This window comes from Cupressus sempervirens, chromosome 7 (genome assembly GCF_028749045.1).
Source record: "Cupressus sempervirens isolate cs-2001-9-10 chromosome 7, ASM2874904v1, whole genome shotgun sequence".
NCBI lineage: Eukaryota > Viridiplantae > Streptophyta > Pinopsida > Cupressales > Cupressaceae > Cupressus > Cupressus sempervirens.
Genome location: NC_143124.1, coordinates 726782766 through 727071123, shown reverse-complemented (window position 1 = coordinate 727071123; position 288358 = coordinate 726782766). Strand labels below are relative to the sequence as shown.

The 288358-nt window shown below is 35.1% G+C and overlaps 2 protein-coding genes across 2 annotated transcripts; one reads left to right on the top strand and one right to left on the bottom strand.

The window, feature by feature from the left end:
* Positions 1 to 53732: 53732 nt before the first annotated feature.
* Positions 53733 to 284812, bottom strand: LOC149549291 (cytosolic endo-beta-N-acetylglucosaminidase 1-like). The gene is made up of 11 exons (XM_089792735.1): positions 283642 to 284812; positions 277364 to 277501; positions 276926 to 277035; positions 276731 to 276842; positions 276522 to 276632; positions 242562 to 242674; positions 211342 to 211423; positions 195908 to 195988; positions 139002 to 139057; positions 97737 to 97872; positions 53733 to 55104 (listed from the first exon to the last, which is right to left on the bottom strand). Exons 1-11 carry the CDS (start codon positions 284125 to 284127, stop codon positions 54193 to 54195), a joined length of 2337 nt encoding a protein of 778 aa, XP_089648861.1. The 5' UTR covers positions 284128 to 284812; the 3' UTR covers positions 53733 to 54192.
* LOC149549292 (uncharacterized) lies at positions 260406 to 263388 on the top strand. The gene is made up of 4 exons (XM_089792734.1): positions 260406 to 260621; positions 260753 to 262186; positions 262323 to 262611; positions 262730 to 263388. The coding sequence occupies exons 2-4, from the start codon at positions 260793 to 260795 to the stop codon at positions 263291 to 263293; spliced, it is 2247 nt and encodes a 748-aa protein (XP_089648860.1). The 5' UTR covers positions 260406 to 260621; positions 260753 to 260792; the 3' UTR covers positions 263294 to 263388.
* Positions 284813 to 288358: the final 3546 nt, after the last annotated feature.

Below are 288358 nucleotides of genomic sequence, written 5' to 3'. Positions count from 1 at the left end.
TACAAAGCATAGATATTCAAAATAGTTGATTAAATCAACCTAGTTTTACTATTTTGTAATTTACATTAAAGGGCAAGGCCCAATCCAAAGAAGAAACAAATATCTTTAAAACATTTTTTTGCCCTAGGGAAAAGTCGCAACAGTCAAGGAAACAGGATTGAGGAAACAGGGAATAGGGAACCAAAGAACAGGGAGGGTAGAAGCATCAACAGGCTGAGGGGCCAAGGGCTTGAAGCCTTCAATCAAAAAGGTCTTCAAGTCCCTCTGCAAGGAATCTATTGGAGAAGATGATGTCATTGAACTCATCCAACCATGTGAAGTCAGTCTCACTGACATCATCCAAGAACAACCACTTCCGTAGAAAATCCCTTTCAAGCCGCATCCACTTCTGATGGCGAGTCAATTGTCATTTGTTTGTGTCAAATACAAAAGGATGCTTTTATATAATGCTCCCTATGCCTTGCTCCCAACACTTGTCTACTACATCTACAAAAGGGATGCCAATGCCCAGCCCTAGTACCTGCTCAGCCAATATAGGAATTTTGACATCATCTTCTAAAAATATTTCCTTAGAAATGTTACGTAGAAGCATCAGAATGTCTATTTGACTACCTCTAAGGTCGAGAAGAGATGCGAGAAAGTAGGAGATAATATCCATGGACACACAATACCTCTTATCATTTCTTAAGAATTCATGGCCGAGGACCATGAATATAGAATGGAGGATAAAATAACTTTGGGCATCTAGCTTGCAAATCATGGCAAGGACATCGTCAGGAATCTTGCCCAAAAAGGGCTTTTGTAGAGCCATTGTAGTGCATTTTAGGTAAATTAGCATATCCATGACTAAGATTCAAAAAACTCTGCAAACCGAATTCAGATTGAAGAATTTAAGAAATGATAATGAAAGAGGAATTGAAGAGGTTATTTAATGACAATTGCATTAAATTCTTTGGCATTCGCGATCTTTCATATCTTATTTTTTTGTATTCCTATTAATTTTTAAGTGTGTGAAATGCTGAAATGTACTGGCATTAATGTCGGATAGTCAAAAGTGTTTGACATTGAGTAAATTCCAGTTAGAGATTATTGTGTAAAATTTTCCACGTGTCTCCATTGCAGAGAATTTTATGTGACTCTAGATCTTTTCAAGCGAGTGGCCCTGAAATGAATCTTCTGTCATTGATCTCTAATAAATCAATAATCAATAAAACTATTGTATTTACTATTAACAATACAAAAGTGATAGTAGCCAACTTGTTAGTGACACTAATGTAACAACTTTACAACATTATTAATAATAGACCTAAGACAGTACACAAGTTGAAACTTGAAGTAACTACTTAGTAGTCACTACAATCACTAGCCAATACATGTGGAAATTCGCTATCAAATCAAACAATTTTTTAGTTTACCACTAAAAGATTAGCCAAGACCATTATTATTCATTTTCCTACAAAACAAGTAATTCACCTCTGACATTATTAATTCATTTTTGGCAAGGGAAAAAATAGCCATCATTTATTTATATGTCAGCAAGAAAATATATTAATTTTCCACATTTAAAATGATTTTTGTTAGGGCAAGAAAAAATCGCCAATATATAATATTTTATTTCCCTATATGAAACAAAAAAATCACCCTCAACTTTAAAATTTTCCTGCCCACAAAATGTTGGATTAGCCATCATTTTAGGCATTTTTTTTAGGAGGGGTTTCTTAAAGTTATCATTGATGATGTAATTTATTTTTCAATAATTATTGATACATGTGAGTTATTATATGATCATATTGACCCTAGAGTCAATAGATTCGTTTTTGATTTTTCTTCATGTGCTTTATTTCCCATGGTTTTTCCTTGACTGAGGGCTTATCATAATGGAAACATAATTTGTATGCATGTATACTCTATTAAAACTATTGCTCTGATTGTGGTGTTTGCAATCACTTTAATCTTGGGGCATACACTCAACTCCTTGCTTCATGTTTTTTAACACAAAACACAATTTAATTTGTAATTGAAATATTTGTCAACATTTAACAATATCTTAATGTCACTATTCATTACATCTTTTTTTTCTTTGAAGACTACATTGCATTACATTAAAATATGACTTTGAGCATTACTTGAGAAAATCCCTTTAGAGACAATGCTTTCCTTGAGTAAAATCCTCCTTTTGGCATTATTATCTCTCTCTTTTCATGGCCTATTACTATTCAAACCCTACTAGGTTAGTTGGTCATATCTCTTTTCCCTCTTTTTATCTTGGTTTTAGATTTTATGAGGACCTAAGTCACTTAGGAGTTTGGTGTTTTGTTTTCTTCTTGACCTTGATAAAATATTTCCAATACCTTTATCTACTTTACCATGAACATGCAACAATCTCATACTCTTGCTAAAGTGGGGGCTAAAAGTATTATTCTAAGTTGTAAGTGCCTATAATTAGATGATTAGTTTAGTACTACTTTAGCATTCTCAAGATTCCATTTTTGTTATGATTTATCCAACCCATTTTCTTCTTTTCATCTCCATATTTTCTATGCAATCCTCACTCAAAAACATATTTCAAACTTTTTTAGGGTAATAGTTTGACCTAGTCAACCTATAACTTGAGGTTTGCCCAATATTTGATTTGGGAGTTAGTCTTAATGGCTAAGTATGAAACCTAAAATATCTTTAGATTCCTGTGAGTCTAGGGCTTTGATATACTTGTGAGGGGTATATAAGAAGCATATCCCTCCTTATTTTGTAATTCAAGTTTAAGGAAATCATTTCAAGTTCAAGAATCCAAGAATTCTAAGGAAGATTTCAAGCATCAAGGCATTGTTTGAAGGTAATCTTCTCCATTGTAGTAAGCTTACCTCCCTCATGAAGGAAAAGTAGAGGACACCTCAATGATGATATAAGATACTTGTTTCAAATACATTAATTAATTCCTTCTTAAGGGAAGTGTCATCAAGCATAACAATGTTGCAGATTTGAGGAGTATTTACAAATCTAGGAATTTTTTAAAATGTATCACAACCTTGATTCTTCCCTACATATCAAAGATCCCACAACCACATCTAAGATAACTAAAAGGGTCTTCATAGAGACTCCAACATCATGTCTATTTGTGAAGGTATATGCATTTCCATTTCACATCTATTATCATTAACTTTGTTTCAGTGAAATTAATGACAAACCCAAAAAGTTTAATCAAAATTTTAATAAAAAAACATCAATATACTCTACTTGTAGTTTTATAAATATTTTTGAAAATATAAGTAATTAATTTTTGTTAATATTTTAAATTTATAATCTTTTTGTCATTTAAGATCAATATTTTTTTAGGTTTCTTTTATTTTTAATTTATTTTTATTGGTTTTTATTTAAAGTTTTAATCAATTTTTGTTGATGTCGGGATTTTGAGCCCAATCACATGACTATTTACATATGATATGATATAACATAAATTGATTATTAAATACTTTTCATACTTCAAAAGTAAACCTTTTATCATAATTAAATACATGTAATGTGTCATGCAATATGTTTTTGATATAAAACCAACCAAAACTAGAGGGTTGGCCCTTTACAATAGTGGTGAAACAAACAGCAGAAAATTAGCAAATAGCCACACAAACCCCCTAACAATTTACATCAAAAATATAAGTAACAACATAAACTTAATTAAAAGTACTAGAGTTCCTACACTTAATACAAGAAAATTTTAACAAGTTAACAAAAGGCATGTAGGTGGTCATCGCATCATACCACCTATAGCCCAAATCCAAGTTCAATGGAAAAAAACAAAACCATCACCAGGGGGTGGAGAGTAAAAACTAATAAAGCACCAAGAACCACTAGGCACTAGGAGGCTACTGATTGGCATATTTTTTCTTTCCTTTCCTAGCTAGGAGAACTTTGGCCCTGTCTTTGATGAGAAAATTATAGAGTGGCTTAGAGTCTTCCTTCCCAAGGCCCTCCTCCTCTGACCCATGAGTCAGAAGCTAGAAAGAGGTTGCAATCGCATGGGTCACCTTTAGAGTGAACTTTGAGAAGAGGGTGAAGCCTTCCTCTAGTGCATTGCACCTATCCTTTAGCTCCTAGAGGTCTTTACGAGTAACACCCCCATCCTCCATAGTACATAGGTTTATAGTCCTATTGCAATTCATCAAAGAATTAATTTTGTTCTACACATCTAGATTGTTACTGGGGGACCTTAAAATTTCTAGACCATCTTTCCTTATTGTGGAGGAGATAGTGTCATGAGAGGCTTTATCAAGTTTGGGATTATCTTGGTTATCAGCAGAAGGCAGGGTGATGGTGATAGAAATGTGAGTGGGGTCTTGGGAGGGCTCCATAGTAGGGTTCTTCACCTCAAAATCTTAGGTGCCATCAATAGTTTCATCCCACTTCTCCACCTCTTTATCAATCTCATCCCTTCCCTTCTCTTGACCATCCCCCAAGATCTTATCACTCTCCTCTGAATTGGTATCTTCCTCCTCCTCCTCATGAGAGTGAATTTCTTTTTTTTTATCTACCTCAGGTCTTAGCTAGTCTTCCTAATCTTCTTATGTTCCCACATATTTCATCATCTAAATCCTCAATTTATTCCTCCACCCTCTTATCAATTTTAATTTTTTTATTGGCAACTGACTCTAAGGCCAAGGTTTTATTTTTCCTACCCTTAACTAGGGTTTAGCTTGGTGAGTGTTGAGGAGTAGGGGCATAGCTACCACCTGCAAACTCCAGATGAAGGAGGGCTCTAGAGGGAAGGAGATTATCAATGGCTATCACATAGGGAGGGAAAAGGGCTAGGTGGAACTAAAAAAGATGAAACATGAGCCCTTGGTCTAAAATCATAAAATAAGCCCCTTTCTTATTTGTCTCCCTAACATCCATCATAGTCTCTTCGAGGGCATGCATTAGAAAAAATAGAATGCAAACTAACTCCCTATTAGGAAAGTGGTTAACCAAAAGGGAATGGTAAAAATAGTGCACACTATGTTTTCCTTCCAGAGTGAGATACTTCATTGTGACAAGGCATACATCATCCTAGGGCTTCAAAATCTTATCCCTCCTAAAACCACCACAATATCAGTCTAGGGCCTCATTGCCTCTAACAAAACTAGATAGGCTAGCTTCATCTACCACCTTCATAATCTTGTGTCATTTCTTGCCAATTATTTCTAGGCTTGTCGCCATATCTATGGTCTCCTCATTCACCTGAAAGGTGATGCCATTGATAGTAATTCACATGTCCTTCCAACTACTAACGAATTGTTGAGAATAATTATCATCATAGCCAGGCATGGCCTACATGTAAGGCACAAACCCTTGTTCCTTTAACATTATCCATGTTGCATACCTTTTGGAAAAATCCTCCATCTTTGTGGGCTCCAACCTGTTAAGGTCCCCACCCATGGAAACTTTCTCCTCAATGATATCTTCTTCCACAATGTCGGTAATTTTCATTTGCAAGAACACCACCTAGAAATTCATAAAGGTAGGGCTAAAAATGGTGTATCCAAAGGTTAAAATTCCTTCTTCCTTATACTTCATGGGGATGCAAAATCCAAAATGTACTGGCCAATTTAAAACATCATTATAGGGAGTGCAAATAATCTGCATGTAATATCTTAATGATTTGGCATTAATAATAATGGGAACTTTTTCCATAATCATCCCATACCACCAAAAAATGAAGGTGTTATTTTTAAAGTCATGGTTATTAATTTCTTCCCCTTTCTATGCACTTTCATGATGCAATCCACATGGTTGATCATTGCAAAATGTCTTGTCAAATTCAAAGTGATCTTAACCATCATAATAATAGTAAGGCTGCCAAATTTTCCCATTCTCCAAATTTGGATAGTCATCAAACATAGTTTAGAGGAGTCTTTTCCCTACTAATGAGGGAATTTATATAGTTTGGTAACATTTTAGTACTCTTCCAACTTTTTATGCTCTTGAAATCAAAACCCAGTCCTACTAAAACTTCTACCACTTCATAATGATTAGGGGCCATCAAGAATTGCCAAATGTCACCCATGATGTAATGTAGAGCCCAACTACATTGAGTGTGCCCTTAGAGTAAATTATGAGTTTAGAGTCACCTTCTATGGTTAATCTTCTAACCTACACCAAATTTTAGACACTGAAGTAAGGCAGTGGCCTCTACCACATTATTGGTTCCTTGGCCCAAATTACCCAAGTAGGCTAACAATACATCACCTTTCTCATTTCATAGCACACCTTTGACTGCCGCCAAACCCCCATGCACTACACCATTGAAGTTGATTTTGATAGTAGATATTGTAGGAGGAATCTTGTTAGTGAAAAAATTTATCCTTCAAAAAAGAATTACAAGGTATGACTCAATATTCTCAAATATAAGAACAAACATATACTAACAGTTGGATAGATTATCATTGCATTGATAATCTTCCTCTAAACTGAGAGGTACAACTCCCTTGTTGAATCATTTGTAATGAATTAAACATTCTAATATACCTTTAACCTAAAGGAACTAAGGCATACTAACACTTGCCTATAACCATCGATTGAGTGCAATTATCAAATTTGCAAACTAGAGAAAGAGAGTGAACAGATAATAGTGCAATCATCTATTCAAACCCCTACACTACAAAAAAAATAAGGAGGTTAAACATAATATCTTCTCTGCAAAGTGAAAATTTATTAGCTGATTGACTTGTAAATATATTCATACTTGACATGGTATCATAGGACTATATTCAAGAATGAGAAAGAAACAACCACATGATTGGCTTCAATTAGAAAAACTAATGTTCGGATCACAAGATCCAACACACAAATATTTCTTTTATTTCAAGAAAAAATGACAAAAAAAAAACTATTAAATCATCATGCCCCTGCTCATATAGTCAAGTTTGCAAAAGAATAAGATGTAAAATAAAACCTACTACCTTTCCTTGTTACAATCAGTACTTATGAAAATGTGTTCCCCTTCCTTTCTATAGCCTCAAGACTATCGAATATGAAAAAGAACAACTTGTGGCTTGGATTTCACTTGCATATTTATTCTCTCTCTCTCTGTCAGTTCTCTTTTAGTTATGAAAACTGATTCTTGTGCATTATATCCCTTTGCAAGTATTTTGGAAAACTTATAATGTTTGATTTCAAGAAAATTATTTAGATATCATAGATATATTCCTAGCTTGAGTTTATTATATGAAACACATATAACACATACATACTTGGCATGTGCTATAATGAGCATTTCTCATGTCATCCTAGAGAGATTACTTTAACCTATAGAACTGACCAAGTTTTCATGTGTAGGGACACAACACTGTCTTTAACATCCCTCATTGAGATGTTTCACAAAATTATTTTACATTTGTAGGAAATTCAGCCTAACTATCGATTGGGTTCACAACTTGTCACTCCCAATCAAGCATTTTTTGATATCTAGGTTGAATGTCGATTCTAAAGGGCATTGGGCTTTGAATATTCTTTAAAATGATAGCCAAGTACCTTTTCAGGTTCACATCATTTGTTCAATTTTCTTTTATGATCATATGTATGATCCCTGATGGATGCACAAGCCAACTGTGTATTTGGGCTCGCCTCTTACTACCTAGCTAGAGTGTTAATTTGAAACTCTAATTTAACTTATGCCCATGACAACATCATGCTTCTAAACACTCGGGAATGTCTTTGAGCATTATGTCAAATATTAACTAGTACTTTTGTATTTACCATAGTCACCTTTGCATCCTCAATTTGGGAAATGGGTCGAAGATAGCACCTTGCCAAACATGTTTATGTTTTCCATACATGCCTAATTATTGATTTGATATTCACTAGAAGTCATTGTTTCAAGTGTCTCACATATTCCATTTATTGAATTATGGAAGTCAACATCATTTGTGGACTCCTCGCATTTTGACTTCATATACATCAACCACACTGACTACATACATCATCCTTTTTCAAGCATAGTCGGGCTCTTTTATAAAGACATTATGACCAATAGATTACATGCTTTCCTTGAATCATATCATATCTAGTGGTCATGCCATTTAATGTTGAACAATATCCTCTTGATTTGAGTCTCCACTTAGGAACTTGGGGTATCAACTGTACTCCTAGATTGAACTCTAAAGTCAAATTTGTACCCTTGAACTGATGAATCTACATTTCAACTTTGACCCTAGACTTGAACTTTGAACCTTGAATTATAGGACCCATTTGAACCATTACTTATAAATTGAATCTCTAAACTAGTGAATCTAAACTTGAACCTCTGAACTTCAAGGTTCAAAGTTCAAAGTCAACATAACTTCAAAACATCACCTTCTTTAGAAAACAAGATTTACAAGAACATCATTAGCGATGAAAAATCAACCAAAACACCAGGATGATTTAGAGATTCTTCCCATAGGGCCAATTCTCAAAGTTAAAAAAGTGTATGCTAAAAGCATGCTTATAGATCCAACAAGTACCTTTTCTTGCTAACATTTTTGAGTTGTCAAATTTTTGGAAGTTGGGGAGAATATTCTGATTCCCAATAATATCCTCCTCCTTCCTGCTTCGAGGTTCCTGTGGCACTCTAAACTTAGCCACCATAACATTCTTTGTAATGAGATTTCTCAATATCTCTCCCATAACCTCCTCTCTCCTTTATTCCTCCCGAAAGACCTAGTTATTCCTCTCCTTCCAAACAACCCAACAAACATGTGGGAGGAGGAGATTCCAAAGGATTTTGAGATGGGGATGGTAGAAGGGGCTATTCCATCTTTCCATGAATTGTTTCATGCCTCTGTTCATGACCCAAGCAAATAGGAATTTTTTCTAGATGTAGGACCAAGCCTTTAAAGTAAAGGGGCATTCAAGAATGAGGTGCACAATGCTTTCCTCTCCCTCCTTGTAAAGGTAACATCTATTAGTAATTGATATGTCTCTCCTTCTTAGGTTGTCAGTAGTTAGGATCTTTTTGTGCATGACCATCCACTGGAAGAAATTAACTTTTGGCAAAAAATGACTATTCTAGATCTTTCTCCAACTGATTGAAGTCTAATATTTTTTAAATTTAAGTTTGTAGGTAGAATCCAAGAAGTGAACATTAATCCTCCTATCCCAAACTACCTCATTGAGCTAAGTATGCAAGGGAAGTATATGGTGACTAATCATTTCCTCCAATTCTATAACCATTGGGTCCTCTCTATTAGGAATATTCGCAATAGATAAAAGTTTCCATTTCCTTTGGTCATCAATATAGTCCTCCACCTTCACCCCCACCATTATTTTTAAAGGTTCTTGAAGGCCACTAAATTTTCTATTGATCAGTGGTTTTCCTCCTAACCAGTTGTCCTCCCAGAATCTTATATTTTTACCATTGCACACTAGTCATCTCACTCCTTTCCTTAGAAGAGACATGTTCTTGAGGATGTTGTTCCATAACTTAGAGCCATTGAGGAGATCATTATTGAGGAGATTCTATCTAAAATGGGTGTTGGCTAGGTATTTAGCCCTCATGATGCTTCCCCAACTGGTCTTATTTTCCACCAATTGCTACCCCATTTAGTGAGTAGTGATTTATTCATAACAGTAATTCTTCTTATTCCCAACCCCCCTTTATCCTTGGGTTTGAAATAGTCTCCCAATTGATGAGGTTCCATTTGTTTCTCTCCTTAGTTCCTAACCAAAGAAAATTCCTTTGTAGTCTTTCAAGTATTTCCACCATACTCTAATTAATCTTGAATATGGAAATAAAGTAGATAGGTATTTGCTACAAAGTCACCACCAAGAGTTGTAGTTTTCTCACATTGCTAAGTAATTTACCCTTCCACCCAGAAAGCTTTTTTTGCATCCTTTCTAGAATAGTGTTCCAATAGATGGTAGAGTCATCCTTGATTGTCAGGGGAAGACCAAGGTAGGTGTCCGGGAGGTTCTCAAAATGACAACCCAAAATATTTTTAACCTTAACCTACAAAACCTTATGGGTGTTAAAAAAATAGACATTACTTTTTACCAGATTAATTTGTTGACTTGAACAATTCTCATAATTGGTGAGTAGGATCCTCCAAGCTGTATCCTCCTAGATAGAGGACTTTTCGAATAGAAAAGTGTCATCCATGAATTGTTGGATAGCCTTAGGCATCATAGTAATATCTGGTTGGATACCTTTTAAGTCCCCTAACTCAGCCAATCTACAAACTAACCTTCCTAACACTTCAGCCACCATAATGAAAAGGTAAGGGGATAAAGGGTCACCTTGTCTTAGGCCTCTGCTAGCATCAAAGTTTCCCTAGGGGGTCCCATTGAGCAGCACCACATATTGTGTGATTTCCACCATATCATTCACAATGTCCTTTTTGAAACCCACTTGTTCTAGTACTTCATAAAGGAAGGTCCAATTGACTATGTCATAGGCCTTCGAGATATCAAGTTTAAGGGCCATACTCAATCTTCAAATTTTCTCCATGGAGTGAATGATTTCATGGGTGGTAATCATAGCATCCAGAATTTTATGACCTAGGAAAAACCCCTTCCAAGGGCTCCTAAAACCATATCAAGAAAGGGTTTAATCTCGTTGACTAGCACCTTAGAGAGAACTTTATATATGGTATTGCAAAGCCTAATCAGTCTAAAATCCCTTATTCTTCTGAATGTTTGTATCTTAGGCACAAGAATAATAAAGGTTTTATTGATCCTTCTTAGCATTTTCTCTATTTTGATCATGTCCCTAGTGGCCCAAGTTAGTTCATTTTTAATCACTTCCCAGAAGTGATGGAAGAAGGTTGGTGGGAAGCCATCAAGGCTCAAAGCTTTGAAGGCTTTCATACAGAACATAACATTCTTCACCTCCTCTTTTGATAATTTATCCTTTAGCTTAACATTTTCCTCATTCTCCAACACTGTTGGGATGTTATTGAGCATACTTCTCTTGATTATATTGTTACTCCTCTAATTGTTCTCTTTATAGGAATTCATGAAGAACTCAATCGCATTTCTTCCCATTTCCTCTGGTTCCTTCTAGGACCTTCCTCCTTCCTCTTCCAAGGAGGTAATGGTGTTTCATTTTTTGTGTTTCGAGGTAGATCTATGGAAAAATTCCTATCTCCTTTAGACAACCAAGAAATATGAGACCTTTTCTTCCAAAAGACCTCCTCCTTGCTAATAGTTTCTTTCCACTTCTTAATGCAGCACTCCTCCTCTTGGGTGGTAGCCTCAGTGTCATCCCTCATTTCCATGGTAGCTTGTAGCCTTTTAAGATTCTCCTCTATATCCCTTTTGATTTTAAACACATCCCCAAAGGATCTCTTTGCCCATTCCTTAACATCCCTCCTAACATTATCTAGTTTCTAGGTCAACCTAAACATATCAATCCCATCCACTCTAATATTCCACCATTTTTCCACTTTATTTATGAAGTCTAGATGGGATTTCCGCATAATTTCATACCTAAAGGGTTTAGGCCCACTCACAATTTCATTCTCCCAATTGAACATAATTGGGGAATGGTTAGAAATAGTTCTTGAAAGATTAACTAGGGAGGAGGGGATGATGTGAGGCCAGTCCCTCAAAACCAAGAGTCGATCCAATCTGACTTGGATCAAATCCTAACCCTTCCTATTATTGGTGTAAGTAAAGGGATTACCCTACAGGTCAACGTCCATGAGATCTTACATGCTTTCTGAGAAGTCACTATTCCCCTTGAGATTTTTTGATGGGTATAGGGAGGTGTTAAAGTCCCCCATACACAAAATACTTTTTTCATTCATATTTCTCGCCACTCTTCCAACCCTTCTCCAGGCTTCACTTCTTCCAACCCTACTATTTGGGTCATAGATGTTCACTAGATTCCACACCATTTTGTAATTACTAAACTCCGTAATCATGAAGTTCTTTTCTTTATGGACCTCTTTGCTTGTCAAGACATCAGGGTTCCACATTGTTGCAAGGCCCTCTGAGGCCCCTTCCACTTCCAAATGAAAGAAATCAACACCAAGCCATAACTTATCAACCATCTTAGTAAAATCTTGATTGGTCATCTTAGTTTCCTGAATAAGAATACGATCTACCTTTTCAACTAGAATACATTACCTAAGAGCATATTGTTTCTAGGAGTTGTTCAACCCCCTAATATTCCAAGACAAGAATTTCATTTGTTACCTTTCTTGTTTCTCTCCAATGTAAGTTATCTTCTAAATGCCACCTCCCTTGTTGCTTGCTTCATTCAAGTAGTTATGTTGTTAGGACGACCCACAATATTAGTTACCCCACATTTGGTTTCTTCCCACCCCTAGTTTTCCTCTTAGAGAATTCTCAGTCTCTCATAACACTCATTTGAGGGGAGGAAGGTGCTAAGAGAGCCATCCTTCCCTTGGCTTCCTCAATACTTCTCATGACTTTGGCCACAACTTCCTCAAGAGTCACCAATTTGAGCCTTTTTGAGGTAACAATCCCCTAGTGGGTGCTATTAGCCAACATTTTAGGTTCTCCTTTGTTGGAACCACCACTCACCTCCTATAGGACTAGGGAGTTCTTGACTGGATTCACCAACACTATGGTCTATTTCCTGGCCAAAGATCTTGGGGATCCCTAAGGGTTCCTAGCCGAGATCACTTGACACTTAGTGACAACATAGCCTACAATTTCTTCTTCCATGGGGGCTCCACCAAGGGTTGCAATTTCACATATGTTATAAAAAATTATGAAATACTTATTAGTGGGCATTTTGAATGACTTTGCATATCATATTGCATGTGAATATGTGTGTAAAGTATTAAGAAAAAATCTATAGTGATTTAATTGGTCAATATTTGTTAGTCCCTGGGAACTAATGTTCCGGGAAGTACATGTCCATTAATTTGTGGGATAAAAACTAAAGAGAATTCTAAAGTTTAAAGAACTTTATTTGTAAAATCAAATTTAAAAACTTTATTTCTATTTTTCATTGGCTATAACTAATTTTTCTATGGATTTAATTCTTTTTTTAAGAAATAATAAAAAAGTACATAGATGTCTCTAGAACTTTCTACTTCTATTTCTCTCTTCTAAACTTTTCATTATCCAAAACTTTCTTTTTTCACATAAACATGATTATCATTTCTAGACTATAGACTGGAAAATTGGCAACCATATGAAGATCAATAACTGTATGAAGATTGGTAGTCGTCTCGATGCCCAAACACAATGCAGATTCTTAGAAAACGTAAGAGTAATGAGAAAACTTTGTGGGAAATGTAAGAGTACTATTTTTTTAAAGTTTTGGTCATTAAAATTATAGCGATGTATGTTTCTTTAAGTTTAAATCTATTTATATTATATTTATACTTAGATTTTATATGTACTATATATATATAAATATATAAATTTGGAAATTTTAGTAATCTAATTATATTTGATCATATAAGTCGTATTAATTTCAATATTTAGTATATATAAGTATATATTATTTTTATTAATGATTTAATTATTAGTCCATGCCTATATAGATAGGGATTAATATTTTTATCTGCACCAAATGACATTAATCTACTTTGATAAAAGTGCAAGACTAGGAATAATAATATTTAAGTTAAAGGTTTGATTTTTTAATTAATATTATTATTTATAAAATAATAGCATATCTTCCTTTTGATTGGACATGGCTCATTTTCCCAAGGTTCCATTTTGCAAGGAAAACTTTGAACAAAAAAATTCAACAAAGAGATACATGGCATAAGCTATAGTTTTCATTTTTTTAGGATTAGAAAAATTGAAACCATCCTGGATTGTTCATTAGCATGCAAATGTTTTCAAAACATTAGAATTGATTTTATCTATACACTTTTCAAATGTATTATATAATTTTTATTATAGTTATATACAAATTTTTATTTGTATTCCTAAATTTATATAATTTTATAATAAAATTATGATATTTTGTCTATCGATATTATTTGTATTTTAATAATAAATTATAATTATAATTAATACATATTTAAAGTTATATTAGTTTTGTGCAATTTATATATTAGAAAGTAAATTATTTTTTTATATTTGTATTAATCTTTTAATGATAAATAAATAGGTTACATTACAATTTATTTTTATAAAAAAAAAAAATTTATTTATCTATTTACTAATATTAATAATTTGATTCAAATTATATGAAAATTTCTTTCTTATATTTTATTTTTAAATTATTTATATGTATACAAACTATTTCTTAAAATATTATTATCTTTATTTATGTGAAGTAATTTGTATTTGACAAAGTTTAATTTGTATATTTATTTATATAAAATATCATTTTAACAAATCTCATATATGCAAATATAGTTATCTAATATGCAACTTTTAAATATTTAGATTCTAGTCACATTATTATCTTTATAATTTTTCATTTTTCATTTGAGCTGACATAGATTTGTAATGAGCTTCAATGAACATATAAGTAGGTAAATGTTTTGCTACAAACATGTTGTCTTAATCATGCAAGGCTTCTTTCTAGAATTTCATCTGTGATAATATAAGAAACCATGATTGGTAGACCAATCATTCCTCATATCCATCCCTTAAATTCCTCCATGCACTTCCATATCATGTGTTAGAACATGCAAGAAGAAAACCAACTAAGATCATTGATTTTAGCTTCAAAACATCTACATTTATCTAAAATAGCTTGAGAGACTCTTCAAATTTCTCATGCAATAATTGCATTCCATATCTACCTATCTCTATCAATTTTTGAAACAACTTCATAGCCTCATTAACATATCAATTTTTTGTATCGCTGGGAGTGGATGGCTTAAACATCACACACTAAGCTTCATTCCAACACTAAAAGTGTGAAATAGTCAAAGTTGGCTTATTTTTTCCAAGCTTAATTTTCTCCTTAGTGTGTGATGTTTAAGGGTAGGCCACTGGGAGCCATGGTGCTCCATGCAATAGTCTCTTTTTGAAGAATCTCTTCACAGAGCTTTGTAGCCTCTTTTAACTCCATTTGTAGATATCCTCCAATTGTTAGGACTTGATTGCACTTTACATTCTTGCATACATATGTGATTAAAATAAAAGAAGAGTGTGATGCTTAAATGTAGTGTAGATTGAATTCAACAATCAATTTAATAAAATTTGAGTATTAAAGAAAAAAACATAGATAATACTTTTTAATGGAATTAAATGTAAATGATCTTTTTATCTATAACTCTAAAGTAACCATATGGTTAGAAATTTATTAGTTTGTCTTTTATTTTCTATTAATTCATATATGATTTCTAAGTGAACTAAGGCTCTTAGTTATCCTCAATATTATGGAAAACAAAGTTGTCTAGATATTTGTTGCTAACCTTCCTTATTTTCCTCTTTACTCCATCTACAATTGTAGATCAAATATATTCTCCATTTCTTAACAAAAGGTAAGGACTCTAGCTCCATCAAAGCTCTTCTTTTACATTGCATACTTCATATGCCAATGTAGTACAAAATATAATCACACCATAAACCTTCACTTATAATTATTAGATTTTTTGAATAGTATTTCACTTTTCATTATACAGTGTTAAATACAAGATAAAAGTAGTCCTAAGCATTGAGAATGTTGAGGTTAACAAAAAATGTCAAATACTAAACTTTGATTTTATATAAACATTGAGCCCTAATGCCATGCCAACTTTGGAGGAATCAATGCTAGATTATCATGGTTTAGAAGTGAGTTTGCATAGTCTCCATATTTCTTCATAGATCAATCACCCAATATTTGTAGCATATTCTTCTTAGACACCTTTTTAGAGACATTTTCTAGTTGTGTTTTTCACTTATGAGTCTCTTTTTGCAAGTAATTTGTGCTCCAAAATAGGTATGCTACTTTTTTAACATGGTCATTTCAGCTATTTCATGGTCATTTTTGCATACTTATAGTCATTTCTCCATTATAATAGTCACTTTTATATTACCCTAGTCATTTATATATTTTCATCATCATTTTTGTTCAAATCTTTGGTCAATTTGAGTATATTTCTCCATTTTTCTAGATAGTTTTAGGGCTTTCACAAATTGTTTTATTAATAGAAAAGTGTAGCTTTATTTCTTGTACTTTTTCAGAGTCATATTTGAGAGTTTTCCCCTTTTTATGGTTTGTAATTTTTGTCAAATATTTGCAAAAATGTGATTAGTGTTTCATGCAAGGAAGATTTCTATAGCTACTATGTAGTCATGTTTATGGAAAATGGGACATCCAAATTTGCGTAAAAACACAAATTAATTTCTCTCCAATATTGATTTGTTGGTGACCACATGCTCAAATACACCTCGAATTGTAAAAAGATATATTCCCTAATGACAAGGATATTTGAAAAACAAAAATCTCCATACCAATGTTCCAAAATTAGAATCTTTAAAATCCATTAGATGAAATGTTTTATGCAAACAAAAAATGATATCCTTGATTTTATTATGTTTTACCTACCTTTTGGTCCTAAAAATTAGAATTTTCCATACTTAATTAAATTTAATATTGAGCATAGTCATGGCTAAAAAATCACATTTGCATACTTTACACTTTGTACTTCAAGTTTTTTCATACCCTCTACTTATCCCATTAAATGTTATGTTACATGCAATATTGGAAGCTATGTAATATGCACTCATAGCCAAAATCCATGATTACATTATGTTTCAAGCCTAACTTGTTCTCAAATTGAGACTTTCAATACCCATTACATTAATTGTTACACGTAATTATATATAATTACCTTTGAAATATCCATAGCTATCATTTGCATTTTGATGATTTTAACACCTACTGCATATTTTTCTATGTGCAATCCCATGTGTAATTGCATTGAAAAACCTTGACCATACCCAATGTAACCTCTCTAGCATTTTCCCCAATGGCAAGGATATTTGAAAAACAAAAATCTCCATACCAATGTTCCAAAATTAGAATCTTTAACATCCATTAGATGCAATATTTTATGCAAAGAAAACATAATATCCTTGATTTTATTATGTTTTACCTACCTTTTAGTCCTAAAAATTAGAATTTTCCATACTCATTACATTTAATATTGAGCATAGTCATGGCTAAAAATCACATTTGCATACTTTAGACTTTGTACTTCAAGTTTTTTCATACCCTCTGCTTATCCCATTACATGTTATGTTACATGCAATATTGGAAGCTACGTAATATGCACTCATTGCCAAAATCCATGACTAAGTTTCAAGCCTGTCTTGTTCCCAAATTCAGATTTTTAATACCCATTACATTAATTGTTACACGAAATTATATATACAATTACCTTTGAAATATCCATAGCTATCATTTACATTTTGAGGATTTTCACGCTTGCTGCATATTTTTCTACATGCAATCCCATGTGTAATTGCATTGAAAAACCTCAACCATACCCAATGTAACCTCTCTAGCATTTTCCCTAATGGCAAGAATATTTGAAAAACAAAATTCTGTATACCAATGTTCCAAACTTAGAATCTTTAACATCCATTAGATGCAATATTTTATGCAAAGAAAACATGATATCCTTGATTTTATTATGTTTTACCTACCTTTTAGTCCTAAAAATTAGAATTTTCCATACTTGTTACATTTAATATTGAGTGAGTCATGGCTAAAAACCACATTTACATACTTTACACTTTGTACTTCAAATTTTCTTATACCCTCTGCTTATCCCATTACATGTTATGTTACATGCAATATTGTTAATATGCACTCATAGCTAAAATCCATGATTACATTATGTTTCAAGCCTATCTTGTTCCCAAATTGAAATTTTTAATATTCATTACATTAATTGTTACACATAATTATATATACAATTACCTTTGAAATATCCATAGCTATCATTTGCATTTTGAGGATTTTCATGCCTGCTACATATTTTTCTACATGTGATCCCATGTGTAATTGCATTGAAAAACCCTGACCATACCCAATGTAACCTCTCTAGCATTTTACCCAATGTAACCTCTCTAGCATTTTCCCCAATGGCAAGGATATTTGAAAAACAAAAATCTCCATACCAATTTTCCAAAATTAGAATCTTTAACATCCATTCGATGCAATATTTTATGCAAAAAAAACATGATATCCTTAATTTTATTATGTTTTACCTACCTTTTAGTCCTAAAAATTATAATTTTCCATACTCATTACATTTAATATTGAGCATATTCATGGCTAAAAATCACATTTACATACTTTAGACTTTGTACTTCAAGCTTTTTCATACCCTCTACTTATCCCATTATATGTTATGTTACATGCAATATTGGAAGCTACATAATATGTACTCATAGCCAAAATCCATGATTACATTATGTTTCAAGCCTATCTTGTTCCGAAATTGAGAGTTTTAATACCCATTACATTAATTATTAAATGTAATTATATATACAATTACCTTCAAAATATCCATAGCTATCATTTGCATTTTGAGGATTTTCACACTTGCTGCATATTTTTCTACATGTGATCCCATGCGTAATTGCATCAAAAAACCCTGATCATACCCAAATTACCATTTTTGAAAATGAAAATACAAAAGAACTTGGGGATTTTTGACTTAATGGTGATTTGAATGACACATGCAATTACATATGAAATCTTAAGTGTTTTTTAATCCAAAAACCTTGATTTCACTTAATTTTGTTTTACCTAGTAAAACAAAATTTACGTTCCAATTGCATAAACTTTTACAAGTTGAACTACACATGTGCCTTCACCTATAGTGCACACCAAAATCCTCAAATTAAAACCATAGCCCACAAAAAGAAAAATAATCACTTTATCCTTGTTAGAGCCTTATTTGCACACATGATCTACCAAGGTCCAAGATCAAATTTTAAACTTCATGAATAATTATATGGAACTAATGTCAATACACTCTGACATTAATTTGTTTCAGTATTTTCATCTTAATGCTACATGCTTTAAACCAATGTTAGAAGAGCCAACCATCACACCAAAGGAAAAGATGAGATTCAAAGTTTCATAAAGACTAGAATGATTTCAATTTTGATTCCAAGTAGGTGGTAGTAGCCTAATAAGAGATAATGTGAGCATTTTATATCATGAGTTAGAATCAAAACCAATGAAACATTGCCATCAAATGTAGAGGTTAAAGTGTTATTTTTTGTAGATGTTTACACTCATGTACATATTAAAAACCTATTAAGCACTAGCAATCTAATGATAAGAGGACCTCTCTAATGGAGGATTATGCAATTATACTTGTATCTTATCAGAGACTTAGGTTAATTTCCATCATTTATTTTGTAATTTAGTTTTGAAAAGTTACATGTAAAATAGGAAATTGCAATTGCATGTGTAATGTCACATATAAATAAAAAAATGTGATTGTACTTAGTCTTATTACATGTAATCACAATACATAAGACAGGAAATTGCAATTGCATGTGTAATGTCACATATAAATAAAAAAATGTGATTGTACTTAGTCTTATTACATGTAATCACAATACATAAGACTGTAATGTTGAATAATTCAAAAATAGGTACTAAGTTTTCTACCTTTTCCTCACAACCTCTCTTTTATAAATATAAGAGAGAAATTATGAATAATCATCTTTTGGAAATACAACAAAACTCTACGAGTTTGTGTGTGCATTATAAAAGTTTTGGTTTTAGATGTAAATCAAATTGCAATCAATAAAATAGGCAACTTGCTTTGATTTTTTGTTGTTAAAACATGTCATGTGATGAGGTTATCTAAAGTTGATTGTAAGTATTTTCTATTATAAGAAGGATTTGAAACTCAATCTTGCGGACTTTGAGCTATGAATGTGTTTTGATTTGTAGCTAGTCCCTAGGTTAGATTTTGTAAAATTTGATTTGAATATGTGTTTTAGTATTATTTTCAGAATCTCAAAATGGGTCATTAAAAGTCTTTGAGCTTTCATGAACTCCTAAATTGAAAATTTCTAGTATATTGACGATTATTCTTACAAATATTTTTTTTCTTATCAAAATTATTTCTCCAACAAATACTTTGTAAGTCAAATACACCATTGATTACCAAGTATGAAATAAGAGAATATGATGAATGTAACACCGTGTATTATCTTAATCTAAATAAAGTAGTTAGTATTTTATTGATTTAAGTAGAAATGAGAAGGGGAAATTTTCCTTAATTAGAAGGTACTATGTCTCACATATTTAGGTCGGGACCACTATTTAATAATTGATCCTTCAAACTGTAATTTGTAAAATTTTTGCCCAATATTTTTTGGCAACTCTATGAGGGACACTATACTCATTTGCAAGTCTCATCCTTTCATTTGAAGCATACATGTATCTTATTCATTGTAATTTATTTTATTGTACTTTGTGAAGGTTTCACTAAGAAAATGCAAATGGTTGTCCAAGGTCCTTGGGGAAATGCTTTTGGTCTATTAATAAAGTTGTATCTACCTCTACATGGTATTATTGATGGGTCACAAAAGATTTTTTTTGAGTTCTTTGGTGATGGATAACACCATCTTGATGAACTAATAAGAAATCAATTTGTCCATTTCCTTTCTATTGTCACCCTTCACTTGGTAAAATAGACTAACCATTATAAAAAGATCATGACAACCCTCCAAGCCACTAGATTGGCTAAAGACACGAGAGTTTCTAAACTATTGTTGGAGGGTGATTCTAACAACATAATAAATTGTATAAAAGGGAATTAATATCCTTCATGGACCATTGACAGCATTATTCAAGAGAATTTGAATATCCTTAGAACCTTAGAAAGATATTTCATTTATCATATCTGCCATGAATCAAATATGGTTTCTGATTCCATTGTTAATGTGATTGTGAGACTTAACTAGGGAATGAGATGGTAGGAGGATGTGAGACTTCCAATGGAGGTCATGTCATGTATTAATTATGATTTGATACATGAAAAGGAAGAAGCTATTTTAATTGATGAAGATGGTACTTTGGAGGGATAAATTTATGATTATGACAAGTCAAGAGGATTGTAAGGATGGATTTCACAATTATGCCACCTTTATCCTGCACATTTTGTGGGTATTTTTGGAAGCCCTGCATTTCAATTATTTTTGTATGTAGTTTTTTCTCTACAAGTATTGCTTCTAGTTTTTTCTGACTTCCCTGTGGTGTGTTAATGATACAATTGGTCAAAAAAGGAGAAGAGAGCTTCCTAACTATGATAAATGGAGGAGGACCAAATTTTGAGAAATCCTGGAGAATGAGGAGTTAACTCATTTCATGGAGAGACTGCACACTGATAAACTTGAGGTTACCAAGTTATTTCTTAAGGGCTAGAATGAGGGAATGTTGGAAAGTTTAGGGTGGGCCTTTACTATCACCACCTCATTTCTTAGGTGATTGGTATTCCAATTGTTGGGGAAAAAATTATAGAGATAAAAAATTCTTGGATGTTGGTGTGGAGGAGTTTCCTAAGGAGAAGGAGGAATGTATTGTTGTGATCTAAGGAGGTAAAACCTATTTGCAACCCAATGTATGAAAAAGCTCTGGAGGTTTTTGTTATGGGATATTGTTATTATATTAGTCTTGATGGTAGCTTCTCATGGGTTTTCACCCACCACTTTGTGATTTTGAACCATTTCAAGTATGCCATCAAGATTTCCATTAAATTCTATCTGTACACTTTTATGAATGCCAGTATTCATGGTCTCAAGGAAAACATTGTGACTAAACCTCCTCTACATGACTATTTAATGCTCTTAATTTATGAGCATATTGTGGCTCATTCTATGGGAAAGTCAATTGATGAGAAAGGGGATTTGGAGGCTTATTCATAGGAGTTTGACTCTCAATAGAATTGGTTGAAAATAGAAAATAGTGAAGATATGCACTTAGAGGACATGGAAATTTTGACCTGCGAGAGGAAAGGAAAGGGGCCCAAAAGTTCCATGGAGAAGGTGAAGAAAGAGTTTAAAGGCTCTGCCTCAAAAAAGAGGATGAGTACAATGGTCATTTCGTTAGAGGTGGAGTTTAATACATAAGATTATATTGAAATGTGTTAAAAACTACAATTGGAATAATTGTTATCTTACCATTGATGTCAAACCTATTGGTAAGACATTGTCTAACCTATTAGAGAGACATTTACTAACAATATAAAGTGATATATATTGATTAATGAAGGTGATTTGGAAAGAAGATATAGAAAGGTGAGCTAGTGATGTTGTTAAGTGATGTGAAGCCAACTATCATGGAAATACAATGGGCACTTGATAAGTTATTCATTGACAAGATAATGTGTTGTTTAATCATTACATGGAGTGAAAAAGACAAATAAAATTGATGCAAAAGTGAAATGACAAAAGTTGATTTAAACTCTAAGCATGACTAAAAATTAGTGTTGGTCGGTCAAGGAAGGAGCTAGAACAAAAGATTAAGGAACTTAAGAAGAAGTTGAACAAATAGTTTAAGTAGAGTGATAGTTATTGCCGAGCAAGTTGATGAAGGAAGGTTAATAATGACCAAGCGTATTAATGGCTAAGTGAGCCAATGAATGTTGAGCACAATAGAACAATGATTTTCGAGTGACAACAAAAGTTATAGTTTGTAAAATAATCAAGTTTAAGGTTGACATAGTTGATTTTTTGGATGAGTCAAAGTGCATGGATGATAAGAATTAATGAGCTAGAGTATTTAATGAATGAAGAGAACTTATGATATGATCAAAGGCAAGGATTTATTATAATTTTCTAGAAGTTTCAAGAAAAGAGAAGGAGAACAAAATGATGGAAGGATTCGATGAATCTAACCTAACACTAAGATTTGTAGTGATTTTTAAGTAGAAAAATATTGAAATTACCTATTTAAGGAGGGACAAGAGATGTTTTTTGATTGGAGGTCTTAAGGAAAAGTTGTGAGAAGAAAATTAGTAGAAAAGTTTGCAAAAATTAGTGAGTTGTGATTTCTTGAATGGATGCCAAGTAGATAACTGATGGAGATGACAATGGAGCTAGTTAATGAACCAACAAATGAGCAAGAAATGCCTTCCAAAAAAAATGGAATGGAGATCTAAATTTGAAAATTGAGTTGTACTTTATAGATCAAACATGTTACATTCTAACCATTGTGACACTCAAAATCCTTTAATCAAGATGACCTAATAGTCATTCTTTAAATCCTTTAATCAAGGTGACATTCTAATGGAATGATCCAAAGTCCTTTAAAAACACCACTCCTGACATGGTGATTAAATCCTTTAATAGAGTCACATTTAATAGTATGTTGTATAACCTTTAACAAGCTTGGCTCTTAACCGAGCTCACTTGAGAAGAGTGAAAAATTTGTAGCATGTTGGTGGTTTTTCTCAAATTGGGTTTCCATATTAAATCTTGGTGTCAAAGTGTTATTTACATGTATGGATATTTCTTTATGCATGCTATTTTTACATTTCTTAAATTTTATTGTTAGTTGACAGTCATTGACAAAATAGAAAGTTAAAGAATGTTAAATTGTCAATGATATGCAATATAGCCTAATTTGTTTTATGAGATTGATTAAGTTTTATAAAGCTATAAAAATTGGTATTAGAGCATAGGTTCTTGTAAGGAAAGATTGAAGAGACTCAAGTTAAAGATCAAGACGTACAAAAGAGAGATACCCAAGCTCAACAAGGATAACTTCCCATCATGGAAAAGATTGATGAGATTGCACTTATCTAGCATTGGGGATTCCATATCATACTACCTAGACAATGAACACATTGAGGTACCTAGAACTATAAATTAAACAAATGAAAGAGAAGTAAGAGAACAACCAAATGATGATTGAACTTGTCACAACCCTAAGTTATGTTGAATTTGATGATGTGAAGCAATGCACTATTGCAAAGAAAATGTGGGACACATTAGTACAAATCCATGGAGGAAACAAAAATGTATTGAGAGCTAAGGAAAAAATCTTGAGAGGAAAATTTGATTATATGAGAATGAAAGAAGGTGAGACCATTGCACAATATTATGGCCAAATCAAAGAGGTTTTGAATTCTATCAAAGGAGCTAGAGGCATTATATATGATGAGACTGTGATAAGTAAGGTATAGAGAACTTGATTTTCTATATATGCAATTACAGTATCTACAAATCAAGAATTGAGATGTGCATCTAGTAATGATCTAACCTTGGATTGTAGTTGGTAGACTCACTACATTTGAACTATCAAATTTTAATAATTATTCCCCTACTAGTGTTGAATCTTCTTTTAAGGATAAATTGACCCTTGATGGATCTAAGAGAAAAAAGAAAACCAAGTATGTGGAAAGTGAAAATGAATCTAATGATGATCTTGATGAGCTTGAAGCATTATTGGCCAAAATACTACCTCGAGGAAAAGGAAAATACAAAGGTAAACTTCCTATTATCTACTTCACATATAACAAAGTTGGTCATATTACAACAAGGTATCCTGATCGAGATGAGAAAGATGAAAGGAAAGATTTCAAGTACAAAGGAAAGAGAGACAATAGAGACATGTGAGGTGACAAAGACTACAAAGAAAAAAGTAAGAAATCTTGCTACATTGTTGAAGAAGATGGTTATAATAGTGATTCTAATGATCATGATGAAGAATTTATTTATCTTGCAATGAAAGATGATTATAATGAAGATGAGAAAATTGCATTGATTTCACATGTGAGTAAGAATGATAGATGGATAATTGATAGTGGTTTCTCACATCATATAACTGGTGATTCAAATAAGTTTGAGAAGCTAGAACATTATAATGGAAGTGGTGTTAAGTTTTGAAATGATGCACCATGTTATGTGAAAGGTAAAGGAACAATTATACTGAATGATAAGATCAAATGTGACAATGCATATTGGGTTGATGGTTTGAAATATGACTTGTTGAGTGTGGTAAAATTGATAAGTTCAAGCTATAGAGTTTATTTTTAAAACAATAAGGCAAAGATCTATGATGTTATTGGTGAACTAATTAGAAGTGGAGAGAAAACAAGAGGAAACTTTCCAAAGCTATATAAAGATACTTGTTTATTTAGACAATTTTAAGATGTTTGGCTATCGCATAAGAGGCTATGTCATGTGAATTTTGATAATCTGGAAAGCATTAGTAATATGGAAAGAATTAGAGGGTTACTAAGACTAAGAAAACCTGATAAGGTGATGTGCAAACAATTTCAAATGGGTAAAATGACAAAGTTTGGTTTCAACAGAAAGATCTATTATTCTGATGATATTTTGGAACTAGTTCATAATGATTTATGTGGTCTGATCAGAGTGCAAAGCTATTATGGTGACACATATTTCATTTTGTTTATTGATGAATTTTCTAGAATGATGATTGTGATGTTTATTAAAGAAAAATATGATGCATTTCAAATGTTTAAGTGGTATTTGGCTAGACTTGAAAAGGAAACATGAAAGAGTTTGAAGTGCTTGAGATCAGATAGAGGTGGTGAATTCATATTGGGTGAGTTTAACATTATCTGCAATGACAAAGGAATCAAGAGATAAATGAGTGCACCAAGGACTCCAACACATACTATTATAGTTGAAAGAAGGAATAGATAAATTATGGATTGTGAAAGAACATTGATGATGGAGAAGAATGGTTCATAGAAGTACTAGACAAAAGTTGTAAGTACTACAATCTATACTCTTAACCGAGAACAAGTGAAGAAAGGTACAAAAAAAGCACCTTTTGAATTTTGGTATGACTATGCACCTAATGGGAATTTGATGCAGTGCAAGGTAGGAGTATCCCCAAAGGAGATGTCCTAGCCCCTAGCTCTATAACCACACAGCAAAAAAACAACAACAAGAAATAATAATGCAAGATCTGATACCAAATCACTTACCTTTATTCATAAAATATAACTAATTACATGCCATATGGCTGGTTGTAAGGCCATCTAGGTTAGGGCCAAATACAAACAAAAATTACAAAATGCAATCAATTCTGCAAGATCTAACTTACAAACCCAATCTCAACTAGTCTAGATATACAATTGGATAAGAACACCAAGAAGAATCTACACTTGTACTCTTAGGTCCACCAATCAATCCTTTGGTTCCCAAGCCACAACCCTAGATTTCCAAAATTTGCATCTATTCTTTCCCCAAAAATTGAACTACAAAAGACTCAATAGGACACTTATTTATACTTGCCAAAATGGCTTACAAAACATTCTAGAACATACAAAATAGGAAGGCTAACCCAACAATGGTTAGGACACATTCCAATGCAACATCTCATTATAAATGTCATGATCGAAATAAATCTCGCAAGTCAGCTCACACCAAAAATGCAAAAATCATGTCCACAATGTTGACACTCAGCATAAACAAGAAAAATTGGCATCCACTAGCTACAGTAGCTTAGCACCCACTAAGTGCTATAGTAACTTAGCACCCACTAGAGCTACAGTAACTCGACACCAACTAAGTGCTATAGTAACTTGACACTAACTAGAGCTACAATAATTTGGCACCCACTAAGTGCTATAGTAACTCAGCACCAACTAGAGCTATAGTAACTCAACACCCACTAAGTGCTACAGTAACTTGGCACAAACTAGAGCTACAGTAACTCGACACCAACTAGACAGCTCGATAGAAATGTAAGATTGAAAAACACTGGCACTCGGCACCAACATGTTGGATTGCAAGAAAGCCTAGGATGCTCCTACATTAGACACCCCAGGTTCAAAAAGATGTTCTAGTAACTGGAAGAACATCTTCTGGGATTCAACACATAAATCCCAAACTGGCTCTTAACATACATGTCCTCCAAGTCTTCAATGTGTACACTCTTTCCCTTATTTTTTTCTACCTCTTCTTCACATCCACCACATGTGTTCCATAGGTCTGCTTTCCATGTTGATCTCCAACCTTCTCAGAATCTACCAACTCAACTTGGCTGCCAATAGTCAGGTTCCTCCTACCAAGCTCTTCATTCTACAAAGGAATCAGGGAAAACTTCCTACCACCTTTCTCAATAGTAAACACATTCTTGACACAATCATGCAAAGCTTTGCAATCATACTGCCAAGGTCTACCAAGTGACACATAAAAATTGTTCATGTCCATAATATCACATAGCACTTGATCCTTATACTGCCCAATTTGGAAATCAACAAGGCATTGCTCCCTCACTTCCAAAGCATTTTCACCTCGCAACCAACCGAATAAGGATAAGGATGTCTCACTCTCTTCAAACCAAGTTTTTGAACCATCTCCTCAGCAACAAGGTTATTGGTACTACCACCATCCACAATCAACTTGCAGATTTTGCCACCAGACTTGTAACAAGTCCTAAACAAACTAGTCCTCTAACAAGAATCCAATGTTCTCTCACCAACTAGTACTCACAGAGCCAACAAACTCTCTCCTTTCTTAGGCTAACTATCCTAGACTACAACCTCATTCACAACAGTAGCTGTCCTCCCAATTGGACATTCAAAAGTTCTATGCCCTTCTTGACCACACTTGAAAAAATTACCTCTAAAGCCACCTCCACCTATTCTTTGTCTCTATTCAATAGGTTTTGGTTCATCTTCTACTTTCGATTTAGCCTGTGTTGAATTATCTTGCTTCTCCTTCCCTTGGAACTACCTTGATTCTTCGTCTTTAACTTCTCCTATGCTCTGAAAGCATACTGATAACCATCCTCAATAGATGAAATATTTAGCATACCAACCTCATCCTAAATATTGAATCTCAAACCATTAATGTACTGTGCTACCTTCTCTTTTGACAATTCTCTATGCCCAAACTGAATAGTCAACTTGTACAACTCCTCTATATAATCTTTCTCAGTCATATCCTTCTGTTTCAGATTCTAGAACCTCTTAAACAACTCAATTTCATAATTAGTAGGAATGAACTTAGCCTTCAACTTAGTCACCATCAATCTCCATCTAGTGATTTTCATTTCACCTTCCTCTTCTCTATCTCTTTACATTTCCTTCCACCAAAGAGCAACATGTCCCTTCAACTTTTTTTATGCCAACCTCACTATGAGTGGATCCTCAATATCCTCAAACTCAAAGTAGTCTTCCAATTCACCAATCCAATCAATCAGGTCTTCAAGATTCAAAGTACCCGAGAAATTAGAAACCTCCATTTTATGCTTTAGCTTCAACTGAGATCCAAGTCTAGAAAATTGACCAGCCCTAGTTCCCATAGGTCTCTCCACACAATCAATTTTGTCCGCACCACTAGATCTAGTAGCTTCAAATCCTTCAACAACCTTTCTCATAACTTCCTTCAATACCCACATGCCTAGGTACACCACGTAAAGCACTTACAATTTCAGCAATCATGTCACTCTTCATTAATGCTATCTGAGATTTGAAACTAGCTTTAACCTCCTCCATTTCAGATCTAAAATTTACTTTAACCTTCTTTGAGATCTGTTCTTCTACAACATCACCAAGATCATCAATTTCTCTAGGGTCCAATCTTTGTGGAGGCATCTTCCAAAATTTTAGCAAACCCTAAGCAATAAATCCACCAATCCAAAAGATCAATCACCCACAAGATCAACCTTCTTTGCAAGTCCTAGTGTAAACTACCTCAGCTTCGGTGATCTATCAACATAATCAAGAACAACCTTCACTCTGATACCACCTAATGTAGTGTAAGGTAGGAGTATCCCCAAAAAATATGTCCTAGCCCCTAGCTATATAACCACACAACAGAAACACAATAGCAAGAAATAATAATGTAAGATTTGATACCAAATAACTATCCTTTATTCATAAAATATAATTGATTACATGCAATGTGCCTGGCTATAAGGCCTTTCAGGTACAACAATTACAAAATAGAATCAGTTGTACAAGATCCAACTTACAAACCCAATCCCAGCTAGTCCAAATAGACAATTGGATAAGAACACCAAGAAAAATCCGCACTTGTACCCTCAAGTCCACCAAGAAATCCTTTAGCTCCCAAGTTGCAGCCCTAGCTTTCCAAAATTTTCATCTCTCTTCCTTTCCCAAAACTGAACTACCAAAAGACTCAACAAGACCCTTATTTATACTTGCCAAAATGGCTTACAAAACATTCTAGAATATGCGAAATAGGAAGGCCAACCCAACAACGGTCAGGCCACATCCCAAGTCAAGATATCATCATAAACATCACAATCAAAATAAATCCCTCAAGTCGGCTTACACCAAAAATGCAGAGATCACATCCAAAATGATGACACTTGGCACAAACAAGAAAATTCGACATCCACTAGCTATAGTAACTCGATACCCACTAAGTGCTATAGTAACTTGGCACCCACTAGAGCTACAATAACTTGGCACCAACTAATTGCTACAATAACTCGACACCAACTAGAGCTTTAGTAACTCGACACCCCACTAACTACTATAGTAACTCGGCACCAACTAGAGCTATATTAACTCAACACCCACTAAGTGCTATAGTAACTTAGCACCAACTCGAGCCGCAGTAACTTGACACCAACATGTAGGATTGCAAGAAAGCCTAGGATGCTCCTACATAAGAATTATTTCAAAGTTTTTGAAAGAAAGTGTTGCATATTGAAAGATGCAAGAAAAGGAAAACTTGATGGAAAAAGTGATGAAGGCATATTTCTAGGTTATTCGACCAAAAGAAAAACTTATAAGTGTTTGAATTCTAACACTAACAAGATTGTGAAAAGTGCCAATGTTAGAGTTGATGAATTTGTAGAAAAGAATGAAGAAGAATGTAAGAAAGGACCTGAAGGCTACATAAATTTTGTCTATATGTATGAAGGTGAACCTAGCACCTTACCTAAATCAGAAAAGGTGGTTGTTGAGCATCAACAACAAGAAATTACTAAGGTTCAGTAGAAGAGATATGTTGAGTATCAGAAGACTACCAAGCAATAGAGTATAGGAGTTGAGTCACAGACAAATATTATCGACCATTAGACAGAGTAAGCTAAGTTGCAGTCATTTACAAGTAAAGGTGATGAACATGCATAATCCAGTGAACAAGAAGATGAAGAAACAAGATCTAAACCTATTTTGGCAAAAAATATGAGAAGATGTCATGCACTAGATCCAATCATTGGAGACAAAGATTCAGGAGTCATGACAAGGAGAAGACTGCAAAATGATACATGTTTATTATGTGAAATTGAGCCTAAATCAGTTAAAGATTCTTTGGAAAATGAAGACTAGAAAGAAGAAATGAATGAGGAAATTGAGGAAATTGAGAAGAACAAGACATGGACATTAGTACCTAGACCAAAGAATAAGAATGTGATTGGAACTAACTGGGTTTGTAGAAACAAGTTGAATGAGAAAGGTCAAGTCACAAGGAACAAGGAAATATTAGTACATAAGGGACATGCACAAGAAGGAGTTGGCTATGGTGAAACTTTTTCCCCTATTGCAAGGTTGGAAGAAGTGAGAACTTTGCTTATATATGCTTCTTACAAAGGATTCAAAGTATATCAAATGGATGTCAATTCTACATTTTTAAATGGAATCTTGGAGGAAGAAGTCTATATTGAACAACCTGAAGGATTTATTGATACAAGAAAGAGGAATATGGTATGTAGGTTACACAAAGCTTTATATGTTTTGAAGCAAGCCCCTAGAGCATGGTATGAAAGGTTACACAATTACTTGGTGAAAATTGGTTTTTCAAGAACTAATGACAATAGAAATTTGTATATGAAAAGTGAATCTGAAAGTAAGATATTGCTAGCTAAAACTTTTGTTGATGATATTATTTTGGAGGAAATGATTCAATGTGTAAGTTATTATCTGATCAAATGAAGAAGAAATTTGAGATGTTAACGTTTGAAGAGATATAATTCTTTATGGGATTACAAGTCTATCAAATGAAAGGTGGCATATACATTACACAATCTAAGTATGTCAAGGAGATATTGAAGACTTTTGGAATGGAAGACTCAAGGCCAGTCGGAACACCTATGGTTATTGGACATAAGCTGTCAAAGAATGGTGAATCCAATGAGATGAATCAAACATTATATATGTCAGTGATTGGTAAACTACAACATGTTGTGCATAGAAAACCCAACATTGCATTAAAAGTTGAAATTGTTGCTAGATTCTCTGCTAATCCTAGAGAAAATGATATATGATATTGAAAATGATACTAAGATACCTGAAAGAAACATAAGACTATGTAATATGGTACAAGAAAAATGATAAGTTTGAGTTGAAAGTTTTTATTGATGTAGATTGGGCTGGAAATGTTGATGATAGAAAGAGTACAAGTGGAGGTGCTTTCTTTCTAGGAAAGAAACCAATTTCATGGAGAAGTAAGAAGCAAAATTGTATTTCACAATCCATAGAAAAGGCTAAGTATGTTGTTGCAATAGTAAATTGTTCAAACATTGTATGGATCAAGAAATTGTTGAAAGGAGTGAAGGAATAGATTACTAGACCTATAGTTATTTATTGTGATAACACAAGTGCTATAAATATATCAAAGAACCCTATGATGCTTAAAAAGACTAAACATATTAAGGTCATGTATCATTACTTGAGAGATTTGGTACAAGTCAAAGAAATGAGAGTGGAATATGTAAACGCAAAAGAACAAATAGCTGACATATTCACAAAGGCACTACCTAAGGATTCTTTTGATTATCTAAGAGGTAAGTTAGGGGTCATTCCACTACCTGGAGAAAATTGAGAAGAGAAGTTGCATTGCATCAATTTTTATGCACAAAATATCTTACATATTGATGCAGCAGGTCACACTTTAGGAGCTGCCCAAAGGTGTGAAAAGTAAGACACTAAACTATGAGAAAATGAAGCTACAAAGAGTTAATGTTCAAGTGGCATTTCTATATTAGTCAGAACATTGTCATGAAGTTGTATGTGAATGGTTGATGTCTTTGGCATTGTTTTCAAAGAGGGAGATGTGTAATTACCATTCAAAGGGAAAATCTATATGAATTGATTGTTGTTATTATAGAGGGAGCTGACAATACAAGTTCTAAAGCTGACATAATGACTATTTTGGATTGCATGGTAACTAGAGGTGTTTCCATCAATGTCAAGGAGAGAGATTGTTGGAAACTATATTTGGAACAATTTTTATGTTGTCATTGATGTCAAACCTACTAGTAAGGCATTGTCTAACCTACTGGAGAGACATTTACTAACAACGTAGAGTGTAATATCTATTAGTTGATAAAGATGATTTTAAAAGAAGATATAGCAAGGTGAGCTAGTGATATTGTTGAGTGATGTGAAGTTAAGTATCATGAAAATACAATGGGTACTTGATAAGTTAGTCATTGAGAAGATAATGTATTGTTTAATCATTACATGGAGTGAAAAAGATAAATGAAATGATGTATAAGTGAAATGAAAAGGGTTGAGCTAAACTCTAAGCATGAATGAATATTAGTGTTGGTCAGTTAATGAAGGAGATGGAATAGAAGATTAAGGAACTTAAGAAGAAGCTGAACTAGCGGTTTAAGCCGAGTGATAGTTATTGTCGAGTAAGTTGATGAAGGAAGGTTGATAGCGACCAAGCGTAGTAATGGTCAAGTGATCTAGTGAATGTCGAGCACAACTAACCATTGATTGCCAAATGACACCAAAAGTTACAATTTGTAAAAGAATCAATTTTGAGGCTGATATAGTTAATTTTTTGGATGAGTCAAAGCACGTGGATGATAAGGGTTGATGGGCTAGAGTATTTAATGCATCAAGAGAGATTTTTATATGATGAAAGGCAAGGATTTGATCAAAAGTTTCTAGAAGTATCAAGAAAAGAGAAGGAGAGCAAAATCATGGAAGGGTTTGATGAATCTGACCTAACCCTAAGATCTACGATCATGTTTACATGACAAAAGATCAAAATTACCTATTTAAGAAGGCACAATAGATGTTTTCTAAGGTTGGTTCATTATTGATTGGAGACTCTAAGGAGAAGTTATGAGGAGTAGAGCAACATAGGAGAAGTGTGAAGAGATTAGTGAGTTATGATTCCTTGAAGGGATGCCAAGCAGATCAATGATGGAGATGACAATAGAGGCCAATCAATGAACTGATAAATGAGTGAATGGAGATTTGAATTTGCAAAGTGAGTTGTACTTTACAAATCAAACCTGTTGTTACATTCTAACCTTTGGGTGAGCCCACAATAGTAGGTGCCACTTTTGTGGCATGAAAAAAATTGGTAGTGCTAAAAAAAATTTAAATTTTAGGGGTTCACACAAACCCATAAATTATGTTCATGCAAACCCTATTTCAATATATGTTCATGCGAACATAATTTATGGGTTCGCATGAACGTCTAAAATTATTGTTTCTGCCTTGCAATTGATATATTTTTTGAAAGACATGTTTGCCTGATTGTTTGTTCACATGAACATAGAGTATATTTTTATGTGAACAATGTTCACACAAACATTTTTTTTAAAAAAAACTTTCTTTTTTTTTAGAAGAAAAGAAAAAAATAGCCTTTTGACCCTCGATACTAGGATCAAGTGACCTCCTACTGTAAATCTAAAAATGTCAAATTGTGTTTCTTAGATAGAGCTTTCCAATGACTATAATTTTAATAGGTGTTATATTCATTAAGACTTTCAAATATGAGCTTATAGGTTAATTAGCGATTAAACATCGATTAACTTCAACACTTTAGGAAAAATTGTAAATTAGATCTATTTTTCTTTGAAAAATCTCTAGGACATGGGTTATTGAGTTAGCTTTCTATTAAAAAAAGAAAAATTAATTTATGATATATTGAGTTCAAGTTATGCTTGTCAAAATGAATGTATGTCTGAATTACGATTGATGTCACTTTAAAACCTCATAAACTATACAATGTGAAACCAAATTGAATCAAACCAAATGTATTCTCTAGGTATAAATGTTACAAATCCAAAATTGAAAGAATTACCTCATTATCATTTGTAGGAAAAAAGTGATGCTTGTCAAAATGACTATCGCTCTTTAAAAATATTGATTTTTCATATGCACCACTTTTCGGGGGAAAAGAAATTTCTTGTTTAAATTTTTTTTTATTGAAATTATTTTTTATTTTTTATTTTTTATTTTTAAATATGGTTAAAACACTAGTTTATTTCATCTTCAAATTCTTAATACTTTTAGAGATATAGTCACCTAAATGTGAGGTTTGTTTCAAAAATACTGATTTCAGTGTCAAAAATGGTAAAAATTTGAAATCTATTATTGTGGGCTCACCCACATGCATACATACACACACATATAAAGTGATACCTTGATTTAACATGGAAACCCAATTTGGAAAAAACCACCAAGTAACATGCTACCAATGTTTCACTCTTTTGAAGTGAGCTCGATTAAGAGCCAACCCTATTAAAGGTTATACAACACACTATTAAATGTTATCATGTTAAAAGATTTAATCACCTTGTTAGGAGTGGCCTTGTTAGACAACAATGGATCATTCCATTAGAATTTACCTTGATTAAAGTATTTACAAAATGACTGTTAGGTCAACCTTAATTAAAGGATTTTCATTGTCACAAAGGGGTGATCCCACAATAATAGGTTCCACTTTTTGGCCAATTTTGACATTGAAATCAATATTTTTACAACAAATCTCACGTTTGAGTGACTATATCTCTAAAACTATAAATAATTTCAAGATGACATGAACTAGTGATTTTTAGTACTCTGTTCCTACTTTGTAACCATATTTTTTAATTTAAAAAAAAATTATTTATGTCAATTGTCTCATCTCCTCCGAAAAGTGGCACATAATTAAATTCAATATTTTTAAAGAGTGACAATCTATTTGACACGCATAACTTTTTTTCTTGAAATGATAATGAAGTAATTCTTTTGGCGTTAGATTTGTAACATGATTCATTTTGGTTGAATATTGTATAGTTTATGAAGTTTTCAAATGACACCAATCGTAATTCAAAAATACATTTGTTTTGACACCGATAATTTGAAGTCAGTTTATCATAAACCTATATTTTTTTCTTTGAATAGAAAGCTATCTCAATAAGCTATTTCCTAAATATTTTTCAAAAAAAATTGAACTTAATTTACTAATTTTTCCGAAGTGTCGAAGTCGGTTGATGTTCAATTGATAATGAACCTATGATGAGTTAAACTCATATTTGAAAGTCTTAATGATTAAAATATGTATTACAAGTATAGTCGTTGGAAAGCTTGCTCCGAGCAACACATTTTGACATATTTCATTTTACAATAGGAGATCATTCTTCTGCAATTATGGGTGTCAAAAGAGCAAATAAAATAAAATAAAATGGGGCAAAATTTTCTTAGTTTTGGGCATTTGCAACGAACTGGACGTTCACAGCAAACATATTTTATATGTTCGTTGTGAACATATGTTCGCACTGAACATATAGGTTATAATTTTTCAACCACCAAAAATTTAACAAGATATGTTTGTGCAAACATATATATTTTATTATGTTTGCGTGAACATTTAAAAAATAAGAAAACTTGACATCAGCTTCTGACAAGCAGTTTAAAAGTAGTGACAACAACAAGCAAATCCATACAGCAAAATTTTTATATGATTATTACACGAAATTTATCTTGAGCCAGGGGTAATTTTTTTCTTTTTCTTTTTAATTTTATAATGGAAAACAAGAAAGGAAGGCAAAACAAATGTGCAAGAAAGATATCTAATGAAGCAGAACAAAGAAATCTTTAGAAAATTGTGGCACATTATCATTGAATTAAACAAGGTGAAGGAAATGTTGAAGAAGACTCAACAAAAGTAAAAGAAGTGCATATGGGAGAGAGGTCAGGAACACTCCCTATGGAATCTCAAACAATGAATGTTGAAGAAGGCTCAAGATCACTCCCTACAGAGGTTCAAATAACAGAAGTCAGAGAAGAGTCAGAATCTTTCCTTGCAAAATCTCAAATAATGGATGTTGGAGAAGGCTCAAGATCACTCCCTATAGAAATTTCAGTAACAAAAGTCAGAGAAGGGTTAGGATCAGGTGTAGGAACTGGTATGGATGAACTCCTAAATATTTCCCAATCTGTAAAAAATGTTATTTCTCCAAAAAAAATTAGATCATTTAATTAAAATGGATGTGGATAAATTGAGAAGACTTACAGCTAGTTTTAAACCATTAAGTTTGTCTAAGAAAAGGTCAATGAATAAGAAGATAAAAGAAATTATGACTCAATTTGATAACACTGATACACTTGAACAAGCTCAGTTGCTTTCACTTTTCTTTACACAAAAGAAGTTGCAAGAGGCATTGAAATTTTTAGGTGTGGACACAAGATCAAATAAGAGAAGATTTTCTAGCATGCAAATTGATCTAATTTAAAATGTTAAACAATGTTTGAGAAACATAGAAAAATACTCTCGAACTAAAGATAAGTCCGTGGCAAGAAAAGTAATGTTGATGTCTATTGTAAATAAGAATATGACCCAAAATAGACAAATATCTTTAATTTCATCTGAAATGGATTTTAGCAAGAAAATAATGAGAAAATATGTTTAGAGAAGATTAATTGTGGATGACAGTACTATGGAGGGCAATTGGGCAATCATGTTTAGAGCACCTCATTCTGATAGGATTGAAGAGTCATTAACAAATTTAGTCATATCATTTTGGATTGATAACACTTGTCCTTTATCAAATGGTAGAGATGTTATCAGGCATAGGATTGCATCTGGTCAATATGAACATCACACAAAACATTGGTTGGACACAACATAGCATGAGTTATATGTGTTGTTTTGTAGTGAACATCCTAATGTAAAATTTGGGCAAAAGTTGTTTGAAAAATTGAAGCCATACTTTGTGAGGTCAAACAAAGTGTTTGAAACATGTTGTTGTCATCATCATATTGAGTTTGATCTCCACTATCAGGTATTTCAAAAGTTTGTAGAAGACACGTATGGTTTTCATGTTGCTCCTCCTAGTAGGAGAAGTGAGTTTATATCATCCATTCTATGTGACAAAATAGATGATCCAACTGGTCAAATAAATTGCATCAAAGGATTATGTGAAAAATGTGGTGAATTGGCTCTATTTCCTTTGAAAATTGAAAATATTGATGCAACAAAAAATTTGAATTGCAAAAGTTACAAGTATGTCAAGAATGAAACAAAGTTGGAAAAAGAGACAAAAAGGTTGGAATATGTTGAAGAGGAGTTACTTGTTCTAACATTTATGAAAAAATTTAAAATTTTGATTAACCTTATATTCATCATGCATTATTTGCAAAGTGGCAAGCACAACAGTTTCAAACTTTGAGAGATAATTTCCCACTTGGAACGATTGTATTAGTTGTTGATTTTGCAGAGAACTATTCCTTTGTTCATCAGAAAGCAATTCAATCAGATTGTTACTTTTCTAAGCAAGTCACTATTATGGTACATGTTTGTTATAGACATGCACAGTTAGATTTGGATGGTGTTTAGAGTACAGTTCAAGCACAAGTAATTAAAAAGGAATATCATTTCTATATAAGTGATGATAAAGAATATGGCATTCACTATGTCGAATATTGCTTCAATATTTTCTTTTCTTATTTGAAAGAAAGAAACATAAATGTTGATAAACATTATGTTTGGTCTGATGGATGTGTTGCACAATTCAAATCATCTAGACCATTTTATGCATTATGTAGATATCATCACAATGAGAATATAAAACACATGGAATTTCTTTGAGAGTGGTCATGGAAAAGGTGAACATGATGGTGTTGGAGTTTGCATCAAACATGCTCTGCGAAAGTATCAAATGAGTTATCAAGGAGTTTGTGTAAATGATGCACATGATGTTGTTGAATGGTGTAAGACACATTTTGCATTAGATGAGGTCCGGACATCATCAACAACGAGTCGATAGGTACCATATAGAGTCTTTTGGGAGATAATAGGTATGAATGTGTACATCTATTTAATTTTTATGCAATTAAGCTATAAAATTTTATTGTTAAGTTTTATTTTTCAATTTGTTGAAGTTTAAATTTAATTTGTTCATATTTTCAATTTAATTAACTTTTAGGTGTTAATAGAAAAAACATGCATGGTTGCAAGAGGATAGAAAACACATGTTCCTTACATTTAGTCATGAGTATAGATAATTGCAATTGGACATTGAAGACAAGAGAGTATTCATGTTTTTGTGACAGTTGCATTGATGAAGATTATGAAGAATGCATCAATCAAGCATGTGGATATATAGGTGCATGGATTTTGGTACCGCATGATGTTACTGATACATTTGATAAAGATGATGAAAATTTTGATGATATTCCATTGACTTCTGATGATTATGATCATATCTCTAGATTGGTAAAAGTGGTTAAGTATCATAAAAATTAATTTGAACAAGTGTTATTTAATTATCAATTTGAATTTTCTTATATATGTATTGTACACATACACATGTATACTTGTTATGCAGGAGATATCTTTGTAGTGATTGCTGAGCCTAGAAATTATGAAGGTGTCACTTATTATTTATTGCGATGTACTACAGAGAGGACAAAGTTATATGACTCTGAAGAAAGTGATGGAATGTTGTTCCCCATAGGTAACTTTATATATATATATATATATATATATATATATAGGTAACTTTATATTTATCAAATTTTAAAATACTTAAATTTATGGTGCAAGTTTTGTTGTGATAGAGGGAACATATTTGAAGCAAGACAAAATAGTCCAACATGGAATACATTTTGTTGATTTTCAACCTAACAACAAGGTTTTACAATACAGTCACCTGGTCATTGCTACTGGGCTTTGTCTACATCCAGTCAAAGTTAAGCGTACACGTCACAAGTGGAGACTATACAGTGAAGATCATGAGAAGATATTACATGTTATAAGTGTACATCATGGTTGAACTGACATTTTAGATTTATTTTATAATAATTTGAATATCAACTTCTTTTCAAACTATTGAGTTTCATCTTGAATTAAATGTGTTTTTAATTATACGATCATAGTCTTAGTTATTATTAGTTTATTAAAAAACTATATAAATTAATAATATTAATTGTACCATGGATGAATTTAATAATTTAACAACTTGATATAAATAGGCTAAGTTAGTTCAAACTTACACAATCAAATTATCTATAGATATGTATCAAAAATAATTTAATATGTTACAATTCTTAAATATCAACTTATTTTCAAACTATTGAATTTCATCTTGAATTAAATGTGTTTTTAATTGTACAATCATAAATTCTTAATTATCATTAGTTTATTAAAAAACTATATAATTTAATAATATATTAATTGTACCATGGATGAATTTAGTAATTTAACAACTTCATAAAAATAGGCTAAGTTAGTTCGAACTTACACAATCATTATCTATAGATATGTATCAAAAATAATTTAATATGTTACAATTCTTAAATATCAATTTCTTTTGAAACTATTGAATTTCATCTTGAATTAAGTGTGTTTTTAATTATACGGTCATAAGTTCTTAATTATCATTAGTTTATTAAAAAACTATATAATCTAATAATAAATTAATTGTACCATGGATGAATTTAATAATTTAACAACTTGATATAAATAGGCTAATTAGTTCAAACTTACACAATCATTATCTATAGATATGTATCAAAAATAATTTAATACATGTTACAATTCTTAAATATCAACTTCTTTTCAAACTATTGAATTTCATCTTGAATTAAATGTGTTTTTAATTGTACAATCATAAGTTCTTAATTATCATTAGTTCATTAAAAAACTATATAATTTAATAATAAATTAATTGTACCATGGATGAATTTAATAATTTAAATTTATTTATCAACTTTTTTTCAAACTATTAAATTTCATAAGTGAATTAAATGTGTTTTTAAAATTGTATGTGCATCTCAAGATCATGTTCTATAGCTATAATGCAAAAAAATACACATATACACATATATACGTCTCAAGAATAAACATCTATAGATCTAATATATCTCTACAACTGAAATGCATACATATGCAAACTATAAATCTCGAATAAATACATGTACGTAGCAAAATATAAGAAGTCATATATACATGTGACCATCTAACTACTGAAGTACTCAATAATCAAATAAATAGTGAAACATATGTATACATGTATGTCATCAAGGTACTAAAATACACATATGTGTATGTAAACTATCTCCAATATATAAATGCATCAAAAAATATACAAAGATCTACTACTAGAGGGACCCCTCAAGACGCATACAAATAGAATGACCTTCTGATCGAGTCTCCTGTACATCCTCTCCCTGAGGCACATCAACTGAGCCCTACAAATATATATACATATATATACATTAGAGTTCTATCTAAACATATATATACATGTACATTTACATTCAAATTAAATAACTTTAAACAAACTATTTAAAACTCAAGTACCTGAGCACTACGGGGTGCCTCAATAGAATCATCTCTCTCACGTACATGATGCCCTGAACCAGCACTACATGTAACCATGTGCTCAGCGACATATGCCTGCATGATTTATTATAGTTATTTAGATTAAATTAAATATCTAGATATATATGTGAACTAAATTTTTTAATAAATTCATATTTTTTAATTTCATATATATTCAAAAATAAAAATAAATTATATATGTATCTGGGTCTTCGAAGGTGGAGGATGATCAGAAAACTCCATCGTATCATCTACCGATGCACCTGAGCCTAAAACTCTAACACCTACTGAACCACCCTCAACACCATGTCCAACTGCTAGTAAATCTGAGTGAAGTGGACTATGTAACTAGCTGGGTAACAGTGTAGAATCAGTGCTGCCAAGTCATCTAAACAACAGGCCCATGTAAGATGAAATACCCAGGCTCTAACTAGTATCAATCTCAAACAGGCCTCACAACTACTCACCAAAATCATCAAGACCCTCAGTTGTGAACTGGACATCTCCAACTCGTATGCCCGAGTCATCTATAGAATGCCATGAGTCTGGTGTCGAATGTTGTGAGCTACACATAGGTGTATCGTCTATCACTGGTGTGGCGGCTTGTGTTTGTGGAACTATGCTGGGGCTTTGATGCTATCTAACAACATCCATCATTGAGTGAACTGGAATCCCCTATGTATCAGAAATATAACTGATAATGTGCAACATATCCTCCAAAAAATACAATGCCAAATCTTGTGTCTGATGTCCTGAAAGACCACGAATATCACTTGGTAGTGGTAGCCCAGCAGCTCTATATGCATCATCAGAGCTGCCTAAAGTGCTACTAGATGCCTCTAAAGATGGTCAACCAGGTGGATGAGGACATCAACTATGAATATAACGACTAATAGAATCAGATGTGATACTAGTAGTCATAGATGAAATGTGTCCAATAGTGTCAATTGCTCCCCTCTGGGAAGCAATGACAACTCTATCTACAATAGGCGCATGTGTTGGAGTCATAGAAGGCAATCTCTGTCCAACAAACTATCTAACATCTCAAGGTGGTAGACGATGTGCATTGCGATACTGGTCATGATCTGCGATCCGGCGACGCCCCTATCCACAATAATCAAGAATATCCAAGTAGTTGACATTGAGCCCCACGTGGAACTTTGCGTACAACTGCTGTGCAAAATAAAGAGGTATCTAGTTGTTATTAGGATAACGACCATGTGTAGCTAAAAATTGAGGATAGATCATGCTAGCAATAATAGGATATGTGCATTGTGTGACTCGGTAGCCTCTCACCCTACCCTGTGCTCCCTCATATCCTAGAAAGAGCTCTCTTTTGATGACATCTTTGGGGGCCACCCTCTTGACGTCATCAAAAGATGCATCTCTTGAAATCTCAGCCCTAAGCTCCCTAGATATGGAAGCTAATATGTTAGGAGTAAATGAATGGTGAGCTCTAAATCTAGCTATCAGATCTTGTAAACTCCTACATATCGTAACACATATGTCTCTATAAAGACCATCATCAGAGGACGATATAGACTGATGTAGTCTATCAACCTCCTGCTCTAAAAATGCAAATAAAGCATTGATATCAATGCGTGGAGGTGGTGCAGCAAGATCTCCAGCAGGAGTTGCAAGTACAACTTGACTTGGAACAGGAGTCGCACTAGGAGCCACGATAGGACCTGCACCACCTAGATCCGCACCAAGAGCCGAAACATGAGCCGCATGACGAGCCCTACCTCGAGGTACACCACGAGCCCCACCACAAGCTACAGCATGAGCCCCACCACGAGCAACACAATGAACTACACGAGGAGTCGAAATAGGAATTGCATTAGGTGCTACAATAGGAACTGCATCAACCTGTGCCGCAGTAGGAACTACATCAAGTGTCGCACCAAGAGCCGTAGCAAGCTGATCGTGTGAAGCCATATCTATAGAAATGTATCAAGAGTTAAACTGTCTATTTTACACACAATTTTTTATTTTTTATTAAAAATTATACATGTAATTGAACATACATCACACATGTCTAGATAATTTGTAACATGTACATATATATATGATCTTATAAAATTTTAAAAATATATATGATTGAATGCATATACATACATACATGAGAACTTTAGAGTTAGAGAATACATACATACATACATACATGTGATCATTTAAGTAAATTAATTTTGTTGAGACATCACGTGTGGTGTCACAAAGGTTGGTCACATGTGAATCCTTCTAAATTTAGTCTTTAAATGTGTAATTAATTATAAATTTGAATGCATTGGTCCATAAACCATCAATTAAAATATATATAAAATAATCTAACATAATCTAAGGATAAATTAGATCTTATTTTTGTTAGAGTAATTAATTGTTTATACTTATTAATTAAATCACTTTGATTTAATTAAATAAGTTGCCTATTACTCTAGTTTTCTTAAGCTATCTTGTAGGTGCATATAATTAATATTTTATTAATTATATTGTGCAACCTAGCTTTTTTAGGCTTTAGGGCTTTTGTTCACCTTTAAGGTTGAACTCTTGTAATTCTTTTTTCAAGCATTCATTCAATCAATCTGGGAATACAGTTTTTCTCTCATCTTGTTGAGTTCTTTCAAGCTCTGCTTTTTCCTTCTTTTTCGGTTTCTCTTCAATAGGTTATTTGCATGCAGGTGATCTTGGCAATCTATGAAGTTGGTTTTCCAACTTCTACATGGTATCAAAGCCTCCCTGCTACTTCTCTGTTGAATGATTTTTGAAGCCGCGATTCGGAGTTAGAAACCCTAGCTTTTTTGAGGTTTTTTTCTTCAATTGGGAGGAAGAGCAATTTTTCAAAGAACTTTGGACCCAAACGGATGCTACCATTAGATCCAAAAGGATGTTTATAGTCAGGATCCATATAAAATTTGTCCTTTTTGGCTTCAGGGCATCTGGGAAAATTTTTTACCCCCTAGGAGGCCATACAGACGCATTTATTACAAAAAAAAATCAAAAAAATATTCAAAAATGCGGCCGCTGCCCAGCGGCCACCACCGCACCACCTCAGTGCGGCTCGTGCGCCACTGTTGTTGGCAATAGCACCGTGGAGCTGCCGCTGCACCACCCACCAGTCTCTGCCACTCCGCCACCACCTGGGTGTCGCCGACCAACCTCCTCCGTCATGGCGACACTGGTGGCAGCCATCCCTGCGGCCACTGCTGCCAGCAGTGATCCCTAATCCACCACCTCCTGCACAGTCAGCCAGCATGGAAGATTTTGCACAGTCAACACCAACTAGGGTGTGACACGTGGCACGTGCGCCACGTCACCCTATTGATGTCAACATGCCATGTGGCACCTTTTTTGCATTAACAGGCCGCAGGCCGTCAAATTTTTTGTTGTAAAATGCTGATGTCAGCATGACATCAGCACTGCATCATCAACCCTACAAGCACTCTCCAGGTCCTTTTTGACCAACTCGCAATTTTTTGGCCATATATTGAGCATACGGAGGTCTTTTCCGCTCTGAAAGAAGCACCAAAAAGTTGGTTCCAAGACAGAGACAATGGTGTAGGATTTTTTTGGTTTTGATGTAGTTTAACTTCCTATTTTTGTAGTTGAAGTCTGAAGTTCTATTTTTGACTCTGGCGAGCATTTCTTGTGCGTCCCATCTCCATTTTTTTAAAACATGATTTTTTTGGAAAGCTGGTTCTATCTACTTTTCAGAAATAATGTAATTTTTTCTAGATTCTACCCCATGCTCTTTCTATCATGTTTTTGGCATTTTTTCTCTATGATGGATATCTTGGGCATTTCAAGTCCGAGGATCATTTTCTTAGCATGAGATCTCTTCTTTTGGGTTGTACTATCTTTTGTATCAGCTTTTTTCCTATTTTGATCATTGTTGATATTCATTGTAAGCATCTTTATGCAAACGCACTGAGATAAAGTGTCACTCTTGTGTTTCGAGATCCTTTTCATCATTGTGGTTTGTTGTACTCACGCTATTTTATAAAGTGCCATGGGGGGATAGTTGTTTGCCAGTATTGTGCCCTCTTCCTCTTTTTGCCTCATGCAGTGTCGGTGACATGTGCCTTTATAGGTGTCTGTACCTCACTCTTGATGTGTTTGGTTCTTGTGTTGTAGGAGATTTTTGGCCCATCTTTTCAGTTCCCTATCATCTCACCCTGTTTGCATTAAGGGGGGGTTATATTGTTGGTTCTAATGCTTCCTTGGTTCGATGGTTTGTTGGAGTGAGCTATGTATTCAATATTTGATCCTATATACTAGGTGATTACAGTGGCTAGCTACCTATGCATCTCGGTGAGATGGATCACCTACCATATAGACACTCTCGGTCCGTGCCTCTATTTCCATGGAGGATCTTCAGATCAACAATTTCTTTCTGACAGAGTTTGCGGCTTCATCTGCTTCAGTGGTTTTCTTCATGATCTTCTCTTTGTTCCTATCTTCTGGAACATTCTTTGCTAACTCTCTTTGGAGAGGGGTTTTTCCCACTGGGTTTTCTCCTTTGTCTTTGGTTTACAAAGATTTCCTTGTTGTGATTGGGTACCTAATCAGGCCTTGTTGTCGGGACCCATCTTTTCGTGCTTTCTTAGTTGTGCTAGGTTAGCTTACCTCCTGAGCTTCGCTTAAGGGGGGTTGTTAGAGTAATTAATTGTTTATACTTATTAATTAAATCACTTTGATTTAATTAAATAAGTTGCCTATTACTCTAGTTTTCTTAAGCTATCTTGTAGGTGCATATAATTAATATTTTATTAATTATATTGTGCAACCTAGCTTTTTTAGGCTTTAGGGCTTTCATTCACCTTTAAGGTTGAACTCTTGTAATTCTTTTTTCAACCATTCATTCAATCAATCTGGGAATACAGTTTTTCTCTCATCTTGTTGAGTTCTTCCAAGCTCTGTTTTTTCCTTCTTTTTCAGTTTCTCTTCAATAGGTTATTTGCATGCAGGTGATCTTGGCAATCTGTGAAGTTGGTTTTCACAACTTCTACAATTTTATCCCCTAGATCAAATTTTTGGAGTAGTTAAATTCTAAAAAATATATAATAGTTTTCCTATTTTGTAACTGTTGATTACTAATTGTATAAGAAATATAAAGGGTTCATCTTATTAGATATTTAAGTAATATGTTTTTATAATTTTCTAAGAAGTGCAATTCAAAACATTGAAAGTTATATGAAACCTTAATTCAAGTTTTCTAGATTAAAATACATTAATATATTATGGTCCATTGTGTTATTTCTATAAGGAATTAATCATATAGTTTATGAGTCAATCTCATTGACCCATGTTTCAAGAGTAGCGATTCACATGAATCCATTTCTCATGAGAATGTCTTCTAAGTTTATCAATATTATGACATGTTTTGAAAAGATTTTCTATATTTCATTTAACAATAATTTATTCAAAATAAACTTTCAAACATGAAAATGCGTTAAATTAACTATATATATTTACTTATTATTAATTAAAAATTAGCTAAGTCTACTAGGTACACTTACAATACATTATTATATATTATGACATTGTACGTTATTTCTATAAGGAAAATATAAAAAATCTAGCTAATTTAACACATTTTTAATTAATAATAAGTAAACTTAGATTTACTATATTTCATTTAACAATAATTTATTCAAAATAAACTTTCAATCATATAATAAGAAAGTTCAATAATATATTTACTTATTATTAATTAAAAATGTGTTAAATTAATTAGCTAGATTTTCTATATTTTCCTTAAATAGAAATAACACAATATCATAATATATAATAATGTATTTTAATGTGTGTTGTTTTCAAATAAGTGAAAATAGTATCATTTGATTAAAAAGATGTTGTAAATTATAATTTAGATTTATGAAATAAAAAATGCATGGGCACTCAATTTTTTATCATACTATTTTTTTAACCACATGTATCTCCAAATTTTCATATAAATGTTCAAGTTTAACTTATCTTGAGGAAAAAGAAGTCAACTTTGACCACCTTTTTTAATCCCTTATTTTCAAGCTTTTATCCAAACTAATTTTTAAATCATTTACAAGAATCTCAGTTGATCTTTTATCATGAGATATGTTGTCCAAGGTCTAATATGATGGCTAAATAATTTTTTATTAATGTTTCTACTAAGGTTCAAACAACCTCTGGGCTTTTATGATTTTGGTCCTTATGATTCAAATTGAGCTTTTGTTAGGATTCAAATTAGGGTATGGTTATCATGAATGTTAGGGTTAGGTAAACTTAGGTTATGGTTATAGTTTAGATTATATTATAGTTAGGGTTAAAATAGGGATATATTAGTTTACTTAATGTTATGATTTAAGGAAAATTAAGGTTAGCAAGTAGGATAAGGTGCAAATTAGAGGGAAAGTCTTTGATTTATAGTTAGGGTTGAAGATAACTTTAAAGTTGAGAGTTTGGTTATGGTTAGAGTTAATTTATTGTTAGGATTTTATTATACTTTGGGGGGTATTATTAGAGTTCAATTAGGGTAATAAATTATTTATATTACTCTTAAAGGATAATGTTGAGGTTTAGGTTTCAAGTTGGGTTACATATATCATTTAAAACAAGGGTCATACTTCATGGACATGTACATGTGTTTATGTATGCATGTATCTCTTGAATGTAATATTATAATTTAGGATTAGGGTCAACTTGTTTTAATTTTATGTAAGTTAGGCCTCAATTAGGTTTTTAAATAGGGTTTTAGTGTAAAGGTTATAATTAGGCTCAATTTTAGGGTAAGATTTAGGACAGGTTATGACATTGTTATGGTTTATACAAGTATAATTTAGCATTATTGAGGGGTTAATATTAAGGTCCACATGTGGTTAAGAATTTAGGATAAGGGTTTAGCATATGAAGTTTATGATTTGGTTCAAGATTATGATTTAGGGTAAATTATGATTTATAATATTAGGGTTTAGAAATTAAATTTTAAGATCAAGGTTAGGGTTAGGGTTTGGATAATGGTTAGGGTTAGGGTTTGGATAACTATTTTAGTTAAGGATTAGGGTTAGAATTAGGATTATGGTTAGGGCTATGATTTAGGATTAAGACCACGATTAGGGTTAGGATCATGGTCGGAGGTTAGGAGTACAAGTTATAATCTATCAATTAGGGTTAGTATTAGGCTTTAGCATTTAGGATTTAGGGTTATAGTTATGATTAGGGTTAGGGTATGGGTTTACATTTCTATTAGTATTATTTATAGGGTTAGGATATGGGTTGATATTGCTATTAGTATTATTTTTAGGGTTATGGTTTGTATCAGGGTTTAAATTTATGGATAGGATTATGATTAGGGCTTATAATTTAGGATAAGGGTTGGGGCTTATCATCTAGTATAAGGGTTTACCATAATTTACGATTAGGGTTAGAATTATGGTTTATTACACTTAAAATTAGTTTATAGCTTTTAGAATTAGAGTTTAGCATTTAAATTTAACATTTTAGGATCTTAGTGTACAAAGATTAGGGTTTAGTATTTAGGGTCATGGTTTAACATTTATGATTTATGATTATGATTAGGATTCTCTGGTTATGGGTTTACATCATTATTAGAAGTGTGGTTAGAGGGTTAGGGTATGGATTTACATCATATTGTTAGAAGTATGGTTAGAGGGTTAGGATTTGTATTAGGGATACGATTTTGGATTATGGTTTTAACACACAGTTTTAATATTTATAATTAAAGTTATGATCACGTAAATATGATTTACTATTTAATGTTTGGGTTTATCATTTAGGTCTATGTTTCAAATTGAGATTTAGGAGTTATGGTTGAGCATCTAAGATTAGGGGTTATAATTTATGATTAAGGTTTTGCAGTTAGGATTATAACCAGGTTTAGTATTTAGGACTATTGTTTAGCATTAAGGTTTAAGAGTTAAAATTTAAGTTATAATATATAATCTTTACATGTTAGATTATATGATGTACATTCTTTATGTTTGTATATAATCAAGTTATGTTCTTATAATTAACTTTTATTAATTAAATGTTATAACACGTATTCTTCTAAAGGTCATACACGTTCTAAGTTATATGTTCTTATGTATGTATGTATGTTATATTCTTACCTATGCAAATTAATCTACATTCTTATATATGTATAATTTAGGATCTCCCCTTAAGACATGTCATTGAATTATATAGTTAATTATATACTTAGATTAAGACATTAAAAATAATAACATATGCATAAACATGAATATTGAAAGCATACATGTGTCTATATTTAACACGAACATATTTACATGTACATTTATGAAATAAAATATACATTAATCTACATTCTTATGTATAATTTAGGATCTCCCCTTAAGACATGTCACTAAATATAGTTAATTACACTTAGTTATAAGACAAATTAAGATCAATAGTTAACATATGTACATATAAAAATGTGAATTTATTGAAAACATGTACATGGACCTACTTTAACCATGAACAAATATACATACATCTATGTTCAAAACAAAAAAAATACATTTTAATCTACATTCTTACATGTATAATTTAGGATCTGGACCCTTAAGACATGTCATTTAATTACACTTCTAAGATTAAGACATTCAGATGAATTTGACATATACATATAAACATGAATATTGAAAACATACATGTCTACATTTAACATTAACATATATACATATATCTATGAAATAAAATATATATATATATATATATATATATATTAATCTGCATTCTTATGTATAATTTAGGATCTCCCCTTAAGATGTATGCCATTAAATATAGTTAATTACATAATTTAGATTAAGGTGCATAAAGATGAATAACATACACATAAACATGAATAAGGCATTAAGATGAATAACATATACAGAAACATGAATAAAACATATACGTAAACATAAAAAGATTAAGATGTATTAAAAAATCAATAACATGTACATTAACATTAATAAATTTATATGAATATTGAAAATATTTTTCTAAATTTTATTTTCTACACTATTGTTTTTTTAATATTTTAAAATATTTTTCTAATGTTTTCTAATTTTCAAGATTGATGTTTTTTAAAATATTTTCTAATATATTTTCTAATTTTTTTCTAATATTTAAATGTAATGTTTTTTCTAATGTTTTTCTAAATTTGTTTTCTAATACATTATGTTATTATAAATTTTCTAATGTTTTTAAAATGTTTTTCTAATTTTTTTCTAATGTTTTTCTTTTAAAAAATTCTAAATTTTATATTATTATAAATTTTCTAATGTTTTTCTAATTTTTTTTCTAATGTTTTTCTAAATTTTTTTTCTAAAATTTATATTATAAATTTTCTAATTTTTTCTTATTTTTTTCTAAATTTTATATTATTATAAATTTTCTAATTTTTTTCTAATGTATTTCTTTAAAAAAATTCTAAATTTTATATTATTATAAATTTTCTAATATTTTCTAATTTTGTTTTAAATTAATGTTTTTTATAATGTTTTCTAAATTTGTTTTCTAATATTTTTTATATAATATTTTTCTAATATTTTCTAAATTAATATAATTAAGTTTAATATAAATAAACAATAAAAATATTAAATTAACATTAAAATGTGCTTTCAAAACATTGAAACGTAAAGAACATTAAAATATGCTTTGAAAACATTAAAAAATGCTTTAAAAACATTAAAAACGTTAAAAAATTTAAAATAATAATATATAGACATACCTGAAGAGGAGAATCTAAAGGAAAATGATAGGATGACGATGAAAGAGACCACACGTTCGCTCCAACGCTTGACTGAACAATGAACGTTGTAAAAAATGACAAAAAAGGGTTAAAACAATATTTTTAAATGCTGAAAATTGACGTTTTGGATGTTCGCAGCAAACATATTAATTACATATGTTCGCTGCAAACATATGTAATTATATAATAATATGTTCAGTGCAAACATTGTTTTAATATATGTTCGTTGCAAACGTATTTTGTATGTTCGTTGCGAACATATGAAAAACTCGATTTCGTTTTTGCAATTTTTTTTGCATTTCTCTTCGTCCCACTAAAGTGGAACCCATTATTGTGGGTTCACCCTCTTTACTCTTTTCTTCATAACATTTTTTCTTTTTATTTTTCTTCATCACTATTGTCAACCCAATATTTAATAATTACCTCTTATATTTCAATATAGTCTCTTTTAGCCTTATTTTTAAGCCTTTGGACCTTCACAACAAATTTTTCCTTCACACGAGTTTCAAATGGAGTTATCTTCGCTGCCCATGGAGGAATAGGAGAAAACTTGGTAAATCTTGCTTGAGAAAATTTGACTTTCTTCTTCCAAAGGGGCTGACTAAATGCTTATAAAACTTGAGCCAAGTTCACCATTAAAAATAGATTCTCCATCCTCTTCTCATGTCCTAATTCCACCTTCCTAATCATTTTATTTGACAAGCCTTCCACAATACCAAATCTTTCTCCATCTGCATCCTTAGGCATTTGTAAAAATATTTCAATATATTTCTCCACATCCTCAATAATAACCTCACAAGGGAGCTTTAAAAACTAACCAGTTATTGGTTCTACAAACTCAATGAATCAGTAACGATTAGCCATGAGGAAAGCAAACACATTCATATACCTTCAAACTAAATCATAAGAAAACATTTTCCTTTCTTGCATCTCATCTTGAAAGTTTTTGGAAAAACATCAATACAAGGTGTAGTAAGAAAAAATATCCTTCTGAAAATTACTATTATTGTCCTTAATTTGTGATGTGACAAGAAAAAACTTGTTTCATACCTTGTTTTTATTCTAAATAACTTTTCCAAAAATAGAAATTGCAAACAAATAATAAGGGACCGAAACCTAAGCAAATATTTTAAATTTTTTATCCTCTCCAAGTTTCCCAATAGTTCTAGTCTTCGAAATCCATATAGATTTTTTTTAAAAACACCTTCGACTACCATTTTATATGATGTGTCAGTGGAAATATTGTTTTGGATCACTTAAAGTTCTTGCAATAGATCTTGTAGCTAGTTTCATTTGTTACATACCTAGAAAATTAAATCAACTTTAGTTGTGAAAACATAGCATTTTCTTTCTTTAGTTTGAGAAAACTCAATGCATTCATACAAATTATTGATGCATAAACCAATGTACTACTTATGTTGTGCATGAAGCCTCTCAGTGTCTTAAAAATTGTATGTCAATATGTTATTGTAAGTTTGAAACATCAATTAGGTGGGCCAATATAGTAGGTGTAGGTTTACTTTCAATCATTTATTCACTCTTCTCCTTAAAAATACCAATTAAGATTAGGCTTTAGGAAGCAAGCAATATATGAACCAATCTTCTCTGGAAATTCACTTTTGTCACAATTATCAATCTAAAAGTTTTCCAACTTATCATAAGGTTGTTGAGTTAATAGCTTGGTCAAGGGTGCATATTTAGTATGGTTAGAAATGTTATTTTAATCATGTGAACATAGTATGAATAATTTGATAGCTAGCATTTTTTTATGATAACACTTACGTTGTTCATATATTTTGACATAGTGTAAGACTAAAGTCATAGGTCATCAGCCAAAGTATAATTGAAAGATAGTCTTACGTAATAACCCCCTCGTGACATTTGATATCTATTAATTTTGATAGAAACATATATATTGACTCATGAAACAATGATATTGTCTATAACAATAATAATAATAATAGATGTCTTTATATTATTAAAATGATAATAACTAACAAAAATAGACATAATAAAAATAATTCTAATTTATCTAACAAATATAAAATAATACTATAATTCATTAAATTATTGAGAAAGTGAGTTAACCATTAAATGTAATCATAAATGAATATAATATAATAAATAACGAAAAAATATATTTATGGCGACCCTTAGAAGGGTCGCAAGGTGGCAGGGTCACCATATATTAAATATTAAAGATTGACTTACGAAGGAAGATGAAAGGATTCTCTTGCTCATGAAATACAAAGAAAGTGGAGGGAACAAATAAAAGCATTTCTACCCGCAGATTTACCGAGGCCTGCATGGATAACCATTGAATCTAGCATAGCATCATAGGAAGAGAAAGAAGGTACAGAGGGGTTTAGGAAGCCATTAAGAGGTACGAGAAGCGGGTGACATGGGATCCATTGGAGTACTGTATGCAGCAGCCATGAGAGACAAAGACTAGCAATCGTCGGGATATGTCATATCATAACGACAGTTTTATGTCATTCATTAAAAACAACTTTATCTTTTTACAATTACTAAAGTTAATTAAATTTTCTTTGTAACATATGAAAATACATCATTTCATTACATTAATGACAACTTCGTGTCATTCATATTAATAACAACTTTTATCTATTTACATTTAGATTGATTTAGATATTGTTTTAAAAAATATATTTTGACTTATGTATTTTTACAGTATTAGAATTAAATATACTTAAGTTAATAAATATCATTTGTTGTGATAATAACTCTTATAATTAATAGATAAATTATGTTAATTTTAATCAGTTATATCAAATGGTCTTCAATAATTTTCACATTTAATGTATTTTTTAGAATTTATTTAATTTTTAAATTGTTAAAAGAGATTTTAAATTAATGATGCTATTATTAATATGTTATTTATTGCAACAATAAGACAGTTCTTCAAAGACTTGCTCAAAACAAGCTCAATAGATTTACGCATTTATCATACAAAATTATCACAGTCCAACACATACATATTATTCAAGACATAAAATCAACAACAAAATTTTGAAAACGAAATAAGTTTACCAATAATACATGTACGATTTGTTTAAATAACATTTTTCGAAGAAGCCCCCTCTATATGGTTACGTTACATTCGCTCATAATTTTCTCTAATCAAATCACTAAGCCCTCTACATTTTTGAAGATCTAAATGCACTGCACTATTGGCAGAAACTTTGACGCTTTGCATCACTTGTTTTTTATAGGTAATAGGCCAAAGTCTAGATTAAGAATTATTATTTTTGATAAATTATTATCGTTTATTGAGATTACTTATTATTATGTGTTAAGCTCGAGTAGACTTGAACCTAAGAGCTCCCAAAAGGCTCACAACTTGCCATTGTGTTGTAGGTCTTGCCTTAAAAAATACAACATTTTCTTTGATATTATAAAAAAAGGAATATATAATTATAAGTTTGTATTCATATTTTATGGTTCATTCAGTTTTGAATGTAGATTTTAAGAAACTAATGTTCAATAGTCAAAGTATTTAAAATATAATTTGTGTTCCTAATGTTCAATATTATTGTGTTAGAGAAATTGGTTTCTTAAACTTATATAATAATTTGAAGTAAAGAGAACAATATAAAACATAAAATTAAAAAACCATCATTAATCTATAAAGTTATAAAATTATAAAATATTAAAGATATACAATATGCTTCCAGCATTATTATATAAATTTCTGCCCTTGTCTAGCACTTTCCAATAGTTATGATAATACTTGTTGATTTAATACTAATATATTTGGCAATATCACACCAATAGCTGTGACTATAAAGATATTAAATAAAATGGTAACAAATTACGTGATTTGACATCAGCAGTCAGTAAAACACTACTTAGTACACAAGCACGAGCCTCACTTTTTCTCTTGAACCTTTTGGACACCTTGGTAACACGCATGCTTAAGTGTCATCATATCTAATAACACCGGCTTGAAATCTTAGTTACGAGTAAGGGACTTGACAGAAATTTGAAATTTCCAGATAAGATTTTGAGAAGTGAGAAATTAGGGTGCTTAATTGCCAGGTCCTCTTACCCCATGAGCCCTTTTTTCATATCATAGATGGTACGTTGATTGAAAATGACGGGCTATCTTCTAGAGAAACAAAAATTCCAGAAGGCATACATACTCGCAGAATGAATTTTAATGCTTTGCATTCTGAAGGAACCAGAAGATTGGATACATAGAAAGCCTGTACAACTGCTACTCCCAGATAATCCACCTCCTTGTCCATAATGGGATGAATACCTCTCAATTTATTTACTTGAAGTTGATTTATTCTCTCGACATACAGATCATATCTTGGAAATAGATAGCCAGGTTCAACAGTTGACAAATGTGATCGTTCTTTCAATTTCCAGACAATATTAATGCTTAACATCCTACCTCCTGTGGATGCCGCCTGCCAAGAGATATCAGTACCATTGAGTATCCACATATCTGATGGTGGAACTATCTTATCATCCTCAGGGGATGTAATGGAAATGTTTCCAAGTGATGCCTGGTATTCCAAATTTGCAGTGCTCTCTATAACGGATGAAGATCCTGTTGCATTCTGGTTTTGTAGAAGTTCACTGGCCTGAAATGTTGTATAGCTTGAAGGTACAAAATTGTTTTCATTGATAATTTCTGAAACCTTATCAGTATTAAGGGTCCCTTTGAAGCTGACACTGTAAATCGTGCTTAGCATGTATCCATCCATTTTCAAGTTATATTCCTTCAAAACCCAATTATTGCTTACCTTTGGGAGGCTTGCTGAAGCCTGGACCTCGGGAATTGAAAACTTTGTTGGCGATATTGTTTGGTTCTGGCTTGGAAGTAAAACAACAAATTTGGACTGATCATTGGTAAAATTGTTGCTGACGGAAGTGTCTTCAGGTGCAAGAAATGCAGTAGTTTTCATCCCCAGACCATTTGAAAAGTTTAGAACAATGCCAAGTGCTGAATTTTCTTCAGATCTTATCTGCAAAAACCCAAATGTGAATAATGTTAATACCTCGACATACTAGCATCTAATATTAAGCTGATTGGATATTGTGCTTGTACGAATGAAAAGGACATCTAATTATTGACATTAATTGATTAGGAACATAACTTAGTAGCTCTTTGAAAGCAATACAATTGTAAAAACAATGACTGGGAATCTAACCTGGGAGGATCTGATACCAGGGTTAGTGTTGGAAGTGCATTACATCAGACATATTCAATGTATAGTTTAGTATACTAAATAAATAGATTCGTTTATTGTTTTCTAATAAAACATAAATTAGTTTGTTGGTAAGGTATTTCTTATAGACAGACTAGTTTGTTTTATTATTATAGGAAATTATAAGTCTTCAAAAGCTATTGCAAATCAATCTATTGAACATTAATTCACCTCTTCATACTGCAATCATAGTATATGCATACACATACTATGATTGCATATATATATATATATATATATATATATATATATATATATATATATATTTCTGATAGGGATCATGTGTTCACATCTGCATTCTAGACTTCCTTGAAGCATGATCTTGAAGCTCAGCTAGATTTAGCTCACCATATCACCCTAAACCAACCGTCACACAGATAAGGTTAATCATGTGTTCGAAGATATGTTGAGGATGTATGTCATGGATATGCAGGCTCATTGGGAGGACTACTTGTATTGGGTGAGTTTTCTTATAACAACAATTATCACAGCTCGATTGGTGTTTCATCTTTCTAGGTATTGTAAGGTCGTCCTTGTCATACACCTCTGAGTTGGGATAGGTTAGAGGATTGTGTTCTATTGGGTATTAAGATGCTTTGAGATATGGAGCAACACATTGTGTGCATTCGAGAGCACTTGATCACAACTCGGGAACGACAAAAGAAGTATGCAAATGCTCATAAGGTGGATAACCAATTTGGTGTTGGAGATAAAGTATTTTTGAGAGTGCATCCATTAAGAGTCTAATCTATTATCGAAAGGGTTTGAAGCTAGCACTTACGGTTTGTTGGCTCATTTGAGATTCTAGATAGGATAGGCCCAGTTGCCTACTGTATTGCACTCTCACCCATCTTAGCTTGTATTCATAATGTTTTCCATGTTTCAGTACTTAGACAATATATTCCAAATGTGACACCTATTATTGACTAGAAAGCATTATAGGTAGAGGACGAGCAATTGACTTTGGAGTTCATTTACATAACACAGCAGCGGGAGTTAACTCTCAAGGGTTGTACTATCGAATAGGCAAGGGTCCAATTGGACATAATTGATGAGTCAGCAACGACTTAGGACACAGTGAGACTTCATAATTTGTATCGCTATTTGTTTGTAGGCTTCCAGGAGTAACCTTAATTCTAGGGGGGTGGATGCAATTCCTACCCATACTTTACTTTTTAGTTCATATTGCCAAACTCTTTTAGGTCAGTTCTCATGTGTGTGTTGGTTTATTCAGTGATACTTGAGGACACAATTGTATGGCACCACTTTATGGTTAGATTTATATATCATGAGCCATTTCTCAATTGAGACATTATATGCTTTCAATTGATGGTTATTGTTACTCGCATGATGAGGATACTTTATATGCTTTCACTTAGTGCTTATGGTTGTTATCATGACAATGTCATGCTATGTATTTTCAGTTGACGATTCTGGTTATCTTCATGATGATGGGAATATATGTTATAATACCATGTATGTATATATTGGTTACTAAACCCATACTTGCATGCATATGGATATCTTATAAGTTATATGTTTTACATTTCTGTTTGATGTGTTGGATGTGATTGAGGGAGGGAATTGTCACCAGCGAGTGGGATCTGCACGATGTATTGTTCCCTCTCATTATCTATTATATGTATGGATGTATGTTCTTTTATGCAGGATTGAAAGGTACTAGATATCAACTTCCCTAAATTACTAGGTTGAGTGTGCCCTATCACAATATCTCAATGGTAAGAGGGGAGATAATGTTCAGGTACAAATCACAACCTAAGCCATCATTTGTCCTAAAATAGTGGACAAATATCTAATTGACTACCCATCCGATTTCGTTTAAGGTGACGTGAATTTGCGACCCCTTCCCTTGAGCACGGATTTGCATTTTTGGATTTAGTTGATTTTCTTGCTTGTTGAATGTCATGTAATTTGTTATGGGATGTGGTATTTAAATAGTTAAGGAAATTAAATAAGATTAATTAAATAGTAAATTAGTTATATTTCTTGGAATATGGAAATATTAAATATAAGGTTATTTAATTAATTAAAATTAATTCAATACGTGTATTTAATTAAGGGACTTGGTTAAAATGTCTTATTGTGGAAATTGAGAATTTAATTAAATAATAAAGAAAAATTAATATTTAATGCATCAATAATATTATAATAATTAATTATGAGTTTGCATTAACATGCTATAAATATTAGTTACGTGATTCAAAACAGTGTGCATTAATAAAGAATGGAAAATAAATTAATTAAATTAAATTAGCATGCATGAGGAGAGAAATAATAAATAAAATAATTACTATTTAATTTTTAAGTTAAGTTGTCATTTTAAGGATTTGCATATTAGAAACCTTGGAGGGCTAGGTTTCCTTTTTTTGAGCTATTTTTGGTCATTTTGCATACAAGTTTTGGGAGTCTTCTTGGAGAGTCAGAATTTACAGATTTTGGTGGTTGAAATTGAAGTTCAAGATTTATTTCAAAGCTTAGGAATATTTTAGATCGTATATTTTTCTTGTGTTGTCTCAGATTTCAGCTGGTGGATTTGAGGTAGGGTTTGGAAAACCCTTTAAATATTTTCTTCTCTAAGATTGTCTTCTCTATGTATGTCAGGTTGTGCTTGATTTGATTGCTGAAAATAATGATTTGCTTTGTCTGTAAATTTGAAAAGGGAAATTCGTTTTGGGGTTATATTGTTATTTGAGAAATTGGGAGAAGAAAATTTACTTTGTTCGTGTAGAAGTTTCTTGTAAAACTCCAAAACTAGAAAATTCTTGGATTGAAATTTAGAAAACTAAGCTACATTAGATTGGTCAAAAAACCTATGTTGATTTGGAAAAAAAAAGCTAGACGAAAGCAATTAGCAAATGAGAAAATAATGACCAGCTACGGTTTGAACATAAAGTTTGGTATTATCAATCGATTGGACTATGATTACTTTATATATATATATATATATGCAAGAGCCTACAACACAATAGTAACTTGTGAGCCTCTCATGTGGGAGGTCTTGGGTTCAAATTCGTTTAACACATAAAAATAATTAATTACAATAAATAACAATAATTAATCTAGGCTTCAGCCGTTTACCGATCAATATATATATATATTGATTTCTCTTTATATATTGAAATATTAGACTAAACAAAAGAAAACTTCATAAAGCAATAAATTTTAAATTTTAAATTTTAAAAAAGTTCTACATGGGGTATGCAAGAGGGAGTGGGGGGGTTATCCTCTACGGCCTAGTCACGGGTTGCCATGGTACGGCTGCCACGGCAATGCTGCATCAGGCCTATGGCTGACATGGCCAGCCTAAGGTTGTCGCATTCCTTCACTTTGCATATTTTGTACTTGTGGAATCAATACGGTTTCAGAGCATTCAAGATTTCAGGCTTATGAAGAAGCAATGAAGATGAAGTGGCTGCTTTTAAGGAAGGACATCTTTGAAAAGGGTTTGGCAGCCTGAAAAATGCATTCCAACCTGCTGTGGAGTCTAATTTCCTAGAAGGCACAAAAATATGCTCAAGGAGCAAAAGGCCATTCAAGCTGATAATTTGCTGCATTAAATTGGTCCCAAATCTTGTTTGAGACATTGGTATTTGTTTTAAAATAATGTAGTGAAGGGCGCACAACATAAAATTGGTACACAAATTTACTAATATCTATTCATTAGTATTTAGTTCAAATTATAATAATCTTTGGACATACAGTGTTGTGGTTAAAACACTTTGTTGGTGAAGCTGTCACCAAGGTTCAAACCACTGCTAGGCCACTATGTTGGAGGCCTTGTGCCTTTTCTGTGTGGGGATAAGGTCCCCCATTTGTGGTCTCACCGGTTCATAGGTCCGGGTCAAAAGCACTTTACATGAAGCTGGAGGGTGTGTCATGCTAGCGTCATTGGTCATGTCAAAAGTTTATGTAAGAACCCCTGCTATTTGTGATCTGTTTTCTTCAAGTTTGGATGTTTGATATTTCGTCAAACACTTGGAACACAACTCACTGTTATCTGATTGTCTAATTATTGTTCCAAAATGATCTTCTCCAATGTCACCTTGCCTAGGGCATACATGGAAGCAATGAATCCCTATGATGTTCCAAAATTGATATGACGCCAAATGAACCACTAAACCTTTGCCACTGAAATCTAAGATAAACCCGATGAATTCTAATTCTGAAACTGCAATTATTCCTCAAACCCCAGCTGTCCCAAATAAAGGAAAATTCATATAAATCACCAACTCCAAAAAGTCTGAAACCACCTGCAAATTAATCATATTTCCAGCTCCTTCCCAATGCCAAATACTTGTAATAAGCTCAATGTGAATTCTAGAAAGAATTCACCTAATAGGCTGAATGGGTTTTCGTCCAGACAAACAAGAAACTCCAAGGGTTTTTGTCATCAGATTTCTTATAAATGGAAGCCAAGGCTCTCGAGCTTCTTAGAGAGATGTTAAATGAAACCAAGTATATTGAATGACTTTGTCAAATATCCTTTTATAATCCTCTCATGATTTCCACAAACCTTATTTAAAATTCTTACTTTTAATAATATGCTATTTAACTTGCATATGTGAATAAATAGAGCGAGCCCCTCATATAATTTCTTTATTAATATAAGTCACTTTAATACCCTTCTACCTCCATATGTTGGAACCCCATTTGGCCTAAGTTTATGACAATAATCATTAAATGCACACTTGACACCTTATATCTCATGTAATCATAAAGATATTTAATTTACTTAATGATATTGAAGTCAATTGTAGATTCGACTTTAATTAATTAAATTAAGTCATTAAACTCCATTAATACCAAATATCAAACAAAAAACTAATCCTGCCAACTTTTTGGATATAACTGTGTGCTGCCTTCTAACCATCCAGGAGACTTATCATAAATAGTATGGACCCAAATGTCCAAGTGGCTTACAAAAATTAGTATGTATAAACCGAGCATACAAGACTTCTAGAAGGCAAACCACAAATACACTAATGCATTGAAATGAAGAGTACTGAAATAGATGCCCAAATGGTTAGCTGAATAACCTTGAAACTCCCTCAAAGGGCCCCCCTAATCACTACATTAGCCTATGAGGACCATTAATAATAGGCTAACCTCTAAGAATAAATGATGCTTAGGAGGGTGCACAAGTGCGGACATTCTAGTTTACTAGGCATTAATTAAAAAAATGTATAGAATATAATAAATAAATTGAAAAGGATAGTTTAAACTAACCTTTTCCTCTTATCCATTTAATAAGAATACAATGAAGGCCCAAAGGTTTACTTAAAGAATCACTTGGATAGAGGAGGAAGTATTAAAATCACAAGGTCATTTAAATAATGCCTATGTAAAAGAACGAAAGCTTACTTAGCCCTATGGCAACGCCATGGTTTTATGTAATAAGAAACATATTATATGTATATTTGAATCAATTTGTAAATAGAAGGTACGCTTTCTTAAGTACCCATATCTCAAATGGGGATAGGACGTCCATCCCAAGCCATACCAGGGGATTTCTTCCTCGTTCTTTTACCCCTAGTGCCTATATTTTGATCGGGGAAAACAATATGTAATTTAAATACTAATTAATAAAATGATAGGGCAATTGCCTTTTACCAACCAAAAATAAATAAATAAATTGAAAGAAATTAGGTTAGTTCATTGTTTGTTAATAAAAATGGGTATTCAATTTTGAGGGTGCATTGTATAAGGTAGTGATTGTTTGTACCTTTGTAGCCAAAAGAAAGCAAAAGGGTTCATGGGGAGTCAAGCCAAGCACAATGATAAAGCATGGAACAACAAATAAGGATGAGTTAAAATGTTTTCAATTTTTTGTATAAACTCATACTTAAGTCTTAAAGTATTACAAATAATTCACAATCTAGCAACATGGGCTTAGTGAAACAAATGCCCCTTGTTTACTATTTTGTTTTTCAATTCAAAACTATTGTCTTAATCAACCAAGTATATTCCATTTAATCTAGAAGGCTTGACTTTGTAACTTATCCAACTACCATTGAGGTGACGATTCCACACCACCACTCATACGCTTACACAAGAAAGTCATAAGCTCTCAATGTCAAGTTCATCCCTAGATCTAAACCTAAACCTTTAAGTTCATCTCTTGTCACAACAAGGACCCCCACTCTTTTCTTTTTCCTTTAGGCATTTTGCATGCATTAGTTTCTAGTTTCCCCACTTTGGAAAAGTGTTTGGGAGGATTCTATTTTTTTTTAAGTCTCGAGGATTGAAGGTTGGGTAAGTCTTTGACAAGATTGGAAAAAATTGTTGAATGTGATCTCCCCAAATCTTCAAAGTAATAATTTAGCTAAATAACTTAAATACGTGGTCTCAAAATTTAAATAAAATAATAAAGGACCTTTAATTAATTGTTTTATTTAATAAATAAATGGGGGACCAAATTAATTGTGGGCTTGTGACCTACTTTAATCTCCTAGACAGTTGATGGCCTATATATGAAGATGGTTGGACATTGTAAATCACCATGAATTGGATTTAACTCTTTATATTTTCAAAAGACAGAGGCTGAAGGAGTTCATGCACAATTTCAGACGTAGAAGACCCTCCCTAATCTGCATTTGTAGTTTTAGTGGTTCAACACCACCCTAGTCTGTCATTGGAAACATCACTCGGATATTTCACTTGTGTACCAAATTTGTTCATCGCCTTCATTTAGAGATTGATCTATATTTTCTCTCATATGTAGTCGCTTAGATCTTGTCCAAAGCCGTTGTAATCTTCATTGTCTGATAATGAAATATTTTTGTTGTTGTCTTTTAGCAACAATCAATTTGTGCTCCTTGTAATCCAAAGTGCTATCATTTCTATGCATTTGCATACTACCTTACATTTATTCTCATGTCACTAGCATCTGAACCATACACTTGCATAGTTGACTTCCATACTAATCACGGGTCACCCCTACTATCTTATGCTGAAGATCACCATCTGAACCATTGCATCATACTACCGTACATCCTCCATATCCCCATACAACTGGCAAGCATCGGACATTATTTCCTCACACCATACAACCTCCCACTATACCACTATACGAGCATACAACCAGCCCAACTCATACCACACGCCATTGAGAAATCTCTTCCCACTGTACACCTTTGGTCATTTCCCACCTCCATATGGGTTGCTAGAAACTCTACAGCCTTAGCTTTGTACGGCCCTTCCTTGTCTTCTCTACACACCGTCACCTCTACTCCTCACTACACGTTGAACAACCTATAGGTCATATGCTCTTCCCTACACACACAGTATGGTGCAGGGCACCTCTTGAAGACAAGAAAGGTCACTTAGGTAACTAATGAGTTTGAAAGTGATACAAGACCTATAAGGTCTTTTCAATATTGTAATATGGCTATTAGGCCATTGGATGTAATGACTTGATCCATGATAGATGGAATAACGTGTAATAATGCACTTGGTGCACATATTGAATGTAATTGCCAAAACATGGCATAATAGGCCTAGAAGGTTAAGGATGAGTCTATAGGTGAATTTAGGAGTTTGGAAATGTTAATGGGGTCCTGAAAGGACGAAATCCTTAGTTAGGAGTCATAAGGAGTTACGTTTAATGAGTTTTAAATCATATTCGTAGTTTAAAAGTTCAAATATCCAAGTGATAATGGCTAGTAGCCATTTAGGAGGAAAATGGAGTTTTAGTTCTTAACCCACTTAACTTATCCCTCAAACCAGTTGGAAGAGGTTGGGGAAGTTAAGTTTGATTGTTATTTGTATTTGAACTCCATTGTACGGAAAAGGAAGCCTGGAGTGTACAGACAGCTTTGAGATTCAATGAAATACATGTTTGGATCAGCAAATTCATTGTTTTAGCATTGATACTTCTTGTTTTGATTGAGATCTAACAATAGAATAGTGTTAGAAGTTTCAATAGGGTATTTGAATGCTGTGTTACACGTTTTGAAGGGTTTGAGAGTCATTTTATATGACTGTACTTGCACTTCCAGCAGATTAGACTGATTTTCCAAGCTTTCCTTTCTTTGTTTTGAAGCTTTCTTGTAACTAATAACCATTCCATTGAATGATGATTTCTAAACTTGTACCATATGAATCTAACTTAAAACTTACAAGAGATTGAATGCAATGTGTGATCACAGGCTGTAGCAAGGCATGTTCCATTGAAAGTTGATGGCACAAGTGTAGAAGCAGGAGTTTGGGCTGAATGACATGGTCTTTTTATGATTGGAATAGTTTGATATGGTGGATTTAATGGTGAATCAATCACCAATTGATCTTGGAAAGGTTTGGAAGAGTGAGATTGGAGAAACCCTCAAAACAAGGTTTTGAAGCAACCAAATTGGGGTTTTTTGTGTTCTACGTGTTTTGGGTCTAATTTCTCTTAGATTTAGAGGTTTTGAAACATTTATTGATAATGTTCAAGAGTAGAGACCTTGGGGATATTTCTGGCTGGTAGTTGCTTTGTTAAATCACCTACTTTTGAGTGTATTTGTGGGGGTACAAGCTGAATACTCTTATTTCGTCAAAAAGACCAACACCTGAGCTTAAGGTATGGTATAGAATGGCCAAAAGAGTGTTTGAATATGGTCTTAGTTCTTTTTGTGTTTTGGGAAAGTTTTGTGTTTGAAGACGAAAAAGGCTAAATGCTGATTTCTAGGCATCATTAGGCCAGTTTGGAGTCTTTTTGCCTTTGTGAGTGGGAGATAGGTAAAGAAACCTTGAAATCACTTTAATATACCATTATATACCTCAACTAACTCAAATCCATCATTGGTTTGTGTTTAGAGTCACCTTGGTTGGGTTGAGTCTCTTAAAAACATTTTAGCACTTTAGAGAGTAAGTGGGTTTGTAATCAAATTTGCATAACTCAGCTTGTGTAAAAGGTCCATCACCTTTTCCTTTGCATCACAGTATGCCCCCACCTATATTTGAAGTATGACTTAGTGTACTTCCCAACAATACGAACAAGACATCAGAGTGTACACAAAGGATTGCTTTAGCTTACAAACTCGTTCACCAGATCACAACGGGGATGTCACAAGGGTATCAAAGTTGGTGATCTTGCTAGCCTATGGAGATCAACGAGAGATTTGGGATTTGGATTACACCATGGCACCCAACAGCAATGGACAGTGGTGGTTATATGCACTACAAAAGATTAGCAAAGAGTTCAACGATGATGTTGACCTTCCATTAAATATATTGGAAGTATGTTTATGTAAGGTGGATGTATCACCTTTAAGATTTATACAGAGGATCCTTTCTTTGTTTAAGGATGTGTTAATCTAGGTTAATGAGACACCATGACAAGGAAATCAAGTTGGAAGCTATAGAATGTCTAACTAAGATCTTGAGAATCTCAGCTCCTAGAGCACCACATGATGATAACACCATGGCAAAGATATCGCATTTTATTGTTGATAGCTTTCAAAGCCTTGATGACATCAGCGGTGATCCTTTTGGCCTAAGACCTACAATATTGGAAAATTGTGCAAATGTCAAGGTTAGTAACTTCGTTTAGATCTAGAGTTGCAAGACTTGATCCATGATGTGTTTTAGCGTTTCTTGGTCACAATCAAGGACTGTCATGATATTAAAGTTTTGGTTTCTATGGAGAACCTTATGATTTCGTGCATTGGAGATGGATGAAATATCTCAACCTATCATATCTTTGCTATGGGTTGTTCACAATCTAAAATGTGTTCCTTGTATTACAACATGTAAATTGGTCAAAAGTGCATTCAAGCATTATGAAGAGAAACTAATGTCTTATTTACACAAGTGAGAGAAGGTAGGTGAAGGTAATAAGAATGATACGCCACGTGAAGGGGATGAAGGCATAATCATGGGATTTTTTCAATGACATGAGGATTTGCTAGATTTTGCTACTGCACAAATACGTGGACAACACCTAAACATATATGACAACCAGAAAGGTGAAGATAATACTTGTATGATACCTGCCAAGTCAACATTGACCGATCAAGGAGACATGAGATTTGCCACTAATCCTTTTCATGTACCAAGTTTCCACTTGGATGACTATAGAATCCTTTTTATGCAACATGTAGTGGAAGTGGTCATTTCTTTTCAAAAAGAATGGCAACCACTTGGGACGAACAAGATGCATATGAGCTTGGAGGCTCAAGACCATTCTCCAAGAGTAATTGAATGGCATGATGATAGGATTCCAAGGAGTCTTGACATTGATATCTTTGGGACTGGAGACAATGGGAGAGTAGAGAGAGACCTTGTGATCCAAAAGATAACTGGCAAAATTATCTACAATTAGATCCTTCCTTGATCATGACCTTCTTCATGTCCATTTTTGTGGTTGTTTCTGTGTTGGTACACATGGATGTGTGTGTGTCTCTATCTCTATGTTTGTATTCGTATCCGTATCCAAGCTTGTATCCATCTGTGTTTGTATTTGCATCTGCTCTGGGTTCGCATTCATGTCCATGTTTCTGGCCATATGCGTACTCATATCCATGATTGTTTGTGTTTGTGTCTGTATCTACTCCCCATCCACATTTGTGTCCATGTCCACATCTGTGTTTGTACCCGTGCGCATGCACATATGCGTCCCAGTGCCCGTGCCCGCATTTGTATGTCTCTGTGTCAATGCTTGTGTCTGCATCTGCATCTACATGAGTGTATGAATAATGATCTAGAGTCACATAAATCAAGTCATACTCCTAAAACATGTGTTCCAAGAGGTGGTGAATGTGCAGACTCTACCAATGGTTGTTTGCAGGAACAACTTCTACAGATATTTGGATTTTGGTGTTTACCCTCTAGTTGGGCATGAGACTTGCCTAACTACATTTCTTTCATCTAAAGAGCTTCCTCATGGAAGTAACAAGATCTACTTTAGTTATGATGATGAGTATGATAGCATGAAGGCAGTGGATTTGAGCATCAATGCAATTTATGAGTGGTTTCTATGGGATCCAAGTAATATAGCACAATAAAAGATTGATGGCAGTGTTTAGATCAAAGTAACGCAACAAAAGTTTGACAAAAAAAAATGGCACAACAAAAGCTTGATGACAATATTTATATGGTGCAACAAAAGTATGATAGCGATTCACTCATCACAACCATGTGTTTCATTTGGGATCCTGCAACTGAAGGTGTTTGGTTTAGGCAAGCAATCTTTTGGTGGTGAGGATTTGTGATGCCGCCAAATTTTCACTAGAATAATTTAGTTTAATTAATTAATTAAGTGGTCCTAGAATTTAAATAAATAGTGAATGGGGCCTAAATTAATAAAATAATAAATTACTCATGGGCTCGCGACCTGTTGTAATCTCCTAGACACTTGATGGCCTATATATGAAGTTGGATGGGCATTGTAAATCCCCATGGATTGGATTTGACTCTCTTTGTATTTCTAGAAGCTAGAGGTTGAAGGAGCTCATGCAAAGTTTTGGAGGTGGAAGATCCTCCCTAGTCCTTATTCACAGTTTCAGTGGTTCAACACCACCCTAGTCTACCATTAGAAATATCACTTCAATATTTCACTCGTGTGCCAAATTTGTTGATCACCTTCATTTGAAGATTGATCTATATTTTCTCTGATATGTATTTACTCAGATCTTGTCTATAGTAGTAATCTTCATTGTCTGATAATTAAATATTTGTGTTGTTGTCCTTTAGCAACAATCAATTCGTGCTCCTTGTAATCCAAAGCACTATCATTTATGTACATCTGTGTACTACCATATAATTCTTCTGGCGTCACTAGTATTTGCACCATACACTTGCATAGCCAACTTCTATACTAATCACAAGTCACACCTACTATCTTATGCCAAAGAAGATCATCGTACAGACCACCACATCATACTATTGTACAACCTCCATATCATTGTACAACTGCCAATCATCAGGCATCATTTCCTCACATTGTACAGCCTGCAATTGTACGATTTTACAGGCATACAACTAGCCCAACTCACACTATACGCCATTGAAAAATCTCCCCCCATCATACGCCATTGGTCATTTCCCACCTCAGTATGGGTTGTGGAAACTGTACGATCTTAGCTCCGTACAACCCTTCCCTTGGCTACTCTGTACATGTCGCCTCCATCCTCACCTCATCTTGAACGACCTACAGATTGTCTCCACCACTGTATGCTCTTCCCTACACAAACCATACGTCCCCACTTATATTTGTCATGCGACTCAATATGCTGTCCAATTGTACGAACTAGACACTAGAGTGTGCACCAAGGATTGCTTGAGCTTGCTGACCAATTCACCAAATCACGTCAAGGATATTACATTGAAAATCTAGATGAAAAGACTAGAAGTTAAGAAGTGTCAGAAATAAGGAAAATTTCAAACAGTTGGCGAAATCCATGGACTCATGCAATTCCCTTCCTTGATAGGATTAAAATCCCTAAAAAATGGTTAGGAAAATCTAAGGATTAATGGAATTTCCAAAATTCCTTGACAAGGTTAGAACCCTAATAAATTAGGGAAATCAATGGACTCATGAAATTCCTAAAATTTTGCAAGAGCATACAATCCCTAACCTAGGCAATGCCCCAGCATATCTGAATCCCTTAAATTCCTTGAAACCCCAAATCCCCTAAAATTTCTTGGAAGGTCCAAACCACGCTGGGAAGGACATCAACATGTTACATTTGGATGGAAAGATGTGAATAATTACCCCCCCTTTGTTGGATTTAGTAACCACAACACCATTTAGAGATATATGTGCAAGTGGCAACCTCCTCAAAATAGATGGTTTAAGTTGACCTTTGATGGGACCTCTAGGGGAAACCTTGGGGATGTATGTTTAGGTTGCATTATAAACGATTGGGAGACAAAGGAGAGTGCCTCTATTGCCAAACCCGTAGGTCATTCTTCCAACAACATTGCATAATTCGCTGCTTTGATTAAGGGACTCAGAATATATAAAGATCTGAAGATTGAAAAATTAGAACTAGAAGGTAATTCTACGGCAATCATAAATGCAATTGGAAAGGGTAATATGCCAATTGGAGAGTCAACTTTTCTCTCTAGTGCCCTCAATGTCATATCTACATTTATAAGATGTACCCTTAAACATATTTGTCGAGAAGGTAATGCTAAGGACGATATACTAGCTAACAAAGGGGTAGATGGCTTCTGGGTAACTAATATATGCAAGGCTAAAAACCAATTAGGCATATACATATTTATAGGTATACATATATATAAAATATATTGATTTATGTCAATATACAAATACTCATTTGTATAATATATATATATATATATGCATTTTTCCCTCTTTTGTACCATATATATTATGTCATATACATATATATGTATGTATACTCTCATTATATATTTATGTTCTTATATCTATTCTCCCTGGGGAATTTTTGTTATTTATTTTAATATAGTGTTGTTTTCTTTATGCTTGATTGGATTAGAGGATAATTTAGCCTAAGACCAAGCTCAATTTTCTTGGTTGGATCCTGATGGTCTTTAAAATTTATTTATATACACTGACAAACAATTATTGACAAGATTTGCATCCCTAACTTCTTAATCATCCGCATTGGATGTGAATATATGCCTAATATTTTAATATAAAGGCATCTAGAGATTATTCGTTCAATACCAAGTAGGATATCATTACTTGAGATGGAAAGATTCTGAGAATGTAGATGTTATACACTTTAGCCTTTCATAATTAAGGCTCAAGCATTTTTGCATTAATGAGAAGCCATGTTTAGATGACAGATAGTAGTTGATTGAGCTAGAAATCTCTAGAAAAGACATGCCCTTAAATTCACACATTTTACGGGCTTTTTTTGAGGAATGATTAGCATATTTCTCTAAGTATAGTTTGAATTGATCTTGGAGACTCCTATCAAAATTTGTAGCCCAAATTGGAAAATGGCATTTGATAATATGATCAAAATTGACAGAATTAGGCAAGTAGTGACTCTGAAAAACAAAGTCCTTATGAGGGCAGTTTTAAGAAGTTTCGGGGACCAATCTATCAACAATTGTGATAAATTCAGTACCAATCCTAATATTGTTGCCATTCTTATAGCAATAGCTATTCACACTTCCAATGAATGAATAGATATCACAAGGTTATGCCAAGATTTATTCATTGAAGAGATCCTAAGTGACCTTGATAGGGTTATAGTTAACATCTAAGGACGCCTCATCATCTCCCGCCCAAGGCATTATGAAATGTTAACGCTTCATAACAAACCAGCCATTGCCTATCCTATGCTTCTCTGAGGACATGAATGGCTTCTAGGCCCAACGACCCATTATCAAAAGAATCTTGATTTTTTGATGTTTGTCATCAAAGTCAGGCAACCATATAATGAAAATTGGCTAGAAGATTACACCTCGCTAGACAGAGTTGAGGAAGCAAATATTGACCGCAAAGATATTGACGAACTTCACCTTTGCTTCCAAAAAGGTGAGTAGTTTAGTTGTTTGTTCCTTTTTGCTATGATATTTACTTATCCAAGGCTTGACCTTCGTCAACATTTTAGCTTTTAGGTTATATTTTCTATTAGTTACTCCTAGTTGGGAGTGTCCTGGAAATGAAGCCTGGAATTATGTCATTTTTAGCCACATATTGTTTTATAGTATCTAGTTCCTGACTATTGATACCTTTTGTTTTCATAATATACATGGTGACTTTGATTATATAAGGCAATTTGTCGCTCAATTTTGATGGGTTAGAAGGAACTTATGCTCCCCTTTTTGACATTTTTGCATTTCAAGTACTTTAAGGATGAATTGTGTACTTAATCTCAACTGAATTCTTCACTTTCACAATGTCATCTCTTATGGTGATTTCTGTAGCATTCATGGGTTTAGCTTTGAATTTTATTTGTGATATCTTATCTGTTTCAATGTAATACATGATAGGATTTAATTGAGGAGCTTTATTTTTTGATCATGCACCTCTTTGGCTTGTAAATTAGATGAGCAACTTTTGATCAAGGCTCTTGCAAAATATCCTAGGTGTATATTTTCATAAACCCTCTTTTCTGGTTATCTTGAAATAGGCATCTATAAATTTAAATGTATATATTATTTTCCAAATTTATACACACACACACACACACACCATTCTCCTTTCTTGGATTTATGGAAATATACACCGATATCAATTGGATTGTAGATGCCTCTTTCTCATCGTCATGTACAAGGGTTTGTCTTTCCCATAGCTTACATGTATATATTATTTTCCAAATTTACACACACACACACACACACACACATCGTTCTCCTTTCTTGGATTTATGGAAATATACACCCATATCAATTGGATTGTAGATGCCTCTTTCTCATCGTCATGTACAAGGGTTTGTCTTTCCCATAGCTTATCTTGTTTTGAACTACAGCTATGTTGTGATGATGATCTAAGTAATGTTGAGTTTCATTTTTCAGCTATATTTTCTATTAATGATGTGCTAGATTTAGGCATTTGTTGTATTCTCCCTCTTTTCACATAATTGTCTTGGTTGGCTTTATGGTTAGAAGGACATGTCTTTTTCCCCTGCCCTTGATTGCTTCATCTATGCATTGTCCTTTATTTTGTCATCACAAAAAGGAGGCAACACTAAAAAACTTTTCCAATTAAGTTTCATGTTTCTCTAAGATAATTCACTCTTCGGTTGGATAAAAATTGATGGATTGACCTTCCCCAATCCATATAGCAAGTCCTTTAAATGAAGGCTCTCATCAAGTCCTTTTCTTTTTTTCACTTTGTTAGCCTATACTTGATTTTTAAGGAATTAAAAGTCATTTTGGTGTTTTTGAGTGTTTGTTTGGATTAATTTTATCTTTTTGTTTCCTTCAATCTATTGCTTTCAGTCACACCCTCATTTTGAGATATCTTGGGGGCTTAATCAAAGTTGTTAGTCAAAATTTATTAAGATTTAAGTGCGTATGTAAGGGGGGTTTAGAAACCCAATTGCATATTTAAAATATTAAACCTTATAATTTAATGTTATAATGCACTTTCGAAATATATAACTTAAATTCACTTTATGCTATGTTTTTAAGTTGAATAGTTTCACTTTTTTATTTTAAATTTATAACTTAAGTGATTTAAGTTATTAGTGCACTTTATAGTCTATTTTGATGTTGAGTTTTCACTTTAATGTTTTAATTTAAATCACTTAAGTGTTTTTCAACCCATTTACACATAACATTTAAAAATGTTAGTGTAAATATGTAATGGACACCTTAAAGTGAGATTCACTTAAGTGAATCAAATAGACATGTGCTAGATAGAAACTTTAAGTGATGCAAGTCAATTACATATTGCATATTACATATTTTTTGAATTGGCAATATGTATTTTGTCTTCCAAACCATGATTTAGCTCGCAAAACCATTTGTTTCTTATCAAAACAACTAGCTGGGCGGTTTCATATGCATTTTGAAACATGCAAATCATTCTTCAAACCCCGATTAGATCTTTTGCATGCAATTGTGTAACATGTAAATCAATTGGAGAACCACGATTTTCTCTTTGAATGCAATATGCAAACATGTAAATGCATTGGAGCAAAAAGATTTGTATATGAAGGCAAACATAAGACATGTAAATGGTTTTCGAAACCACGATTTGCCAAATACATGTGTTTTGGAAACATGTAAAAGCCTCCAAGAACCACAATTTGCCAAATACATGTGTTTTCGAAACATGTATAAGCCTCCAAGAACCACAATTTGCCTTTGCTCTTGTTTTTGAAACATCTAAATGCATGTCTAAACTGTAACTTGCATTGAAAGGTCAATATGCAAACATGCAACATGCATTGTAAAACCCGATTTTGCCTTGGAGAGTTTATTTTCAAAATGCAATAAGTTTTCCAAAACCCGATTTGCAAGGAAAGAAGTTATTTTAAATATGTGAATAGGTTTCCCAATTTTCACCATAAAGTGCATATTTAAACATAATCTTTCCTCTCTTTTGGGGTGTCCAAGTAAGGAGTGCATGGTTTTGCAAAACCACCATATTTTAAACATGCAATGACATCTCCAAACCACAATTTGTGCTTGGATGTTGGGTTTTAATGTTCTTGCATTACATATTTTAAATATGCGTTTGGTCTTGCAAACCTTGATTTGGGCTTTTAAGGGAAAAGTGTTGCATGTAAAGGGCCTCTTGAAATCCGATTCAATGGAAAAAGGCAAAGGGTGAACATTCATATCTTCCCCAACATACATATTTGTTCCTCTAGACCCCGATTTGGGTATTTGATGCAAAAACATTACATGTAATAGGGCTGGGAAACCACGATTTGACTCAAGACTTATATTCTGTAATATGCAAAGCAATCTCCAAACCACCATTTGCTTTGACGTTTAACGCGAGAGACATTTGCAAAAAAAACATTTGCTGTTCTTTCATACACATGTAGTTGCATTTCCAAACCATGATTTGCTCTTGAATAGTCATTTCCAAATATGCAAAGCACTTCAAGAAGAGAAACCTGCACTTAGGAGGGGATTTGCAAACACATATGCATCACTCAACACATGCATTTGCACTTGGAAACTTTGGGGCTGAAGTTTGAATTTTTCAAAGGCCTATGATCTTTACATGCAAACACACTTGTGGAACCCAATTTTGGAGAAAACAAGTTCATTTCAACTTCTTGCTCCAAGTTTTGCTCTTTGCTCTCCAAGTAAGTATAAGATTTGGGTTTTGCTCGCATTTCTTGATCATTTTGCTTCTTTGTTGCATTCTTTTGATCTTTCTCTTCCATTTGTTTAAATGTAGACCTAGTTGTTGTCGGGAAACTTGGGTAGTTAAACAGTTGGCATAGCCAAGGGAGTTACACGAGTGCGACGGTTCACCTCGCGTCCCCTTGGATATTATATGTATGAACTCTCTTCATAGAACGGAATATGGATTTATGGATATATTATTGTATGTGGTGATCAATGAATAAATGAAATGTTGTTCTCTTCATATTTTGTGTCGAATACCTTGCTTTTCTATCTCTATGCAATAAGTTCCTATTACCCCACAGGGGCAAACATTTGGCATCATTGTTGACCGAATCTAGGAAGCGACGAAGGTAATGGAATATGGTGGATAAATGGGAATACCTATTAATGAGAATATCATAACCAATGAAGATGGAGTTACAGAGCTTTTCGAAGGGGAACATGCCTTGACCATGGACTTCTACATTTTGTTTCGGACGGCCATTGATACTTATGTACGAAGGGAGGTTGTATAGGAAGTTATCAAGGATTCTATGTGGGATGCGTTGAACATAAGCCTCGCAGCAAATAGGTTGTTGCACCACCTACCTTGTTTGTTAACACAAGCATCCCTCACTCAGGGCAACTAAAGGGAGGAAATCGAGTGGGAACAACACCGACAGCAGATCTTGCGAAGTTTTGACGAAAATAACCATCGAGAGGAAGAAGAACGTGATGGAACCCAATGAAGGACCAATCTGTGAAATTTAAACCATTGAGAAGGGAGACTATAAAGGACATTGTAAATTTGTAATGATAAGGTAAAACAATTGACCCACATTGTATGGAAAAATAAATTAATAAAAAGTGTTATGTTTAAACATAATGTTTTCTTAGAGAATTGATGCCCAATTTATTGAATAAACATAGAAATAAGAAGGAATAGACAGATGCATTCAACACCACACACAAAGCTCTAATCCTCACCCAATGAGTAGAATGCCAGCAAATGTTAAGGCAACTCGTTGAGGGAAAACCAGTCGAAGGATTGCTCGAAGGGGACCAAGGAGGTGTCACGGAAGGTAACCATGGGGGTTTTACGAGAGGTGCAACAACTGAAGGGGAATGCTATTGTTCGCAAGAAACATGACAAATACTAAATATGATTAGGGAAACACGAGAACAGTTTATAAACCTATTTCGTACACCAAGGGTGGAGGAAACCCGAAGCAAGAGTAAAGAGGGAACCAACGCGGATGGAGGTGCTGAAGCAACACAAGCACAGGGTAGCAAAGACACTTTGTTTGTTCTTTGCATGCCGAACGAGAGAATACAATCCGGTAGCCGAAACTTCATATTGTAATGTCCCCTGTATTAGGGTTAGTTTGGGACCATAATGATTGCAAAGAAATTGGTAAGTTCATAATAAATCTAATAGAATATTTTATATCTTTAATAGGTTGTCTAGTTTGAAATGATCAACATTCGTAATGAATGTTCTCAACCGAGTCTTTGGATCATACTACGACATTCACAATGAACACCCTCCACCAAGTGCACTTGGATCATAATATGACATTCATATCAAATGTCCTCCACCAAGATGTGCTTGGATCATTATTTTCATTTAATCTTTCAATTCATTATAGAAATCTATTGTAATTGAAATAATTATTTATTACCTTAATTAATAATTCCATAATAGTATATATATATATATATATATATATATATATATATATATATTACAATAAAATAGAAATTGTATGAAGTTCATTATCTTATAATAACAATAATAAACACAAGGAAATGTGACATGAACTATCATTGATTCTAATCCATTTCAATAATCCTCACTTACCTTAGGTGTGCAGGGTCCAAAGCTTTTAGTGCAAATTGGGCCCTACCCTTTCTTATTATGATCGTAACTTGTATATTTATGTGAACATCTTCACTATTTCCTTCGCTATTCTGACTAGGTATCGTCCTTTGTAGATGTATATTCCTAATGTCCCTTATCACTGATCAAACTATGTTCAACGACTGTCTACATCGGATGTCTTAGGCGGTCTATTCTGTGATATTCTTAGCTTCGTGCCCTTCCAAAGGATTGATGTGTCCTTTACGTCACCAAGCTTTACTTCTCTGTAGACGATGGTATTTATGAGACGTTATATTTTCCATTCCTACTACGTTCGTGGATGCCACCTTAAGGAACTATATTTTCTGATTTGCCTTTTATCATTTGTTCTTCATTCCCCCCCTTGTTATTTGTCCACTTCCTTGATTTATAAGCTCCTTTTGTGGTCTGGGGTCGTGATCCTTGACTCCCAACTTATTTTATATTATAGGAATGTTATCATTTATAAATAAGAATATCAAATATTAAATATGCTAATCATTTAGTGTTATATTATTCATACTATTATAAATACTATACATTAGATATGATTGTTATAATCATTTATCAAATATTATCATTTACTAATGTTTTCCTATTTTATATATTAATAATAATTCCATATGATATTTATATTGTATCAATGCAAACGACTGACATTATAATGATTAATGGCACACAATAATTTACTAATGATGAAATGAATACATATATTTATATTAAAATAATGTTTAGATTTGCATTAGTTATATGTCATTATGGGTTACGACACATATCCAACCCTCTACACCACAGACAACAGGTACAATAGGTAACACAACCGGTAGTTATGGCCTCAAACAAGCAAAAATTGCCCAAGTTCATGGGCCAGACGAAGGAGGCTCTTATCTGTCATTGCCAAACTTGCAAGACTATCTGGATGGCTAATGAAGTTACTGATCAAGATGAATTGGTCAAACAATCTCTCGCTACACTAAGGGAGGGAACCATTGACTAGTACTCTGGTGTGGATAAACCCAAATTAACTACATGGTTGGAGCTAAAGAAGGAATTCCAAATGGAATTCAAGTTGCTGCTAGACAAAAATGAAATCCTCGTCAAAATTTACGTTATGAGGCAAGGAAAGAATGAGTCTGTTAGAGCTTATGGGCAACGGCTAAAGGAATTACTCAAAAAGATGGAATGTGTGCCAATTGATGAACTGAAGAAGCAATGGTTCATAGAGGGACTGAAAACTTCCCTTCGAAAGAAAATGAAGATCGTACCTCCTACATCATACAACTGTGCAATGGATTTGGAGAGTGAATATAAGACCTTCAAGAAAATCAACAAGCCATCGGATGATGAGTCCTCAAAGGAAAGCAATGATGAGGAATCGAGTAAAAAAGTGCATGTGTCATGAGCCCAAATTAATATGTACAAATAAAATGTACTTCAATACACACTCTATTTAAATACCATATAACTATTATTAATTAATAAATATGATATTAAACATTAATATATGATACTAATCAAGGTAATTAATATTAATGTATACACATTAAATAACAATAAGTAAAATATAATTTAGTATTATTAAAGTAAATATATTATAACAAGCTATAATATAAATCATATTATATAAATTAATATATATTTAAAATTTTAATTTTAAATATGAGATATAAGTTTTACATGGAATAACATTACTATTTTAATATAATAAAATAATATTAAATAAGATGTCTTTTAAATCAAAAGGATGTAACCCTTCATAATATAAAATATATAATGCAAAAGAACGATAGAGGGACATCATCACAGAATTTTAATAAAAGAGAACCATGGCAGAAAGTAAGGGTCATTGCAGCGGTATCAGAGCATGTCCCTGCTAGCCTGATAGAATATACAAGATCATCATGGACTAATGTGCCTTATATTATTCAGCATAACTATTTTTATGTTCTAAATAAGAAAAAAAATATGATAGAAAATATCTTAGACCTTCAAGAGACTACAAGATATATGCACTTCAATTCTTCTGAGAAACATTTGTACATAACAAGAAGAACATAAGTAATCAGATAATCAGTGCACATATGCCGAAAGAATGCGAAATACAAGAGGCAGCATTTAGTAAAAATAAGTAATGGAATCGATCTAAAAGAAGCTTGAATGACACATAAATGACAATGGAAGAAGAAATAAAATAAACTATGGGCAACAAATAAGACAGAGAATAGAGAAGAGGGCATGACCCTAGGAACAATTATATACAACGAGAGCTCATTTCTTTCAGAGAGCACCCGTGATTAACTGTAGTGAGAAAATTCATGTGTATTCCATTTATTGTTTCTAAGTGATTAATCATATTTGCTGCGCGAATGTCATATCATTTCCAGTGTTAATTATCTGATAGAAATAGAAAAATTCCATCGATCAAGTCTTGGATGAATGCACTATGCATAGGAGTTTACTACCATCCATTTGATAATAGTTGTCAATTCCTGTATATGACAAATGGCAACATATAGAGCAAGATAGAAGACAAACTGTACACAGCTAATAGGTAGAAGGCAACATCATCTTGTACGATTCACTGAGATAGGAAACTGATGTGTTCAATAATGGCTCTTCAGATGAATACATAACAAGACGACATCCCTCTTTAACGTCCTTCATCACATCATGAAATATCAGAAGTCTAAGTGCACAGATCGATCTTAGATATCAATATTGATTTGTTCTAGCCAGCAATTATATTAATCAGATCGCGCTCGAACTGAAAGGTGGTGAGGCACTAGCAATAAGAAAGAGCATTACTTTTTCAAACCTGCCTGTGTATATGTCAGTGATGACATTGTTAACAATTCCACGACCTTCGGCAATATGAGATTGTATAAAATAGAGGGACTATTGATTATGGGGAAGAAATACATTTATTGATTGCTTTCAAACATAGAGGAAGCAAATGTAGATATGCTTGTCTACATGTGTTATTAAAAAGATAAGAAGTAACTGAAGCACAAACTGAGTTTAGACATGCAGAAAGAAGATAATTCATGTGACCATATCGGAAGGACCCTTCCACGCACGTAGCAATGCCAAGACAGATTGACAAATAAATAGGAAGTAATGCCAACCACATTAAACATAATTAGGTCCTTTCAATAATCGAGGTCTAATTACAATCCAATCTGTTAGCAAATAAAATCGGAGGAATATAAAATGAAGACAACAAAACCAGAATGAGGATTGGTCAACGTGTGGTCGAATGTTTTGACTCCCCTTAGTATATCTAGCATCATATTGCCACCGTGGCATAGGGAAAGTGGTCAACTGGAGGGAGATGTAAGGCAGATAAAGCCAAAACATAGGAGGGATGCAATGAGCAAATTGAGAACAAATGATGTGGCTACCAAAGATATTTAAATGCAGTTATATGGTCAAATGTTGAGTGTGGCAATGGTTCAAACAAACAGCATCACCTTGCAATACCACAAGGTAAAGTATCAAATGCCTAGGGTATGAGAGGGACCCACCAAGTAAGAAGTGTGAGTATATTTTAATGTTATAAATTAATTTCTATGTGATTGTTATTATTATTATTACATATGTAGAGGGGTGGTAAATAAATATAAATGTAATATGATATATGAATTAAAATAAATAATTGGTATGATAGATGATGGGGAATATATATTTTGATTATATATATTTGCATAATTCATAATAAAATAATTATTTTATTCTAAGGATTATTATCATTTTTTTGAAAGTTATTCTCTATATAATTATTATTGGATATATTGGAAGAATAATTACTTCCTATTCAGACAGATTTTGAGAAGCCTATAAAAAATTACTACACTTTATCTTAAGATAACAAAGAAGAGTAGCTTGAGTATAATATAATAATAATTAATACTTTCATAAATTGCAGATAAATCTATAAGACCTACTGTATTAGTGCGTAGTGGATAGGGAGTGTGCACAGGGGGAGGAATAAATCACTCATGTTGGGCCAAGAGAATCTCAATATGGGAACCCCACATAGATTGTGTCCAAACTCGAGCAGCTGTAAATCTACCATCCATTACAATATCTGATACATGGGGAATATCGACATTATCTAAAATTACAAATAATACTAAAAATCATTTTGTGTTTAAATTCATAGTGGATAGGGAGTGTGTACAGGGGGAGGAGTAAATTGGTCACATTGGGGAAAGAAAATCCCAATATGGATAAATATTTGAGGGAGCCCCATGCTAAGCGTGTCCAAACTCAAGCAACAGTAAATCTACCGTCCACAATGGAATTAAGTGCATACCTAGTAGGTAGAGAGTGTGCACAGGGGGAGGAGTAAATCGGTCACATTGGGCAAGAGAATCCCAATATGGATAAAGATTTGAGGGAGCCCCAAGCTGAGCCTGTCCAAACTCAAGCAGCATTAAATCTACCATCCACTATGGAATCAAGCACCGTAATATAGTACTAGAAAAAGGCACATTGTTAAAATACACATCTTCAAAACTTTTTGATTTTCAAACAAAGGAAAGGAGCAGGACATATATGATAAAAGTAGGTAAAACATTTCTTTAACCTTTTCTTATTTCAAAATGTAAAAACTAAAAAGTAATCTAACAAATTTTTAACATGTATACTCTATGTTTACATCATGTCTTCATCCATTAATGTGTTTTCTTCGTGTCTTCTTTGTGTCTTCATGCATTTGCGTGTCTACCTCGTGTTTGCATTGTGTCTTCATGCATTAATGTGTTTACCTTGTGTTTTCATTCATTTGTTCCTACATAACCTAGCATATACTAACATGTGTACTTTTGCAAGTGCTTAACACATATGTAAGGAAGAGAGTGAACTTGAGCTATGAATTAATTAAATCAACTGCTTGAGGACAAGCAAATTTGAGAGGGGCAGACTTGTCATGAGCCCAAACAAAAATGTACAAATAAAATGTACTTCAATACATACTCTATTTAAGTACCATATAACTATTATTAATTAATAAATATGATATTAAACATTAATATATGATACTAATCAAGGTAATTAATATTAATGTATACACATTAAATAACAATAAGTAAAATATAATTTAGTATTATTTAAGTAAATATATTATAACAAGCTATAATATAAATCATATTATATATTTTAATATTAAATATGACATAAGTTTTACATGGAATAACATTACCATTTTAATATAATAAAATAATATTAAATTAGATGTCTTTTAAATCAAAAGGATGTAACCCTTCAAAATATAAAATATATAATGTAGAAAAATAGTAGAGGGACATCATCACAGAATTATGATAAAAGGGAACAATGGCAGAGAGTAAGTGTCATCACAATAATGATTAATGGGACATAAATTTACAAATGATGAAATGAATACATATATTTATAGTAAAATAATGTTTAGATTTACATTAGTTATATGTTATTATGGGGTTATGACACATATCCAACCCTCCACACCTTAGTGCAATACAGGCAACATGGGTGCGCAGACACAGACCTTGCCACCATCATAGGGGCCACAACAAGTACAATAGGTAACACAACCAGTAGTTATAGCCTCAAACAAGCAAAAATTGCCCAAGTTCATGGGCCAGACGAAGGAGGCTCCTATCTGCCATCACCAAACTTGCAAGACTATCTGGATGGCTAATGGAGTTACTGATCAAGATGAAATGGTCAAACAATTTCCCACTACAATAAGGGAGGAAGCCATTGACTAGTACTCTGGTGTGGATAAAACCAAATTAACGAAACGGAATTCAAGTTGTTGCAAGACGACAATGAAATCCTCGTCAAAATTTACGTTATGAAACAAGGAAAGAATGAGTCTATTAGAGCTTATGGGTGACGACTAAAGGAATTACTCAAAAAGATGAAATGTGTGCCAACTGATGAACTGAAGACGCAATGATTCATGGAGGGACTAAAAACTTCCCTCCGAAAGAAAATGAAGATCATACCTCCTACATCGTATGAGAACACATACAACTGTGCCATAGATTTGGAGAGTGAATATAAGACCTCCAAGAAAATCAACAAGCCATTAGATGATGAGTCCTCAAAGGAAAGCAATGATGAGGAATCGACTAAAAAAGTGCATGCCTTAGAGAAAGACCTCTAGAGGATGAGAACGAGCTCAAGGCAACAAAAGGAGGATCCAACAAAACCAAAGAGGGTGAAGTGTGGTGTACTAGCTGCAACGAAACCGGACACACAAAAGCTTCTTGACCAAAGAAATCCTTTTGTGACATATGCCAAATCATGGGATATTCCACTAAAGAATGTTCCTACAACATGAGGGCCAAGAACCAACAAGTGTTGTTTACACAGGAGTAACCATCCCATCTAGAACCAATGCTTAACAAAATAACAACACTGCGTCATCCAACAACTATAGAAATAACTGACAGGGAGGCAGAGGGAATAAAAATAACAACAATACTTGTACCTGGATCCAGTATGATGCAAAGGGAAGACAAATGTACAATGTAGAACTTGCAATCAGTGAGGACACTTTGCCTGGGATTGCCAAAAGGAGGAGATCCCACAGAAGTTGTGCAGATGGTGTGGATTAGGAGACCACGAGGACACCAACTACCTGAGGCCTGGTGTCAACCTCCTTGACGTCGAAGGGAGAGGCATAGAGGAAGGAATCATGGCAATCACATGAGCACAAGCCAAGAAGACTACGTATCCTAATCCCTGTACGGAAAAACAAAGGGCACTAGAGGTGAAGGTCGAGACTGAGAAAGAATTGCACACCCGAAGCAAGCCAAGGGATACAGCTGGCCATTTTGCCTGAGTAATGGCAGAAAAAAATATTCTAAGGTAGATGATGCAATTATAAATTCTTGTAAAGGTCAAGGACCTACTTGAGACGATGCCCCACCTAAGAACAACCTCGCTAAGCTCCTCAACTGCTCCAACAAGTACACTAGAATGGATCGAGGCTCCTAGCGGTCCTGCGGTAGACCCAATGCTAGTATAGTAAACAATGGACAGAACCCTGTCGTAGTAGAGATGGGCATTTTGGGCACCATTCTCACCAACACCATCGTTGATGGTGGGTCAGTGGAGAATGTTTTATCTGAAGACACTTGGAATAGCCTCGGGAAGCTAACGTTGTGGCGACCGACCTTCGACCTCTTGGAGGTTGACAAATATGGCATCAAGCCCCTCGGAACCTTAATGACACAACAAGTAACTATCAGCGCATAGTCATTTACCATGGACTTTGTAGCAATCCCTCTTCAGCAAAAGGGATGTGATGCCATCTTAGGGAGAGGGTGGTTGGTGACTCCCTAAGTTAATCATAATTGGAAAAAGAATACTTTATCATTTGGGAATAGGGGTAGAAAGTTCATGATCGACCTCAAAACTCAGATGGTCAAAGAGGAAATGGCATCCTCCTCAAACTCGAAATCCAATGACAGAGTAGACAAAGGAAAAAGGGGTATGGATCCCAACGACAATGAGATTTTGGAGGCTGGGGAGTGCTTGGGAAATGATATGGACTCCATGGACGATCTATTTCATTGGCAAATGAGTGATTGCAAACTGTTCACTCCATCTTGTAAAGTGCAGGAGATTGAGGAAGAGCCAAATGGATTCCCTCAAGAATATAAAGAATACAGGGAAGGGGAAGCTTGAGTTAAGGAAAGTCTTGCCCACCAATCCTCCAAGGATGAGCCTATTAGATACAAAGAAGCCAAATTAACGGAGATAAACCTAGGAGATGTTGCAGATATGCGTTGTCCCCATGCCAATGGTAGGGAGAGGTACAGGATCTTATTCGCCAGATAGAGCAGGGTTTCCATGAGAGGTACTACACTTTGAGGCACTCAGAGTATGTCTCGGTTGGACATGAGATTGCATTGGTGGATACACAAAGAGCTCGAGAGGAATTGACGACCAGGTTGGAGGTACTGGAGCGAAACTAAGCTCAACATACCTAGGAGATGCAAGTTGAGAAGGTAGCACGCATGACTATTAAGGATAGACTAGCCAGAGATACAACTTCATTTGAGTGGGAGTTGGCAACGATTGATTTTGAGAAGTAGACATTAGAGACTAGCTTGGTCCGAGTTAGGAAGGGGGTTGATGAGAAGGAAAAAGAGCTTCGAGAGGTCACGGTTATGGTGAAGCCCGCCTTGGAACTTCAAATGGTTGTTGAGCACAAGCTGGAGGCGAGGACTGCGTAGGCTTGTGAGCTACGTACTCAATTGGGACCTTCCATGCTGCATCCCACCTCTTCTATTGCAGATCAGCCAACATCCTCTTCAAGGACGCTTCCTATAACCCCTTCTTCTTCTTAGTCATAAATTTTGTAGTTGTCATCATTCTTGTTTTGTTGTTTGCCATCCTAGACATTTTGAATGTTGTCAATTGGAGGCGATTTTCTTTTTTTTCAAGCGGGGGGAGGTGTTGTCGGGAAACTTGGGTATTTAAACAATTGGCATAACTGAGGGAGTTACACAGGTGCGACAATTCACTTCACATCCCCTCAAGCATTATATGTATGAACTCTCTTCATAGAATGGGCTATGGATATATGAATATACTATTGTATGTGGTGATCAGTGAATAAATGAAATGTTGTTGAGTTCTCTCTATATTCTGTGTTGAATACCTTGCTTTTCTGTCAATATGCAATAAGTTCATGTTACCCGATGGGGGTAAACACAAGCAAGGATCTTTCCATATGTTCATCCTTTATATTTATTCCATCTCCAAATTTTCTTAACTCAATGTTTCCCCAAATATGTAATTGGACTTTTAAAACCGAATTACACATTTACGTAAGTTTAAAACAATGAGTTTCACCACATGTAAATGCATTTCTAAATCCCAATTTTGGGAAAAACACTCATTTTTTAAACATGCAGTTTCCTATCCACATGCTCCCAAGTTACATCTACTTGCACTCATAGCCATTCAAACCAAAATCCACATTTTTCCATATGCAATTCACCTTGGAAAACCCAATTTTGGCCATTCTTGCCCAAAATATAAGCTGTTTGAACCTTTTCCAACATTTCTAAGTGTTCAAAAAGTATCTAACCATACCTAGAACACTTATCCTCCATGGATCTGCCATCATTGTTTGAATCTTGAAACCCTCGTGTATTCAATCCCATCAGAAGATGTTTTCACCCTTTGGAATTCTCATGTTGCACCGAACTCTCCAAGTCAAAATATGTCAAAATTTCTTCAGAGAATAGAAACATCCTATCAAGAAGGTATGCTTCGAATCAAAAGAAGCAATAATTCATTTGGTCCCCACTTTCCCAACGGCTGCCCTAGAACTTGAGCTTGTGTGGGAATCTGCCAAACATTTTGATCCACAAAAAAATTTAAAAAATCAGTTAAAGATGTTGCTAATAAGTTGTTTAGAGTTTACATTTGGACATCATTGAGAAGGTTTTCTGAGTGTCGGAAACTCCAGAATGTGCAAATCTTACAAAGAAGAAATCACAACTATGGTATGAGAAAAGCTTGATTGCATCAAGTTTTCAAATGACCACTGGCAAATTCATCAAAGAGATTCAGAGGCTATCGAAAGAAGAAACATCACCAAGTACAAGGCCTTTCCCAATAATCTACAAGATTGATTCATTCAAAATCAACAGTTTCAACATTCTCTTCAAGTGTATTTTCAGCTTTGTAGATTCAGAAGATAGGTTGTGTAATCCAATTGCATGTTACCCAATTACATTGACCTTCAGTCAAGTAATCCAATAAATCTTCTTTCTTGTTTGACTTAGACAAGGTGGTTGAGTTTTGTTGTGATGTAGAGCCTAATCAGACTTGGAGGTTAATTTTTTCCAACTTCATTCGGTGCAGTTCCCCCCCAGATTTCTCTATAGGGGTTTGAAGGCAGTGCCCCCAAGCTCTAGGGTTCAAGGGGCAACACCCTTGCAAATTCCTAGGGCAGCACCTAGGAGGGGTCAAGGGGCAGCACCCTTTGCGGGGTCCTGGGATCAGTGGCCCCCAAGTGTGCTCCCTATTGCGATAGCCAAAAATGAATTTAATATTGTAAAAGGTGATGGGAGTTATATTTCTTCTATTGGTCGACTTATTCTAGCCCTAATTTTGTAAGCGACAAAATCTTGTATAAAAATGCTTAGGGTTAGGGATTTTATTATGTATAATGAGATTGTAGCTTCTTGCAGTAGTATTGGGCTGTAAGTGATTACAAATTGTAATCAGGTTGTAATCACTAGATAATAAGAATATTGGACTTGTTGTTTGGTGGACGTAACCAAGGGATTGGGTGAACCTCGTTAAATATCTATGTTTTGTGTTCTCTTTTGTGTGATTTATTATTTTCTAATATTGGTTATATTTGCATGTAATTGTTATACTTATTTATGTCTCATTAATCCTAACAAGTTCCTCCCACTTTTTCCTTCATTTTTTCTCACTCCTTTGCCTATATAAAGGAGTGCCCCTCATTGTAAAAGTTATCATTTATACAGACAAGAGAGCTCTACCATTTTTGTGCAAGCATAACTATGATTTGTAGTACAAATTTGAAAGAAAAGTAAATGTTAAGAAGCAATTTGTTTCGAAGTCGTTTCTAGTCATGGAATCCTATTTTTTGCAAAATATTTGGGCTTCCATTTGAATAATAATGTTGAAGACTTGATAGTATTCTTAATGATTTGATGTCATTCACCATGCTAAATGTGCGAAGGGTTACAAGAATATAGATCAGCAAATACAGTGCTAGCAGCACATTACATGATTTGGTAAAGTTTAGCGAAATGATGAAGTACAAAGTATTGGTGCAGCAGCAATGGGAATTAATGTAATCATATTAGCAATAATTAGTGAACATACAACTTCATAGAGCTATATCAGCAAGCGATTGACAGCGGATGACTTTTATGACTGCTGATTGTTAAATGTAAGGATCTCTGATTGAGAGAAAACTATTATATCAGAATTGAACAAATACAAATATCCTTGTTATCTCAGACTCTACAATGAATGATGTAGATCTTCTTCTTTGGATAGCAGTCAATGTATTGTAATCTTCAGCCTTGTGCACCAATGGAGTTTCAATGAGATAGATTGTATTAACCTGCAGAGAAAGGCAGCAGATTGCTGGGAATTGTATGTCATATATTGATATGCTTCCAATGATCTCCCGGCATGCATATATATGTAGATGAAGAGTCATGTCCCCGTAGAGACATGGCTCTATGTGGCCAAAGGCCACGTAGGGTCATGCCTCTACGTAGGCATGACTAATCACCATTTCCAATACTAACAAATGCAACGGTTAGTTCTCATTTAACAAATGCAACTGTTGACATTAGCAAATGTAATCATTAGTAAACAGTTTCATTGGCGATAGAGCAGAAGAATATAAAGCCCCGATACAATAGTCTCTTCGACACTTAAGTTCAATAATCATGAATTCATTTTATAGCAATATATATATATATATGTTCACCACTAAAACATGAATTCAAGTGTTGAATATTACTTCGACTGATGCTATACATCAACACTCCCTCTTAGCAAGAGAGAAGTAATAGAGTCCTTAATAGATATCAGATTACATAATATTTGTACATAACACATTATCTGACTTTAACACTTTGAAATAGTGACTTGTCAAATAATTGAAATCACCATGCTATGAACACTATCACAACATATATTATGATCTCTAATTGTCCGAAACAATATCTAGAGTAATCATAATGCACTCGTTATCAATGACTTCAGGCATATCCGGAAGAAAACTATCATGATAATAGGCCTATCATTTGCAAGTTCGTCACCTTACAAAAGATTACCTTCTAAATATATGTCCATGAAAGATCATCACCTTCCATTACATATCTGATGCAGCTAAACAACCATAGAAGCATAAACACATATAAATTGAAATTTAAATTCAAGTTTCAACATTACAATTTAAGCATACCAGGTTTTCCTTTGAAGTATTCCAACTTCACTTTAGCAAGAGGCTTGGTAAAAGCATCTGTTGTTTGTTCATTAGTACTAATGTACTCCAGTTTGATAACACCTCGATCCACCATATTGCTAATGTAATGATAAGGTATTTCAATATGCTTAGACCAATTGTGAAAAACTGGATTTGTTGAAAGCTTGATACAACTTTGATTGTCACAATGAATCACAGTGGGCTTCATAGGCTTTTTAAACAAATCAAGTAGTAACTTTCATAACCATACAGCTTCTCTCGCTCCCAAGGAAGAGGCTATATATTCCACTTCAATAGAGCTTAATGCAACCGAGGATTGTTTTCTGCTGAACTAAGAAATCATCCCAGATCGAAGATTAAAGAAACATCCAAAAGTACTTTTACATTCAGTGGTGTTGCCTGCCCAATTAGAATTTGAATATCCATGAAAATTGATTTCTACTTGATCATATTTGATTTCCATGCCAATAGTGCCTTTTAGATATCTTAAGATATATTTAGCTGCCATTAGATGTATCTTCTTTGGTGTATACATGAACTGGCTTAAGGTGTTAGTAGCATAACATATATCAAGACGAGTATTTACCAAATACGTTATCATATCATCCTTCGACTTGTGCAGGTTGACTTCCATAGGTGTAGTAGTTGGTTTACAATCCATCATTCCAAATTTTGTCAAAATATCAATAGTATATTTTCCCTAATTCAAAAAAATGTAGTTTCCCTTTTGTTAGACTTCCAATCACAGGAAGTAGTGGAGAAGACCTAGATCTTTCATATCAAATTTTGTTGTTAGTTCTTGTTTGCACTTCTTTATAATATGTTCTTCACCTGTTATCAACAAATCATCAACATATAATACAAGAATAATCATGTCACCACCATCTACCTTGAAGTATAAGTTAGGATCAACTTCATTTTTAGAATACCCTAACTTTGTGAGATAGTTGTCTATTCTTTCATACCGTGCTCTAGAAGCCTGTTTAAGACCATATAGTGCTTTCTTTAACTTACACACGTGAGATTTTCTGTCATGAGTGAAGAACCCTTTTGGTTGCTCAATATAAACTTCTTCACTTTCACTGTTTAAGAATGTTGTTTTAACATCCATTTGATGAACTTTCCATCCTTTGGATGCTGTGATTGTCAAGATAGTCCTAACAAATGTATATCTAGCAACTGGAACAAATATTTCTTCATAATCGATACCTTCTTTCTGTGAGAAACCGCGTGCTACAAATCTGGCTTTGTATTTTTCAATGCTCTTGTCAGGTGCATGCTTGATTTTGAAAAGCCACTTAGAAGAAACAACTCATTTGTTTTTAGGCCTAGGTACAACATCCCATACATCATTTTTTTGTATAGAATTATATTCTTCAATCATTGCTTCTTTCCAAGGTTTTCTTGATAACCCTTCTTCAACATTTGAAATTTTTGTATTGATAAGTTCAGTTGATAATGCCACATAACATGACTGGTTTCTTGATCTTTTACTTTCTCTGATTACTTCATCAGGTACAACATGATTCTCTTCTATCATTTTCCTAGCCCAAAGTGGCCTCTTTTTATTGTTAACATTTTCAATATCCTCAGGATTTGAAATACAAGGTGAAGGAGGTTCAGTATCATTCTTCCTCTCATTTTCTGTTGGGTGATCTTCATCTATTTCAGTGACAGGTTCTGTATATGATTCATCATTGTTCTTAGAAAGATTGAAGGCAGTATCTTCTTCAAATTTAACATCTCTACTGATTTCAATTGTTCTTTGACCAAGAACATAGATCCTGTAGCCTTTGGTTGTTTCACTGAATCCAATGAGTATTCCCTTTTTTCTAGATGGTTCTAGTTTTGTTCTTTTCTCTTTAAGAATGTGAATATAAATAGGACACCCAAATATTCTTACCTGACTTAGATCTGGTTTGATACCCGTAAATACTTCTTTAGGAGTGGTCTTTTCTAAAACTAAGTGTGGACATCTGTTTTGAATGCACACTGCAGCATTAGATGCTTTGGCCCAAAAAGAAGTACAAAGATTTTGGTCGTGCATCATTGCTCTAGCTGATTCAACAACTAATCTATTTTTACACTCTGCAACTCCATTTTGTTGACGATTATATGGTACAGAAAACTCCCTCTTAATCCCAACAGTAATGCAAAAATCTTTGAAACTTTCAGAGATGTATTCACCTCCATTGTCTAATCTTAGTATTTTTATTTTCTGTCTTGACTGGTTTTCAACTAGAGCTTTGAATTCCTTGAATTTTGATAATACTTCAATAGATCCCTTTTGTTTTAGAAAGTAGATCCAAGTTCTTCTAGAATAGTCATCAATAAAAATTACATAATAGAGGCACCCATTTAGGGAAGGTACAGACATAGGACCACATAGGTCAATGTGAACAAGTTCAAGTACAGATTTTGATTTGTGAATACATTTAGGAAAGGACTGTTTAGTGTTTTTGTCTAGGGCACATCCTTTGCAAATGCCTAAGTGATCAGTTTTGAGACCAAGTAATCCTTTTACAATTTTCCCTATTGATGACAATGCATGAAAATGAAGGTGGCCTAGTCTCCTATGCCAAATTTCGGTAGAATTTAAAGTTTCATGACTTAGGGCTAAATTTTGTTGATTACAAAGTTTATATAGATTTCCGTCTCTAAATCCAATAGATATAGCTTTCTTGATATTAGAGTTCTTGGGCCAAGATAAAACTCTGTCCTCTTGAAAGGTGACTATGAATCCTTGATCAGAAAGACCAAACATAGAGACCAAATTCCTTTTTATACTAGGGATGTATAAAACATTTTTAAGTTGGAGAGTAATACCCAAATTCCTATGCCAAATTTTGGTAGAATTTAAAGTTTCATGACTTAGGGCTAAATTTTGTTGATTACAAAGTTTATATAGACTTTCGTCTCTAAATCCAATAGATATAGCTTTCTTGATATTAGAGTTCTTGGGCCAAGATAGAACTCTATCCTCTTGAAAGGTGACTCTGAATCCTTGATCAGAAAGACCAAATTCCTTTTTATACCAAGTATGTATAAAACATTTTTAAATTGGAGAGTAATACCTAAATTTAGGTGAACTGAGCAGGACCCAATACATTTGATCAGATGAGTAGAATTACCTCCAATAGTTACTTCTTCTGAGGAGTATTCTGAGAAGCTTTCAAATTTGTCTATAAAACCTATTATATGTCGAGATGCTCCACTGTCTATAATCCAAGTGTTTTTGTTTGAGTTTAATTCACTTGAAAGAGCTAGATAAAATGCAAGGTTTTCTTTTTCTTCTTTCTTGTCTTCGACTTCTGCTAGGACTGCTTGAATCCTTTTCTGTTCAGGATAGAAGTTGTGTGAGTGACCAATTTTCTCACATTTGAAGCATTTTACTTTAGACCAATCTCATTTCTTATATGATTTGTCAAATTCCTTCTTATTACGTTTGAATTTTCTTTTCTTGTTTGAATTGGCATGAAGAGCTTGAATGTCTGCCTCTTGATTTATGCTTAATGCTCTTGAATCTTCTTGTGTGCACTCATTTTTGAGTAATTCAAATTTAGGAAGCTCAAGTCGGGAGCTTAGACCTCGAATAAAGGTTTCCCAAGATAGAGAAGTCCTCTCAAAGCTATCATGCTAAGTTATTTGTCATCAACTTGATTTTCAATTGCTGCAAGTTGATCTTTTAATTCAGAAATTCTTAGAAAGTAGGACGTAATCGACTCCCCATTATTCATCTTTATGTAAAGAAGATCTTGCTTTAAAGTTAGTAGTCTACTAGTATTATTGATTTCAAAAGTGTCCTTAATAGTAGAGAACATCTCAAATGCAGTTTTAAGACTGGATATAGAAGGGAGAATATGATCCTTTTGTGGAGTATATAATAATTTTCATAGTCTTCTTGTTGTATCTTTTCCATGTAGTTTTATTTGGATCATTTTCAAGAATGGATTTGTTTGATTCTATGTACTCTTCTAATTCCATTTCTCTTACTATTATAATGACTCGAATTTTCCATGATGAGAAGTTTAATGCTCTCTCAAATCTATCCTCTAATCTTATGTGATTAATCATTTTGAATTTGAGGAGAAAATTAAATTTTATAAATCTAAGACTTTAGATTTAATTCTGAATAATAGAGTTTCTTATCAGGATGGCTCTGATACCATGTTAAATGTAAGGATCTCTGATAGAGAGAAAACTATTATATCAGAATTAAACAAATACAAATATCCTTACTTGTTATCTCAGACTGTAGAATGAATGATGCAGATCTTCTTCTCTGGATAGTAGTCGATGTATTGTAATCTTCAGACTTGAGCATCAATGGAGTATCGATGAGATAGACTGTATTAACCTACAGAGAAAGGGAGCACATCGCTGGGACTTGTATGCCGTATATTGATATGTTTCCAACAATCACCCGGCATGCATTTATATGCAGATGAAGAGTCATTGACCCCGTAGAGACATGGCTCTACGTGGCCAAAGGCCACGTAGGGTCATGCCTCTACGTAGGCATGACTAATCACCATTTCCAATACTAACAAATGCAACTGTTGATATTAACAAATATAATCATTAGTAACCTGTTTCATCAGCGGCAGAGCAGAAGAATATAAAGCCCCGATACAATAGTCTCTTCAAGACTTAAGTTCGATAATCATGTACGTGTATATATATATATATATATATACACACACACACACACACCAGTAAAACATGAATTCAAGTGCTGAATATTACTTCGATTAATACTATACATCAACACTGATAACCATGAAATTGCAATATACAAAGCATGAGATATAGTAAAAATCTATGACAGAAAAGACATATTTGTCATGTGGAGGAATAAGACACACATAATCTTGTGTTTTGTAGCAGCAATTCTTTGTGAGAGTATACAGAAACTAAATGATAATATGGTGATTGAAAGGGATCTAATGAAGTCAAATTCATAAATTTCAAAAGGAACTATCGTAACACTAGTATTTCTTATGCATTTATTTTAGGGTGATTTATGTTCCTATGATTGGAAGCCATTGAGCATATATATCGGTGAGTTGCATTTCTATGACTGAAGATATACATACCTATTACAAATCAGGTCAAGATGACAGGATAATTTTATTATGAGGCACAGACAGTCGAATAGTTAACATGTGCTTTCATGGTGAAGTTCACAAGGCGAATACAATTCATGCCGTATAATGAGTCATAGAGGGGTTTTTTGAATAAATATTCATAAAACTTGAGAAGACTGGCCCAATCAAAGATAACAATTTTGACGATAAATAATGTGAAGAAGGCATCGATTGAGTAGTGATGTCTAAGGTCAGCTTGAGTCAAACAAATGTTGGAACAGTTAAACAAAATCCAACGCACTAAGTGAGTCAAATGACATAAGGGAGAAACTAAAAAAAGTAACAACAAGCCCAAGGGTATTTCTTAGCGATACAACAATTGTAGTGCATCCACAAGATGATCGATATAAAACTATACGTTGGACTAATGGCAGTTTTCCAAATGACTGATGGGCAGGAGACTCCCATGGATTGTCAATAATTGCGTAGATATAAAACTCGACTTTGAGAAGATTTTATACTTTTGTAGAATCGGCGTCCCTTCGAATCTGTGTATTGATAGGTAATATGACAGGAATTTATAAGTATCCAGAATTGCATGACCTCTTCTCTTAAGAAATTGGTTTACATTTGATTTGCAATAGCCATGAAGATTTTAAAATATGCAAGCAAGTCACAGACAAAGAACTTAACAAAAGAGCGAAGATGGTTGCATATGTTGGGTTTGAAGTTTGTTTGTTCCATTTGAGAATTGATCAATTCATTGTCCTTCAATCATCTTCGCATTTAGCCATTGGAGCATTGACTATCACAAATCATTGTTGATGACTTATGTCCAATGATTCTTTGTTTTGGCGTAGCTCTATGGAGTATGCATTGGGAAAGTAGCAGATTATACAGGAGTACAAACATTCATCAGTATGTAGTGAGCCCATGGTTCGATAAGAGAGAAGTTCAACCAAACTGCCATTTTTCCTATTCATTCGGCAGTTTGCATATGTGGGTGTTGGTTTTAGAAAGTAACTCCAGAGAATACAAGCATAATTATTTATAGCACCCAGGTTTACAGGATTGACCAAATATTGTTCTCTCCATAATAATCAAGTGTTGCCAATTGTACGAGGTTGTGTTTTAAGAAAATTGTAATTACAGTTTGGAATCGAGCAATTGTGGTGATTTAAGAAGCCTAAAGCAATGCTCTTAATTCTGTTATATCACTCTTTGTAGGCAAAATAATAGTTAGGAAGCAATTACAGGATTAAAACAAAAATCATATTTGAACTAAGAATTTATCTATTGTTATGAAAGGGTGTGATTCTTTGAAAATAACGCAACACCTTTCTAAATCTATAAATGGGGAAGCAAAAGATACAATATATACAACTCTTAATTTTTGCATACTCAAATTTTATAACAACTCCTAATATACTATTTTTCATTTGGAAAAGATTGGAATTTTGAACAAAGCTTGTGGAATACTGGATCATTGAGAAAAAAAATTATGTGCAATTTTGGAATTGGACTATATTGGATTGAGCATCACTAATGAGTGTCTTCATTGTATTTCCATTTCTTGCATAACCAATAAGAAATTTTATTTTATATTTTTGCAAAGCTTTAGAGTCAAAATATTATATAGTTTAGTCCTTAATAAATATTTTTTGAATTTTGTAAACAATTTTCATATCAGATAAGAGGATTCGATCAATTAGAGCATTTTAATCTTGACTATCATACATATGGTGAAATATTTGATTGTTTCCACATCTGTGTCTGATTTGTCTCCTTAGGAGTTGAATCGCAATGTAGACTAGTATAAAATTGCATACATGTGATCCATCGCATCTTGATAATTAAAATTGTTTACAGTTGAAGTACATTGAATTTTATAAAGTTGTATCTTATAAACTTGTAATACTGACTCTATTGCCCTTTTAATTCTTGGCGCTGGTCTTTATATTGCTCGTGATTCATAATCTATACATTGGCAATTATTTCACATCATTCCAATGAAAATTAGTATATTCATTTATTATAACAATTCACATACATTCTTATTTTATTCATTTCATTTCAAGTAATCATATTCATTATTTTTTAAGAATATACAATTTTGAAGTATTTACATTTTGAAGTTATCACTGAAATTGTGAAGTTAATGTAATTTTGGCACTTTTCACAATTTTTTATGCAAGTTGAAAGTCCTCTAAATTTCTTGCCATTCCAAAGGATTTTTCATTACATTTATAATCATCTGTTGCAAACATTCTTGGATTTTAGTGATTCGTCCAGAATTAGGTGCAACTGCCTTGGCTTTGTAGAGCTAGAAGTGCAAGGAACTTGGATTGCATCGATCAGTCCAGTCAAGTTGGCCCTAGCCGATTGGATGTCCCAGCATCGAGTTGGTAAGAATCGTAGGATTCCAATTTGTGGTTTTGGGAACCAACATCTGGAAGCAATTGTGGTAGATTAAATTGGAAGTTGTTACTACAATTTGTGTTTACTATCTTTAATTCATGTTAATCTTGTATGTGTATTAGAGAAAAGTGAGTACAAGAAGCAATTGAATTCGATGTTGTGTTTGGAAGCAATTGTTGTGGCACAAACTGGAAGCTACAACTGTAGTTTTTATTGTTGTCTTATATTCATGCAAGTTATTAGAATTAAGTTACTTTCATGTTTGTGAACTGAAATAACTTATAGGCTTATAGTTTAGAAATCATCTACTTCTGGAAGTCTGCGTGCCCCAATAGTAGAGATTTACCTTTCAAGAATTGCATGGGAGTCTGTGAGTTTCATAGCCATTATGATATTGTAGAGACAATAGACATAAATCTAAGCCAATATGCTTTCAATTAGCTTGTGAGTTGATGTGAGTTTATTGGTATCATTGTTTCCAACTTTTAGATAGAAATGTAGTTAAAGAAATTCATCCCACCCATTGCCCATTCCGCGAGTAAGTGGATTCTTTCTTGAAACAAGAGGAAAGAATATTAGTAACGCCCTTTAAAAGTATCTCTAAACTTTTTTCTTACCTTGAGTTGATCCAAGGAATAGTGAGAAGGGAGAGCCTTCCCTTTAAGGTAGGAAAGACTTTGTCTCACATGTGGCTGGTAAGCTTGTTTTGCAAGGGAGTTTGTATAATTGTCATTTGCAAAATATTCAGCCAACACTATGCGTAATGGTTGAATAAATGTATTGCCTCTAGTTGAAGCACTGCTTCTCAATATTGATTGAGCTCATTTACAGGTGTGGCTTATTGCTCTTATCTTTCTATGGTTACCATTACCCTATATGGCTCTAAGGCTTTAGGAAGAGTATCTTATGAATAATCATTATTTAGATACACAAAGATAAGCTATCGGGTCCTCCTTTTCTTTAGTGTTATCCCAAAAAAAGTTAGCTAGATGTTTCAAAATGGATTTTTATTACTGATTTTGTTTATAGTATTTGATACCTGCATGTGTTTCATATTTAGCATTTTCCTCAAAAGGCCTATTTGTTTGTTATACAAATGGTGATGGATGCAATGATGCGTAACTTATATCGGACTATGATGCTAGTTTGGACACTAGCATTACTCTGCCAACAGATGTATATACATAAGATAGTTCTATACACACACACACATGTATAGCTATGCTACTGCTTACATAATCTTTGTTACATACATTTCGATGGGTACTTGTTCTGAGGCCTACTTGGTGGTTTATGTTTTATGATCTCAAAGGTGTTCTTCTGTTTGGTTATCTACTTTCAATTACTGTATTTTTATTTCGATCCAAGATGTTGCTATGGTATGGTGTATTGACAAGTTGTCAAGAGGCATAGTAGATATTTGTAAATTACAGGTTTGACAGGAGATAGGATAGTATGGGACAATGGAATTTTATGTGCTCAAGGGAAGTCTTGTATTGGGAAGGTCAAGGTAATAATGTTGGCCCTTCTCAGTAAAAATTTTCCATGTGTATTCACCAAAATTATAACAGTAGAAGGATGTAACATAATAAGGATGAAAATGTTGTAACGTAAAGCCATAAAATGAATTAATGGCTTAATGTAGCAATTGTATATGTAAATTCAAAATATTTTTAACTTGTACATGAGGACTCCTTATCCTCATTTATCATTGGCCCATATGTCTGAAGCAGGATATGAAAACTATTGATCAGGACTTTTTTAAGTCTCGGGCTAGACTGAAAGTTTTCTTTACTCTGTTCTTTCCTGTCAGTGCCTGCACTAAACAGAGGTGTACATTTTTTTAAAAATATAAATAGAATAAAATTAATCACTATGGCTTCTTACTGATCAAAAAAAAGTTGTTTTATACTTATTGCATACATAACTTCTCCCTTTTTATTGCATCACACCAAGGTTGACTACACATAACAGAAAATTAAACCTTAGATTCCAGTCACTTTTTTTTGTTAACAAATTCTTTTTAATCTGCTAATTAGTTTTTAATGTCTCTTTTAATTATCTTTAATATTTCTGCCATATAGACCTTGCATGAAAATAGTCTTCTAATGGGGATGCGACATTTAGAATGTAGTAGTATCAAATTAGTTAAGCATTCATCCTCAAACCAAACTAAACCATTGGTAAACACGTTTTGTTTGAAAGAAGTACGAAAACCATTATATATTGGATAAGCAAGATCAACAATATGATCTCTACAGTGGCTTCAGCTCATAACGTTCTTAAGTCCAGTAGGGGAAAAAGATAGAAAGGCCAAACTTATCAGGCATGCAGTTATTTGCCTTTACCTTAATAGGGAGACATGGGATCATTGTAAATGTATTGTTGCAAGTGCCTTCAAATTGTGTACATACATGATCATTGCATTTGTCTAATATAGCATGATTAGATAGTTTTCTCCTATTCTGTACTTATATGTGTTCTCTCTTGTGAGGAATAGATAACAAAGATATAGAACATCTGCCTAATAAACTAATAAACTTGAAGGTTGTTCCTTATCCTGTATTTTTACATACAACGAGTGTCTCGATACTTGCTCGTGTTCAAAATCTTTATTTTTAAGAAACATAATAATTGTTTGTTAAAATATTTTCTATCATTGCATTGGTATTAATATAGCATGACTAGATAGTTATGTCCTATTCTGTATTTTCTATTTATATGTATTCTATATTGTAAGGAATGGGTAACAAAGATATAGAACATCCGCCTAATAAACTTGAAGATTTTTACTTAACCTGTATTTTTACATACATTTAGTGTCTCAATACATGCTAGTGTTCAAAATCTTTATTTTATAGAAGCAGTCATTGATTGTTTAAATATTTACTATTATAGAATTATTTTATGCATACAAAATAGTCATAGGGTATATAATCAATTAAACAGCTACCGCTTACTAAATAACATGAGACTGTATAGAAGAATATGGCATTGATCATCAAAGAAGAATCTATTCATGATTGTTTACAGGAATTTTTGAAGTTGTAGACTATTTCACGATCTCCATAAATGGGTAATTGATCTAACATTTGCACACCTATAGTGGTTGCATAGTATACTACCATATCACCCTTCAACTTGCTGTTCCTCATGTTTCTAACTTCCTGTGTGCTATAGGTGCGAGAACCAAGGAAATAAATTTACTTCAAATTTAAAAATTTATTGCAAAATTAAAGAAAAAGTTTCTTACATAATAGGAAATGCGAATAGGGACATTTCCCATGGCTATGGTTCCTTGAAAAAGCTTCACCATGAAATGAGTGTCCTTTTCAATATCACCTTTAATTGTAATGCATGCACCGCCATTGTATGAATCAGCTTGAAAACTGCCAATGCCAATTAGATTAGATATCTATTACCATATATACAGGTATTTCTTACTGATCATTATTTTCTTCTGCTATATTCATAATGCAAATAGAATAAGCCACAAGACCAAAAAGGCTGACAAAATGAATTTTACCTACAATAAACTATAGCATTCATTCTGCGATTCAAATTTAGATGAACACTATTTTCTCCTTCAATATCTTTATATATAGTTGGGAACTAGAATAAGCTAAAGAAACGTATAAAGATACAAAATTTCCCAATTCACTAATTCCAAATATCTCTCTCGTTTACCCAAATAAGAACAATGCAGTTACTTTCTATTTATTTTTCTCTACTTAGTAAATTACCCTCCACATATATTTTATTGTATTCCTAATATAAATAGAGAATATTTTTGGTCGGCGATACATATAGACACTTTTAATTTCTATCATAATTTGCTACATTGACCAAATTCCTTACCATTTTGATTGGTTAATACTTTATAGTAACTCTTTTGATTATTTTGATGATAATAGTTGCAACTTTTTGTCATTATGGTTACGAGTTACAGATGTATTTTTGTTGATTAGTGATTGACTATATAGAAAAGGAATTCACAAGAATTGGCATGCTATGCTGGTTGGGAGACCTAGTCATCATGTTTATAAATCCTATTTTCATTGAATTTTTATAACTCATCTCACTGGAAAAGAAAACTTGCTTTTTAAGATATTGAAATAATAAGTTTACCAGTAGATAAAAATACAACTCAAATCATAACCATCATATGTATCAATTCAAAATAGAGCTGCGCAAGTTCTCGTCAACAAAGAAAAACAAGCTAGAATAAAAAGGTGGCAAGTGTAACCTACATGTTAGGATGCCCAAAAGTAATTAAAAGCAGTTCAGAGAACCCATTCAGGCATCCAAGGTAGCAGGTGAGAGAAACAAAAAACAGATTTCAGATGATTGAATTCCCTTAAAATATCTTGTGTTATTGTGCGCTGGAGCAACAACACGTCCATGTTGGTGTTATAAAGATCCCTCACAATCACATACAGTAGAAGACATGTAATGCTGAGGATCCTCAAGCTTCTCACAGCTTATACTAATATTGTCTATCATGTACTAGACTCTTTTTTCAATGGTGACTTCCCCATCTCTTAGGAATACTGCACTCCAGCTCTAGGAAGAGATTTGTTGCCCAACTCTAAGTCTGTGGAACTTTACTTTGAAGTCTCAGTCACACTTTGACCATATGAAATGGTGTGCACTATAAAATAGCAAGCCTTTGCCTATTTTCTAAACTACTTATAGTCCCTATATTGGTACTAAAAATTAAAAACAAACTTAGATTCTGTTTACCACGTCCGGTAAACAAGATTAATGCATGTTACAGAAACAGAACGTAAAACATAAAATGGAAATGTACAAAATGCTTCAGGAATAGGATCTATATTCCATTAATGCTCAATGCTTTTGTTACATCAATGACAATACAAGATAGCAAAGACTCTATTGGCCTCCGCCTGTCAGCGCCTTTATATGCTGCTACTACCTAGTTCATGGGAAAGCCTCTCTATAGTGTTGTTGCTCGGTCCCGACTCTGGCTTCGTGGCCCAATCTACCATCATTTCAAGCATCTCAAATATTGGCCACTCTCTTGACTCGAAGAAGGATTAAAAACTTTCAGGGCATCTCTTCTGTATATAGGTTAAAACCAACTGCAATTCCTTCGTTCTGGACATTGCATTACGACCAATTACACAACCCATCTCCACTACTATCGGGTTTTGTCCACTGTTGACGGTAAGTATCATTTGGTCCACTATGAAACCGTCGGGAACCTCTGTTCGTCCCAATGTACTCATTGGAATGGTCAGGCTGTTGAACAAGGCTACTTTTAAATGTGGCATCATTTCCAATAGGTCCCTGACCTTCACCGGTATCTCCAATTCAATCATCTACCTTAGGATGTTTTGTTCCGCTATATCTCGAAAAGAAGAACCAGACGTATCCTTTGGGTCCCTTCAGGCCTGTAATTCCTTCTCAATCTTGGCCTTCGCCTTGACTACTTTGTGTTTCTCCGTACGAGGGTCAAGATACGTGGCCTTCTTCGTTTGTGCTCATGTAATTGCCAGGATTCCATCCTCTGTATCTCTACTTTCCACATTAATGAGGTTGCAACCAGGCTTCGAGTAGTTGGCCTCCTTGTGGTCCCCCGGTCCACACCACCTACATAGTTTCTGTGGAGTTTCCTCCTAGCAATCTAAGGAAAAGTATCCCAACTGGTTGCAATTTCTGCATTGTATCACTGGCCTTCCCTTTGCATCATATTGGATCCGAGGACGGTTCTTCTTGTTCTTGTTATTTCGTCTGCCTTCTTGTCGATTATTTTTGTCGCCACCAAATGATGTAATATTATTGTTATTTTGTTGACCGTCAGCTACAAATGTGGAAGGTTGCTCCTACGTGAACAACACTTGTTGGTTCCTGGCCCTTAGGTTATAGGGCATCCTTTGGTGGAATGTCCCGCAATTTGGCAGATGTCACAAAAGGATTTCTTCCAATGTAACACGAGGACTTGCACCCACCTCCCAAACCTCGAAGTACCCGTCCTCGAGACGTCCTCGCACCAAGTACTTGCGCACCCAAGTACCCCCCCCTCCGCCATTTTGCAACCATGCTTCCACTAGAATGGGTACTTGGATTTCTATTTGAATTTTTTTTTTGAATGTTACCATTGGGTATGTAATATGTTACTACGTCGAATGTTCTCCCGAAACATCATTTCATATCAAGTATTTCAAGTTCTATAAGCATACTATACAACATCCCTCCCTGCCCCGTCCCCTCGCTGTCCTGAAAATGAGGCCCATTTTCTCCCCATGCCGGAAACTCGTCCCAGCATCCCCCCGTCCCAACGTACCCCAGTACTGTGGTAACATTGATTTCTTCAAAAAAGAATCTTTCCTGTATCTGACTTCCTTGCAATCCGTACACCACACCTCATCCTCCTCATTTTTTCTTGATCCTCCTTTTGTTGCATTAAGTTCCTTCATCATCTTCAGGAGGTCTTTTCGTAAGGCATGCACTTTCTTACTTGACTCCTCGTCACTACTTTCCTCTAAGGACTCATCATCCGAGGACTTAATTTTCTTAGAAGTCTTGCATTCAATTTCCAAGTCCATTGCACGGTTATATGCATTATCGTATGATGTCAGGGATGCGATCTCCATCTTATTTTAGAGGGAAGTCTTTAATCCTTCAGCAAACCATCGCTTCTTCAATTCGTCAACTAGGGCAAATTCCATTTTCCCAATTAATTCCTTTAATTGTCACTTGTAGCCTCTAACAGACTCATTCTTTGCTTGTTTTGTGTTGTAAATCTCTGCAAGGATCTCATTATCGTCTCTTAGCAACTTGAATTCCATTTGGAACTCTTTCTTCAGGGCTGCCCATGTTTTCAAACCAGTTTTATCCATATTGGAGTACCAGTCAATGGTTCCTTCCCTTAATTGGGCAGAAAACTGTTTGATCCACTCATCCTGATCAATGACGCCATTAGCGGTCCAATGGCACCATGATCACCCTCCGTGACCCCACCATGGTACCCGTTCACGAGTTGCCTAAGCCTTTTCCTCTGCTTGACTTGTTGTGCGAGGATCAATGCCTGATGTGTAGCGTGGACATCATCATCATTTTGTTCTCTTCTATTTCTATTCTTATTCAAATGATTTGACATCAATTCTTAAAAGCACATCATAAATAACAAGAACACTTTTATTTATATATAGTCTCCGTACATCATCATGGGTCGTCTATGTGACCATTACAGAGTTTCAATGCTCTTTTCACTCACACTCTATTCACCTTCCCACAGCCTAGGGCTTATGGGTTAGACCTCCTTCGGGTTTCATCGCAATCCTCAAATTCCTGATGGTTACATTAAAGAAAGTTTCTAAGAGTTTGTTGCCTGCACTACTCCCTTTGTGTTTCCTCCCTTTGCCTCGCTTGCACCAAGAACATTTGTGCGAAAAGTTGAGGGAACTGATGCAACAATCAGTTTGCAACAAGACTCACGTTCAATGCGTCCCAAATAGTGTCCTCAGGAACCTGTTCACGTACAACTTCTATTTTGTATGAAGGTTCCAACACTTCCCCGAAACAAAATGTGGAAATACATCATCAGTTCATGCTCCCCTTCAAATAGCTCGGTCACTCTGTTGTCGTTAGTTCTCACAATCTCCATGGTAGGTATTCCCATTTATTCTATTCTTTGTATGTCACTGTTTGTGTCACTCTTCCCAGATTCAGAGTCAGCAATGGCACCAAATTTTCACTGCATACGGTAAACAAGCTTAATGCATGTTACGGAAACAAAACGTAAAACATAAAATGCAAATGTAAACAATGCTTCAGTTTCATCTATAACTATATAAGATAGCAAAGACTCATACTGAATACCCCATATACAACAATCCACGATTAATGATGCATGTCTCCAGATGGAGAGTGTACATATAGAACTCAAAGGGGTGTGAATCAACTGTCGCATCATAACTAAACACCCTTTAGTAAATACCACTAACTAATAGTTTATTATTCCCGATGGCAATTTACACTTTTGCTAACAACATCATTCCCCCCAAAAGAAAAGGTCATCTTTGAACAACTTACAAAATTGGAGAAAACTACTAAGCACACCAAAAAACATAGCCTAAGAGGGAGGAGGGTGCATCCCTGCAATGTCTAATATCCTCCACAACTCATAGACTTGGTGCATCCATGGAGGTGTTGACCACCAAGTCAACAACAAGTCTCCCCCTCAGCATCAACTAAACCTTTAGCAACCACAAAAGGAAGAATCAAACCCGTGACCCAAGGCTCTGATACCAATTGTTGATATCATTTTTCATTGCGCCAAAAGCTCGAATTGCCAATGACCAATACTAATATCACATTTACGACTCACAGGAGGCTGTTAGGCCATGTCACAAATCTCCAAGGAGGTGTTGACCACCAAGTCAGCAACAACCATGTGTTGCCATTCTTTGGTAAGATGATGCCTTAATACCATCACATAAGTCTTTTCTTTGGTCATCTCAATTAGATGATTATTTTCATCTTGGTCTAACTCAATGATATAGTCGGAAGTCATAACTTTCTCTATTGCATGGCCTTATATACTTCTCTTTGGTTGTTCTTTGTTGGGTGTAGCTCCTTTCACAAATGTGACTATGCATATCATCGTCTTCTTAAAACTTATCAGATACTCATTGATACCTCCTTAAAGTGGATTACCATCAACATAATAAACTTCAATCTTTAAATAAAATTTATTCTAATTATATTCTTAATGTTCGTAACTAGGGACATTATAATCTCCCCCTCTTGGAAGATGCTTGCCCGCAAGCATCTGTGTAATCTCATGATGAATCCTGGATCCCAAGGAAATATGTTGAAGGATTCAACATACATAAATCGCTTGACATTATTGAACTCGTTATGCAAGTCATGCAAGTCACCCTCTTGTAGACGCTTGGACCTCCAAGATTATAGCACCAATGTTTCTTGATGCAATTAGGTTGCTTATTCGGAGCAAAGGTTTTTTGGTGTTCATTCTTAAGGCGGTTTGTCTAGTGTTGAATGATCTCTTCACAAGGATGCCCCTTGATGATCTTAGACTCATATCCATTATTGAATGTATTCTTTTTATCAATCTTGAAGCTCTCACTGAAAATTGAATTTGAATTTAGCTTCAAGAGTTTACCCTTATGTTGTCATTGTGCCTTTTTGAATTTGATATGTTGTTTCCTATGCCCAAATGGTAAAAGTCTTGTTGGAAATCTCAAGGAGTGTTCAAAACCTAAACTCATGGACTCGATCTTCATTTATCATAAAAGAGCATTCTTCAACCATAGAACTAAAACCCTTCTATGTTCTCTCATGATGTCAAAAGAAGAATCCTAAATCATCTAATCTGTTGCATCTATCTTGGCGATGTAGGTGTAACATCCTCTTAGAATATTGATATGAATGATCATTCATTGGGTTAGAGGTGGATATTGGAATAGTGCTTGGGGACTTAATTTTCTCTATCGGAGTGTGTCATTATCCGATAATCATTAGCTCATACATTAATGTCAGCATTATGCAGCAATAAATGCTTTGGGTAGAGTGCATATGAGAAGGGTTGCCCCTTTTCTTTATCAAACTCAAATTATTAACATTTGATCTTTGTCTAAAAGAAGGAATCCCAATCTGAATTTGCAACTTTGTGTAGTTTGATTGAATAGTGTTTAGTGTAACCATTGTTAGTGTTTGCTATCATGTTGAAAATAGTTCCCATCTCTTCTTTGATTGAGGATGCACCGGGATCCCAAAATTTGTTTTCATGTTGATTGTTTAAAGATGTATTGGAATCCCAAGCCTTGTGTTCATCTCTCCCAAGAAGGTATTTTCTTAATATCTGCTGAAAAAATTTCAAGTTATCATCTCTTTTATTATTACTAGGTTACATGAAGGGCTTGGTCTCTATGCTTTGTCTTTTTGACAATGAGATCACTTCTAGACTTCTTATCTTACCTTCCTCAAATGATCTAAGGTTTTATGACTTTTAGATGCTTTTGTATCTTTATTTTTCATCATTTGTATTTCATTTTTCCATTTTTTTTATGTCATCTTCCCTCCTTTATCAACGACAATTTGATGAGGCTGGGTACAGGAAGTGACTACTTTTCTTGTATTGGAGATATCTTCTTTCTAACTTCTTGACTTGGTAGATGATGTCATTTGAATGATTGTATTGGATGGTGTAAATAAGTCGACTTATGCCATTCTTCCTCTGACTTCCCTAAATATGTTATTCTCCATGTAGGATCTAGGAGATGAAGTAAGTGTACCCTTGTGATGATCAATCCAAGCAATCTTACTTTCAATGGTGGGGTTATATGAAGGATTGACTATTCCTTGTGATGTCAGTAGATGATTTCTTGTTTTGACCTCTTCTTGGGTTTCACATTGTGTAACTACACCTCCTTTTGATGTTACCACTTCCAATGTGTAATACTCCTCCTTGAGATTTTCTTTCATGTACTTTTGACATCCAAATGGGATATGATGACTAATTTAGTCAAATTTAAATTAATTATTAAATACTATCTGAATTTACATAATTAAGGTCAAGATTTATTAAAGGTTACAATAAATTTCAATTAAACATCGTATTAATGTTAAACTCTAGATTAATTAATTATTTAATTCTAAGGATGATCATTATCAATACTTGATTTCTAGTGTGTAACTAAATACTAGGATATATAATTATTTCTATGGTATAATTATTTAAGATGTAATGATTATTGACTAATTTATGTACTATCAAATATATATCATTAACAATTGATCTAATATAATACTTTACTGAATATTTAAATTTTAATTCAATATTAACTATTAGAGTTTTTTATACATATATAAGAAACATTTATTAAATAACATGATTGGTTAGTTATTTGGATATTACATTGGCTTCCTCATTATAGTCTAGGCAGGGAATTGAACGGATTCTTGTGATTGTTCATTGGTTTGGTGGATATTGTAGAATCCTCACTCGAATATTTATTAAGAGGCTTTAGTTTGTTTTGAAGGAGGGGAGGAGAAAATGGTTGAGATGGATCATGTGATTTCAATTTGAATTTCTCCCTTGTTTTTTTTCTTATCACAATTTAGAATGTAATGGATTGAAAGGTTTGTTGCCAAAAGGGAGTTTGGAATTGAATTTGGTCTAGATTCGTTCTTGTATTTTCTTCTTTGCCATTCTCTTGGTTATTTCTTTGCAAGATTTCAAGCATGAGTTAGAGCCTTGTTTAAGCTTGTCTTGGCATATGAGTTATATGATTTATCCCTCTTTTTCTCAGCTCATTTACCGATGCTATAACCTATTATTGAATGCTCTATTCCTTTTTCTTTAAAGTCTATTTGTCTTATGATGTTTCTCCATTACAATCTACAAGGATTTTATGCATGTATGTCTTCTCTTTCTTGACATTGTTTTTGTAATTCTGATGTTACCATTTGATAAAGGGGTACTCCCCTTAATAACAAAAACACAATACAAAAATAGAGAAATAATAGCAAGTTACAAGAACAAAATATTGACTTTTTATTATCTCCAAAAGTATGGAATTATGAATTTCAGAAATAAAACATGCAAAGCCACATGGGCGCTTTCCTTACAAAGTTCTATAAGCCAAAGCCACCACCACCCTAGAAAGTTCTAGGAATTTAACACAAAACCCTAGGGCCAACCAACACTAGATTATTATTATTTCTCATATCGTATTACATTACAATACGGCCCAACAACTTTCAGAACTCAAAAGAAATTTTGAAGAAATTTCTTTTTTGCCCATTCCAAGTGGTGTGACTTCCGAAAACCATAACTCACCGCCAGTTGATTTGATTGACTATTATGACCCAATTTCGGAAATGCCACAAACTGATACAATGCCTAACTCATGCAAGCTCTAGTCAGTTGGGGTTTTTGTTGTACTACATTTTGTGATGACAAAATGTAGGTAACAGTATGAATCTTTGTCAATCGAATTTTGCGTTTCTCTAAGATAATTCACTATTTAGTTGGCCAACATTGATCAACCAATCATTCCCAATTTGCATGGTGAATCCTTTTACAGAAGGCTTTCGTCAAGTCCTTTTCGTTTTTTTCATTTTGTTAGCCTATGATTGATTTTTGAGGCCTTCAACGTCCTTTTTGTGTTTTTGAGTGCTTGTTTGATTGGTTATAATCTTTTTGTTTCCTTCAATCTCTAACTTCCAATTTTCTCTTTGATTTGGTATATCTTAGGGCTTAATCGGACTTGTTAGTCAAAAGCTCTGACTATTTTAGCACCCAAAAAGTGGACTTTCCAAACTCAGCTACACATTTTTAAAAATGGATGTTAGATTCTAATGTTGAGTTGCACTATTTGAAATATTTATCTTAAATTCACTTTATGTTATGTTATTTAGTTACTCTATGACTTATTATCACTTAAGTCATTATAGTGCACTTTATGTTATATTTTGATGTTGAGATCTACTTTAATGTTTTATTTTAAAACATTTAAGTGAAATGTTACTTTTTGAATATATTTGCAGTTCATATGTAAAATATATAGTGTAAATATGATATTTGACCCCTTTAAGTAATATTTGCTCAATAATCAATTTGACATGCACTAAATAGATCACTTAAGTGATGCAACTCAACAACATATCTTTTCTTCTAACATGTTTCATGCAAATGCATATAGAGAGCGAGATTTACCTTGTGCATGCAAAAGCAAATAACATGTTACACGTAAATACATCTAGAGAGTTAGATTTAGCTTTTGCATGCAAATGCAAATAACATGATGCATGTAAGTGTATCCAGAGAGTGAGATTTACCTCTTTCGTGCAAATGCAAATGACTAAAACATGCAAATGCATCTAGAGAGTGAAATTTACCTTGGACACCCAGGTGCACGTTATTTCAAAAAGCGTATTTTAAAACATGTAAACACCCTCCAAGAGTGCGATTTCCATGTAAAGGAAAATTAAAACATACAATCTGTAATATTCTGGATGAATATTCTACTAATTTTTCTCGCAAATAGACTTCAGCACCAATAGATAACTCATGCAAAATAAACCAGTAATATAAACCAGCAAATAAATCGATAAATGCTCATTAAAATACCTCCAATCTTATTGCATTATACATCAGCAATACAATAACTAGATATCAAAACTCAATCATAAACACAGCAATAATATTCAAATTGGAAACATATTAGAAGAACCTGTAAAAGCCATCATGAACCCTGTCTAGAATCCACTGTAGTGATGAACCGACGCTACGTCCAATCCACCAACAATGGTCTGAAGGTTTGCGTCCTCAAGTCTGAAACGGAAGATGTAAACTCTCCCAATGTTTCTCCAAGAGAAACTTGAGTTCTCCAAAACCAAGCAATAATCCAAGCATAAAGAAATGAGCTTCTTCTTTGCCTCTTAAAGACCCAACCTGTGACACTTCAGCTTCTGTATTCTTGTCCCTGTCCCTCATGCCAACTCATCTCTTATTCACTCTCCTTTAATTAAAATTGATTTAATAATTATGTATTAAGTCCTCAAAGGTCATATATTGGATTGGGCTATCAGATTTTAATGTCCTAGAAAAAGGGGAAATTTACAATCTGATGTAGAGGTAAGGGTAATGGGAGTCAAAACTAAGTAAATCCCACTTATACCTATAAGGGAAATACAAGGTTCCCCAAACCCTCTACAAGGAAAATAGTACACAAACAACTCAACACTTCCCAAATAATTAGGATGGGTGTCTTAGGCCAAAACCAAGTGAATTCAAAAGGTTCCAACAGATTTTTGGTCCTCAAGCAACATCCAACACCTAAATCTCTCAAACTTTCCTAGAGACCTAGTTGATTTCCTATTAGCTCTCCAATGACACAAAAGTGGATTTTCCTCTCAAACTTTTCAAAGCACTCTCCAAACAAATGGTGGATTCAAATACCCATTTGGCCATACTACAACATATCAAAAGGATTCCATGTGTTCCTTTGGACCATATCCTATTGTTACCGTACTGTGGCTCAAAAATGTATAAAAAGAGGGCAATTTAACAAAGCAACTATAAGTTCCTTGTATTCCCAAGACCCCAAACTCTAAACAATCTCTCCTTAGGTCTAAATGTTTCAAATCCAAAAGGAATTAATCCAAAAACTTCTGTTACACCAAAAAACCCAAATTGATCCTCAAACCCCCTTGAACTAGGGCTTTCTAATTAGATGTTGTCCCAACACTTTTGGGATCGAACAAGGGTGGATTCACCTTGTCTAGGGTGTATCTAGACATCACAAATCATAAAATCTACACCTCCTTCAAACATATCCTCTACTGCTACTCCACACCTACCTTTCCATTATCCCTTAACAATCCCTTCTTGGGTGATCACCTTCAAACAAACTCTCAGCTGCACATGTAATTGTTAGAATAGTATGTACAAGTTAGGGATGGATCATTCCATGAGAATCAGTAGTGTCATTCATGGAATGATCATCCAAACATTAATTCTTGTCAAAAACTACCAAAAAGAACATTACTCTTAATGGCTATCAGCACTATTTTGCAAAATCAGAGATTAGAAATGAACTTCAAAGCATTAAGAATGGGTCAATACAAAATATAATGTCCTCCAAGGGTTAGAACCTCCTTTGCTCAAAAAGCTATCAAGAAAACATCAAAATTGCATCAAAAATGAAGTTTTATTGAGTTTTCTTGCACAATCCATGCAATGGATCATTCGCAGTGCTGCCCTTCGTACAATGCCTCAAACTTGACTTAACAACATCCCCTACAACTATCCCAACCAATTTGGGTCGGTTTCCATGCTTAGTTATGCCTAAAACTCCTTAAAGCTAATTTCCCTCCGAAATGAAACTAATCGTTGGGATTCCAATATTTGAATTCTCCAACTTACGAATTATTGCATAAATCAACTATTTAACTTCTCAAACTTGTCTAGAATGTCTTCAAGGTTATTTTAACCACTTCTAACTCTTTCTATGACTCTTAAGGACTTATTTGAATCCATATTTCCCTTCTACCCCATTTTAATCATTAAAGATCCTAAGGTCCCTAAAAAGCCCTTTAGGATTCATTACATTTTTATCATCTTTAAAGCCTCCTAAGGCCATGATTGGCTTCAACACATGCCAATAGATTGATTTAAATTCTTCCTTGCCTCGGATCCATCTTTTCTCTTCTTTAGGTATCCTTGCATGTCCTGATGCTCCTACATCACAATCACCCTTGGAGGAAGCGATTTACCAGTTGGGGTGGAAATGTTTGACTTGTGCAAACCAAAAGCACATTTTCATAACATGCAATGGCAATCCAAAAATGTGATTTTCTGTAAAAACCACAAATACATGCATATTTAAAAGTTGCAATTGCATCTCAAGAGTGCGATTTTGGCTTGGTGCACATGCAAATGCCTTTGGAGACTCTGATTTTGCTTGCAATATGACATACATGCACTCAAGTTGCATATTAAAAACATGCATTTGCATGTGGAAACCTCAATTTTGGCCTTCAACTCCAAAAACGCCCAAATTCATGACTTTCCTTGCACGTTTAAAGCATGCAAATGCACTTAGAGTGCAATTTGCCTCTCGCACCCAAAACGTGACATGCTATTGCATCGCAAGACCTCAATTTCGCCCTTCAAGAGAAAACAGTTGGGTTTATTGCATTTCAAAACATGCATTTGCCCTTTGAAAACCCAACTTTGGCTTAAATGCGCTTATTTTGCCCATTTAAAACATGTGTTTAGGCATTATAAACCCGATTTTGGGCATTCTAAGGCAAAACACACATACAATAGGGCATCCTAACCCCAATTTTGCATAAAACTTTTGAAACTTTTGCAACCAATACATGCACATGTAATTCAAGTTTGAGAACCCGATTTTTCCTTGAAAAGACTTTTTCAAACATTAAAATCACTTGGAGAAATGGAAGCTACAGTTTGGAAGAGATTTGCAAGATCATTTGCACCTTGCAACCACAATTTGAAGCTACAATTTCAATCTTTCAAAGATGGTTTGTTACCACATGCAAATACACTTGGAGAACCCGATTTTGAAGAGAACAAGTTCATCCAAACTTCTTCCAAATTTTGCTCTTTGCTCTCATAGTAAGTGTAAGGATTCGATTTTACTTGCATTCCTCGCATACTTTGCTAATTTATTGCATTCTTTGGCTCATTTTTGTCCATTTGTTCAAATGTCGTCCTAGTCTTTAAAGAAGTTTGAAATCTTCTTGTTGTTGCAAATGCAAAAGTATTACAACTTCAAAAACGAAATTGCATTTAAAGAGAGGTTTTTAAGTTTGTCAAGTTTGAATCAAAAGCAAGAGGTAAGTTTTTCTTTGCTTTTAGTTTTTCTTTCTTGTTTGTTGCTTGTTTTTAGTTTGTTTTTGGGGAAAAGTTGAAGTTTTTCACCCAAGAATGCAAGTGCATTTCCATGTTTCCATCTCCCACACTTCATCCATTTTCGAAACTCACTTATTTTCAACTTTCCCATACATGTAATTGCACTCTCTACACTTGATTCCATATTTCACACAATATAAAATAAGAAGTTTTCACCACATGCAATGAAATCTTGAGAACCTGATTTTGGTAATACTCACATTTTTACATGTCAAAACTCTCATTTTTCACATATCCATATGCTTCCAACTTGCACTCTTGGTCACCCAAAGCAAAAGCCTCATTTTTTCCACATGCAATCCGCCATTTCAAACCTGATTTCAATTATTTTGCCTAAAATACAAGCTGTCTCATTCATTTCCAGCCTTCAAAAGTGTTCAATAAGTATCTAATCCATACTTCGAAGACCTATACTCATTGGAATTTTCATGTTACAAAAAATTCTTCAAGTCAAGGAGGCATACTTTGAATCAAAAGAAACAATATTCATGTGGTTTCCACCTTCCCAATGGTGGCCCTAGAAACTGAGTTCATGTAGGAATGCACCAAAGCACTTTGAAAAAGGAGGGAGGGAGAGAGAGAAAGAGAGAGCGAGAGAGAGAGATTGAAGATGTTGATGGGAAACTTTTTCCAGGTTTATATCCAAACATCATTGAGAAAGTTTTCAAAGTGTCGAAAACTCTAAAATGTGCAAATTTCACAGGTTTACATCCAAACATCATTGAGAAGTTTTTCAAAGTGTTGAAAACTCTAAAATGTGCAAATTTCACAAAGAGAACACAATTATGCAAAATACAGTAACTTCCAATCCGGCAATCATCCACAATTGCACCATCGAGTGCAAGGCCTTTGCAAATAATCTACAAGATTGATTCATTCAAAATCAATAGCTTCAACATTTTCTTCAAGTGTTTTTCAACTTCGTAGTTGCAGAAGATCAATTGCACAGGATGCAATTTCATGTAATTCGATTACAAGTCCTCATCACATGTAATCCAATAACTCTTCGCACCTAGTTTGACTAAGTCGAGGATGTTGAGTTCGTCCCACCTTTTTCTCATTCTTTCTCTTACTTCTTTTCCTTATATAAGAAGTGCCCCTCTCATTGTAAAAATCATCTTTATTTTGTATGCAAGAAAGCTCTGCCAAACTTGTGCAAGCATAATTTTGATTGTGTAGTACCAATTTCAAATTAAAGCAAATAAAAATAACCATTTGGATTTGAAGCTTTGACTGGAAGCAATTGTGATAGCACAAATTAGAAACTATGACTATAATTTGTGTCTAATGTCTTTGATTCTTGTTGTATTGTATGTTTAAATAATTGAGCATAGTGAGTTAAGAAAAAATCGGAGCCAAAGCTTTGACTGGGAACCATTGTGATGATACATAGACTAAAAGCTTTGACTATGGCTTGTATTGCCATCTAAAATTCACGAAAAATAGTTAGATTCACTACTTCTAGAAGCATAGTTACACCACCCTAGGGGACAGGGGGACGGCGAAACGGGGGAACAAGTTTCCGGGACGAGGGGACAGAGGGGCCTTAATTTGGGGACGGCGGGGGGACGGTGGGGGGATGGCGGCAAGGGACAAAACGGGTGTATATATCTATGCATATGGTATTTAAAAATGTTAGTTATGAAAATATGTATTGCAATATAGGATGTAAAGATGTAAAAGAGTGAATACTTGAAACATTGCATTGAATTGGAACATCGAACATTAAACATAAATAGTCGAATTTGCAAATAGTGAATAGCAGGATGTCCCCCATCCTCGGTGGAGGTGGTGGAATCTAGTGGCACCGCTGGGGACGGGGAGACGGAGTCCCCAAGTCTCCAGTGCGTTGAAGTCTCCGAGACGTCGGGCAAAAAGGGGGGGGAAGCGTCCCCGTGTTACTATGTCTAGAAGTCTTTGTGCCCCAATGGTAGAGATTATTCTTTTAGAATAAATTAAAACAAAACTTAAAGCCAGACTCGTATGCTTTCAATCAGCCTTTGAGTTGGTGTTGGTTTATTGGTATAATTGTTTCCAACTATTAGATAGAAGGTAGTTTAGAGATTTAATCTTGCCCATTACTCACTCCATGGATGAGTGGATTCTTTCCTAAAAGATAAGAGGAAAGGACATTGGTAACACTTCTTACAAAATCTCTCAACTCCTTGCTTACCTTGAGTTGATCCAAAGAACAATGAGAAGGGGGAACCTTCTCTTAAAGCTAGGAGAGATTTGGTCTCATATGTTATGGCTGGTCTACCTATTCAACGACTAAATTTGCACAAACTATCAACTGCAAAATATCCACCCAACAGTTTTTGGCGACTTTTTTGGGGACATGACATGCATTTGAGAGCATGCTTGTAACATGTTATTTTCCCATCACTAATTAAACAATTAAAGATAATTAAAGATACATTTGTATTCATATTCACATGAATGAAGGATAGTTATAACAACTACTAAACACGTTCACTTGAAGGGATTTAATGAAGTTTATGGTAATATGCTAGATCTACATATCCCAAATCTATTGATTTAAATGAAGGAAAATAGCATTTCTTTTCTGAATCACATGAAAGACAGTTATAACTACCATCTAATAAGCATATCTCATGCATACAATTACATTACATATTCAATTCATAAATCAACCAATTTCACTAATTTCTAATACATTGGAAGGAAAAACTGATTTCTAAAACATTGAAAAGAAATAATTGGTTTAACTACATTACTGATCCAACATGTATCAAATTGGAAATGGAAACACAAAGTCAAATACAAAATATGTATGCATTATTATGTCCTTGTGTTGTGCAAGCCTTGGCATCTGGAAGAGAGGAGAAGCATTGTCATGGGCTTAACCTCCCAATTGCAGACCCTTAAGTATCCCACACAATCTCAACTGAGAAAGGCCCTCCCTACCCTTGGATTAGGCTTAGGACACCACTGTCCTTCCACTGAGTATACTCATATTAGAGTGTCGACTAGCCAACCAACTAGGCTATGGATACCTTCCATCAACCTATTTACCAGCTGCCAGCATTCTAACTTCTAGTGATCATAGTAGCAAGCGTGCCACTAAACTACCTTGGCCAAGGATTTCTGTGGGCACTGTGTACCCAATCACCAACCGCTTGACTTTGTTGTCCTCTATTTGTCACCACAAAATGGAGATAACAATATGAAACTTTTTCAACTTAGTTTCACATTTCTCTAAGACAATTCAATATTTAATTGGCCAACATTGATCAATCAATCAACCCCGATTTGCATAGTGAATTCTTTTACTGAAGGCTTTCACCAAGTCCTTTTCCTTTTTCCAATTTGTTTTCCTATTCTTGATTTTTGAGCCTTGAAAGTCCTTATTTGCGTTTTCAAGTGTTTGTTTAGTTTGCTTTAAGCTTTTTGTTTCGTTCAATCTCTTGCTTTCAGTTTTCCCTTCGATTTGGTATATCTTAGCACTTAATTGGACTTAGTAGTCAAAAGATATGACTATTTAAGTGCCCAAAAAGTGCACTTTATGTTATATTTTCATGTTGAGTTACTTTTTAAATTTTTCACATTAAGTGACAATAGTTCACTATATAGTCTAATTTGCTGTTGAGATCTACTCTAATGTTTTATTTAAAACATTTGAGTAAAATGTTGCTTATAGATAAATATTTACACAATATGTAAACTATATAGTGTAAATCTTCTATTTTGACCCATTTAAAGTGATTTTTACTCAATAATCAATTAGACATGTGGTAAATGGATCAATTAAGTTGTTCGACTCAACATGTCTTTTTTCAAATATGCATCATGCAATTGCATCTATAGAGTATGATTTTGCACTTGTATGGAAAAGATTGACTAAGGCAAATGAAAAACAAGTCATTTTAAATATGTAATGGACTTCCAAGAGTCTGATTGACATGAAAACTATCTTCTACATGCAAAAGATGTCACACATAAGAGCACTTATAGAGTACAATTTTCTCTAGGAAGCCAAGTTGTGGACTTGGCCAAATAAAAACGTGTTTTTTTAAATATGTAATGGACTTCCAAGAGTCTGATTTGCATCTAAAATGCATTTCCAGCCATAGATGTAACATGTAACATGCAATGGGCATTGGAGAGTCTGATTTTGCACTCCAAAACCGAAAACACCCAAGTGCATATCATTTTATGTATATTTAAAATATGTAAGAGGGTTGGAAGAGTGTGATTTAGCATAAAAACACATGTTGAAGGCATTTGACTCTATTTTTTTTCATGTGTTTACATCTCAAGACACCACCATATGCATCATAAAGGCAAAAATGTTACATGCAATGGCATTGGAAGAGTGCGATTAGGAAAGGATATGCATGTAAATGCATTTAAGACACATTTTTGCTCATTTCATGCCAAAAACGTTTCATGCAACAACATCTCAAGGGCACGTTTTGCTCAAAAATGCCCAGAAATCTTTGTTTCCAGCCCATGCATTTGAGTTTGGAGGTCACGTTTTGGAGTCTGAATGCATGTATATGCATTTGGAGTCCATGTTTTTTTACTCTTTCAACTAAAAACGGCTCATATTGATGCATTTGGAGGGAACATTTTTATCCAAAAATGTCCAAAGATATGTATTTCATCAAAACATTTTGCATATGAAGGGTTTGAGAGCTTGCATTCTGACATCTACATGCAAAAAATCCATGTATTTGACCATGAAAATTACCATTTGCAACTTTGAATTGGTCAAAAGTTAAGTTATTGCATGCGTTTGTGCTTTAAGAGTCCGATTTTGGAGAAGACTTGTTCATTTTAACTTCTCTTTCCTCCATTTTTGGCTCATTGAGCTCGAAGTTAGTAGAAGATTTCAACTTTGCTTATGTTTCTTACTTATTTTGGTCAGCCTATATTGTTTGTAGTTTTTCTTTAAATAAGTGTGAAGTCTTCTCATTTGTGAATGTTAAAACTCTTCCACACTCCAAAAACGAAATTGCATGTAAAGGGATATCTTGAAGTTTGTCATGTCTGAGTCAATAGCAAGAGGTGTGTTTTTGTTTTGTACTTAATTTTTCTCATTTGTTTGATTGCTTATTTTGTCTTGTTTTTGAAGAAAGTTGAAGATTCCTATCCAAGAATGCAAGTAGATCTACATTCTTTCACCTTTCATGCCAATCCATACTTCATCCATTTTCCAACACATGCAACTAATCATTACATCCTCTAAACCCAATAACATGTTTACCTCTAGTAAAAATGATTCATGTTTACCACATGTAATTACCTCTAGAGAACCCGATTTAGGTAAAAGCTCACTCTTTTAAATACCAAAGTCATCATTTTGCACACATTCCTACTTGCATTCTTGGCCATACAAACAAAATTCCATCTTTGCCCACATGCAATCCATCCTTCTTAGTCCGATTTTAGGCCCTTTTTGTCCAAATACATATGCTTTCCGAATCATTTGCAGCCATCAGATGTGTTCAATGAGTATATAATCAATGCTCCGAACACCTTGTTCCTCATAGAGTTGCCATTACCAAACAAAGCCTAATGTCTTCATGGAGCCAATCCCTTCAAATGACGTATTTATTCTTTGGAATTTCCATGTTGCAACATAAGACATTTCTGTGCTGATGGAGTCCTAATTTTTGCAAATTAGGATCCCCATACACTATTGCCAAAATAAATATTGTAACAAAATTGCCTATTATTAGCCCTATCAATTACAAGATGCCAGCAGAATGTGTACGAGTTTGTGTGAATTCACACATCCTTAGTAGCATTACTGCATACCTACTAGTCTAAATAAATAAAAAGGGCGTCACGTGTATGATAGAATTCCTCGAGGAGTTATCATTTCATAGAGCATGCTTGTACAAGACATACTGGCTAAAGATGGAGTCAAATTTTAATATTGTTGAAAAGACAAAGCAATTTTTTTATGAAAAGAAAAACCTCTGAACACTTGTCCACTAAAAATATTTCTGAAATAAGATGTTATTGTTTTGGCTATTGTTTCACATAACAGGTCACTACTTATAGCAAAACATATGCTTATTACAGGTTAAAGGAAGAAGCTTGTTTGAAAGTTCTATTCATAGATAATGAATGAAAGATCATTTCATACATATCAAATGTTGAACAGTTAGAAGAATAAGGAAAGAACCTAATGAATATGTGTAACAGATTGATATTATTACAATAAGTCTTAATTGTTCTGTAACAGGCAACATTTGAACATCTACTAACATTTCTAGGTCCAACATGGCAAATATACAAATGGCCCCAAATTGTATATTGTGCACTCCTTTATATTATCATGGTCAATAAAAACTATCGAGCATTTTATCTATGGTCACAAATCTTCTATAGTATCTTGTCAATCCCAAGAAACCCATCAACTTCTTAATAGTTTTTGGAATAGGCCATTCCATGATAGCCTTAATTTTGTTAGGGTCCACCTTTACTCCATGTGAAACTATGTGTCCCAAATACTCCACCTCCTTAAGACCAAAAGCACAATTGGATCGCTTAGCATAGAGTTGATGATCTTCGAGTAATTGTAATGCTTGATCTACATGCTACAAATGTTCTTCCCAAGTCTTGCTATAAATTAATATATCATCAAAAAACACTAACACAAACATTCTAGAGAACTTCTTAAAAATGGAACTCATCAAACTTTGGAATGTAGATGGTACATTGGTAAGACTGAATGGCATCAGCAAAAATTCATAATGACCTTCATGAGTTCGAAATGTTGTACAAATATCTCCCTCCATCCGAAATTGATGATAAACCGATCTAAGATCTAACCTAGTTAAATACATAGCTCCATTTAATTCATCTAGAAGATCATCAATGACTAGAATAGGAAACTTATCTTTAATGGTGTACTTGTTGAGCACTCTATAATCTGGACACATGAGCCAAGTTTCATCCTTCTTACGCACCAGCAAAACAGGTGAGGAGTAAGCACTTTGGCTATGCCTAATAATTCCTGCCTCTAGCATTTCCTCAACAATTTTTTCTATCTCACTTTTTTGTATGTGTGGGTACCTATAAGGACTAATGTTTGGTGGCTGACTCCCTAGAACTAGTTATATGGCATGGTCATGATCCCTCTTAGGAGGAAGTCCTTTAGGCATATCTACAAGAATCCCTGAGTGACGATCAATTATTGCTTGTAAATTTGGATCAGTAAGAGCATTAGATTGAGAGACTTCTAATGAACATAGTTGGGCCATAAATCCATCCGCACCTTTCTTAAGAACTTTTTACATTTGATGAGAGCTTACCATCTGTGGGAATTTTTCCTTCAAGCCCCTTAGCTCTACTACCTTTCCTTGTGATTGAAATCGCATGAATAGTTCTTGGTAGTTCATCTCAATTGTTCCCAATGTAGTAAGCCATTTTACTCCCAAAACAATATCTATTGCACCCATGGCTATCGCATACATCGGGGTATCAAGTTGATAATCTCCCATGGATAATTTGATGCTATGACACTTCCCTGAACAACTAATTGTGCCCCCATCTGCAATCAAAACCTGAAACTCTGGGGCTGGATATATAAAACAATTTAGAAGGGTTGCCAACTTTTTGTTGATGAAATTATACCTGAGCCAATCAACACTGTTACTTTCTGCTTCTTTAAGAAACCCACTACATTGAGAGTTTGTGGTGAACTGAAACCTGAAAGTACATGACAAGAAATGATTGGTTGAGAATCATGTGATTCCTCACTTAACTCCCTATCCTCATCTAATATGGGCTTACCCTCTTCTTCCTCACTTGGACCTTCAATATAGAATAATTTATTTTCACTACATTTATCTCCTACCAAGAAAACTTTGTAGATCCTTCTTAAAATAAGGTGATACACCAAGATTGATAACACAAAACACTGTTATACCTAAAACACAATGAAAGTTTTTGACAAATAATCAATAAAACCCCTGCTTGAAGATCTGCTAATTCATATCAATAATTTAAGAGAAGGTTTATGAATTTGAAAATATACGAAAGGAAACTAATCACAATCGAATATATCAATAATGGAAACACAACTCAAAACCTATGAAATAGATATTAGATAAGGAAGATGCAAGACAAGACATAATTCAGAAAGGTCTATCAATAAAAACACAATTTGAATAACGTCAATCACCTTGAAGCATACAACCAAATCTTTCACTCCAAAGCTGGTTTCAATGAAAACTTTATTCCATTCAAAGGCTCAAATAACAATATATTTGCATAATAGCTCAAAATAATGAAGAAACAGATATCAAGAACAAAATCACATAAGCATCCCTCTTTCCTCAAAATTTGAACCCCCATCTTGAAAAATAAGAGGGGTATATAACAACAATACCAACTGCATAATATCAAGGAGTCTAGGTCGAAATAATGAGTTAACTCATTATCAAGAACCTCTAAAAACTCCAAAAATATGTCCCACATATCTAAAACTGAGCCTTCAACAATCGCACATGAGAAAAGTCTAAAAAAGACTCCAAAACTGCCACAAATAACACCATAATGCACTCCAAACTCTTCAGTCTGAACTAGGCCTCTAAAAATATCAACTGAGACTGCCCCTTAAAATTTGGCATTAAAAATATCAACTCCCCTCTCAACTGTTTGACACTCTCAATTGAACTTAAAATTATGATGCAACTTTTTTTTAACTCAAAACTCTCCCTTTCTATATGGTATTATTATTGAACTGCATTTAAAATTTATTATTATCTTTTAGTTGATTTATAAATTATCAACTAAAGAAAAATAATATTACAATACGCATGTTAATGCAATGCAATTTAATAATAATTAAAATAATACATAGACATTATGTGATAAGTCTATACTACTATTTTAATAAATTACAAAAAAAAACTCTTTACCATGCCACGGACCCAAAATCTTATTCAAATCAATTGAGGAATTGAATAAAAAAGCAAGAGTCTTATTTGTCATTTCGAATGCATAAGTGAATGTTGAAGGTAAAACATGGCAGGGTTAAAAATGAAACCCTAACCACCATAAAGCTTCCACAGACCCCTGCGTTTTTTCTTCCTTGACGCCATGGTTTGATGTATCCTACTATATCTGGCTGTCTGGTGTATTATCAGCTGTTGGCATGTGATATGCATGGCTTTTTTGGCCGCCGACTAGTGATTTGGTGTTGTTCAAAGCTGAATCCGCATGCTATTTGCTGGAATCTTTTCTTTGCTGGGTTTGAAACTTGGACGCCATTATCACTTCTACTTCTCTTTGGCCGTGGGCTCTGATAGCATGCTGGAAGTGGGAACGCCAAGAGACCCATTTTTTGTGTTTGAAATTAAAAAAAAAAGTGGCTTTTTGCTGGTCTGCTGTAAGTGAAAATACTTCTCTGTTTTTCTTGGATTTCCTTCACATCATGGCACGAGATAATTCCCTTGCTGTTATTTAAAACGTATATGCTCTTTTATGGGTTTTTCCTCTTCCTTTCCTTGTGAACTTTCTCTACTTAATGGGCATGAAAAATGAAGGGTTTCTCTAAAACATACATCTGCTTTCTCATGGATTCTTTCTACTGTATAAAAAATCTGGGTGCCATTTTATGAGTTTGGATCTTGACTGAAGTTCGGATTTGCTGGGTCTTCATTTCTATGAGCTTGCTGTGGTAATTTTTCTCCATACGTGTTTTATTCTGGATGAATGTTTGTAGACTGTCATCCTTGCTGTTTGGAAATTATTTACCATGTTCTTATGAGGGTTTTTAACTGCTGAAAGTTGTAATACTTGGGTGCCATATTTAACTCAGATCTGTGATTTTCTTGGCATAAAATAAACACTACAGCAAGTACTTTCTCTTGAGATAAATTAATGTCATTATGTAGGTATTTCTTCCATACTGGTTTCTTCTTTTTGCTTGTTTGGAAGTTTGAAATTCATCTCTGCCATATCTCACCATGAGGGTTTTTTATTAATTGCTGAAAGCTGCATATGGATGCCATATTTATCTCTGTTCTGTAATTTCATTTGTCTCCTTAGAAATTATTCACCATGTTTTACTCTATAATTGTGGCCAGTGTATTTGCTGTATAATAATCTGCTGAGCCTCTCTTCTTAGGATTCTTTGTTGAATCCAACATTGTTTTCTCCCCATGTATGAATGCTACTTTCAATCCAGTTCATTGTATGTTTGTTTTAATGATTTCATCTGGCTTCCACCAAGGAAGGCTAGACTCTCCATCCCTATCATAAGTGCGTTCATCCTCAACTGGAATCTTGATGGCATGAATGATTGGTCTATGTTTCTTACTTTCTGATTGATGCTTCTGAAGAACACATTTTTTGCATTGTAAGCTGCACACATCATCATCAGTTTTATCACAAATATATTGCCCACACCTGCCACAAATTACACAGTGAGGCTCCCCTAGCTCGGCTTCTCTCTGTTCCCAACATTGTGCCTTTACTGGACTTCCTGTAAGTCTTATTTTCACTAATACTGATGAGTACTATCTTGCTTCTGTCATTGCTGTGGTTTACATCTTGACCTGTATGATGCATTTTTCCTACTGGCTGAAAATAATTATTTTTTGTTGTGATAGATAACCTCTTGCTGTAGCTTTCATTCTTGTTGCATGAGCAAAACAAAAGGTTTCAAAACTTTAAAAGTTCGTCCCTTTAATGTTTCATTTGATGTTATTTGTATCCATACCAATCCCACCTACTACACTTATCCTGTTTTCACTAGTTTTTATAAGTAAAAGGTTTCAAAACAAAATGAATTGTCCCTTTAATACTTTTATTTTTCGTGATTGGCTTCTCTATCTGTTGATGTATACTTGTATTTTACTCAGATGAATAGCGTGTAGGATATTGAATGCAAGATGAAGTGAGCTATCAGCACTGCTTAAGATCCATTGGATCTAACCTATTCTCTTTTGTGGATGCAGGTATTGGAAGCACAGAAAGGGCAAGATCCAGAACAGCAAAAAGATAGACGCAGATGGATGCCACTTCACCAATCATTACAGGCAGTGACTGGTGCCCGTGACCTTTTTCTCCTTTTACTACTCTTTCATGTTACTGATTTTAGTAGAGTATAGGTGTATATCAACACATAAGGACTACTCTCACAGTCAAATGTGTGGGAGAAATTTACTTTCAGCATTTTATTTCTATCATGATTTGTTCCATCATACAAACATTGTATATTATTTCAATATGAATAAAATACTTTCCTTTAATGCATTTCTAAGAATTGCTTGAAAGTAATAAGCGTGTATGTTTTCCTTCATTTGAACATGTGTGAAAATTGAGCAACATTTTTGGTGACCTTTGTTGACTGTCTGCCTACTAGACACTTGATCAATTGCTTTTGACATCCATTGGGCACAAGAGTCTGAAAATTATGCATTCCTTGGATCTAGACCAGACCTAACATGACTCCTAAAGTTGCTAGTGGGGTCTAGAATGTATGCAAATGAGTCTAATGAAATCTAACAAGTTATTGTTAGACTGATTTTTATGCATGATCAAACGTTAGCAAAATTCATAGTTATCCATCTTGATCATGCATGAAAATGTATGAATTGGATGGATGCAGGTGGTTAGTGGATGCATGTGTATGCATATGGTTAGGGTTGACAAATATGTATGAAAGTGTGAGACTGATAATGCGGTATGAAACACTGCAATCCTAGGTGTATGCATATGCATGTGTGTCTATATGTATGCATTCAATCCATGCATTTGTATGTATGAGTGAGGTGGGTGGGTATGAAATGAAATTAAACAACCAAACCAGCAACTTGACACAACTAAAACCTAAGCAACAAAACCAGGAAAGTACTCTAGGAAATAAAACGAAAACCAACATGTGCTTGGACAACACTTAGGGAAAACCTAAACTAATATGTAGATGCATTTATTGAAAACATGAAACCTAACCTAGAAAACAAGTAAAAGAAAATCATACCTCAAAGCAAGCCTTGAGGTGAATCTCGTTAACAGGAATCAATAGAACATCTCCTTGAAGAATGGCAAGCTGGAACGCATTGTGTTCGTTGCATTCAACAACCTGAAAAGGGCCTTCCCAAAAATGATCAAATTTAGCATGCTGCCCTGGTCTTGTCTTAAGGACATCCCACTTCAGCACCATATCTCCTTCTTTAAAATGTCGATCCTTTCCCTTTTTATCAAATGTTCTTTTCACCTATAGTTGTTGATATTCCATTTTCTATAATGCCTCGCTCCTTTCCTCCTCTAACTCCAGCAATTTAGCAAACCTTAACTTGAGGGTATCCTATTCTTCAAATAGTATCAGCTGATCAGCAAGCTGTAGGGCAGGAAATTCAATAGTAATAGGCAATTTAGCCTCTTTCTCATATACTAAAACATAAGGAGATATTCCAATGATTCATTTAGGAGTAATCCTATCCAACCATAAGGCAGATTTTAACCTTGCATGCCAATCTCTCTTGTTCTCTTCTAATGTTCTCTCGATGATCCTTAAAAGGTTTTTTATTCATGCTTTCCGCCAAACCGTTACCTTGAGGGTAATAGTTTGATGAGGTATTCAGATATATACCTTTGTTTAATGCCCATTCAGTCACTCTAGCTCCCACAAAGGCTAATGCATTATCAGAAATGATTGAATCAGGAACCCCAAACCTTGTAGTCAAATCATCATAAAAATTAAGTACAGCTGATTCATTTGCCTCTCTTAGCGCTATTGCTTTAGTCCATCTTGTAAAGTAATCAACAGCTGTAAGAATCCATTTATGACCTGCACTAGAACTTGGATTAATGGGGCCTACAAAATCAATTCCCCGCTTCATGAATGGCTACTCAACCAAGATCGGTTGCAAAGATAAGGCTGCCAGCCTTTTCTTGCCAGCAAACAATGCACATTTTTGACATTTTCTTGACCAAGTATGGGCATCTTTGAATAGATCAAGCCAATAGAATCCTGCCCTCAACACTTTATAAGCTGTTGTCTTTGGGGAAAAGTGACCCCCTTCATCATGGAATTGTTCGAGGATCTTGCTAGTCTAATCAGCACTTATACAACGCAATAACATGCCACTGTGATCTTTTCTGAACAAAACATCATTAACCAAAACATAAGGAATTGACTGAAGTCTGAAATACCTATGTTTTGCTCTATCCAACCTCAAAGGACACTCCCCTATTCGCAAATAATGACTCATTTCAGTCAACCAATATGCTGATTGATTATTTCCAGCCTGATCATTATCAACCAGCAACAAATTTTGACTATTTTCCACCTCTTGAAGGTTGTCATCTGCCAACTGTTCACATAATCCTTTACCTCCGACAAGTTTGGTAATATAGATATCAACGTCATATTCCATAACACAAGTTATCCAACCTGCCCTTTTTTCATTTAAATCTTTGCTTAATAAAAGCTCCTTCACACTTGGATGGGATACCATTAGATGAATCTTGCTGTTGGAAACCAGGTGTTTGAACTTTTTCAGACTTTTAATGACAGCAAAAACATGTTTTTCAACAAAGTTGTACCTTTGTTCGTGATCTTGCAAACCTTTCCTGAAAAACGCAACAAGTTGCTCAAATCCTTCATCATTCTTTTGCACCAACATTGCTGAAATGGCGTCAAAACTGCCATAAGCATACAATATAAAATCTTTGGTAAAATCTAGATTGACCAAAGCAGGGGCAGCGGACAAGGCTTCTTTAATTGCTTCAAAACAGCGCTTCCCCTCTTTGGTCCAACTGAAAATAGTATTTTTCTTTAACATTGTTGTTAAAGGCTTTAAAAGATTGGCAATATCAGGTATGAAACATCTCACAAAATTGATCCTACCAAGAAAACTTTGTAGACCCTTCTTATGGTTGGGTAATGGTAACTCTAAAATTGCTTGTACTCTCTCGGAATCTATAGTAGTACCATATTTTGAAACAATATATCCGAGAAGTCTTCCTTCCTGAACAACAAATATAGATTTTTTTGGATTAAGGGAAATACCAAATTCTCTGCATTTTTCCAGCACTTGTTTGAGATGAGAAATATGGTCTTTAGCCTCCTTGCTAAAAACAGTAATGTCATCTAAATATACCAGCACTATCTTGTACATTAAATTTCCAAATGCCATATCCATAGCTTTCTGAAATGTAGCTCTAGCATTAGGTAATCTGAAAGGCATCCTTCTATAGGTCGTAGTCCCCCACTTTGTAGTGAATGTTGTTTTGAACTGATCTTCATCCTTTACTAAAACCTGATTATAACCAGAATATCCATCTAACAAAGAAAAAATTTCAGAACCTGGAACATACTGCAAAATTTGTTCCATGGATGGTAAGGGATGCCTATCTTTTAGTGAAGCTTTGTTTAAATCTCTAAAATAGATACACAAGCATATCTCTCCATTTTTCTTTCTTACAGGTACTAGGTTAGAGACCCAACAAGTATGTTTGATAGGAAAGACAATCCCTCCTTCCAAAAGATTATTCAACTCTTTCAGCATTAAAGGTTCTAGCTTAGGATTCACAGGTCTCTGTTTTTGTCTTACAGGTTTAGCATTAGGCTCAAGCTTAATAGTGTGTTGGGTTAACTTAGGATCAAAGCCTTTCAGATCAGAATAATCCCATGCAAAAACATCATTAAACTCTTGAAATAATTCAATAAAAGATTGTTTTCCTTGTGGTGAGTTTATCTTACCGACCTTTAGCTATTTTCCTTCAGAAATTTCCAGCTCCTCATAATGCTTTTCCTTCACTAGCAATCTGGTTTTATCTTTCTTCACCTGATCATCCGGATCAAAGATAGTCTCTAAAGTAACCAAACCTTTAGGCAACTTGTTTGTTTTCAACTGTATAACCTGATCACCATATTGTTCATTGAATCTATATTGATTAGCAACTGAAAACTCATCTTCTTGTAATAAAAAATTTAAAATCTGTTCCTCTGAATCAAAAACTTACCAATTTATGTTGTTATCTGGAATTGAAGGTCTAACTACTACCTTAACATGATGTTGTTCATTTTTTTTGTGACATTTTCAATAATATCAAACTGTGCACCTACTACTACAAGTATATCAGCAAACTGGTTTTTTGCTCTAGGTATGGATATTATATTAAAAGCTTCAAATTCTTCAATAATATCCCATACCCTGTTTTTGTACAGCTTTAGGATGTCATTCTTGATAGAAATCAGACCTCTAACTTGGTTCACAATGAGCTCGCTGTCCCCAAAAACCTGCAAGCACGTTATTTTCCTCTTCCTTGCCCATTCCAAACCTTGTACCAGTCCTTCATACTCAACCACATTGTTAGAACATGCATATGAAAAACAAAAAGCAGCAAAATATTTATTCTCCTGAGGTGATACTAGCATCACACCCCCACCAGCACCATTCTTACTTCGTGAACCATCGAAATACATCTTCCATACCTGTTTATCCTGTTTGCTGATCTGATTTGTATCTTTGACCAGATTTGGAATTTCAAAAGTTTGATCTAAAATCATATAATTACCAATGCCAGCATCATGGATAACATTGTTTTACTGTTAATAGCATTTTCAGCAGCCCATTCATCAAGTAAAATATCCGGAACACCACTGAGAGATGATTTAGAATCTACCATATCAGATTCATCACTATCAAATGACATCAGATTTGCATTAATGGCAGTAGGGACATAAGGTTCTATATGGTCCTTAGCCAACTTTTCAGATTTAATTGTGATTTTTGTACCATATCTTGACCTAAAAAGCATATGAGACCAATCTGATAAAAAATAGCCACCAACCTTTGCTGTGAAATCTCTAGATAAGCAAGCATAAGGCAAAATATGGTGGAAGATCTATGACATAAACATCTTGAGGTATTGAGAAATTTGGACATGCATGCAAGGTAAGACTAGCATCTTTAATGACACCTATTGTGTTGACAGATGACCCATCCAATTGTACTACATCTTTCTTCAGAGTTTGATATTTCAGCCCTAGTTGGTCTGCTACCTTTTTAGGCATAACTGAGCTTGTGGCTCCACTATCAATCATACAATTGTGAACCAAATTATTACCTATAATCAAAGACACATAAAAAGGGGGAGGTTTGACAGTTGGGACTACTGGCTTGCTGCTATTTTCTTCATTATTTGCAAATACAGCACTTGGTATATTTTCACCAACACTACCCCTTTTTGATAATTCAGATTGCAACATATCAACTTGACCAAGAATTGCCAAAGAATCCCACATACTAATAGATACATTCATCTTCTTCATATTTTCAACAACATTAAAAGGAATTGATGTATGTACCTTAGGCTGCGATCTTGTAACAGCAGGTTGTGCTTCTTGTTGTTGTTCCAAGTTGGCATGTGGAAGATTTGCTGATGGAACTTGCTGATAAGACACATAAAAAGGGGGAGGTTTGACAGTTGGGACTACTGGCTTGCTGCTATTTTCTTCATTATTTGCAAATACAGCACTTGGTATATTTTCACCAACACTACCCCTTTTTGATAATTCAGATTGCAACATATCAACTTGACCAAGAATTGCCAAAGAATCCCACATACTAATAGATACATTCATCTTCTTCATATTTTCAACAACATTAAAAGGAATTGATGTATGTACCTTAGGCTGCGATCTTGTAACAGCAGGTTGTGCTTCTTCTTCTTGTTCCAAGTTGGCATGTGGAAGATTTGCTGATGGAACTTGCTGATTAGTTGCCTTAGATGATCCGGCAACGGCTTCATCACTTATATTACTGTTATTACTGGTCTTTTGGTCATCTAGAGCTCTCTTTCTGTTTCTGGAATAAACAGCAATCTTAGGATAAGCACCATTTATACCACAAAATTCATCTACTTGCCAATTTAGGAATGAAGCATCCATGAGGGGTACATCTTGTTGTTGCTCTATTTCAGCCTCAAGTGTATGCTGCATACTTGTACCGTTTTGTACCATCAAATCTTGATTGATCACGCCATTGGAATAGGTAGCTTGACTATGAGGTAGATTACATGGAAAACACCACTCATATTCAACAACAATATTGTTTTCCATTGGTACGGGTACTATATCTTTTACCGGATTTGCAACATTTAGGGGTGCTGGATTGTAAGGACTATATGGTCTCTGATTTATACTCTATTTATTTCCAACGTTATACCCTTGAAAATTTTGCCTATTTTGGGATTGTTCTTGGTTTTGTTGTTGATAACCTTGATTATGCTGCTGCTAGTAACTTTGGTTCTGCTACTGATATCCTTGATTTGCAGCAAAATTTTGTGTTTGAAAAGGTTGCCTTGGCTGAAACTGTTGTTTTTTGAGATTAACCAATTCATTCTCGAATGTCTGCATTAAGTTTTCAATCTTTTGCTGACTTTGTTTAATCTCTTGCAGCTCCTGAGAAGGCCTTGCAACCATTATCTCTTGGCTGGAAACAACTGGTAATGGGTTGAATGATGGTTTTTGCAAAGGCATATTGGGCTGTATATTCGAAAAAATAGGCATAAGAGGCCTAGGAGCAATTTTACCTGCTTGTATGAGGCTATTTTCTGCCCTTACTGATATGGCAAATGCTTGTGGCAGCATAATACCTCCCATAGATTGAATCGTGACAAAAATATCGCTGTTCAAACTCTTAAGATAATACAAAAATGCATGATCAGCACTTGGTCTAACAGCAACAGATATCCCATCCCACGTTTTCTGAAAAAGTGTATTGAAATCAGTCATCTGTTCTTGTGGAGCCCTTTTTATAGTTGTCAGTTGTTCCACCAGTGACAAGTGATCAGACTTATCCTCAAAAAACTTGGTGAATGTATCACCCAATTCATCCCATGTGCTTATTGAAACCACCGGTAAACTTCTAAACCATTCCAATGCTTTTCCTTTAAATGAAGCTGCCAATAATCTGATTGCTACATTTTCTTGTGTCACATGATGAACATTGCATAGGGTTGCCACATCTCTAACATGCTCAAAAGCTATAGTTTGGCCTTCTCTAGTGAAGTATGGCACTCCTTTCAAGATTGCCAAAGGAATGTCGTTATGTTGTTGGAGGTTTAAAGGACTCCCCTGATTAAAGGGAACAAAAGCAAACGCTCTTGGTTGTGCCATTACTGGTGATTGATAACTGATCTATTGTAGATGTATTGAAGTTACAACTAGTCCTGAAAATAAATTTGCTGTTGAACCTGAGCTTGTTGTTGTATCTGTAAAAGATGCAGAAATTTTTTATTCAAAAGGTTGAGTTCTCCAATTGGGACTTACTAAAAGTGTGGCACGACTTTTCCTTTGATAAACTCGAGTACCCTATGCTGATTTCTGATTTCTCTTCACTGGTTTTATCCTAGCAAGAGTTCTCCCACGTCTTTTAGGTGTTTCGAGCTGCAGGTATTCAAATGAATTTGAGGTTGTAGTTTGTACCTTTCTCATTGACAATACTAATTTGCTCTATTCTTTCCCACAAAGTCGCCAGATATGCACATCTTGAGAAAATAAAAATTTAACCCTATTGTTCGCATATCATAAATAGCAGCAACTTCCTTAAAAAATAAGGCATGTGTCCCACCGAGTGTGCCAAAAACTGTTATCTCCAAAATCTGCACCCTGATTTGCTTTAAGTCCTAAAACTCTCATCGATTTTGGAAAAAACATTGGATCAACCAGAAGTTGTGCGTAACCTATGACCTGGTTGAACCTTCGGATTCTAGGCCCGTTCCTATACGATATATCTAATAACTTACTTGTACTAATGGAGACATGAAAAACTTATATGAAAAAGGCTAAAAAGACAACCTTGAACATGAAAATATCTAATAGAATAAAATAAGGTGATACACAAAAATTGATAACACAAAACACTGTTATACCTAAAACACAATAAAAGTTTTTGATAGATAATCACAAAAACCCCTGCTTGAAGATCTACTAATTCATATCAATAATTTAAGAGAAGGTTTATGAATTTGAAAATATACGAAAGGAAACTAATCACAATCGAATATATCATAATTGAAACACAACTCAAAACCTATGAAACAGATATTAGATAAAGAAGATGCAAGACAAGACATAATTCAGAAAGGTCTATCAATAAAAACACAATTTGAATAACGTCAATCACCTTGAAGGATACAACCAAATCTTTCACTCCAAAGCTGGTTTCAATGAAAACTTTATTCCAATCAAAGGCCCAAATAACAATATATTTGCATAATACCTCAGAATAATGAAGAAACAGATACCAAGGACAAAATCACATAAGCGTCCCTCTTTCCTCAAAATTTGAACCCCCATCTTGAAAAATAAGAGGGGTATATAACAACAATACCAACTGCATAATATCAGGAAGTCTGGGTCGAAATAATGAGGTTACAAATTATCAAGAACCTCTAAAAACTCCAAAAATATGTCCCACATATCTCAAACTGAGCCTTCAACATCCGCGCATGAGAAAAGTCTAAAAAAGACCCCAAAAATGCCACAAATAACTCCATAATGCACTCCAAACTCTTCAATCTGAACTAGGCCTCTAAAAATATCAACTAAGATTGCCCCTTAAAATTTGGCATTAAAAATATCAACTCCCCTCTCAACTGTTTGACATTCTCAGTTGAACTTAAAATTACAATGCAATTTTCTTTTAACTCAAAACTCTCCCTTTTATATGGTATTATTATTAAATTGCATTTAAAATTTATTATTATCTTTTAGTTGATTTATAAATTATCAACTAAAGAAAAATAATATTACAATACGCATGTTAATGCAATGCAATTTAATAATAATTAAAACAATACATAGACATTATGTGATAAGTCTATACTACTATTTTAATAAAAAAAAATTTAAAACTCTTTACCATGCCACGGACCCGAAATCTTATTCAAATCAATTGAAGAATTGAATAAAAAGGAAGGCAAGAGTCTTATTTGTCATTTCGAATGCATAAGTGAATGTTGAAGGTAAAATATGACAAGGTTAAAAATGAAACCCTAGCCGCCATGAAGCTTCCACAGGCCCGTGCTTTTTTCCTTCCTTGACACCATAGTTTGGTGTATCCTGCTATATCTGGCTGCCTGGTGTATTATCAGCTGTTGGCATGTGATATGCATGGCTTTTTTGGCCGCCGACTAGTGGTTAGGTGTCGTTCAAAGCTGAATCTGCATGCTATTTGCTGGAATCTTTTCTTTGCTGGGTTTGAAACTTGGACGCCATTATCACTTCTAACTCTCTTTGGCCGCGGGCTCTGATAGCATGCTGGGAGTGGGAACGCCAGGAGACCCATTTTTTGTGTTTGAAATCAAAAAAAAAAAAGTGGCTTTTTTCTGGTCTGCTGTAAGTGAAAATACTTCTCTGTTTTTCTTGGATTTCCTTCACATCATGGCACGAGATAATTCCCTTGCTGTTATTTAAAACGTATATGCTCTTTTATGGGTTTTTCCTCTTCCTTTCCTTGTGAACTTTCTCTACTTAATGGGCATGAAAAATGAAGGGTTTCTCTATAAGATACATCTTCTTTCTCATGGATTCTTTCTACTATATAAAAAATCTGGGTGCCATTTTATGAGTTTGGATCTTGACTGAAGTTCGGATTTGCTAGGTCTTCATTTCTGTGAGCTTGCTGTGGTAATTTTTCTCCATATGGGTTTTATTCTGGATGAATGTTTGTAGACTGTGATCTTTGCTGTTTGGAAATTATTTACCACGTTCTTATGAGGATTTTTAACTGTTGAAAGTTGTAATACTTGGGCGCCATATTTACCTCAGATCTGTGATTTTCTTGGCATAAAATAAACACTACAGCAAGTAGCTTCTCTTGAGATAAATTAATGTCATTATGCAGGTATTTCTTCCATACTGGTTTCTTCTTTTTGCTTGTTTGGACGTTTGAAATTCATCTCTGCCATATTTCACCATGAGGATTTTTTATTAATTGCTGAAAGCTGCATATGGATGCCATATTTATCTCTGTTCTGTAATTTCATTTGTCTCCTTAGAAATTATTCACCATGTTTTACTCTATAATTGTGGCCAGTGTATTTTCTGTATAATAATCTATTGAGCCTCTCTTCTTAGGATTCTTTGTTGAATCTAACATTTTTTTCTCCCCATGTATGAATGCTACTTTCAATCCAGTTCACTGCATGTTTGTTTTAATGATTTCATCTGGCTTCCACCAAGGAAGGCTAGACTCTCCATCCCTATCATAAGTGCGTTCATCCTCAACTGGAATCTTGATGGCATGAATGATTGGTGCAGGTTTCTTACTTTCTGATTCATGCTTCTGAAGAACAAATATTTTGCATTGTAAGCTGCACACATCATCATCGGTTTTATCACAAATATATTGCCCACACCTGCCACAAATTACACAGCGAGGCTCCCCTAGCTCGGCTTCTCTCTGTTCCCAACATTGTGCCTTTACTAGACTTCCTGTAAGTTTTATTTTCACTAATACTGATGAGTATTATCTTGCTTCTGTCATTGCTATGGTTTGCATCTTGACCTGTATGACGCATTTTTCCTACTTGCTGAAAATGGTTTTTTTTTGTTGCGACAGATAACCTCTTGCTGTAGCTTTCATTCTTGCTGCATGAGCGAAACAAAAGGTTTCAAAACTTTAAAAGTTCATCCCTTTAATGTTTCATTTGATGTTATTTGTATGCATACCAATCCCACCTTCTACGCCTACCCTTTTTTCACCAATTTTTATAGGTAAAAGGTTTCAAAACAAAATGAATTGTCCCTTTAATACTTTTACTTTTCGCAATTGGCTTCTCTATCTGCTGATGTATGCCTGTATTTTACTGAGATGAATAGCGTGTAGGATGATGAATGTGAGATGAAGTGAGCTATCAGCATTGCTTAGATCCATTGGATCTAACCTGTTCTCTTTTGTAGATGCAAGGATTGGAATCACGGAAAGGGCGAGATCTAGAAGAGCAAAAAGATGGATGCAGATGGATGCCACTTCACCAGTCATTACAGGAAATGACTGGAAACCATGACCTTTTTCTCCTTTTACTCCTCTTTCATGTTACTGATTTCAGTAGAGTATAGGTGCATATCAGCACATAAGGATTACTCTCACAATCAAATGTGTGGGAGAAATTTATTTTCAACATTTTATTTCTATCATGATTTGTTCCATCATACAAACATTGTATATTATTTCAATATGAATAAAATACTTTCCTTTAATGCATTTCTGAGAATTACTTGAAAGTAATAAGCATGTATGTTTTCCTCCATTTGAACATGTGTGAAAATTGAGCAACATTAATAATGATAACATGACTTAATTAAGGATTAAGATAGCCGCAAGTTGACTATTCATAATCCTATATACGATAATATTAAGGGCATAGCATTTAAAGTCCTCTTCGATATGATGGCATTTGTGGATTCTATTGAGGATTTAGAGGTTCTTGCTGAAAACTCTATTTTGTGGTTCCTTGGATTTGATGGACCTTAAGTAATTTTATTTATTGTTATTTGGATAATTATGCTCTTTTGGTTTTCAAATTGGAGCATAAGGGATGATTTTCTAGGAGCATAGCTAGGAGAGTGGCTCACAATCGGACTGATCTAGGGTAATCCCTTGCGGAGTTTTAATCAAATGAAATCATAATTAAAATGATCTAGATTGGTTTATTGAATTAATCAAATTAATTAAGTTTCCTTGCCCATTGCCATGAGTGATCTTGTATGCACCATGGATGGGTTGGAGAATGCCTAGTGGCCTGTGTGACACTAATTGGCAAATCGACATCCTAACGAAATGTCATCAGTTCCACATGTGTTCCACCTAGGGGTCGGGCTCTAGACAAAGACTGCTAGGATAATACAGGAGTGTGAACTATGTGATGACACTCTCCAGCATGTGTCTTAGAATTACCCCAATTAGCCTTGTGGTTTGCCTCTAGTATATTATGGTGTCTTTTGGTATCCCATGTGTATCCTTGTAAAATGTCATCTGTAATCTTTGTGTATATGTCATGTCTTCTTGTGCTTTCCTATGTTGTGATTTGTTGTGCTTTTTTGAGTGGTGTGGGGCCTTGTGTTGTCTCCTGTCTTAGGGGAGTGGGCCTCAAGGTTCTATGTGTTTAGGTGACACATATATCTTTCCGTTGAGGATCATTGTTGGTTTGTGGCTTTATGGATAGACTCTGTAGAATCCTAGCATCTTCTTTGTACGTTCGTACAAACTTCTTGATATATGATCATAATTGTAAATTGTAACATATGATGTAAATGAATTATGGTATTGTAAACATATACTCTTGTCAAATAGTCATAAACATGCTATACATATGTATTGATGATCATTCTGATGTAATATTTAGAATTGAAAAGATTAATTATGTATTTGATTATCATCTTTGTATAATAGATTAGTCTCATATGGATTCGATGAATGGATGTAGCATTATTAATCTACTTTGTTCATTTTATTTGTGGATGTTTAGTTTTTCTATGTGTTTCTAAGTAGCAACATTAGGAATCTAAGAGGACGTGGTGTTGTTATTGCATGGTTCCAACATGCTGTGTTATTAAGTGATTGTAAATGTTAGATGTGTAGTTAAATTTAAAAACAAAATGTCATGATCTTTAGTTATTTAATGTTGTCCTCCCGGGTTTCTTGTCGGAGCATTACGCAATGCTTCCATTATATGTTGAACTCTTGATGCAACTGTAGTATTTCAAATATTCACCTTGTAACCCTTAAGGTGTTTTTGTTCTTTGCTTCCCCTTCTTAAGTCCAAGTAATGAATTCCTTGATGCTTGGCTTGGTACTTACCCCATAATTCAATGTAGTCCTCTAATGATATATCTTGTTGAAGATTGATATTTAGCCAACTAGTTACCATTGCTCATGTAGATTTATTAAATTAGTTTCTTTATTTTCTTGTTCTTCCTTTGGAAGAAATGTAGGGAGTGTTGGTCTATATCTAGGGTTATGATATCCTAAATATTTGTCATTTCCTTTTCCCAGTTTCCTACGATTGTTATTATTCAATTGTTAGTAATCTCAACAATCGATACAATTTCTATTGTGTGTTTCTCAACCATGCATTGATGCATGCATTTATAGAGTTTTGTATTTTTCCATATTTTGCAGCTTCTTATTATACTAGTTCCTCAATTGCTTCCATTTTCTACTGATCCAAAATGTTCATCCACATGCTCGCAGGATTTTGTGCTCTGATACCAATTGTAATGTCACATTTTCTGTATTAAGAAACACTATAGGTTTTCTTACAATTCTTTATGAAGCAAGAAATGGAAAATAAGCAAGTAATGGAAAGTAAAAAAAAATCTTTGCTAATGAGATGAGTAATGGAAGATAATTGTGAATAATTGAAGCTTATTCCAAATACATATGTAGCATGATAAATGTAATTATAATGTCTTATATACAAGACAATTATTATTCAGCAATTGTGCAAACAATTGATGTATAAATAATGTGTTCGTCATTTCTGATATAACATAGAATACAGGCAAGACTGAGGGAAGTCTCAGTAATTACATACTAATTGTTGTGTCAAATGTGCAATTAATTCTATGCAACTATATGCAGGCCGTATTTGATATGACAATTCTTTAGGAGCACCCCTTCATTTGTTGCATCACAGACACCAGTTTATTGTCTTTTCTGCCCTAAACCATCTGTGATTCACTTCCAAAGCATACTTCAATATATTTGATCATCAAAGAATTTATCACTGTAAAAGCAAAAGTTCAGATGGACTGCTAACGAAGATGTCAACATATCCAACTCTGAAATCAGCTAATGATGTAGTGCCTTTGTGGTCAACAACTCAAATCATATCATCAATCTCAAGTATCAACAGAAGAAACTTGAGTATGCCAAGGAACCCAACTTGCTGCAATCAACCAATATCATCTGGAAGCATGCATACTAACATCATGAAGTGACTGCAGTGACCAATACTCTTCCACATGGAAGTGAAAAATAACTGAAATTTTACCCAAAAGACCTCTCACAACTGACTCTACTGCAATTTGCAAAACCTCTTGAAATCAATCTGCCCATTGACTGAAGCCACCATAAGCAATGCCGAAAACATAGGAGATGTGAGAATGTAAGTAGCTGAAGAATCATCTCATATGATCTAAACACCTCTACTAACCTACCACATCCATAAAATCCTCAAGCTGTTGATCAAAAGTCATCCAGCTCATATGCCGGTCAAGGACTGAAATCATGTATTTGCTGATTGAAAAGTGCACAGCAGTGCGAACATTCACTATAGCAACTCCAAGGCCTCTGAAAGATGAACCATAGCATACGAAGTTCACTGTCCCGAAGAAATTTCGGAGGGATCAAAGCCTACAAAACAAATCTTCATAAGATGAATTCCCTAAGCTTGAAAGGTGTGAAATAAACAATATCTACTGCTGGTGATGACTGAAACAAGTTAAGTACAATCTGTTAAGTGCTCTACACAAAGGACAGTAGCACTGCCAAAGGAATGTAATAACCCCAATAGGTTATAACTTCTTCAAACACCAAAAATCTTTATACTTCAGTGGTTTGACATTTCGTCAAACACTTTGCAAGCAAGTTCTGATACCACTATAATGACCCTGCTCAAGTCCGACCTTAAAATGCTGATTGAAGGCTCGAAGAATTTTGTCAAACACTTGGCATTTACAAAGATATCAAAATATGATGATTGCTAGTAAAGTAATATGCACCTACATCTACCAATGAAAACTAATGCAACACTAAATATCTAACTTCAATACTCCCCTACAGCAGTACACTAATCACATGCATGATTAAATACAGCTAAAGCCATGGATTGCTGATACCATTGTGAGGAATGTAAAAATGAATGATATATCTATTAATGAATGATAGGTTTGATATGAAATGACAATTACAATAGCACTCTATAGTGAAAGGCAACTATGAAAATACACATCAGACCTAGCATATGAAGTCGCCTTAGAGAATAGATGTATTGCAATACCACTAAACAGAAAATAACCTCCTCAAATGCCCAAGTCGTGTCTCTCTAGTTGTCGCCCCTGATTGTAGATGGCTGTAATAATTTTCTTTGCTTTTTCGAATTTTCTTTTTCGGATTGCTCTTTTTTTTTTTTTTTTTTGGATTGCTTTTCCGAACCTGCTTTTTCGGCCTGCTTTTTCGGTTCTGCTTTTTCGGCCTACTTTTTTCGGACTGCTTTTTTGGCCTGCTTTTTTCGAACTGCTTTTTTGGCCTGCTTTTTTCAAACTGCTTTTTTGAACTACTTTTTCGGCCTGCTTTTTCGAACTGCTTTTTCGGCCTGCTTTTTCGAACTGCTTTTTGTACTCAAATATTTTTTCTCAATGTAGCACAAATAGAAGACTGAAGTATCTTCCTCCCAGCTGCAATAATGCAAGTGATATTTCACACTCTCAAAATTGCGTACCAATTGAGAGTTTTCGTTCTCAATGGCCACAAATATTTTTTCTCAATGTAGCACAAATAGAAGACTAAAGTATCTTCCTCCCAGCTGCAATAATTCAAGTGATATTTCACACCCTCAAAATTGCGTACCAATTGAGATTTTTCGTTCTCAATGGCCAGTTGTGACTATTGCAGAAATTCTAGGCTCCACAATGCACATCAACAAACATCAACATCAACAACAACAAATCTGGATCATTAAAATGAAGCCCGAGGTGCCTATTTATTCTTTTTCTCCACTTTCTCCAGAAACTTCTAGAACATTATTTTATTTTATCTATTAATGACTTTATAAAAAATATTTTATAATTCAAGTCACTTTATTAAATTAATTAAATATAAAGTTACCTTTTAATATTTATTTATTTGATAACTTTATAAATAATTAACTTAATATCATCACTTATTTATTTAATTAAAATAATTAATTAGTCATCCTCATAAAATATTCATTATTTTCGACAACTTAATTAATTAAATTAATTAAATCAAATTGCCTCCAAAATGGGGACATGACAAGGAATTCCGAAGTATATAAGCATATGTGTTTAGCAACACTCCCATTTGGTCCTTACAAATATCCTTGCAAGTGTTGTTATGTGATTTTTCCCCGAAGAGAAGATAACATTATGAAATAGCACCTTAGAATTAAAAGAGATAAAATAAAAGATATTACGACCCTTTAGTTAAAAAACAGATTAATGAAGAATATTTATAAAAACTCTCCTTAAAAGTGGAGCAATAATTATTTAATCAAAAAATAATTGTAAAGAAACCTTTTTGGAAGGGTATGATGGTCTAGAAACCACCCCTCAAAATTTTATCTAAAACATCCATGTGAGACGAAAAAGGTGGTGGCTTGGTGGACTACTGTCATTAGGAGAAGGTAGCATGTGTGCCCAACATGGGGTACAATGTAAACCCAAGACAATCGTGGCTAAGGCATGGTGTGCACTTGTGTTGAGCATTCTTCTGTTGAACTAACACGTGTCAAGTGCAATAGTATGTTGTGTTCTGAAAGGAACTGTTTTCTCCTAATTGTGCCATAGCTATGAGGGCACAGATCACTGAAATCTTCTTACAGTTGGAATGATCATTACAAGTGCTCAAGACTCAGATAAGTTTTGTACATCTTTGATGATAAAAGATACTGAGCATGTTTTATTTATGATTTGATGATAATATGATTGAAATATGTGGCTATGTTTTTCAATTTATTAACTCTTTGACTTTAGAATTCTTGTTATATTATTACATGTTATATTTTACGTCTATTATAATTATATTACATCTTATAAACAATCTCAACTCTAATATTTAATCTAATTAATGCATTGCTAATATTTTATTAACTTTGGGAAAAAATGGAACATTACTAGTGCAGATAACTACAAGAGATGTAATTAGTGATGTGATGTGTTTTTAGAAGTGAATGGAAAATGATTTGTTAGACTATGGCACATCCCACACAAATCAACATACATATAGAATTAGATTTATGCTCAAATAATAAATTTTAATTCAAGCGAAGGCTATTTTGATATATTGCTGGAAAAATGTAACATTAAGAAATAAAGTGTTCAGAAGAGCTTACTTTGTGAAGACCTGTAGTTGGCCTTTTTGTGTATCTAATGGTACTTCAAGAAGTGGCTGCAAAGCTCAGACAAAACAACAAATAAGAGAGATTTCAAGGAAAATATAATATAATCATTAAATATTGGAATGAATAGAAGTTGTACAAATGGAAACTTTCATTAGTTTAACATAATGAGTGAAACTTTAGTTACCCAGCATGGATATTTTAGTGGAGAAATGACCCATGTTGGAAAATGAAAGCCATTCTAAATGCAATCAATGTCAGACTAACAGTTCAAATTAAACAGAATATGTATGCAAATCTTATCATTCAATTCATAGATCTAATCTAGTGAATAGAAAACGTTGTTGATAGTAGCATTTAGTGTATATACTTTCCTTACATTTAAATAAGAAATTCTAAAGACAATTAAAGACAAGAAAATAAGAACATATGACATCAAATGGCACAAATATCAATTTCATGACATCAAATTGCACAATGTAATGTTCTCTTTCTGAAATAGGATTTTAAAAATTAAAAATGACTAAATTATAATAAATGGTCACTAATTGGCATGATAAGATTAATTACAGAAGAGTTAATATATTTCTAAAAGGGAGGAGCCATATTTAGCAAGGAGTTTTGTGAACTAAGACGTAATTATTACATTCACTTGTGAGTATTGATGTAAAGCAGTGTTAGTACTTCGGGACGGCCGGACGCCAAGGTGAGTTTGCGGGACATAGGGAAAATGGGACTCATTTTCGGGATGGTGGGGGGACAGCAACAAGGGGAGGACGGGCCAGAGGGGTGTTGTATACATATAGAACTTGAAATGCTAGTTATGAAATGATGTTTTAGTAGTTCACTAGAACATACTAAATTAAAATACATGAACATAGCAAAATTCCAACATGAATTAGAACCATTGACATTCAACATAGTAATGTATTACATACACAATAGTAACATTCAAAAATTAAAATTCAAGTACACATCCCAGCGGCGACATGGTTGTGGACTGGCGGAGGTGGGAGTGCTTAGGTACTCAAGTACCCAATGCGGGGGCATCTCGGGGACGGGTACTTCAAGGTTTGTGAGGGGCTGTGAGTCTCTAGGTTACACTGATGTAAATTCAAAACATTTATCTTACACATGGCCAAAAGCTTATATTATAATTTAAGATTTAAAGTGACACAATAAATTATGAGATATTAATGGGTACGGAACTAACATAAATAATAATTACAAGGATGGTAACATTTAAGGTCAAAACAAAATGTGATATGCTATACATTGAACATTTACAATGAAGGTTATCAAATGGGGCAATTATTATGATATAGGCTTGAACAAGCAAAGGAGGATTTGTTAGTTTGAGTATTAGAACTCAAATTAGCGATTGTTCTTTGGAACAGGTACTGATAATTGTGATTTCTCCATCGTAAAATAAATTAATAATAAATTAAAACTTTGTTTATGGGCCGATTGATTTAGCATATCTCGGAACCATTTTTTATTTCTTTTTGTAGGAGTTTGTCGTTTCTCTATTGGCACATAGTTTCTCCATCGACAAGGTATTAATCTTCGTGAGGTTGAGTTGTTTGGTATGCGCCATGAATTGATTTTTTTTTTCCAAACCATTTGGATTCTACTTGACCTTCCCTACTTGGCTTGTTGCAATTTCGGTGAGTGTCATCCCTACCCTATTCTCCCTGGCTTTTTCTACTTGGATCTAGCAAATGTGAATGATATTATTGCTTATTACTATTCTTGAGGGTGGATTTGTTCGTGTTGAGCGTACTTTCTATGTGTTTGGGTATATCAATGGATGTTGGTAAGTATTATTTCTCTAAATGTTTATTTGCTTCCAGAAGCCCCAAATCACCCCCAATGGCACTCACTCTTGGCGGAGTGCTAACTTTCGTACGACATTAATAAACTGTAGTACAGACCTTCTACATCATTGTAGCGTATTCAGGCCTACCCATTCCGTACGAGTGTGATATTTCTTCCACCACCACCATACACCACCTCCCGAAATTGCTTTCGTACACATAGAAAAGACACTGTACGTCACTCACCATTCAGCTACCATATGGCCAATACAACTTCCGTACGGACTCTTTGTAACTCCCTTCATACAGTCATGACTTCCACTATATGGAAAACTTAAAGACTCCCTATGTGCATTGTACCCATCTCTGTCATTGTACGACATTTATTTATTGTATTGTATGTACATCATTCACCTACTAATTTCATACGCTATTTAACGTGTTGCACTCGACCTTCAACCTACGTCATTTGGAGGCGAGGGCAATTGCTTTTAGACCGCTAAGGAGGAGCATTACAGTGGTGTCAGAGCCAGTGATCATGCCATCCTATCGCAGTGAATGAAAGTTTATAGCCAGAACCAAAGAATACCCCATTTAGTTAATAGAATGAAAGATTCGCAAGAACCCACTCTTGCTGAATTCATAGCATTACCGAGGGAGCTTTCAAGGAATCAAGCATAGATTAATGACACTCAACGGCTTATGGAAGAGATGTTGCGAAAACTGGTTGATAGTAAATTATATGGCGAAAAAAATGGTCACAGTGACAATCCAGTTTCACAAAAGGCAAAACCTCATCTGGCACGCTCACGACCTTCCAAGCTAACTTTCCCTCCACGAACTAAGGTGTCACACAGAGGAAAGGCGTCAACCTTGTTGGGTGGATATTTTGCAACCGACAATTTTGGGTAAAAATTCAGTTGCAAAATAGGATGACCAGCCACAACGTGTGAGACAGAGTCTCTCTTACCTTAAAGGGAAGGCTCCCCCTTCTCACCATTCTTTGGATCAACTCAAGGTAAGCAAGAAGTCAAGAGATTTTGTAAAAAGGGTGTTACTAATATCCTTTCTTTTTATCTTTCAAGAAAGAATCCACTTACTCGTGGAGCAAGTAATGGGCAAAGTGAATCTCTAGCTACACTTCTATCTAGAGCTAGAAATGGTCATATCGATAAACCTTCACTAACTCAAAGGCTAGCTAAAAATGTACCGGTTTGGCTCTAAGTCCGGTCATACTTCTATATGAAAATCTTTACAATTAGAGCACAAAAACTCCTAAAAGTAAGAACAACTTACCTATTTTGCAAATTAAGAAAGAAGTATAAGCTACAAACAAAGCTTCTAGCTATACACTTCCACAATTGCTCCTAGTCAAAGCTTTGGCTGCAATTGCTTCTTAACTCTTTTATATTCAATTCACAAGATACAATTACCAAGAACACAAATAACATGAATCAAAGATAACTTAGATGAATTATAGACAAAACTTATAATTCATGCAAGTAACAATCTCACTTAATCAAAGTTAAGTCTCAAATGCTCTTTTGTATTCACTTTCTCTCAAAATAGTGCTACACAAACAAAGTTCTGCTAGCACAATTTCTCCAGAGCAGTCTTGCATAAAGATAATGATGATTTTACAATGAGGAGCACTCCTTTATATAAGCACAGGAGTTGAGAAAAACGTGGAGGAAAAAGTGGGAGTAACTCAACCAACTTTGACCTAGTCTAACTATAGGAGAAAAAAAAGGGTTACATGCAACTCGCATTACATCCTTTTTCATACATGTAACTCGCATTACATGTAATTACACTTTTTCATGTAATGCATCCTTTTTCAACTACTAAACAAAAACAACAATCTTAAAGATTGTTTCTCAGTGCCTTGAATTTGACAATGATGTCACGCATTGTGGGAAGATCAGCAATTTTCATGGTTTTCGATATGGCTTCTACTCTCACTACATTTGCATATGCTGACTGCACAACTTTGGAATTTGTTGCCATAGTATCCAACAATTGTTTCATCAAGGATTTATACAAGACAAACTTGTTCATTGTGTGTGAACCAAAGTCTCCAGAATCTACATCAGCATTGATCCTGATTGTATACTCTGATTTTACTCTTTCTACTGCAATGAGATTACCAGATTCATCAATAACATGGCATCCCATCTGTTCCAAATCACAAGTAACACTTGCTTCAACTGCTTGACAATCACCAGAGCCCACCTGCAACTTTGTGATCAGCTTCCTCAATGTTTCCTCTTTGTAACCAATGAGCCCTTGATATCTTGAAGAACATTTCACATGACAAAAGAATGTCACATCAAACCAAGGCATCCAGATCAAATCTTACCATTTCATCCCAATCATCAAGGATTTCCTTTTCATTCATCTCTTTGACATGCCTAAGAATTGCAAATGTCTCCATGATAGCTCGAACTCCTTTAGAAATAATTTCATATATCCAAGACTTGACGGCTTTAATCTACTCTCTCTTTAGATGTTTGAGACATAACAACAACACTCTGAGAAGATTGTTTCTAAATGACCTTGTTCAAACAAGAGACCTCCTATTTCAATTGATTTTTGCTCTTTCATACATTAGCCAATGCATCTTGAGCATCTTACAAACAACTCAAACGTGATTGCTTTCCAATTTTAACCTTAGTAAACCTGTAATCAAAATGAGTAAGTTCCTCAATAGATTTGTCCACCAAAGGCTGAGCAACTTCGACAAATTTGGTTTTATCTAAATCAAACAAAACTCTGGAAACAATCTTATCTTTCAAAGATTTGGATTTGGTCTTCTTAATAGGGAGACTGTCCAAAGGAACAACCAGTTTTCTCCTCTTTTTTGTTATTTTGCTCAACCATGTAGGCAGGCTTAAACCTTCATCCATAGAAGCAGATACAATAGATAAGATAAGATAATGATATTAATGTCTAACAAAAGGTTTATGGGACTAGAGGATTACAACAATGAGGCTGACAGCAGCAGGAGCACACAAAGGTGTCTGAAAAAGAAATACAAACAACAACAAGAGAAAGCAAACAGAGAACCAGAGAGGAGGCCAAGAGAGAAACTAAGAGTCCTTTCTAAGCGAAAAGAAATCAGTCACTGAATGATAAGCATGCCAATGAGTAAAGGTCCAGCTCTGTCTATGGCCACTTATAGAGGAGTGTTGCTAGTGCAAATATCGAGTTCGGGATCTGACACATCTGGAATGCCTAGTAGATCTAGTGGAGCTAGAAGGCCTTCTCACACCACGCAAAGGGGATAACGATGTGAAAAAGACAATAATGAGCTGAGTAGATGAGTGTTGATGCAGAAGCAGTGACTAGATCATGCTATCACAGAGCATAGTGGCCTCTCGAAGATAAAGTGCAAGACAGTGTTGATCATAGTAGCTAAAGAAATCACAGAGCAAGAGGCATTCATAGAACAAATAGAAAAATCTTTGCCTGATTTCATAATAAATGGGGCAATGGAAAATGAAATGTGTCTCAGTCTCCACCTCATCCAAAGTACAAAGCCTGCAGATCCGCTCACCACCGTCCATATGATGGTCAGTTTCAACCCGAAGATAGTGAGAACAAACTCTGAAAGACCCCAAAGAGATATGCAAAGCATGAGACCACCTCTAGGAAAGGTACATAGGATGAACAATAATACCATCAGACATCTCCAAAAAGTGCTTCGCATAAAAGGACATCCATAGGCGTAACCCACCAGGAGGGTTAACCCAGGTAGTAGCAATGTACTGCCTATAGATGTCAAGTCTGACATGTTCACTCAACTCTTGCCGAGAGGGGAGAAGATGAATCAAGCCATCCAACAAGAACTGAAAGGGGGGGAGGCCGTCAATATCAATCCCAAGCGAACCAAGCAGAGAAGAGGCCTGTGCATACCAACGTGCATGAGAACTAGACTCAGCACTCGAAGTAGACACAGACGAACAATAAGCTAAATAGAATTACTAATCACAGTCACCAAAATGATCTCCAAAACCACAAAGACGATGGAGAAACCAAACCAAATCAAAAATGGCTGCAAGACTGAAAGGATGAGCGTCGACCTCCGCAAGAATGACACTATGAAGAGTGAACCTATGACATCTAATGATGCGCTTCAAAAATAAAGTCTGAACCTACTCTATCAAGGCCCAATCAGTACCAAGAAGAGATGGGCCCCAAACCACAGACCCATAGAGAACAGTAGGCCTTGCAATGGAATCTAAGAGAGATAACTTAGATGAGGTATCCTAAAAGTGGTGTCTGAAACACTGTTTCTCAAGCAAAGCAAGAGAGCCCATACCCTTATTAACTCAGGGCTGAATAGCTAGCCTTATACTGAATCATGGTCTGGAAAACTTAACCCCTAGATAAGTATAGGATGTAGTGATCTCGATCTCCTGACCCTGAAAAAAGAAGTGATGGGAAGTCTTTAAACAATTGAAGATTATGACCCGAGTCTTACTTAAGTTAACCACAAGCTGTCATTGATCACAAAAGGAAGCCAAGCCATCAAGAAGCCTTTGTAAACTATCTGGAGAGGAAGCAAGAAGAACCACATCATCGGACCAAAGAAGGATGGAAATAAAAACCTAGTGAAGGTAGCAGCCATCACCAAGGAGCAAGGACCTCTGTAGGAAGTCCTCGAGCTCATCAATATATAACCCGAAGAACATAGGAGAGAGAGGACAACCCTTCTTAACCCCAATGGTGCTATGGATTGGATCCAAGAAACCCTCAAGAGTCCTAAATCTGCCAACCACAGTCTCATATAGTCTCATAATAGCGGTACGTAACATCTCAAAGATGCTTATCTCCCTAAGCCTCTCAAACAGAGCCACCCTAGGAATAGAATCAAAAGCTTTGAGAAAATCGACAAAGCAAAAATAAATCTTCTCTGATCTGTGTCTAGCCTCCTCAACAATAGCCCGTAGAGTGAAGATGTGATCCATACTCTGATAGTATGCTCTGAAACCAACTTGCCCTCTAGCCTTGCAAACTATCCTGTCTAGCTCACCAAAGAACATAATATTAAGGGTTGTCGCATATAATTTGGCAAACGTATGCCCAATCATGATGGTTCTGTAGTTCCCCGGATTCGAGATCGAGCCGGTCTTATGAATAGGATAAATCAAATGCCTGGACCAAGAAGTTGGAAAACCATTGTGAATCACTCTATTAAAAAGAATAGAGAGATAGGGTCCCAAAACTAAGGCACTAAACTTAAAAAGCTCAACCTAAAAACCTTCCTCATCAACAGCTCTACTAAACTTCATGGATCTGATGGCCTCAAGAATGTGGAAAGGGGTGAACAAGCGGTCGAAAGGAGGCAAAATGGGATGGATAGAAGGCTGCCCCGGAATGTCATGAAGAGCTATGGTGTGTAAGGTAAGGGAGTGAAAGTCGAGGGTGGAGGGTGGAGGAGAACTGCGGGGAAAAAGAGTGTGCCAGAAAAACTGGGGATTGCGGATCAGCATGGAGCAGAGGGATTTGCACTTGGAAGTGGCAAAGGAAGGTTTCTTACCACGAAGAAAGCAAAGATAAGAAGAGCGATTGTGGACAAAGTCAGTGGAACGAGCCTCAAAAGCAGAACGCATATAACGATGGAAAGATTTGCAGTTTGTATGAAAACACTAGTTCATAGGGAAAGTATTACGGCATTTGCTGTGAAGGGACAAAGGAGGGCAATGAGGAATGGAAAGAATGGCAGCCTTCTGAATAGCCATCGCAAGTAGGTCAAACATGGAAGTGGCCTCGCACGAGTCAGAAAAGTACAAAGGGTTGAGGAGCCTCGAAAGATGAGCAGAAAAGAGCTCACGATCACTTTTGAGAAAACGAAAGTGAACGGGTGAGCAAGTAGTGGCAGAAGAAAGATGAGGAGCTGAGAGTGGGCGAAAGACAAGGGGAGAGGCGAAGGTGAATACTAAGGAGAGCATGGTCCACAACAGGAAGGCGCATAATGGTGACATTGCGAATGTAAGAAATGAAAGAGGGACAGGCAAGGACATAATCAACGACACTAGCACCACCCCCATGAGGCCAACAAGTGAAGAACTCTAATCCAGGAAAGCAGGAAAGGTCGTTCAAGATCACCAGACTCGAAGACTCACAAAGCCGCAACAGATGTCTACCATACATAGATCATAGTCCAAGAGCATCCTCAGCATGTCGCAGAAGCCCAAAGGAAGTCGGAACCATCTCAGTGGAGCAAATGGGATCCAAGCTACGATCATAAAGCAGAGTCTAGAGTTCCCTGGTTCTCACATTAAAATCCCCGAGAATAATAATGTCACGAAGAGTAGCAAACCGAGAAATAGTCTCGTAAAGGTCAACAAATGGGTCTTCATCCTCGGTACCATGAATAGTATAATGCGAGGAAGCTGGCAGGAAATAGCAAGTAGCCAAAAAAAGATCTCTCTGACGGTAACACTTACGATCAATGCGGACCCACATAAATCTGGCAAACATATCCGAGTGTACAATAGAAGTGTCGTTGAAAATATCCTCCTTGATCAAACAAGCCACGCCACCCGAGCCACATACCCTACTAGAAGCACGAACCTCCTCTCTGCATATAGATAACCACTGATAGCCAATAACACTCGGAAGAGGATGAACGAGACTCTCATGAGTCTCAGTAATGACAAGAATATTTGCAGATCCCACAGCATCACATAAAAGGCCAGGCATTCACCAAAGAGACTCATTGTCATTCTTGGTGGGACCATCATTTGGCCTTAGGGGCCTACCTTTCTTCCTCATTGCCATTCCTAGTGGGAGTCTCCCTCTTGTCTAACTACTAGTGGGACCGTCACTTGGCCTTAGGGGCCTACCTCTCTTCCCAACCACTGGGAGGGTAATCTCTAATAACTACTTTCAGATTCCTGATAATTGCAAATTTACCAGCTTTCGTCGCCTCTGCGACTATCCCACAAGCGTGTTTCAGCTCTACAGCCTGAGCTTTCGTGAGATCTTCATCTAAGAAAATCTTGGAAAGGAAAGAAAAAAGCTTCCTCTTAGCTCGGAGAGCCCGAAGCGTGTCTGCAAGTGAAAAAAATCTGATAAATAGGATGTGGCCGTGTCCAACCCAGCATCTATCCAACATGATATCAATAAGACCAAGATGATTGCAGAGGAAAGAGCATCCAGCTGCGAGAGAATCAAGAGTAGGAGGGAGTACGCGAACCTGTAGGTTGAGCTCACGAACCTGTCTCACCCCCTCATCTTTGATCTTACCTTGTACCATTTTGTCAAGACTAGCAAGAGGTGAAGTAACTGTGCTACTACAAAGGGAGACCCATGACTTAACTTTCTGTTCGGTTTTAGAAACCAGAGAAGAATGCTTAGTTGCAATAACTGATTGTTGTTCTTTAATGATCTCAAGTCCCTCAAGTTGTGTGATAATGGATTGGATCCTGGTTTGCAGACTTGCTGTCTAAGAGGTGAAAGTCTCTGAAAACCTTTGGATCAAGGTTGAATTGGAGGTTGTGGTATTCTTGAGCTCAGAAATGGTATCCGTCAATGAGATAACTTGCTCCCTCAACTGCAGATTGTCCATTTCCATCTTGGAAATCCTATCACACAACCGTTGATAGGTGAGAAGCTGCTAGCCTTGAGCTGAACAAGAGTCCCCACTGTCAACCATAATTGGATAAGAGCAGAGAAAACAATAAACGACGGCCCACGAGAATGCACACAAAGGAACACAGCCCAGCAAGAGATAAGACAACAAAACACGGTAGGAAGGAGAATGAGTTCACGTGTTCAAGTAGCAGAATGGAGCACGCCGCCGCCAAAGTCCCACATTCACTCTCGCAAACTCATTGCAAACACATCTGTGAAGAAACCCCAAACCGGGAGGAGAGGAAGAAAAGACGGTCATTGGAAGGAGAGGCACACAAAAAAAGCAGCATGCAAAGAAGAGAGAGCTCCTTCACATCGACGAAGGAAAAAGGCCAAAACCAGGGGAAACCACCCCATAGCCAAAGTCCCGCAAAGAAAACACATCTTCACGAGCAAGCAGAGTAACACAGGACGCGAGTAAAACACTAGATAACATGGGTAGAACACTAGAAACCCGCAAAAACCCAATCAAGCAAACCGACAAGTAGAACACTGGTAACACTCTAACACCAGACACCTGTGAAATCACTGTCTACAGGAGTCATGAAGAATGACGAATACAGTGATGGACGAGGTGGTGGACGAGATTGCGGGTGAGATTGCGAAGGTCATCACAGAGAGAAATCATCCATGAAATAGATATGAAACCAGCAAAGGAAATGCAATTAATACCATTGGCATTGATCCCGATTGTATTTCCGTTGTAACAGAACAAGATTCAGTCTACACAACTGAAGGCATAGGAACATGCTGAGAAGACTCCATTATCAAAAGCTCTAAACCTGTCAAAGATGTATCAAGTTGGGAAACTTGACCACTGTTAAGAGTTGAAAAATCCTCAAACACATTTGCTACATGTTCATACTGTTCATTTGCAGGAATGCAAAGAGCAGCAGAAGAAATAGGAAGAGCCTTTGTATTGACTTCCAAGAGTGGAATAGGAGTGAAAACCGTGGAGAATGAATCCACATCGTCATCTACTTCATGCAGAAATGGCTCATGTATAGAAGGTGCACAAGCTTGTGTAGGCTTTGAGGGAGATATGTTCATGATTTCCCCTTCTCCGTCTGAATCTTATTTATCTAATTCTATCTCTAGTTCTTCTTCTGACTCTTCCTCTGATTCTTGAATTGGTTCAGAGATTTGAGATTATTTGGCTCATTTTCCACCCTTCAATTTGAATTCGAGGGAACCCTTGGCATCAGAGGAAGAGGCACCATCTTTCCCTTCGATTTCCAACTGTGACTTCCTATTAGGAGGACTAAAACTTCCACTCTCCAAGCCCATCTTAGGATTTACTCTTTTAAGGCCTTTATTTTTCAACCATTTATTGGTGTTTGCTAAAATGGATTGAAATCTATCCATGATAGATGTACCTTCCTTTTGTTGCCACTGAATAGGAAAAGGGCACTTCTTATCAAAACTAGCTTGATGAAATTCAGGATCAAGGATGTTGCCATCATCTTCAACTTGGAAATCTGAAGGGATCTCCAACATGTTAAGATCAATTATTTGTTGCAAGATTAATCTGCAGTCGTCCATCTTCATGATATCAAGCTCTATCCTCATATCAATCCAAATGTCCTCGATACGATGAACATGAGTGTAAGCTCTTTTCATTTGAGAATTCAACTCTCGGTAATCAAAGTCAAATCTAGCTTTGAACTTCTTCAAGGTGATCAACTGCAACTCTGCCTCCATATTCTTTGCTTTAGGTACAAAAATGATCGAAAAGTTGTCAATAGCCAAAGGTTTAGTTGAGGTAATGTCGAAACTAGGCCTATGCATAGCATGTCGATCGCTCTGCACGTCCATGAACTGTCTAGCTAACTCCATCAGAATAATTCGATCTGTAGCATACCTAAGTAAGGTATACGGCTCACCTTTGAAATATCCAACTCTCAAGTATTTGAAAGTTAGAAACTGAAGAAAAATACAGCTATATTGGTTCACCTTCTCCTATGCCACATCAAATACTCTTTTGATAAATAACTATTTATTGAACAAGCACCGGAAATGCTAAAAGAAGGCATCTTGGACTCTTCTATAATGAAATTTACTATTTGTCGGTCATAGTAATCCCAAATAGGAACCTGAAGACGAACTCCCTTGGTTGAAAGACCAGAGCCAGCAGCAATGTAAACAAGGTAAGAATTCATGTAGAAGGGTGCTGAAGTTCCCACGTTGCCTATCTACTGGCAGAGTGCAATGCTGATGAGCTCTCCCCAAAACATGTGTTTTTTATTCTCCATGATTTGAAACATGAACTTATACATCCATGGCTCAAAATCAGTAGAATCTTTAATGCCACAAATTCTGATGAGAAAGATGATGAGATCCTTATACTCTTGTTTAAAGTTAGACCAATGAACAGTCTTTGGCCATCTTGAAAAGTTGTTTCTTTTATTGTCTAACCAATCTAGGTTGCAATACTTTTGATAATCACCTTTCTGCCCATTCCAACATGCCAAAGATGATTCCTTGGCTAAATCTGCACATTATGCTTTATGTGGAACCTTGAAGATTTGTTAACCTTGCCGTCAGCATCTTTGACAGTCTTCGTCTTTGGAGTAAACCACCGTGCACATCTGAGAACAAAATCAAGTTCTATAGCCAATAGGAAATTTAGATACCAAGTGAATGTTACTTCTCTTGATACGCTTCATTTCATGGTCAACTGGACCTTCAACTCTTTGGAAAAAATCAGCCACATCCACATGACCAATCTTTGTGTCCATCACGTTATCCAAAATAGATATAGGGAGCTTCATGAGAAAACTCTTTTATCATATTGATATTTCATTTTTCCTTTGAATTTTGATGGTAAGAACATTTCTTGTGCTTGTACTGCAACACAAACATCCCAAAACATAAATACATCATCAAATGGAATCACTATATAAGTTGATTTGTGATCAACAAAGATTTGGAAACAAATTGGAGACTTGGTAGATCCAACGAAATGATCTCAAAGAAATCATATGCATATGTAATGGATGAAAATGAAATGTACGAAAAGCGGAATGAAGTGTTATGAAGGTGAAAATATGGAAGATGAAATGAAACGAAATGAAATGAGAATGTGTGAAGGTGGAACGCATGGGAATGCATGCAAATGAAGATTGCTGATTTTCAAACATGACTGAGGGTTTTCAAGGCATTGTTGCATGAAAAATGAGTACATGTAAGTGCAACATGTAACAGGAGATGAAAGGTGAAATGAGATGCGAATGCGGATGGAAGATGCACTTCACATGTAAGTGTGAATGGAGAATGAGATGGAAAGCATGGAAGAAAAGCGATAACATGTATTTTCTCATGAGGGCGCAAATGCATATGGAGGGATGGAAATGAAAAATAGAAGAGGGATAATGAGCTTTATAGTCATCTTTGGTTAAAAGGTAAAGTCAAAGCATATGAAAGATGAAAATGACCTCTTTGACTTTTCAAAAATTGACTTTTAGTCAAAATCAAACCTTTGAGATGCAATTACACATAAGGCTTTTCATGTAATCATGTCTTGCGAGTGGATGAGAAAAGTGAGATGAGTGAAAATGGAAGTGAAAAATGGGATTATATGCATGTGCGGATGGTGAATGAGATGTAAAACATGTAATCACATTTTTTGAATGAGAGGTGAGGTTTTGTGACATGGAAACGGAATGTGGAACGTGATGATGTTTTCCCATGAAGTGACGCAACAAGTTCTTGGGAAAGAACTTGTGAATTCTCCAAAGTGGAGAAAACTGGCAAGCAAACACAAAACACAAAAACACAAAGAAAAACATAACTTTGGAAAGTGACTCAAACATGCCAAGATGCAAAACACTTCAACACTCAAGTTCAAAATTGGAACTTGGGAAAGAACCAAAAACATGAAAATGAACAAATTCTTCATTTTTTAAGGAAAATGCACTTTCCATTGCATAGATTTCAACAAGTGGCAATTATCAAACAATTATGTGCACAAAATCAGCAAGATAAGCACAAATTAAATAGCAGAAAGAAAGAGTCCACTTACATTAAGATTAAGTGCCAAAAATAAAGGAGAAAGATGCTCCAATGTTGAAAAATTCTCCAAAAATGTTTGAATCTTTCAACCTTTTACAAATTCGAATGGGAAAGGGCAACAAACAAGGATTAGTTGTTTAAAGATGCCAAAATGTGCCCTAAGATTGCTCCAAGATCCAACTTCTTTGGGATGCATGTGCTTGGGACGTTTTTGGTGAAAAACTTTTTTCACTAAGATACAAGACCAAATCGATTTGGTGTTTGAACACCAAAATATGCATCAACATACAATGCAACCCTCGAATAAAACCAAAACAATTTGTATTGGAGCAAAAATATTGATTACAAATGGAGTTATTTGCTTATTTCTTCAAAAAAGTGCCCTAGATTGGAACTTCCAATAATGTTTTTTGACATGTTAGATCAAATTTTGATGCAAGGAAAATCATTGCCAAGTAAAAACACCTCCAATAGAGAAAATCTCATGCAAAGCCATCAACAAAAACTCTCTTTATGATCAAAATTGGGTTCTTGGAGGGCAAAGACATGCATTTCTTCAAATCGGACTTTTTGAAGGACAATGCATATATTAAAACATGTTTCAAGATAAAATCGAACCTTTTTGGGTCAATAGCATGTTTTAAAATGTGGAAACAATCAAAATCAGACCTTTTTGAGTCAATGACATGTTTTAAAATGTGTCAGCAATCAAAATCGGACCTTTTGGAAGGGAATGCACATTTTAAGTTATATCTCACATTTTGGATGCAAAGACATTAAAACTTACCTTTTGATGCAGTGACATCAAAAAAGTCCACTTATGATAAACATTTGATGTAATGACATCAAGAAGATCCACCAAGTTGAACTTTATATGCAATGACATGTAAGATGTCCACTTTTGATGGATTTTACATGTAATTGCATATAAAATGTCCACTTTTGATAACTTAAAGTCATTTAATCCACTTAATTTCATAAAAATGTTATTAAATGGATCATAAACCATATTTATATATCATATTTAAAAATACAACATATAAACATCATTTTAAAAGTAACACTTAAATGAGCATTTGATTTAAAAATCAAAAATTAAACTGGAATTATATAGCTATATAGTCACTTTCAGTGAAAAATTAAAAAGTAACTCAACTTAAAATTATAACATAAGGTGCACTATAGTCACTTTAAGTGAAAAATTTAAAGTTATAGTAACTAAAAAACATAACAAAAAGTGAATTAAGTTATATTTATCAAAAAGTGAAAGTCAAATTAAAAATATAACATCATATTTTTAATTCATGCTGTTGCGCCAAAAAGGTCCACTTTTGAGGCACTAAAATGAGCATATATCTTGACTAACAACTTCGATTGAGCTCTAGGTCAAACCGAATCAAAGGGAAAACCAAAAGGCATGACATGAGCAAAACCAAAGGATTAAAAACCAACAAAAGAAAAGAAAAAGACGATGAAGACTTCAAAAATCAAGTAAAGGCTCGACAAAAAGCAAAACGAAAAAACTTGACGAAAGCCTTCAATAAAATGATTTGATATACGAAGTGAAATGGATCGATTGATCAACATTAAGCAATTGAATATCAAATTCAAGCTTAGATAAACGTGAAACTAGCTTGAAAAAGTTTCATGTTGTTACCAGCATATTGTGATAACAAAATGCAAGACAACAAACCTTTGAAGAAGTTCAAGAACAATTGAGAGAAGATTGGAAGAATGCAAACTTGGAGGGGGGTATATCCTACAAAGACTGTGCAAAATTAAAAGTGATATTCTAGGAGTGGAAACCGTTGGTATTTCAATGATGATCTCTAAAGGAAATTAAGTAAAGTGGATATGTCGCCATTTGACGGATATGGACCAATATATGCACAAGCATGGGTAATGAAGGCCGATACCTACTTCCAACTCAACCCCATGCCAGAAGATGAAGCAATTAAATTCACCATACTCTACTTGGAGGGGGTGGCACATGAATGGTGGCATCATGGTACAATTACGTTGGGACATGATCAAGTAAATACTTATGTTGAATTCACTAAAAAATCGATAGATTTGTTTGATGGCAAAGAATTTGAACTCAATTTTAAAGAGCTGGCAAAATTATGACAAATGGGATTGGTGGACCATTGCATCATTGAATTCTAGAAACTCTTTGTACTAGTTAAAGACATTTCCGAAAGGAGATGGATGTATTATTCATGGATGGATTGACAGAACCATTGAGGAGTTGGCCAAAGAGTTTCAATCTTGCCACCCTCATGGAGGCTATCAAGAAGGCGCAAATTATGGCATCATCATCTGCATCTTCTTCTCAGGGTTATTCCCACTCCAAACCACCACTAGTTCCAAAGGATAGAGACAACAAACCCCCGCCAAAGAAGCCTTTGTTGGACAAAGCTACCTGACAAGAACTCCGAAGGAAAATATTGTGCTTCACCTGTAAGGAGTTGTGGGGACTTGGGCATAGAAGCCTTGGTAAGGAAAAATACACTACATTGAAGTCATATCTGATGATGAGGAAGATCAGGAAAATTTATACATAGAGTATCGTCACCATCAAGATGACCAACTCCTACATCAGTTGATCTTTTGTGTTTACTTCTTCCTCTTCTACATCACTATTGATTGTGAGAACTTGTTGTTCAAACAGTAGGCCCATTACTCTGTCATCACGCCTTTTGTTTAACTTATCTCCAGGCTTGCACAGGCAATGGCACCAAAATGTTCACTCTCTATGAGATGTGTTTATTTACTTACACAAAGTAGACGAGAATATTCACAAAGTAGCATTAGAATATAATAAGCAAAATCGAAGTCATGCACATCACAGTGGAAGAATGATAAACTTTATTTCCATGCAACATCATGACAACAGTAATCCATTCTGGGTGCCATCCAACTATACATAAAGGGCTTAACGGTTAGTTGGGTATACCAACCATTGCCAACCTCCTACAACTGCCCGAGAACAAACTATCATTACATTTCCATTCTTGTTTAAAATTAAAAACATAAGTATTATTCCCATTGCCTAAACTATGGTTAATAGTGGGTAGGGTCCTTTGCTCTATCTCCCATGAATTTGAGGAGTTTTTGCTTCTTTAGGTTGTTAACATTGTTACATTTCAATTTTTGGCTCAATTTAAAAATGTTTATATAGTCATTGAGGTTTCATGTGAAGATAGTTGACAAGTTAAATTAATTATGATCATGTGAAATGGTAAGATGATTAATCATTATAATTTCATATGAAGAGGACACGTTAGTTAACCGTTACAATGATATTTTGATGTTATCTTAGAAAGTTGGTTATTTATCATGAATTCATGGAAAGTGAAATGGTGGTTAGCCATTATGATGGTTTATGAATAATAATTGTTATCGTTATATTGAGGAATATGATATTAGTATGGCCAATTTCTTCCCTGCAGGAGCACATTGAAGAGGGGAAGCATTGCCAGAGAGGAATTGGGCATAGAGGGCCACCACCTACCACTAAGCAAATAGGTGGGAGCATAGTTGAAAAACTCTCACTCGGCAACAACTTGCCAAGCCCCTAAAAGTTTTTCGGTAAAAAATAAACCAATTTTTAAAAACAACTTGAGGACCTTAAAAAAACCGCTAAAATTTAATTAAAAATACTCTTTTTTTGCAAACTTCAATGAGAAGATGCTTTTAATGAGTTAATTAAGGAGAACACAAAAGAAACAAGCAAAGTTTAGATATATATAAATGCATAGTGGATACAAAATTGCATTCTCCTGCAGAATGTTGATGGCGGTAAGCAAAATACTAAATAGTTTCAATAAAAAAAAAACGTTTTTGGGTTTAACCTGCCGCACTCAAGTCATTTGTAAAACTCGTCGAGTTTTTTCCAAATACTCGGTGATTAAACAGCAAGTTTTTTGAAAAAAAGGCCATTTTTTTTTTAGGAGTAAACTACCAAAAACTCACCCCCAAGAAAAACTCGGCAATTAGTGGCAAATCGTTGAGTATTCGTCAATTATGCCAACTATGGGTGGGAGTCCTAAACCACCATGACCAAGGATGAAACAACTAAACAAGCAAGAAGAACAAAGGATGACCATGAGCTAGCCAGTTAAATTTAAAACATTACAAAGAACTTAAATAAGAATATTACCTTCATTATGTATTGATCTTTGTGTACCTTGAAAGCTATCATGTCTTAATATAGTAATATCACATCTACACTCAGGCTTGGGTGGGTATGAGATGTGTACATATGCATACACATATATGTGTATATGTATGCGAAATTCATCATCAACAGATACATGTACATGTGTGTGTGTGTGTGTGTGTGTGTGTGTACCTACCTGCATATCATAATTACTTAGGCAAGCATGAAGGTATAAGTATGGTACTAATATACCAAGACATGAGCTAGGTGTATTTTTGCCACCTATATTTTTATATCTTCTTGGCTCGAACTTTAGTCTTCTATTGAAATATTTGAGCTACCACATTGTGTTGCTATTGCCACCTTTGGGTCATCGAGTTAGTATGATCATTTGAATTTCTTTTCAATTTTGAATTCTTGGTAACGTTTCTTGTTGCCATAATCTTGTTGCTAACTGATGCAAGAAGTCTCTTTTCTTGGTTGGTGATTATTTCCATATATTTACTCTTAGATCATGCGTCAGGAGCTCTCTCTCTTTGTTTTCCCTCTCAAAAAATAGTTCTATTTTCTCTCTGCAATTCGAAACCGACTATTATTGCTTTCCTCATTTTCCATTTTCACACAATCACTTTGTGAAATCGAGCTCTTTCAAGAGGCTAGAATTGATATATATATATATATATATATTACAAAGCCATAGATAACATGAGGCTAAGTTTGTGTTATTCATCAATCTATTGAGATCTTGGTGTTGGCATGTCCACATACCTACGGTATACACTAGATTGCCGGCTAAATTAGGTTATGTTTAAATGTTCCATCTTAATCCTATGCGTCTTCCTTTCTATTATGTTGGTAGTATTGTTCGTTTGTAATACTATTATCTGGCTGCTTAGCAATGAAGTCATGTGATGTTGTTACAAGTTTTATTCTATTCAAAAAAAAATTAGTATAGCTGTTACATAGAACCGAAGTAGGAATCATCATACATAGAAATAATCAATAAGTCTCTGACATAGTGTACTCAATTTATGAAATCAAATCAGAAACTTTAATGATATTTCCTTATGATGCCATAGGCTGGAATGGCATGATATTATGGCAAAGGAGTGAGGATTCATGAAATCCTACACATAAAGAAATAAACAAAAGAATTATTAGCATTAATACTTGAGTACAAATGTAATTCGGGTCATGGTAATCCTAGTAAGGATTCTTGCTGCCAAGTTGAGTGGTAATTTGATCATTTGACACTGGGTTGCTCAGTGACTGGTTAGTGGTGTCCCAGGCCTAATTCTAGGATAGCGAGAGTCTTTCTCGATTGAGATTGTGTGGGAATATTCAAGGGTCCGCGGTTTGGAAGTAAAGCCCTTTGTTAATGCATATAGCTTCGGTCTGACATTACTGTGATCAGCATATACATATGTATATAAGTAAAACAGTATGATGCACATATTGTTATACATATATGCATACGTACTTGTTGTATGTGAACAATTCACAGTTTGAAACCGATGACATATATTTTCTGAGATCATTAAGGCATGATTAAAACTACTTTTGATTTCTTTGATATTTAGATGATTACCGATCTATCCTTTATATCAGGCCGCAAATCTTAATGATTAGTAATACATTGATTACTTTTGTTAAAGTCCGTAACAAATCATGAAGATTAGTTACCTTTGAATAGGTGTGTGGATGAATGGTCATGTCTCCATTTGGAGAAATTAACATTCATCCCCACACCCTTCCACTTGATATATATACCAATCTACCCAAAGTAAACAAGGCATCAAAATCTATTAATGCAAGCACATCAAAGGATCGAAGGAAATTTTGAATTCAATAATATTGTTTTATCTCTGTTATTACTGCACTAACTTCTACAGATTCTAGAAGCGAATCAGTCCATTGGCATTAGTGTTCATACCTGCAACAAAACTGTGCATCAGTCTGCAATCGAATTAAAATCTAGTAAGAAACTTTACATGGTATCAAGGCCTTGTTAAGGAGAGATCTCATTAAGTTTAAGAGATCAGATTTCACATTAAATTGCAGTCTATCTTTTCTCTACAAGGTGACAAACACATTAAGATTCGAACACCACCTTGCAAGTGTTGATAACTTTGAATCCTAGAAACTTCGTATAATGATGTTATTAAAAGAATCCAAATTGGAATCTTTTGTAAGAGAAGACAAGGAAGAACCTAAAGATGATCCAAAGAAAACATTATGGATTGAGAATAATGAGAAGGCCATGAAGATAATTGTGAACGGTGTTCGAGATCACATTGTGCCTATTGTGGCAAAACATGCAACAGCATATCGCATGTTCTGAGCTCTTGAAAATGAATTCATAATAAATAACACTGGCAAAAAAACTTGCTCTCAAAAGACAAATGAATAATATCAGCATGAACAAAGGAGAAACTATAAATGCCGCCTTCATAAGTATCACAAATTTTAGAGATCAATTCTCTATAGTCAGTTATGAGATTGACAACCAAGAATTATCCATAATAGCGTTAGGAGGACTTCCAAATTCTTGGGAATCTTTTGTACAAGTGCTAGATCTAAAATCCCAAAACTAGATCGACTAAGATCTGATTGTCTTCAAAAAGAATCAAGATTAATCATTAAGGGAAAACACAAAACCTTAGATAAAGACGTTCAAGTTCTTAACACAAACTCTCATAAGAAGGGAAAGAAGAACAACAACAAAAGGAAAAGAAATTTTCACGGAAAAGGACAATCTAAATAGAAGAAAGACTTATCCAAAATTCAATGTTTCAAATGTGATCTATATGGACATTATGCAATAAATTGTCCCAATCGATCTAAACCTCAAGCATCATTTGCCAAATTTGATAAAATCAAACGAAGGACATGAATCTGAGAAATATGCCTTCTATTCAACATTGTCTAGTCAAATTTCAACCAAATCTAACACTTCGATAGTTGACAGTAGATCTTCAAGACACATCATTGGATATTAAGATAACCTAGAAAGCATGCAGATAGAAACAGATGAATAAGTTACAACTGGTGATGATTCTGCACATTCCGTAAAAGGAATTGGAACCTGCACCGTCAAATTGAAATCTGGAAATTCTATTCAGCTTTATGGAGTTCTTTATGTACCAGGTATTAAAAGGAATTTAATGTCAATATCTGCACTTGAAGATGATGGTTATAGAATTGCATTCATTAAAGGTAAGGTACTAGCTTGACCTAAGAATTCAACCATAAAGAAGGCTCTAACAATAGGAGTATGACAAGGACTATTATATGATCTATGCACTAAGACAAACTTTGCACTTGTGCATGAGATTTCAAATTCAAATGAAATATGGCATAGAAGATTAGGTCATATCAACTTTCGTGCCCTAAAATCCATGGAGAAGTTAATAACCGGAATGCCCAAATTAGCCATATTCACAATGAATCCTGCAAAGGTTGTGCCTTAGGGAAAAAACTAAAAAGTCATTCCCTCATAGTTTGAGCAAAACCAAAAGATGTGTTGGAACTAGTGCACTCTGATCTATGTGGACCCATGTCTTTACCATCTATATGGATGGTTCTTGTACTATGTGATATTTGTTGATGTCTTTTCAAGGAAGACATGGATATACTTCCTTAAGTGTAAAGAATATGAAGAGATTCTTTCTAAGTTTAAAGAATTCAAAACGATCACTAAAAACTCCTCAGGAAAGAAAATTAAAGTTCTAAGAACAAATAATGGGAAAGAGTACATTTCTGAAATATTTAAAGAGTTCTACAAACTTGTTGGGATTAAGAGGGAGTTCACAATCCCCTATAATCCTCAACAAAATAGAGTTGTTGAAAGGAAAAACAGAACTACTGTAGAAGCTACTAGGGCTATGAATTTTTATTAAAACTTGGGTATGTCATTTTGGGCTGAAGCATCTAATACAGCAATCTATATTCAGAATAGATGTCCTCACTCATATTTGGAAAATAAAACCCATGAAGAAGCATTTTCAAGAAAGAAACCTAACATCAATCACTTAAGGATATTTGGATGTCCTGTGTATGTTCATGTACCTAAGGAGAAAAGGACAAAGTTAGAACCTTCAGGAAGAAAAGGAATTCTTATTGGTTTTAGTGAAACAGTAAAAGAATACAGAGTCTATTTACTTGGAAAGAAACAAATAGAACTAAGCAGAGATGTCATTTTTGAAGAAAACATTGCCTTCAGAAGAGCCAAAACCTCTGATGAACTAGATACAGTTGGCGTATCCCAAGAAGAGGCTTTTGCTTCTGAGATTCAAAGGGAGTACCTTAAAGAGACTTCAAATGAAACCGAAATCCTTCCTAAGACTTATGAAGAGAGTCTTGATCATTCTAAAAGGTCACTTTGGGCAAGGAAAATTATATAGGAAGGAGATGGACTTGCGGCAACTTCAGGGACTTTGCGAGAAAGCAAGTGAAATAACCCTATTCCGATTATGGCTTATCCAAATTAATTTTATCACATCTATTTCTTTATCAAATCAGAAGTTTGACATTTTGTCAAATAGTTTGCAAACAAACTCTCCAGTAGTGTGATTGAGAAAAGAAAATATATTTAATGCTCTTTGATGTAGCCAAAAAGTATGTACCTTCCCTATTGTTTGTGCTTGATACTCTTTTTTCCTATGATGGATTTATATAAATTTATGTGTCTTTTTCATATCATCTAAAATACTGAAACAATACTGAAATAGAGATGCGCAAACCAATACTTTTTCTCAATGAAACTTAACACAATAATTTTACTTTAAAATTCACAACCAACAAACTTCGAAGAATAAAATCTGTTTATATTAGCAGTAACAGAATGTCTATCTATAGCAATTTCAATTATTTGTGAAACCTATTGCTTGATTCTGCAATCCACATTGGCAGGCTGAATGCCGACTTGTTCCAATAATTCTACAGTAGGCCTGTAAATTAAATTGCAGACTTAAGGAATGAAATGTTGATCCTCATAGGTGAATCGTAGGCCCAAATAGGAGATTGCAGGTCGTGGTAACTTGAACGGAGGCCTTCCAAAACACACCTGCAGCTGATATTCAGGTCTCCACACTAAGAATTATGAATTGCAGGTCCAAGACGTCGCCCAGCTTCTAAAGACATGAATTGGCTTAGGGATCACCAATAATGCAAGTAACAAAATAAACGCTGCCTTCCAGATGTAAATCGGTAAACAATAATGCCCAATTCGAGCCCTTCAAATGCAACAGAAGGTTGATAATAATCCCTCAGTGAATTCACTCCCCAGTTCCACAATATCACTTCCAGCAAAACAATCTCCTTAGACATAGACAACACAGTACGAGAGAAATGTAATCTAGATCACACAATTCACAATTCATCAATGGTAAAGCTCTCCTTAGCCACAGTAAAACAGTCAGAGACATACGACAAATCCACTATACTTCAGCAATGGAATAAAACACTTCTCAGATAAAGTGATGAATAGTAGAGAAGTTAAGCAATCTTAGCTATACCTCAGCAGCCAAATTGCAAAAGAAATTCCAAAACCTTATAAACCAGCAAGAGCACACAGTTAAGAACCTAGGAAGAAGCCACAAAGACAACAAAATCAAATGTATAATCAAGCGTGTTTTTCTCAACAAATGGGCTTTTATTTATAACTTCAAAATCCCCTTTTGTTACCAAAAAGTAACTTCACTTAAGAAGCTTCACCACACAACATTAATTAGAAGCTTCCTTTAGATTCTCCCACTTGACTTGGCTTAACTTATTAATAAATAACACTTTCCAATGATAACTCAACTCTCAACTTAAGTGAAATTATAAAGTTAAATTATAACTTTATAATAAGCCATTTAATAATTATTAATAATTTGGCCACTAAAAAATATAATAACTCCCAAAATACTCATCATTTAAATATGTTGTCTAAAATAGGAGTCATACCTATAATTTCTCCATGTGACCAAATGCACTTTCCAAAAATAGAAAGCGTCCATCTCGATCAACACCAACTTACCACAAATAGTAAGTATAGAAAACTAAGCCCAAATGAAATCTGATCTGAGCCAAACGAAGACCAACCTGTAGCTTACTGAAATGTGGAGAAGATAAGACCCTCCCAAGCCAAGCCACTTCCACAGAAGACCATCTATCCACAATAATTAGCCTACGAGGATCACAATATTAGGCTAATCCTTGAAACTCTGGTGTCGACAAAATTGGGGACATTACAGCAAGAGACCTAGAAAATTGACATACAATGCTTTCATGTGTGAGAGTCCAAACCCTAAACCTTCAAATACTTTAGATGTACTCAAACATCACGATGGTCGAAGAGTATCAATCTATACTAAAAAACGATGTTTGGGATATAGTTCCTAGACCTAAGGGAAAATCTGTTGTGTCTTCAAAATGGCTCTTCAAAATTATGTATGTTGCAGATGGCAGCATTGAAAAACATAAAGCTCATTTTGTGGCTAGAGGATTTTTCTCAAAAGGAAGGAATCGACTTTGAAAAAACTTTTGCACTAGTTGCCAGGTATACCTCAGTTAGAGCTGTAATAACCATTGCAGCAGCCAAAGGTTGGAAAATCCATCAAATGGATGTAAAAACTGCTTTTCTAAATGGAAAAATTGAGGAAGAAGTATACTTGGAACAATCAGAAGGATTTGTGACTCACGATGTTGCCTCTTATGTATGTAGATTCAAGAGGACTCTAGATGGACTCAAACAGGCTCCCCGAGCCTGGTATTAAAGGATTGACAAATACTTTTAAGTCTTGGATTCACCAAGAATGTGGCTGATCCAAATCTCTACTTTAAGGTAACTAAAAGTGATGTGTTAAGGATTTAACCCAGAAAACAAAGATAAACAGCAAGAAAGGAAAACATAACAGATACAAAGTACACCATAAGTTACCCCAGGAAAACCCTTCTAGAATGAAGGGAAAAACCCAACCATATAATAAGATCACTTTATTGATAATATGTTTTTCAAGTGTACAATGCCTATCACTTAATGTGATATAAATAACTTAAGGAGAGACTCTTCACATTCCAACCGAAGGTCTCTCCAAATTACCAAAACAATACTCTTTATTACAAATACAATAACAACTCTTGAGTTTCCATGCCTCAATGCATGTCGAATGACACGTCATTACTTTTAATATTACAATTCAAAAATAACTGTCCTTTTCAGCTGAACGTAACAATAATAGTAATAACGTTTATATTTCCAGAGATAAAGATCTCTATCGCAGCTACCATCTTCAACACTCCCTCTTAGCCAGAGAAAGATCTTTAGCTAAACAATCACACAAGACTGCAACCAAAATGTTAATGATAAAATCCCATCCCATATGTCTTATAAGATTCATGAAAACTTATAACAATTAATCATATTCATGGAATCACTCAACATGAAACCCTGTAACAATCAATCATATTCATGGAATCACTCAACATAAAAAGATCTGCAAGACTCACAACTAAGCCTTTGTTCACGGACTCTCTCAACGTGAACTATCATGGAATCATTCAACATGGCATCCAAATCCCATCACAGAATCTCCCAACGTGATGACATCATGGAATCTCTCAACATAATGTTCACTATCGCATAGTGAAAGAGTTATCATAGTTGATCTTACAATCTCATTTATTCACACAAGAAAAGAAATAGGCATAATAAAATAAGGCTTAGTTCAATTTAAGTCTCAAATTTTACAAATACCACAAGCATGAAAATGATGGCGATTTCCATAAGCACTCCAAGTTATGAAGCCTCCCTCTAAATCAAAAATCTCGTTATAATGCTCAACATCTCCCTCTGGAGCTATCATCCATATCTTGTTGCATCTTGCAATCAATAGAAATATTAATAACTCATAACACCAACTATAATAGGGATCAATAACAATACAATATGATCAATACTCAATATAAAATACTTCTCTTTAGAGAACTTAGCCCAACACGAGATGATAACACAGGGATAATGCCTCGACTTTACCATCCTTTGAGGATTGTAAGTCGCAATGTCAAAACACTTCAAAGTGTTCTTCTCAACAATCTTGTCTCAATCCTATATTATTTTTGTGGCTTTTTGTAGAAGGCACTTTTAATTTAGCCCTTTCTAATAACCAACCAAAAATTCAAACATAAGATGTCTCTTATTCAAATGACTATCCACCATGACAATATGAAACACTTCAGTTACAAAAATGATGTCGTTACGAACACATGAATGTATTTGAAACGGACATCAAAGAACATAACATAATTTGTTGCCAAAATAGAAATCGACCACACATGATACACTCAAAGCTGAAGTGCAAGACAAGACTCTTTCTAGTTACAAACATTCGTAATCAATAACAATGAGTGTAATATCCCTCTAATGGTAAATTTTAATATTAACCAACTTACTATTTTATTAAATATATGTGTGTACATATAAATGAGATGACTAAATACTTATAAATAAACCAATATATATTACTTAAGTTGTGAATTATAGTTAAAACAATATTATATAATAATTTCATGAATAACTATTAATAAATAAATAGTGTACACTAAATGAGCAATTGAAGATGTAAGCTACAGACAATAAAACTAAATAATAATAATAATATATTATTATCAATTTACTATCAATGATACATTACTAATTTCACTACATATATCTAAACATAAACTACCACCGAAGGGACGCAACGGATTGATCCGTGTACTATAAATATAGCCCACTTCTCACAAATAAGGGGGGAACTAGGTAGAAAACAAACAATTTGGAAGGTAATAAAAATATATATAATAAACCCACATGAGCAGCAAGGAATCAGTGGGTAGAAAAGTGCAATAAGAAACATCATAACTAAATACCAATTAAAATCATGACCCTTGATTTTAGGAGTTAATAAAGGAAAGCATGCAAAATCAAACAATGGGTATTCTTAAAATAAGGTCATAGAATTTAAAGTTGCCATGAAAGGCTAAGCACATAAAAGGGAAACTTTTTAACTTGAAACTTGAAAGCCTTAAGCCACGTGAATTAGCAAAAAAGGTAAGAGTAAGTACAAAGGGAAAGCAAAACTATATTTTATGATATTTTGTAAAGTTATGTTAATAATATATATAATGTTTCATTTTTAGAATAAAGAATTATATTATAGTAAATTTGTAGTAAACTTTATGAATATATATATAATACAATATATATATTACATAAATAATATATTTATATATAAAAAATATAATTTTGTGGAATAAACAAATAATTTATTATTTTACATTATAATAGATTTATGCAAATGGATATAATCATTGATCCGATCCATGCTTGCTGGTGAACATTTGTTATGAATGATAATTATTTTAAACTTAGAAATCAAAGAAATATTTGATCTAGTCCATCATAGGCACGTGTCCACATATAATAAAGAGTAGAATGTTTTAATTTTGTTACAATTCTATCAACTATTACTTGTTCCTATCTAACTCTAATAGTGGAAACATTACGAGTCAAAAATTCTATAGGCGAAGGAGAATGGCCAAGATTGATGCTACGCCCTTAATATTGGTGTATATAGGGTTATGAATAAACAACTTGTGGCTATCTTAATCCTTAATTAAGTCATGTTATCATTATTATATTATTATTTAGGTAGGTAGGTCGGCCTAGGTGTTATGTAGGGTTGTGTCTATTCAGCCTAAGCATAATTAGGTATATATAGGAGGTTGTGAGTCTTATTTCAAGATCATATTGTGAAGTGTGTTCTCATTGGAGATATTTGGACGTTGCCCCCTTGACCACACTGGGGAAATCCTCTGATCAAGATTGGGAAACAATAGAGGATACTAATCCCAATGACGAAATAAGTAAGTTCAAGGAAGAGGTTAAGAGGGACATGTGTGACCTATGAGGAGATATAATAGATATACAAAGCATGTTAATCACCTATATGAATGAAACAAGGAAGGAGTTCTCAAGAAATAAAGGTGATACCTTCAAGTCGACTAATAATGACACAAATTTTGATAATCCTACGGGATCTAGGAATTTTTTGCCAAAGGTGGATATGCGAAATTTTGATGGCAAGGATCCTCTAACATGGATAAATCAAATGGAGAATTTTTTTGAGGTACATCAAACCCCATATGGATAAAAGGTCACGATGGCTTCCTTATATCTAGAACCAGATCAATTCATTTAGTATCGTTGGCCTTGTACTCATAGGAGGAAAAAGAGTTTGATTGTATCATGGTCAATTTTTACAGAAGAACTCCAAGCACAATATAGCAATAGTGTGACAAAAAACATCTTTAGCCAGCTTGCTAAGCTTCAACAAATACGATCAGTTAAGGACTATATTCAAAAATTCCAAAATCTATCCTTAAGAGTGGATACAATTACAGAGAACTTGAATGATTTATTCTTGGGTGGTCTCAAGGATCACATTCAACATGAGGTACGCATGTTTAGTCCTAGCTCAGTAAATGAGTCTTTTATATTGGCACGCAGGTTAGAGGAGAAGTTCTTGATTGCTAGAAAGCAAGGGGCTCATGTCACAATAGAAAAAGGTTATTCAACACCTTATCTTCCTCAACCTACTAGGTTGACTCCACAACAAATTGAGGAGAAAAGAGAAAAAGGGTTGTGTTTCAATTGTGATAGCAAATACAGTTAAGGACATAAATGTAGTGAAAAGAAATTCTTCTATATTGAAGGTCCAAGTGAAGAAGAAGAGGATCAGCCCATATTAGAGGAGAATAGGGAGTTAGATGAGGAATCACATGATTCTCAATCAATCATTTCTTGTCATGCACTTTCAGGCTTCAGTGCACCACGAACTCTCAAGTTAGTGGGTTTCTTAAAGAAGCAAAAAGTAAAAGTGTTGATCGACTCAGGTATAATTTCATCAACAAAAAGTTGGCAACTCTTCTAAATTGTTTTATATATCCAGCCCCAGAGTATCAGGTTTTGATTAAAGATGGAGGCACAATTAGTTGTTCAGGGAAGTGTCATACCAACAAATTATCCATGGGAGATTCCCAACTTGATACCCCATTATATGAGATATCCATGGGTGCGGCGGATATTGTTTTGGGACTACAGCGTCTTACGACATTGGGAACAATTGAGATGAACTTCCAAGAACTATTCATGCAATTTCAATTCAAAGGAAAGGTAGTGGAGGTAAGGGGGTTGAAGGAAAAATCCCCACAGATGGTAAGCTCTCATCAAATGCAAAAGTTTCTTAAGAAAGGAGCAGATCGATTTGTGGCCCAACTATGTTTATTAGAAGTCTCTCAATCTAATGCTCTTACTCATCCAAATTTACAAGCAATAATTGATCGTCACTTAGTGATTTTTGGAGATATGCCTAAAGGACTTCCTCCTAAGAGGGATCATGACCATGCCATACAACTAGGTCCAGGGAGCCAGCCACCAAACATCAGGCCTTATAGGTACCCACATATAAAAAAGTGAGATAGAAAAAATTGTTGAGGAAATGCAAGAGGCAGGAATTATGAGGCATAGCCAAAGTGCTTACTCCTCACCTATTGTGATGGTGTGTAAGAAGGATGAAACTTGGCGCATGTGTCCAGATTATAGAGTGCTCAACGAGTAGACTATTAACGATAAGTTTCCTATTCCAGTCATCGATGATCTTCTAGATGAATTAAATGAAGCTATGTATTTTACCAAGTTAGATCTTAGATCGGGTTATCACCAAATTCGGATGAAGGAGGAAGATATTTGTAAGATAGCGTTTCGAACTCATCAGGGTCATTATAAATTTTGGTGATGCCATTCAATCTTACCAATGCACCATCTACATTCCAAAGTTTAATATTCCATTTTTAAGAAGTTCTTGAGAAAGTTTTTGTTAGTGTTTTTTGATGATTTATTAATTTATAGCAAGACTTGGGAAGAACATTTGTAGCATGTAGATCAAGCATTACAATTACTCAAAGATCATCAACTCTATGCTAAGCCATCCAAGTTTTCTTTTGGCCTTAAGGAGGTGGAGTATTTGGGACACATAATTTCACATGAAGGAGTAAAGGTAGACCCTAACAAAATTAAGGCTATCATGGAATGGCCTATTCCAAAAACCATTAAGAAGCTGAAGGGTTTCTTGGGATTGACAGGGTACTAAAGAAGATTTGTGAAGAATTATGGTCGTATAGCAGCACCCCTCACCACTCTATTGAAGAAGGATTCTTTTCATTGGAATGAATCTACTAATGTAGCATTTGAGCAATTGAAGAAGGCTATGTGTACAACTCCAGTGCTTGCCACTCCAGACTTCACCAAGGAATTCATTGTGGAATGTGATGCTTCTAGAAATGGGATAGGAGCAATTCTCATCCAAGAAGGTCGACCAATTTCTTTTGAGAATCGTCACTTAAAAGATAAAAATCAACTCAAACCTATTTATGAGAAGGAAATACTAGCAATCGTTCATGTAGTTAAAAAATGGAAGCCTTATTTAATGGTTCGACACTTCAAGGTTAAGATAGATCATCATAGCCTAAAACATTTTTTGGAACAAAGACTATCTTCAAAAGAGCAACAAAAATGGGTCACTAAGATGTTGGGATATGACTTTGAAATTGTATACAAGAAAGGGAAGGAAAATATTGTGGCTGATGCACTTTCCAGGAAAAATGAAAAAGATGAAGCCTTATTCTCTGCACTTTCAATATTACAAGCAAATTGGGTGGTAGAAACCAAAGCAAAGTGGTAAAATGATGTTGCAACAAGTAATCTTGTCCAGCAAATAAAAAGTGACCCTAGTAGTTCAGATAAGTTTTGTTTAAAGGGGAATATTCTTTGGTATAAAAGGCGCTTGTATCTCTGCAAGAATTCCACTCCTAAACACAAGATTCTCAAAGAACTACATGAGTCCCCAATTGGTGGTCATTCAGGATTTTTGATATCATCATCAGGTCAAAAAAGTTTTTTTTGGGAAGGGCTAAAAGGTGATTTTCAAAAATTTGTGGCTGAATGTTTGGGTTGTCAAAAAAATAAGGGGGAAACAATTAAGACACCAGGTCTCTTGCAGTCTTAATCTATTCCTAGCCAACATTCGGAAGAGGTATCCATGGACTTCATCACAGGGCTTCCCAAATCTAAAAGTCATAATGTCATCATGTTAGTAGTTGATCACGTCAATAAATATGCACATTTCATTGCATTAACACATCCTTTAACAGCAAGTATAGTGGCAAAAGTTTTCTTGGAGAATATCCAAAAGTTACATGGTACACCTAAGGTTATTGTCAGTGATCGTGATCCTATCTTTACTAGTCACTTTTAGAAAGATTTATTCTCATGTTTGGGTACTCAATTGGCCCATAGCTCTTCATACCATCCTCAATCAGATGGGTGAATTGAGGTTGTTAATAAATGTTTGCAAGGATATTTACGTTGTTTCACTTTAGAAAAACAATCTCAATGGGTAGATTGGCTACCTCTTGTAGAATGGTGGTACAATACTTCTTTTCACAGCTCATCAAAAATGTCTCCATTTTTGGCACTTTATGGATATCATCCTCCTTCCATCACATCATTATTAAAGGTGTCACCAAGAGTTCATGCAATAGAGGACCACTTGCTTCATCAACAACTGGTACTTTCAAGACTCAAGTGGAATTTAGCTATGGCACAAAATCAAATGAAACAACAAGTGAACCAACATCATAGTGAAAGAAATTTTAAAGTTGGGGATTGGGTCTTCTTGAGATTGCGGCCTTATAAACAAATCTTAATGAAGCAACAAATGAAGAATAATAAGTTGTCTCCAAGATATTATGGACCATATCAAATCATGCAAAAGATTGGTAGTGTTGCCTACAATCTTGAGTTGCCACCAACAACAAAGATACATCCAATTTTTCATGTTTCTTGTTTGAAGAAGGTAATTGGGCAAAATATTCCTACTCAAATAGTACTACCAGAGCTTGATGAAGAAGGAAGAATAATTTTGGAACCAGAATGCATTCTTCAAACACACACGAAGAAGTTGAGGAATAGAACCCTCACCCAGTATCTCATCCAATAGAAGAACTTATTAGTTGAAGAGGCCACAAGAGAGGATAAGGAGTTCATTCAAAAGAATCTACACTTGGTTAGCATTGAGGACAATGCTTCTTTGAAGAGAGGGGGCATGCTCCGCCCTTAATATTGGTGTATATAGGGTTATGAATAGTCAACTTGTGGCTATCTTAATCCTTAATTAAGTCATGTTATCATTGTTATATTATTATTTAGGTAGCTAGGTCAGCCTAGGTGTTATGTAGGGTTGTGTCTATTCAACCTAAGCATGATTAGGTATATATAGGAGGTTGTGAGTCTTATTTTAAGATCATATTGTGAAGTTTGTTCTCATTGGAGATATTCAGAGATTGCCCCCTCGAAGTGGCTTATTACTCTCAGTTATTATCAAGTATTTATATTATATTTTATATTATCTATTCTATTGTGCAAGTTATTTCATTACAATTGATCCCCTTAGCGGAAAGAATTTGCAGAGTTGCTATCCGAATTTCAAGAAGATACCAAAAAAGGGAGGAGATAAGACATTTGTTGAGGCCGACTCATCAGCCATGACATATATAGCAGCAATAAAGAAATGATGGTTCACATAGCAATCTTTAATATGAATCAATACCTTCACTTGTGTAACGGATAATAACTCATCTTGTTCCACAGATAATAACTGCAGATGCCTTACGATGCCAACAAATTTAAGATACGATTGCGCTGAATATCGCAGTCTACTCATACGAGAATTTGCAGTTGAATATTTTGACTGAAGAATGCTCTCCAGCTCCCTATACAAATTCATTGCATGTTACATTGAACATGGGCGCTCCATTGAACATGAGTGCTCCAACAAAGAAACCAAATTTTGAAGGAGTTCTCTGATATGAGGTAATCTGAGAGCCCAGCAAATAAGAGCAGTGGTTACCATGAGACCATGGTACAACATCCCTACAAGGCTACAAGGATCTTTCCCAAAGGATGTCATCTTTCAAACCAGTTCCACAAATCATAAAACCCTTTTTCTATTAAAGGTCGTTCCAAGAGAATGATCACACATGCATACGAAATAAATAAAAACTTCCTTCTTTGACAGTTTCTGAACATTAAAGGATACTATATCAAAAGAGACATAACAAATTCTCACATAGCTACCATAACAATCACATTTTGTCTTAAACAATTTCCTCGTTGATGTTATCAAACCTGGCTCCGATACCATGTTAAGGATTTGACCCAGAAAACAGAGATAAACAGTAAGAAAGGAAAACATAACAGATACAAAGTACACCATAAGTTACCCTAGGATAACCCTTCTAGAATGAAGGGAAAAACCCAGCCACACAATAAGATATCACTTTATTGATAATAAAATGTTCAAGTGTACAATGCCTATCACTTAATGCGATATAAATAACTTAACGAGAGACTCTTCACATTCCAACCAAAGGTCTCTCCAAATTACCAAAACAATACTCTTTATTACAAATACAATAACAAATCTTTGAGTTCCCATGCCTCAATGCATGTCAAATGACACATGTCATTACTTTTAATATTACAATTTAAACATAAGTGACCTTTTCAGCTGAACATAACAATAACGGTAATCTCTATCATAGCTACCATCTTCAACAATATGCTAATTCTAATTCTTTATGTTGATGACCTTCTGATTACAAGAGAAGAACATCTCATTAATCAGTGTAAGAAAGATTTGGCTTCTGAATTTGAAATTAAGGACTTAGGGATTCTTCATTACTTTCTTGGTTTGGAAGTACATCAGAAGTCTGAGACTATCTTTCTACAACAAAAGAAGGATATTGTTGATATTTTAAAAAGATTTGGAATGTGACAAAGTCAACCTATGTCTACATCTATGGAAGCCAACTTACACTAGCTAAAGGAAGCAAGTGTTGAATCCAGACTAGTTGATCCCACTTTATACAGCTAGATAATAGGGTCCCTGATGTATCTTGTAAATACTCGACCCAATATCTGCTATGCTATGAATGCATTAAGTCAATTCATGGGTGAACCTCGTGAGATTCATCTTGTTTCTTTGAAGCATACATTAAGGTATCTCCAAGGTACTATTGGGTATGAACTTAAATGTGAGAATACCAGCTTAGAGTTACATGGATATACTGATTCCTATTGGGCCGGAAGTGTAAAAGACCGGAAAAGCACATTAGGATGTTGTTTCAGCTTAGGATCAGCTATGATTTCTTGGATCTGCAGAAAGCAAGCTTCAGTTGCTCAGAATTCTACTGAGGCAAAGTATATTGCAGCAGCAATAAGAGCTAGAGAAGCAGTGTGGCTTCGAAAGTTGCTTTCTAACTTGTTTTGTGAGCCTATGACACCTACCACTATTCACTGTGATAACCAAAGTTGTATCAAGTTATCTATGAATCCGGTATTTCATGATAGATCCAAGCATATAGAAATTCCTTACCACTACGTAAGAGACATGTTGGAAAGAAGAGCTATACAATTAGAATATATTAATACAGGTGATCAAACAGTTGACATTCTCACCAAGGCTCTTCCTAAAGTGAAGGTTGATCACTTTAGAAAGAAACTTAGCTCGGTTGAAATGTAAGTTTATGAGATTGAATCTCAACTTTGTAAATTTGTATTAATTTAATAAAGATGCTTAAAGTGTAAACTCTTTTGTCATATGTGTGACTTTATGACTCATGGGCCTACCCTATGTTCATTATTTAAAAGGGGACAATCTTTTATAATGAAATGTTGATTATAATAATATAAGGTGACGACTTTATAATTATTAGATTACTATCAGGATGAATATCATGTGACTTGATATTAATGAAAAAATCATAATTGTTAAAAGAGCATGTTGATGGATATCATGTGACTTGATACCTGTTGAAGATCAATATGTTCAAACTCATGGTGAATATTATGTGACATAATATCTATGGATATACCATGATCTTTTATGGTGGATATCATGTGACTTGATATTTGTGTACACACCATAACTAGAAAGAATATCACGTGACTTGATTTTCTTAAATATATCTAGAGGATATTATTTTTCAAATAAGAACTTATATATATGCATTTTTTCTTGCCTAGCTAAGAGGGAGTGTTAATGCATATAGCTTCAGTCTGACATTACTATGATTAGAATATACATATGTATATATGTACAATAGTATGATGCACATATTGTTATACATATATGCATACGTACTTGTTGTATGTGAACAATTCACAGTTTGAAACCGATGACATATATATTTTCTGAGATCATTAAGGCATGATCAAAACTACTTTTGATTCCTTTGATATTTAGATCATTATCGATCTATCCTTTATATCAGGCCGCAGATCTTAATGATTGGTAATATATTGATTACTTTGGTTAAAGTCTGTAACAAATCGTGAAGATTAGTTACATCTGAATAGGTGTGTGGATGAATGGTTATGTCTTTGAATGGAGACATGAAAATTCATCCCCACACCCTTTCCACTTGATATATATACCAATCTGCTCGAAGTAAACAAGGCATCAAAATCTATTAATGCAAGCACATCAAAGGATCGAAGGAAATTCTGAGTTCAACAATATTGTTTTATCTCTATTATTACTACACTAACTTCTACAAATTCTGGAAGCGAATCAGTCCATTGGCATTAGTGTTCATACCTGCAACAAAATTGTGCATCAGTCTACAATCGAATCTAAATCTAGTAAGAAACTTTACACCCTTGACAATGCTTCTCCTCTCCACCAGATGCTAAGACAAGCATAAGACAGAAATAAGTTATGCATTCAATTATCTGCTAGTAACAAGTACTTTACTTTCTTGAATTTGAATTACAAGATGAAGATATGCTAGATTGATTAATATCAGAAATCAATTCTTTTTAATGTATTCGAAAAATAGTTAAACCAATTGATTCTCCAAGTGAACATGAAATATATCTGTATGCATTAGATAGGCCTACTTGATGGATGTTATAACTGTCCTTTTATGTCAATAACAAAAATGAACGTATCTTTCAACTATGTATTATTTCCATAACTGCAATAGGAAAAAAGGAATATTACAGTGGTTTTGTTGTCCTAAATGGTATTGGATTATCACAATACATTGGTATAACTTTTGTGCCCTAAGCGGTATATGTAGACTAACTTGGGTTTTGCAGATGCTCCCTAGGCAGATTCTAGTTTCGGATTTTAGGGTATGGAAAACTTAAATCCTCTATTTAGATTTATCGATGATGCCTTCAATTGTTAGTTATGGTATTTTAGTTAAACTAATTGTAACCATTACTATCTTTCGCATGAACATAACTATATAATTGTCTTCTCATGAATGTGAAGTTTTATTTGTATTTCATTGATTTGCTAGTTGTTAACCAAGACCTAACAAAAGGTGATGTTACAAACACCTTTCCTATTCAATAGGCATTGTGCATGTCGCACTCAAATGGATTGGCTCTTTCAATATGTACATGTGTTTCCCTTACACCTTTAATCCTACACGAGCTCTCAACCCCTCCACTAGCATAGTTCAAACCTTGGTTACCTCCCTCGTACCAATGTTTTGGTTTTGGCCCCCTATCCATGGTACCCCTAATAAAACACAATTCTTAAAGCCAAATAGGGTATTTTCAAAAAGTTTTGCTACTTTCCTATGGAGATTTATTTCCTTGTTGTCCTCCTCTGTTGTGGATGACAAATACAATTTTCTATGTAGGGAGTCAAACTCTAAATTCTCCTTGTCAATCTCCCCCCCATAGGAAATCAGAGTCCAAACTCTTCTTGTCGATCACCCCTTGTACTAAAGGATTGTTCAACTCATTGGCATGGTCCTACTTTACCTCATCAAGGAGTGGTAAGTTTCTTGCAATTTTCTCCCACTCTTGCCTTGTAGGTTGTATTTTGGCTTCCCCGTTGATAGGCTTCCTCCTGCCACTCTAGCTTTGACTAACACTATGTCCCTTGCTTCGTAGGGGACTTAGAGATTCTTCGACCATTCTTTGCAACCATCGTCACCTCTCACTTTGCTCTTGGATTCGCAAAGACTTTATTAAGGCTTTTGCTTCCCTCTCCTTTCGTCTCTCTACTAATACATCTCCTTCTATCCTTGTTTGGCAGGAGGGGTAATAATTATTTATATTGTTGAAGGCATGGAACCTACTTGTGTCACACTCCTCTTTCCTTTGGTTCCAATTCTCATACCCTAGTAGCATCTATTGCGTACAGTATTTCCACTCTCTTGCCTCATCTTGTTCTTGGGATTCAATCAATGTGTGAACGAACAATCTTGGAAGGCTTCCCAAAAGATCGTACACAGGAATACTCACCATGAGTTCTATATGTACTGTGTCAGTCAAGACCACTCTCTCCCGAGCCCCCCGTTGCACTTATGGGTTAAATGAAACCTCTCTTGCTTGAATCAAATCATTTATCAAATAGTCTTCTCAAGTCTCTTTCCTATTGTCCTCAACGTCACTATTAGTCAACAATACTCGTTGACCGAAAAGTGTAGCTAACTATTTTGCCACCTTGCCTATTAGTGCTTCCTCAAACCTCCAGATTCAAACTTGGCAACAATGCCAAAATGTTTAGTCCCTACAAGTTATGATTATTTTCTTTACATACAGAGTAAACAGGACTATTCATGTGATAGCATAATATACATAAATATTTGAAATAGACACCATACAATTAATATTGGTAGAATGATAAACTTTATTCCATTCAACATCATACCAATCGTAAAATAATCTCAATGTCAGATTTGTGAATGAATCAAACTTCTATCAGACTGTAGTATCTTTTAAATATAATCACAGTTTACTAACCAATTTGTGCTTATTCTTGAAGGTAGGAGAGCAGTATGTACCTTCTTCAAATGCTGAGTCATGTTTTCTATATAATACCTTCAGATTGACTGATCTGTCTTGTATGTGAAAGGCTCAAACTGCAATACGGAGGATCTCTAATCTTCGATCTGCAATATAGCAATCTTTGACAATAGATCCGCAATATGTTAATCTTGTGACTCAATCTGCAATATATATATATATATATAATCACAAAGTACTGTGAATGCAATATGGAAGGAATATAATATCAAATGGTATAGAAACAATAGTGAACAATAATATGTATCGATCTGCAGTTGAAGGTATTGAACATTTATTAATTTCGATGTCAATATTTCACGCATTGGTGTGCATACATATGATTCCAATGAACGCCTTTATAGAAGGGTCACAATCCTTCAATATCAATAGTCACAGGATTTCAAAATGAATTAGTTAGTATTAGCTATTTAATCTAATTTCCTACAGGATCAGATTAGTTAGTTAGTACTAACTAAATTGTGACTTGTCTATGTTATACGTAAGAGAGATATATATATGATCGATCATAAGAGCATTATGCAAGGAATCGAATGCAAATATACATGTACAGATTTTATCTTAGTTTGATGTAAAGTGCTCGATCAGATTTCAGATGTAGTATCAGACTGCAATCATATATGTATGTGAGTGTATGTAAGACATACACACACATACATGTATAATCTGCAGTCTCTGACTAACGTTATTTCAATAAGACTCCCTCCTAGCTAGGGAAGACAACTAAGTATAAAGTTTACATATCAACTTACTCGTGACATCAAGGAGTATAATGAATATCAAGTCACATGATATTTATATATTCCTTGTTATCATATGTACACTAACATCATGTTGCATAATGTCTACCATAGCATATCATGGTGTCTCACCATGATTATCTCAAGAGGAACATAATGATTTGAAAAGCATCACATCTCATGATATCTCATCAACATGTTTCAAGAGATCCTACCATCAGGACCTACAAAGGATATCACGTCACATGAAAAATCCATTACGATAGGAAACATTGTAAAGTCGTCACTTCACAATGTTAATACAAGTATACATTATCAAAAAGATCGTCATCTTAATGTAATGTATATAGGTAGACGGCCCATAAGTCATAGAGTCACACATGTGACGAAAGAGTTTACACATTAAACATCTTAGAATGTATATAATTTTATACATAAATAAATTTTAGAGGCTGAGTCTCAATTACATTTCAATCATACCAAGTTTCTTTCTAAAGTGCTCCACTTTAACTCTGGAAAGAGGCTTGGTGAGAATGTTTGTAGTTTGATCACCAATCTTGATATATTCTAGATGAATGGCTTTCGTTTCTACCATATCTCTAACATAGTGGAAAGGATTTTCAATATGCTTGGACCAATCATGGAATACTAGATTCTCAAATAGCTTGATACTAATTTGATTATCACATAGAATGGTAGTAGGCAATAGAGGTTTTCCAAATAGTCCCACAATCAGCATCCTGAGCCATATAGTTTCTCTGGTTCCCAATGCAGCGACAATATATTCAGCTTCAGTAGAACTTTGTGCAACGGAGGTTTGTTTTCTGCTTGTCCAAGAGATCATAGCGGATCCTAAACTGAAACAATACCCAGATGTACTCTTATGATCTGTCACACAGCCAGCCCAATCAGAATCTGTGAATCCATGTAGTTCAAGATCAGTATTATTGTATTTGAGGTCGTATCCAATAGTACCCTGTACGTATCTCAAAATGTGTTTAGTAGCGACAAGATGAATCTCACAAGGTTCACACTTGAACAAACTTAATGCATTTACTACATAGCATATGTCAGGTCGAGTATTAACCAAATACATAAGTGATCCAATAATTTGTCTATAGAGTGTAGGATCAGCAAACTTGGATTTAGATGTAGCTTCCTTTAATTTGTGCAAGTTTGTCTCCATGGGAGTAGACATAAGTCTACAGTTCAACATTCCAAATCTTTTGAGTATAACAATAGTGTATTTTCCTTGATTCATAAAGATACCATCAGGTACTTCTAGTCCTAGAAAATAATGAAGAATTCCCAGGTCTTTCATTTCAAATTCTTAAGTTAAATCTCTCTTGCATTGTGTAATGAGGTGATCTTCTCCTGTAAGCAAAAGGTCATCAACATAAAGAATTAAAATTATCATATCACCATTGCTATATTTATAGAAGAGATTTGGATCAGCAACATTTTTAGAGAAATTTAATCTCACGAGGTATTTGTCAATTCTTTCATACCAGGCTCAAGGAGCCTATTTGAGTCCATATAGAGCCTTCTTTAGTTTGCATACATGAGTTTTTGCATTATGAACTATAAATCCTTCAAGTTGTTCTAAATATACTTCTTCTTCTATTGTTTCATTTAGAAATGTAATCTTCACATCCATTTTGTGAACCTTCCAGCCTTTGGCTACCGCAATAGTTAGCAAAGCTTGAACAGACGTATATCAGGCTACAGGTGCAAAAGTTTCTTCATAGTCAATGCCTTCCTTCTGCGAGAATCCTCTGGCAACAATTTGTGTTTCTCTATGCTACCATCTACAACATGTTTAATTTTGAACAACCATCTGGAAGAAATAATTGATTTCCCCTTAGGTCTAGGAACTATATCCCAAACATCATTTTTCAAGATGGAGTGATATTCTTCTGTCATGGAATCCTTCCAAGCTTTTTGTTTGGGGGCTTCATCAACATTTGTTGGTTCAAAATATGTTAGTTTGTGGGGTCTTTTGCCTTTTCTGAATGTTCCATCAGGTGCTGCAAAATTTTCAGCTTCCTTCAAAATTTTCTTAGCCCAAAGTGGTTGTTTCCTTTTGTTGGGATTTAGATTCTCATCAAGAAACTCATCATGATTTTCTGATTCAGATGGACTTTCATAAGAAGTGTCTTCAGGATGTTTTTACTGAGTTTTAGGAGTAGAACATACATTTTGGGTTAAGCTAGGATTGTGATTTTCTAGCTCATCATAATTCTTTGCTCTTTTAAAAGCAATATCATCCTCAAATATAACATCTCCACTAAGTTCTATTTGCCTTTGTCCAAGAATGAATATTCTATATGCTTTTGATGTTTCACTATATCCCACAAAAATTCCTTCTCTTCCGGAAGGTTCTAGTTTAGATCTTTTCTCTTTAGGCACATGAATGTACACCGGGCAGCCAAATATTCTTAAATGACTTATGTTAGGTTTTTGTCTAGTAAAGGTCTCTTTAGGAGTCTTATTATCAAGATGGGAATGTGGACATCTATTTTGAAAATAAAGAACTACCCTAGATGCTTCTGCCCAGAAGGAGGAATCTAGATTTTGATCAAACATCATGGATTTAGCTGCCTCTACAATAGTTTTGTTTTTCCTTTCAGCTACTCCATTTTATTGAGGACTGTAGGGTAAAGTGAACTCCCTCTTAATCCCTGAACTAATACAATATTCTTTAAACAATTCTGAAGTGTACTCTATTCCATTGCCAATTCTCAAAGTCTTGACTTTCTTTTCAGAGTAATTTTCAGTAAGCACTTTGAACTCTTTGAATCTATTTAGGACTTCCTCAGATTCTTTGTATTTTAAGAAGTATATCCATGTTTTTCTTGAGAAATCATCTATGAAGATTATATAGTATAGTACTCCTCCTTTAGAGGGTGTTGACATAGGTCCACAAAGATAAGAATAGATTAGTTCCAATATATTCTTGGTTTTGCTAGTGCTAGAATGAAATGATCCTTTGGGGTTTTTCCCTAGAGCACAACCTTTGTAAATTCCACTATGTGAGGAGTTTAGTTTAGGTAGTCCAGTCACCAATTTATCCAAGGAATTTAAGGCTCAAAAGTGTAAAAGCCCTAGTCTTTTGTGCCACATTTCATTTATGTCAAATGATTCAAGGATGAGAGCTTGTTTAGGTTTGGTACACAATTTATATAAATATCCTTGCCTTATCCCTATAAGTTTTTCTTTCTTAAATATGGTGGATTTATGCAAAGCCAAAACTTTCTCATTCATAAATGATATATGTGATTCTGTATCCATTATCTTCCAGAGCTGAAATGGATATTAAATTTCTTTTGATTTCAGGTATGTACAGAACATCCTTTAGTTGAATTTCCATGCCTGATTCTAATTTGATGGTACAGGTCCCTACACCTTTTACAAGATGCGTAGAATCATCTCCGATGGTTACTTCTACATCAATTTCTTCTACCATAGTTTACAAATTTTCTCAGAATCCTGTAATGTGTCTGGATGATCCACTATCAATTACCCAGGTGCAAGATTTTTTTGATATCTGATTTGATAGTGCGTAATAAAATAGAAACTTTTTAGATTCTTCTTGTAAGTTTACTATTCCAACATGGGCATGAGATGCTTGTTTCTTTGTTCTATCAGGACAGTTTACAGCATAGTGTCCATATTGGTCACATCTAAAACATTGAACTTGAGAAGTATCTTTTCTATATTTTCCTTTCCCATGAAAATTCTTCTTCCTTTTGAAGTTCTTCTTCTTTCCTTTCTTCTTCATATTTGTATGGAGAACTTGGATGTCTTCATCTAAAGATTTTTGTTTGATTACTTTAGGTGATATTCTAGCTTCTTCTTGTAGACAATCAGATCTCAATCAATCTAGTTTAGGAAGTTTTGATCTTGCACTAATGCCTTGTTTGAATGATTCCCATGAACTTGGAAGACCCCCTAGTGTTGTTAGAGATAATTCTTTACTATCTATTTCATATCCAACATTTGACAATTGATCTCTTAATTCTATAATTCTCATAAAATAACCATTTACAAATTCACCTTTGTTCATGCTTATATGATTTAGTTGTGTTTTCAGTGAAATATTCCTTTCGGTGTTATTTATCTCAAATGTATTTTCTAAGGATTTGATCATGAGATATGTCGTAATTTGTTTTGCTAAAATAGGCACAATATGACTCCTTACAGAATCCACTATTAATTTCATAGCCTTTTTGTTTTCTTCAATCCATTCTGATTTTTCAAGCTCATTCTCAGGTTCGGTACTTTTAATTTTAACCAGTGAATCTACTTTGTTTTCATCTAACACCATCATAATTTGTAGCTTCCAAACTGTGAAGTTATTTGCTCCCTCAAGGCAATCCTCAAGTCTTGTTGTACTTTGCATTTTGACATATGAATTGTATATGTTAAAACTTAAAAGTATGCAGTTTGAATACTCAAGTTTTTTTTTCCGGTTTGTTATAACCATGTGCTCTGGTACCATGTGAATGAATCAAACTTCTATCAGACTGTAGTATCTTTTAAATTTAATCACAGTTTACTAACCAATTTGTGCTTATTCTTGAAGGTAGGAGAGTAGTATGTACCTTCTTCTTCAAATACTGAGTAATGTGTTCTATATAATACCTTCAGATTGACTGATCCGTCTTGTATGTGAAAGGCTCAAGCTGCAATACAAAGGATCTTTGATCTTCAATCTGCAATATAACAGTCTTTGACAATAGATCTGCAATATGTTAATCCTGTGACTCAATCTGCAATATATATATAATCACAGAGTATTGCGAATGCAATATGGAAGGAATATAATATCAGATGGTATACAAACGATAGTGAACAATAATATGTATCGATCTGTAGTTGAAGGTATTGAACATTTATTAATTTCGATGTTAATACTTCAGGCATCGGTGTGCATATATATGATTCCAATGAACGCCTTCATCGAAGGGTCACGATCCTTCAATATCAATAGTCACGGGGTTTCAAAATGAATTAGTTAGTACTAATTAGCTAATCTAATTTCCTACAGGACCAGATTAGTTAGTTAGTACTAACTAATTTGTGACTTGTTTATGTTATACATAAGAGAGAGATATATATGATCAATCATAAGAGCATTATGTAAGGAATCGAATGCAAATATACATGTACAGATTTTATCTTAGTTTGATGTGAAGTGCTCGATTAGATTTCAAATGCAGTATTAGACAGCAATTATATATGTATGTGAGTGTATGTAAGACATACACACACATACATGTATAATCTGTAGTCTCTGACCGACGCTATTTCAATAACAAGATTACATTCATAAAGCACTTGACGATTGGTTGAACATACCACCCATCAGTTTCTGCAACTACCAAAGAACCTTCATTACATTTCCATCACTAATCAACACATAAAACATAAAGTATTATTCTAATCAACTAAACTACAGCTAACAGTCTTTCAAAGTATAGTTATGCAATCTCCATTAAATGTCCATCTAAAGAACCCGTCTAACTCTTCCAAGCAACAACTGGGTCACATCTTCAACTGACAAAAATAGCTTCTTAGGCACGTTCGGTGAAGAATTTGAGAAAAACTCTCAAATCACAAAAATAATATTAATCCCCAAATCATTATTATGGTGAATTGATGTATTAAACAAAGGAGACTAAGGTTCCTTAAATAGATTTAGGAAAACTTCGTTTCTAAATAAAACAATTATTGATGATAAAAAAGGAAACTTCCCAAAGCAACTAAGTGACCATTAAAGAAGCATTACAATATTTTAATACCCTCCCTCGATGGACATAGCTTTAACCAAAGAATCAAAACTCAAAACCGGCTTAGAATCAACAAGGCTGACTGGACTCGTGAATCAGATTGGAATCAGCTACAAATCGGCTATGAATCAGCTAAGTGAAAAAGCCTTTGAATTTTGGATATTTTAACAATTTAAAACTTATTTCATGCACCCTTTATTGAATATAACTTAAAAAATTGTAATATTGTCAAATAGAAGCTAACATACATAAACAAAGAGCATAAATGATAAATCCATCACATACATAAAATGTAAATTGCAATTTGTAGCTTAAGTAAATGAAAAACATAGGATCATATGACATAGATGTATAGAATTAGTAATGTTGTCAAATCATAAATGTATGTAAGATGAAGATCCATATAACGTATGTCTATCTGTAAACAAAATGAAAAAGCAAGTATATTTGGTCTAGCTCTAGCTCAAGTTTGTTTCTCACTTTTCCTCTCTTTTTGTCATACTCAACAAATAAAAGGCTTTTTAGGGTTATCAAAAACAGAAATGTTAAAAAAATTATTTTAAAAAGTAGTATTTTTTATGTTTTATAGTTGTCCAATTGGGTTGCCCAATTTTTTGAGCCAATCCATGGCGATTCATGGGCAAAAATTGGTGATCCGATTCATCAGCTTGTCAAAAATCCCCCAACATGTTTTGTATTACCGAATCGTGTGAATCACTACAAGTTTTGGTTCTCTGGTTCTAACAAATCTCCAGAAGACAATATGAAGGTCTTTTGGTAACAAATGCATAGAAGCCTGCCCCCTTATAATCATAACTGCATAGAATGCTTTATAAAATGAACCTGCCCCTGAGACCCTCCCTGATTCTGCTGAACATCTAGAAATGACTTTTACCATAAATTTCAAAAAAAACTATGACCGACCACGCTAGTCATGATTTTTTGGGAAAGACTTGTTGTCCTGCATTTTGTCACCACAAAATGTAGGTAATAGTACGAAGCTTTTTCAACTTAGTTTCGCATTTCTCTAAGATTAGTTCATTTTATTAATTGGCTAACATTGATCAATCAATCGACCTCAATTCATGTTATGAAATCTTTTACTGAAGGCTTTCGTCAAGTCTTTTTGTTTTTCGATTTCTTAAGCCTGTGCTTGATTTTTAAAGCCTTTAATGTCCTTTTTCGCATTTTTTAGTGTGTTTGTTTGTTTTTGGTTTTTTGGTTTTGTTCAAACCATTGCTTTCGGTTTTCCCTTCGATTCAGTATATCTTAGGGCTTAATTGGACTTGGTAGTCAAAAGATATGACCATTTAAGTGCCCAAAAGGTGGACTCTGTAGATGAAATTGCATAATTTAAAATATCATGTTATATTTTAATGTTGACATTCACTTTTTGAATAATATAACATAAATAAACTTTATGCTATATTTTTAAGTTACTTTATTCACTTAAATTTATCATTTAAGTAACTATAGAGCACTTTATGTTATATTTTTAAGTTGAGATGCTTTTTAATTTTTCACTTAAGTGACTTTATTAAAATATATAGTTTGATTTATTTTTGAGTTACTTTCTGTTTTATTTCAAAAACATCTAAGTTAAAAATTATTTTTTGCTTAATATTGGCACATGATATATTTATTATATTGTGTAAATATTATTTTTGACCCAACTAAGTGATATTTCCTCAAAAATCAATTAAATGTGTGCTTAATTGATCACTTAAGTTGTGCAAATACAACTTTCAACCCATTTACATGCTTACATGCAAAAGGTCTCCAAGAATGCGATTTGCATCAAATGGCTTTAAAACATATAAATGCATGTTTTTTTTTTTTCAAATACATGTAAAGGGCCTTGGAGAGTGCGATTTTGCACTTCTTACATTATTGATGATTTTTAAAACATGTAAAGGGGTCCCAAGAGTGTGATTTGCCCCTTGACTCCAAATACATGTTATTTAAAACATGCAAAGCATTTGGAGAGTGTGATTTGCATAGAAGACCAAAAGACTTGCATTTTACAAGATGCAAAGACCTTCATAGAATGCGATTTTGCATTTCATCACATGTATTTGCATCTTGAGACCACGATTTTGCTTCCAAGAGCAAAAAAATTTCATGTTCTTGGTCTCCAAGGACACATTTTTTAGAAGAATGCTCAGATTTGTCCATTCCATGGCATGAAATAAATCTAAGGAAGGGTGTTTTTGCAAATCAACTCAATCTCATGCATTTGACGTTGGTTTTTCTTGCAAAGCGATTTGGTTCTATGCATTTCCAGCCCATGTTTTAGCCAAAAGACATCCATTTCCAGCCCACGTTTTTTATTAAGGAAGAGGCATTTTTGAGTTTTAAAGAATGTTATTGCTATTGGAGGTCACATTTTTGCATTTCCTTGCAAAAAAATGTTTCATGTTCTTGCTTTAGAAGATCACGTTTTTGCCTAAAAGCATCCCTATATTTGATCATTTGCAAAAGCGTGTGGCATATTGAAGGTTTCAGAAACACGTTTTTGGCATCCCCATCCAAAAACGCCTAATACATGGCTCATTCAAATCCATCATTTGCAAGTATTAAAAAAGTCAAGCAGTTGTTTGAAGATTTGAATTTGGACGAAAAACATTCTTTCAAACCTATTAATCTTCCATATTTGACTCTTTCATCACCAAGTAAGTTGAAGTTATCAATCCTTTGCTATTTCATTGCATATTTTGGTTCATCCTTGTACTTTTGTCCAAAGATATGCTATGTATTCAGCAAATTTTCTTTAAACAAGATGAAAACTTTCATTTTTAAGTGCTTGGAATTTCCCCAAATTCCAATTTCGAAATTGCATAGGAAAGCAACTTGGCATTTGTCATGTTTGAGTCAAAGACCAAAGGTTTGTTTTTGTTTTGTTCATAGTTTTGTTTGTTGTTTGCTTGCTGTCCTCTTTCGAAAAAGCTATGGTTCTTTCGCAAGAATCCAAGAGCATTCTTCACCATTCCATTTTCTACCTTATCATGCAAGTGCATCACATCATTTCATATTCCACCAACGTATACTAAAGAAAAATATGCAAAATACATCCATTCACGTTTACATGTAATCTCATTCTCAATCCACATTTACATCATTGTTATCTTCATACCCACTTACATGTAATTCCATCCTCCGAACCTAATTACATGTTTACTTCAAGTCATGATTACATGTAAATCACTTTACATGTAATCACATCCAAAGTATCCAACTCTGGTAGAAGGTCACTCTTTAAATACCAAAGTCATCATTTGCATTAATTCTAATGCATCTAGCTTACATTCCTGAAGTATTCGCATAAAGCGCATTTTTACCCACGTGCATTCCATCTTTCTAAGTCCCATTTTCGCCATATGCATGTACTTTCCATATCTCATTCAATTCATTGCATAAGTTCCATGAGTGTTTAAGAAATACTCCAAACACACTATTCTTTAGAGATCTATCTTTGCCAATATCTTCATGGAGTTCATATCTTCCGATGATGTATTCACCCTTTGGAATTTTCATGTTGCACCATGAGACATGCCCGCATCTACAAATTTCAAACGAAAGATGAAGTGCTAGTATGACAAGGAGTTAGCTCATGCAGTTGCATCACATGTCTCATCTCCTCTGCATCAAGTATCCAACACAGAGATTGGACATGTTGACATGGCTGATTTCTTACAAAGGGTTGAAACTCCTTCAAACAAAGAGATGAGACGCATCAAGAGAAGTAAAATTCATTTGGTGTCTACTTTCCCTATGGCTGTCCTAGAACCAGAATTCCTCTTACTATGTGCTCGGCATTTCAGTCCTAAGACCAAAACAATCAAGGAAGCAGACGATAACGTCATCATCAGCCTGGATCCAGAAGTTAATGAGCAAATCTTCTGAGTTTCTTAGAGTGCAGAATGTGTAGATCTGTCAAAAGAGATGCCTTTGGAGCTATGGGACAAGAAGAAGGCTAATTATCAAAGGTATATAAATGCATATTGGTTGGATGTTAGAAGAAATAATTCTTCAAGATGGTCCAAGACCATTCACAAATATAACTTCAATCCGGAATGCAACGATTTGATAAATCTCCTTAGTAGGATATGAGGTCTCAAAGAGTCTAGTAACTTTGAACCATGGATGTACAAGTTCATCTTTCAAATCTTTGACAATGACGAACCCATCTTTTGGGGAGAGCTTATCAGTACAACAGTATGCCAGCAGTTGCTCAATGTGGGGACATCAGCACCATTTTACATGAACTCTTACCTAGTTTACATTGTTGCATCTATGGAATCCCTCTCAGGACTTTCAACTAAAGGAGATCGGCTTCAAGTTCCAATTTGGAGCTATTACAATCAAATCACATTGACACAGAGGAAGTATCACTATAGGAGAGTCCAAGATGCATTTTTTGGACATTTCAGGTGTCAATTTGATAAATACTTGTAATTAGGAGAGTATCAGGTGAAGCTTGGAATAGGGTAAATCAATTTGGTGTCATCTTTTTGCAATTTCAAACTTTCACTTATTTGAGAGTTGGTTATTTCAAAGAAAAAACATATACCTTGCCAAGATATGCTACTAATAAAATCATTTTGATGGAGTTATCTAGACATCTCATGGAGGTGCAGACATATCAAAATACTTAACACAGGCCAGGTTCAGTATCACTACAGCCAAGCCCTTGGTAATTGGTCAGTATATGATCAATTCAGTCTACAAGGCAAAAAATATGGAAGTAGAACTTCAGCTTATTACATTGAAGAAATTCAAAGCTAAGTTCGATTTTGACTACCAAGGAATGCATTCAAAAATCAAAAGAGCATTCACCCAGGTTCATCGCATAGAGGATATATGGATCAATTTGCGCACAAAGTTGGATATCCTAAAGATGGATTACTGCAGGCTCACCTTGCAAAATATCATTGATCTTAACATGATCGAGATCCCACCCAATTTTCAGATTGAAGATGATGGCAATATTCTTGATCCAGAATATCATCGTGTTGGTTTTGACAAACAGTGTCTTTTTCTTATACAATGGCAACAGAAAGAAAGTGCTTCTATCTTTGATAGATTTCAATACATCTTGGCTAATACTAACAAGTGGTTGAAAATCAATCGCCTCAAAAGAGTATATCCTAAGTTCGGGGTGTTGGTTCCCAAAACCGCAGATTGGAAATCCAAGAGCCTACCACTTCTTCGATAGGATTGCGCAATCAGTTCTGGACAACGAACGAGAATCAACTTGATCCCCCTACACTTTAGGCTCCGCTACACCTAGGAGGGTAGACCTTCTCCTCAAACCTGATCACTTGGTTCAGAGCTTTCTATAGCAAATTTAAACTTTTGGAGTTCTCTAGCTGGCAAGGTCCTCGAACTCAAATCAATATGAAATTGAATGTTGAATGTTTGGATTGAATGTGTTGTATAAGGTTTTTAACAATGGATTTAATGCTTATAAGAGGAAGTTATAGATTTTCTGACTTCAATAATAAAAAGACCAGTGCCTCTGCTCATTCAGGCCACACAATCAACTTCAGTGAAGACTTTCATGTACAACTTTATAAAATTCTATGCACTTATATTGTCAACAATTAAATAATCAAGATGTGACAGATCAAATATATATGCAATCTTAAATTAGTCCAGATTGAATTTTAACTCCTCTAGTAGGGAGACAACTGGACCCAGATATGGACACAATTTGATATTTCACTATATCTATGATAATCATATTCAAGAAGCTAAATGACCATGTCCACTTATCCGATATTTAAATTGTATACAGAATTTTTAAAATGATTATAAAGGACAAATCATCTGCAATTTAATTCTCCATGCCTTTAATAATAAACAAACGGCTTTTTATTTTATTATTAGAATTAAAATAATTGAAATCATATTACAAAGTCATTTTAAGACTCACTTTCCTCCTTTACAAATAAATATATTACATCTTTTTATAATTGCTTGTTTGAATGTGTCTTCTCAAATAAAATAACTCCAATCTATATCTTGTCCAAATGAAGTTTATGGCTCTAGACAAAAGACAAGTCTCAAAGTTTAAGTCCTTTCATAGCAATAATTTGTAATTTTAAATCACACCATTTATTACAAGCATTTTAAATGGGGTTGTCGGCTTTTTCTTCAAGTATTCATAGCATCTCCATAAACTATAACTTTTTCTATTATCTTCATGAGTATTAATCTTTCACTCATGCTTTAAGATAAAATTGATGCCTTTTATTCTCCCATCGTCCTTTCTATGCTAGACTTTTGTCTCCACCTAGCTCATCCATGGACATATTATCCGGATACCGGCAAAACAATAACTATATTATTCCTTTTGTGTTCGCTAATCCTCAACAAGGGTTTTTCGCATATTGTTATTTCTCTATGAACCATGCATGATAATATTTGAACAATCTCCATTGACGGCACTATATCTGGATAGTTTTGATTTCGATTTAAATCAGACTTTGGCTTTTCCTGACCAAAATGTTTTGTAGCATCTACACAAATAGAATTTGACGGTTTAAAGTTTGTAGTTGTAGCGTATCATATGTTTCAATCACCATGACACTTCAACATTAAAAAGGACATGGATGTCTCATTGCCCTGTCACATGCAATATACAAAGTAGATGTGCGGAATTGATTAGATGAAGTTTCCACCAGACTGAAAGTTGTCAATACTGGAAGTCATTCTCGACCAGTTCTCTGCAAAACAAGACTCATGCTGTTTGCTGGGTTGCTTCTAACATCAGAGCATGACACCCTCTCTTAATTTTTTTTTGAATGCACTCTTCTAGAAAGCTTCATATTTAACGACTTCAATAACTTCCCATAAATGTTAGACTGCTGTTGTTGTTGTGATAACCAGATTTTAATGTATCTGTTATAACTCTCCAACATTGCATATATTAACCACTGCTTCTGTGCCTTTTCACTGCTCATGGCTATTTTGCCTGTGATATTAATAAAACTCAGGAATTTGCAGAATGTGGTCCTGTAGTCAGCTCCAGAATATTTTGGTTACTACTCTCGAAATAGTCCATGTCCATAGTTATCAGCACTCAAAGTATTCACCAAGTTGTTATGGCACTCATAAATACCCAGGAACAAGCTATGCATTGATGCTTCTGTGGATTATTTGTTTATCTTTCTGATTGTGTTTTTCAGAAATTTGGCTAGGAGTGAAATACTACAGGTCAGACTTGTTTTAATTAGTAAATGGCATAATGGAGTTTGATGTTAAGTATATCTGTTGTTGTTGTTGTAATAACCAGATTTTAATGTATCTGTTATAACTCTCCAACGTTGCATATATTAACCACTGCTTCTGTGCCTTTTCACTGCTCATGGCTATTTTGCCTGTGATATTAATAAAACTCAGGAATTTGCAGAATGTGGTCCTGTAGTCAGCTCCAGAATATTTTGGTTACTACTCTTGAAATAGTCCATTTCCATAGTTATCAGCACTCAAAGTATTCACCAAGTTGTTATGGCACTCATAAATACCCAGGAACAAGCTATGCACTGATGCTTCTGTGGATTATTTGTTTATCTTTCTGATTGTGTTTTTCAAAAATTTGGCTAGGAGTGAAATACTACAGGTCAGACTTGTGTTAATTAGTAAATGGCATAATGGAGTTTGATGTTAAGTATATCTGTTGGTAGAAGGTTTCTTATTATTGCATGTGTAGGTCTGAGCTTGACACACTTAGAAAAGTGAATATTGTCCCTGCTGATATCTTTATTCTGCAAACCTACACATACATACATATACATATATTGTATCTGCAAGCATATTTATATTGTGTACTCCTTCTGTAACCACCCAAGGCCTTTTGCTTCACAAAGGGTCCACCAAATGATCAAATGAGTCCCATAGGTTTTGTTTATAATCTACGTATAAAAGATCACAAGGTAAAAGAAACACATTGCGCTTGAAATTCTGTACACTGAACCTGCCCACTCTCTCAACGCATCAAAAGCACCAACTTATTATGTTCATTCACAATCCAAAAATGGGGACTAGAACTTAGGCTCCATCACAGAGTAGATTGTGATAATTTTGGACCAGTTGGTAGGACAACTCGAGTAGATATCTCAAGCAAAGATGGTGCATCCTCCTCAGTTCCGGCTAAATCTCTCAATTCAAGCTTAAGGGCGGAAAGGAATCAAAATCGATTCAAGAATCTTCTCAAGCGCCTGTGCAGGCTCAAGAATCTGAGCAAGAATTTGAAGAAGAGTCTGATTGGGAAGATGAAGGGGAAGAAAAAGAGATCATGATCATTTCCCATCCTCGGTCGACAAATACTCAAGGCCCATCCATTCAAGAAACACCCTTTCTAGATGATATAGATAATGATGTGGATTCATTCTCCACAATTGGTAGATCTACCATCCCCGCTTCAGAAGTAAACATGTAGGAACTCCCTATCTCTTCAACAGCTCCTATTCTCACACCTGAGCAGTATGAGAATTTAAGAAATGTGTTTGAAGATTTCCCAACACTCATGGAAGGTTAGATTTCCCAGCTTGATACTTCAATGGTTGGCTTTGATTTGTTCATGTCAAAATCTTCTCACCAAGCACTCATGAATTCAGTTCTACAAACTGAAGCATGCACAGTCACAAAGAAAATACAATCAGGGTCAATGTCTATGGTAGTTGTTGTTCCTGTTTCTACAGATGAGGGTTTTAGTTTGCCTGCATGGTTGGGTAAAATCACTATGAGAAAAAGAAAGGTTGTGGTACCTCATGACAATCTTCCTATCAAGAAAAATAAGTCTAAATCTTTAAAAGACAAGATTGTTTCAAGGATTGTGGTGGATTCTGAAAAGACGAAGTATGCAGAGATTGTTGAACCTTTGGTAAATAAACCTGCTGAAGAACTTAACCATTTAGATTACAAATTCGCTAAAATTGAGCTTCGTAAACAATCACGGCTGAGTTGTCTGCAAGATGCTTAAGATGCACTTGCTAATGTGTCAAAAAGCAATCATGAAATATGGGAGAAGAAGAATCAGCTTAAGCAAGAAGTTTCTCGTCTTAATGAGGTCATTCGCTAGAAGTCTTCATAGCATGCAGTCACCACATCTCAAACACCTCAAGACAAACGGATAATTGAAGCAACAAAGACTTGGTTTGGAGAGGTTGTCTCTGAAGAAGTGCAGGCTATCAAAGATGCGGTCAAAATTCTTGAACGTATCCAAGGTGTTGAAGAAATGTTACATGACCTGATTGCTTCTTTGAATGAAGAAGTTGATACCTTGAAAGAAATCCTGGGTAATTGGAATCAAATAACTAATGCTGATCTAGACAACATGGTTGCATGTGAAGTCATTCCATCTTTAGAAATGTTCTACAAATGTCAAGGACTCACGAGCCACAAAGAAGAGACACTGGGAAATCCTCTGATAAAGTTGAAGGCAGCCTTAGAAGACTATCAATCAATTGAAACAAACATCATGTGTAATTTGAAGCAAATGGGATGTAATCTCCTTATTGAACATGATAACCTAGTCACAGAAGAGAAGATAACTTCGGAGTATACAATTAAAATGAATATTGAACTTGATTCTGAAGAATTTGGATCACGCACAGTGAACAAGTTTGTTGCATACAAATCAGTAGCAAAGTGCTTATGGGATTCTCTTTCACCAAATTACAAGGTTGTGAAATCAGCATATGCCGATGCAGTCAGGATTGAAGCAATATCAATGACAATGGAAATCTCAGATCTTCCTACAATGTGTGATTGCATTGCCAAGTACAAGGCACTTCAAAACAATCCCTAGTATTGTTTCAACTTTCTTCCGTCTTCTTCCTTTAGTTTTAATGTTTGTAGATTGGAGAGAATGAATTGCATGAAATTATGTAATTACATGTAATTCGATTGCATATCCTTATGACATGTAATCCAATAATTTCCCTCATCTAGTTTGACTGGGTCAAAGTTGGTTGAGTTGCTCCCACTTTTTCCTCCACTTTTCTCTCAACTCCTTTGCCTATATAAAGGAGGGTCCTCTCATTGTAAAAATCATCTTTTATTGTATGCAAGAAAGCTCTGAAGAAACTGTGCAAGCATAACTTTGATTGTGTAGTACTATTTTGGATGAAAAATGAATACAAAGAAACAAATGGACCTGAACTTTGATTGAATGCAATTATGATTAGTGCAACTTGGAATCTTTGAGTGTAATTTGTGTTTGTCTTCTCTAATTCATGTTATTGTTGTTTGGTTTAAATAATTGAACATATAGAGTTAAAAAATAGTCGGGTTTGAAGCTTTGACTGGAAGCGATTGTGGTAATACATAGACTAGGAGCTTTGACTGTAGCTTGTATTACCTTCTTAATTCATAAAAATAGTTAGAATTATTTACATCTGGATGTCTTTGAGCCCCAATAGTAAAGGTTATTCTTATAGAATAGATTAAAACCGGGCTTAGAGCCAAACCGGTACGCTTTCAACTAGCCTTTGAGTTAGTGTTAGTTTATCGCTATCACTGTTTCCAACTTTAGATAGAAGTGTAGTTAGAGATTTCATCTTGCCCATTACTCACTTTGTGGGTAAGTGGTTCCTAAAAGTCAAGAGGAAAGAATATCGGTAATACTCTTTCAAAATCTCTTAACTTCTTGCTTACCTTGAGTTGATCCAAGGAACAGTGAGAAGGGGGAGTCTTCCTTTAAAGGTAGGAGAGACTCTGTCTTATACGCTGTTGTTGGTCATCCTATTTTGCAACTGGATATTCACAAAACTGTCGGTTGCAAAATATCAACCCAACAAGACCCAAGATATCTAGAAATGATTTTTGAAGAGAAAATCTAAGAAACTAGACATAGTTTTTTAGAAGAAAAATCAATCAAAACTAGACAGTAAAACGTCAATGAGTAGCTAGCACAAAATCCGAGACATAGATAAGCATACAAAACATGGTTTACATGGAAAACTAATAAAACCACTGTACAAAACCAATAAATTCTTGTCAAGGGAAAAATTATAAAACCTAGCTAGAATTTTATAAGGAGAAAAATATAAAACCATCCAAAATTGTTTTAAGGGAATATTATAAAACCCTAGAATAACTTTTTAGGAAATAATTATTAAAATAGATACTTTTTAAGATCTAATAGATATTTTATGGAAAAAAAATGATTAAAATCCAAAATTCAAAGATCCTCAAGAACTCTAGGTAACAAAGAGTCATCGAAAACCCTAGCTATGGCTACAATCTGCAAAAATAAATCTCATTTAAGAGACCCTTGTCAGATATGAAAAACACAATCTACAAAGGCGAAAACCCTAGCCACACTTGAAATGTCTCCAAAAACTTCAACAAAATCATGTGGGTCATGTGAAATAAGTTGCACGTGGAGCAGCATAGCAAACAAATGCGGCAAAATTGCATGAAAAATGTGACACAGAACAAAACCTTTGAAGAGACACATTCACAAGCAAGCAAGCACAAAGGAAAAACATGAGTCTCAGACCAAGATGTGAAATGTGGATGGAGGTGGTCATGTAGACCATTGAAGGGTTGTATAAATTATAACACAGCCAAACAAACAAACAACCTTTGATTTTTCAGATAAAGAAAAAACTATCAAAATGGCAAAAGAATAAATACGATCTACAACCAAAACCCACAAACTCCCAACAAAAATGCCTCAGAAATTGTAGAGTTGATTTATCTTTAAAAATGATTAATCAATTTCTGAAAAAAAAATCAACAACAAGAGTGCGAAATTTTATTACGAAAATTGCCAAACTTTAAAGAATCCCATTGAACCACTTTGATACCATCTTATGGTAAATTGATGTATTAAACAAAGGAGACTAAGGCTCCTTAAATAGATTTACAAAGTCGATTTTTCTAAATGAAACAATCGTGAATTGAAGATAGAAAAGAGAACTTCCTAAAGCAACTAAGATGACCATTAAAGAAACATTGCAATACTTTAAAAATCTTATCCTTAACTTCATCAGACATTTTCATAACAAATGTTTTCACTTAGATTATCGTGCAACCATCATTAATTAGTTATTTAACTAATATTCTAAAGTTTATTCAATAATTATTTAATATTTATCATTTATTTGATAAAAATATCAAATAAATAAATATAATTAAATTGACTTTACAAAATTATTTTTCTTTCAAACATTTTTCAAATGGGAAGATTAAACCATACTAGCGATTTATCATTTTCAAGGGGGGCACATCCTTATGGAACTATGCTTTGAATGGTCATTTCCAAATCGCACAAATACTGTCCAAATGCCTCTAAGTTCTTCTCAACCTCACATCTTGTCCATCCTTGTTAAACTAAACCATAATCAGCCCATTTTTACATTCTCATCAACATACACTAAAACTGGTACAAAACTAGACATCTCATGTCACAGGCAGAAATCTCTATGTTTTCAGAGTTGCATAAAGGTGTTTCAGCTTACCTTTGCCTTATTTCTTAACCATCTCTATCAGTCTTGACTATCTAAAACCTGTTGCAGCCCTCCACCATTGGAATTCATTCAAAATATAGTAAAACTATGGCTTACATATATTATTGTGATCTTTCATATGTTACATCTATAAATTTAAAAGCATTTGAATCATATTTCCAGTTGTGAAAATGTACTCACTTGTCATAAAACTCGCAATACAAAAAACTCAAAAAAGAAGTTATGAAAGGTGCGGAATTTGAAATAATAAAAAACATTGAATTGTTCACAATATACATACCTGAAAACTTTGGCAAGAAATATTGTTCCATGGCTTGTCCAAGACTTTTTGCCCTTCTATGCAGACTCCCTTTCCACGACCCTGGATAAGGTAAATTCATTCTCAAATGAGACCAAATCAGAAATAAAAACATTTCATGCATGACTCAGTATGATTACTATCTTATGTTTCTTATTTTAGACTAGAATATTAATTCATAGTAAAAACAAAAATTATCATAGCAATTGACATCAGCATCTTTCAACACTCATAAATATATAAGCAAATATAGATGGTTATCCACATAGAAAATAAAAATGACAGCTGGTGATTCTTGCATTCAATCTGCAAGTGATAACAATACAATGCTAAAAAATTATAGACCCATATATAGTCAAAACAAACTGAATCAACTGAGTTTAAAACCTTACAACTTTTATGATACTACTGATTGGTTTCTGATCATTAAAATGGACAAAATTCAAATGCTGGTAACTAATATTCCTTCATGAAAGAGAACACTTTTAATTAAAATTTTGTCCCCAAGTCTAATTATGAAATCTACTACACATTGTCAAAAATGTACATATCACTTTTCCCTTTGACGGAAAGGTAGCACCCATGTGCAAAGTGTAAAGCCTAAATGCAAATAACCAATGAATTCAATGATCGCAAAAGCAAAAGCAAAAGGAATGACCATAAAGCACAATTTTCCAGATATATATTTCAAAGATGTCCATGAATTTTCACACTTTGCATAAAACTATAGAAAATAATTTTGCCTTATCAATACAAACTGTGGCATACATATGTCATGGTTTTACTGATAAAGACAATTTATGTTTTTAAATGAAGTTAAATTTAAACACATTCAGTTAGAAGTGAACATTGAAAATTGCCTAGATGAAGATTTGACATTATTGTAATAAAATGTCATATTTTAATAACATCCGAAAAATAGATGTTCCAAAACAACAAAATATAATATTATTTGGTTTGTTTTGTTCTTTATAGATTTTCTAGTGAGTAAAATTAAAAGCGTGCAATGCAATGAAGATTCTCCTTAAAGAATGGATTTAATTCATCAAAAAGTGTGAATCTATTGCTCATTTGAATAATAGTTTGGCTAACTGTGGCGGAAAAGAATGCATGAGTTTTTATTGAACTGTCAAAATTTAATCCTCTGATAGAGTTAGAGCATATGCATGCATGAAACAAGTTTCACTATGTCATACAGTCATACCTACTTAACATTTTTCCTACAATACCCCAATAAATTCAGGGTACTAATACCTCATGTTTTGTGTATTTATTCTATGTTATTCCTGGTTTCCGAGACGGGCACAATAGGGAGCAGGGTAAAAAGTTTCAAGGATGACTTTTTCAGGCCATTTTTGAGGATGGTAGGGGATAGAAAAGCAGGCAGTTATATAAATAACAGGGAAAATTTAAAATGTGTATGGAAATTTCATATATTCATATGATAACATTCATAAAGCATTCATCATATTCTAATATTCATTATAAATCCTCAATACAAAGCATTTGTATCGAATTGAAAGTTCACCATGAGAGTCAAATAAATTAGCAAATGTCAAGACTTAATTGCTTTCAGAATTCATTGTCATTAAGCATATGATATTAAAAACTAGCATGCAAGTTATGAAAAAATGCCCACAGGTTGCAGAGTTCACTTTATGAAAATATGAAACCAAAGAAAGTATACTAATGCTTTTAATCTGCATCTTTGAATCCTGCTTCACAATTAGAGTCCCCCTCTAAGTCACTGCCACCGTGAGGGTTTGCCTCATTGTAATGAGTTAATAACCCTGCCAAATTTTCCTTCGACTCAAACTCAAAACCTTTGTAAGTGTCCCCTTTTAGCCCACCATCATTGGTGGTTTGGTTTAGTCTATCATTGACCCTCGTAGCATAAGTTGGTTAATTAATGGGTCTTAGTTGGCAGAACTGGAGGTCAATTTCCATTTCAGGAGATAGAAGAGTTTAGGATTGATCTTTGTTTGGTTCAGGAGGTAGAAGTGTCTATCCCAGGAAAGCAGGGTTTATAATTATAGAGGGGCACCTGAACAGGCTCTAAACAGTGTTGAGCATTGGCATCCTTGGCTTGTGCAGTTTTTTAGGGACATTCACAGAGCTACTAGTTTTGGAAAAGCACCTAGTCACATAGCTTATGCACTTGACTATTATGATTCCCAACTTACTTGGTGATTTAAAGTTGATGGCACAAATTCAATTTAATTAAATTATTAATAAAGTGAACTTTATTATAAAATCTATTATAGAGTTTAAAATAAATGGGAGCCATGAGACATCATTAGAGTGCATTGATTGACTAAATTAATTGAGCACCTCAATTAAGGAGTTTATAAAGTAATATTAGAATTTAGAAAGTCAATTTGAGCAATTTAATAAGTCATTAAGGTGAATCGAGAAGCCTCTTTAATCGAACCTCATGAAGGATTTATAAAAAGAGCAAGTGCAAATTAAATTCATTATGCATATGTGAGCTTTTTCACTTGTTTTCTTGGAATTTGGGAATCGAGTATAAGACAAGGGTTTTTGCACCTTATCAGCATTGGAGGGTGACAATTCTTTAGTGTTTTCAGTGATTTGAAATGGTGAAAGGCCCATTGAATCTTGCATACCAGTGACGACTTCATTTTGGAATCATATTTGTGCCAAATTAGAGTCGATTTACAGTGTTTAGTGGATTCAATAAAGGTGATTGCAGTTTTCAGCTTGGTGTGGATTTCAAGGTGGAGAAGAAAAAAAAAATTTGGAGCCATTTAGTGTTGCTTTTCAATATCAGGCCTGGGAAAGTTAAAAATGACAAACGGGTATATTGGAATAAGATATGTAATCACTTTTTTTAATGAACTGGTTTGTCTTTTGTTTATTGAAAAAGTGATTGTATAAGCAGAAAATGGAATCTGAAATTTTCAAACTCATTACATGGTGAAAAATCAGAAATTTTTGGTTTATGTGTTTGTTGTAATTTACAATATCATGCAAGATTGTACAAATGTATGTGAAGGATGTTGGAAATTGTAGCTCCGTCGATACAGATCTTTATCTCTAGGCATTAATACCGTTATGGTGACCTTCAGCTGAAAGGGACATTTATGATAAATTGTAACATTAAGTATTAACTTTAAGAAATTTGTCATTCAACATGCATTGAGGCATGGAAATACGAATAATTGTATTTGAAAATAAAGAGTCATTTTTGGAAAACTCAAGAGACCTTCGGTTGTAATGTGAAGAGTCTCTGCTCTTGTTATTTATATCGCTTCAAGCGAAGGACATTGTACACTTGAACATTTTATAATTAATAAAAGTCATTTTTTGGTTGTGGCTGGGTTTTCCCTTTCTTTCTAGAAGCGGTTTCCCAGTATATTTCTGTGTTTCTTGTATCTCTTATGTTGTTATTCTTGTTTATTTTAATTTCAGGGCTAAATCCAATATGGCATTAAAGCTAGGTTGATATCAGCAATATATGAATCTGAAAGAATATCTTTGCAATTGATTGGAATGGGATTCTTCATTCTATAAAGATAGAGATTCGATTAGATTTCTAATTATCTCATTCTCCTCTGCTTCATCGACAATACATTTGTGTTGTCTTGAGAGAGAGATCGGATTGTTGGCAGAGCGGCCAATGCATGATTTAAAAACCAAAGTATGAACTAATTTTGCAGGTGCAGATGTCCGTCTCTTCATTTTTGTGAAGTGCGCAGGAAGCAGGAGGATCATCTCTATCTAATGCATGTTGATGTCGTGTATTGTTGGATGTTTCTTTGCATGCCGTTCGTGGAACCAGTCAAGAGGAGTGATAGGTTCACTCACTTCAATCCATAACAGTTTCTTGATTTCTTCTGACACTCTCGTACGTTGATAACACTGCAAAGAATAGTATTTTTTATTCATCGTTTCAGTATTGGGAGTATGTGCAGTTTCTTTTGAGCTAGCCATAGATTCAGGGAAGTATGTGGATGATCATATGTTTCAGTGTCGATTTTTCTTAAGGCGACAATGTTTTTGAAAGAGTTTGTTCACTGCTTGAGATAAGTTCAATGTAAATAGCATATTAATCCTATATTAACGGAGGCATAACAAGCAAGATGGACTTGACATGAGTATGAGTTGTTCAAAACTCTTCGATCCGCAAGGAGGCCCAATTGCTTGGAAGGGATCCCATGGAGTCACTGGCCAATCACACTGCTATATAATTCTGAGAATTCTGCAAAACCAACATGACAGAGAGTTGTGATGGAATGCTCCTGGGTGGGATTTTAAGAACGAATAGCCTCCAGTTTCGTTGACTATATTACTCTTCACATTCCTATGCTGACTGTGCTCAAATTGCTCACATGATCTTCTTCATTTGTCGTTTCTGAACGGTAATATTGTTTATGCTCTTTTCTCTTGAATTTATGGCTTCCGCTAGTCCTTGTTGTCGTGTGTGCTTCAAATTTGTTTTTCCACAGTGCTTGCATCATATCAAAGGTTGTTGGCTTCTATTTTATATGGTAGTCTAAATAACTCCTTATAATCATATGGTACTCTTTCACCGTGTCGGCTCCATTTATGTCTGATCAAGAATTGCACACAATTATTGGCCCCAAATCTTCTTAGACCTCATAACTGTTATCACAGTCGTCCATTGGTTTCTCTTGGATAAATTATCTGCTGTGCTCACTTGTTTCTTCTTTTTCTGGCCCTTCTTCTATCAACCTAAGGTTGAACAACATATTGCGAGTGTTATAGCTCAAAGAGGAGGCAGGAAAAAAAGTTGGCAGAAATAGCAGGAGCATATATGGTGGACAAGGGAGCAGGAGCAGGAATCGTAGCAGACTACAAAGATTTAATGTTGCATACAAACTCTTGCTCTCACCAATCATGACAAAAACCTCCAACTAGACTCCATTCGAGTTAACCAATGGATGGCATCATTATCTTTACCACCTGTACTTTATTCAGTAACAGCTGGTCAGTTTTTGTTGTGTTACATGGTGATTAAGTGACACTTGAAATTATTTATTACCCCTACACCCCCTCCCCCACCCCCTGTGTCGTCAAACTAAAGATAGTAGTTTCTGGAAAAAATTGAAGATATCAGTTTCAAGGCCCAAAACTATTGGATAATATTGCTTGTATTATTAAAAGTTTTGTTACAAGCTTTTACTACCAGAGAGGAACAAGACACAAATGTAGAGCTGGCAAGAATCCAACGATGGAAAATTTTGCACACATCACTTGAAATGACACCTGGATCTGGAAAGATAATCATAAGTTTTTGTTATTCCAGAAAATAGATTGTTGTTATTGAATATAATTAAGTTTTTAAGAATTGATCTATATGGCAGTTTGATATTTATTTAATATCTCTTCCTTGCAGGATGCAACGAGAAAAGCTTGTGATTCTTCTGAAGAGGGAGATGTTTTAGCTTCAGAGGGAGCTTGTGATTTAGAGAGAGGATTCATTTGCTATCTCTTCTTGCCTGATGAAAGTAGTTCTTGATTGAGACAGAGTCTTTGAATCCCCTTCATTCTTACATATGTTGTTAATATTTTGGCATAGTAAGATTTTGTGACCCCTAATGGAAACAAATCTTAGTTGTGATTGCATTTCTTGCTGATTATGAGTTCTTACTCATGAGTTATAAAGACAACCTGATAACTCTTTCACTTATGGGAGATTCATAATGAACATCATGTAGAGAGAGTCCATGGTGTCATCAAGTTGAGAGATTTCGTGATGGGAGTTGGCAGTCATGTTGAGAGTCCATAACGGTATCACATTGAGAGACTCCATGATAAAATGCTGGTTCAAAACCTTACTAACTAGTCATTTTGAGAGATTCCATGACAGCATCATGTTGAGTGAGTGTGTGATGAAAGTTGAACGTGATTTTTGCAGGTTTGTCATGTTCAGAGATTCCATGACAGCATCACATTGAGTACGCATGTGATGAGAGTTGAATGTGATGTTTTGCAAGTTTTTCATGTTTAGTGATTCCATGATTATTAGTTGTGAATAAATATTTCCATCTATCATGTTGAGTGATTCCATGATTACTAACAATGAGTAAATTGTTCTCTTAGTGTCATGTTGAGTGATTCCATAAATTTTATAGGATCTATGTGATTAGATTTTATCATTGACATTTTGGTTGCAGCCTTGTGTGACTATTCAGCTAAAGATCCCTCTCGCTAAGAGGGAGCGTTGGAGATTGTAGCTACGATGGAGATCTTTATTTCTAGGCGTTAATACTGTTATGGTCACCTTCAACTGAAAAAGACAGTTATGATGAATTGTATATTAAATATTAAGACATGTGTCATTCAACACACATTGAGGCATGGAAATACAAATAGTTGCATTTGAAAATAAAGAGTTATTTTGGGGAAACTAAAGAGACCTTCGATTGTAATGTGAAGAGTATCTCCTCTTGTTATGTATTTCACTTCAAGCGAAGGACATTGTACACTTGAACATTTTATGATTAATAAAAGTGATATTTTTGGTTGTGCCTGGTTTTCCTTTCATTCTTGAAGGGTTTTCCAAGATGTTTATGCGTGTTTCTTGTATCTATTATGGTGTCCTTAATTCTTCTTATCTTAACTTCTAGGCTAAATCCAACATGGTATCAGAGCTAGGTTGATATCAGCAATATACAAATCTGAAAGCCCGTCTCTACAATCAGTTGGAATCTACAATACCGGGTTCGGATCTGGATTCGTCTGGCTCCAGATTCGCGCTCCGGTCCGCTACAAGTCCGCATCCCTAATTGGGACTATGGGCTTGTGTAGACCCACAGTCCCAATTAGGGACGCTGCCCAGACCCATCGCAGACCCAAGCAAATCCCGGCAGACCTATGGCTCATGGAGCCATAAAGTGGTCCAAAAAACAATAAAATTTAGTTTTTTTATAATTTTTTTGTTTCTAACCCTAAAGAAAGGAAAATAAGATACTTTTCATTCATCTAATCTCTCATTTGCTTTCTCATTTTGGTGTGGCCATTTTGCAAGTTCGAAGAGAAGGTTGTAGAGATTGTTTGTAGAGTCTCAATGCTGAGTGTTCCAAATATGCATTTGATACTTCCTTTTGCTTCTTTCATAATTTGTTTTTAGTTTTTATATTGTTCTAAATTTTTATCAAGTTTTGTATAAGTTCTGAAGAAAAAAATTATTTTTTTTTGTTATAGATTGCAAGAATCATAGAATGAATAGTCAAAGTTCAATGGGTGGGAAGGGATCCCAAAGATTTAAAATTTATTGAAGTTCTCCTTTGTGGAAATATACAACAAAAATTGAGCGATGTGTTGGAGGGGGAGCGTGCATATGGAAATGCAATTTTTTCCAAACCCAATATAGAAGCCCATATTACCGGGTTAAACATCATTTTATAGGCCCAATAGATCAAGGGATTAGCATGTGTGAAGGGCCCCCAGAGGGAGGTAAAAAGGAGTTGTCGACTTCTCAAATAGCAGCCATGTTAAAAGAACAACAAGAGGTTGATAGGTTAGTGTCAAAGGAGAAAAAAGATAGATCAAAGCAAATACCACCATCATCACCGTCTCAAACAACCACTAGACAACATCTCTTGCCACCTACCCCATCTACAGATGAAGATGAAATAGAAACACCCCCATCCCACAAGAGAGGCCCATTAGATAAGGCATTTCAAAATGAATTGAGAGAAATTGCTGACATAAAGGTTGGGTGTTGCCTCATTATGAATGGTGTTCCATTCAATCTAATGAGATCACCTTATTGGAGAGAGATGGTGCAAGCAATAAATGAAGCACCTTGTTGTTACCGAGCCCCTAGATATGAAAAGTTGAGAACCACCATATTGCATGATGAGAGAAAGAATTGGATCCAAACGGGGTTGAGCATTGCCTTTGATGGATGGAAAGAATGCAAAAACCATCCATTAATAAATGTGATTGTTGTCTGCCCCAAGGGGGCAATGTTTTTGAGGGCGGTTGATTGTGAAGGGCAAGTAAAGGATGCAAATTTTATTGCCTAACTTCTCATTGAATCCATAGAGTCTGTGGGAGTTTACAATGTTGTCCAAGTAATAACGAGTAATGCTAAAGTTTGTAAGGCTGCAGGTGCTTTGGTAAAAGCACGATATGATCATATCTTTTGGACACCATGCACCGTCCACTCCTTGAATTGGTGATGAAAGCAATTGGCACCCAAATTGAATGGGTGAAAAAGTGTATGAGGAGGGTGAGGAGAGCCAAATGTTTGTGACAAACCATCATATGTCACAAGCAATTTTCAGAACTTTCTCCCACTTGGAATTATTGAAGGTAAATTTTAAACTTTATATTTAGTTTCATTTATCATTTTGTGTCATACTTTATATAATTGAATTAAAAAAAAATTAACTTTTTACTTTTTTGTGTTATTTACATATTTGATATTTGAGATGTGTTATTCTATTAACTTACAATCTGAATTAACATGGTAATAGATTGCTGAAACGAGGTTTGCTTCACACACAATCATCCTTAGACAACTTGTGAGGATGAAAGAAGCATTGTCCCAAATAGTTATTAGCAACAAATGGGGTGGATGGAAGTAAGCCAATATAGAAAGGGCTAAACTGTAAAGGATATGATCTTAAGTGATGATTTTTGGAATAGGGAGGAATATGTATTAGAACTCACCGAGCCCATCATGTCTATGTTTCAGTTTGCCGACACTAATGAGCCTAGTTTGGGGGACATATATGATGCCATGTACTCCATGCTAGAAAGAATGAAATCAGTAGGTTTAAATATTTATACAATACTCTATCCTTGTTTATTTAGAGATTTTGATTTTTAATTTAATTAAGTTATTAACACTACATCAATATAACTTACATGTACATCATTTGACATTCCAGGTCATTCAAAGGAGAAAGCGGGATCCTGAGGAAACCTTGTACAATAAGGTGAAGAAAATTGTTCTACATCGCTAGAACAAGATGACTACACCTTTACACCTCCTGGCATATGCACTTTCTCCCAAGTATTATAGTGGTCAGATACTTTTTATTCCTAGTAGAGTGGCACCATACAGAGATCTTGAGGTTGTTGATGGGTATAAGAGGGCATTTAGCAGGCTCTTTAGCGAACCTGATGTGGCATCAAATGTTAGGAGAGAGTTTGTAGATTTTGTCTCTGAAAAATGTGCAAACCCTAATGCAATCAATGACCAAAGTAGAATGGATGCCATTGGATGGCGGTACTTACATGGGCACAGTTACATGTACCTCCAACCTCTTGCCATTAAGATCTTGTCACAAGTAATTATTTAAGATTTTTTTTTTCCTTTTCTTATGGCCACTTAGCTTGTAGAATTAGCACTCTTAAATTCCTATTGTATTGTAAAATTACAATTTCGAATTTTATTAAATTGTGTTGGTTATCTCTCTAGGTTGCGAGCTCTTATGCTGCTGAGAAGAATTGGAGTACATACTCCTTTATCCACTCAATGAAGCATAACCGATTGGGTTCAAAGAAAGCAGAGCACTTGGTATTTATTCACAACAACTAGCGCCTCCTGTCACGCAAGGATCTAAGATATAAAAGGGGCCAGAGAAGTTGTGGGATGTATTACCCAAGACTTTTGACTTGGATATGACCGTCCAGGATATATCTAGAATTGCCTTGCTAGATGTTGAGGAAGATAAGGAGGATGTGGCTGCATCTTGGGCTAGTGGCACCGGTTTGGGTTCCAATGATGAGGAAAATGATATAGATGAGGATGAAGCCATTGATCCCTCATATTTTGATGAGCCATTTGACCCTTGAAGGCATTTGCATCTTTGATACTATGAGTCTATGATCATTGATAAACTATTAAACATTTGTCATTAACTCATTTATCACCATGTTTCAAACTTTATTAAATTATTATCTGTCAATCAGATGTAGTCTATGTTTTCAAATTTCATTTTGCATTTTAGCAATTCAATGTATGATTTTATTTACAACACTAACATAGATTAATGATTGAGTATTTAATGTTTATCTTTGACATTTGGCATTGATCAATAATCAAGTAACATTGATATGTTCATATTATGAAATGACTTAGTTAGTTTTAAAACTATGCAAGTTTCTCTCTTTTTTGCACATATATGCATATATATATATATATATACTCACGAACCCACCCACAAACCCAAATGGGAAACAAAAAATTTGCCCGAACCCACGAACCCGAACCCCAAACCCAAATCGGCAACTTAGTTTGGAGTGTGATTCTTCATTCTATGAAGATAGAGATTCAATTAGATTTCTATTTATCTCATTCTCCTCTGCTTCATCGACAATGAAGTGTCGTGCTAATACATTTGTGTTCTCTTCAGAGAGAGATTAGATTGCTGGCAGAGAAGGCATTTCAAAGTATGAACTAATTTTGCAAGCACAAATGTTCGTCTCTTCATTTTTGTGAAGTACGCAAGGAACAAGATGATCATCTCTATCTAATGCATGTTGATGTCGAGTATTGTTGGATGTTTCTTTGCATGTTGTTTGTGGAAGGAGTCGAAAGGAGTCATGGGTTCACCCGTTTCAATCCATGGCAGTTTCTTGATTTCTTTTGACACTCTCGTACATTGATAATGTTTCAAAGAATAGTATTTTTTATTCATTGTTTTGGTATTGGAAGTATGTCCAACTCCTTTGAGCTAGTCATAGAGTTAGGGAAGTGTGTACATGATCATATGTTTTAGTGTAGATTTTTTTTAATGCGACAATGTTTCTAAAATAGTTTCTTGACTAGTTCAAATAAATTCAATGTAAATAGCATATTAATCATGCATTAACGGAGGTATAACAAGCAAGATGGATTTGACGTGAGTATAAGCTGTTCAAAAATCTTCAATCCACAAGGAGGCCGAATTGCTTGGCAAGGATCCCATGAAGTTGTTTGCCAATCACACTACAATATAAGTCTCATAATTCTAAAAAACCTTCATGATAGAGTGTTGCAATGGAATGCTTGGAGGTGGTATTTTAAGAACAAATAGCATCCAATTTCGTCGACTATGTTGCTCTTCACATTCCTACATTGATTGTGTTCAAATTTCTCACATGATCTTCATGCATTGCTTCTGAACGGTGATATTGTTTATACTCTTTTATCTTGAATTCATGGCTTTTGCTAGTCCATGTTGTTGTTTGTGCTTCAAATTTGTTTTCCCACCGTGCTTGCATCATATCAAAGGTTGTTGGTTTTTATTCTATATGGTAGTCTAAATAACTCCTTATAATCATACGATAATCTTTCACCGTGTCGGCTCCCCTAATGTCTAATCAAGAACTGCACACAATTGTCAACCCCAAATCTTTTGTAGACCTCATAACTGTTATCACAGTCATCCATTGGTTTTTCTTGGATAAATTATCTACTGCGCTCGCCTGTCTTTTCTTTTTCTAGCCTTTGTTCTATCAACTTGAGGTCGAACAACGTGCATATATGAATATTGCGAGTGTTATAGTTGCAAGAGGCGGCAAGAAACAAAGTTGGAAGAAATAGTGCAATGTTCCAATCCCCACAGTTGAAGATGCGATTCCTCTATATACCTTATTTTGTCTCCGTCAAGCAGTTGGAGGGTGTTGTACGGAAGGGAGGGAGTGAGCTAAAGGCAATGTAGAGTCTAAAGGGAGGAGAGACTAAGTCATACAATAGTGGCTATGAGGCCATATGGTGAGAAGTCATACGATGAAAGAGGTTGTAAAGTGAAAGGTTGAATGTGGTTGTACAGTAGAGGAGCCATACGGTTGTGGCTATGAGGTCATATGCTAAGAGGTCATTCGATGAGAGGCAAGACAAGGAAACGTCCTCCACAAAAGAAGTAACAACTTTAAAGGAAATTGTACAAAGAGACACCTGAATATATTGAGATTATCACATATAAATATATATATTCCAGACCAAAATGGTGTTCTAGATTTGTCAAATCCGAAGCAAAAAAATACAATGGACGGAATAAGGTGAGTTGATTCCCACCAAAACCGCAAGAGCCAAGTAGGGAAGATCTCTCACTTCAAAATGGCAAACAATACAAAACTCCAACAGGAATTTGCATACAATAAAACAATCCAAATCACATGACAACTACTGCTTACATGTTGTGCTTAAATACCCTTCGGAGGAACTCCCTAGGGTTTACAAATATAGCCGATGGCAAAACCTATGGAAACAATTAAAATAGAAATGAGTCTATATACTAAATAAATTGGCCCATAAGCAATGCTTTGATTATTTATTTATTTTATGACATAACAATTACAGTCCTCCTATCCCAAAATTTGCTTGTTCTCAAGCAAATGCAATGTCGGATGCTGAAGAATGTGTTCACCTTCCCAAGTCGTGTCGTCTAGCAGAGAGTGTTTCCAGCGTACCAAGTATTCCCTCAAGGTATGGTTTTGCAAAGTCTTCTCCCGTACATCGATGATCTCGGTCGGTTCTAACACGAGCTTCCCTTCTTCATTGAGTGGCAGAAGATCTATGGTTATTGAGATGTTTTGTCCTATGGCTTTCTTCAGGCAAGAGATGTGAAAGATGTTACGAATGCGGCTCCCTTCTGGAAGTTACAGTTCATAGGCAACTTAACCGATCCGGTGAATTACACGATAAGGACCATAAAAACATGGCTTCAATTTTTCTTTCCCTTTTGCCTTCAATGAGGATTTCCTGTACGGCTAGAGCCTGAGATAGACCAAGTCTCCCACTTAAAAACTTTTCTTGATTCGATGTCCTCGGCGTAGATCTTTTCTTGATTCTACACCCTTTGTAAGTTCTCCTTCAAGAATCTCAAGATGTCTTGCCCTTCCTAAAGCCAATCCCTCGCCCTTGGTGAGCACCTGTCACCTAGTACCCTGTCGATTAATGAAAGGTGTTCATACCCATATAGTGCTTTGAAGGGTGCCATCCCAATAGACATGTGATAAGTTGTATTGTAACAGTAGTCCCCCAGATGCATCCATTTGACTCATGCCCGTTGTTCTGCCGAAACATAGTTCCAGAGGTAGCCTTCACTTGTTCACAATCTTCATCTGTCTGTCTATCTGTCTAAGGGTGGTAGCTAATACTTGGTGACAATTTTGTTCCTACCAACCGAAACAATTTTTGTCCAAAAAATTAGGAACCGACCACCCCTATCACTAACAATGTTTTGGGGTAACCTGTGCAGAAAAAAACTTCTCTAAAAAATAAGTCGCCTAACTGTGCGGCCTGGAAATCTAAGGAGATGGTGAATAAGTACGCATAGTTCGTCAATTAGTCTACCACCACAAAGATACAATCCTTTCCATTTACCTTAGGAAGTCGAGTGATGAAGTCCATAGAGATATTTTCCCACTTCTGCTCTAGTATCGACAAGGGTTGCAATAGCCCAACAAGTAAAGTGTGTTCGGATTTGTTTTGTTGACAGACTACACATTCCCTTACATACTGCAAAACATCACCTTTAAGTCCTTTCCACAAAAACCTCTCCCTTAGCTATCTATAGGTTTTGAGAAACCCCAGGTGTACGGCCAAGGGTGAGACACTATTTCCTTCGAGATTTTCTGCTTCAGTTTGGATTCAGGCACTAAGTATATCCAATCCTTATAGTAAATAATGTCATCCACCACCTTGTATTGGTCATCTGGAGTGTCGTCATCCATTAGCTTACATGCAAATGTGTTTTTCAAATATTCCACCAATAAGTGTGCTTTCCAGTCAGCTGAAATCTGAGATAGTAAGCAAATGGCGGGTTTTCTTGAGAAATCATCTGCAACCACATTGTTTTTTCTCTTCACATATTCAATGTCGAAATCAAAAGCTTGAATCTTACTTACCCATTTTTGTTGCCTCTTCTTCAGATTCCGTTGCTCCAGAAAATATCTCGAACTATTGTGATCGGTACGGACGACAAACTTGGCACACACTAGATATTGTCGGAACTTGGTCAGTGCATTTACGATGGCCAAAATCTCTTTGTCATAAATGGAATATGGACGCTCCGCTTGTGTAAGCTTCTGACTGCCATAGGCTATAGGGTGTCTATCTTGCATCAATACCATGCCAATGCCCTCTTTGGATGCGTCACACTCTTCAATGAATGGTTGAGTGAAGTCAGGTAAGGCGAGAACCAAGCAAGTGCTCATTGCTTCTTTTAACTTATCAAAAGTGTGTTGTGCTTTTTCATTCCACTGGAAGGAGCCTTTCTTAGTCAAATTTGTTAATGGTGCCTAAGCTGAGAGAATCCTTTTACAAACGTCCGGTAATAACTGCACAGTTCAAAGAACCCTCGCAACTCAGAGAGCGATTTTGGTGGGGGCCAATCAAGGATAACTTGAATCTTCTCCTGGTGGACCTGCACTCCATATTTACTGACAACGTGCCCTAGGTACAATATTTCTATCATTCTGAATTAACACTTTGATTGCTTGGCGAACAAGAACTGGGCCCTCATGATCCCTAGGACTTCATCCAAATGTCTCAGGTGTTCTTCCCAAGTTTTTTTGTAAATAAGGATATCATCAAAGAATACCAGCAAGTACTTACGCAATTGTTTGTTAAAGATGCATTTCATGCAAGACTGAAAAGTAGCTGGAATATTTTTTACCAATGGTTGATCATCTTGGAGGGAATATTTTTCCATACCTAAGCGTTGATGCTAACTATGTTGTGTGGATAGGCAATTGTTGTGCACAAAGATAGTTTACCATAAGGTGTGTCCGGTGAACACAAGGTCAAACTACCGTACAACTTTGATGGAGCAGGGGAAGTTAAGTCGAACGAAAGGGGGCCAATACGGGACAGTATGGCTCATAACCCTTGTTGTATGGGCCAGAAGATAGTCATACGATCTATTTCCATGTGAGTTTGGTCTACCCACGTCACTTTTCTCAAACAAATTGTGCCATAACAGAATCGCAGATAGTAGTTGTGTGGGTAGGGTTGCAATATATCTGAGAGAGGGTCATTACAGAATCTCAATATAAAATTGTAAACTTGATGTTTTCCAGAAACTAATAAGTCTGAACAATGCCCAGTCATTTGCAGCAAATGCCACCAAATCAATGGACATGATAATTTTTGGTCCATTATAGTTGTCTTCCATGGTAAAAGATTGATGTTCAGTGGCATTGTTCTATAAATGGTTTTTCCCCTCATGTTATTTAATTTTAACAAAATACTACTGTTACTCTGATTTATCATTAATATTAAAATGGCTAAGCTGTTTGGATAGCACTATTACTCAATGATTGATTATTGATTATAATCTATGAAGCAAAATTTAAATTTAGAGAAATGCAAAAAAGAAAAGTAAAGCTAAGGATTTGACTGGAAAGTTTGTAAAATTTTGGCATGCATTTTGTTAGTCAAAAAATCAAAACCATGTTTAGAAAAAAGTGTTTGCATATCTTGCCTGATCAAAATTTGAGAAGAAAGGCAATAATTCAGGATAGTGTTGAGAAGAGGGCCAAGCTTGTCCCACAAGACCCCACCATCTGCAAGCACAAACAGTTGAAATCAACTAGTTGCCTTTTAAAGGTCGAATCATTTTATTTTTATAATTTATTCAAATATCATGGTATTTACGAAATAAATTTCAACATGAAATCCTTATTTAGAAATTCTAAGAGCTTATTGCTGAGAAAAAATAAATTTCCACTTGCAATATCTAACACCATACAATTTGCCTTCTTAACAATATGGAACTCGTATATTTTTGTGAAGTTTGTGAGGCATGTAAAAGAAAAAATTTAATAATTCTAATTAAAAGATGCAGACCTCCTGTGTGCATAGTTTGGTTGCTTGAAATTTTTTTTCACACAGCCAAAAAATGGCAATATTGTACATCAATAACCATACAATTTGAATCTGATGATTACAACAGAGCAACAATTTTCTTGATTAGATTCAAAGGTGTAAAAGAGGCTTATATTCCAGTCTTAGGAGGCACCCTTTCCTTACGCATGTAAAGTATCAATTTTTGAGCAGTCACATATCACTACAATACCTGTAATCGACAAATAAGAGAAATTTTCCCTTAATATATGGAATTGTATAAATATGCTAAAACCCTAGTTACAAGACTCGGATGTGGAAAGCTGATTTTTCACTCGACTTTGGCGTTCAGACTTGGCAAGGACCCAGCAAATTTAAAAACCCAAGAAATTCAAAGAATTTTTAAAGATTCAAAACTTTTTACATGCATCATTTAATTAATTAATATCATAGACACAATAATTGAGATAGATAGAAGCTACTTTGCACACATGCAATGGTTTACATTGATCACATAAGTAAAAGTGTGAATTTCTTAAGTAAATAAGTTAAACTAAATAGTACATTAGAAATATAAATTATTAAATAGTATAACAATTTACTATTTCTGGATACAAAGGAAAAAATTGCACATCTAGTGATACTATTTTTGATTCATATATTTGCCAAATCAAAGTCATCTTTAAGAAAATATTCTTAGATTCTCAAGATGATATGAGAGAAATTTGCTACCCATCTATCAATTGTAAGAAATACCAAGGGGGTAACCACATACAACTATTTAAAACAGATTACTTATTAGAATCAATTTATGAAGCAGATAGAACCCATAATCATAATAATCATAATGTATTTCATTATTTGCATAAATAAGATGTTACTCCCTATGTTGCACTTAAGAGAGGTGTCGGTGTGAATAAGGTATTTTACCTATGTATTCTTTTGGTAGGCCCTCTCCACCTATTATGTTTAATTAGTTCCTAGAAAATCTTTCTAGAAGTCTTTGTGGCCATGTGATCTTATATTGACATTTACTTCTTGTCCTAGCCTCTAGGTCATTTAATATTTATCATGTTAGTTGTCACATAGCATTGAATTATGATATTAAATTAATGTAATGTTTCTTTAATGGTCATCTTAGTTGTCTTAGTTATTTCATATTTTTGGATTCTGTTTATATTTGTTTCTTTTAGAAAATTCGTAATGCAATCACCTATATATTGTAATCTTTGTTTTCATTATTTAATATACGATTACCATTATATGGTACCAGAGGAAGTTGATGAGGTTTCATGAAGTTTGGCAATTTTTTATAAAAATTTGAGCCTCTTACCTAGATTTTTTACAGAAGTTTTTTAATCGTTTTTTTTATTAAAAAACATCTCTACAATTTTCCAAGGCTCGTGGTTTTCTCTAAGTCTCTACAAAGTTTTGTATTCTTAGCAAATTTGTGCCTTGGGATTAGTACCTCTGATTTTGTACCAACAACTCATTGAGTTCCTTTTTGTTGCATGATGTCTCTATCTTGTTGTGCGCCATTTGAAGGATTTTGCATGGTTTTCTTCTAAAGTCATGGTTTTTCTCTTGCATTGTTTTTTCACACACAAATCGTGGGAGCTTCCTCTACAAGAAGGTTTTATGAGTTTTTCCACAAAAAATCATGTTTCATGTTTCAGTGTCTAGATTTTTATAATTCTTTTCCTAACAAAAATTCTGGTTGACTTTTATATTATTTTACCAAAAAATTATTTGTTCAGTGTCATGTCCCCTCTTTAACTCCGTCTCGCAGAGACTTGTGAGTCAGCTTATTATGGGGTCTTGTAGGCTAACAGGGCTCGTTAGAGACCCAGTATGGTTATACAGTGTTCAGGATTTGGTGTTCTAGCAATTGTTGTTCAGTTTGGAGATGTTCTTTGTTTTTAGGAGGCAGTTCCTAGAAATTTGGGGGGTTATTCCTACTTTTTAGAAGTGATGATCAGGCCCAGGGTTGGTTCTCCATGAGATGATTCATTGAGTTCAGTTTCAGAGGAATAGGGTTTGTTTCCTAAGTTTTAGGAGCATCCCTAGATTTTAAGGATGAGATTGCCAGTGGATCCTTGATTTCCGACTTCAGTCACAGACAGGTAACAGGATGATTTCATGGTTTGTGATCTTTGGGGCATTTTGTAGCTACTTGGGTTATATTTTTAATATTTCCTAAGTTAGCGTTTAATATTTAAATAAGGCTAAGTTATAGCCATTTTGGAGTGATAAGGGGTTTTCAGCCTCATCTAGATTTCTTATCCTTTGGTGTAATAGCTCGTTGGAAAGGTCTTGAACTTTTCTAAACATTTCTCTTTTGACTCAGAGCATTTTGATGAACGAATTTCTTTCTATTGGGGAAAAGGTCATTTTCTGGATACTTGAACAGTTTAAAAATGAGAAATATATTATTTTATAACCCAACACCACATGGAAGCACTTTTAGGGTTTGAGCTAAGTTTGATGGGTTATAAGGAGGTAAAGACAAAGTTCGAAGGCATTATTGACATATTATATCTTGGATTTGTGTTTTGGGCTCTGATTGAGCTTTCAGCATTTGGGACCAACCTCACTTGCTTTGCCTATTTGGGACGTAGCCCCCAAAACAGTGGTTTGGATTCTTGCAATCACAAGCATCTTGGAGATTATGCATTGTTTCTTCTGGGGAACGCAATATTAAGTCAGAGTTTTACCTGGGGTTTGGGCATTTTACCCACATGTGGGCACTTTGCAGCTATACGGCCGGGCCTAGCAGCCATATTCTTTCCCACGTGCAGCATTTGAGAGCTAGATTCTAGCCGTGGCTTCCTTCTGGGCTCATATTTCACCTTCACGCCTTCAGGTTGGCTTTATTCTTGGTTGTAATCATTTGGATATTATTGTAAATCTTCATCCAGTTACATATTAGGCGTATATTCAAAAAATCTGCTTGAAACAACTTTGCTTTAAATATATTTGGAATACATTTTCAGAACTAGTTCATGTTATTGTACTTCTGTTATTATTTATTGAAAAATCATCAAAAATATAAAACAATCAAACCCTTCTACAACTTCTGTCTAGTTCTGCAAGAAAATTTTAATAACAAGGGAAAACAAATTTAAAAATATAAAATTACAGCAAATCAGCAAAAGAGATCCATCAAGGATCTTTCAGTGGTATCAAAGCTTGATCTTGCCAACCTATGGATTTGATTACAAATCTATGCATCCAAGAGCTAAGATACACAGATTTTATACATGCTGGAGAGCTCAACTTGAGCAAGGGTTTGGAATAGACAAGGAACCTATTATGGGAGAAGAACAGGTGGGCGGCACAAGGAATCAGGATGATGAAGAGAGAGAGATGGTGTGGACCCTATTCACTACTCAGCCCAGGATCACTCAAGCTTTAGACAGATTATAGGATACCTTGGAGCATTTGGAGATGGGTGGACACAAAGGCAGGCGAAGTAGATCAATTTCAGTGGCTGGTCGTCAGCGCAACCATCAGTCCCATTCTTCAGTTGGGAGCTCCCTTCGTTCCTCTAGGTGGCATCACCATCATACACTTGCTACAAATAGACCATTACTTCCTCAGTTCATACCAGGTGAACGGCCAGCACAGGTGGAACCACCAGAGGTGGGGTTCCAAGAGTCAGTTTTGGCAGCCACAGCTGAGTGGAGAGCTCTAACCCCCTAAGGTTAGGGACGTCTTCCCTCTTCCCCAATATTGTGCACAGCATAGAGATACAACTAGGTTCAAGGGAGATCCTGGTTATAGCCCACCACAGCAACAGCATAACTATGACCTCAATAGAGCTACTAGGAAGATCACATTGGCTACATATAATGGCTCAAGAGATACGAGTGCACGAGCTTGGGTTCACAAGTTGGATATATATCTTTCATTACGGCCCATGCCTGAGCATGAGGCTATTCAATTTGTTGTGTTGCATCTAGAGGGGATTGCCTATGATTGGTGGCACCATGGATTGGTTACCCAGGATCATGCCTTAGTACATTCCTATGTTGAGTTCACAAAGCGACTCATTACACGGTTTGACCGTGAGGATACAGAACTTTACTATAGAGAGTTGGCTCATCTGAAACAAATTGGTCATGCAAAAGCTTATATTAATGAGTTCCAGCATATTGCGGTTATGGTACCTGATATGCCCTAGAAGCGTAGTGTGATGCTATTCATTGAGGGATTGCAGGACAGGCTTAAGGGATTGGTTCATGCTTTCCGGCCGGCCACTCTTAAGGATGCTATTGATGTGACATTGAGACTAGACACGCACCTACTTATCCATCAGATAAAAAGCCATTCAGAGATTCGCGGCCTCCACAGAAGGCCAACTCCTCACAGTTCAAGGATGGTCAATCAACTAGACCTCCTAGGATGGACCCAAAGACACGAAATGATTTGAGGAGGAAGAAACTATGCTTCTCATGCAAAGAACCTTGGGAGCTCGGGCACTGTTGCATGGGTAAAGGAAATGTTCATTTGATTGAGGTGACTTCTAAGTTAGGAGATGAGAATGTGCCCGACACTGATATTGAGGATAGTACGGAGGATGTTGAGTAGGTACAGACACAGTTGGAGTTAGATACTCCTGAGCCCGTGGCGTCAGCCAAAGTAGCTATGGCTACTCTCTCCAGCTATCCAAAGTTTCATGCCTTCCGGTTGAGAGGTACACTAAAGGGCAAGCGGGTCACAAGCTTGGTAGACACAGGTGCTACGCATAACATTATTCATCAGAAGTTGGTTGAGAGAAGTGGGTTACAGTGTGAGGAGTTTGGTGGTTTCGGAGTGAAGGTGGCAAATGGTGCAGTTTTGGGTTGCACCAAACGGATTCCAAAGTTTAGTATTCAGATTCGGGATTATACTCTGACCGATGATTTTTATGTGCTTCCTATCGAAGATTATGATGTGGTTTTGGGCATGCAATGGTTACAGGGTATTGGGCGTCACCACCATATGCAGTCAGAGTTCCTTTCTGGGGGGAAGAAGGTTTTTTTGAGGGCAACTTCAGATGGTGGACCTAGAGAGGTGACTTCTCGCAGGATGGAGACTATCCCTAGACGTAATGATGTGCTTTGGGCTACGCATTGTTTGGTCAAGTCCAAAACACCCACACCTCAAGATGATCGTGTGTTTCATGTTGATATGCAGTCAGTGATGGATCATCATGGGAGAGTTTTTGGTGACATCCCTCCCAAAGTGCCCCCAGATAGAGGTTTTGAGCATGGTATAGAGTAAGAGAATGGAGCAAAACCAGTAATGACTACACCATATCATCATCTTAGGGCCTACAAGGATGAAATTGAGAAGACTATTCATGAATTGTTGGATATGGGTTTCATTCGACCAAGTTCTAGCCCCTTTGCTTCCTCTGTAGTGCTTGTTAAGAAGGATGGGACTCTACGGATCTGTATAGATTACAGAGCGTTGAACAAAAGGACAATCAAGAACACATCCTATTCCACGCATTGATGAGTTGTTGGATGAGCTTCATGGAGCTATTTACTTCTCTAAGATTGATCTTCACTCAGGCTACCATCAGATATGTGTACGCACAGAGGATGTACACAAGACTGCCTTCCGTTGTCACTATGGACACTACAAGTTTCTGGTAATGCCCTTTGGCCTTACCAATGCACCAGCTACTTTCCAGTCATGTATGAACCATATCTTCAACTAGCAATTGAGGAAGTCAGTTCTAGTATTTTTTGACGACATATTGATTTACAATCATAGTTGGGAGGATCATATCAAATATGTTGAGGAGGTACTTAGCATTATGGAGAGTTAGTCTCTATTTGCTAAGCTATCGAAATGTGAGTTTGGATTTAGGGAGGTATTATATTTGGGTCATGTGATCAGTGCTGATGGGGTGAAGGTGCATGAGGAGAAGATTCAGGCGATTCAGAATTGGCCCAGCCCTCAAAACATTATTGAGTTACGTGGATTCCTTAGTTTATGTGCTTATTACAGAAGATTTGTGAAAGGTTTCTCTCAGTTGGCAGCACCTTTGACAAATCTCACAAAAAAAGAGGTGTTCAGATGGACAGAACTAGCATAGGGGATCTTTGATAGACTCAAGGAGGTTATGAGTACTTGTCCCATTTTGGCACGACCTGATTTCTTGCAGCCATTTGTCCTAGAGTGCGATGCTTCGGGCTTGGGTATAGGAGCAGTGTTGATGCAGAATAGACACCCTATTGCCTATGAGAGCAGGAAGTTGCAAAACAATGAAAGGTTGTACTCTACCTATGATAAGGAAATGTTGGCCATTATGCATGCATTAGCCAAGTGCAGACAGTATCTTGTTGGCAGCAAATTTGTGGTAAGAACTGACCATAACAGCCTAAAATATTTCCTAAATCAAACAAAGCTCAATGATCAACAGCAAAAATGGGTTAGCAAAATTCAAGCTTATGACTTTGATATCGAATTCATAAAGGGGAAGAATAATACTGTGGCTGATGCACTCTCTCGGAAACCTTCATTGGCTGCCCTATGTTCATTGAGCGAGATTTCAGCAAATTGGTAGTCTCAACTTTTAGTTGAGTACTCCAAGAATCATTGTGCTTGTGAGATCATGGAGGGTTTGATAGTGGATACAAATATAGTGTGGTAGATGATATTATTTACTACAAGGGCAGGGTTTATCTTGTTTCGGGTTCTCAATTGAAGGAACAAATTTTGCATGCTCTCCATGATACTCCTATAGCAAGACATCTAGGATATGGTAAGACTTACAAGGAGGTTCATGAGAGATTCTCTTGGAAGGGTCTCAAAGATGATGTTTTACGCCATGTCCGTGAGCATATGACTTGTCAACAGAACAAGTCGGAGCATACCTACCCAGCGAGTTTATTGCAGCCCTTACCTATACCAAAACAGAAGTGGACAGGGATCTCTATGGATTTCATTCTAGGTCTTCCATGGGTTTAGGGGAAAGATTGTATTTATGTTGTTGTGGATAGGCTAACCAAATATGCCCACTTTTTTCCCATTGCATTAGATTTTACGACATCATAGGTGGCTGAGTTATTTTTCAGAGAGGTGTTTAGACTCCATGGTCTTCCCAAGACCAGAGAGAGTGATAGGGACAACAGGTTCATGAGTTCCTTTTCGCAAGAGCTTTTCAGGCTAACAGGCACCATGTTGACACCTAGTACTAGTTACCATCTTCAAATTGATGGACAGACCGAAATAGTCAACAAGTGGTTTGAGGGATATTTGTGTAACTCTGGTACGTTGGTTGTATTTGGGCGAGTATTATTATAATACCACACACCATATGTCCATTGGCATGACGCCTTTCAGAGCTCTCTATGGATACGAGGCATTATCTTTCATTAATATGGCACTTAGTGATAGTAAAGTACCCATGGCTCAGGATTGCTTACAAGAGAACCAGGATATCATGAGATATCTCAAGGAGATTTTACAGCAGGCTTAGAATCAGCAAAAGATATACGTTGACAGGCACAAGATTGAGAGAACATTTGAGGTGGATGATATGGTCTTTTTGCGCTTACAACCATATCAACAAAGCACCCTAAAAAGGGGAGGAGCTGAAAAGCTCCAACCACGTTTTTATGGTCCATACCAGGCCATCGGGAAGTGGGCGAGGTTGCATATGAGGTTGAGTTACCACCTGGCGGTAGAATTCATAATGTATTCCATGTATCATGCCTGAAAAAGGCACTTGGACAGCATATTACAGTTTCACCTGAGTTACCTCCCATGGATGAGGAAGGTAAATTGATTTTGGTTCCTGATGAGACTCTGGAAGTAAGCGAACAGCGGTTGAGAAGCAAGGTAATTCGAGAGTATTTGGTACGATGGAGAGATCTTCCCATAGAGGATGCCACTTGGAAGGGTGAGAGCATTTTACAGCATCCAGCATTACAGTTGCTTGTGGACAAGGATCTCTGAGAGGGGAGGACTGTCATGTCCCCTCTTTAACTCTGTTTAGCAGAGACTTGTGAGTCATCTTATTATGGGATCTTGTAGGCTGATAGGGTTGGATAGAGACCCAGTATGGTTATACAGTGTTGGACATTTGATGTTCTAGCAATTGTTGCTCTGTTTGGAGACATTCCCTGTTTTTAGGAGGCAATTCCTAAAAATTAGGGGGGTTATTCCTACTTTTTAGAAGGGATGATCAGGCCCAGGGTTGGTTCTCCATGAGATGATTCCTTGAGTATAGTTTCAGAGGAATAGGGTTTGTTTCCTAAGTTTTAGAAGCATCCCTAGATTTTAGAGATGAGATTGTCAGTGGATCCTTGATTTCCGACTTCAATCACAGATAGGTGACAGGATGATTTCATGGTTTGTGGTGTCTTTGGGGCATTTTGTAGCTACTTGGGTTATATTTTTAATATTTCCTAAGTTTGCGTTTAATATTTAAATAAGGCTAAGTTATAGCCATTTCGGAGTAATAAGGGGTTTCTGGCCTCATCTGGATTTCTTATCCTTTGGTGTAATAGCTCGTTGGAAAGGTCTTGAAATTTTCTAAACATTTCTCTTTTGACTCAGAGCATTTCGGTGAACGGATTTCTTTCTATTGGGGAAAAGGTCATTTTTTGGATACTTGACCACTTTAAAAATGAGAAATATATTATTATATAACCCAACGCCACATGGAGACACTTTTAGGGTTCGAGCTAAGTTTGATGGGTTATAAGGAGGTAAAGACAAAGTTCGAAGGCATTATTGACATATTATATCTTGGATTTGTGTTTTGGGCTCTAATTGAGCTGTCAGCATTTGGGACGCCAACCCCACTTGCTTTGCCTATTTGGGACGTAGCCCCCAAAACAGTGGTTTGGATTCTTGCAGTCACAAGCATCTTGGAGATTGTGCATTGTTTCTTCTAGGGAACACAGTACTAAGTCAGAGTTTTAGCTGGGGTTTGGGCATTTTACCCACGTGTGGGCAGTTTGCAGATATATGGCCGTGCCTAGCAGCCATATTCTTTCCCACGTGCAGCATTTGAGAGCTGGATTCTGGCCGTAGCTTCCTTCTGAGCTCATATTTCACCTCCACGCCTTCAGGTTGGCTTTATTCTTGGTTGTAATCATCTGGATATTATTGTAAATCTTCATTCAGCTACATATTAGGCATATATTCAAAAAATCTGCTTGAAACGACTTTGCTTTAAATGTCTTTGGAATACATTTTCAGAACTAGTTCATGTTATTGTACTTTTGTTATTACTTATTGAAAAATCATCAAAAATATAAAACAATCAAACCCTTCTGCAACTTCTATCTACTTTTGCAAGAAAATTTTAATAAATGGAGAAAACAAATTTAAAAATATAAAATTACAGCAGATCAGCAGAAGAGATCCATCAGGGATCTTTCATTCAATTTTATAATTTTTTCATAAGAAAATTATGAGTTTTGATCAATATTTCTCCTCAATAATCATGTCTGATTTTGACCGAATTTTCTTCTCAAGAATTGGGTCTGATTTGTTTATTTTCTTCTGAAATATCATTTCTAGGTTTCCCATTTTTTTTTCGCAAAAATCATGATTGGTATTGCTGGTCTAAGAGTTTTTTAATTTTTCCCAAAAAAATCATTGGTGTGGTTTCTTGCAGCCTGTTTTGAATTGTAGTGCTCATCTACAAAAGTTTTCAGTGAATCATGGTTCTTGTGGTCTATTTTGAGTCATAGCAATCATCTTGAAAGGTTTTTGGCAATTTTTTAAACAAAATCGTGGTTGTTTTTTTGAAGCCATCCAGTTTTAATGTTACTCTCCTCAAAATAGTGATTTAAGTTTGAGAAGTTGTTCTTTGTATCTCTAGCTATACTTAGGGACAATTTTGTTTTCTAACATCAAGCTGGAAGATTTTTGGTTACCTTTGTAAAGTTTCTTACCAGATTTCAAATTTGATGCTAACATATGCACAACTTTTATTGCAGGTATGAACACTGATGTCAAAGAATACATTTGCTCCAGAATTTGTATTTGTTAGTATAGAAATAACAGAGATAATAAAATGATCTTGAACTTGAAATGTAAATCAATCCTTTGATGTGTTTGCATTAATAGATTTTGATGCCTTATTATTTCAGAGGATCAAGTATACATATCACATAGAGGGGTGTGAGGGTGAATGGGCATGTCTCCGAATGGAGACATGAACATTCACCATCACACCGGTTTGGTGTCAATTAATCATGCCCGATTTGTTACAGACTTAACAGAAGTCTTAATAATGTATTACCGATCATTATGAACTGCAGCCCGATATAATATAGATCGATTGTGATCTAAAATCAAAGGAATCAAAATAAGTTTTGATCACGCCTTAAATGATCTCAAACAATATATATGAGCATCGGTTTCAACTGTGCATTGTTTCATATACTGCTATAATTCATATGCATATATATATAATAGTATGTGCATCATACTTGTATATATATATATATATATATGCTGATCACAATTATTGTCAGACCGAAGCTACATGTTTCAACAATCTTGGTCATTTCCAAAAGTTTTGCAGCATCTGGAAGGGTCTCAAACTCTCAACAGAAAATTCATGTCGCAAAGTGTTCTAAAGAGAAGGGAGCAACCTTCAAATGCATTTGTGACCAAAAAACCGACAAATTATCTTTCGTAAGGTTGTTAGAAATTAGAATGATAACCATAAAACGAGGGTATTGAAATAGTGTAATGTTTCTTTAACGGTCATCCTAGTTGTCCTAGTTTAAATTGTTCATTTTCTTGTAGCTAGGTCAGATCCCTTCTTGGGCCAACCTAAAGCTACGATATGCTAATTGGCCTTCAGCCTTAACATAAAAGATTATTGATTAATAATAATATAATTATTATATTGTTGTCAGGCAAGAGCCTACAACACAACGGTAAATTGTGAGCCTCTTATCGAAGAGATCTTGGGTTCGAATCTACCCATGCTTAATAAAATAATAATACATAATAATTAATCTTGCCTTCGGCCTCTTACCAATCAAAAAAAAAAAATTATTACTATATTGTTGTGAGATGATATAATTATTGTGATATGTAATTATATTATGTGATAATATGATTATATCATCAATTATATACTTATTATTATGTAATAATATAATTATTATATTATATTGAGGGTCCAAACTCTAGTAGGATGGTGTCCCTTCATGAATCCCATTTGTTTGGTATAAAGGAAGATTTATCTTCCTCCCTTGGATATACAAATATATATAATTAAGCCGATAAGCTTCTCCTATGGAGCGAAAGCTCCAAAATATATTAATTATTTGTCTCACACCTAGTCACTTGTCTCACGGCTCACGCTTCATAAATCATAGGTGATGGGATTCGTCTCATGCAATCGGAAAAAGAATCCGGAAAGATTTAACCAATGATGTGGAAATTCATCTCACGCCGGAAAAAGAATCCGGAAAGATTTAACGGATGATGTGGAAATTAAAAAATCAGGGGCAACAAGATAGAAATGTAAACAGCTGTGACAGCTATGAATCCGGGCTCTTAACGATTTATAAAATTAAATTAAATTTACATACACAGCTGAACTGTGATATTCATTTAAAAAAATTTACGTACACAGCTGTGACAGTTGTGAATCCGTGTTGTTACTGCTTTATTGTGTCGTCCTGCTAGCAATTTTTGAATTGCTTGACAGGGATAAGATATTTTGCATTGTAAAAAATTAATCATCGACTCAAGCTTGTCGCCACTTTAACAGTGATTTTGCATTTAAAAACAATCATCGAGTCAAGCTTGTCACCGATTTAACAGTGCTTTTGCATTTAAACAAATTTAATCCCCGATTCACGCTTTTCATTGATTGATATTTAATGCATTGCCAAAGTATACATGGACCCCATCTTAGTATTACCATACATTTTTTCTTCTGAGTTTCTGCCGAAAGGAAAGGTAAATTAAAAACCAATTGCGCGCATTAATTGTTTCTCTATTTTACCATGTTTTTTCTGCCTTCCCAGATCTGTTTATGAAATGCGCTCAGATTTTATATTTTTCCATCGATGACTTTTGCGAGTAGAGAGATTGTCGCGTCCAAGGTTACGCCAGTTAAATAGCCTTTGCAGCATGCTTTCACAATGTGCAGTTGAAACACTTTTGGGTCTTCGCTGTTTAATATACTGGATTCGATGTAGAGTAGACCATTTTAATTGGAATGACATATATGTATCCAAATTTGTTTAGAAATAAATTACATAACAGAATCAAATAAATGTGGACAGAAGCTTGAAGAAGAGATTTTTAATGAAATGACTACTATCAGAGAATGTAACATGTGTCATGGAAATTGTATTTTGCATTCACGTATGAAGGCCTTGTTGACATGTGGACAGCGGTATTCTGCAGAGCAAATGTATAAATAACGCCCCCTTGTATGGATATAGAAGCAACATTGGTTCACAAGCTCTTCATTGCCTATCAAATTCGTCTACGTTGACTAGTATGTATTTACTTGTATTACAATGTTTTGCTTTCAATACAGAGTTAGTGATAAAAACCATATTTCTTGCTGTAGCTATGGAACTATTTCTGTGCGTAATTGTTTTCAGCTCTGTGTGTTGTTGTTGTAGCCAGCCAACAGTATATCCTTACTGTGGAACATTTTGTTCTTGCTATTATATGTTGATTTCTCAGCTGTGATTTCTCGGGCTCTTTGATCCAATCTCAAAGCAAATACAGGTTTTTTATTAAATTTGCAGCTTTTTAAAAATTATAAGTCAGCTTTTACTTCCTCACTAATATATCATAGATCATCAATATGATCTGAAATATTTATGAAGATGAATGGATTTTGGCTTGTGGAGATAGTTTTGTATGCCTTTTACAGGTTAGAAATAAAAAATAGCTTCAATCTTAGGATGTTGTTTAATTATTGGATTTGTCAATGCATTTTGTTAATTTGCATCAGCCAATACATAAGTTGAATGATCTCAATGCAAATACATATTTGGAAACACTACTAAAAACAGAAGAAAATTCTTTTACAAAATACTAGAAAACACGGGTAAATAAGTAAGCAACCAAAAATGTTCAAAAAAAATCTTTAAATGTGTCTATCAATTTATACCAATGGCTCATCAATAATACAAATGCAGCAATTACCATTATTGTGCAATGCCCAAACTAATAGATATTTTTTATTACGGTGCTTTATAATTATGTAGACAACAGCAAATAAATTTGTTAAATAGGAAATCAGTATATCATCAGAAAATTATGTTTGACCCTTTACTATTCTATACAATTTCATACATTGTTAATTTTCTTAAATTAATCTATTGGCTTATCCCTTGTACCTCTCACAAGTACAAGTGCTAGTATATATAAGCAATCTACTTTATTAAGCAAATGATGTGCTTGGGGTTGATGATAAGAGTTTATCATTTATGGTTGGGAAGGCAACAGATCTGACAGCTTGGTTGTTAACAAGCACTAGTGGAAATTCAACATGGTATCAAAGCGGGTTCACTACTAGCTTGTGTGGTTTCACTTATAATGGAAGTTACATATTGTTGGGAATGGACTTCCATGTAGGGCATCAAGATTAAGTGTTGTACATAATCACAGAATATGAATGAGACAGTCAGCGTACATAGATAAGAGGATATATCAATGAAAACACGAAAAAACAGTAACTAGCGGCAATCATATAGAACTCCAATCTCTGTCACATCCTTGATTGCTTCTATTGTGATTTGGCTTGGTTGTCAAGATGTATGAAATCTTAGGAAAACCCTTCGATACATTAAAAAGAAATTCTACACTAGCATTAAGGACTAATGGAAAAAAAGAGCATACCGAATATTGGAGGAAGAATCAAAAATAGAGAAGTGCGATGGTCAATGGATCGCACCATCAGGAATCTAGTGAGGGAGTGATTCCTTAATTCCATTGATATAGTGACTAATATTTCAAGAATGGTGACTATTGTGCACAAAGGAGGTCGATTCAAAGAAAGGATGCACATGATTAAAGTGATGGGGCAACCATGTGCATGAATTTGGCGATATATCCCTATTATTGAGGCAGATCTGTTGGTATCGTTTGAATGATGATTATAAGTTGCTTTTACACAAGAGATCTTTCTCCTTCTATAGATGATTCACTTCTATAGAGTTGTGCATCACAATGGGATGAGGAGAGATGTTGTTAAGACAGTGACGAGGGCTCAAAAAGACTCAGAGAAAGAAGAGATTCCGAACAAGTTATTAGTTCACATAATGAATCAATGATTAGAACTACGAAACTATACCAACACTATCTTAGTATTCAAGCATCATCGTAAAGTCAAGACAATACACATTTATTGTATCGATCATATATGGAGACAATTAATGTCAATATGATTTGCAGTTTCGATGGTAGATAAATTTACAAAGTTTGTGATTTGAAGATACCGTAATAGGATTTGATTCTAAAACATTTGTATAGTGAAAAACATATTGATCACCATAATCTCATATCTCAAATTGAGAATGTCTCTAAAAGGGTAAGGTCAACATTGCTAATCAAGAAGTGCATCAAAGATCAGAAAATCATCATGATTGAGAAACCTTGTTATATCACTAGTTTGTAACGTTTACAAATAGTAAAATGGATGATGACATCAACACGTACTTATAATCATTTCATGCAGAGTAGACTTTCATCAATGCAATTGTTGGATCTATTAGAAAGTAAAGTCCACCAACATAATTGAGAGGGGGAGGGGGGGAGGGGGTGTGAATCAGTTATCCAACTATTAAAACATTTATCAACCTTATTAATCCGTAACCATGTGAACAATATAATGAGCAACCATAAAAAGACACAAATACACAATAACACCAAATATGTTAACTAGGGAAACCCTTGTTCAGAGGGAAAATCCCGGTGGGGATGGTACCCACACAATGATGTACTAATATAAAAGTTCCTTGTAAGAGGATGGACTCTATTAGGAGCCAATGAAATACATATCAATCTCTGTTAGGAGACTTTGAATCCCTGTTAGGAGATTCCAACCCTATTAGGAGTTGTGCCAACTCTATTAAGAGTTGTAGGAGGTAGAAGGACCCATTGTCCAAACAGCTTCAGGAGCAAGACCACCGAACTCACTGTCCAACTGATCTTTGTATTATACTTTGCAGAATAATAGAAATGAAATAACTCGAACTCCTCTATCCTCTTGACTGGATCAATCCTCTTTCAGATCTCAATACCAAATCGCCAATTTCGCATCCAATACTAATATAAAAGTTCTTTGTAAGAGGATGGACTCTATTAGGAGCCAATGAAATACATATCAATCTCTGTTAGGAGACTTTGAATCCCTATTAGGAGATTCCAACCCTATTAGGAGTTGTGCCAACTCTATTGAGTTGTAGAAGGTAGAAGGACCCATTGTCCAAACAGCTTCAGGAGCAAGACCACCGAACTCACTGTCCAACTGATCTTTGTATTATACTTTGCAGCATAATAGAAATGAAATAACTCGAACTCCTCTGTCCTCTTGACTGGATCAATCCTCTTTCAGATCTCAATACCAAATCACCAATTTCGCATCCAATAATCCCTTGGATCGCTTACATGCATTTACCAACTTCGCATATCACTTGCTCACATACAATGGAGTTCACACTTCTTCCAAACTTCACCACAAGGAAAATAACCTTCCTTTATACCATATCCGCAAAATAGTTTATTGAGTCAGCCTTAAGGCTTTCCCAATTAATTATAATAGGACCTCATTAAGATATTACAATTCGTTACATCTTTTCGCAATTACAAAACACTATTGGCTCACAATAGATACAACTTTTCCCATGTGTGGTATCCAACCTTGCACACTCGTTGATGTCATCATCGAGTTGTCTACTATCATTGTATAACTTCACTCATCGATTCTATCCATGTTAAGAGATACAATCCCAACATCAAAAATCACTTCTCAAGTACTCTATCGGCACATTGTCCTCTGTAATTCTTGAATAACTCTCACATGTCTTTGACTTTCTGTACGCGTGCTTGTCCACTTCATCAGGACACAATGTAGAACATATCCTCAATTGTGCTTGACCTCATCATCAATACACAGTCTTTACGACCTCGTTCTTTGTCTGCTACTCTGTCAGTCTTTACAAAAACAATACTATGTTGACAAACATAGTCATAAATGCAACATGACAATCATGCTAACCATCTCTCCAATGCTTATGACACTCCCCCAAAGGAATACTATCAGCATTCATGCTAACAATCTCCCCCTTTGGCATTAATGGCAACGTAGATGGAAAACATCTAAGTTTCAAGAATACCAAATCCAACTCTGTAGTTGTTCTCTTCTTTCCAAGTATTCTTCATCAATCAAATTTGAAACTTACAGGAACAACTCTTCATCTATGCATTCTCATTCTTACATGCATGGAAATCGATTGTTCACACATCTCCCCCATTGATACAACTCAATGTTTCTCATCATAGACATCAATTAACTCATGAACAATTCTACCCCATACATACATCTCCCACATGCTATTAAAAGATATTTTTCATGTACAATTCTCCCCCATTGACATCAATGACAAAGGCTTCACTATGTCAATCATTTGCTCCAAGTCTTCAACCAACTCAACTGTCCAAAGACACTACTCTTTACCAACTACCAAGAGTCCTTGATGTCTCTACTCATCACAGATACTCCCCCATACAAGAAGCATCAGCATTCAGTCCAAATAAACAATAGTGCTTTGTACCATTGGACTGATGCACTCCCTGCATCATCTACTCAGAAGTAGGCAGGGGCATAACCCCAAGCATACCTCGCAAATATTCCAACGTATCCTTGGGTAAAGGCTTTGTGAAGATATTTGCAATCTGCTCTTTTGTATTCACATACTCTAGTATGATTTCTTTCTTTGCAATTTTCTCTCTTAAAACATGATACTTAATTGATATCTGCTTAGTCTTAGAATAACACAGGATTTTTAAACATACTTACTGTACTTGTGTTATCACAATGTATGATAACAGGTTCTGAAAACTCTATGCCAATGTCCTTCAACATCTACTTCATCCACATGATCTGATTACATTTGTTTGTTGCTGCTACATACTCTACTTTTATTGTACTTTCTGAGATACCGTCTTGCTTCTTGCTTAGCCAAGAAACCAATCTTCCTCTAAGAAAAAATGCTCCATTGCTAGTGCTCTTTCTTTCATCCGTATTGCCTCCCAATCCAAACCAGTATATGCGCACAAAGTAAAGTCACTTGCTCTATCATACCACAAGCCAAAAATCAGGTGTACTCTTCAATTATCTGAATATTCTCTTTCCTGTTGTATAATGTGCTTCTCTAAGATCTGCTTGAAATCTTGCTACTATACCAACTGCATTTGCTATATTTGGTCTGGTGTGACTCAAATATTGCAAACCTCCAATCATGGATCTGTACTTCTTTTGCTCAACTATAGGTGTCTCATATTTGCTAGATAACTTGTGACCAGTTATCATAGGTGTACCTATTACGATAATAGATAAGCTTCTATTGTTAGTTAATGGTTATATGTTTGTAATCTATTGTAAATATTAGAATGTTTCGAATATTTAGTTAGTTGTAGTTATTTGTTAGCTTTCTTTTAGCTAGAATAGAATATTTCTATTCTTTATGATCGTTTCCTAAGGAAACATCACTTTATTCTTTTGTATATATAGACCTCTCAATCTCTACTAATAACAAGCAAGTATTTTACCAATTACTTCGTTATATGGTATGAAAGCCAATACTTCAAATTCTTTCAAAAAAATTATAATTTCTTTCAAAATTATTTCTAAGGTTTTTCTCAATAGCCCGTCTAGGGTTTCCATTTTTCGTGAGAAATTCGTTTGTTCCAATCTCAGTTACGGTAGATTCTTTGGAGACCAGCTTTCTGGAAATCGCAACTAGTTTTTCCCTAATTATTTTGGCAAAAATCGTGATCCTAGTCTTGCATTTTCACAGCTTAATCTGCAACTCGCATCCGATATTTTTGCACACATCTGATATTTGGCTCGAGGTTTGTTTTTGGTCTTCAAATCGTGAGTCTTTTTTGCAACCATTCTACCCACATTCGAGCGCCTTTTTTGGAGTCATTCTTGGGTCAAATTGCCATTTTTTTGGACTCAAATCTCCAACGTCATCTCTACCTGCAAATCGCAATCTGTGCAAAATTGGCCTTTTTTTGCCTGCAAAACCCATTTTTACTACAACTTTTTTGCCTCCGTAACCACCAACTAGGGTTTTGTTCGAAAACCCTAATTTTAAGGTTCGAGAGTTTTTTCTAATCATAGATTCTTGGTGGGTTTTTTCAGAGCTCAACTGGGCTGTCCAATTTTTGTAGGTGCCTCATTTTTCGTGCCTCAATTTTTGCGAAAGTGAATCCAGAAACTAACAACATATTGTTTTTGGATTTTTCAAACTCTCTTCTGGGTACCCCCTCAAATTTTTTGGGTCTTCAGTTTGTTTGCCTCAAAGAACGTGCCTTCGCAAATTTTCACACTTTTTCATTGAAAAAAGTGCTATGGCATCTTTGACTAATATTCTGCTTGAAGGCAATTCGAAATCAATGGTCAAAATTACAGCACATGGAAGCAATGGATACTAGCCATCTTTGAATATCGAAATACCAATCAGATTGTTTTGGGTGTTACAAAGCATTCGACTGCAACTAGTACTGATCAGTATACATGGCATCTCAATAACTGGGAGGTAGTAATGCTTCTCAAATTATCCATCGCTGATGATCTACTCCCTCAAATTCCATTCGGCAAAACAACTGTCGAGATATGGGAGCATTTGAAGAAACTTCATGAGACATCAAACAAAAGCAGAGCCTTCTTTCAAAAGAACACTCTGTTTTCTATTATCATGGATGAGCGAACAGCGCTCCAAGCTCACCTAAATAGAATTCAAGAAATATGTGATCACTTGCTTGCCATTGGTCACAAGATGGAGGAAGAGGACATTGTGGTCATAACCCTCAAAAGTTTACCCAAGTCCTACGAGCATTTTATTGAGACTCTCAACATCGTTTCTACTAGTGTTCATCTAAAGCTCGCGGATCTCTGCACACTTCTACTTTAGCAAAATAGGTGAAACAATAGTTCGGTAGCAATTCCAACTCCACCTCTATAGAGCAAGCCTTTGCTGCTAAATCCGTTCAGAAGGATAAAGGCAAGTCTCAGCAGTCTTCTCAACAGAAGTCCTCTGCTCTAGCTTCAAAAGGCTCCCGGAAGAATAACATTCAATGCAACTATTACTATAAGTTTGGTCACATGAAGGTTGAATGTTGGAAATGCTTAGCTGCCCAATCTAAGCAATCAAGATTGCAACCCAAAACGAATAGTGCAGAGCACACTAAGCAAACAGAATCTACTTTTTACGTCTTCATGGCTAAAAGACCTGCAGATCATGTGAAGTCATCTGCTTGGTACACTGATTCAGGTGCCTCTCATCATTTCACACACCACAGAGACTGGTTCACTTATTACCACCCTTACTCATATTATGTTATTTTTGGTGGCGGAGAAGAGTACACCATTGTTGGTAAAGGCAACATTTAGATTCAATCTGCTACGAGGAATCTCATTTTCCTCGATGTGTACTACATTCTAGGGATGGAACTAAATCTACTCTCAGTCAGTTAGTTACTACAACATTCTCCACAGGTTGATGTCACCTTCAGTTCACAATAGTGTACCATCACTGATTGAGCGACTCAGTCAATTGTTGCAGTAGGTCTTGAGGATCATTGTTTTTTCTGATTTACTAATTCTTGTGATTCTTGGGACTTAGCTACTGCTGCTCGATGATCTTCTATTAGCACACTTTGGCATCAATGGTATGGGCACTTAAATGCGCATTATCTCTCTCATCTTGCTTGGGAAGAGCTTGTCCTCGGTTTTCCAAAGATTCAAACTCAGTAGCTTAGACTTTCTGATGCATGCCAAGTTGGGTACGAACATCACACACCTTTCACCAATGGCAATTCATGGCAAGCTTCTCAAGTACTTTGGCTTGTTCATGCCAATATCTGCAGCCCTATGGCCACTTCTCTTGTTCTTGGGTCCAGGCATTTTTTATTGTTTGTTGATGATTTTAATAGAAAAATGTGGGTGTATTTTCTTAAAAAGAAATCAGATGCATTTCCTGTATTTCATAAGTTTAAACCTTTAGTTGAAAAAGAGTCTAGGAAATCTATTATTACTCTTAGATCAGACTATGGGAGAGAATTTTGTTCTAATGAATTCTCTAGCTTATTGGATACTCATGGCGTCAAACGTCGGTTAACCACACCCCACACACCGCAACAGAATAGTGTAGTTGAATGTCGGAACAAAACAATCACCGAGATGGCTCGATCTATGCTCGAACACAAACATGTTCCGAAGAAGTTCTGGGTAGAAGCAGTTAACACTACAGTTTATCTTCTGAACTGATCACCCACAGTGGCGGTCAAAGGTAAGACTCTAGAAGAGGCATGGTTAGGTCGCACACCCAAAATTAGTCTCTTGAAGGCTTTTGGCTCCCTTGCTCTTGTTTGGATCCCTGATGAGTCATGCACCAAGTTGGATGCCAAGAGTTAGAAACTCATGCTTGCTGGATACAGTAGTCTTCACAAAGCCTACTACTTGATCGACACTAAGACATCTCATCTCATGTACAGTTGTGATAGTGTTTGATGAGCAGCGAGGACCATTCGTGCCTGTTTCTCCTATTCTTGATCCAGTAGACCAACCTATGAAGGCTCATGATTTGGGAGTTAGGCTTCCATTAGGTCTACTTGATGGGAGGGCTCCAGTAGCCCGTGCAGCTCTAGTTATACCTGTGATCCCCATACAAACTCCTCCAGCTTCTCCTACAAGATCACCCAGCATTATAGATGCTTCACCTAAGTTTGATCCCAATTCTTTTGATCAGGAACCTGATCACCAAGCATCTTCTGATACTAATGTTGGTCGTTCTCCTCTCTGGCCTAAGTGGTGGTCTAAGACACTTCCTGATCTTCGTGATGATCAGCTCATTGATAGGAGAACTGCTCAAAAAAAGAGCAAACCTATAGAGTTTGTTAACTTTTCTCTCATGGCCAACATTCACAGTGTGTTTGAACCTCAAAAATATTCTAAGGCTTAAGGAATTTCAGAGTGGGAATAGGCCATAAAATCTGAACACCAGAGCCTACAAAAGAATAACACCTAGATCCTTTCTGATCTTCCACCAGGGAAGAAACCCATTGGTTGCAAATGGGTTTACAAAATCAAATACAAATTTGATGGTACTTTGGATAAGTATAAAGCTCGTTTAGTTATGAAAGGCTTTTCTCAACGTTGGGGCATCGATTATGAGATCTTTGCTCCTACTGCAAAGATGAGCACCATCAAATTAGTCCTAGCCATGGCAGCACATTTTGGCTAGAAGGTCCATCGGATGGACGTCAAGAGTGCTTTCTTGAATGGTGATCTCCACGAAGAGGTCTGCATGACAAAACCTCTTGATTTCAAGGTTGTTGGTAAAGAACATCAGGTTCACAAATTAGTGAAAGCTCTCTATGGCATAAAGCAGGCCCCTCGAGCATTGTACGTGAAAATTGATAAGTATCTCAATGATCACGGCTTCTAGAGGAGTTCTTCAAGCTCAAATTTGTATATCAAGACTACTAACAGTGACATCATCCTTGTAATGACCCTTACTATAAAGGCCACTGAAACCCTCAAACTGGACTTAGGAATTTTGTCAAACAGTTGGCATGTAACCGAATAAGGCTGCAATATTACTAATTGTTGTACAACAAAACCTCAATATATGATGCCAATAATGTATGAACAACAATTCCAGATTATAACACTACCAATCTAAGAGATAGATGACAATATGAAACTCAAATATGAAGTCCAATGCAATTCTGATTTTATGACAGCAAATAGAACTGATTACAATGAGAGACTGTCACAACTATGCACTTCTAACACATCAAGCTCTTGACAATGCAATGTTATGACATGAACAATAACCCAGTTCAGATTTGGAATGCAAATGACGAAACTTTTACAACAGTTATTAATGACTGGAAATAACTATTTATGCAATGACAGTGCTGACTGTTCTAATCCAGAACATGCAATATTTTGGCAATCAAAACTTCAGTTTGTGCACCTGGAATAGCTCCAATTTTGCCGGATATGAATGCTGAATTAATGCCACACGAAGACCTCACAATCTGCCCCAAACCAACTCACAAAATTGCTGCTGCTGCCTAATTGACAGGGCCGTACAGGTACGGCCTGGTACGGCTGCTAGATAAAAATATTGCAGCGTTTTTTGTCACTCCAAAAGCAATAAATCTGGGCGCCTAGGGTTGCTGAATAACCCCTTAAAATATGAAATTCATCCGTCAAGCCAATTAGGAGTTATGAGCAAAAACGTGGGTCCAAACCCTGGACTGGCAATCTGAAAATAATGCACAACTGTGTCTACAAACCCTGTTAATCAATCCACAAATGCTAGGGCACAACTGAAACCCTTATTCCAACCAAAGTAAACCCTTATAACTGAATCTCAATGAAGTCCAAATGAGATGGCTGAATTACCAACTCCTCAAATGCAACAATTCAGGTGATATTTCACACCCTCAAAGTCGCCAATCCAAGGGAGTGATTCGTTCCCAAAGATCAAATAATTTGCAGACCCAAGAGAATACAAATTTGCTCCACAATGGAAGAAGTAGAAGAAATCTCAAATCCAAGCATGTCCAAAATGAGAGGCCCAGCCCTCTATTTATTCACTTTTCTAAGAAGTTGCTAGAACTTCTAGAAACATCCTTTATAAAATCTCATTATAATGCACTTTTTCTAAAACTTCTAGAAACATCCTTTATAAAATCTCATTATAATGCACTTTTTATAATAAAGTAATTTTATACACTTTTTATAATAAAGTAATTTTATAAAATAAAAAGTGCAACTCAACTTAAAATTATAACATGTAGGCCCCAATAACACATAATAATAAAATATAACCTCTTAACACTTCTTCAAGAGCAAGATATGACCATCTAATCCGCAGAATTGACTCTCTCTCCACACCATTTGCCTACGAGAGTCTGGAATAGGCAAAATCCATGATCAATGTCATGTCGAACTAAAGAGGGGACATTACAATCCTTTTGGTTATTTATGTAGATGATTTGATTATCACTAGCAGTTCGACATCTTTGATTCAAGGAATCAAACAAAATTTATGTCATTCTTTTGATATGACTAACCTTAGGCTCATGTATTATTGCCTAGGTGTTGAGGTTTGGCAACAGTCTTCTAGTATATTCATCTCTTAATCCAAATATGTCAAGGCTTGGTTAGACAAATTTCCTATGCAGGATTGCAAGCCTGCATCTACACCCATAGAGAAAGATCTCAAGTTATCAGCCAAGTCTAATTCTCTTGCCGTTGATGATACTACATATAGGCAACTAGTAGGCAGGATTGCAAGCCTACATCTACACTCATAGAGAAAGATCTCAAGTTATCAGCCAAGTCTGATTCTCTTGCCGTTGATGATACTACATATAGGCAACTAGTAGGCAGTCTCATCTATCTCTCTACTACTAGGTCTGATATCAGCTTCGTAGTTAGCTACATCTTACGCTTTATGATAGCTCCCAAGGCTGATAATTGGATGGTAGCAAAGCGTGTGCTTTGTTATGTGAAGGGCACTTTGGATTATGTACTTCTTTACTCACGGAGTTCTAATCCTACTCAGTGGGTTCATAGATTCGAATTGGGCAAGCTCTGTTGACAATGAAAAGTCAACTTCTAGATATGTGTTCAATTTGGGAACCGGTGTCATCACATGGACCAGTAAGAAGCAGCAGGCAACTTCTCTCTCCTCTAAAAAGGTCGAATATAGAGGGACGATCAAGGTAGGTTGTGAAGATGTTTCGCTTCGTCGGATACTTGGGGATATGTAGATGTCACTAGCAAGATCGACCACTTTGTTTGTTGATAAAAAAGGCGTTATCAAGTTAGCACAAAATCCGGTCTTCCATGAACGAATAGAGCATGTGGGTGTTCACTGTCACTACATACAACAACTGGTTGAAGACGAGACAATAGAATTGCAATATGTTCATACCACAGATCAGACTACAAACATTCTCATCAAGCCTCTTGGTCCTGATAAGTTTGTCACATTCAAAAGACAATTTGGTGTTGTGGATAGATTAACCATTAAGGGAGGGTATTACGATAATAGATAAGCTTCTATTATTAGTTAATGGTTATCTATTTGTAATCTATTTTAATCTATGGTTATCAGTTTGTAACCTATTGTTAATGGTTAACAAGCAAATATTTTACCAATTACTTCGTAATAGTACCAACAGGCTTACAACTTTCCAAGCCAAATCTTTTCAACAAGTCTTTCAAATACTTAGTATGTTATAGGAAAATACCATCACTAGTCTACACAATTTGTAGACCTAAAAAATATTTCATCTCACCAATCATACTCATCTCAAATTCATTCTTCATTTCATCAGCATATTTTTCATTTGCTTCATCATTGCCTACAAAGATTATGTCATCCACAAATATCACAATGATCAACAATCCATTCTCAATCTCTTTCAAATACAAATTACTATCTGTCGTACCTTTAGCAAATCTCATCTTTGCGAAATGCTTGTCCAACTTTGTATACCAAGTTCTAGGTGCTTGCTTTAGACCATACAATGCTTTCTTCAATCTACATACCATATCCTTTTCTTTTGTCAAAGGAAATCCTTCGGGCTGCTCAATGTAGACTTCTTCAGAAATGTTGACTTTACATCCATCTAATACACTTTGAACTTCTTACTTGCTGCATAAGCCAAGAACATTCTTACTACTTCAATTCTGGCAATAGGGCCAAATGTCTCTTCATAGTTTATACCTTATTGCTGTGAATATCCTTTGCGTACCAATCTTGTTTTATTTATTACAACCTCACCTTGTTCATTCATCTTGTTTCTGAAAACCCATTTAGTTCCTACAACATTCTTCTCTTTAGGTCTAGGAACCAATTCCAATGTCTCATTCTTCACAATATGATCCAATTCTTCTTTCATTGCTTGAGTCGAATAATCATCCTTGCATGCCTCATCTGCACTCTTTGGGTCAACCTGAGAAATCAAACACAATTCTTCATGTACTTTGTTTCTTGTCAATACTCATTTTTCCTTGCTTCCAATAATCTGATTTTCAGTGTGATTCTTTGTCAAATTCCTGTTAGGTGTAGGCATTACTGTCTCAACTCTTACTTCTTCTCTAGGTTCAGATCTTGGTTCTTCTCTTTGTTCAACAATTTGAACATCATTCTACAAATCATTGTTAGTCTCAAAGAAAACTTCAACATTTTCTATAACAGGTTTAGGATTAGCTTCTTCATCAGATTATAATCCAACATTCTTTCTTTGACTCCAAACTTTTCATTCACTTTTACATTTGCGCACTCAACAATAGTCTTAGGTCTTTGTTTAAAACATCTATAAGCTTTTCTTCTCAATGAATAACCAAGGAACATACCTTCGTTGCTTCTTGCATCAAACTTACCAATATCATCATCTCTCTTTATGTAACACTTCCGAAAATTCTGAAATACTTCACTAAGGGTGTATGTTCATTGTGTATAATGTTGTATTAATTGCTTCTCTCCAAAATGTCTTTGATACATCATTCTCAAACATCATGGCCCTCGCTGCTTCTGTTACAGACCTATTTCTTCTTTCAGCAATCCCATTTTGCTCAAGGGTGTTGGGTGCTAATAATTGTCTCTTTATGCCATTCACTTCACAAAAGGTGTTAAACTCATTCGAGGTAAACTTTCCACCTCTATCTGATCTTAAACATTTGATCTTCAACCCAGATTCATTCTCAACTCTATTCTTAAACAACTTACACTTTTCAAATGCCTCAAATTTTTCTTTAAGAAACGCTACCCACATCATCCTAGTAAAATCATCAACGAAAATCATGAAATACCTTTCACCGTAGAATCCTCTTATTCTGGTAGGACCACTCAAATCTGTATGAACAATCTCCAATTTCACTGTGGTAAAGAACTTCTTGCTAAGAAAGGAAACTTTCTTCTGCTTAGCCATAACACATTCTTTGCACACAACATTGGTAGGCTTCACAGTTTTAGGTAAATTTCTGACAGAAAATGTACTACTAGCCTTCACAACATTATCAAAGTTTATATGACAAAACCTTCTATGCCACAACCAACTGTTATCCACCTTTGCAACCAAACATGTCGTCTCTGTAGGGTTCAATTGAAAAACATTACCTCTGGATCTTGTACCAGTGCTAATCAACTTACCATTTTTATCCTTGATAATGCATGTCTTCTCTGTGAATTGTAGTTGATATCCTTTATGAACCACCTATCCAACACTCAATAGGTTATGTTTTAATCCATCAAAAAAATAGACATTATTCAATGTTAGTCTTTCCATCAAGAGTAATAGATCCTATTCCCTTGATATAAAAAGTTGCATTGTTACCAACTCTAACCATCCCTCCATCATGACTACTGAACTTAACAAACTTACTCATGTCACCGGTCATATGATGCGAACCACAACTATCTATGATCCAATCAGCCTTCTTTTCAAACTATGAAACTAGGGCTTTCTCTTCTCTAACTTCTTCTTTAATAGCTACAAATCCTATTTCATCATCACTTTCACTTTGAACTCTTTCATCAAATTCATCATCTTTGTTTGCATACAAACAATCTCTAGGTCTTCTAGACTTGAAATTCTTCTTATACTTTTTGTCTCTTTTAGGACACTTAGAAGCATAATGACCAAATTCATTATAAGTCCAACATTTGAAGATGCTCTTACCGTCTAGTTCTCTCCTTACAAGCAAGGCCATTCCTTCTTCAATTCTTCTATCCTCCTCAAATCTGGATCTTCTGCTACTAGCATAGTCTCCACTAGTGCTTGCACTTCTTGACAAGGAAGGGCAAACACTTAATGCACTAAAAATTGTTTCCACTCTTGACAATTCTCCAAATTGCTTCAAGCTCACTTCTGTTACTTCCAATCTTCCAAGTAGAGTCTCTTTGGTAAACTTTTCAGTGCAAGGTATCAATTGCTCAATCATTTGTGATGTCTGCCTAAATGGTGGTGTCAAGGTTTTCAAGATCTTCCATACAATCTCATCTTCATCTTTAGATCCTTTGCAAGACTTACTTCCTGCAACAATTTCTAATATTCTACCTATATAACTTCTTCCAAATTCATCTTCCATCATCTTAGCATCTTGAAACAAACATATCCAATTCTGTAATCTAATTCTTTTAGCATGCACATCACCTTCAAAAGTAGATTTTAAAACTTTCCAAATTGCATGAGATGTCTCTAAGGATTTTACCTGATTGTATTTGTTTTCACGAAGAGTTGACAATAATGCTTCTCTAGCAAGCATGTTGCACATAAACAGATCTCTTTCAACTTCATTGCATTCTTCAAGTTTGCAGTCTTCCAAAATCTTCTTTCCATTCTTTGTCATCAGCCAATATCCTAGACCCATACATAGAAGATGTGTCTTCATCTTCTCTTTCCAGCGGTCATAGTAAACTCCATCAAATTTAGGACTATCCTTTCTAAAATGACCTGCCATTGATCTCCTTAAGGTGCTAAGCTTTTCTTTCAAGGACCTGATGCTCTAATACCAATTGCTAGAAAGTAAAGTCCACCAAGATAACTAAGAGGGGTGGGTGAATCAGTTATCCAACTATTAAAATAGTTATCAACCTTATTAATCATTAACTATGTGAACAATATAATCAGCAACCATAAGAAAATACACATACACAATAACACCAGATATGTTAACTAGGGAAACCCTTGATCAGAGGGAAAACTCGACAGGGATGGTACCCACAAAATGATGTACTAATATAAAAGTTCCTTGTAAGAGGATGGACTCTATTAGGAGCCAATGAAATTCATTCAATACATATCAGTTCTTATTAGGAGACTTTAAATCCCTATTAGAAGATTCCAACCCACTATCCAAATAGCTTCAGGGGCAAGACCACCGAACTTATTGTCCAACTAATCTTTATATTATTCTTTGCAGAATAATAGAAATGAAATAACTCGAACTCCTTTGTCCTCTTGACTAGACCAAAACCTCTTTCAGATCTCAATACCAAATCGCTAACTTCGCATCCAATAATCCCTTGGATCACTTACACGCATTTACCAACTTCGCATATCACTTGCTCACATACAATAGAATTCGCACTTCTTCCATACTTCACCACAAGGAAATTAACCTTCCTTTATACCATATCCTCAAAATAATTTACTGAGTCGGCCTTGAGGCTTTCCCAATTGATTATAATAGGACCTCATTAAGATATTACAATTCATTACATCTTTTTGCAAATACAAAACACTATCGGCTCACAATAGATACAACTTTCTACACGTGTGGTATCCAACCCCGCTCACTCGTTGACATCATCATTAGGCTGTCTGCTATCACTGTCTAACTTCACTCATCGTGATTCTATCCCTATTAAGAGATACAATCCAAACATCATAAACCACTTCTAAAGTACTCTGTTTGTACACTGTCCTCTTTAATTCTTGAATAACTCTCTCATGTCTTCAACTTTCTGTACGCACACTTGTCCACTTCATCAGGACACAATGTAGAACATATCCTCAACTGCGCTTGACCTCATTATCAATACACAGTCTATATGACCTTGGTCTCTGTCCGGTAATATGTCAGTCTTTATAGGACAATACTATGTTGACATCAATGACAAACACAATCATGAATGCAACATGACAATCATGCTAACCATCTCTCCAATGCTTAGGATACTCCACCATAGGAAAAACATCAGCATTCATGCTAACAAGATCATCCAAACTAGGATCAACATGTGTTTGATGTTATCGCTGCCAAAAACACCATAATCAGAGTTGGGATGGTTAAGGGTTTTATACAAGCATCAATGTGATTTCATCATGTTCATGAGACATCTATAGATGTGCCACAATATTGTCGGATTTGAGGCATCCTCATTTTAAGATTTTACACAAGTTCTTATTGTCATCTTAACATAATGTTCAGAAGGAATCCTCTGGAAGCAGCCATGATGGTTGTCACTACGTAACTTGGTTGTTTAGAAGGAATCCTCCCTAGCTAAGAGGGAATGTTGATTTTTTTGTAGCAAGGTCAAATCGCTTCTTGGGCTGACCTAGAACTACAATATGTTAATAAGCCTCCAGTCTTAGCATAAGAGATTATTGATCAATAATTATTTAAATAAAAAAAGTTTGATAGGTTATAGGTCGAAGCCTAGATTATTTATTATTTGTTGAAATTATTTTTAATTATGTGTTAAATTTGAGTAGGCTCAACTAAAGACCTCCCAAAATAGAGGCTCACAAATTACCATTGTGTTGTGGGCTCTTGCCTATAATAACACAATAATTATATTGATAATATAATTGGTATATTATTGTGAGATGTAATTATATTATGTGATAATGTAACTATATCATTAATAATATAATTATATTATTATGTAATAATATTATTATATTATAATTATAATTATATATAATATAATTATTATATTATTATTATATAATAAGATATTTATTATATTGAATTGAAGGCCCAAACTTTAGGAGGGTGGCGTCCCTTTGTGAATCCCATTTGTTTGGTGTAAAGGAAGATTTGTCTTCCTCTCTTGGATACACAATTTATATATATACGCACAATCTGCTTTATTAAGTGGATGTTGTGCTCCAGGATGGTGATAAGAATTTATCATCTATGGTTGGGAAGGAGACAGATCTGATGGTTTTCCTATGCTTAACGAGCACTGCTGTAAATTCAACATAGATGGTTTCTATTTTTGGCTTTTGTTTATGTTTGTTTCTTTTAAAAAATTTGTAATCAAATTGCTTGTATATACTGTAATCTCTAATTTCATTATTTAATATACAGTTACCAATACATGACACGTGTCCTAATCTTGTCTAGTCCTACCTATCAACCTTTTCTTTATAAGCTAGGCATCCTATGTACATTTCATATCAATCAATTCAGTTTTGCATCCATAATCAAGGAAGCTTCTCTTGGCATTCTCTCTTGTGGAAGGTTATTTTTGTTTTGCAGATGATCTTCGTGTGTGCGAAGTTCACAGCCAACTCCTACATATTTTTTGCTAAGGCTTAGTGTCTAGGGTAGTTTGCATCTCCAGGAACTTCCCTTTATAACCTGAAGAGAGATTTTACATCACATCTATTCTGGTTTGAGTTGTCTCAAAAAGAGACAAATCAAAACACTACACCTTACATATTGAGATTGCTCTTTCATATCTTTCAAATTGGATTTGATTCCATATACACATTTTAATAGATCGTGATAATAATTCATAGCAATAAAATCAATCTTTCATCCTGAATGCATTTAAAGTAGGATATAACACGTGAATCAATTTCTTTACTCCATCCTTTTGTTTGGTAACCAAATTGTGGTATCTTTCATATGTTTTCCTCTTTTAATCCTATGGGCAACGTGACTAATTAACATTTCTTTTTTAAGGGTTTGATTTCATCTTCTTTAATTCCAAAAACACCATGTCCATAGTTGGGAAAGGGTGGATGGTAGATTGGTTTGGTCCAAACATCTTGGCTGTTCTTGAGTATTTTTCAATTTGCCTGTTATAAGAATGGAAAGTTAATTCTATAAAAGCTTCAAATACAATTAGAGAATATTACCGATTGTTTGCATCCTCAAAATTTGGGTTTGGGTCAACCTCATACACCCATCCTGGAGCAAACAATGCAACAGATACAGCATCTTTTTTTGCAACGTTTATGGCAACATCTGTCTGGAACACCATCCACCAAAGAGTTATTATTAAAGACTAGGGATTCAGAAAACGAAACCATTGATGTTTTGCATTGAATAGAAAATGTTGCATTGATGTTTTATTTTTCCTTTGTCATTTTAGCAATCAATTGTGTGTCAAATCTAAATCCATGGTAAAAAAAACTCTGTTGAAATCGCATCATATTTCATAAAATTGTAGTGCTAATCAATTAATATCTCTCATTATAAATTAATTAATAATTAATTAATTACTAATTACAAAAGCGATAATCACCTCACACAATATGGAAGAATATATAATCAGTGCCAAAAAGGGAGAAATTTTCAGCCAAGGGATCATAGTCAAACAAATAACAAACATTGCCTAGTCAAACCAGTTTGGTAAGTTGCAAAGAGTTATTATTAAAGACTAGGGATTCAGAAAACGAAACCATTCATGTTTTGCATTGAATAACAAATGTTGCATTGATGTTTTATTTTTCCTTTGTCATTTTAGCAATCAATTGTGTGTCAAATATAAATTCATGGTAAAAAAACTCAGTTGAAATCACATCATATTTCATAAAATTGTAGTGTTAATCAATTTAACATCTCTCATTATAAATTAATTAATAAATAATTAATTACTAATTACAAAAGTGATAATCACCTCACACAATATGGAAGAATATATAACCAGTGCCTAAAGGAGAGGAATTTTCAGCCAAGGGATCATAGTCAAACAAATAACAAACATTGCCTAGTCAAACAAGTTTGGTAAGTTGCAAAGAGCAAGTGTAAAAGATCAGATTAGACAAAATATTGCCAAATTAGAATAAAGTGACACCTAGCTGTAATAGTCACACCCGAAAAGGAAGCACACTTTTCATGACGTACTGTAATTTTATGAAATGATGAAAGGTAACAATCGTGCCTATGAAAACCAATGCATTTTCCATTGTTAGCTTTGGTAAAAGGCAAGATACCATACCTACAAAAATATGAGCTAAAAACACTTTTTTGTGTGATTGTTATGAAGCGGCAATCGAAAAAGGAGGTATGTACCATAGAAGACAAGGAAGTCTTGGTTTAACATTTGACTAACATCCTAGAATAAGCAGCTCCACTGCCAAAGAAAACTGAATGTCAAACTCAATCAAAGGCAACGAGAAATTCCATGAGACAAGTAAATGCATTTTTCAAAATAAGTGACTGCAGTAGGACTTCCAAACCTTGTATTTAAGAATGGAACACATTACAAAGAAGATTTGCATGAATTAGATCTAGGGGTACACATGTTCAATCCAAGTTTTGTCTACCAATCAATGATTTGGCAAGGCAAGCAGAGGAAGATGTTTTGATTAATAGAAGGGACAAATTCCCTAGTAACTAAGATAGGAGGACCCTTGCATTGTCATTCCTTCAACCTACAACATTGATGCCTCAACAAATTGAAGTCAAGAACCAAAGGGTTATGCTTAAATTGTGATGGCAAATACAATAGAGAACACAAATGTATTGAAAGGTTGTATTGTACTGAGGGTACTAGTGATGATGGAAACGAGTAATGAAAAGTTGTGAAAATTAATGATTAATGATTGATCAAGAAGATGAACAACTATATAGATTATCAAATCTAGAGCGGACCCCTTTTCTCTAGATTGACTTTGATTAGTGTTCTTAGTCACACTTGGTTCATTTGGTCCTATTTCTCTAATTCTATCTGGCATGTTTGAGGTGTTTTGTGATCATTTTGTGATTGTTTTTGTTAATGTGAATGAGGTTATTTCCTATATAATTGTTAGTGGAAACGTATTTTGCATGTTGACTTAGGATCATGTTAGTTATCCTTATATCCTAGGTGGTATTCTAGAAAATTTCTTATTATGGGGCCATGTCTCATTATTTACTTTTAGTCATAAGTCACTTAAAAATTTCCTTAAGCATTTATGATTATACATTGAGCTTTTAATGTTTATATCAAGATAAGTTGTGCATCCCTCGTTAGAATTGTCTATACATTCAAGGTGTTTTTACATTATACCATAACTCATTTGTATATCTTATTGAGTAATATCATTCTCAATTTTCATGCAAGCTCATGTTGCAATACTCTCTTGTGGAAGGTATCTTCTTGGTTGACTATTGAAGTCTACAAATTCATTATGGGTTTTTAACCATTTCAACATAGTATCACAGTTAGAGTTTTGTAAATCCATTCTCATGTTAAAGAGTTGAACTATGCTAGATGAGAGATTTCCGCCGCAGGTTGATTTTTGGCTAGTGTTGGAGGGAATCTGAGATCACCATAGAGTCCAGCATTCTAAAGAAAGACGATATTAACTTTCGTTTCGTCTAAATCTGACCATTTTTGCCAAATTTTTAATGTTTTGAAGTAGGGCTAGTCGCTGATTCTGAGAGCTAGCTGATCATTTGGAACAGATTGGTCTCATTGCATTAGGAGGGCAAAAAAGCCTTAGAAATACTTATCACTCGTCAAAAGCTGACATTCTTGCTCACAAGCATCAAAGGTTTTTTCAACTATTATGTTGATCGTATGAATCTATACAATCATGTGGATTTCATATAATTTGTACAAATCTTATGGACAGGGCAGAGAAAACAATTTGGCCTCAGCCTATTTTTCTAGCGATTTATTTCCTGATATGGCTATATTTCTGCAATGTTGGGCAAAATTCTACATCTTCTACATAATCCTTATGCTTTTATTTCGCAGTTTATTTTTTGACCTTTCCTTTGTCATGGCCAACATTGTCTTTTTTGGGTCGTTATCAATATTAATATTGGTTGGCATATTTATCTGGGGTCTGTGTTTTGTTACTAGATTTTGTTGGGACACTAGACACGGTGTATTTTTTTGCAGATCGTATTATATGTGAATGTACTAGCTGTCAGGGTCAACACCCCATTGCATGTTCCATTGTGTTCAGTGTTCTTGCCAGGTCTTCACGGCGTAACTTTTTTGGTTTGTGCATATGTTACATCTAGTCTCCATCACTACAAACTGACTATCAACATCAGAAAATCCATAATTGACAATGCCTCTCGCCAGATTTGTAGCGGTGGCGCAGCCATGGCCAGCCACTACCACCCACCTGCATATCGCTGACATCATGAGAGGAAAAACAGATATCGATGGCAAGCCAGTTTCATGAATGCTGAACCTGTGAAACTTATTTTACTAGATTTTTCTACTTGACAACACTTATTGCAGCTTTAAGTAAAAACTCCCTTTAGGATTCCCAAGCTCATAACTTTGTGCCACAATCTTCAATTTTTGTGATTCTTGCAGAATTAAAAAGGTATTGAGAGGCTCTGATTTTAGTCAATGAAATTTTTTGAGATTCAGCCCAGGTATTTTCTATTGAGTATTATCTACTTGAGGCATTTGCTAGATTACTTGAACATCCTATGCTTGGAGAGGTACTATTCATGGGACAGCTTTATTTTAAATTGCAGATCGCATTTGGAAGTTCTATATTCATGTGATGACTCTATCTTTGAGATTTAGAAGAAATGTCATAGGTTGTCATGGGTCCTCCTTTGATCAACTTAAAGAGGGAACTATAAACAATGGAGAGATGACATTATCACCCATCTTAGGTGACTCCATTTGTTGACAACTTCATATAATTGTGTTCCCCTATCTCGCACTCTCTAGTAAGAAGTTTTCTTGGAATTGCAAAACAGATCATGTCTTATGAGCTATTGCTTTGCATGTAGATGATGGCATAGTGAAGTCTATTATTGATTGAGTGCCCTCGTGCTCTTCGAACTAATATTTAGGAGATATATTGAGATACTGCTACGCCCTTAATATTGGTGTATATAGGGTTATGAATAGTCAACTTGTCGCTATCTTAATCCTTAATTAAGTCAAGTTATCATTATTATATTATTATTTAGGTAGGTAAGTCGGCCCAAGTGTTATGTAGGGTTGTGTCTATTCAACCTAAGCATAATTAGGTATATATAGGAGGTTGTGAGTCTTACTTCAACATCATATTGTGAAGTGTGTTCTCATTGGAGATATTTGGAGGTTGCCCCTTTGAAGTGGCCTATTACTCTCAATTATTATCAAGTATTTATAGAATATTTCATATTATGTAATGTTCCCTTTGGAACATTAGAAATAATGAAGTCTTATTTCATATAATATTAAATTGACTATGAGACTTAGGCCCAAAATATTAAAAAGGGGGTCGATTTAATGTTCTATTAAGGACAAAAGGGCGAAGAGGAACAAGACGAAATGCCTTAGGGAAGTGAAGAGCCACTAGGGAATAAGATGGAAACCAAAGAAGAGCCAAAGAGTCTTGGTTTGAGTATTAAAAAGGAAGGAGGCTCATTGTTGTATATGCTTGTTTTATTATTCAGTTCAATTTCCTCTCTTGTGAGAGTCTCAGTAAGCTTCAGCTTTCAGCTAGTTGGAGGACGTAGCCCCTCATCCTAGCAGGCAGTGGGCGCAAACCAATTGTCTTTGGAAACATCACTTCATGCATTTCATTCGCATTCACAGGTTCTTATCCTATCATTCCAATCTGGCTGTTAAATCTGTATTTAGGATTGGTTTATGTGTACTAGTTATTGTATTGCTGTTGTATAATACAATAACGTTTTAGTTGTTGGTTGCTATATTGATGCTGTATAAGGCAATAGCGTTGTTTAAGAAACTATAAGAGTTTGTTGTTTACATCTCATTAGCTTGTAGCTCATGGTTATATGTTTGTCATCTTGAATATTATTGTGGAAATAACGAATGATTATCTTGTGGAGAACAGATGGTTTTATTGTTGTCTCGTATTGCATGTTCTTGTAATTGAATCTGAGTATTCCATTTCTAAAAGAGACTGGATAAGTGCCGGTTAGTGTTGCTACTAATTTTTCTAGGGTTGCTGGAAACTATCTACCAAATTTAATTTTCGGTTTTATTATAGCATTGTATTCCTTTGGCCTAAATCCGAATTGAACGCTATATCCAAGAAGAAGTTAGTCGAATTTCTACTGGAGTTTCTACTGAATTTCCTTGTGCTGAAGTACATCTGCCATATTTTAGTTCTGGTCATTTTGTTCAAGGAGAAAGTTAGTAAATATCTTGTATTGGGATATTATAGTGGTATCAAAGCTGGTCTTCCTGCCAGCCTATGAGATTGATATCAAAGACGAATCTATAAAGTCGTTATCAGAATTATCAATGTGTTATATTGATAAGAATTAGAAGTTCTTTAATTTAGTATCGCGGCACAAGGTAGAACTGATAACCTGTGCTTATAGGAAGGACTGATAAAACTCAGTACTCTCATTTGCATTTCACAAAACTGAGATTCAAATTGTTATATATATATATATATATATTCAGCAACGAGAAGAAGAATAGGTCAGTATGCACGAACAGTAAGCAGGGAGGAAAACCATTCCGTAGCAGAAGAGGAGCATATTCCGTGGATATCATTTCATAGTTACAGTTATGTCTTGCCAGTGATTTTTCCTAGCTCCAAATAGCAATAGCAGAACTCGTGTTACAGGGGAGCTTTTGGATGGCAGCTTAGACTCTCTCCTTAGTAAATTCTGCTCATAGATATTTTCACGCTAGTAGTGACGGCAGAAGTTAGCAACAGGAACAACACGCAGTGGATTGAAGATAACTTGCCAGGACGATTCAATCTCATAATAGCGGTTCACAGCATAGCAACACAAAAACCGACGAACACCTATAACTAGAAAACATCGCGTCAAGGAGGCCACGAGATTGGAAGAGACTGGATTTGATATATCTAAGCTTTTGAATGTTGATCACAATATTGAAGTTACTGTAGGGAAACAAAGAGTTCGTTTGTACATCATTGGTGGAGTGAAGAAAGATACAGTTTTTGCACCACAAACTAAGATGGAAATTAGTGAAATTACTTGGCATCGAGTACATGATCTACCACCTACAAACTTTGAGGCATCTTCACGGGGACCAAATGGAATGAAGTGTTTCATGGTTGGGCCATTTATAAGACCACTGAAGGCATGGATTCAAGAGAATTGCCTCCATTGACAACAAATGGAGAAGCGTCACCAAAAGGGTCGAACATGTGTGTTTGGAAGGCTAAATCCAGTTCTCCAAGTAGTGGTTCGAGTTCAAAATAGGTTGTTACTACATCTAATAACGTGCAAAAGCCATGCGTGAGCTGGAATTATTACCGCTAAAGAATGGTAAACCAAAAGTTAGCATTGATGTTATTAAAGGAAGATGTAGCATTGTTGTTCAGTAATGACAGAATCCTGTAACCAACAGTTAATGATTAACTAAGCTACAGATGGCAATCATACCATGAAAGGGTAGAAAGTCTGAGAGTCCTGCAGTAGAGATTTTAATGACTTACAAAAGGAAACGCAGGTGTATAGGATTCATTTTCATATGCCTGATGAATACCCGAGAAAATAAAAAGCTTTACTTCTGTCAGGAAGTGTTGGATGTGGAAAGCGTTAGTTCTTCAAGGTCCCATTGGCGGTGGAAAGAAGAGTCGAACGTAAGCGTTTCTAGGAGAATTCAAAATTTTGCATGATGTCACATATTCCTAAAGGGGTCAAATTTGGAATAAACTAAATAAGTTTAAATTTAGACGATAACTGCCGAATATTGAAAAGAATCAAAATTGTGGCGAATACATTATTATCTTGTCGTGAATAGTAAACAGACGCGTGGCCCAGGGCGTTGGGTAGAACCAACGAAATTTGGAGATTTGTTAGGAAATGAATATGATGTAAGGAAATGTCTGGAATAGCAAAGTAACATCGACATTGACCAGGTTAAATTTGCGAAGGAGGGAACAAACCTCTCACGACAGTCAGTCCCAACTACACTTTCCATCATCCACGAGCTGTGAAACTGGAATCTTTGATAGATTTGTAACTGCACCGGGTTTTCATATATTTCGAATGCTCAAAACCTTTAACTACAATCATTGCTGTGGCAAGAAGATGACATGCATTAAGACAGGTTGGGTTGGAAATATTTTTTCAAGGAAGAGGATAATCCTTTAAAAACCGCGACTAGGCTGCGAGACAACTGGAGTTTTTTTGTTGGAAGAAGAGACTTGGACAAAATACGAGAATTTTTGGAGATGCTTTAGCGATTGCACAACACCATAATGCTGTTTCTGGAACTGCAAAACAACATACAACAAATGATTATGCCAAACGCCTATTCATTGGAGCTTCTAAGGTTGAAGAATTGGTGAATTCTGCTCTTGTTTGTTTGACAAATTCAACATTAACCTCTCAATGTAGAAACACAGTAATTGGGTTCCAACAGTGTTCTTTGTTAAATATAAGCTAATGACCAGAATCAAAGGCAAATCTTAGCAACGACACAAACCTGGTTTTGGTTGCATCCAATTCGCTTGGCTGGAAGCGCATAGAGACCATAAGAATCCCAGTAAATAGTGATTCATTTATACTGACAGATGTTGATGGGAACATAATACAGTCACAACTTGTAAAATAAGCAAAACTTCAAGTAACTTAAGGGGGATAACATCCAAGGCGGGAAATCTATAGGCTATAGAACAAGAGTTTATTTTTGCATCAACAATCATACATGAGAAATCCAACAGAGCAGGTAAAGTTAAACAAAACACTGAATTTTCTAAGTTCGTTTGCGAAGGTGAAGGGGGAAAACTGAATTTTGTAAGTTCGTTTGCGAAGGTGAAGGGGTGTGGAAATAAATCGAGAAGACATGATTCGATGAGTAGTGTTTATGTTTTCTTTGTCGAGTTTGTTATTATGGCATGTCAAAGACAGCATTCTCGGTCTCTTACGGAAAACAGACAACAACAGGGATGAATTAGTAAGGATTATTAGGAGTTGGGAATACTTTCCACAGCAACCAATCCTAACACACCTAGAACACTTCTAAAACTAGCAATAGTTCTTCAACTTGCAGGGCCATATGTGTGTATTTTGTTCCTGAGGATTCTATTTGGCAAATAGGTTTGCAATCAATAGTAGCTTTACTCTCTGTTGTGGGTGGCCCTATGGCATTTCCTGATCAAATTTTGTAGCTATGTTGCAGAAGTCAAGTTTGGAATTGAAATGTTCAATAAGTTTTAAAAAGAAATCTGGAAAGGAATTGGGTAATTTCAAGAAAGCTACTATGAAGCCACACGAATCGTCACCCCGGAATGTAGATTCCGTTGTAAAAACTGAAATCCTCAACATCTACAAGGATTATCAAAGACTCCCTAACCGAATTTAGCATGATCCGTCATTCAATGATTATATAGATTTTTATCTTGAGCAACTAAATATGATTGATATGGAAAAACGAAAGTATCTAGAGTTGGCCCAGGATTTTTTTGCAAGGGAACAACACACAGGAGTGTACGAAAAAATTTTGATAGATCAAAATTATCTTGAAATAGAAAAGCAAACAACCACCAGAGATGGGCAGCCTTCTCACGATCACATAGTAGATGTTACTCAAGGCACAGTTTTCTTCGTTGGTGACTTGGACGTGAGTCTTCTTAAGCAGAATAATGAAGCAGATTGCACTCAAGGTAATAGTAGTTTGGAACCTTGGCATCATGAACCCTATATTCATGATACTCAGAACGTGAATTTAGAGGAACAGCTGGGGATGACATTGCAAGACAATGAACAGTTTCAGCAGGGAGATAATGAAATACATACCTTACAGAATCAATTGAAGGTTAGTGAAGACATGGTTGTGGCATCCTTGGTGTAATATGATAGTACCCACGAGTTGGTTGAGGAGCTCTACAGGAAGGTCCCAAGGGAAGGGGAAGGTGATTGGCATGTGGCTGATTTACAGAAGGTCAAAACAGCCCTCGAGACTATGAAATCAAATTACTTATATCTGTTGTCCGACAGGGATTATATTCTTTAAGGTGGCTGAAATTTATGCAGCACAGTCAAGTAGGGAAAAGGATGAGATTGAGAATCTCAGCAGGACGCTTAAGAATGTTCAGGAGGCACTGAGTGAAACTCAATTATCTTTACTGGGAGCAAAAAATCAAATCAAGCTCATGGAACACTCTCGGGAACATGAGAATAGGATGAGGCAAGAGTTCTTCCAAGAAGTCATTGACGAACTTGAGAGCATTCAGCAAATGTATGATTTGGATAGCTACCTCAAACGGTTAAGTAGCAGAACTTCAGAACACTTTCAGCTTGTTGACAACCCTTTGTTTGAAGTTGTTGCTGATTGGAAGTCCGACAATCCCCTTTTTATGTTAATTGAAGGATCATCTCTTGTTTGCCATGACGAGGAAGGGTTTGACGGACCTTGGCTCAAATTCTAATAGTGAATCCAGTTTTCAGCATGGGAATGATGAGTCAACTTCTGTTGCTTATCATTTGATCAGCCCCAAAATATTTTCCGATTTCACCCCATTCAGGAGTTGGGTGAATTTTCTTCATCAGCCTCTAAATAGTTGTCGGTGGAATATTTATGTGAGATTTGTGGGTAGATTCTCAGCATTCTTCGTATTCTTAGCTCCTATGCACTAGAGAATTCTCCAAGTTTATGCTGACAATATGAATTTTGATGTCCATGGGATGGTCTTCTCAGTTTTTGAGCAGTTCATTTCTTACATCATCCATCTAAGTCAGGTCTTCACGTTCGTCTAGATAATACATGGACCCTGGATATATTTCTATATCATCATAGCAACGAGGCAGCATAACAGAGTTTGAGATCCAAGTTTTAGCAGGTTGTATCTTTGGTTGGATGACGATTTTATTGTGGTCCTATTCAGTTTGAGGCTGCTTATGGTGATGATCAGTGTTGATCAGTTTATAGGTGCAAGTGTTGAGTTTCTTCAGAGAGTTATATGGGATCCAAGGATTTGGTTGAGAGAGAGATTGCAGAGAGACATCTAGCTTCGCAGTATCGCCAAAATTGTTGTCAATTTGGATTACAGGGCTGCCTGCAGACTCGTATGGGATGCTGGTACGAATTGCTTGAGGATAAGCAATTTTGAGGAGGGGAGATTTGTAATGTTCCCTTTGGAACATTAGAAATAATGAAATCTTATTTCATATAATATTAAATTGACTAAGACTTAGGCCCAAAATATTAAAAAGGGGGTCGATTTAATGTTTTATTAAGGACAAAAGGGCGAAGAGGAACAAGACGAAATGCCTCAGGGAAGTAAAGAGCCACTAGGGAATAAGACAAAAACTAGAAAGGAGCCAAAGAGTCTTGGTTTGAGTATTAAAAAGGAAGGAGGCTCATTGTTGGATATGCTTGTTTTATTATTCAGTTCAGTTTCCTCTCTTGCGAGAGTCTCAGAAAGCTTCAGCTTTCAGCTAGTTGGAGGACATAGCCCCTCGTGCTAGCAGGTAGTGAACGCAAACCAATTGTCTTTGAAAACATCACTTCAGGCGTTTCATTCGCGTTCACAGGTTCTTATCCTATCATTCCAATCTGACTGTTAAATCTATATTTAGGATTGGTTTATGTGTACTAGTTATTGTATTGCTGTTGTATAATACAATAACATTTTAGTTGTTGGTTGCTATATTGCTGCTGTATAAGGCAATAGTGTTGTTTAAGAAACTATAAGAGTTTGTTGTTTTCATCTCATCAGCTTGTAGCTCATGGTTATATGTTTGTCATCTTGAATGTTATTGTGGAAATAACGAATGGTTATCTTGTGGAGAACAGTTGGTTTTATTATTGTCTCGTATTGCATGTTCTTGTAATTGAATCTGAGCATTCCATTTCTAAAAGAGACTGGATAAGTGTCGGTTGGTGTTGCTACTAACTTTTTTGGGGTTGCTGGAAACTATCTACCAAGTTTAATTTCCGGTTTTATTATAGCATTGTATTCCTTTGGCCTAAATCTGAATTGAAAGCTATATCCAAGAAGAAGTTAGTCGAATTTCTATTGGGGTTTCTGCTGAATTTTCTTGTGCTGAAGTACATCTGCCATATTTTAGTTCTAGTCATATTGTTCAAGGAGAAATTAAATATCCTGTATTGGGATACTACATATTATCTCTTCCATTGTGCAAGTGATTTCATTACAAGTGGTATCAGAGCATGATCTTGGCACCATAGAGGCAAGATTTTTTCTCAACATTGGACATGATTTTGGGAGGAGCGTAACTTTCAGATTTTAGCGAATTTTTTTAAAGATTTTTAAAGGGTTTTTGAAAACCATATTAAAGAAGTTATAGTTCAAATTTCAGAGGAATTGAAACAAATTTGAGAAAATTATTGTAGAATTACTATTTCTACACAATTTATTGAGATCTACATATCTCTCACACCCTGCCGAATTGGAGTATAACTTGTATTGGGTTTTTGAATACATAGTAGAGGAGCATACATTTCAAAGCTTGGAGAAATTGAAGCAAAAATAAGCAAGTTATTGCAAAATTAGGAAAATTTGCTCTCAAGGCAGCAAATTTGCTAATTTTTTGGATTTTTTCTGAGTAAGGGTATCTTGGCCCTAGTAAGTTATTGTAAAAAAAAAATATCAGAGAATTTACATTTCATTTGTGTGATTTATTTCAAAAATATTGGTTTCCATCATGACGAGGCCTCCAACAAGAGGCAAAAAGAATGCTACCACACCGGGGAAATCCTCTGATAAGGATTGGGAAATAACAAAGGATAGTATTCCAATGAGGAAATAAGTAAGTTCAAAAAAGAGGCTAAGAGGGATATGTGTACCCTACGATGAAATATATCAGATATACGAAGCATGTTAAGCACCTATATGAATGAACCAAGGAAGGAGTTCTCAAGCGATCAAGGTAAAACCTTCAAGTCGACTAATAATGACACAAATTTTAATACTCCTATGGGATCTAGGAATTTTTTTCCAAAGGTGGATATGCACAAGTTAGATGGAAAGGATCCTCTAACATGCATAAACCAAATGGAGAATTTTTTTGAAGTACATCAAACCCCATATGGACAAAAGGTCACAATGACTTCCTTATATCTAGAACCAGATCAATTCATTTGGTGTCGTTGGCTTTGTACTCATAGGAGGAAAAAGGGTGTCACTGTATCATGGTCAATTTTTACAGAAGAACTCTAAGCACAATATAGCAATAGTGTGAAAGACAACTTCTTTAACCAACTTGCTAAGCTTCAACAAACAAGATCAATTCAATTCATTTGGTGTCGTTGACTTTGTACTCATAGGAGGAAAAAGGGTTTCACCGTATCATGGTCAATTTTTACAGAAGAACTCTACGCACAATATAGCAATAGCGTGAAAGACAACTTCTTTAACCAACTTGCTAAGCTTCAACAAACAAGATCAATCAAGGATTATATTCAAAAATTCCAAAATCTATCCTTAAGAGTGGATACAATTACAAAGGAGAACTTGAATGATTTATTCTTGGGCGGTCTCAAGGATCACATTCAACATGAGGTACACATGTTTAGTCCTAGCTCAGTAAATGAGTCTTTTATATTGGCACGCAGGGTAGAGGAGAAGTTCTTGAATCCTAGAAAGCACGGGGCTAATGTGACAAGAGAAAAAGGATATTCAACACCTTCTCGTCCTCAACCCACTAGGTTGACTCCACAACAAATTGAGGAGAAAAGAGCAAAAGGATTGTGTTTCAATTGTGATAGCAAATACAGTCGAGGACATAAATGTAGTGAAAAGAAATTGTTATATATTGAAGGTCCAAGTGAGGATGAAGCAGATGAACCCATATTAGAGGAAGATAGGAAGTCAGGTGAGGAATCACATGATTCTCAACCAATCATTTCTTGTCATGCACTTTCAGGTTTTAGTGCACCACAAACTCTCAAGGTAGTGGGTTTCTTAAAGAAGCAGAAAGTAATAGTGTTGATCGACTTAGGAAGTACTCATAATTTCATCAACAAAAAATTGGCAACTCTTCTAAATTGTTTTATATATCCAGCCCCAAAGTTTCAAGTTTTGATTGCAAATGGGGGTATAGTTAGTTGTTCAAGGAAGTGTCATAGCATCAAATTATCCAATGGGAGATTCCCAACTTGATACCCCAATGTATGCAATATCCATGGGTGCGGTAGATATTGTTTTGGGAGTACAATGGCTTACTACATTGGAAACAATTGAGATAAACTTCCAAAAACTATTCATGAGATTTCAATCAAAAGGAAAGGTAGTGGAGCTAAGGGGCTTGAAGACAAAATCCCCACAAATGGTAAGCTCTCATCAAATGCAAAAGTTTCTAAAGAAAGGAGCAGATGGATTTGTGGCCCAGCTATGTTCATTAAAAGTCTCTCAATCTAATGCTCTTACTCCTCCAGATTTACAAACAATAATTGATCGTCACTCAATGATTGTTGGAGATAAACCTAAAGGACTTCCTCCTAAGAGGGATCATGACCATGCCATACAACTAGTTCCAGGGAGCCAGCCACCGAACATCATGCCTCATAGGTACCCACACGTACAAAAAAGTGAGATAGAAAAAATTGTTGAGAAAATGCTAGAGGCAGGAATTATCAGGCATAGCCAAAGTGCTTACTCCTCACCTATGGTGATGGTGCGTAAGAAGGATGAAACTTGGCGCATGTGTCCAGATTATACAATGCTCAACAAGTACACCACTAAAGATAAGTTTCTTGTTCCAATCATTGATGATTTGCTAGATGAATTAAATGGAGCTATGTACTTTACCAAGTTAGATCTTAGATCATGTTATCACCAAATTCAAATTAAGGAGGAAGATATTTGTAAGACAAGATTTCGAACTCATGAGGATCATTATGAATTTTTGGTGATGCCATTCAGTCTTACCAATGCACCATCTACATTCCAAAGTTTAATGAATTCAATTTTTTAAAAAGTTCTTGAGAAAATTCGTGTTAGTGTTTTTCAATGATATATTGATTTATAGCAAGACTTGGGAAAAACATTTGCAGCATGTAGATCAAGCATTACAATTACTCAAAAACCATCAACTCTGTGCTAAGCCATCAAGTGTGTTTTTGGTCTTAAGGAGGTGGAGCATTTGGGACACATAGTTTCACATAAAGGAGTAAAGGTGGACCCTAACAAAATCAAGGCTATCATGGAATGGCTTCTTCCAAAAACCATTAAGAAGCTGAGGGGTTTCTTAGGATTGATAGATCCCCATTTTAAGATAGAATTTTAATAATAATTAGATTATAAAATGTTATTAAATAAATAATGATAATAAAGTTATATTTATAAAATTAGGAAATAATTACTATTTAATCTATATTATTAATGAAATAATATTTAGTATGATATTTTAAATAATTAAAAAATAATAAATTTTCAAAAAGTAAATAAAGAAATAAAATTAAATACAAGAGACAATATTATAGAAAGTATGTTAACTTTCTAAATAGAATTTCATAATAAATAATAATAAACACAAATAAGTAAGTAAATAAATAATATAACATAGTATAATATAAATTAACTAAATCTAATGAAAAGTCCAGAGAGATTTAACAAATAGACATTACTCCTTAAAATTAAGATATAAAAGAGAGGAGAGTTTATTTTAGAGCGGGGCGAAAAGGAAGAGAAGTAGAGAGGAGTCCAAAAGGAAAAATGGAAAAGGAAAGTAATATGAAGAAAATAAGGAAGTGACTTTCTAAAAAGGTATCAATGATATTGAAAAGATGCAAACCTTTGAAAGGGTCATAATTATGAACAGTTGTGACTCTTCAAAAATATTTTAATTATATAGTATTGGGACTTTTCCAAAGGATTTTAGTTATGAAAGGTTGTGACTTTTCGAAAGGATTATAACTATGAAGTGTTGTGACTTTTCAAAGGATTTGTATTATGAAAGGGTGTGACTCAAGAAGGTAAGAAAGGTATGTTTATGAATTATATTTGTTTAATTATGTTTATGAATTTATTTATGAACAATACTTGTGGATAATATTGTGTTAGCTCATGGGGTTAACACCATGGATATCAATGTGAACTCGAAGCATGGAGCATGTGAGATATTAATATCTACATTGTCCGCCATGGCCGAGATTCGATATCGAAGCATAGAGCATGGAGATATTAAGATCTCCATTGTCTGCCATGGCCGATAATCAAGTAATAATACATTAATATATTAGGAGAATTATAAGACTCGAAGCATGGGGCTAGGAAGGTATTAACACCTTGAACCGACCACCATGGCCGAGAATTCTCCGTGTTGCCAGAATATTCTAATGTCAAACATATGCATATGTTGTTGGCCTTGTATAGAGGATGCCCGTCCAAAAAGAATCTTAAGGGGTGTGCTCCCGGGATGACGGCAAAGTAGCTATGAGCTATGAAGCTCGATCTGGAGATGTCCTTAAGATTGGGGTTAACTTAGAAAGTAGAATAATATAGTTAGTTTTATTATTATTGTGATTCTAACATTTATTTTTTCAGGTATTACTTGTCCCTAACTAACCCTATTAGTGGGGACATTACAGTGATATAAGAGAATGATCTTGCCATCCTGTAGGGTCAAAGAGGATCTAGAAAAATAATTTATATAATAGACTAATGTATAAAGTTAATGACTATTAGAAAGGATTCAAACATATCCATGATAGAAACCTAATAATTTGGACTAAAAGAAATATATATCTCAACTCAACAAAAGAAAATATCTAATTGCTTGAGGACAAGCAATTTGAGGAAGGGTGGATTGTTATATCCTCATTTTAAGATAGAAATTTAATAATAATTAAATAATAAAATATTATTAAATAAATAATGATAATAAAATTATATTTATAAAACTAGGTAAGATAAGATAAGATAATAATATTAATGTCCACGAAAAACCAAAACGGTTTATGGGACTGAGCATACAAACAGAAGAGCCGGCCAAAGTAGAAGCACCAAACGGTGACTGAGAAAAAACAAAAGCAAGAGACAAACAAGAAAGAAGACAAGGTAAGGACTAAGGGTCCTTCCTTGCCACAAAGAAATTAGTAATAGAGAGGTACACTCGGGAATGATCCACAGCCTTAGAGTGCCGTAAAAAACCGCTATAAGACTGTCGCTGCCTAGAGAGACTGGTATAATGTCTGACTGATCTGGAATGAGAAGCAGTGGAAGGCCTTTTCAAACCCCGTGGAGGAGGCAAGGGAGAGAAAAAAGCAGTAATGAGCTGATCAGAAGTACACCCCTAAGGAATAAAAGACTACAAGGTAATCTCTCGAAGATGGGTGTCCTCCTGAAGAAAAAGTGTCAAACACCGCTGATCAATATAGCTGAAGAACATCGAAAGAGAAGAACAGTCTCTGAAAAGGCAATAAAATCTCCCTCTGATTTCATTGTAAAGAGGACAACGAAATAAGAAGTGGATCTCAGTCTCAACCTCCGCCAAAGTACATAGCTGACATAACCTATCAACCTGATCCATATGGTGGTCAGTCTGAATCCTGAGGCGATTAGAACCGACTCTAAATGAGCCTAGAGAAAACCGAAAGGCATGATTCCAGTGCCGACAGAGATAAGCAACGCAAACAACAATACTATCTTGAATCTCAAGAAAATGCTCAGCATAGAAGGCCATCCTAGGTCGCAAACCCCCCGGGGGATTACTCCAGGTAGTGGTAATGTACTGTCTATAAATATCCTGTATGACATGCTCATTCAACTCCTGACGTGAGGGGAGAAGATGAGCAAGAGCATCTATCAAAAATTGATAAGGAGGAAGATGATCAATGTCAATCTTGATCGAACCTAACAAAGAGGAGGCCTGAGCGTACCAGCATCAAGACCTGGTAGAAGTATCGGATCTCATAATCTCCACCGAAGAACGGTATGCCAGATGAGAGTATCTATGTCGATCAACACGTCTCCATAAAACCACAAAGTCGATGAAGAAGCCAAATCAAGTCAAAAATGACGGCAAGTTTGAGAGGATGAGCACCAAACTCAGCCAAGACAATGTTGTGACGGTTGAATCTGTGAAATCTAATGATACGTCGTAACAACAACGTCTGAACCTACTCAATAGAAGCCCAATCAGAAGAAATAAGAGAAGGCCCCCAAACAACCAAACCATGAAGAACTGTCAGACGAACCAAGGAGTCGAAAAGAGACAACTTGGACAAAATATCCCAAAAATGATGCTTGAAGTATTGTCTCTCCAGCAAAGCCAAGGAACCCATACCCTTACTAACTCTAGACTGAATAGCAGGTCCCAAACTGAAACACGGTCCGGAGAACTTCACACCGAGATACATATAAGAGGGAGTAATCTCAATCTCCTGCCCTTAAAAGAAGAAATGAAGATGAGAGGTCTTCAAATAGTTAAATATCATAATCCTTGTCTTCGACAAATTGACCAAAAGCTACCGCTGAATACAAAAAGAAGCCAGACCATCAAGGAGTCTTTGTAAGTTGTCGGGAGAAGAGGCCAAGAGAACCACATCATCAACAAAGAGGAGAATGGAGATCAAGACCTGATACCTATGCTCCACGGGGACGCGTCCCCTGCCTCTGTACCCTAGTACCCGTACCGGGTACGAAACGGGGACGCGGGTATGGATTTTGGACGTACCCTGCGACGTCCCTTTTTGAGGGGAAAGGGGACGGTCCCCGAAACGCAAAAAAAAATTTCGTAGGAAACTTGGGTACGGATTTCCGTACCGGGGACGGCGTTCCCGTCCCTCGCCCGTACCCTTTTGCCCACGCCATCCCCTATTTTCCAGCCGGCCGCGAGTGAGTTAAAAAGTTAAAAAAAATGGTTTTTTTAAAAAAAAATTTAATCTTTTCTATTCCGCCTAGGGCCCACATGGATGTTAAGTTGTTAACCCTAATGTGTCTTCTTAAATAGTTAAAGTTGGAGTTCATTGCTCATTTGGAGTTGTTTGCAAGTTGGGAAGAGGAAGAGGAAAACATTGAACATTCAACAACAACAAAAGAGGAGTGTGTTTTGGAGGTGGAAGAGAAAGTTTTGCCTTCATTTCTACTTCATTCTAGGTATGTTTTTTATTTTCTTTTTGTTTGATTCAAACTTCATTGTTGTTTGTTGTCATTTTTCATTTTTTTCAATGACATAAAGAGGGCATGTTAATGGAACATTGAAATTTTTTTTTTTCTATAACTTGCAGCAGTATACTATAAATCATTGTAAAATCCAAAGGCAAAAACATGAGCAGCAGTGAGAGTGAGGGAAGTAGTGATAGCATGGAAGTTGCCATGCAAGAAACTCAAGTGTCACAATTACAAAGACCAAGAAAAAGACCTAGGGCAGCCATTGATGAGCCTAATGTAGATGTCCCTATGCCTAATCCATTTGAGTGCCCTTCCAAAGCCTTAAAACAATATGCCAAAGGCCCATTCAACCCTAAGAAACCTCTCCTACAATTTGCCACAAAAGTAGACAAGAATAAGAAGAAAAATTCGGGGGGTAGTAGGGAATGGGAGTGTCATTTATGTAAGAAGCATTATTTTGGGAGCTACACAAGAGTGTATTGCCATCTTTTATGGATAGGTGGGCAAGGGGTGAAAGGTTGCAAAAAAATTACGGAGGAAGAAAAACTTGAGGCCAATAGGTTGTATGTGGAGGGGGAGTTATTGAAATCCGGGGGTCCTATGAGTAGCACACCCACACCCTCATTGACTCCCACTAGCACTGTTAGTAAAGGGAAGGGAAAGGCCAAGACTAAGAGAGATACCAATGTGGCTGATTTATTTAACATACAAGCAAAAGATAGAGCTGAAGAGTCCATTGGCAGATTTCTTGTTGCTCATGGCATACCATACCATGTTTCTCGTTCCTCATTCTATAAACAAATGTGCAAAGATATTTATGCTGCTGGTCCCTCATTTATACCACCAGGAGAGACTAAATTACGCACCACTATCCTTGACAAAGAGTACTCAAAAGTAAACATTTTGATGGAGGATATGAGGCAAACATGGATGAGTGATGGATGTTCTATTATCATGGATGGTTGGACCGATATCAAACATCGGCCACTCATCAATCTTATTGTCACTAGTACAGCAGGGGCCTATTTTCTTAGAGCCATTGATTGTTCGGGAAAAAAGAAGGATGCATCCTTCCAATTTCAGATTTTGAAGGATGCTATAGAAGAGGTAGGGACTTCAAATGTTGTGCAAGTAGTCACTGATTCAGCCCGTGTGTGTAAATCAGCTGGATTGATAATAGAGAGCACCTATAGACACATTTTTTGGACCCCATGTTGTGTACATGCATTGAATAACACCTTGAAGGACTTTGGGAAAATTGATTGGATAAAGACTATGGTGTTTGAGGCTAGAGACGTGCAAATGTTTATTTGCAATCATCACACATCTCTTGCATTATTTAGGACATTTTCCAAAAAAGAATTCCTCAAGCCTGTGGAGACTCGATATGCTAGCTACTTCATTTTGTTGGAGAGGATGCTTGAGGTCCAAGAGGCCTTACAATCCATGGTGGTCAATGCAGAGTGGAATAGATGGCATGAATCAAGCACCCCAGATGGAAGACTTGTCAAACGAAGAATCCTAGATGAACATTGGTGGACCACAATGAGGTAAGAAACTTAAGAATTGGTGGATATCATAATTGTTATTATTGCTGATTTAATAAAAAAAAAAAAATTGATTTAAGCACTTGCTGATTTTTTTAACATATTATGTTTCTCACTTGCAATTTTCTTTCATTTGCAGATACATTTGCTCCTTCATTGACCCTATTGTGCAGGTCATTAGATATGCTGATACTGACTCTCCTAGCCTTGGAGAGATTTATGAGACTTTTGATAGCATGCTTGGGCAGATCAAGCAAGCTGTTAAAGATAAGGAACCTACTTTGGAGTTCTACGAGGAGCATCTTAAGCCCATTGTAATGAAAAGGTGGAACACTATGAACAACCCACTTCATATGGCAGCCTATGCAGTCAATCCAAAATGGTATGCACCAAGGCCTGGGAGAGTGCTTCCATCTAATGATGAGGAGGTGAGTTTAATTTATTAAAGAATTCTGATTTTATAATACATTTTTAAATATTTTATTTTATTTGTAAAGTTTATAAACTCTAAGTTCTCACTTCTTAATTTTTGTTTGTTCAATATAGGTGAAGGACGGCTTCTTCAAGGCCCTTTCAAAAATGTATAGTGCAGAGGATGCTGCAAAAATTCGAGGGCAATGGCTTGACTTTGCCAATCTTCGTGGTCCAACATTTGGTAGACCAGAGGCGAGGACTGATAGAGCTACATTAGCTCAAAAGGACCCGATTGGATGGTGGACATGGCATGGTAGAGATGCACCTGAGCTAAAAGCCCTTGCCACCCGTCTTCTCTCACAGGTTGCGAGTTCCTCTGCTGCAGAGAGGAATTGGTCTACATATAGCTTCATTCAATCGGTCAAGAGGAACAACCTTACCTCTAGACGATCAGAGAAGCTTGTGGCTGTTCATAGTGTATTGCGACTACAGGAGCGACAGAGTCTTGAGTATCGACAGACTCCAGCACTACGTTGGGATGTTAATCCTGAGGATGCATTGCAGATTGATGAGGATAACACACCCCCAGGGCTGCTTGGAGTTCCATTGGATGAGGACCCTCTGCCTACCCCTGCCAGTGATTCAGAGGATGAGATTGATGATGATCTTGATTTAGATAGAGATTTAGATTCCTAGAGGACAGCCATATATTTGGCTTTCTGCTTTTCAGATACTCAGATACATTATTGCTTTTGATTATTATGGAGTTGGACATCTCATTTACACTTCTAGTATTTACTTTCATTGTGTCATTTTGATTTTCATTTCATGCATGATGATGATAGATTGATACTTGGAGCCTTTGGGCATTTTTGCTAATTGTATGCGATATTCGGATATATCATCATATCATATTCTCATTTTGATTCTAATCTTAATAGTTTTCAATTTCCATGTATTCTATGGTGAATGGTTTATCAATGTTATGATTTATCATTGTTATGGTATGCATATCAGAAATATATCTCTAAAGAAGTCTAATTCTCCATATATAAAAAATTTAAAATCCCCTATATTTTATAGCCGTCCCCTGAGGTCCCGTCCCCTAAATTTTGGCTTCGACCCGTACCCGTACCGGAAACACGTTCCCGTCCCTAAAACGTCCCCGTCCCGAAAACTCCGTGGAGCATAGCCTGATACAAATAACACCCATCTCTCAGTTGAGAGGATTTCAGAAGGAAATCCTCCAACTCATCAATATACAAACCAAACAGTTTAGGAGAAAGAAGACAACCCTGCTTCACCCCAATGGTGCTCTGAATCGGATCAAAACAGCCCTCCGGAGTCTTGACCCTACCGGTAACCTTCTCATAAAGCCTCCTAATAGCAACCTATAACATATCTAAGATCCCAATCTTCTAAAGCCGCTGAAATAAAGCCAACCTAGGAACAAAATCAAAGGCCTTGCAAAAGTTCACAAAGCAACAATATAACTTCTGAGAGCAGTGTCTAGCCTCCTCAATGATAGCCTGCAGTGTAAAAACATGATCCATGGTCTAATAGTTTGTTCAAAAACCAGCCTGTCCTTTAGCCCTACAGCCTCTTCTATCAATCTCACTAGTTAACATGGTGTTCAGAGCAGTGGCATAAAGTTTGGCAAAAGTATGTCCTATCATAATAGTTTTGTAGTTACTCAAATCAGAAGCAAGCCCAAACTTGTGAATAGGGTAAACCACATGTCTAAACCAAGAATCAGGCAACCCAGTACAAACCACTCTATTAAAGAGTGTAGGAAAGTAAGATCCAAGAACTGGAGCACCAAGTTTGAAAAGTTCTGCCTGGAAACCCTCTTCATGGAAATAATAATTATATAATCTATATTATTAATGAAATAATATTTAGTATGATATTTTAAATAATTAAAAAATAATAAATTTTCAAAAAGTAAATAAAGAAATAAAATTAAATACAAGAGACAATATTATAGAAAGTATGTTAACTTTCTAAATAGAATTTCATAATAAATAATAATAAACACAAATAAGTAAATAAATAATATAACATAGAATAATATAAATCAACTAAATCTAATGAAAAGTCTAAAAAGATTTAACAAATAGACATGACTCCTTAAAATTAAGATATAAAAGGGAGGAGAGTTTATTTTAGAGAGGGGAGAAAAGGAAGAGAAGAAGAGAGGAGTTCAAAAGGAGAAATGGAAAAGGAAAGTAATATGAAGAAAATAAGGAAGTGACTTTCTAAAAAGTTATCAATGATATGGAAAGGATGCGAACCTTTGAAAGGGTCATAATTATGAACAATTGTGACTCTTCAAAAATATTTTAATTATAAAGTATTGGGACTTTTCCAAAGGATTTTAGTTATGAAGACTTGTGACTTTTCGAAAGGATTATAACTATGAAGTGTTGTGACTTTTCAAAGGATTTGTATTATGAAAGGGTGCGACTAAAGAAGCTAAGAAAGGTATGTTTATGAATTATAGTTGTTTAATTATGTTTATGAATTTATTTATGAACAATACTTGTGGATAATATTGTGTTAGCTCATGAGTTAACACCATGGATATCAATATGAACTCGAAGCATGAAGCATGTGAGATATTAATATCTACATTGTCCGCCGTGGCTGAGATTCGATATCGAAGCATATAGCATGGAGATATCAAGATCTCCATTGTCCACCATAGCCGATAATCAAGTAATAATACATTAATCTATTAGGAGAATTATAAGACTCGAAGCATGGGGCTAGCAAGGTATTAACACCTTGAACCGACCACCATGGCCGAGAATTCTCCGTGTTGCCAAAATATTCTGATGTTGTCAAACATATGCATATGTTGTTGGCCTTGGATAGAGGATGCCTGTCCAAGAAGAATCTTAAGGGGTGCGCTCCCGAGATGACAGCAAAGTAGCTATTAGCTATGAAGCCCAATCTAGAGACGTCCTTAAGATTGGCATTAACTTAGAGGGTAGAATAATATAGTTAGTTTTATTATTATTGTGATTTTAACATTTATTTTTTCAAGTATTACTTGTCCCTAACTAACCCTATAAGTGGGGACATTACAATTGACAGAGTACTATAGAAGATTTGTGAAGAATTATGATCATATCACAACACCCCTCACCACTCTATTGAAGAAGGATTATTTTCATTGGAATGAATTTACCAATGTAGCATTTGAGAAATTGAAGAAGGCTATGTGTACAACTCCAATGCTTGCCACTGCGGACTTCACCAAGGAATTCATTGTAGAATGTGATGCTTCTAGAAATGGGATAGGAGTAGTTCTCATGCAAGAAGGTCAACCAATTGCTTTTGAGAGTCGTCAATTGAAAGGTAAAAATCAACTCAAACCTATTTATGACAAGGAAATACTAGCAATCCTTCACGTAGTTAAACAATGGAGGCCTTATTTAATGGGTCGACACTTCAAGGTTAAGACAGATCATGATAGCCTAAAATAGTTTTTGGAACAAAGATTATCTTCGGAAGAGCAACAAAAATAGGTCACTAAGATGTTGGGATATGACTTTGAAATTATATACAAGAAAGGGAAGGAAAATATTGTGGCCAATCCACTCTCAGGAAGGATGAAAAAGATGAAGCCTTATTGTGTGCCCTTTCCATATTACAAGCAAATTGGGTGGTAGAAGCCAAAGCAGAGTGGCAAAATTATGTTGCAACAAGTACTCTCATCCAACAAGTAAAAAGTGATCCTAGTAGTTCAGATAAGTTTTGTTTAGAGGGGGATATTCTTTGGTATAAAGAGCACTTGTATCTCTGCCAGAATTCTACTCTTAAACACAAAATTCTCACAGAGCTACATGAGTTCCCAGTTGGTGGTCATTCAAGATTTTTGAAGACATATTATCAGGTCAAGCAAGATTTTTTTTGGGAAGGGCTAAAAGGTGATGCTCAAAAATTTGTGGTTGAATGTTTTGTTTGTCAAAGAAATAAGGGGGAGACAATTAAGACACGAGGTCTCTTGCAACGTTTATCTATTCCTAGCCAACAGTGGGAAGAGGTATCCATGGACTTCATCATAGGGCTTCCCAAATCTAAAGGTCATAATGTCGATTGCCTCACTAAATATGCACATTTCATTGCATTATCACATCCTTTTACAGCAAGTATAGTGGCAAAAGTTTTCTTGGAGAATATCCAAAAGCTACTTGGTACACCTAGGGTTATTGTCAGTGATCGTCATCCTATCTTTACAAGTCACTTTTGGAAAGATTTATTCTCATGTTTGGGTACTCAATTGGCTCATAGCTCTTCATACCATCCTCAATCAGATGGGCAAACTAAGGTTGTTAATAAATGTTTGGAAAGATATCTATGTTGTTTCATTTCAGAGAAACAATCTCAATGGGTAGATTGGCTACCTCTTGCAGAATGGTGGTACAATACTTCTTGTCATAGCTCATCAAAAATGTCTCCATTTTTGGCACTTCATGGATATCATCCTCCTTCCATAACATCATCATTAAAGATGTCACCAAGAGTTCAAGCAATAGAGAACCACTTGCTTCATCAACAAAAAATACTTTCAGGACTCGAGGAGAATTTAGCTATGGCACAAAATCAAATGAAACAATAGGCAGACCAACATCATAGCGAAAGAAATTTTGAAGTTGGGGATTGGGTCTTCTTGAGATTGCAGCCTTATAAACAAATCTCGATGAAGTAAAAAAAAGGAATAATAAGTTGTCTCCAAGATATTATGAACCATACCAAATCATGCAAAAGATTGGTAGTGTTGCCTACAAGATAGAGTTTCCACCAACAACAAAGATACATCCAGTTTTTCGTGTTTCTTGTTTGAAGAAGGTAATTGGGTAGAATATTCCCACTCAAATAGTACCACTAGAGCTTGATGAAGAAAGAAGAAGAATTTTGGAACCAAAGTGCATTCTTCAAACACGCATGAAGAAGTTGAGGAATAGAACACTCACCTAGTATCTCATCCAATGGAAGAATTTACTAGTTGAAGAGGCCACATGGGAGGATGAGGAGTTCATTCAAAAGAATCTACACTTGGTTAGCATTGAGGACAATGCTTCTTTGAAGAGAGGGAGCATGCTATGCCCTTAATATTGGTGTATATAGGGTTATGAATAGTCAACTTGTGGCTATCTTAATCCATAATTAAGTCATGGTATCATTATTTTATTATTATTTAGGTAAGTAGGTCGGCCTAGGTGTTATGTAGGGTTGTGTCTATTCAGCCTAAGCATAATTAGGTATATATAGGAGGTTGTGAATCTTATTTAAACATCATATTGTGAAGTGTGTTCTCATTGGAGATATTTGGAGGTTGCCCCCTCGGAGTGGCCTATTACTCTTAGTTATTATCAAGTATTTATAGAATATTTCATATTATCTCTTCCAATGGTCAAGTTATTTCATTACAGATATTGATATTCAGCCAATCACATATGATCCTATTTCAAATTTCAGTTCACCTCTTCACCCTTCAAAAATGATACTCTAGATTGCAATACTATAAAAGAATTTGATAATTTGGAGTACTTTAAAACTTCAGATGAGAACGAGGTAGCTATATCAGTTCTCGCCTTTTCAAAGTTCATTGATAATCCTTTACTTCCATTGACTCCTTGAGCAGAGTCAGTTGAAGCTTTCTAATGTCCCCATATAATATATAGACCTTTTGAATTAGCACTCCCTCAAACTCACAATTTCTTGATGTTCTTGTAGAATCCCACAATATCAATGGCTCGGGTAATTGTAATATGAGAACATAATAGTGACCAAAAGATTCAATTTCCAACTATGATACTCAATGCTTCACAAAGGATCCACTATTAACCTTTACAACGATGAGAAGCTCATGTGATTCATCGACCATGAGACCACCTTAAAAATTGACAACATGTGTGCGCATTAATCAAGTAATGTTCAATCTGCCATGAAGTCACCTTGTCACCTTGTCATTTGGAGTCACCAAGGTGGATAGTGATAATTGTCAAGTTGAGATTCAACACAATTACTAACAGCTCTTTCTAGTGTAGTACTCTAATGCAATGGGTAGTTACGGAAAGAAATTACACCTAGCACACCTGAGCCTCAAATGTTTCAATTAAATATATAATATATTCATGATGACGTGATGAATATAGATGCCAATGGAAATATCCACCCCATGGTGATGAATATATTTTTTGCTCCTTCAAACAACTAGGAATCAATCATAGAGGTGTCACGTAGATGAGATATCTTTATTGCCAGAACTCCCTTCAATCAAGAATTGTTGGATGTCTTCTAACATAGAAATTATTGATGCATACAGAATCGATGTCAAACTACCCTACGTTAGTGATGTTTGTAGCATTTCTAACTCACTATGACATATCGATAAAGATATTTAGACCATCCTCCATTGGCGCAATTTAGAAGCAAGGAAATAGCTCCCGAAGAATAGTGTTGACTGAGCAAGATTTAGAAACATCTTTTACGCTCAAATGTATAAGCTCCATCCTCCATCCTGTCCCCATGGAATCATCTATTTCATTTGTACTTCTATTTCCTAAGGTTGTGTCATTCAGAAGAATATAGAATATTAATCTAATTAATTATACATATTATATTGGATATATATATTAATAAAAAATAATATATCATTTGTTTATAATGTTATTAATGAATTCATCATTTATTATTTACTATAATTATATTGTATTAAAATATTATGTTATATTACTTATTTAATAAGTTACATTATTATTTATTTAATTTTATTTATATTATAAATATGTTATATTATTTATTTATATGCCTATTTTTAATATTATGATAAAGCTACTTATGCCGATGGTAAGACCACCTTGTGAATGAAGAACAATCTATAAATGAAGTAATGGATGGGCGAAATGAGAAGTCTTCTTTTTGATAAAAACCATTGAAATCTTGTTGTCAAAAAATATTCTTTAGGAGCTTGTGCTACATTAGGTTACAGATAGCTCCAATTAGTCACCTTTATTAGTAGGCTTATACCGGATTAGATTGTGGCATCATCATCATAATTGGACAAGGAGATAAATGAGCAGTTTTTAGAGATGACATCATTATGGAAATAAGTCCAAATAATCAATATAAACACTTCTAAAGGATGAGAAAGAAGCTATTTGGGAAGAAGAAATTTAGGAATACGGTAATGTCCCCATTTTTGCCAGCATTGGAGTTTCAGAGATTAGCCTATTATTGTGATCCTCGTAGGCTAATTATTGTGGATGGAGGATCTCTTGAGGCAATGGCTTGGCTTGGGAGGGTCTTGTCTTCTCCACATTTCAATAAACTACAGGTTGGTCTTCGTTTGGCTCAGATTGGACTTCATTTGGGCTTAATTTTGTGTACTTGCTATTTGTGATAAGTTGGGTGTTGATTGAGATGGACCCTTTCTATTTTTGTAAAGTGTATTTGGTCACACGAAGAAATAATAGGTATGATTCCTATTTTAGAGGGCATATTTAAATGATGAGTGTTTTGAGAGTTATTATATTTTTAGTGGCCAAATTATTATTAATTATTAAATGGCTTATTATAAAGTCATAATCTAACTTTATAATTTCACGTAAGTTGAGTGTTGAGTTATCATTGGAAAGTGTCATTTATTAATTAATTAAGCCAAGTCAAATGAAAGAATCTAAAGGAAGCTTCTAATTAATGTTGTGTGGTGAAGCTTCTTGAGTGAAGTTACATTTTGGCAACAAAACGGAATTTGGAGGTTAAAAATACAAGCTCATTTGTTGAGAAAAGCATGCTTGAATATTTATTTGCTTGCCGCCTTTGTGGCTTTTCTAAAGTTCTGATTTTCAAATCCCTTGCTGAGGTATAAGGCTTTGATCTGAGGTTTTTGCTCCATTGCTGAAGTATAGTGGAGATTGGTTTCTTGTGAATTATGAGATTTTCATGGTAGCTTCTCGTACTGTATTTCCTATGGTTGAGGAGCGATTGTTGGTTGGAATAATTCAGTGTCTTCTCTTACTGTATTGATTGTGGTTGAGAGGGCAATTCTATCTTGGAGAGTTTGGTAATTTATATCTCTGATTTCTAGCAATTTCTGATTTGGATTTCTCAAGCCTGGACATTTGTGGTTTTGCTAGTGAGAATATAATTGTGTAAAGCATAGTAAGTTAATGAATAAATTCAGAATTTGTTGTGAGTCATTTGTTGTTTCAGATTTAAATGTGCAAATTCACATGGTAGATTTATATACTAGTGCTTGATATTTATTTGAGCAATGTATAAGGCTAAGGTTAATTGAATTCGTGAAAAATTGTTGCATTTTCCGATACCGTGTTTTAGAATTTTAAATACCATATATTTAGTGATAATTGGGTTGTCTGTCAAGTGTTTGTTGAAATATCAAATGTCTATATAAGTGGTATTGCTAGAAGCATAACTGAACAAGGTTATTGCAGTGGTATCAGAGGGGTTTCCAGCCAACCTACAGGAATTGGGCTCGGTTATTATTTTGGTCGGTGCTTACTTCTGAGATTGCCAAATTAATTTTGTGATTTGTATAGTGACATGGATGGTGACAGGAGATTCATTCCATGTAGATATTATACTCACAGAGGACGTACTTCTTTGCCTAGGGATGGAGAATCTAGGATATGGGGTATTGTGAAACAATTGGACGTGCTAGTGAATGAGCTAAATCAAAATCACAAAAAGATGACCAAATTGATTTCAAATCCAAGATTTGAGCAGAGCATGATATCGCTTTTTCAAAGAGCGAAATGTGATGATATAGTTACGGCTACAGATGTGCAGGACATTTCTTATAAGACTCTGCATGAGTTGGGCACAATTGTGGTGGAATGTGATGAGAATTCTTGTCAGGTTGAGTCAGATGATGGAGTTTTTGGCATGAGTTCCCAGGACCATGTATTTGATAGCGATGGAGTGATAGTGCAAGTAGGAGCATGTGAGGATACTGTCATATCAGCAACCACTTCTATGTTGGTTGAGCCATCTACCAAGGAGTTTAGCAGTATGCATGTAGTTGTAGATGTGTTTTCTAATAATAGTAGACATGTTATTGATGATGAGGTGAGTGATGTAGAGACAAATTTTTGTTACACTACTGATCAATGCAATGTCGATACTCACTTTGTGGTCAATCCTATGTTCGACATGGATGCAGCATTGCCCTATGACAATCCCCTTTTTGAGATTGATGTTAATCACCTACTTGAGTGGAGTTGGACTCAATTTTCACCATCTATAGACACGGTTCAGTTTTCTATAGCCGTAGTTGGTGATGTTCTTGTAGCCACAGATTCTGATGAGGATGTAGTTACAGGTACAGTTGGCATAAGTGTATATGGTTCTCTTGTAGCTACATCTTTTCCTGGGATTGTTGGTGATGATCACGATTCCAGTCCAGTATATATTATATGGGTGGCTACAGAGAAGAAGAGTATGCTGACATCTCCTATAGAGTTAGCTTCTAGTGATGCCCTAACTTTCACATCATCAACACAGGTGTTGGGTGCTATATTGCAGGTGATGTTGATGGACCTGATGATATTGGCATGCAGTTGGTTCAATGTTGACAGGGATGCCATGTACTTCTTCATTTGGGATCTGGGTGGAGGTTGGAGTTCACTGTATTGCCGGATTGCTTGAGGACAAGCAATCTCGGGGAGGGAAGACTGTAATGTCCCCATGTTTGCCAGCATTGGAGTTTCAGAGATTAGCTTATTATTATGATCCTCGTAGACTGTGGATAGAGGATCTTTTTGTTAAATCTGAACTAGAAACTGATAATTAACATCTTCATATATCTTGGGAAACAACCTAGTCCCAAACGATGATTCCTTTATTTATCTAGAAAACTTTATTACAGAGGACAAAGATATATCTCCATCAACACAAGAATCAACAATGTAAACAACTAATAGAAACAGGTGAAAAACCCGATCATCAGAACCTTTTTGAGTGTTCGATTATCAACACTACATAAAAGTTAAGAAAACAGATCAAAGTGCAATCGACAGACTATGCAATCTCAGAACGACCAGTTTGCCCGCTATATTTGATGCAGTTCACCTTATTAGAACAAATCATATTTTCTAGAAAAAACATATGATGTTGAGAGATGAAGATTGATATAATACCCTAGCTGCACGATTTTCTAATTGCATAAGTAATGACCAGTGTTGGCGGTGACGAAAGAAAGGAGAGAGCACCCACGTGCTAGCCGTTTTTCTTTTGTAAGTCGAGTTGCCTTCATTTGTTATTCTTCTAGCCAAAACGTAACCATTGCCAGTTAAGACCCTTCTTGCCAAAACATAATTGTTGCTAGTCAATTTGCGGGACCCATAGTGCAAGAGGAGATGAATATAATACACCTGTAATATGCGCAAACAAAATCTTCCAGAGACACGTTAATTAATAAATAATACAAATTTGCCAATACCAAATTATAGTGTTCGCAATATCATATAAAGCTAAAATATTTAACACTTTTGAGGCAATGGCTTGGCTTGGGAGGGTCTTGGCTTCTCCATATTTCAGTAAGCTATAGGTTGGTCTTCATTTGGCTCAAATTGGACTTCGTTTGGGCTTAATTTTGGTGTACTTACTATTTGTCCTAAGTTGGGTGTTGATTAAGATTGACCCTTTCTATTTTTGGAAAGTGCATTTGGTCACATGGAGAAATAGTGGGTATGACTCCTATTTTAAACGGCATATTTAAATGATGAGTATTTTGGGAGTTATTATATTTTTAGTGGCCAAATTATTATTAATTATTAAATAACTTATTATAAAGTTATAATCTAGCTTTATAATTTCACTTAAGTATTGAGTTATCATTGGAAAGTGCCATTTATTAATTAGTTAAGCCAAGTCAAGTGAGAGAATCTAAAGGAAGCTTCTAATTAATGTTGTGTGGTGAAGCTTCTTGAGTGAAGTTACATTTTGGCAACAAAAGGGAATTTGGAGGTTATAAATACAAGCCCATTTGTTGAGAAAAGCATGCTTGAATATTTATTTGTTTTTGTTGCCTTTGTGGCTTTTCCAAGGTTCTAATTTTCAAATCCCTTGCTGAGGTATAAGGATTTGATCTGAGGTTTTTGCTCCATTGCTGAAGTATAGTGGAGATTGGTTTCTTGTGAAATATGAGATTTTCATGGTGGTTTCTCGTACTGTATTTCCTATGGCTGAGGAGCAATCGTCGGTTGGAATAATTCAGTGTCTTCTCAAACTGTATTGATTGTGGCTAAGAGGGCAATTCTATCTTGGAGAGTTTGGTAATTTATATCTCTGATTTCTTGTAAATTCTGATTTGGATTTCTCAAGCCTGGACGTTTGTGGTTTTGCTGGTGATAAAATCTTTATGTGATTGCAAGCGGGAATATAATTGTCTGAAGCATAGTAAGTTAATGAATAAATTCAGAATTTGTTGTGAGCCATTTGTTGTTTCAGATTTAAATGTGCAAATTCACATGGCAGATTTATATACTAGTGCTTGATATTTATTTGAGCAATGTATAAGGCTAAGGTTAATTGAATTTGTGATTAATTGTTGCATTTTCCGATACCGTGTTTTGGAATTTTAAATACCATATATTCAGTGATAATTGGGTTGTTTGCCAAGCGTTTGTTGAAATGTCAAATGTCTGAATAAGTGGTATTGCTAGAAGCATAACCGAACAAGGTTATTACAAATACAAACCATCACAATCAATCAAGGACTGATTAATGTTGAGTATCAAGAGACGTTTCTAGAAATGAAGAGATTTCTTTATGATGATGAAGAGTTGGAGTTGAAACAAAGATGAAGAAAGGGATAAAGTGGCATCCAGAGATTTTCTACCATTCAAAGAATTCTATGTCAGCAAGTTCAACTTCATCCAACCTGATTCATTCACAAGTAGACATTTGGTAGTCAATGTATTACTAAGAGAAAAGCTTTGCTCAGTTCATCCTTGAAAAGATATGTATTTAAATATTTATAATCATGTCATTGGATGACATTAAATGTTTTTAAGCACTAGTTGTAACAAACCTTAATTAGGGTTTCTCGAAATTATCTCAATTGTTGATTTTAAAAGAATTTTAGCCCATCATTGCAATTGAGAGGTCTCTAAAGTGCTTGGCCTTCTCATTTGTAAATCCATTAGAAACTAGAGTAGTAGTAGGAGGAAGAGATTAAAATTATTGCTAAGACTACATTAAAGTTAATACATAATTTTCATTGAAGATATGGTGGATTATTGTGTGTTATTTCTATATTTTGCATGCTTTCTACTTCAAGACAGACCACAGATCAGCTCATCACCTCCTTTATCTCAGTGATCTCTCCTACCCAGGGCACCAAGCACTCACTTAGTCCCCCTTCCTCCGGACAGACCAGGTTTGCGAGGCCTTGCAAGAGTTAACGCAGCAGCAGCTCTCCACCTCCAATGATTCTCAGAGGGGGCACAAGACTTCCTCCTAGAGGGGGTCGTACCCTTTGATTCTTGATTTCTTCTCCAAGGTGGAGGGCAGCTAGCTTGTGGCTGGCAGCCGCTCCCACCTCATATTGTTCTTTGTTCTACCTTTCCCCAGGCACTATTTGGTGCTCCCATTCTTGGCTGGTTTCTTTTGCTGTATCTTGGCAGTCCCTTAGACACCATTGTGGTCTCTTGTTGGACATTAATAAATTTATCTTATCTTACTTCTTGAATTTTAGTTAAAGTTAATTGATTTTTAAAGGAGAAGTGTGGCAAAATGTGATGAATTCCTTGGTTCATTCCATTTGTACTTCATTGACTGCCAATTGCAGTGTATGGCCAGTCTAAACCCACTCAAGCAATAGTTTGATTGTGGATGTTCATTTGGATTGTGCCAATATTGGGTATTTAGATGAATGTTTACAATATGAAAATCCTTCATTAGCTTTGGAGATTGCATCTAATCTTGTGTAGTTGTTTGCTCGTGGTGAAGCAAAGCTTGGTTTAAGGAATCCAATTATCTAAGCACTGTCCATTAATTATTGTCCTTAGGTGTTAGAAGTAGTTTAGATTCTCTAAACCCTCATTCCTTTATTCTTTTATTTCAAGTCTAGAGTAGTTTAATATTCAAGTTCCAGCCACTTTGAGGAGAAAGAATTGATTAACAACATTTGTGTAAATCCCTTTGTGAGAACCAATAAGATCACATAATATTCACTTGGTTATATCCAACAGAAAGTCACTAGTTTGCAATGTAAACCTTGGGGTTGCCTTATTTGATCACACATTATCATATTGTTTAGCATATGAGGTTTCCATGTTCGAGAGAGGACGGAATACTTGGTTTTTTGTTCTATGTTGAGAAGTGCCACAAAACAAGCATTGCCACCTTGTATATTTTGCATCGCATGAGCCTTGTGATGCTATTTAGAGGATGTGCAGGCACCTTGTGGATGCCCCAAGTCAGATTGATATATTGTATAATCTTTGATTCACTCTTTAGTATAGTGAAATGTGCCAATTTGAGGAAGCTCTGCTAACTCTAGGGATAGATTTTGGGGCTGTGATCCTCCTCCTATGATTTTGAAAATCGAATATTTATATTTTGTTTACAAGGCTAACCCACCAAATATAAAATAAAATGTCTTAAGTGTGGGATTTTGTGAAAAACCCAACAATTATATAATTGTTTTCAGCATTACTAATATGTGCCTGTGAATCTCTTATTAAGGATATGCAGATGATGTGGGTGAAGTAATTACAAAACTAGGATAGCTGCAGTACTGTATATAGTTTGTCCTTATCCAACTTAATCACTTATCAATGAGGAAAAAAAAAAAAAAGATTAAAAACATGAACTAACATTAGATATTTTCAGGTGAAGATGTCATTACAGTGTTTACAATTTGTTTAGGTCAAAATGTGATTACCGTCCATTGTCCTCCACCATATTGCCCCCCCCTTCCAAATACATCGATTCCCAGGTAAACATCAAATTGTCGTTTTCCCGCCACAAGAGCAGAACTTTTAGGCATATCTTGCTGCACTTTCAGAAAACGGAACATTCTATTAGCCTTGAATTCTACAAAGAATGATAATTCAACTATAAAAGCAAACCAAATTTTTTTTACAGCAGTACCGTCCATGAGTAGTTGAGAAATATCCCATCACAAATGTCAAAGAAAGGTTTATTGTACTCATTTAATTCATTTTGCCAACTAAGTTGCCCATCCTTGGTCACACTGTCATACCTATATATCCACAAGTAGAAATCAGAGAAATTATTACTTGTGATATGTAGAAAGTGGAACAAACTATATGTGTCTTTACTTACCATATGACCAAGGAACCCGGCAATGAGTGATGCATAGACACTGTTAGATAATCTACAAACTCCTTGAGGTTACTAACTTGGTCCAAATCCAGATTGACTTCCATATTAAGCTGCAAGTAATATTTTTCCATCATCATATCAGAAACATAAGACCATGGTAATCATGGTGCCCACCCTACTTTCCTAGCTGTGCACATATGCTCTTGGCAATGGACGATGTCAAGTAGTGAGCTGGTGAGCGACAACTACCAAAACTAAAACAGGAACTACCAGATTCACCAAATTAATTAAGTTAGCTTATCATTAACATCAAAAGGAAAGCAGTTCAGTATATTAGCAAAATGCTCAAGCAGGAAATACAAATAAAAGTTGTGTCAAATAAAGTAAGCGGTTCTTAAAATAATATAATATTGGTAGCTTATAAGTAGAATATAATACCAGCCAACCATCGAATCCTAGTTTAACTGCAAGCTCAGTTAAACGATCTGCATACATGTGAGCAGACTCCTTTGAAGCTAACAAGGTCTTGCACGCGGCCTCCCCCGCTTCCCATTCTGTGATGAAAGTCCCTAAGACCTTAAATACAGAAAATGAAAGAGGAAACTTAGTATGTGTGGTATATATAAGAATTTTGTTTGGCAGAAAAATGTAAAAATTTAAATATGGGCATTGACATGTTTTTCTCTAATTTTTAAGAGCTTAAATTAGTTCATTTGAACATATCAAAAGAGAATAATGAACCTGAACTAGATTTGTTGTTTATGAACATATTAATATTAAGATAAATGCTATGAAACTCCTTTAAAAGGATTTTAACATTTGAAGGAAAAATATAGCAGGATATACCTTTGTTACTACTAGCACAAGAATTTTAATAAGTTGTCACCTAAGTATCAAAGAATAGTCAAGGACCGATTTATGCTCATGTATAAAGTCATGTTGATGTACTTGCCAATGGATCTGATAGCAGATAATAAAACAAACTTAAAGACTTCATAGTAAAGTTGGGAGATTGGTGTTTTTCAGAAGTTCTGAAGCAAGTGACTTTCAAAGTTCTTATTTTCCCCGTCTCCCCGACAGCTCACATTGTTGCCCCATCTCCAGTTTTCAAAACCTTACAACTCTCGAACCATGAAGTTTGTAAGTTATGAAAAGTGATGACACTGCAACATTGAGCTTGGTTCAAAAGTTATGAAAAATGCCGACTCCCTGACTTGGCTGTGACAAAAGCAGGCACGCTTCTCAAGACCACAATCTGATTCAAATCTAAAAAATGATACGGATCATTAAATAGCCAATGTTGTCAAGCAAGTTTGCAGAGGTGGAAGCATGAGTGCTGATAAGTAATGACTCATTTTTAATGCATGCCAAAATTAAACAAGTTTGCCCATTTGGCGAAAATGTTCATTGTTTGTGTACCATCACCAACATTTGCTTTCATTTTAAGAATGGGACACCCTGCAAACAATGATTTCTGGAATGAGGACCCCCAACCAACTTGCCAACCCAACTTGACAAAAGAGGAGATGGAGCAATTCGACATCACTTCACATCTCTTTACTGCAGCATGGGATCTTAAAACAAACTATGTTGGTTATGAGAGTGATATGTATGAGCTGAAAGGGGAGCGAAACCGTGCAGAGTTTCACAGCGTGTTTTTAGAACTTCAGATAGAAGAAGACACAGCAATACCTGAAGAATTTCTCAACGAAATGCAAGACTTGTTGAGTATGAATCGAGTTGATGGAGCTCGTGTTTTGATTATGCAACATATTTCCTTTTGAGTAGTAACTTATGATAACGTTAATATATTATTAAAAAAATCATTTTGATTTTGTTCTTATAATGGTTGCTATCAATAAAGCCACTAGTTCTTGACAAAGAATGCATTCTTTTGATATATACATGCCTCTTCGTGATAGGAGAGGAGATATATATAGTCTAGTTGTAGAGGTGGATCTCTCTTCATCGTACACTTAATTGGGGGTCAAGTTCTTTACGAGACCTATTATGCAGCCTCATATCAACAAAGGGTATGGCTCCTTGGCCCTTGTTGAGAGATAGTATTTCCGACATCACTTCCTGGACACTACGTCCAAGTTGACCCTTATGGATACTTTGATTAGACCGACAGTGCTCTACAAGTTTGTGGTGTGAGGATCGTCTCTGCTGGAATCTAACTAGGCCTCTATAGAGCGACTCCAAGCTCTCTTGCTTTGGCACATAATCAAATGCAAGCAATCTATACCTCACAGTATTGTTGTTGCTAAGTTTGGGGCCCACCTTTCAAACTTGGTATTATCTTCAACCTTGTTTGGTTCTTACGCCGCCTCAAGTGCTTTACTAACTCTTAGGAGAGGCATCACAAAAATTCCTAACTAACCTACCTTTCTTCAAAGGCGATTGTGGGCTTCAATAAACTCAACGCAGGCCCGATGCTAGTTTGCTTTGGCCTCGACCCTTCTGGGTTCAATCGGGGTCGATATTGATCACCTTCCTCTTTTCCAATACTCTATGGATGCACCAACACGTCTTTTGTCATCCCAGCAAGAGATGAACACACATGTCGAGATGAACATCTACATGCAGTATTTCCTCATATTTGGGTGAGCCCCACTAAGGGACTTCGCCCAAAAAAAATGGCTTTCTATGTGGAACACTTTCTTGATATACCCAACAAGATCATTCTTCCACCCTTGTACCTATCTCACAACTGGTCATGTGCAGTCTACATATCTCTTGGTTCCTTCAAAGTGGGATTGCACCAGTTGTGCATTCAAACTGACCATCAATTGCCTAAGGAAGGCAGGATCTGCCAACTCTGCAATTTGGGGGTGGTTGAGACCGAGTCACACTTCATTTTCCACTGCCCCATCTACTACGAGATCAAAGGTAGATTCTAATGCTTGTTCAGAGAGACTCAGTCTCTCCCCTCCTTTGCATATACGGATCAGCAGTGCCTCGCGCTTTACCTAAAGGAGGTCCTCGGCCTTCGGAACCACTCCCTTCAGCATCAGTTACCCACGAGACAGCACTCCAAGCAGCTCATCACCTCATTTTTCACAATTGTTTCTCCTACACATGGCACCAAGTGGCTGCTTGACCCCCTTCTGATCTCTCCAGGTCTATGAGAGCCCACAAGACCTTCACCCAGAAGTAGTCGTCTTCCTCCTCTTCCACGAGTCTTCATTGATAGCTCACAGCCCCCTCTTTCCCCAGGGCCTATCCTTTAGTTCTAGACTTTTTCTCAACCTAGTTTGTTGCTCAGTTTGATGTAGGTTCTTGCTCTTATTGTCTCATTTTCTTTCGTCAAGCACCATTTGGTGTTCCCATTCTGGGTTGACCTCTTGCTTTTTTTTGGCAGTCCCTTGGACCCTAACAAATTTATCTTATCTCAACACCAAATTCAATAAACAAGAATGCATAGAATAGACCAATTTTTGGCATTTTGGCCTTTTATATTTCCCAAAGACAAATCAATCTAGAGTTTTCAACTTCACACCTCACATAACTTAAAAGTACATATTCTTTTAACAAAGTTTGAATATAATATTAAATTATAATTCCCTCTAATACTAGGTGCCATAATTCAAACTCATAAAATATCCATTAAATGAACTTGGCACCACAAAACTTTATAATAAGCCATTAATAATATTATTAACCAAGTAGAACTTAATTAATAACTAACTAGCATAGGATTGGCTTATTAAATTTCTCCAAGAGAACAACTCTAAATCCAGATGTTCACTACCAAAGCCAAACACCCAAGTGCCCCACCAAAAGTGGTAACTGACCAATATTGACTTACTACACATGGTAAGTCCCTCAAAACGAGTGAAACAGCAAATGCAGAGGCAGGGTCATGATCCCAAATATCACTGAAGATTAGTAATGTCACCATTGTTTAGGTAACAGCTCAAGCGAGAGACCCTCAAACCATGACATTAAGCCATGAGGGTTGAAATGATGTACTAGTAACTCATCCACTGACACTGGCTACAAAGGGAACATTATAGTAGAGGAGTTGGCAAAGATAGAAGGAAGGGAAGATTGATTACACTTTGAAGGTGCCTTATATTGCTGAACATCCAACTTTAAGAAAGCTAGAAAGCATACTGCAATGAAGTGATGGCAAGGAGCTCTAAGTCCCTTGAGAGATGAAAAATATGAGACAACTAAACAGAACGACATCATTAGTATCCTACATCTCTACTTTGATGGAGAGATGATTATAATGATCAATTTATTATTGGACTAATTGTCCAAAAGGGTGGAAAAGCTGAAGCTAACTTTGCAATAACTCACCTTGGTAAACAAGAAGGTAACTGCTTTTTAATGATCTCTTCAAAAAAAATTGTCTGGTCCCTTTAATAGGGACACAATTTGGGCATGAGCCTGCCACCAAATTAAACCATAATCATTCATATGAAACTCAATAACCAAATTGTGTGGCTCCAAGAGAGCTGTTTGACTTCCAAAATGCAAATTCAAGCATCCTGTCCACATCGATGGTTTCATGAAAATGATTAATACAAATCTTAATGTCCAACATCATAGCAAGTTGTACAACCACAATAGAAATGGAAAAGTGTTGGTGGCATGTACTTGTTCGGTGAGTTATTGCAAAATGCTTGTCATGCAAAGCATAAGCTTTAGTTGAAATTCATTATGCTGTTTTTGTTTGTCAAGTAGATTCTATGAAAGGAAGTAGACCAGGTATAGGTCTAGTTTCACACTTGACAGGCTTTTTGATTGCCAAAAAGGTCCATGACAGTTAAAGTATGCATAAGCAGCATAACACGTACTTGAAGCATTCAATATAGAGTTGAGAGCCTAAACTAAACTTGATTATGCAACTATGCATGACCTTGTAGTAGTATTTAGGTGAATTCTTCATTCTCAAATATACCATTTGCTTGCTACCTATACTTATTAGTTTTTATTTGCATTCAGAGTAGTTTGTTTGATCATTGTTGCTGTATCATACTGACATACTGTTGTTATTTTACTTTCCTAGTCATTGTAAAGAACACACAAGAACAAATTTATGTTATGGTCACTAAAGCCAACATAGCAGTATGGAAGAAAGTGTGTACCCCAGTTCATTGAAGACAGTTTTGAGTGCTATATAAATAGTAATACAACATAGAGTGAAAAGGACAACAATGTGAGTAAGTGATGTAAGTTAAACTGTGGAGTAAATGTTATTTTCCATGGGACAACACTCAAACCTAGGGTGTGCATGTTAGGGTGTTCTATTACTAGGTGATCGGCCTTCTTTGTGATCAAAGAAGCTTTTTGATAGGCTCCTTACAGTTACTGTGTGGTTCATTTCTTCCAGCACCCCACATTAAACCACACTTTGGTGCTTGGGGTTCCTAGGCTGGCTGTGATATCATGTTTTCTTTTCCACAGACCACCTATGATTCAAACCTAAAACCTCTCATATGTATGCCAGAATGCCCTAACACTGTGCTGCTGACCTTCTTTGCGACCAAAGCTTTTTGTTAAGCTCCTTATTTCAGTTTCAATGTGGATCACATCTCCAACGGTAAAAACCCCCAACTGATAATTAGATCAATAAAATTACCTTTCTAAAACAAAAAACAATTCATTGCCAATGCAGATTGGACAGCTCCAGGTATCACTCTCTGAATTACATGAAGGGGGTACAAGTGACATGAGCAGACAAGAAGAGTTCAGATCTGATTGTGCCTTGCGAAAAAGAGCTGAAAACAGTTAGACCTATGTACTGCCCACAAATGCGTAAAATTAGAGCTTGTATCAAGAAACTTAAAAAGAGAATGGAATCAAAAAGTCCATTTATTTCAAAACCGGCAAGGTAAACCAAATCAGGATCCAAATATTCATTTTTAAACCAGAAACATTCTTGGAAAGCAAGTGCCAAATGATAATCATAATCAAATCCCAACTAGAACAGTTTCTATGAACCATGCAAAACTAAATTGAAAGGTTTGATTAGTCAAAGGAAGGTGGCTAAACATTTAGGAAAAACTAAAAGGCAACATCTTCCACTTTCATACTCTGTTTTGAAGATTTTCTCACACACCAATTCCTGCACATGTATGGCCAATACCACCCTAAACATTTTAGGGTAGATATGAAGCCTTGCTTTGTCCCAAAACATTCTAAAGGGCATTTTCAGATCAACAAGGATGCATCTTGTAGTTGTATCAGACTTGCATCACTTGTCCCACTCTCACTAAAAGTGACATATTGAATGTTCACTAACTTCATAGGCAGGGATGCAATTAAATGAACGTCAAATCCTTTGTTGACACTCTAATTAGTTTTAGGTTGGGATTTTACTGTTCACAGGACTTAGGTGACTGTTGATTGTGATCACTTCCCAGGCCTCTGTGACCATCTACAAACTGACCTTACAATTGATAAAATAATAAAGCACTTACAATGCTAAACACACTTCTAGAAAAAGGGATTATTCGTATATCATTCAAGATATATATTGCAATTTTCACATATTCATAAGAGAGAAAGTACAATCATACAGAACTGCACTTGTCTAACTCTATATAATATAAAAAATTAAAATCATGATAACATCGGGAATAATATGAAATAAATATACTGGTTCTTCACCTAGATTGCAAGCAATTGTATAGGACCAGTACAATATAATGCATAACCAGGAACAAAAAGGCAGATAAAGAAGAGCTTAAGGCTTAAAGTACCTGCACTCCATGCCTATGGGCAGTATTGGTCCAACAAGGTGGTGGCACTGTGACTAGATTGTGTGAAAAGTAAACGAAAATGTCAATCAAATGCCAATGCCATATTGCATAGGCGTCGCTGTTGTTGTATCCCTGTATCCACTTATCATCCACATATCCACCCTGCATGTCATGGCAAACAAGCATCCTGGGCCTATTTTCTAGTGGCTTCGAAGCTCTGGAAGGAGGCAAAGGCACAGAGCATTTGTTGAAAGGGAAATGAAAGGACTCGTAGTACGATTTATTTTGCAACTCCTCCAGAGTTTTCAAAGGATATGAGATGGGTACAGCGGGCTTCTTAGGATCCACCTGAGGCTCCATAGCTGAAGAAATAGAAGAATCTTTTTTCTTAAAATAGTCAAAGACCTTATGAAGAATAGACAGTAAGGCTCTGACAGAGAGCTCGATCTTCCTCTTCACTTTGAAACTATAGGGCCAGACATGCATAACGATTAATTTAGTTGAAGTTTGGGTTCATAACACTGCCAACTCGAAGTAAACGAATGAAAGAAATTATAAACTTAAAACTCGATCTACACTATGGGGCGAGTGAATAAGAACAGTTGGGGGAAATTTCATTGAGAGAATGAGTTTCAGGAGAGAATACACCATAGATCAATGCAGTAACCACAGAAGACATTCATACTGCTAGACTTCCTAGTGGGTGTTAGTATTCGGAAGAGGGGAGCCGGACAAAAGCTGTATAGCACAATTCAACTTTAAGGAAGAAAGAAAAAAGCTATTACAGAGAAGTCCAGAGACGACTGACTTGCAATGGTCCGGCTGATGCCAATTTTCTCAAGTTTCTGGGCGAAGATCGTTTTCGTAGAATTAGAATTTAGTACTTTCAAATCAATATCTTTGAACATGTTAATTCGGAAACAAATTAGAGATTTTAACTAACTGGGTAAAGTTGAAAGTTTCTTGATCAAATGTTAAGTTCACTGCAGGGTTCGATCTCCGACTAGATTAAAAAACTCTACCGCTTAATTGCCACGAGGAATCATGTGCTGTTCTTGGGTCCCAAAGCCTGCTTTCGTCGCGGCCGTGACTCTTCTAACACGCAAAGGAAAATAATGGAAGAAACTTTCGCTGCTCCGTTATAACTCTTGGATAATCCACAGAACGACGGAAGAAAATCAAGTTTAAATGTTGGGAATCTTATATTCCGTTACGCTATCTTACTTTGTTTATTTTCCAAGCTATCGTTTTATTCCCATATCACGTGTGAAATTAGAGTAGTTTAAAAATATGATTTATATAATTTATGTACTGTATGGGGGAAACACTCTTTTAAATTATAGTTTTCTCTTTAATTTAACTTTCGAATAATTAAATTTTAAATAGATAAAAAAACAACAATGGCATCTTAGGGTGTAATGTGTATAATGGAGATATTGCACGGGAACATTGGAGAAATATTAGTTTTTTTTTAATATGTATTTATGCAATTAATAAGGTCATTTGGCAAATTATTTAATTAATGATGTTTGGATAAGATTTGTTTAATCACAATCTTAATTGCATATAAATAAGATCATAATGTTTGGATAAGATTGGTTTAATCACAATCTTAATTGTAAACAAGACCATAATCAAAATTAGACACAACCATAACTCTAATCATGAGATAAATGTAAACTATTATCCTAACCTTGACCCTAACTTTAATAATAAAACTAACCATATTCATAAACCTAACCTCAATCTTAATACAATATCCCTAACTGGATATTTGCCCTAAAGTCTCATAATATATCTTAGAAATTTTTTAACAAAAAATTTCATGCAACGTTTTTAGACGAGTGTTCCTTTTTTTTTTCTTTTTTAAAATAATATGTTTTCCCCCACTTAAGGAAATAAAGTGCCTATATAATAAAGTGACATTAATAATATGAAATTAAGTTATAAAGTCACTTTATAATAAATCAATTAAATCTTAAAACATTAAAATATCTAATCAGATGGACTTGGATATGTATGTGTGATAGCTTGTCGGAAAGGTCTCGACAAGACACTCTTAGTCCAACCTTACAAAATGTCAAGAATGTTGAGCTTGTTGACTTACTAAAAATGGTAAGTGTCAAGAAATCCCACTAAAACAATCCCAATTGACCGTCAGCTAAAACTGCTTAGGCCAAACACTAAACTAATTTAAGAGAATACTCGGTTAGCCCATGGAACCAAAGCAAAATGGGCTAATGGTACAACAAAACTCATTCACCTAGAAAAGGAGACATGACAACACTCCCTTCCCAAAGACTGCCCCCAGGCAATTTGAATATGTGTGGTAGAACCAAATGCTTAGATCTTAGAGTTGTCTCAAAGTTGATGTTTTGCCCAACCGTTGCACTACATTGTTGTAAACATCTCTAACCCCAAAGTCGTGAAGCAACAGATGAACCAAAACACCTCTCAACTAAATGCTAAGATCCCAAAATGTCTTAGGTGTATACCCAATTAGGGAAACTTGTCATGTACTGCTATCATAAGAGGTGATTCTCATTATCCAACCAAGTACCTCACTCTAGTTCTATCTGCATACACCTCTAATATCGAGACATGGAAAGAGCTCAATAATATACCAGTCTCCTTCAAGAGCAGAATGAAACAAATCACTCCTCCTAACTCCCCGGTTCATAACCACCCATGTGAATGCTCCACCTGGATCCCAAGTTTTGACCTGTGTGATGTCCCCCATATCACAAAGTAGCTCTTATAATACTTGCACTTATGGAGATGATAATACCTAACCAACTGACATAATTACCAAGTCATTGTGCTAGAAATGGTGGGGCAATATAATAGAAAATGTCATGAGAGTGAACATCTCAGTAGAGAGCAACTCGAAAAGCTAACCTATCATGCCTCCATCAACTATGCAAGTATTTATATCATACCCATTATCCAAATCTCACACACACAACGAATCTATAAAAATCAAAATAGGAACAAGAAGATCATTAGACTATTGTTGCTCAAACTTGACTCGTCTTCATCATGCCAAAAGTAGTAAAGCCCATCTATGGAACCCACCCAAGTTAACTGCTAACTCTATCAATACTTGGGTCCCAAAACAAACTACCCTTGCATCCATCAACCATAAGGAGATACAAACCATTGAAAGAATCTACAACCTCGCAACTACATCCAACCCATGCAAGACCCCTACAGATGTGTCAACTTTGCAAGTAACCCAATCGGTAGCAATTGGCACCATAACCACCCTGTAAAACTATATCCACATGAGACCTTTGTGTCATAGAAGTAACCAACCCTTTTGGATAAATATCGGTATAGGGAAAAAATGATTGATGCCCTTGTAAATAATCTTCCATAATCACCCGATTTGGATACTTGTAGCCTGTAGTTTCATCTTTTAAAGACAACATACCTCCATCCTACAATGGATGATACCAACTCTAATACAATCCACACTTGCACCTCATCAAATCCACCATGCATGGATCAAACATAAAGTGATGAGAACTCTCATTTGTAAATTCACAATGCATAACCTCAACCTCAATCAATGACTCGTTATATGATACTTTGTGATCATTGAATGTGAATGAAATATGTCCATGTTGATCAAGCCTCTCACTATCATTAATGTCAACATCCTCAACTCTCGTATCTAACCATTGAGCTAAGGTAGAGTGTGCCAAATTTAATTCGTGACTAAGCTCAACAATCAGATTTTTGACCACATAAAATGTCCCTAAGTCAGCCTCTAGAATGTCCTTAGTATATGTGAGCTTGTAAGAAAGGATATACACTTCTACCTTCTTTAATGCCTTAGAATATAAGTATGTGAGATTGAGAAGATGATCACGTTCTGAAAGAAGATGTAGATAGTTAGATTTTATTATTTTCATCCCTTCCTTAATCACATACAAATGTAAGAGCTGTTCTTGGAGTCCTTTTTGTCTTATCTCTAATTGTTCCTCCCAAAAATGTTTTTCAACCATCTTATATGTGTTATCAAAATGTGAGTGAGTTGCAACAATTTTATTTTTAGTTAGCTTCATCTAACTCTCCAAATAAGGTGAACTAGTAGGTGTATGATATAAGTCAAATGAACATGAGGTGGGAGAAAGTGTTTCATCATGCATATCCACGTCATCAATGTCATCTTTCATACCGAGCTGTGAAAAAGAATTAGGGGCAACATTGTGTTCAAAACTAAATTCATCACAAGAAGAATCCATACCATATATAAACACTCTTAAGTCTAAATCTAAATCAACATCAACACTCAAAAAAGATGTTGAGTCCTTATCATTGGTTGATCGAACAATCTTCTCCAATATGTTATCAACATGTCAATCAAGAGTGCTAGTGTAGGCAGCCCCACAAGAAACCTGTACCTCCATACTATTAATCAATAGACCTATACCATATTTAACATGTTCTACATGATCATGAGAGGGATACAAATCAGTGGTAGTTAGTTGCTCTTCTTTTTCAATACCACTTATAAGATGTTTTTTGTCTACTAAAAACTCCCCTTGCAACTCTTTGCAAGTTTCTTGTGCTAGAACTACGTGAGCTAGCTCATGATATTCTTTCTATATAAACTTGGATGAAAGTTCATGTAATCAACGAATTAAAAATCTTTCTAAAACTATGAAGGAAGTCTGTCAATATTTTTTATGTTGATTACTTCTTTTCTTTT

Excerpts from the sequence above, each read along its gene's own strand:
- LOC149549292 (XM_089792734.1), top strand. The coding sequence starts at position 260,793 with ATGAGCAGCAGTGAGAGTGAGGGAAGTAGTGATAGCATGGAAGTTGCC. Across the intron at positions 262,187-262,322 it reads CATTGGTGGACCACAATGAG|ATACATTTGCTCCTTCATTG; the intron begins GTAAGAAACTTA and ends TTTCATTTGCAG. Across the intron at positions 262,612-262,729 it reads TTCCATCTAATGATGAGGAG|GTGAAGGACGGCTTCTTCAA; the intron begins GTGAGTTTAATT and ends TGTTCAATATAG.
- LOC149549291 (XM_089792735.1), bottom strand. The coding sequence starts at position 284,127 with ATGCATGTCTGGCCCTATAGTTTCAAAGTGAAGAGGAAGATCGAGCTC. Across the intron at positions 211,424-242,561 it reads TTTGAGGATGCAAACAATCG|ATGGTGGGGTCTTGTGGGAC; the intron begins GTAATATTCTCT and ends TTGTGCTTGCAG. Across the intron at positions 97,873-139,001 it reads CAACTACAGGTCTTCACAAA|TTTTCAAGCTGATTCATACA; the intron begins GTAAGCTCTTCT and ends TGGCATTGGCAG.